Source organism: Pongo abelii, chromosome 16 (genome assembly GCF_028885655.2).
Source record: "Pongo abelii isolate AG06213 chromosome 16, NHGRI_mPonAbe1-v2.0_pri, whole genome shotgun sequence".
Classification (NCBI taxonomy): domain Eukaryota; kingdom Metazoa; phylum Chordata; class Mammalia; order Primates; family Hominidae; genus Pongo; species Pongo abelii.
Window position 1 is genome coordinate 83,735,971 of NC_072001.2, and position 288,358 is coordinate 84,024,328.

Sequence of the window (288,358 nt, forward strand, 5' to 3'; positions counted from 1 at the left end):
ACTGAATCTCGCTCTGTCGCCCAGGCTGGAGTGCAGTGGCGCGATCTCGACTCACTGCAACCTCTGCCTCCCGGGTTCAAGCAATTCTCCTGCCTCAGCCTCCCAAGTAGCTGGGACTACAGGTGAACGCCGCCATGCCCAGCTAATTTTTTGTATTTTTGGTAGAGACAGGGTTTCACCATGTTGCCCAGGCTCGTCGCGAACTCCTGAGCTCAGGCAATCTGCCTGCCTTGGCCTCCCAAAGTGCTGGGATTACAGGCATGAGTCACTATGCCCAGCCACCTTCCAAGTCTTTGAAGCTGGGCTTTCAAGCCAGAGTATTGGTCCTCCTCCCAGTACAGACCACACCAGGTCTCTGGTCAGCCCCCTCAAGCCTCTTGAGGAGGAGCCTAATGCCTGCACACTTAAGCCTGTTGGGCAGGTGCAGGAGGAAAAGCAGAGGCCCCTTGTGGTGACCCGGAGTGACCAGTCACCTGCAAGCATGGCTTTTTTCTGCTGCATGGCCTGCTGCCATGGGTTGCCCTTCTGGGCAGCTGTGGCAAAGCCTGCAGAGCACAGCTGAAAGGATGGGTTCAGCTGCCATGTCTTCCACTGGAGATGCTAGAGAAGTGGCAGCCTCTTTCGGAGTCTTAGAAGCCCAAACAGAAAGACCCAATGGGCCAGCATCTCCAAATGGTTGTCATAGTGGCAGAAATGGAAACAAAGCAAAGAACATCTCAAATGCTCCAGGGGCAGTTGGATGAGGAAACATAGCAGCTGCAGAGGCAGGAAAAAGAGCTGTCAGAATGCAGAGGCAGGCATGGTGCTCAAGGAGAAAAAAGATCTCACCTTATGTCTCTTAGAACTCCATGGAGCAACCAGTAGAATGGGGATGATCAAGCTCCTGCTGTAAAAATATCTCCATTCAAACTGATACAGGAGTTAAGAAGAAATTACTTCAGCTGGTAGTAAGGGCACAGAAGTCCTTGGTAAGGTTTTCCTTTTAATGAAAAGCAGCCCCAAATTATTTTCCTTTCTAACAAAGAGCAGCCTGTAAAATTGACCTGCAGACATAGATGCTGGCAGTTGTGTCAATCATGTTCAAGATGGTGGCTCCATCTTCCCTTCTCTTTGTCAGCCACGTGTACAGTAAGGAGCAGACAAGATGGCACTGGCCAAGTGGAAAGTTCCTTTGCATAATTAGATTAGGATGGGCCGGTCAGCCTTCCCCATGTGCTGTTGTAAACATCATACCTGACTGAACCAATTGTGAGCCCTGTGTAAATCAGATACCTCCTCAAGCCTGACTATAAAATCCAGTGCATCTGCCACTGGCCAGTCTTTTCTGCTCAGAGGACTCTTCTCTCTCAATAGAGAGCTGTTTTTCTTTCTCTTTTCTTCTGCCTGTTAAACCTCCACTCCTAAATTTCTTGTGTGTGTCCATGTCCTAAATTTTCCTGGCACAAGACGATGAACCCTGGGTATATACCCCAGACAACATAGCCACTTCATACTGGGGACCTTGTCTGAGATACCAAGGTACAGCATTCATCAAAAAGGCGAGTAGAGGGGCAGACTTCAACTCTGTCGTTTCATTTTGGGGCTCTCAGCCTCCATTTTAGGACCAAATCAAATCAATAGCAGGCATTCATCAGCCAATTAAAAACATGGTTAGTGTGGCTGCCGCTCTTAAAGACTTAGATGTGGGGCTTACTGGGGAGAACATGGAGAATCCCCCAGCAACCACAGGTTGCTGGGCATGTTGGCCATGTTTGAACCAGCTTCCTTTCGTGGAGGACTTAGCTGTCACATGGGACTGGAAGAGATTTTGGAGCAACTGAGGATTTCTGGCTGGAGCTACCCCCTGGTGTTATCTAAAGGCTTCTGGACTGACCCCAGCCTTTGACTGCTCAATGGGATGTCGGCAACAGGATCTACAACTTTCCTATGGTAATGTCCTCCTTCCCTGTCTGTGACCACCATATATCCTGTCTTCTCTGCGTGTGCAACGTGTGGGATGTTTTACAGTTCAGGGAAGTAATCTTTCTTGGCAAGATTAGGGAATGTCATAGTAAATGGGGATATAGCTCAAGGGAAAGTGTCTTTATGATTTTCTGGGAACAGAGGGTTCTCCCCCTCCCCTCACAGTGAGCATCTCTCTCTGCCCTTGGTCTGGAGAGCACATGGCATTTCAAGTCCAACAGTGCCACCTAGTTGAATAGGGATCCTCTCCATGAGGCACATTGTCTGTCCTTTATGGAAACACTCTAGCTTCCTAATTCTCCCTTTTTGACCCCTCTGCTAGAGACCAGACTTTATGCTGCTTCTATGAACAGGAAAATTCTGCCTTCAACAACTAGGAGTAAAATGTCCTCCAAAACCAAATTTTAGTTTCAATACTGTCTCATCAGCAGGAAAATGGCCATTCGTTCATATGTTCTTTTAAGGAACCTATTCTGCGTCCAATTAGAATGGTAATTAGTAAGGGGATTTTAGGTTCAGACATTAACTTGAACCATTCTCTAACGGTAAATGCTTTAGCATGGGCCATAATAGCATGATATAGAGCTCAAACCAGCACACTTCCTGCATTAAAGAGGGAATTGCAACAGTTGCTCAAATGCAACTGTGATGTAGTCTCACCTGAGATCCACTTTTCAGGGATCCAGGCAGATCACAGAAGTCTAGGAAGTCAAAGGGAAATCACAGGCAGAGGAGTAGAGTTGCATGGGTAAGTGTGACAAATCCCAGTTGCTTAGTTCCTCTGTTTCCATGGCTGGGGGTCATGCCTGCAACCATGGATGGCATATTCAACAAGGTGCTGGGACTCAGGAACCACAGAAGGAAAACAGCAGAGGGGCACCCCTACTGTCTTCCTCTCCACCCTAGGTCGCATGGAAAGAAAGGAGACTAAAGGGAAGCCTTTTTCTTGCTTCTCTTTCTAGGTGGGTACCATCTTCAGCCTGCACTCCCCTGGAGTGCATGCTGAAGCAGTGGGACTCCTTTCACCCTGTGACTTTAAAAAAAAGCAGCTTATTTTCTTTTGCACAAGGGCATGGCCTTCTTACCAGATGTTTTGCAGGCATTACAAAACCAACCCAGCTCTTTTAGCAATCATGTCAGGCAGGCCCAAAGAGAATAATTCCCCAAAATTAGAGAGGCAACTTCCAGGGGAATCATCTGAGGATCCCCCTTATTTGGGGCCCCTTCAAGGTCCTTTCTCATTGCAGGAACTTGGGCAAATGAAAAAGACTTAGGCCAACTTTCTGATGACCCTGATAGGTATAGAGAAGCTTTGCAAAATTTAACTCAGGTGTTTGATCTCTCATGAAGGGATGTTATGCTGCTACTAAGTCAAACCCTAACTGCAGCTGAAAAACAGGCAGCTCTGCAGGCAGCAGAGAATTTCAGAGATGAGCACTATGTCTCCTATCAGGCCAAAAAGGAAAAGAGAAAATAAGAAAGGCAAAGAAACAGGAGAAACTCCATTTCCAATAGGAAGAGAGGCATTACCTCCTGACAACCCTAATTGGAACCCCCAGACTTTTCCATGGTGTTTTTCCTTCTTTCACGTTTGAAATGGCTCCTGTATCTTCTTTTATAATTTTCTTCCAACCTGGGAATAGTTAATTTTCCAAACCTTAAAATGCTTGGCTTAGAGTTAAGCTAGCGGGAAGGGAACTCAGGAGGCTGACATGCTAGCAAAAGTGTAAAAATTTCTTACCAGTTGGGCTTTTGGTTTCCCTCTCCCTTTGCAAACTGGTAAAAGGAATAATAAGGATGATTGTTTATGTTGTCTGTAAAGTTTTAATTAATGAAAAGGGATTTGTGAGGTTTGTCTTAAGCTGTAGCCAATCTGATGTGCTTTTTGTGTCTTTCTGTATGGTTCTGTCAAGATAAAGGGTACCTTAGGTAAGCATGCAGACCCAGGACCCCATAAACCTGCTGTTCAAGCCATCCCAACAAAATGGTCAGTAACAAACTTGGCTGCAGGCCTCCATCTTGTCTCATGTTCTTGGGAACATGACCTGTAACCACATGGCAATACTTTGCTTCAGTCTCTGCCATTTTACAGTGGTGGCTGTCTTCTTTTAGTAAGTCAGTTCTTGGGTGGGGGCCACAAAATCAGATAAACCAGTTTATTGATCTGGGTGGTGCCGGTTGATACATGAAGGGCAGGATTTACAAAATATCTTAAGCACTGATCTTGAGAGCACTTTAGGAAAGGTCAAAATCTTGTAGCCTCCAGCTTTGTGATTCCTAAGCCATGGTATCTAATCTTGTGGTTAGTTTCTTGGTCTGGTCTCCTGGCAAGTGGGAAGTAAATTTTAGAAAAGGGCTGTTATCATCTTTGTTATCATCTCAGAGTTGGTTTGCCCTACACCCAGGGTTGGGCAAGGACCGCTTGGGGCCTGGAAACAAAATGGAGTTGTTTGGGTTGGATCTCTTTCACTTTCTCAGTCACAATTTTGCAATGACAGTTTTAAAAGCTGCTTATCACCTTTTAAAAATACCTTGTACACTCGTGGCTAAGTCATAACTTAGTTAAGACTTGTTGGTTTCACCTGAGGGATTACTTCTTGTAAAGTTCAAAAGCCAAAAATCTTAACTGCTTGGCATGGCTAAAATCCAGTAACAACGGATTTAAAAGAATTTTCTTAAAGACCACTCAGCTTAATTAAAAGTGGATATCCAAATCATAGGTATACTGAAAAGGTCTTTATGTTTTTTTTCTCTTCTTGGATTTTGTTTTTCTGAAAAAAGGATTTTTTTCTTCTCAGTCTGCTGAATTATTTTTTCTCCTTTTTTTTTTTTTTTTTTTTTTTTTGAGACAGAGTCTAGCTCTGTCACCCAGGCTGGAGTGCAGTGGTGTGATCTGGGCTTACTGAAACCTCTGCCTCCCAGGTTCAGGCGATTCTCCTGCCTCAGCCTCCTGAGTAGCTGGGATTTCAGGCATGCACCACCATGCTTAGCTAATATTTTGTATTTTTAGTAGAGACGGGGTTTCACCATGTTGGCCAGGATGGTCTTGATCTCCTGACCTCATGATCCACCCACCTTGGCCTCCCAAAGTGCTGGAATTACAGGCATCAGCCACCATGCCCAGGCTGTCTTGTCACTCTTAAAGCACACATGAGAGGCCCTAAGATAAATTCTGGTAGCCTGTGACTCCTTGGGAAAAGCAGAGGAGGTGCCACAGACCTCGTTTTGGGAAAAATACCCTCTGTTTTCCTCATGAAACCCCAGGAATCAAAAGCAAACAGTTTCCTCTCAAAATCAAAAAGGCTGTGTTCTGTTTTGCATTTTATTATATGACAGTTTTGAGTTTTGGAGGTATCAAAGTACTTAACATTATGAAAGAGCTTTAGTGTGTAATAACTAGGTAGGAAATATACTTTAAGGGATGGCTAATAGTAGTTATGGAAGGATACTTAACTCTTTGCACATTTGAATCAGAGAAACATGCTCTTGGCCAACTGGAAGATATGGAAACATCCCCACCCCCCATTTAAGAGATGAGACTCCCATGGGGGATGGGCTAACTGCAAAATGGGCTGATTTGGCTTTGGGTTGCCTTACAATGAAATGCATGGTAGAAGCACTGACCTGCCTTTGGGACTCCTACAGTATCTCCCTCCTTTTGGGGATCCAGAATCCAGTAAAAAATGGCATCTTTAAATTTGGGGTCTGTCTTTGCCTTCAGCTGTGTCTGCTTGTTAGGCCCTAAAAATGCATGCTGTCCTGGCCCTGTTCCTCCAAGTGTTCCACCCTGAAGCCAGTAATCTAATTAAGAAACTGGCAAATGAAAAACCTAACAAGTGCTGAATCTTCTGTCTGTATTGATATATATATATGTTGTGTGTAATGCCTATAAAAAGACCTCTAATTGATCAGCTTAATGAAAAATAAGCACTTAAATTTTTTTTTTTTTTTTTGAGACAGAGTCTTGCTCTGTCATCCAGGCTGGAGCGCAGTGGCGCAATCTTGGCTCACTGCAAGCTCCGCCTCCCCAGTCCACGCCATTCTCCCACCTCAGCCTCCCGAGTAGCTGGGACTACAGGCGCCCACCACCACACCCAGCTAATTTTTTGTATTTTTAGTAGAGACGGGGTTTCACCATTCACAGGATGGTCTCGATCTCCTGACCTTGTGATCCGCCTGCCTCAGCCTCCCAAAGTGCTGGGATTACAGGCGTGAGCCACCGTGCCTGGCCGCACTTAAATATTTTTTTAGTTCACATGACTTTAATCTTTAAGAAATAAAAATAGTCTTAAGGATTATTGGTAAAATGCAAATGTTGTCAAAATGCAAATAGGTGGCCTAAATCATACAAGTCAGATGAGCTCTCCACTTGTGGGGGATGGGGATGAGAGGAAAGAATGGTAGTGAAAGTTATTCCTAATTTAAATTGAGATGGCTTCCTTATCTCTAAGCCAAAAGAGGCAACTGAAGGGGAGTTGAGCGAAAAGAATGTGCCAGGGCTGAGCTCAGCACATCATAGAAAGGAGAACAGTATGGAGAGATCAGCAAGTGTATACTATCTCATGCAGAGGCTGAGCTGAGGGCACCTCTGGTTCCTCTGGACTTTCTGGGCCTGGGGACCTCCCCAGCAATGCAAGTGCTTGGAATGTCTACTAAATACATCTGATTCTAAAATAATTTTATATTCTAAGGAATATACGCCCTCTGGGTCAATCTAAGATGGGAATGGTTAAAACTCAGCATCTGTTTTTATTTTATTTATTTATTTATGTATTTTCGTTTCCAGCTATTGACATTGAAATACGCATGAGTGGATTGTCTGTCTTTGTGGTTCGAAGATCTTAAGACCAAGAAGAGAACCCAGATATTCCTGGAGGTTGCAAGAGAGAGATGATGCTAGTTGGACTCTTGGAAGTGATGGAGATGCCCCAGATTTCAAAAGCAGGGATGGGATTGCTGTGCTCAGTTTAAAGGATGGTTGAGAAAGGGTACCACAGCTGCATCATCAAATGCGAGGCTATAGGAATCTGCTGAGACTCTGGGCATGAATCCCTGCCCTTTGGGACAAAGTGGAGGTGGGAGTAGGCTAAGGAGCTGGTAAGTTCATCTACCTGGCACCACATTTCTATTTCTCACATTGGTAGTGAATGTTACCTGCCCGGAAGAGGGGAAGAGGTGTCCAGCTGAGAGAGGACTCTGCATGTTTCTGAGGCTCAGAAGGGGTGAGTCCAGGCTGAGCTGGGTTGCAGAGAAAGGGCCTGGCATTCCTGGAAGTGAGCAGAGGCTGCACTGGGAACTGCAACTCTGGGAGAAACTGACTGAATTCTGTGTTCTGAAAATTAGCATTGATTGAGATATCTTGCATGCTCTCTTTTAAAAGCAAGTCCTGGACGCAGTAGGTGTGTTTCCTAAAAAGGGCTATTTTGGAATCTGGATGTGGTAGCACATGTGTTACAGAAACTTCTCAGTGACATGCACCAACAAAGTACATTTCGCAGCCTCTCTTGTTCATGAAATTGTACATCAAACATGCTTAATAAATGTTTGAGAAGTACTTAGAAATAATTTTTGTAATTTTAGATCTGGAGACTATAATATCACTTTCCTTTTCTTTTGTTTTGTTTTTTTTTGTTTTTTTTTGAGACGGTGTTTCGCTGTTGTTGCCCAGGCTGGAGTGCAATGGTGCGATCTCTGGCTCACTGCAAGCTCCGCCTCCCAGGTTCAAGCCATTCTCCTGCCTCAGCCTCCCAAGTAGCTGGGATTACAGACATCTGCCCCTGCGCCAGGCTAGTTTCATATTTTTAGCAGAGATGAGGTTTCTCTATGTTGGTCAGGGTGGTCTTGAACTCCCAACCTCAGGTGATCCGGCCGCCTCGGCCTCCCAAAGTGCTGGGATTACAGGCGTGAGCCACCGCGCCCTGCCCAATATCACTTTCTTAATCTGCCATATTTAAAGGATATAAGGTTCTTCATATGCCAATTAAAACAAACCTGTTGGTCATCTTCTATTTATCCATATCCTTTATAACTTTCATCTAGGAAATGTCTGATTTTGAAATATAATTTTATTGAAAATCTCAAAATTATACTTATGTCACTGTTCATGGATTTATCTATACTTGGTGTTAATTTATCCATGCAGTACTTTATATTAAAATCATATATGTATGTATTACATAAAAATATATAATATTTTGAATATTTTTAAACTTTAAATGGTGTAATTTTTTATATATTTCTGCAATTTCTTTTTTAAAAAACAAACATCCCAACAGAACCCATATTTAATAACATGCAAATAAAATAAGAATATTTTCAGAAAGATTAAAAGCAAGCAGGAAAGGATCTGACATACTTAAATTGAAAGGATAAACATTTTAAAAATGCAAATAATTTTATCAAGCAGAAATGGTTTCTTTTCAAAGAAAAATAGGCAGGGATATTAAAATATTAAACTGATACAGTTTCCAAAATAATCCAATGGACCAAAAATCCCCCTATGCATGCTTAAGCATAGAACATTCTTTGAAAGCTACACAGCAAAAATTCATGAGAATAATATTTTATTCATAGTTTTCTTTTTCAACTATTCTTTGAATAGCTCTTGTACACATACAACAGAACTACAAGCTCATCAATAATTAGTTTTAGTTTTTATGTATAGATTGTAATTATTGAAGCAATTATGAGAGGAAATCTGAGGCCACAATATTAACACCAAATGAGAAACACAGTGGGTTGTTCCCCATATTGATATCAGGGAGAGCAATTGAGTTGTGTCTTTATCCAACATAAAAATTACTTGATGCTGAGCAATTGTAATGAACAGTTTTAGTTTGGAACCTAATTTCTACTGATATTAAAGATTCAGATATCGTAACAGAAAGCAAATAGTCATCACTAATAGTGTAAGCTGTTTTTTTTGTTTCCCTTTTAGGAACTTTCCACTATTTTTCCCTCAACTTTCTCATGTTCTGACAAAAGATACTTAAATTTGCAATATTTTAAACTTATTTTAAGCATACACAATCCCGATATTAGAAGTTTATCCATTTAATGATAATGTGTATAATACTCAGTTAATCATTTTTCTATCCTCATCATGCTCCCAAAGGTTATCCAATAAAAAAAATTCCCCACTATAATAACTGAGAAATTTACATTAGGAAAATAAGCAGTGAGAAAAAAAATTACATATCTGAGAATAAAGATCACAAGACATAAAAGTGTCTCTGAAATTAAAAAAAATATATTTAGGCCACAGATTTAAGGAACCATATGGGAACTTGCAATTCATTTTATGTAAACAGAGAAGACAACATTTATTGGCACAATTTAATATGTAGATTAGTTTCTGCATAGTTTTGAGTTGCGTGATTGGTATATCAAAGAGAGATAAATATAATTTTAGTAGATGCCCTGAAGTTTGGAAAGGTCTTCTGTCAGTGGCATATTTGCTTATTTGCTGTTTAATAGTAAATTCAAGGCCTGATGATGTGACATGTGATAAGAGTCTTTAGATGCCTCATCCCGGGCAGCCTACTGTACCCCTCTGGTCTGCCTTCCCTGCTGGTCTGGGCTATCAGCTGCATTATTCAGTTGCCCATTAAGTGGGAATCAAATCTGTGTCATTAAGGAGCCCCAGGTCACAATAAGCCTTCATTACTTTGCTTATAGCAGAGTGTGGCTTTATTTTGAATTGGACCACTGATTAATACTGTCCAGCTCCTGTTATACTGATGAGATCATTATTTAACCTTACACCTTCTGAGGCTAACACATCAGAGAAGCCTTGCCTTGCATTCCCCTTACCAGAAAAATCTATTTTCTTTGGGAGTTCCAGAAGCCACCTTTGTCCCAGGTCTTACAATAAAGTTTCCTCCTCTCTGCCCCACCTGCAAGGCTGGCCTCACAGTAAAGAGCCAGCCTTGGTCTCAGCCACCAGGGCCTTTGCGGCAAACATGTGCCCGGGGAGAAAAATTCAATTTGTACTTTTCACTCAACTTTCTATTTGTGACATGCATCCAAAGGCATAATTTATTTACTGTCACTGCTAAATATTTATTTTTAATAGTTATGTAACAATTTAATTATCCATTTGCCTATTTACAAACAAATATTGGTGAGTTTTCAGTATTACAATGCTGCCGGGAACACTTGTGTACTTGCCCTCTGGTGCACTTGTGTAAAGACTTCTCCAGGGCATATGTCTATGGGCGGAATTGCTGGTTGCAAGTTTGCACATCTCCAGCTTTACTGGATATGGCTGGATTGCTCTCAAAATTGTTCCCTTCAGGGTCTCAAAGTGGCTACAACAGGTCCAGAAGTCACATTCAAACACTACAACAGCCAAAAGAAAAGAGACAGTTTCTTCTGGTTCTTCTTCTTAAGAATGAGAGAACCTTTCTCAAATAGCTTCCAACAGACTTTGCTTCAAGACTATTTGCTGGGATAAAGTCTTACACCCATTCTTAAGGCAGACATTGGCAAATCAAACCCCATAGACCACCAAGTTTTCTCAACATCAGCACTCTTAATGTTTTGGGGCAGGTAAGTCTTTGTTGGAGTGCTTTCCTGTGCATTGTAGGATGTTAAACATCATCCTTGGCTCCTACCCATGAGATGCCAGTAACACCTCCCCAGGTATGACAACTAAAAACGTTGCTAGATATTGCCAATGTCACCTTAGTGGGGGAGGGGAATAGCCTCTCATGAAGAACCACTGGCTTAGTCTGATTATTTGGTAAGAAATAGATGGTGGGAATTCAACCACTGTGACCACTACAGACCCTGTGCTGGGTCAGTGCAGGATGCAGATGAACCTTCCGGAACCCTGTGTTAAAATGCCTCCACACTGAACACCACTGCTTCTGCTAAATACTTCTTCCTAGGAAGTGTTAGCCCTGTAGCTGTTTCTGCTTTTAGCCTGGCAGAGGATTAATTCCAGAATCTAGTGAGTGGCAGAAGGTACTCAGAAATGAAACCACTTCAATTGTGCAGCTGTAGGACAGCAAGCTACTCAAGTCATCACAATACAGGCTTTTATTTCATTTTCAGGTCAAAATGCGATTGAAAATCAGGTCCTTATTTCCCTTTAGGTCCTGGACTCTCTTACATTCTTTTCTTCTGAGGTTCTTTAGAGAGCCTTGAAAATATTGCTGAATGTCAAAACGAGATGTTCCCAGTTCCCCGCCCCCCCACCACCCTCCCAATTTATATATAGCATGGGCTAATTTTCAGTCTTCTGTTTCAGTGACAGTGACATCCTGTTCCTAACAGGTGGCAGAGTTACAGTCAGCTTCTTTGCAGTTATAGAACCATTATTTTAAGGCATATCCAGCCCTCCTAATTTATTTTATTAAATGAGGAGACGACTCACCCCAGGGGGCTGTCATAGCAGGTAGGTGAACTTTGGCTACCTTGGCTTCTTGCGGCCCCTGGGCTTCCATATGCTTGTAAACTCTGGGGAAGACTATTTGCTCCAGATGACACTGAATGGGGAACCCTCACATAGATCATTTCAGCTCTTCTTTCTCTCTGAGTGCCCTCCCTGATCATACTGAGGATTCAGAACACTCATATTCAGCACAAGCTGCAGTAGATACTTTTTTAAGAGGCAAAGGACCCACTCTTACATGCACACACAATCCTCTCCTTTTTTCTCCCACTCCTCACACTAGCCCAAGTCAAGATGTTTCTGAGCTCCTGCTGTATTCCCAGCCCTGTGCTCTGGGAATAAGATTTGGTCTCAGCTCTCAAGGAACTCATGGAGTGGAGGGAGAGACCCCTGATGACAGTGCAAGGCAAGATTCATCAAATACGAAAAGCAGGTGCTATGGGCATCCTGAGGAAGGAGAGCTCCATGCCTGGAGTTCCCGGAACCAATGCCGGGAGTGGTTGAAAGAGAAATGGATTTGGGACTGATGGGTTTAACTCACAGCACTCCCTCCTCCAGCTTTGTGAATATATTAGTCCGTTCTCACACTGCTATAAAGATACTACCTGAGACGGGGTAATTTATAAACAAAAGAGGTGTAATTGGCTCACAGTTCTGCATGGCTAGAGGGCCTCAGGAAACCTACAATCATGGCAGAAGGTGAAGCAAGGCACCTTCTTCACAAGGCGACAGGAGAAAGACAGCACAGGAGAAACTGCCACTTTTAAACCATCAGATCTCACAAGAACTCCCTCACTATCACGAGAACAGTATGGGGAAAACTGCCCCCATGATCCAATCATCTCCCATCAGATCTCTCCCAAGACACCTGGGGATTACAATTTGAGATGAGACTGTGGTAGGGACACAGAGCCAAACCGTATAAGTGATCCTGAATGGAGTAGTTGGTGGTCATTTGACATTTTGATCCTTCTTTTTCTCATGTGCAAAGTGGGAACAGTAACACTTATTCATAAGGCTGATGTGTGGATGAAATGAAGTAATGGTTGTTAAAGTTCCAGTTATGGTACTAGCCCAATAAAGTGATGTTCCATTTAAACTATAAGATGAGGAGTTCCCTACCCCTGGGAAAATTCACGAAGTAGTTTGGCAGTGTGAGTAATGTCCATAATAATTACTAACACTTCTTCAACACTTAATCATGTGCCAGGCACTATACTTACTGGTTCATTCATGCATTCTATAAATATTTACTAAGGACCTACTGCACGTTAGAGACGCATCTAGGAGTTGAAGACAGAGCAGAGAACAAGACACTCAAAGCCCCTGTCGTTACCGCCCTTACAGTCTGGTGCTAGAGACAATTTACAAATTGCTGTTTCAGGAGTAATAAGCAAGTGTGAGAAAACTAAAGCAGTGTAACATGGCAGACGGGGTCCAGTGGTACTATTTTAAGGTGAGGTGTCCAGGGGGTCAGAGATGTACCAGAAGTGAGATGGGTGACGTATGCAGATATCAGGAGAATGATATCCAGCTCAGGAAGCACAAGGTTGTGGAGACAGCAAGGTGTCCCCTGAGCTGGAGGCAGTCAGGCCAGCGTGGCTAAGGCAGAGAAAACAATGGTGAGAGAGGAGGGAGATGAGGCCAGAGAGGCAGCCAGGGGCCAGATAGGTGGGATGTTTTGGTAAGCTCATTAGTGAGGAGCTGGGTCTTCCTGAAGATCTATATTCCTTCCTCAAGGTCTTTGTTCCCCGTTTAGGAAGAAATTCAAACCTGCTCAGCCCTGGCATCTCCCACCGGCATCTCCCAGACGCCTGAGCAGGTCTGTGGTACTAAACTCACAGGAGCGAATAGTAGAAGAAATACGTCTTCCATCCTGCCTTAGCTCTGAAACCACCTTTTGTGTTTCCTATAAATGTATTCACTCTTTTCACTGGACAACCATGGAAACCAGTAGCAAAGGCATTTTATTAAGTTCTAACTCAAAAAGCTTAATCACATTTTGGCAGCTTTTCTCTACGACACAGACACATAAACTTCATTCTCTCCCCTTTTGCCCCTCAGGTTTGGGTATTAGGCATGTCTTAATAGACCAGCACAGCCGTTTAAAAGGAGAAAGTGTAAGCTTCCTGATACATTGGTTAACTCTGCTTCCATTCCTTGTGCAAACTTCTCAGCATTTTCCGACAGCAACCATCTTCCATGGATCGATATCTCCCTTTGGATCTGGAATCAGTAAGAGAGAGAACCTGTGAAATGCCATTCCTGAATAAAATATGGAAAGAGTTCATTCTGATTTTACTCATTTTTTACCATGCCAACTTCTTTCACATGTTGGAAGGTTGTGTGCCCATGAAGGGGGGCTGAGTAGGGGAGGAAAAGCAGGGAAGCCATCAAGACTGTGGAGGAATCAGAGCAGAGGAACGACTGTACAAAGAAGCAGCCAGCAAGCTGAGGCCAAGAAGGTCCGGCCCAGGCCAGACCAAGCAATAAAACCTGAAGGAAGGACTCTCTGTAGGGCAGTGGGACAGTGGGCAGATGTGATGGCGCAGAACAGAATGGCGAAGTTTCTGAGCCGGGCAATTTCAAGAAATCTGTAACAGAGGGACAAAGAATAAAAGGGAGAAGGAGCTACCCAGGAGAACAGGGCTAGTAGGAAGAATATAAGAAATCTAGCAGGCTGGTGGCCAAGCAGTGGTGTGCTAGAATCTATTCATATTAGTACTGGCTCATGAGAGCCCATTGTTACATTTTCAGGATTTTTGTGAGCCACCTGACATCAGGTTGGTTGCTGGAAATTGGCTACATTGTATTCATACTAGAGAAATTGATAAATGCTACAAATTCGGGTGCCTACCCACCTCTTGAAGTTCTCAATGGCCAGTTGTTAAAATTTACCAGTACACCACTAGCTGCCAAACTCCTAGGCTCCAGTGGCTTAAAATCCCAATGATCTAAGAGATCCAACTTGAGAGGTGAACTGGACAGCCTAGCCCCACCCCTTCTCTCCTCCTTGTGCTCTAAAGGGGCTGTGCCCAAGACCATCATAGAGGAAACTGCCATATGCCACCTACAGCCCCTGGGTGGGGACTCCCTTTAAAAGAGTAGTGATCACAGCCTAGACTAGAATTCTCAAAGTGGGGTCTCCAGACCACCAGCAGCAACATCACCTGGGAACTTGTTAGAAATGCAGATTCTCAGGCTCCTCTCCAGGCCTGCTGAATCAGAAACTCTTGGAGTAAGGCCCAGAAATCTGTGTTTTAACAAGCGCCACAAGCAATACTGATGCTTGCCTGATTTTGAGAATCATCGGGCGAGGTTGTGGAAATGATAGTTGGGTCCAATTTGTGAATTAAGACAAAAATTTAAAAATGTATCGCTGTGTCACAGTAAAGAGGATTGGAAAGATGGTGGGAGGTGGGTGCAAGATGGCCCAGCAAATGGTTCAGGATGAAGTCTTGAATTATGCAAAGGATTGGCAGGCTTTGTGATCCCAGGTTGGGGAGGAGCTGATTAAGACCTGTGCTGGATAAAAACAGGCACACAGACCCAATGGAATAGAATAGAGAATCCAGGAACAAATTCACACATTTACTGTGAACTCATTTCCAACAACAGTGCCAAGAACATACACTGGGGAAAGGACAGTCTCTTCAATAAATGGTGCTGGGAAAACTGGATATCCATGTGCAGAGGAACTAAACCAAACCCCTACCTCTCACTGTATACAAAAATCAAATCAAAATGGCTTACAGACTTAAATCTAAGATCTCAAACTGTGAAACTACTATAAGAAAACATTGTGAAAACTCTCCAGGACATTGGACTGGGCAAAGATTTCTTGAGTAATACCCCACAAGCACAGGCAACCAAAACAAAAATGGACAAATGGGATCACACCAAGTTAAAAAGCTTCTGCACAGCAAAGAAAACAATCAATAAAGTGAAGAGACAACCCACAGAATGAAAGAAAATATTTGCAAACTACCCACCTGGGTATCAATAACAAAATGTATAGGGAGTTCAAAAAACTTTACAGGAAAAAATGTAATAATCCAATTTTTAAATGAGCAAAAGATCTAAAAAGGCATTTTTCAAAAGAAGACACACAAATGGTAAGTATGTATATGGAAACACCATTGATCATCAGAGAAATGCAAATGAAAACTATAATGAGATATTGTCTCACCCCAGTTAAGATGGCTTTTATTCAAAAGACAGGCAACAGCAAATGCTGGTGAGGATGTGGAGAAAAGGGAACTGTCATACACTATTGGTGGAAATGTAAATTAATACAACCATTATGGAGAACAGTTTGAAGCTTCCTCCAAAAATTGAAGATATAGATACCATATATATGATCTAGCAATCCCACTGCTGGGTGTAAGCCCAAAGGAAAGGAAATCAGTATATTGAAGAGATATCTGCACTCTTATGTTTATTGCAGCACTACTCACAATAGCCAAGATTTGTAAGCAATCTAAGTGTCCATCAATACATTAATGGATAAAGAAAATGTGATACATATACACAATGGAATACTACTCAGCCATAAAAAAGAATGGTATTCTGTCATTTGCAACAACATGGACGGAACTTGAGACCTTTATGTTAAGTGAAATAAGCCAGTCACAGAAAGACAAATTTCACATATTCTCACTTATTTGTGGCAGCTAAAAATAAAACAATTGGGCCTGATGTGGTGGCTCATACCTGTAATCCTAGCATTTTGGGAGGCCAAGGCGGGTGGATCACTTGAAGTCAGGAGTTCAAAACCAACCTGGCCAACATGATGAAACTCTATCTCTACTAAAAATACAAAAAAATTAGCTGGACGTAGTGGTGGGTGCCTGTAATCCCAGGTACTCGAGAGGCTGAGGCAGGAGAATTGCTTGAACCCAGGAGGCGGAGCTTGCAGTGAGCTGAGATCGTGCCACTGCACTCCAGTCTGGGTGACAGAGTGAGACTCTGTCTCAATAAATAAATAAATAAATAAATAAATAAATAAATAGATAAATAAATTGAACTCATGGAGATAGAGAGTAGAACAACGGTTACCAGAGGCTGGGAAGGGTGGAGCAGGGGGTTGGAAGAAAGTCGGAATGGTTAATGGGTCCAAAATAGTTAGAAAGAATGAGTAAGACCTAGTATTTGCTAGCACACAGGGTGACAACAGTGATTTATTGTACATTTAAAAATAACTAAAGGAGTATAATTGGATTATTTGTAACACAAAGGAAGAATAAATGCTTGAGGTGAGGATACTCCATTTACCCTGATGTGATTATTACACATTGTATGCCTGTATCAAAATATTTCATGTACCGCATAAATATATACACTTAACATGTACTTATAAAAATTAAAAATTAAAAAAAAGACTTGTTCTGGACCTTAGTGATTCCTACGTATTATTCAACACCGCGGTGAAGTTTGCAACATCTACCCACACATCTATTTATTGATTCATTCATTCATTGAACAATTATCCTGAGGGAGCACAACTATTTAAGGATTCTGTGCTTTGCAAAAACAGGAGTGAATAAGTCACGTTCCCTACCCATAAATAGCTCATATTTCTAGAGGAGAAACAGTTGGGCAAAATATAATTACAATGCCCTAGCTACCTGACCCTAGCTAGGAAGGCTTTCATTTAAATTATATCATTTACTTTTTATAAATAATCCAGTCAGCTATGACTTACTCCATTATATAGTGAAGAAAACAAAAGCTCAGGGAGGTGAAGTGACTTTTCTAACGACACACAGTCTTTAAATATCAGAGCCAGGCTTGAATTCAGGTTTTCCAAAGCTAATTCCAGCTCCGTGTTCTCTGTATAACTGAGGCCTAAAAGATTGAACAGTTCCAGTTTTGCCCAGTGTTTTCCCCATGGTTTGTAGCAATTATAAAAATAGATATCACACAAGACCATGCTGAACCTTTCCTTTTTGTCTAAATACTTCCTAGAGGAACAGTCCTGCCATGTCTCATTAAAGCAGGAGTTCTCACTGGGCACAATGGTTCACGCCTGTAATCCCAGCACTTTGAGAGGCCAAGGCGGGCAGATCACGAGGTCAAGAGATCAAGACCATGCTGGCCAAGATGGTGAAGCTCCGTCTCTACTAAAAATACAAAAATTAGCTGGGCGTGGTGGTGCTCGCCTGTAATCCCAGCTACTTGGGGGCTGAGGCAGGAGAATCGCTTGAACCTGGGAGGTGGAGGTTGCAGTGAGCCGAGATTGAGCCACTGCAGTTCAGCCTGGAGACAGAGTGAGACTCCGTCAAAAAAAAAAAAAAAAAAGAGGAGTTCTCTTTTTGAAAAATACAAAGAAGAAATGAGAATTTGTTTTCAAAATTAAATCAGAGTGATAAATTCCTCTCCTGGGACCCAATTCCATGAGCCTGTGGCCTGGCATTCTTTCCTTGGACTTGACTTATATGTAAAGACAGGGAATACCTTCTACCTGTATTTTTCTGCGGTTGGCATGATTTCTGAAGTAACTATTAACAACACAGTGGTACGCTTCAACAGTAGAATTGTATACTTATGCAGATTTATGAGAGATTTTTGTTCTGTTAAAATTTCTGTTCTGAGGCAGTGTAATGGGAACACGTGCCAGATGGACTCAAGATGGTCTTATCTGATATCTATTAATATTACTGTTGCAACCCACAGGAAAGGCACTGGGTAGAGTTGGCTGACCCCGTCATGTGAAGCATGAGGCTTGCTATTGCCTACTTTACCAAAGTGATGTGCAAGGGACGCCTGACACCAACTCACCCCAGCCTTGGTGAAGCGTTTACATTACCAGTCTATTTATAATAAAAAGCTCTGGCTGTGCCACTGAGATCCTTCAGGAAAATAGCAACCCAAAGAGTTTATGCAAAATAATATCCTTACTTGCTCATTGGGCTAAAATGTGTCAAGGACAAGACTTTGGAAATAGGAGGCACATGAATCCCAGCCCAAACCTTTTACCAGCTGTGTAACCCTGGGCAGACTTTGATTTCCATAAATGCAAGAGGGCAATAATAAAATATACTTTTCCAGGTAATCAGGAGTGTTAGCAATAATGTTCATAAATAACATAAAGTTCCAGGAGAAGAGTGGATGCTCAATAAGTGGTTAGTCTTGTTTTCAAGATTTCCCCCCATGAAGTTACCTAACAAGTGTAACATTTCCTCCAATGAATAATATGTGTGATGCATCAATCACAATGGATATATGTTGTTTAGAGTCAACCTTTTTTTGTTTTGGAAACTATCTTAAACTATGCTGGCAAACTTAAAAATTCAGCTAACATTTGGCCTAGAAAAAGGTAGAAAGGTTGTGTTATGCCCCATTAAAAAAAATGCCAATATGTTATTTTTCTCATTTTTACATGATGGTCTCTTATTCTGCATCAGTGATAATGAAGACTTTTTAATTATCAGTAATTGTTCATTAAATATTGCCAAGCTGTTGCTAATTTTCTTTGGTGAACACTAGCAAAATATTTGCCTGGATGACAGTACTTGAGAATTATCCAAGTCCAAGAACACAGAATAATGGGAAACTAGGCCCTTCCTTTCTAATTTCCAGGGCTGTTTCTAGAACAGCACTTTCTTCTATAGTAGGCTCTCCAAGGACACCAATTTGGGCAAAATCAGGCACATCATTGCAAACCTGAGTGTGGAGACTTGCTCACTTGGCATTTACTGGGAAAAAAAAAAATGAACTTCCACGTGCCACAGGCATTTAAATGCTTGCTAGACCTTGCGGTTGCAGAGGGGAGTCAACAGGACTCCTGCCTCCAAGGATTCTCAGTGGGCTGAGGGTCTGCAGGCATGCATTGAATCCCACAGTGCAGAAAAAACTCCAACAAGTTATGAGCTTGTGCCATGCGGGAAGAAAGAACAGTTCTTGTAATGATACAAAGATAGAGGAGGCCACCTATCTGACAACTCAAATCTGATTTCATTATAAAAGTCATTTATTTCATAATGAAGTCAAAACTTCTGTTGCGTATGTATTTGTCTCAAAAAACTCTTCGGTTGTAAGTAAAGGGCAACAATTCAGGGGGCTTAAGGACTAAAATTCGGAATGGACTCAAGAATGCTTTGTGAAGCCTTGAGGCTTAAGTGACAGGACCTCTCAAGAGAGGTAGCCACAGTCAGAAAGCCCTCAGCTATCTGAGCAGTCCTCATACCTCACCTCTGTTTCTCTGTGTCTGTTTCATTCTTGTCTTTCTTCCACCTGTCCTACTCTGCCTTTCCAGATGAAGCACAGAAAACAGTTGCCCCACAGCATCTAAGTATGTCTTCCCTAAATCCAATCAGCTAAGGGCTCTGTGTCCGGACCTTGTGGAACCAAGAGGCAGCTGCAGCCCACCCAGTGGTGAGGGAAGTTCTCAGGGAAAGTGAGTCATCCCCCATTGTTAAAGTACTGGGTTGGGACTGTTCGTAAGGTAAATAACCTAAGTTGCACACATAGCTATGGAAATGGTAGGTCAGAGGGAGAAGGTTCGGCTTCAGGTTGGAAAGAGAGGGATGTTTGTAGAAAAAACAAAAATCAATTGAGCATTGAAAGAAAGTTTTAACCAGCATAGTGAAGCAGCATCATTGTCTGGGGTAAATACCTGGGATTCGTTGTTTCACGGCCAAGGAAAACTAGGACGCAGACGCACAGAGGGTGAGGTTCAGAGTGGAAGTTTAATAGGCGAATGAAAGAGAAGAGCTCTCTTGCTACAGAGAGGGGTCCCAGAGAAAATGGTTGCCGCGTCCGCAATGAAATGCAGAAGGTTTTATAGATGAGCTTGAGGGGGCAGTGTCCGATTTACACAAGGCATGAAAGATTGGTTGCACCAGGTGTGCTATTTGCATAGTGCGTGTAAAAGCTGGCCGCCCCACCATAATTTTTTACTATGCAGATGGGTTCCCTGCCTGGCTGGTGCCATGTTGCCTGGTTCTTTTCTGTACACGTGGTGACAAAGAAAAGGGAAGATGGAGCCTCCATGTTGAACATGCCTGGCCTTCAGGTAGCCCTTTCCTATTGGCACAGCTGCCGGCACATTCACATGTGCAAGCTTCCAGCTTGCTTATCTATGTCTGCAGCTCGTTTTTTCAGGCTGCTCTTTGTTAGAAAAGAAGTGATTTGGGGGCTGTTTTTATTAAAAGGGAAAGTCTGCCGAGGACTCTGTTGCCCTTACTATCTGCCTAAATAATTTCTTTCTACCTCCTCTATCAGTAGGGATGGGGGCGGGGCGGGGGGAAACCCAGACCCAAAGAGTGAAGAGAAGTCTAAGGAATAATCAGACAGTAACCGCTGAGACCAAAAGAAAGATAGAATTAGGTGCCAGGAATTAACTGAGGCAAGCAGTTCAGAACAAAACCTGGAGTGAGTTTGTCCTGAAGTTTCCCTGTGGGAAGTACATAAGGAAAGCTGTGGTCCTTCCAAGATGGTGGCTGTGTGGAGCTACTTGGTCTCCATTTCCCAGGTGCATCTTCAATTAACCACTCACATCCTAACCCCATAATGGCATCTCATTCTTATTCTGGCTAGTTAACATCTATTGAGCAGTTAACCATGCATCAGGCACTGTGCTATCTATATTACTTGAAATGATTTCCCTAATAGTGCAATGAAATAGGTGTCCTTATTTATATTTTACATATGAGGAAACTGAGGTTTAGGTGAAGCAAATCGCTTAGGGGCACATAGCAAGTAAGTCACAGGTGCAGCTTTGTGTGACAGACACTAAGACCTGTTTCTGCAATTACTATAGTGTCTATCCTCCACGTATTCTATCTTTGATTTGTCAACTAGATTGTCACAAAACTAGCACCCGATACATCTAATTTTCTGCCTCCCCTAAGAAAATAACTTATAATTCCAGACCACCTTCACTGATTGGGGGAAGAAGCTGAGGGTGATGAGTTCATGCAAATTCTGGGAAAAAGTCTAATATAAAATAAAAGACAGGCCAAGCCTCAAAAAACCTCCATCAGGTTTTGTCGTTGTTGTTGTTTGCCTACTTTACGTTTTTTGGGTTCTGAGCTCTTGAAATTGCAATGACTGCCTGTTTTCATTTGCAAAACTTCTCACCATAGCATTACAGCTTTGATAAGTGCTTTTGAAAGCAAAAGAGCATCTATATTTAGCAGAGAAGGTCAAAAAGAAGTCTCTAAATAGAAAAATATGTGTGCTTAAACTTTTGTCTCATTTAAATATGAAGATAAATTTAAACACTCTTTGGTGTCAACAATTCCAACCTCATAAATTAGAAGCAACCATAGTAAATGCATCCAGCAGCATTTAAGCTATCCTTTTATTTCCCCTAATTATAAAGCATGGGGCTGAAAACATTTGCGTTGATTTACTCAATTTCCTATTGTCAAGTTCTATGTCTACACTTGATGTGATTATGTTAATGCGCTAATTAAGTTTGGTGTCCTTTACCATACGTCTGCTTCCAGCAAAATAAGAAAATGCTAAGAGAAGTATGTTTTCCTTGAACGTGGTCTGGAATAAATAGGGCAAATGCCCTGTGAGAGCAGAAAATATTATCTTTTGGGTTGAGCTGCCTTAGATACAATTTAATTTGAATGCTTGAACATATTTATGAGGTGCAAGAAGCAAATAGAAAAGAGCATTCAAGCTGTGTAGTGTGCCTTACTTTCACCATTAGAGCTGAAACAATGGTGAGTGTGCTCATATGTGAGCCAGAGTGTTTTGGGGGACACTGCAGGAGCAAAAATCAAGAATATGCTGCTTGTATATTTCACCCAAAGCCACCTTTAACTCAAATTTATATCTTGTTCTATTTTTTTCTGACTCAATTTATGCAGACATTTTCATTATTTTGCAGGTTGATATTCCTTCTGATTTTCTTTTTTTTTTTTTTATTTTTTTTATTTTTATTTTTATTTTTTTTCTTTTATTATAATAATTATTATTATTATTATACTTTAGGTTTTATGGTACATGTGCGCAATGTGCAGGTAAGTTACATATGTATACATGTGCCATGCTGGTGCGCTGCACCCACCAACTCGTCATCTAGCATTAGGTATATCTCCCAATGCTATCCCTCCCCCCTCCCCCCACCCCACAACAGTCCCGAGTGTGATGTTCCCCTTCCTGTGTCCATGTGTTCTCATTGTTCAATTCCCACCTATGAGTGAGAATATTCGGTGTCTGGTTTTTTGTTCTTGCGATAGTTTACTGAGAATGATGATTTCCAATTTCATCCATGTCCCTACAAAGGACGTGAACTCATCATTTTTTATGGCTGCATAGTATTCCATGGTGTATATGTGCCACATTTTCTTAATCCAGTCTATCATTGTTGGACATTTGGGTTGGTTCCAAGTCTTTGCTATTGTGAATAATGCCGCAATAAACATACGTGTGCATGTGTCTTTATAGCAGCATGATTTATAGTCCTTTGGGTATATACCCAGTAATGGGATGGCTGGGTCGAATGGAATTTCTAGTTCTAGATCCCTGAGGAATCGCCACACTGACTTCCACAAGGGTTGAACTAGTTTACTGTCCCACCAACAGTGTAAAAGTGTTCCTATTTCAACTCTAGAAAAAGGCCTGGGGCCCAGGTCTTGTCTGTGATAATGCATATTCTTAAAAGAGACAAAAAGAGTCAATTGTTTCCCTTTGCAAATTAAACTATGACACGATATTTTGTTAATACTTAAATTTTAAATTTCATGTTATTGAAAGAGCTCTTTTAGATTTATTTAGATGTCGATTTTTATCATGTAATGCTCACACATATATTAGTTAAGCTTTTCCTAAAAGTGGATCATAGTCAGAGTCTTTCTTCTGAATCACTTACAACTCAGAGTCAATGTACATGTTTTTCTTCACACTTTCATCCTCTGGACTAGATGTTGAAGCATTTCTCATATTTGTCCCAATGCTGCCTCCAGGACATTCTGCAAGTCTCGATGCTGAACTTTCTTGATCTTATTAGAAGGGTCATCCAAAGGTTTTTAGTCTACGTTGTGCATGCAGAGCATAGCAATTACACCAATATGACAATGACTGTGAAACACTACTGACTGTAAGCCACCTCCCGATTTCAGAGAGAACCCTAGAATCCATGAAATACTGTAAATCCATAGCAGCAATCCTCCTAGGGTTGTTGTAAGAAATATCCTGGAATACTGCCTAACACTTAGTAAGCATTCAATAAGTGATAGCTGTCAGCAATGCAACTCTAACTTGTTGGGATGGCTCTGTATATGTAAATTACTGAATAATTAGGGTAATAAATTACACCCAGGCTTTAGTTATACAGATATTGTAGGAATGTGTGCCTGTTTGGTCTCAAACAATGGGAAAGGATCTCCTATTCAGTAAATAGTGCTGGGAAAACTGGCTAGCCACATGCAGAAAACTGATACCAGACCCCTTCCTTACGCCTTATACAAAAATTAACTCAAGTTGGATTAAAGACTTAAATGTAAGACCCAAAACCATAAAAACTCTAGAAGAAAACTTAGGCAATACCATTCAGGACATAGGCATGGGTAAAGGCTTCACGACAAAAACACCAAAGCAATTGCAACAAAAGCCAAAATTGACAAATGGGATCTAATGAACTAAAGAGCTTCTACACAGCAAAGAAACTATCATCAGCTTCAACAGGCAATCTATAGAATGGGAGAAAAATTTTTCAATCTACCCATCTGACAAAGGTCTAATATCCAGAATTTACAAGGAGCTTAAACATATTTGCAATTAAAAAAAACCAACAACCCCATCAAAAAGTGGGCAAAGGAGGCCGGGCACAGTGGCTCACACCTGTAATCCCAACACTTTGGGAGGCCGAGGCGGGCGGATCACCTGAGGTCAGGAATTTGAGACCAGCCTGGCCAACACTGTGAAGCCTCATCTCTACTAAAATACAAAAAAATTAGCCAGGGGTGGTGGCGTATGCCAGTAGTCCCAGCTACTGGGGAGGCTGAGTCAGGGGAATTGCTTGAACCTGGGAGGCAGAGGTTGCAGTAAGCCAAGATTGCGCCACTGCACTCCAGCCTGGTGACAGAGCAAGACTCCGTATCAAAACAAAACAAAACAACCAACCAAACAAAAAACTAAAAAATTAGCCGGGCATGGTGGCAGGCACCTGTAATCTCAGCCACTTGGGAGGCTGCTGAGACAGAAGAATCGCTTGAACCCAGGAGGCAGAGGTTGCAGTGAGCCGAGATTGCACCACTGCACTCCAGCCTGGGTGACAGAGTGAGACTCCATCTCAAAAAAAAAAAAAAATAAATAAAATAAATAAACTAACAAATAAATAAATAAAGTGGGCAAAGGATATGAACAGACACTTCTCAAAAGAAGATATTTATGCGGCCAAAAACACATGGAAAAAAGCTCAACATCACTGATCATCAAAGAAATGCAAATCAAAACCACAATGAGATAGATCTCATGCCAGTCAGAATGGCGATTATTAAAAAGTCAGGAAACAATAGATGCTGGTGAGGCTGTGGAGAAATAGGATCGCTTTTACACTGTTGGTACGAATGTAAATTAGTTCAACCATTGTGGAAGACAGTATGGCGATTCCTCAAGGATCTAGAACCAGAAATACTATTTGACCCAGCAATCCCATTAATGGGTATATACCCAAAGGAATACAAATCACTCTACTATAAAGACACATGCACATGTATGTTTATTGCAGCACGATTTACAGTAGCAAAGACATGGAACCAACCTAAATGCTCATCAGTGATAGACTGGATAAAGAAAATGTGGTACATATGCACCATGGAATACTATGCAGCCATAAAAAGGAATGAGATCGTGTCCTTTGCAGGAACATGGATGAAGCTGAAAGCCATCATCTTCAGCAAACTAACACAGGAACAGAAAATCACATGCACACATATGTTTATTGCAGCACTATTTACAACAGCAAAGACATGGAACCAACCTAAATGTCCATCAATGATAGACTGAATAAAGAAAATGTGGTACATATGCACCATGGAATACTATGCAGCCATAAAAAAGAATGAGACCATGTCCTTTGCAGGGACATGGATGAAGCTGGAAGCCATCATCCTCAGCAAACTAACACAGGAACAGAAAACCAAACACTGCATGTTCTCACTCATAAGTGGGAGCTGAATATTGAGAACTTATGGACGCAGAGAGGGGGACAACACACACGAGGGCCTGTTGGGGGTTGGGGGATGAGGGGAGGGAACTTAGGGGACGGGTCAATAGGTGCAGCAAACCACCATGGCACGTGTATACCTATGTAACAAACCTGTACGTTCTGCACGTGTATCCCGGTTTTTTTTTTTTTTAAGAAATAAAGAAAAAGCTAATCTGAAAAGTCTACATACTGTATGGTTCTAAACTATATGACATCCCACAAAAGGCAAAACTACTGGGATAGTAAAAAATTAGTGGTTTCCTGGGATTGGTAGGGAAGGAGGGATGAATAGATGGAGCACAGAGAATTTTTAGGGTAGTGAAACTATTCTTTATGATACTATAAAAGTGGATACACATCATTATACATTTATCCAACCCCATGGAATGTACATCACAAGTGTAAACACTGATGTAAATTATGGACTTTGGATGAAAATGATGTGTCAATGTAGGTTTATTGACTATAACAAATGTACTAGTCTGATGGGACATGTTGATAGTCAGGAAGTTGTGTGTGAGGAGGGATAGGGGGTATGTGGGAACGCTGTACTTTTCACTAAATTTTGCTGTGAACCTAAAACTGCTCTAAAATAATATCTTTTAAAAGCAGAAACATTTCTAGATTAAAGAGACATAAAGTCATGACAATGAAATATAACATGTGATCCTGGGTTGGACCCTGAACTAGGATTCTTTTTTTCCATACAGGACAATTTTGGTATAATTGGGAAACAAATGAATAAGGTTTATAGCTTAGATAATTGTATCAATGATAATTTCTTGATTTGATAATTATAATATGGTTATATAAGAGAGAGCCCTTTTTTTCAGGAAATACACAGAAATATTTAGCAAAAAGGACTCTAATGTCTCCAGTTAGTCTCAAATGGTTCAGAAACAATAATATTGGTACATATATATACACATATATATACACATATATACACATATATATACATATATATACACATACATATACACATATATACACATACATATACACATATACACACATATATACACATATATACACATTATATATACACATATATACACATATATACACATATATACATATATACACACATATATACACATATATATACACACATATATATACACATATATATACACATATATATACACATATATACACATATATATACACATATATATAGAGAGACAGAGAGAGAAGAAATGATAAAGCAAATGTAGCAAAATGTTAACAGTTGGGGTGAAAGGCTTATGATAGTTCTTTCTACTATTTTTGCAACTCTATTGAAAGCCTGAAATTATTTCAAAATAAAACATGAATAATTGGGAAAACAAACCACTTCAAAGAAAATAAAAAGTACATGAAGAGTATTAAACTCATTCTGAACCAATGCTGGCTTTCTAAATTCCCTTCTGAACACTTTTGCTATTCACGTGCACACTCATAGAATTACAGTCTTAGTGTTTGCTTCTTTCTTTCTGCTTTCTTTTAAACTCAACATTATTTCATGTAAACAATCTCTGCATTGACAGAGTGCAAAGACCTGCTACTTTCTAGGGACGTTTTAGGATCCCACCACTTGGCTGGGCCTTGGTAGCTTAGCTGCCTGCCTATTGTTGTGAATTATTATTTTTGTTATTTATCAATTCCTAGCATGTTTATCTTATTCTACAAAAAATAGTGTCAGAGCTAGTATTGTTAACTGTAAAAAGCCTACTCACCTCACCTACCCCAACCCCTTGTTCTTGCATCCTGTAGCATCGTAAGATGAAATCACCTACCAATGAAAGCACAATGATGAGTTCTCAGAGTGGTCAGCCTGCTGGCTCCTGCATTGTTAGTCTATGCAGAGACCTGATTTTGAATCTTGACCATGTTTGCGACTAGCTGTATGATCTTAGGCAAGTTATCGAGTCTCTCTAAGCCTCTGTTTCTGTTTATTTCATTTACTTAAGTCTTTCTCAAAAATTTGAATGTATATCTTGCTCTATATGTGAATACTGAATACCTGCTTACTCTATTTTTTGTTTGTTTCCCCTATTTACAGAGAACTTCCTCAATCTCACTCCAATTTACTTCACTAAGTTAGCAAGAGAAGTTACATTTCAAGTTTCTGTGTTAAAATGGGATAACATTATCAGTGGAGAGAGCTCTAGTTTGCATAAATTAATACTTTAAGATTGACTGAGCAAGAATTTTGAAGTCAGATTTGTCTGTGTTCACATATTTAGCTATGTCACTTATCAGCTGTGTGACCTTAGGCAAATTCCTCTTTAAATCTGTATCAGTCACCAGATCTATAGAATGAAAATAATATTAACTACATTAAAGAGTTACTTTAAAGGGTTAAATGAAATCTATATAAAACAATTTTGCAATATTTTAGACACTTTGTAGATACATAGTTTATATAAACATATATATATGCACATATATATAGATGTTAACCTAAATACTCACATAAAAATAAATATGATATAGTTATTTACAGATTAAAATTGGAAATCAGTGAGACAAAGATGCTCTCTAGAAAGGTCAGGGGCTGCTCAGCATCACCCTGGGACATGACTACTCCCCTCGGTCTGGAACCTTGGTTTTTCTTTTTAGCTCAAGCAGAGCTCATCAGGTCCTGAGGGACAGACTGAACTCATCAAATATCAGTTTATTTTTAATGGGGAGCAGAAATGGCAAGTACACTAGAGTGAACCTGTGGGCTGATCCACTCATTACCTTTTACGGGAAAGTCTCCTTAGGAAGCCAGATTATCCTCTGAAGGTTGCTGGGGCAGGGTGGGTGTGTGTATGTACACATGTGAAGTATAGGCCAGAAGTGGAGTGACGGGGGATTAGAAAGATGGCCTTGTGGCCAGTATCACTGAGTCATACATAATAGCCTAATGTGCCCCCCTCAAGGAGAAGAACTGGCGGCATGATTAGGGAACCACTTGAGTCCTGGACACATCTTGTTTCTTGACGAGGTTCCTCATAGACCATTCCTTGCTATTGACAAAGAAGTTCTTGTGTATCGTTGCTTGTTATTTTGTTTTTCTCCAAAATGTTACTTGTAACAAGTCTTTATTCTTCCCCCTCTCCCCCAGTACACATTCATCTTTAGCAGGTCTTGTTAGATTTTCCAGCTCTTTTTTTTTTCTTTTTTTTGCATTTGACCCAAAAAAGATATTCTTTTAAGTCAACATCTGCCCTAAACAGTTGTATCTAATTTGTGCTTATTTCTAGTATTTTGCCTTCAATTTCCTGTTGCTATGGTCAGAATTTCAGAAACAGCTTCAGAAACCATCATGCCTACTCAGCAAACAAATTCCTCCTCTTTTTGAGCCCTGTGAGTAGGATGACTGGGGAAACACCTAGTTAGGAATATACTTTGGTCCAGAAAAAAAGAAAAAATGGGAGTTTCAAAGACACATTATATGAACAGCCTCTGAGACGTGTCACAGTCAGCAAGGGTGCTAAGGCCCTGCAGTTGGCTCTCCATTTGGCCAAATTCTTATGCATTATGTAAACAACTTAGGTACCAGGAACAAAAGCAGAACACTTTTCGCAATGAATATTGGGAATGTCAGGGATTTTCCTATTCAAGTATCATGTAACATGAATATGACTTGATACGCAAATATTCTGTTTAAGTTACAATTTTAGAGACTCAACTGATGAAATGGAGACCAGGCAAGGATTTGTGTTTTCCTCTAAGTATTTTCTTTTCCTCAATGTTGTAGTGTGTTGGAGTCTAACAACAGTAGTGTAGGAATGAGACGACCCCAGCCCTGTCTTTGCCATCATCCCACATTCTTATCAGTGATTTTCCTTTGTAGCCAGGGGTTTGACTTTTAATAATGTATAAAATTGAGAAACCCAGACCTAGAGAAATGTACCATTATCCATCTCTCATCATTGTCCTGTTGAGACCACGCGGGCAGGAGGAGAAACCCCCATCATGGCAGATCAGGAAGAAATAGGTGTCTCATTTTGAATCATCTAGGAGAATAGGTAATCTTAAACCAGGAATTGAGGTGGGCTCTGGTTTGGCTAAGGAAGGAACTTCTCCCTCGTTCAGGAGGCTAGAAGGAATTGGAACTCTGGATTTAAGGCATAGTGAGGGCTGGAGTATGTGGGTGGTGAGGGGTGCACCCAGAGGCAGGCCAGCCAGATGGTCCCAACACACCTCTTTGGCTTGGTTTGGTTTGGCTTGGTTTTCAGTTAATAGCAAGTTGGTTTCCAGTGCAAGTGGTAGATGAATTAGCAACACAGGGAAATGGTGAGTTTCTGGAGCAGTCGGCAGTTACTGCAGCCGTAGCTAGAACTACTTCTGGGTTCTGACCCCACATGCAGGTGAGGAGGAGGAGCAGGAATGGCCCTTTGTAAGGGAGGAGAGCAGAGGCCTGCCCTGAGGCTAACTCTGGATGGCAGCCATGGTGTTGGCAGCAGTGCCAGGAGAACAGAAATCAAGCAGGGTCACTGGAAGAGATGGGTGCTGATCAGGAGGGAAGTCTGGAGTAGAGGTGGCAGGGAAGTGGATGACAGTGTGACAAGAGGCAATCAAAGCAGGTTTGTGCAAGATTCAGCTTCCTTGAGGACCACCCCCCGCAACCTGCCCAGAGAGGCCTGGGGGTGGAAAACATTGTGAAAACTGGAGTTCTCCCTAGCAGGGGTGGTGGGTATTTGTGTTATACTTTAAGACACAAGAATGGAGTAGTTGTGACTGCTTCTCCTTCTGCCCAACCCACAATTTCCCTCCAATCCACAACTCCTCCACTTTTGCTCAAGATGCAAAAGCAGCACCTCTCTCTTCCACCGCAACCCTTAATTTCCTAATAGTATAATACACAGGGAAAATAAGAAAGTTTCTTAGGTTTACCTCTAAATTGTGTACTAGATGGTTTTTAAGGTCACCGCTAAAATTCTATGACTCTGTGTTTGAAATAGTCATACATTCAAAGGACCGAAATCTAATTCCTCAATGAGTTAGACTGAATGTTCTCAAAATAAATTTTCTTAAACAAAATCATGCTTCATTTCCCTCTAAGAGTGTGACCTACAGGAAGGAAAGTCATTGTCACCTGTCCTTTGTTTGTGGTAATTTGCATGCTAATGATCGCGCAGTCCCAGACCAGTCGGTTGGATAACGAACTTGGTCGAGCCCCGTTGTATCAGAGTAACCAGTGTGGACGCCAACAGAATGCTGAGTATCACTTGGAAAGAGAGATTAATCATTAACCAACCCTATTAATTCACTTGGCATTTTTAAGCAAAGATTACTGCTCTGTATATAACATAAGAAAAGATCAGATGCACATATTCAGCATTACTTGCTAAGACGTCCAGATAATCATATTATGCTCAAAAAGATTGTTTTCAATTGGGCAGGTGGCTTCCAAAATGAATTAATACAACAGGAAGGTGGTTAGCTATTAAAATCTGAATAATTTCATATATGTGGCACTTCTTCACTAATAAGACCAAGTAAAAAATGCCCGGACCAGTGAAATAATGGTGTTAAAATGATTTGAAAGTCAGAAGGTGCTGGGCATAGATGAGAATTTGTTATAACTACAACTGGTAAATGGAGTTACTGAAATCTTTCCCATAGACTGGGAAAACATGAAGACTTATACGGAATAGGGCACTAACTGATGAGTAGAATATCTTCTTTTTCCTATTTCCCTGTTGTTCTCCAAGAGTAATTGATGTAGCTTTTAATATGAGTCAGAATCAAAGCAGGAAATTAAAAAGAAAAACCCAGAGAAGAAGCGTTAACGATTGAGAGATGCTGGGGTTCCCTAACACTGCGAACGTATTAGCTTTTGCAGGGGGACACAACATTTAGCTCTATGTATGCTGCCACGGAAGAGACAAAGGGATGGAAACATGCTGCTTATGTGATCACTGATGTCTGATAAGATACTCAATCACTCACTCCATGAGTATTAGAATACTTCATTCGGCTCAGGCTATGAGCTGGGTACCAGAGAAAGAAAAAAAAAAAATGAAGGTAGTAGCTCACACCTAATGAATTAAATAAGATGTTATTTTAAAAACCAATCCTTGTGCAGTGAGATATGTGCTACAACAAGGGGAAAGGAGGAATTTGGAAGTGCATCCCGGAAGAAGCCATGAGCACACCACTCAGAAGAGAGAAGGCCATCCATGCGTGGTTCCTGATGAATGAGAGGTTCACTGGGTAGAGGGGCATTTTGGGCAAAGGCAATAGCATGGTGCATGTAGGAAATGACTGTGTGGCTGGATCTTACTGGAGCATAATTGGAGGGGAATGGGGAGCAACTATGGAGGTAAAAATGGACAGGAAGGTAGAATCAGAGACACAGGGGTTCATTCCAGAGTTCTGCCCTTGGACTGATTTATGAATGTTTCTTTTTGTGCTTGCTAAATTTGTCTCTGCATTTATCTTTGTTCATTTTTCCCTTGCTGTAATTTTTTTTTCCCACTTTGTGGCAGACATCTGTGGAAATGTCCTCCCAGCCTGTCCATAGCCTCATCATCCTGAGCTCTGCTTCTCTGTAGCTCCAGCCTCCGCGTCCCATCAGGGGAGGCTTCCTTCCCACACATTCTTGTCTCCTCTCCCCATCTGGGACAGCATGGTCCCCAGGGCGAGGTTGGCCTAGGAGCAGGCATGTGACTCGAATCAGGGCTTCCCCCAACCTTTCCCTAAGATGCCATTCCTTCCAGAGAGGCTGCCCCTTTCTGATCATGGGAGCCAAAGATAGTCTCCATCCTACCTGTCAGGAGCGATGTATCTTCACCATGTGGAGGAAGGTGTGTGCAGCAGTAAAGAATGACACATGAAGGGAAGGAGAGGGGAAAATACGCAGAGGGAGTCCTTGTGAAGTCCAGATGCTTGGCCCCAGTTTTCCTGAAGTCTAACTGTATCCCTGTCCTTCTGAATTTTGGTTGTTAACCCTTCCTTTGGGTTACCTGGGCTCCCTTAGCACCTTACCAATAATATGGCTACATAAGCTAATTTGAGTTGGGGTGTTTTCAGGTACAAAATACTCATTGACCCTAAGATTTCTGAGCTAAATGCTAATTTCACTTATTTCCATTCATTTCTATTTAATAATCAAGTATTTGCAGCTGTGAATTTTTGTCTGCAGCTAGCTTTTGATACAGACAGTCATCATTATACTATTTTCCAAATTGTCAGTTGCTTTTTTGTTTTAATTAAATTTGTCCCATCTCATTTCGGGGATGGGAGGCTGAACTTACCTCACCTCTTTGATAATAATATCAACAAATATCCTATACCAACCACATACCAGATAATGTTCTAAGCTTTCTACAAATATTAACTCATTGAATTCTCACAAGAACCCTGTAAGATCAGTACTATTAATATCGCTAGATCATGGATGAGGAAATGGAGGCACAGGGCATCTAACTCACACTGAGCAGGTAAGCAGAGTTGCTGAGATTTGAACATGGGACTGTCTGGCTTCCAAGTCCATGCTCTGAGAGCAGCTTAGAGTCTAAACTGCAATGTTGTCACGGCTCTGTGCGGTAGAAAAGGCCAGCCCAGATGCCACTAGCCCCAGAGACAGCCAGAGAACACAGCAAAAGCACCAGCACAAGCATGTGCTGTTCTTCAACACACAAAGAAGCTCAGGCCTCAGGACACAGGGTTCTGTTTGCAAGAGTACAACTCCCAAGAGACAAGACACAGCCAGGAAGCAAGATTATGCCTGTAACATCGTGGTCCCATCATTGTTTCCAAACCCACTCAGTCATTGCCCCATGCCTTCCTCCTGAGGCTGGATGCTTTCGGTCCATGCTCAGGGAGGAGTAGGGAGATGGTAAGTGGGGCAGAATTATCCAACAGGCCAAGAGTAAATCAACCACAAATCAACAAATTTTACATTTGTCCTTCATTGTTGTTGATCTCATCTACCAATAACTAGGAAATCTTGGTTAAAGTCTCTACTGGTAAGGTGATTTTTGTCAGCTTCTCCTTAAATTCCCAGTAGTTTTTGTTGTGTACATTTTAGCACTACGTTACTTGGTCTTGATTCCTAAGAGTTCATGGATGGTACATTCTCACCATGGATATGTTTCCATCTATTTTTCACTTTATTGTCTCTTTTTATCCCTGTAGCAGGGTGAGAAATTTACTCATACCATACTCATTTGAACCAAATGAACTTTAACCTTGAGAGCTCATGGTATTTCTTTGTTTTATACCATCTCTTACAAAGCTCAGCATCACCCAGGTGAATGCACAGTCATTCTTAGGTCCTTTCCCTTTCACTCCTAGCTCCCCTTTAAGGTGGTGTCTAGGTGGTCATGGAGGGAGTGGTGGGAGAGAAGGGAGCCTTAGAGCCTTGCCCACCTCCATTCTGAGGGGCTGGGATGGTCATTTGGCTGGTGAACATTAATGCATCTTTAGGAGGCCTCACACTGAGAGCTGGTATCTGTGGCCTTGGTTTGGGGCCTTGTTCATTCAATCCTGCCCACTATAGCCTTTTAGTCCTCACCCAGATATCCGTCAATTTAGACCCTCAATACCTTCATGTCTCCTCACCTGTGGGACACCTAGCATACTTCACAGAGCCACGAGGAGCCAGGAGTGCCATATCAAGCCCAGCTTTGCAGCTACATCCCTCAATCCCTGCAGAACAACCCTGTGTGTTATCTTCCCCAAGACTCCCATATGGGTGTGGCCAGAAACCCCTTTGCTTTTGGTGATTCCATCAGCTGGCTTGATATACCTTCCACGGAAATTACAGCACCTGGGTCTGACTGCCTGTTTCCCCTCCCACCCTCCTTCCTTCCTTCTCCCCACTCTCCATGAAGGTAAAGCACGACAAGCTTCCCCTTCCTATCTCTGTGGGACAGGGACATGCCATACTTTTCTTCTTCCTTCTGCAATACTATCACAATACATTTTAAAGTCTCTAAAGTGTATACAGCACACGCATTACTTCATTCAACGTCACCTTCACCAAAATTCAGCACAGTAGGTAACATCATCCCCATTTTCCAGGTGAGGAAAGTGAGACTTAGAGAAGTTTCATGAAGTGACAGATCAAAAACCTACATACACCATGCTTTCTGCTTCAAAGGCTGGTGCTTATGCCTTTTTGTATAAAACTAAGATCTCATCCACATTTGATCTGTTATAAGTCCATGATTCTTGGTATAAAGGAGAGGCCTGATAGAGAAGAAGGCAGGGGTGGGGGCTGGGGGTAGTGCCTGGACAGACAATCTGTGGGCAGTTGTCACCTGTGTAGAAATAAAGATAAGGAGGTAGCAGTGGGGATAACAGAGACCCATGAGCCTTTATCTCCAGCAAAGAGAGGGAGAAGTTAGAATGAATGGAGGAGGAAGGAAGGGTTGAGAGGAGACATATAAATGGAGAGAAAGCCTGTGGTTATATCCACGGCAGCCCTACCATGCCTCTCCTTCTGCAGAAGCCCGCGCGTTCATTCCTGGTCTCTTCGTATCTTAAAATGAAGTTAAAAGAAGATAAAATTAGCCAGGCGTGGTGGCTCACGCCTGTAATCCCAGCATTTTGGGAGGCCAAGGTGGGCGGATCACGAGGTCAGGAGATTGAGACCATCCTGGCCAACATGGTGAAACCCCATCTCTACTAAAAATACAAAAATTAGCTGGGCATGGTTGGTGGGGGGGGGGGTCACCTGTAATCCCAGCTACTTGGGAGGCTGAGGCAAGAGAATTGGTTGAACCAAGGAGTTGGAGGTTGCAGTGAGCTGAGATTGCTCCATTGCACTCCAGCCTGGTGACAAAGCCAGACTCCATCTAAAAAAACAAAACAAAACAAAAAACAAAAACAAACAAACAAAAAACCGGGTGCAGTGGCTCACACCTGTAATCCCAGCACTTTGGGAGGCCAAGGCAGACGGATTACCTGAGGTCAAGAGTTTGAGACCAGTCTGACCAACATGGAGAAACCCCGTCTCTACTAAAAATACAAAATTAGCTGGATATGGTGGTGCATGTCTGTAATCCCAGCTACTCGGGAGGCTGAGGCAGGAGAACTGCTTGAACCTGGGAGGCAGAGGTTGTGGTGAGCCAGGATTGCACCACTGCACTCCAGCCTGGGCAACAAGAGTGAAACTCCGTCTCAAAAAAAAAGAATCCCTCTTTAGAGAAGCATGAAAAGTCTGCCCCAAATCTGGTAAATCCAGGAACAACTGACTGTCAAGCTGATGGTGCATTCTAGGTTAGGATGATTTGGACCAGGTTGTACTTTGTTCCCAAAGAATTCAAGGAAAAGTTTGTTTGTTTGCTTAATCTGCTTATCATGGTAAAATCTTTCTTTGCAATGTCATACAAGGTTGGCATTTTGTGTGCACTGTTGAAGAAAACATAGTTAATTGTTTTTTTTTAAAGAATGTACTCCAAAACCATTTAATTAGTAAAAATGTTTAGTAATGATTTGAAAAAAAAAAAAAAAAAAAAAAAAGATAAAATTGCCTTGGATCATTATATAATATACAATGGAAATCCTTTGTCTCTAGTGTTAGGACTTAAAGGGATATGAAGCAGAACTCAGGTGGCTGCTTTCTCCCACCAAGTTAAAAAAAAAAAAAAAAGAAGAAGAAAGAAAGAAAGGCTGTGGACCCTGGTACACATTAGCACAGCAGCTGGTCAACTCTGGTCATTTCTAGGAGCACTGTGCTCAGAATTGTGTGCTATGGGCCTGGTAGATCTGCATTAATCTTTTCAAAAATGCAAATCTCAGCTTCAAATTCAACAGCCTCCTTTGGAATTTCAAAGAGTTCTAGGTTGTTTAAAGGTTGAGTGGAATTCCTGAGCCTGTGTTAACTGGTCACAGTCTACTGACTCTCATAATTAGCACAAGACCACTGTATTGTGTAAATGCCACTCAGTATTCAACAATGACTAACCACTCCATTTCAGATTGTTTACGTAAGTGGGGGGCTTTCATCCACAATCAATGTTTCTGAGCATTTAACCTATTTAATACTGAGAGACGAGAGAGAAGGTGAGTTGCCCATTTCTCTATTTCTTCTCCTACACCCTAACCACTCCCCAATCCCAGCCACCAAATCCCAGTATTGTGCGTAGCCCAGTTCTAAGTCTTGTCTGGCTATTAAGCTGCACGACCTTGGCTACCCTGAGCCTCAGTTTCCTTATCTGCAAACTCCGGGGGCAGAATTGGATGATGCTGAAGGTCCTTTCTACCTCTGAAATACACTGACTGGGGGAGAAGATGAAATGTCTCCTTTGTGAAAATCTAAAAGTATTTATTACTTACCAAAAACCACAGCATGGCCAACTCCAGACTTGGGAAGTGTCTAGCAGTTGTCCACATGTCGCCTGTCTTTTATTGCAATGGACCAGTGCAAGAAGTAGGAAGCTTGAGCAAGATCCAGTTTTAAAGATATCAGCCGAGTAACATTTAGAAAAATGGGCAGAACACAACAGCAGAGTAAGAAAGTAAAACTTGTCAACAAATATGTATGGTTAAATGTGTGTGGGCCTAAGAGTCATGTTCACTCATATTTTATTTTTTAGGGATGATATTAGAACTGTATTTGGAGACAAAATGAGCCCTGGGTCCTGGCTGAAATGCTAAACCGATACATAAACACCAAGGAGAGGAACTTGCTTCCTTCTAATGGGTGTGGAAAGTTGGAGAATAAAAGAGCCTCGTGGGATAGGGGGCAGTGATGCCAAGTGCTATTTATGTAGATGGGCCACCAGAGATTCAACCGCCTGTGGGGAGAAGGATCCAGAAGGGACTCTGGGTAGCAGAAATATCTGAGATGGGGTTTTACCTTTTTTGACGTGGAGTGAGTGAGGAGAGCCTCCTCTTTTACTTTCCTTAAGAAATCTTCAGTCCAGTATATGTTATACATTAATTAAGTTGGTATTTGAGTGTGTTGCTTTTCGGGGTATGTAGAAGAGAGGCTGAATTCTCATTTGGCTTGATGTTGGAATCAGGAACGGTCAACTTTGATATGGGGCATAGGAGTGGGCCATAGCTGATATCCTGATTTCTCTGTCTGGGCCTGGCCTATCTTGTGGCTGGGTGCACACCTGCTTTATTTTTTACTTGAAATGTCTTCTTTTTCCACCTGTCCTACTCATGTCTTCAAAGCCTAATTTTCATTTTCCTTGATCACTCCACCTCCTCTCTGCCCTCATTCATTCATTAGTGACTACAGGCTGGAGATGCCAATTTCAGGACTTCTGCCCTAAGCCCCCAAGGGAGCTGTGTGCTTCTTGAGCGCAGATACTTTGTTTCACTCTTCCCCACTCTACCTCCCAAACCAGAAAAACAGAGCTCCTGTGTCTTTCTTTCCATGGTAGGCTCAACACCTGGCTTTGTGCCTGGCACACAGCAGACATTCAACATTTGTAGAACTGATAAGACTATTAGATTAGTAGTGACAAATACTCCCCGAAGAGAATGCTTATTTGAACATACATCCCAAATTTTCTACCCTTCAGAAAATGCCTCTTTGGAAGGATTTAAGACAGTTTGATGTTTCTGCAAACATATCTGCATTTAGGGGCCAACTTGCCCTTCTCAGCGTTCACCTGGGATGTCTTTATTCTTCCATTTAACCTTCACAGGGGACCACGATGGTGACGTGTCCTTCCTAGAGGCCATTACCTCTCACAGGGATCCTAGTGTCTGGTAGAAAACAACCGCTCCAAGTTCTCTGCATCCAAACTTCACCAGGATACGCGGATAAACCTATTTAAAAAAAAAATCTTTTTAAATTCTCAACTTGGTGGTGTAAATAAGGCCCTTGCAGCGCCCTCAAGTAATAATCAACGGCACTCATCATGGAAGGAGGGTAGAGCCCAGCGCTTTACTCAAAGCCAAGACAGTCACAATTTCTCGGACCCGGCTGCCTGTGCCTGGGCGTGTGCACTGTGCACTCCGAAGCTGTGTGCGGCGGTGGCCTTGGAGGTGCCCGTGGCCTTAGGAATTCCCGGAGTCGGGCACCCTCCGCTTAGCACCGGGCCGTGTCCCCGGCCTGGGAGCCGAGCAGCGCGGCTCTGGCATGCTAAGTGGGCAGCACTGGGGCGCCTTTGTTCCTCGCGGCCGTCTCCCAGGACCGGCTTCCCTCTGAATCTAAATGGGCTTCTCCCCCACCCGCTCCGCCCTGGCCTCCTGGCCTGGGCACGGCGCCCCGCGGTAATGCGCGCCCGGACACCTGGGGCGTGGGCGTGCGGGGGCAGCCAGGGCTAGGCGAGCGCGGGAGGGGCGCCTGCGTTCCCAGCCCGGCCAGGCCCGAGCACCTGCGCGAGCCCGAGGGAGCGCCCGGTCCTCTGCCCCCGCCAGTCGCCGGCGCCCAACTTGGGGGTCCCGCCGCCCGCAGCCCCAAGTCTCGCGGTGCTACCGCTCTGACCGGGGAGCCGCGGGCCGGGCGCCCCCCGCCGCGCGACAAAGGCTGAACCGGGAGGAGGAGGCCGAGGAGGGGGAGGAGGAGGAGAGAAAGGCGGGGACGGCGAGCGGCCGCGGCGGCGGGGAGAGCGGAGGGAGCGCCGCCCGCCCGCGCCGTCCTTTGTGTGGCGGCGGCGGCGCCTGGGCCTGACCCGGGTCCCCGGGGCTTCGCGCCGGGCTTCGCGCCGCCCCTCCCGCGCCCCTACCAAGCGGGCGCCTATCCTCCGAGCAAGATGGCAACCCCGGCGGCGGTCAACCCTCCGGGTGAGTAGCGGCCTGGGCCCCGCCGCCCGCCGCAGCCCGCAGGCCTTGCCCGGGGCCGGAGCGGACCAGGCGCGCCGGGCGCCCCCGGGGGCGCGGAGCCGCAGCTCGGCGCGGTGGGTGGTGGAGCGGCTGTCACTGCGCGGCAGCCGCAGCATCAGCACCAGAGCGGCATCTGCATCCCGATCGCTGCCCATCCGGTCCCGGGCAGGCGCCGGTCCCGACCCGCGGGCGGCCGGACGCTGGCCTCGCATCCTCGGGAACCCGAAGGGCCGGCCCAGGAGCCCCCGAAGTTCCGAAAATAACCGCCTTTGCCTTCCCCAGCCCACGCATTTTTCTCTTCCGGTCCTGGGTTTTGTGGCATCACGGCGTCAGCCAGTCCTGGGCTGGTGGAGGGCTCCGCGCTGACGGAGGGAAAAGTTTGGAGCCGGGATTCAACAGGGTACAACTCCCGGGACTCTCCCCTGCCCGCCCCGCCCACTAAGCGCTGGTCCTTTGCGCCCTTTGCGACTGGCTGCTGTGTGTCCTAACCCTCCAGGGGCACAAAACACCCAGCGTGTGGTCACCAGCGTGGAGCAGCCCTGGTCCTGCCCAGGTGACGTCCTCTGCTTTCTGGGCTGACCTGTCCCCAGGGTGCAGTCTGTGACAACTGAGCTCATTAGGAAATATTTCAAAAATGGAAGAGTTCTTGATCAAGTGGCAACATTGACCTGTTTTGGTATTGTAGTAGGGAAGTTCCGTTTTCGTTGGGAAAGTTCCCTGCCTGATGAGCAGGGTGTGGGAGAAGAGAAACGTGAACATCTAAGCTAGTACAAACTTTTGGGTGTTGTGCAGAGGCTGCTGTGGGCACGGCAGGTTGCTAGGTCCCTGTGGAAGATGCAGGGAGAGTCACAGAGGGCGGCCCCCAGGAAATTCCCAGCAGAGGGAGGTCATGTGTTGGAGATAGGGAGGGTCGGGGGAGGAACGCCAATGCCTAGCAAAGAAAAGTGTCTCTCATCATAGAATTAGGAATGAAAGATCCCTTTCATCTAAGGCGGCCAGGGAAGGCTTCTGGAGATTGGACGTTTCGGCTGAACCTTGAAAACCGGAATGTTTGAATATACAGAGCCAGTAGCAGAGGAGCATTGCAGGCATAAATGACAGTGGACTTGCTCTAAGCTTGTGCAGAGGTCAGTGAGTGGTTGGTGCACTGGGGATATAAGAGGCAGCGGTGGGATTTAACACTGAGTTGTTTGGATGTGACCAGGCTTTAAAGGACAGACTGAGGAATATGGACTCTCTCTCTCCACATTGAGGGAGAGTCCTCTGCACACTTCCTAAGAACCAGAAAAATAAAATAAAATGGAAAAAGAGAGAGAGACCTCAATGGTATTGAACAAAGAAATCGCATGATCACTTTTTCTGGAAGATTAATTTGTCAGCTATGTCTAGGAAACATGGTAAGGAGGGAACAAGACTTGAGACAGGGAGGCCAGCATGAAATGAGGCAGGTGCTGGGGAGGCCATGGCTGGACCAGAGAGGAAGGAATGCACCACTGGGCAGGGTAGAGGAGTTCCAGATTTGGCACTGATTAGATTTGGAGTAAGAGTAAAGGAGGAGGCCAAGAAGAGACAAACGGGAGGTGTTCATGGAGACACCAAGGTGAAGAGCCTGTGTAATTCCAAGGAAGGCAGTTCCATCAGCAGAAATAGGGACTCTTGGAAGAACAGACAAGGAGGCCTCTGTCCAGAACTCTGAGGAGGAACGTGGCTGGTCTGAAAACACATCTGTGCCAGTTTGCCTGCGACTGAAGCTGCAATTTCAACTCATTCAATTACTTCAAAATCAATAGAAAATTGATAGATGTAAATGTTATGAAATTAGAAAGAGCAAAAGAAGTTAAATGAAGATATTTTAGTCTAACATGGGTTTACATTGGGAACAGGAATAAAATCCCTGGTGATTTACATAATTTCTATGCCAGGACATCATTGTTTAAAACTGTTTTGTCCATTACATTGCTCCATGAGCTACATGGACTAAAGATGGAGTAGCTGCCCCTGGCCCAGTGGTGTGGAGCACAGGAAAGCCTGTGCAGGAGACTTGAATGGTACAAGCACAGGGTATTGTTTGCGTTGTTAGTCAACACTTGGCCAGCTTGACAGATGCTTTTCTCTGTTGACAGCTACACCAGAGATCTTCAGCATGGTGATAATTTCCCAAGTGAAAATTCCTTGAGGTGATCACCTTTCCTTTTACCATCATTTCTTTTACTGGTCCCCTGAGGACAATCTGTGGGGATGTGTTATTCTTGCCCCATGTGAATCTCCATCTTCTTCTTTGGGAGAAAGGGTTTAATTTCAAGGGACATGGCTCAGGGTTTGAGCCAAAGAGAGAGAGTTCAGATTCTATGGGCAATTTACAACAAAAAGAGCCATGGTACCCAAGCTTGTCACCCAGAGCCTACCTCACATGGGCTTGTGAGACTTCTTTGAATTCCTTTTTCTGCCTGCCTCCTTTCCCCAGATATGGTTGCTTTGCAAAGAATAAGAGCTTGGTAAACAGAACCAAATGGACGGGGAAGCACCAGGATTTATTTCTGCTGCTAGTTTGTGTCCAGGGTACAAAGGCCACAGCCAGTCACCTCCCCACCCCCCGACTTGTTCCCTTCTTCCCAGCTGATCACTTCACAACAGCAGAACCATTTATAATGACACTCTTCTGTGATGTGTAGGGGGGATTCTCTAGGGTCTTGTTGGTGACTGATGATGTTGGGGTCTTCACACTCATGTTACTCATGTTACTCTGTTGATATAATCCAGGTCCAAATTTGGAATCTGCTCCTTCAAGGTCCCCTGTTGGGGTTTTAGGTTAGGATTCTACCAGCTACTCTGGGAGAGGAGAAGAAAGGATTGGGCTCCCAGATATTCTCCTCATGACTTCTGCTATGACAGTCCTGGCTATATTTCTCATATCCTGTGGCCCCTGGTACCCCCTCCTTCTGGGTCATTTACAGTCCTTACGTTGGTCACTGAAACTGTTGTATTGGCTGATTTTCTCTTTTCTCTCTGGCCAGGAATGACATAAATCCTTTAGACTAGAGAGTGAAGTCATAGAATCTTCCGTTTTGTGTGTCTGTGTGTGTGTGTGTTACTGGTTTTGCTACCTTTTTGAATGACATTTAAGTGTTTCTGATGTATAGGAAGTAGTGAAGGTTTGAATTAGTTATATACATAAAAGGGTATTTGCAGCTGAAATGGCACAATTAAGAAGGAGATTGTTTCCCCAATGTCATTGTTCCATCTTAATCTTTTGTAATTTAAGCATGAGGGAATCAGCTACAAATTCAGACCAGTAATCATTAGGAATTAAGCATTATGTGGACATTCTCTGAGTTGAGTATTTGCAGAGTAATTAATAAGGCTTGTATGTTTTAAAGGATTTCAAAATTATGTTTTAAGAGATTTGGAATTCCACTTTTTTTCTGAAATCAATTATTGGATTTTTTTCCCCACTTCCAGGTTTCTGGTCTTTGGCATTTCAATTTGGAATTAATTGTATAGTGCAGGAAGATTCTCTGGACAAATTGCCTTAGATGGAGGGACATTTGAATCAGCTTGTTGAACTGATTGAATATCTTTGATATGCCAAGCTGTCTGCAGGGAGCACAGCAATGTGGAGATGAGGGAGAATATTTCTTGACCTCAGGGAGTTCTAAGTCTAGTAGGGGAGGCATAAGTAGACTAACTTAATAACACCAGGTGGAATGAAATGAATGTTGACTAGTCGTGTTCATATCATCGTGGGGAGCCAGAGGAAGTCTTACGGGAGGTAACTTCTGAACGTGGGCCTTTTGAAGACAGAGATTTTGACTTATAGAGAATTTAGGAACGGTCATTTTGCGCGGATGGCTGGGGTGTGAGGCAGACAAGATTTGTGAAAATATGGGATACTGTCAAGTGGTTGCTTCCTCAGTGCCCTTGGGGACTCAGCAGGATACCTAAGAATGTGGGTAGGTTTTGAGCCTTTGAGACGTGTGCACTATGCTTGCAAGCTGTCCTGCCTTGAGTAGGGCTGGAACAGCCAAACCAGCTGGACGTACAGTTCAGCCCAATTTCTCTATATCCTGTCCTTCATTGAATCTACGAGCCCATCAATTGCAGGACACATCATTCTTTTATGGACTTATAAGAAAAAAATAAGCTGATGGCATTTTGGCTTTCATCAAAAGAAAGAAAAAAAGGAAGAAGTGATATCTGAAAAAAGAGGTTTATTTATTCCTTCAGTATGTATTTATTTTAATTAATTAATGAATTTTAAAAAGTTAATTTTTAAAGGCTCCTTTTTTAGAGCAGTTTTAGGTTCACAGCAAAATTGAAAGGAAGGCACAGCGATTCCTCATATATCCCCTGCCCCCACACATGCACAGCCTCCCCCATGATCAACATTCCCCAGCAGAGTAGTACACGTGTTACAATTGATGAACCTACAACGACACATCATTATCACCCAAAGTCCATAGTTCACATTAGGATTCACTCTTGATGGTAGACATTCTATGGGTTGGACAAATGTATATGACTTATATCTACTGTTATAATATCATGCAGAGTATTTTCACTGCCCTAAAAATTCTTCATGCTCCACCTATTCATTCCTCCCACTTCCGAATTCTTGGCAGCCACTGATGTTTTTACTGTCTCCATAGTTTTGCCTTTTCCAGAAAGTCATATAATTGGATTCATGCATTACGTAGCCTTTTCAAACTGGCATTTTTCACTTAATAATGTGCATTTACATTTTCTCCGTATCTTTTAGTGGCTTGATAGCTCATTCGTTTTGGTGCCAAAGAATATTCCATTGTCTGGATGTACCACAGTTTATTTATTCATTCACCTACTGAAGGATATCTTGGTTGCTTCTAAGTTTTGGCAATTATGACGAATGAAGCTGCTATGGGCTAATACTTATTGAGTAACTGCTATGTGCTGGGGACTGATCTTGGTTCTGGGATCACTGTGGTGAGCAAATTAGGTATACCTCCTACCATCATGCTGCTTGCTAGCAAGATAAATAGTCACAAAGGAGTAACACAATTGGGTTAGTTATGAAATGTGTAAATGTTATGAAGAAATGATCCCCGAGATAAAATAACCAAGGAACCTAAATTAGAGGATTAGCAAAGGCCATCTGAAGTCAGCGAAAGCCTCTCTCAGGAGTTGACCCTTGAGTCAAGCTCCGAGGAATGAAGAGAAATGTGAGGAAGAGCGTTCCAGGCACAAGGAAGAGCCCCTTCAAAGGCCCTGAGTGGGAAGAGCTGGAGAACAGGGAGCAAGGGTGAAAGTGGTGTGAGAAGCTGGAGCTGCGGTAGAGGCCAGCTCATGGGGGACCACTTTTGGGTTAGGGGCTGAGACTTCATTTTAAAAAAGCGCTGGAAATCTACTGAAGGAGGTTTGAGCAAGGGACGTGATCTGACCTGCACTTTTAAATGCTGCTTCTGGCTGCTGTGTGGAGAGCCAACTGGACTGAAGCGGGAGGAAAAGCAAGACTCCAGTTAGATGGTGCTAACTTAGGCCAGGGGCTGTCAGTAGAGATGGAGAGAGAGAGGTGGATTTGAGTTATACTGGGGGCAGGAATGCCATGCTGAACAACTCCAGGGGCACCAGTTACTTCCCCGTCCATCCCTTGGGCACGACATGTCCTGCTTGGGGCGGAATCATCATGACTTCATGGTAAGGAGTTAGGGGAAGAGTCAAGGATGATTCCCAGCTTTCTGTCCGACACCTGGGTGGTTAGAGGTGACAGGAAGTTAGTGAGAGGCAGGGGGCCTGTGAGGTGTGCTCCAGGCTTCAGTATTGGACAGCTGAGTTGAGCTGCTTGTGAGACAAGCAAGTGAAACTGTCATGGAGGCAGTGGGACACATGTTTCCAGAGATCTGGGCTGGAGAAAGAAACGAAGAAGGATGTTAGCCAGCCATTTACCAGGTTCTCTAAATGCTTTCCTTGGGGTAAGTTAGTTCACAGAACATGGAGCTTTTGGTCCAAGTACCATAGTTCCCAAGCAATGCTTGCATTTACTGCTTTATTGTCTGTCTTTATTGGGATTCACTAAGACACAAGGTCATAGGGAGATTATTTCTGCATCTTTTCCAGAACCAGCAATCCATTCATTTTTATCTATCTATCTATCTATCATCTATCTACCTACCTATCATCTGTCTACCATCTCTCTCTCTCTCTCTCTCTTTCTCTTTCCCTCCTTTTGTGGGGCAGGTCAGGCTGTTGGACTAGCTCACCACACGAAACTCTTTATTCAATAAAGAAAAGTTATTTCTCAGTTTTAGCCAAGCTCCTTTCCAATTGAGGGCTCTTGTTTATGTTGTGTCCCTCTTCTTGGAATGATTAATTGCTCTCTGTCCCTCTTTCCGTACCCTTACCCCCTCCTCACTTCTGACCATTTTCATGTCCAGTTCCTATTTTTCTTCTGGTCTCAGCTTGAATTCTTACTCCATTAGGGAAATCTATCCTGATCCCTTTATCCAGGTAAAATGTACCTATCATGCGTTCTTCCAGGGCCCCATAAAGCTGTACTTTGCTTCTGGAGCACTTCGCCTCATGTAAATTGTGTAGTTATTTGATCGATACCTGACTGGAAGCCCTGTGAGGGCAGGGAATGTATCCAACAGTATGGCAGCCCTGGCACCTACCATATTGCTTCCCATACAATAGATACCCAGTACGGTTTTGTTAATGAATAAATGGAGGGATGCCAGGGAACTGTCTTATATTTTGTATGTGGCTGCCTTTCAATGACTCCCTTGAAGGAAACAAAGCATATATCCTATATTTGTGGGTCTCTGTAACAAAATAGGCCAGAGCTGTCTAATTGAGATTCTGACTTTTATTTGGGAAATTGATTTTGATCTGAAAATCCTACCAAGATAATCCCTATGCAAACTAGTTCCTCTAGACTTTATAATAAGGAGCCTTGGACACACAAAGCTCATCATTCGTCCCAGAAGAAGGTTAGGTCGGAATTGAACAGTCAAATGTATTTATATATTTTTATTTTATACTGCTGTCCACAAAGGTTAGACCAGAGTCTCAGAGAGGCTCAGAGACTTATCTCGAGTCCTCAGCAGGTGGGTGGATGAGGAGGTCCTACACCTACCTGATACCTTGGACACACAAAGCTCAGCATTCTTCCCAGAAGAAGGGTAGGTGATAGCTTGGAGACTGGCTGGTGGTAGTGGTAGGTTCCGTGTTACAGTCCCACAGGGTCTTCTCAGAAGGGAAGTGGGATCCTCCCATTTACTGCCTTCTGTGTTGTGTGTGAAACTGTTGACATGGCTTGCTTAATTACCAGCAGTTACTGATAAGACAGACTCCAGGCTGGCTTTGAGATTCAGCCACCCTAACAGCATTCAGGAAGGCAGCAACAAGGTCAAAAGATGCATTCATTGCCCTCTGATTGAATAGTGCAGGCTTTAGAGTTGGAAGCTGAGGCTCTTTGCAAATAAGCAGAGACTCTGTGGCTGCCAAGTCTATAACAATTTGACCATTTTCTTCAGGGAAATCTACAAAAATGCCAAAATGTTTACAAATAGGTACTTCCTGCTTTTGTACACTGTATGAAAACATGGGATATCTCTTACTGTTTTGGTTTCATTGTGAGAACATACAAAGCGGAGGTTGGAGCTCTTCTCCTAGCCCCTGCTGAGGAGTTGGTTGCTTTCTTCACCACAACCACTCTTCCCCCACAATAAAGATCTGTGGTGATTGTAAAAAATTTGGAAAATGCACAAAAACACTAAGATAATTCTACCACCCATAACAATTTTGCATATATCCTTATAGACTTTTTTCTAAATATTGTGTGTGTGTATATATATATATATATATATATATATATATATAACAAAATAGAATTATTTCGAGCATATTGTTTTGTCATCCTTTTTTTCCCTTCATTAATGGTATATGCTGTGAAGAATACTGATTTGAGAAGCTGCATGATATCCTGTTTATGGCTGTGTCATAATTCGTTAACTCACTTTCTTATATCTGGGCATATAATATTTGGTGTGCTTTTCTGTTTGCCAGAATTGTACACACCATTGTATTGAACATCCCCGTATATGAATGAATATATAAACACATGATTTTTTCTTTATTGTCAATTCTTTGAAGTAGAATTGAACAGTCAAATGGATTTATATACTTTTATTTTATACTGCTGTCCACAAAGGTTAGAACAGAGGCTCAGAGAGAGGCTCAGAGATTTATCTGGAGTCCCCAGCAGGTAGGTGGATGAGCAGGTCCTACACCTAGACGCTGTGCCCCCTATCCTTGGCAGGTTCCGGCAACCCAGGCCAGGCCCTGTTGCCTGTAAGTCTGCAACTCAGATCATCTACTGATGTCTATAAAGGGCAACTGTGTACCTTTCCCGGCCTCCTTTCAGTGATTTAATAATTTCAGTGGCTTTTTTATTAATTGCTGTTAGGGTAATTGGTCCAGGTCAAAACAGGCAAGAAGTTGCCTTACTCAACAGGCAGAGAGTCTCTGATGGCCTCAGTGGGCCACTGCAGGGGCCCCATGACTGGGCTCTCCATGCCAACCTGGGTTCTCATCTGAGGCCCCATTGTTCTCCCTCCACCCCCTCCCTTACCAATTCGCCTCCTCCATATGGCCTTTCTCAAACGCTGGTGCCACTAATTTACCCGGAAACCTTTGCTCACCATCTATTGTCCACACATCCTCCTAGGATTGATCTACACACTTCCAACCAGACCACCTGGCTGACAGGGTGGTCCCAGGGCTTAGAGAGCATGCGGCGAGGTGATTTCTGGTCCTGCCTGCCTGCCTGTGATACCATTAGACAGGCCGTGGTGGTTATTCCTGTTTCAAATGCACATTCAGGAGTTGTTAGTAACTGAGGATAAATGTGTTTGTTTCTGATTTGGCCATCCCTACTTTTCTTCCAACAACTCTAAAAAAGTGGAGAGCAGCTGCAGGTGGAACTAGGCATCTCTCTATCCAGGCTCAGGTGGCAAAAGGAAAGACTCTGAGGTAGGACAGCCTGGGAAGATTCAGGGGTGCCATGTCCAGGGTGGGAGCACCAGAGGAGTTGGCCTGGGTAGAAACCCAGCTCTTCGGGTAGAGCCAGGCCTTCCAAGAGACAGATTAGCTGAAGGCCTTACTGGTGGCTGAGCGAGGGAGGTGGGGCCAAAGGAGAGGAGGGTGGCCTTCCATATACTCTGCCTGTTGAGTAAGGCAACTTCCTGCCTCTTTTGGCTTGGACCACCCAATTACCCTAACAGCAGTTTAAAAAGCCACTGAAATTATTAAATCACTGAAGGGAGGCCAGGAAAGTTACACAGTTGCCCTTTCTAGAGGTCAGTAGATGAGCTGAGTTCCAGACTTAGAGGAAGAGGAAGCCAAATTTAATTGGTGCACCAATTTTTAAATTAATAGCCACACAAAATAGTATTGTCTTTCTTATCTTCCATAGACCTCTAAGTTGGGTGGCAGGACATGCGAGAAACCTGGGCACAGAGGCCAAACATGTATCCACACAGTGCTTCTCAACTGGGGGCATTTGCAATGTCTGGAAACATTCTTGGTTGCCACACCTCCAGGGAGTGGGGGTGCTACTGGCATCTATGGGCAGAAGCCAGGGATGCTGCTAAACATCCTACTGTGTACAGGGCAGCCCCCCACAACAAAGAACTTATCCAGCCTCAAATGTCAGTAGTGCCAAGGTTGAGAAACTCTGGTCTATGGGAACAAAACTCTATAGACCTCTGGACAGTGACAACTAGAAGAAAACCCCAGGAGTTTCACAAGGACGTGTGGCCCCAGATAATAAACGGCTGGCCCCTTTAAAACATGTCAAGAGAATGTGACAGCTTTAAAAGCAAGATGATGCTTTTGAGATAATTATGAAATCTGTGATGGAAGTTAATTTAAATGTGAAATAACAGAACTGCAAAAAGTTATTTTATTATTATTTTTAGAACAGCATTGATGTTTCTATCCCATCAGCAGTTTGAAATGAGGCATAGTCTGGAATCGTTTGCCATAATTTGATATGCTTGATGGATTCCAAGTCCCCCAAAGAATAAAATGAATGAATGTGATCAAGGATCACAGCTGTGTTCTCTCTCTCTCTCTCTTTTTTTTTTGAAAATATTTCACGCCAGAAAACTTCCAATTCAGTTCAGCCAACCTCCCTGAACACCACTTCTATTCCCTGCACAAAGGGTGCTGTGCTCAGTGCTGGTGGTAGTGGTGCGGTGGGGGTGGGTTGGAAAGATGTGGCATAAAACAGGTTGGCTACGTGTGTGTTCCATCAGTCTCTAACACAGGCAGCACTGGACACTTATGCAAATTTATGCAAATGACTGACCAACCATTGGTGAACAGAGGAGAATGTAGACGCCCTCCATTTCTTTCCTGCAGGCAAGGAAAGATGCTGAAGACTGTTCCGGGTATGCAGCACATTTCAGGACCAGTGTGTGCCTTTTCCTAGTCAGTGTCACAAACTGCAGGCCTTATTCCCAGCTGCTTGCTGGGTCTGTGGTGTCCCACAGATTCTGCAAAGCCCACCTCTCCCACATATTTCCTCCTCCCGCTATGTCCCCTGTGGCAGCGAGTGGCACCACTATCCATTCATTGGCCCAAGTCAGACATTAATTATTTTAATTGCTTATCCACCTAATTAAACAAATATTAATTGAATGCCAACCGTGTGCTCACAGTAGTGTGCAAACCCAGGCGTGGTTTCTGCTTTCACAGAGCTTTCCTGTGTGGCAGGAGAGTCAGCCATTTATTAAATAATAAGTATTGTGAAAGAAAGGAGTCTTTGTTTCCAAATGCAACAGGAGGCCATTGAAGTGTGGTGAGTGGGGGAGTGATGTGATCAGAGGTGGGTTCTGAAAAGCTCTCTGGCTGCGGAATGAAGGACATGCTTATTGGCAGCAGGCTGGTGAGGAGGGAGGCCTGCCCGGAGGCCATTTCGGAAGTCCACGTGAGGGACGTGGAGGCCCGGTCCACGTAACATTGGATGTGCACAGCAATAAATGGATCTTTCAGATACTTAGGAGGAGAAACAATCGAACCAAGAGAGTAAGTGATGGACCAGATATCAGAGATGAGAGAGGGAGTGGTAGTGTTCCTGATTTGACCACTGGGTGGATAGGCTATCATATCCCCAGCTAGAAAATACTGGATGAGATCCAGATATTTTGGGCTTTTTGGTGGGGGTTGGGGGAAGATCAGGCATTTGGTTGAGTTTAAGGCACCTTGAGCTCAAGACCTCCAAGGGAGATGGGGATTTGCCAGAAACCTCCAAGTTGCTTCATTTCCCCCCGCAGTCAGAACTTTGCCTTCCCCCCACCCCCTCTCCACTGCTGTGTCCCCAACACCTTGAGTAAGGTCTGGCACATACTTGATGCTTAAAAAATATTTGTTGAATAATGAATGAATGAATGAATGAATTGGTCTCCACATCCTCCAGATCCCAAACAAATGAAAAGAGATGTGCCCATCACAAGGTTTTGTGTTTTTGGTAATGTTTTATGCTGAACTTATTTCAGGTTTACAGACAAGTTGCAGGAACAATACAGAAAGCTCTTGTATACTTTTCCCCCAGATTCCCCCATTGTGTTGCTATTTTACCATGTTGGCTTTATCAGTTTTTTTTCTCTGTCTCTCTCTGTCTCTCTCTCTCTCTCACTGTGCCACTTGAGAATGAGTGGCATACGCAATGTGCCTTCTAACTCTAAATGCTTCAACGTATATTATTTCCTAAGAATAAGGACATTTTCCCACGTAACTACAATTTATGACAAAAATCAGGAAGTTGGCATTAATGTAATAGCATTATCTAATCCACAGACCTTATTCAATTTTCACCAATTGTTCCTCATAACAAAAAAAATGATTTTTCAGGTTCAGGGTTTAATCCAGGATTATAAGTTACATTAAGTTCTGATGTCTCTTTAGTGTCCTTTAATTCTGGACTAATTTCTCAGTTTGTTTTTTGTTTTTGTTTTTGTTTTTCATGACCTTAACATTTTTGCCAAGTATCGGCCAGTTATTTTGCAAAATGTCTCTCAGTTTGGTTTTGTCTGATGTTGCCTCACAATTGCATTGGAGTTGCGCTTTTCTAAAATTTTAATTTTTTTGGCAAGAATACCCCAAAAGTGCAGTTGTATCACAGGGTTACTTTTAACAATCATTTAAAAGTGAGTCTTTCTGTTGATGAAGTCAAGGTCGTGTGTAGACAAGACTAAGGAAAGACGATTAGTCATTTAAGATGCCATTTACATGCTTGGCAGACCTCATCTTTGGGTCCTATACACCATTTGCGAGTATAGACAGCTTTACATGCTTCTTGTTGAGTACAGGTCCCAGGGTTTTTTTTTTTTTTTTAAGTTGTAACATTAACACTTTCCTAAACTAAGTATCAATTTCATTTAACAAATAAAATAATTATAAGCAAACTATGCAAAGATGATCATATCTCTAATAAAGTCAATAGGGAGTTGAAGTGTTTAATTACCAACTTTCCTGACATACAAATTGAAAAGCTTTTCAGGTAAGTTGCTCACATGGAATGCTGAAACACACTGCAATTAACAACTGGATCTTCATTCAAACAGTAATTAGTGTGTGATTTGTCCCGTTCTTGGTTGCTGGTGCATATCTAGGTTTAGATGTGTATTTGCATTCATTTTAGGAAGTTAATTTATGATTTCTTTTAAGTTTCACTTGAAAACAAATTTGCGTTTTACTGTGGCTTCATAAAAAGAGATCACCTTTTGTTGCCTGACTTAGTGACTTAAAAACCAAATTTGGGAGGTTATAATTTGGCTGCAGAAACTTGCCGAATTTTCCAGTCTGAGAATTCTCCCTCTCCTTCCCATCCCCCCTCTGCTTCTTCTCCTCCCTCCTCCTTCTCTTCCTTCTCCTTTTTCTTTTCTCCTTCTCCCCTCCCTTTCTCTCTCTTTCTCTTTCTCTCTTCTCTTTCCCTCCTCACCCTCTCCTGCTCCTTTTTTCCTTCCTTCTTTTCCTCCTTCTCCCCAACCGCCTCCCTTTTTTTAAAGACCCAAAGAAACAGGATGAGGTGGAAATGTTTGGTCTACCTAGTAGTTAACACAATCCACTAGGAGACAGTATAGACATCGAACGCATCCATTTTCTCAGCTGTGAAATGAGGTGGCTCCTCTGTTGGGTACTGGCCATGCACTAGGGCTGTTCTGTATGCTTGGGATTCAGAGGTGGACAAGGCATTGCATGGCCTGGTGGACCAGGGGACCGTAGTGTGTGGGTGGCTGGTTGCTCTCTTGTTCCTGCTGTTGCCTTATATGTAAAATGGGGGGTGATCACAGCACTCACCTCATTTGATTGTGGCATGGTTATATTTACCAATGTTTGGGATGGTACCTGGCACACAGTAGGTGCTCTGTAAGCACTACTTGTTTCTCTCAGCACCACCCTAGTAGTGTGGAACATGGCACAGGGTTTGGGATTGAAAGGCATCTTTCCAGCCCAGCAGTGAAAAGTTGGGGAGGAAAAACCAGATGTGCTTGTTGAAGAGAGGGGGTCTCTCATGAAACAGCAAGCCCCATCTTCCCTGGCACTCTGAGTCTGCTGGGTGTGTGCAGGATCATAAGCTGTCCCTGCTCTGGGCATTCCCAGTTCCACTGCAGGAAGAGCCTCTAGGCCCTGCCTCTGCTGTTCCTACCTTGCACTGCCCTGGGAAGAAGGACAGTGGCGACCTTGGATTTGTCCCTTTCCTGAACCTCCTGGATCTGGCTGCTTCCTTCTGTCCCTGTTGTGCTGTGGCAGTCTTCTCACCACCCCTCTCCATTTGCTGGACCATTCTTCTGTCCTGACTTCTGCAGCTGAATGCAGACCAGCAATGCCCTCATCACCCACTCCTCCTTCCCTGTCCTCACTGATAGAGGGGGGTGAGGGTCCCATTGTCCAAGGACTGTTCTTCCTCTTGGCCCCTCCCATGCCCTAGACAGACCAGATGGGATCTGACCACTCTCTATGGATCCTCTGTTGGGTCTGGGGCTAGGCTGCTGTGCTGTGGGACGGATGCTGTGTCGGGTCTGCCTGCACATCTGAAACTTACCTCTGTAGCTGGCTGGCTCCTTGTACCTCCTTACCTGGCCCTGCTGGGCCTCAGGCTGAGTCCCAAGACAATCAAGTTTTGTACAACACTTTATGGACAGACTAGGAGTTAGGACATGTGCCCCTTTTTTCAAGTTCATTCATTTATCCTCATTCATTCATTCAATAAATATTTATTAAATATCTGCCCTTCATTCATCACAGTGCTGGGTGCTGGGAATACACTGGGTGGAAAGAATGACAGAGTCTGTGCCTTCATGCATTTAGAGGCTTCTTGAGGGGAGCATCTTCCGGAGTCCTCCAAGCTGAATATTCCAGCACTGGAAACAAACCATTTTCTAGAACGCAGGGTCTGTTAGGTCTGTCTGCCACTAGATGGCGTGGTCAAATAGGTACCTCAGTGATTTGCAAAGTTGACCCAGCGATCACCAGGAGGGCTTGTAAAAACACAAAATGCTGCCCCATCTCAGTTTTGGAGTCAGTAGTTCAGGGGTGGGAGTGGGCTGGGGTGAGATTGGCATTTCTAACAAGTTCCAGTGATGCTGATACTGCTGGCCCAGATCCCCTTCAGGTCCACTGAGGCAGGGGCAGCAGTAAGCTAGTACTATCCAATGCCAGCTAAGTCACCTGGTTCTGGATGGCTGGGCTCAATCGCCCCATTTCACAGGTGAGGAAATAAAGATGTTCGAACTGAGCCTTGAAACGCTGATCTTAACACATGGATTTGCCTGATCCCAAGTGTACCTTCTTTCCACTGTCACACTGGCTTTCCCTGGGTGGTCTGGAGGGAGAAGGGAGATAATTAATGAGTGGACTGTGCTGAAGAGAAATGAACCAGAGGTGTTAACTAGGCATCCAGCAGTGTGAGAGGGTAGGAAGAGGAATCAGTGGCCCAGTCCTGGCATTGACACGGCATGGTGCCCTGGGACACCCCTACCTTTTCTCTTTGGGCTTTCATTTTTTTTATCTATAACATGAAGGGTTGGCATGAAAGCACCTCTCATGTGGCAGGGTCCTGGAAAGTCCCGGGAGAAAAAGCTGAATAGACACCGTGCTGGTTCTCAGGGAATTTCCATGGTATTTGGGAGATAAACACAAATGGTCTTCCTCTGCCTGGCAGCAGGTCAGCCTTGAACAGCAGGGCAGGCTTTGCTTTGGAACGCAGTGTAAGGCTCTCACCAGAGGATCTTAGGTTAAGGGGTGGAGCCTGAAGAGCCTTGGAGGAGATGGTGGCGGGGTCCGTCTGAGTTGGGGAGCCTGGGGCAATGGGAGGATAGGCTGCCGATGGTCACAGCACCCGCAACTCCCCATGCAACCAGCCATCCACGTATTTCTCTGAGCCTGTCTCCACGTTTTATCATCTCACACCAGAACTCACATTCTGGATCTGTCTTTTAACTCTTCTTCTATCAGCCCCTCTTTTTAGTTTAAAAAAAAGACCCTATGAACATATGAATATATGTATTGACTATATAGATGGTCCCCAGCTTACAAGGGTTTCACTTAAGATTTTTGACTTTATGATGGTTATAAAGTGATATGCATTCAGCAGAAACTGTTCTTCAAATTCTGAATTTTGATCTTTTCCTGGACTATTGATATTCGGTACAGTACTCTCCCAAGATTTTAGGCCAGATCATCTGACACAAAGCCTATTTTATAATAAAGTGTTTAGTGTCTCGTGTAATTTATTGGATATATACTGAAAGTGTTCTGTGCATGTTTAAAGTAGGCTAAGCTAGGATGTTTGGTAGGTTAGATGTATTAAATGCATTTTTGACTTACGATATTTTCAATTTACAATGGGTTTATTGAAATGTAATCCCATCAGAAGTGGAGAGCATCTGTATGACTATATATAAAATGAACATATGAATATATATATTATGAACATATGAATATATATTATGGACATATAAAAAGAATTATATGTGAATATATATTTTTATTAGAATGAATATATATAGGAATGAATGTATTAGAATGAATATATATATGTACATATGTTCACTCCAATAAAAGTGGCTTACTACCTGCCCTAGAAGAGTCAGTGAGATGAGATGGTAAGAACATAATCACTCCTGGGATGGTTGACCTTGGGTAACTGAAAGCACGGAAGGTGAAAGATAACAAGGGACTAATGCAAAAGGTTTGGCAGTTACTGAGTATCTACCCAAAGGCAAAAGAAGTCATTATGTCAAAACAGCACATGCACACATATGTTTATTACAGCACAATTCACAATTGCAAAGATAGAGAACCAACCTAAGTACTCATCAACCGATGAGGGGATAAAGAAAATTTGGTATATATACACCATGGAATACTACTCAGCCATAAAAAAGATCAAAATAATGCCTTTTGGAGCAACTTGGATGGAGCTGGAGGCCATTATTCTAAGTGAAGTAACTCAGGAGTGGAAAACCAAATACCTTATGTTCTCAGAAGCGAGATCTAAGCTATGGATATGCAGGGGCATACAGGGTGGTATAACGGACGTTGGAGACTCAGAAGGGTGGAGGGAGTGAGGGCTAAAAAACTGTATATTGAGTACGATGCACACTACTTGGGCAACAAGTGCACTAAAATTTCAGCCTTCACTGTACAATTCATCCATGTATCCAAAAACCAGTTGTACCCGAAAGCTATTGAAATAGAAAGAAAAGAAAAGAAAGGAAGGAAGGAAGGGAGGGAGGAAGGGAGGGAAAGAAAGAAGGAAGGAAGGAGAGCTGTCATCACAATATTAAAATCAATAAAAATACATGTCAAAAAGTACTTAATGGTACAAAGAAAGTCATTTTTAACCTATAGTTCACTAGTTTTGAAACAATGCACCAAATGACATTGTATAGGTGATATGAATTGTCTGATGGTAGCTGAGTGCAAACCCCATCTTATTGTTGGATTTTCTCCATCAAATTAAACCCAACCTATTTCTTCCAGCTTGGCTGTTTGAACATCCAGTCTCATCATTTGTTTTGAGGAAGGTGCACCTTTTTTCTAGGGTCATTTATGACACCTTGGGTCTTATGCAGCTCAGGAAAATTGGAAGCTAATCTCTGATCTTCTTTTAATTGTGGTTCATAGTGAGACACTCATTACCAGGTTTCAGGGTCCAGTTGAAGGCAGTCAGCTGGCTGGCAGTCCTTTAGTCCAAGTGGGCTGTCAGGAAATTACAGCATTGAAAAATAAACAGAATTAGTAAAGCATGGATGAATTAAATAGCTACTCAACACAGATGAATAGAGAATTAATGACTTAGAAAGTAGAATGAGAGAAATTACAGAGAATTCAGCACAGAATCAGAGTTCGAAAATATAAGAGTGGCTGGGAGACAGAGAGGTGAGACCTCCTCCTTCTTATGTAAGTTAGAGTTTCAGTTAGAGATGGTAGAGAGAACAGGGAATTTAGGTGTATTAAGATTCAAAGAGAAGAGGCTGATAATTTTTCAGAATGGATGAAAGTCATTGAGCCTCAGATTCAGGAGCAACAACAAATTCCAAGTGAGATAAATAAAAAGATGTTCAAACCTAAACTAAATGTAGGGAAAATAGAAAATAACAAAGAGAAAAACTTAGAAGCAGTAACAAACAGCAGACATATCACCTATACAGGAGCAGCAATTAGATTGATGAATGACTTCTAAACAGTGATCATGCATGCCAGATGACAATACAATATTTTAATATGCTAGTTGAAAATAATTATAAACCTAGAATTCTATACTTAGACAATTTATCTTTTAAGAATGAGGAGATAAAAACATTTTTGGATAAAAAATTGAGAGGATTTGAGACCTCACTAAAGGAACTTCTAAAGGTGTACTTCTGGAAGATGGTAAGTGACCTCAAATGGAAGTTCTCAGATGCAGTGACCGAAGGAAATAATGAGCACAAGAATAAAGATAAACATGCTTTGGCTATCAGTAATAACAGCAAGTACTTTGTGAGGTGATCAGAGGTAAAGCTGTGTAATTTAGAACTATTAAACTTTTACTAAGTAAGTATAATAATATTTCTAGAGTAATAATTAAGGCATATAGAGTGTACAACCACCAACATATGATATTATTCATATTAAATATTTCTACACTTACTTGTATTTATGTATGTAAGGAGAAGAGTCTGGATTTACGTATACCAAAAAGTTAACTATGATTATCACTTTTTGTGTAAGTGTATTTCTTAGCCTTTTTGGTCTTGTAATTTATAATAGAGTAAAAATATTAAAAAGAAAATGTGTTCCTAACTTACGTATCATACTTTATATTATGTAATTAAAAGCATTTGCTTTTAAATCAAATGTATGTTGGTTTGCATATTTCTGCTCTGTCACTTAGCTGTGTGACTTCATGCAGGTTCTTAGTCTCTTTGCTTTGATTTCTTGTAAAATGAGAATAATAATAATAATGATACCTACCTCATAAAGCAGTTGTGTGTACATGAGAGGACACATGAAATGTGTTTCGTGCAGCACCTAATAGCATCTGTGCCCAGTAAACATTAGCTGTTACCATCATTGGGTCATCGTCACCATCATCCTAGACCTGAAGATCATTTCCACAAAGAGTTGAGGACTGATGCTCAACGGATCTGAGCAGTGGCAGCATTGAGGAGTTAGTGTGGAAACACACAGGAATTCCTAACCCTAGGAACACGTTGCTTACACTGGGCACGCTCACTATGTGATTGTGAGTCACATAATCAGTTATGTCTAATGTATTTTTTCAGTGTCTACTGAGATAAGCATGTGTATATATATACTTATTTGAACTATTGATAGATTTCCCAAGGTTGAGCTATATGTATCTTCCTGGAATAAAAGGCACATGGTAACACTGCATGGTTCTTTTAATATTGTTATTAAAAGATATGCTGAATTTGATTTGCTAAGATCCATATTAGTAAGTGAGATTGCTAATTCCCATCCATTATTAGTAGTGAGATCTTTCTGCAAATATGCTAGAATTTGTAGTGTGGTCAGTGAAGCTTTTGATGATACTTTGTGTGTGTGTGTGAAAGAGAGGGAGAAAGAGACACAGAGAGAGAGAGAGTCATACTATATTGGTCAAGATTCTTTCAGCTCCAAAGACAGACAGCCCAGTTCAAACTAACTCTTAGACAATCCATAAAGGAATTTTTCATAAAACTAGGATATCCAGGTGAGCGTTTGGCTTCAAGTAAATATCCAAGAGTGCTAGCAATTACTTAAGGCACTGTTTCTCTTCCTTGTGGTCCCTTAGCTTTCCCCACCTTGTGTTGGTTTTATTCTCAGGCAGTTTCTATCCAAGTGGTGGTCCAGTTGCATCTTACCAATGGGAACTCCAGCAGGGGTCTTAGGTAGAATAGCCCTGCATGATATTCCTGAACCAGGCCCTGTTGCCAGGGAACGCCATGCTATGACTGACCAGATCTGGGCATGTATATACCCCAGGAACCCTCATGGGGTCAGACTTACCTGGGCCACAAGGACTGTGGGTGAGAGAGGGAACATTCCTCAGGCAGGGTTCTCTGGGTTGTCCCCAGAAGGGAGACGGGGACAGGACAGGCAGTACAACAGATGTCTATGCCTCGTTGGCGAGGTACTTTTGTGTCACAGGTTTCAGACTTCATGTGGTTTGCACACCACTCCCATGAGGTTTTATTTTGTGACATTTCATTTCCACTTTTATTGGGAAGATGTCCTCATCCAAGATGTTCGGAGGCTGGCCCACTTTGGCAGGATGATAAAGTGGCCAAGTCAGGTCCCTCCCTCCACGGGCTGCTCTTCTAGTCAGATGTTACCTCTCTCTTAGTGCCTCACAGTCCAGCCATGGCAGAGGTATTGCCCATGTCCCACTTGGTTTTATTATGGCATTCTTTTGTCTGTAATCATCAAACAAAAAATGTACCTGTGAGTGAAAGTCAAAGTGGTTGTGTTCTTACTGCTTCACTATTGCCTGGAACCTTTCCCTTTCAGTGATCTGAGTCATAATTTTTCTTTGGTTTGTTGACAAAACAGTTTATACTGTTTTCTTCCAAAACAGCCCTCAAAAAAAAAAAAAATAGGTAAACAGAGAATGGATTTCTAATTTGTCTTACCAGTTCAGGCTTCGGCAGGAATTGAAACCCGGAATCTTTGTTTTGAAGACAGTAAAGTGGGGCTGCCTATATCTATGGTTGCTTCTAAGAATCTGACATGAATTTTATCTAGTTCCTTGCGCAAAATAAATCCTTTTTTTTTGTAGCAAAAGGGGTTGAAGTTGAAGGAACACATGAGATAGTCAACAAACGAATTATTAAAATAAAACTGTATCATGAACATGCTTGTACAAACTTGGGATAATAGGCCATATCTGCCCACCTGTGGCCGAGTCTTGGCACATTGGTTTTTGTTTTATCGAAGAGCTGCTCACAGTAGCCTTGTTTCTGTCAAGAAAGATGAGCAGAGACTCAAACATATCTCCAAGTAACTCACAGCAAGTATACCCTTTGGAGGATCCTAGAGTGTTGTGCAATCTTTGACTTCTGAAATATACAGAAGACTTACTGTTTCTGCAAGTATGGCTCCAAAATGGTGGTCATTTTTTGTTTTGGGTTTTTTTTTTTTTGAGTGAAGAAAGGATAATTTATTTAAAAATAATAATGAAACTAGTGGCTATCCTTCTGAGACAAAAGAAATATCATATACTAAAATTCCAATTTGCTTAAAAATTTAAATATAAACCTAAATCAATAAAAATATTGAGAGAAACTTTAGTAGACTGAATGTTCAACCCAGAGGTTAAAGATAGAAATATCTGAATGTGTAAATATTACAGTCTTTTTAGTTCATTTGTTTTGTTTTGCTTTTATTTTTTCCAAAAAAATGGGATACATGTGGAGAACGTGCAGGTTTGTTACATACGTATGTGTGTGCCATGGTGGTTTGCTGCACCTATTGACCCATTTTCTAATTTCCCTCCCCTCACCCTCCACCTGTTTCGGAGTTTTTTTTTTTTTTTTGAGAATCTGTAGGAAGCGGGCCAGGCATAGTAGCTCATGCCTGTAATCCCAACATTTTGGGAGGCCAAGGCAGGAGGATCACTTAAGCCCAGGTGCTCGAGACCAGCCTGGGCAACATAGTGAGACCTTGTCTGTGATAAAAATCTTTAAAAAATTAGCTAGGCATGGTGGTTCACACCTGTGGTCCCAACTACTGTGCAGAGTAAGGGGGCTGAGGCGGAAGAATTCTTGAGCTCAGGAGTTCAAGGCTGCAGTGAGCTAGGGTCTCGTCACTGCACTCCAGCGTGGGCAACAGAGGAAGACTGTCTCGAAAAGAAAAGAAACTCTATAAGATGCATTTCTTTTTCACTCTCTTCAATGAAGATTGCTATTTCAGTGAAGCAGCAAAATGCTCAATTGAATTAAGTGCTCTTTAGAACTGGACATTTAAAAAAGAGGAGAATACCATTTATTGGATGCATGGATACAAGAGAAAAGATAGAAATGTGATTGGTTGCCTAGCTCCTTCTGTGACCAAAGTAGAAGATTCTTGAGATCTCTCCTCCTTGTTGAGATACATGTGGTTTGCTGGTAGCTTCTGAACCACACCATGGTCCTGTTGGTCCCTGTATTTCTTGTTTTGAGCACAGCTGGGGGAGTAGAGCTGAGTTTTAGAGTATCAACTTAATAGGATAGATATAGCAGCCATCACAGCGGCCCCAGGCTGCCACCAGAATCCATAGCAAAACACAGTCTCTATTGCCGCTGTGTCCCAAGGCTACTGCATGGGAGCGGGTAGGGCTAAGGGAAGGAGGGGCTTGGTTCATGCAAGGCCATGATTGTTTGTTACTGGGTTGTTCCTCTCTTGGAGTCCATGAAGAGGAAAGGAGATTTCACTGCTGTTGACCTGGTTAAATTATCTTGTTTAGAGGAACCCATTTCATGAATTAAAAATATCCTTCTGGTTAGGTGCTATGGACCAGTTGTGTCAGTCAGCTCAGGCTGCCCAAACAAAATACTATAGACTGGGTGGTTTAAACAACAAAGATTTATCTTCTCACTGTTCGGAGGCTGGGAAGTTTAATATCAAGGGGCCAGCTGATTTGATTCCTGGTTAGGGCTCTCTTCCTGGCTTGCAGACAGCCACCTTCTTCCTATGTCCTCACGTGGCAGAGGGAGCGGGGAAGCGAGCTGTCTGGTATATCTTCTTTTCATCCTATCATGGAAGCTCCACCCTCATTCATGACCTCATATAAACCTTACTATCTCCCAAAGGCCTCATTTCCAAATATTGTCACATTGGGGGTTAGGACTTCAACATATGAATTTTGGGTGGACACGATTCAGTCCCTACCAGCAGCACAAAATTCTTTTGGATGATATTGTAGTGACCCATGTTTGGGGCAATAAGGTCATAAATTCAGGCAAAAAGGGTAAGAAAAGACAAACATCAAGAAGGGCATCAGCAGGAGGACCTGACCCCTGAGGCTGGGGCTCTGCGAGTGGGGTTTGTTCTGCTGAGACTTATGCACAGGAGCTTTGTGTCTCCCGTCTGTCTCTCTGTTGAGATGCATTTTAAGATTGTTTCTTCATTCACAGCTTAAATGAATCCTGTATTGGACTGTACTACTCCATTTTGAGGATGAGGGCCATTCTTGGTATGGTACCTAATATACAAGAGAGTTGTCCAGAAAACCTTAGTGAAAGGAAAATGGGAGTTTTGAACCTCAAAACTGAAAAGAAGGGAGGTTCTGCTGAAGGAGAACATGGACTTGAGGTTGCCAAATGGTTTGGGGAGAAAAAAATTAAGTTCAGTTTTAGAATACAGGGTGTGAGGTTAACTGTGAAATCTCTAGGTACACATATGCCAAGAAGTCGCTGAAGTTGATAGAATCACACACTCTTGAAAGGTGTGGGTCATTTATTTTAACCCCGTAGTCACAGCGGGAATCCTTATGATAAAGCCATACCCTGCTGCTTACCTAGGCCTTGCTTGATATATTTCTAGGGACATACAACTGTTTAGTTTACAAAGCAATGTTTTCTGCATTTAGACAGTCCCAGCTCTTGGATAACTCTCTGCCAGTCTTCAAAATCTGCCTCTGTGACAATTCTTTCTTGTCCATGGACCTGTCATCAGAGGGAATACCATCTGTATCTGGCCTCGTTTCCTTTGGCCTGTCTGACTCCAGCTCTGAAGGGTCTGTCTCTCCCACTGTCTTCTCCAGCGTTCACTGTCAGGGTCACCTGCTCATCAGCTCGGCCTGCTAATGTGGAGGGGAGATCTCTATTTGTCTGTTGCAGGTATCTGTGGGCTTAATGCAGTGCCTTGAACACCACTGCTCTTTGCACAATAAAAATGGTACTTGCTGAATGACTGAGTGGAAGATTCCGTGTGGGTCAGAGGGCCAAGATGTAGGTGCCTTCTTCCAGTCCTGAAAGAGGCTGAACTGTGGAATCATTCACCCTCACCACGTCGATGCGCAGACCCAAAGGGCTCTAGGGAAATTATTGAACAGTGTAATCAATATTCTTATGTCCATTGCAATTTTAACCTTACAAAGATGTCTTGGACATGATCTCATGAGGCATGGATATATGTGGTGCATAATTTACAGATGGAGAGGAATCAGACTGTTACCCAGTTCCATGGACTAGCAAGTGAGGAACCCGGATGTGGTCTCAGCTCTTCTGCCTGTGTTCTTATCCACAGGGTTGTGTCAAACCTTACACAGTAATTGTGCAGGAATTATCTCATTTGCTTGAAACCACTGTCCACTGAAATGTGCTCGGTTGATAAATGTAGAAACTGCGTCCGAAGGAGGGCCAAGATCACAAGGGAGGAGGAACTGGTAGAACTGAGACTTTAAGCCGGTCTTCCAAGTCCCTGGCACAGGATTTTTTTGAAGCAGACTTTTTCAATTTAAAAGGAGTGATTTCTGTCCTCTTCTGGAGGGGAGATGAGGAGGATTCTGAAGGAAACAGAGAACCACTGTTGGTTAAAAGCAAACATTACTCCTTTAATATACAACTCCCAACTTTTATTCTGTCATCTGCTCATATCCACGTCTGGTCTCTGGATCTAGAAATCGACAAATATAATTTTGCAATGTGTAATGAACTGACTCCTCAATGTTCATTCGACACATGTTTCCTGCCAGGAAGTGGATTGGAAAAGATATAGGATCTATCTGATACAAGATATGTCATTGGGAGATTCTTATTAGAATACTGTATTCCAAGTCACCCTTTAAAATAAAAGGCAGAAGAAATAGCTCGACTGATGCAGCTTTTCTGAACAAAGGAATGGTATGGCCTAATACTGCTTAGTTGAAGTTCCCGACTGTGATAATAAGAAATATATATTTGGTCTTCACCTGTTTCCTAGCAAACAGCTCCTAAAATCCTTGGAATCTCTGGAGTGATAAGAGTGTCTTTTGTGTATTAATGAGATGACTTGTGGCTGAGGCCCCTAGACAGCTTCAAGAACGGGCTGGGCCATGCTTTGTGCAGGATTAGAGGGTTGAAGCTTTCAGCCCCACCCCCTGACCTCTGAGAAGGGGAAAGGAGCTAGTGATCAAGCTAGTGGCCGAAGATTTAATCTCTCATGCCTTCATAGTGGAACCTACATAAAAACCCCTAAATGTTGGGATTTAGGGAACCTCCTGGTTGGTGAACACATGGAGGCGCTGACAAGGTGGGGCGCCTGGAGAGGGCATGGAGGCTCCACCCACCCCACCCCGCAGTCACCTGCCCTGTGCATATCTTCATTTGGCTGTTCCTGCATTGTATTTTTTATCCTACACTGGTAATAGTAAGTGGTTCTGGGAGCTGATATAGCAAATTATCGAACCTGAGAAGGGGAGTTGTGGGAACTCCCAATTTATGTTCAGTTGGTGAGAAGTGTAGGAGGCCCGGACGTGTGATTGGCATCTGAAGTGGGGCAGTTGTGTGGGATTGAGCCCGTAACCTGTGGGGATCCATGCCAACTCCAGGTAGTTAGTGTCAGAACTGAATCAAATTGTAGGAGATGTAGTTGGTGTCCAGAGAGGTGGAGAACTGGTTAGTTTGAGAAAAAAGCCCGCCCACTGACAGAGCCCCTGCCCAACTAAGCTCTGTACCACCAGATGTCATGACTGCCCTTCCATCCTGGGAAGTGGCAGAGACCCTGGCACCCCCACCAGGTACCTCATTCTTCTCCCCATTCTTCTCTCCTTTGGTAGTCACATCCCCGGGACATCACCGTCACCCAGAAATAACAGCAGGGAAGCCTGGGGATGAAAGTGCCTGTCCTTGAGGCCCCACCAGCTGTTACCAGGATCTGTCTGTCCTCTCAGAAGGCTTCCCTAGGTCACTCTAGGTCTTCTTCCGAGGATGAGCACCCACTTCCTGGTGCCACCCAGAGCTTCCTAGGTCCTCTGACTTGATACCTCAGCTGTAACTTGTGCTTTCCTGGGCCACGCTCTGTGCTGGATGCAACAGGCCATGTGGCTGTGTGTCTGAGGTCCTGAGTTGGGGATCTCTGTGGTCTCCCCACTTTCCAGGTCCAAGCAGCCTCCACTCTCACCTGTTGTCCATACCCGGCTGGCCACTTTTCTTCCAGACTCCAGAGTTAGGTTCACCTTATGGGAAAACAGGAAGATCATCTATGTGTCATTTATAAGATCAAACCAGATGATCAAAGCCATAACAAAGCTCCTAGGTCAAAGTTCCTCCTATCCTGGAAGCTCCTTGGATGTGTTCCCTGTTGGGATAGCCCAGGGCTAGGAGGAACCATCCCAAAGGAACAGAACCCAAAGCTACTGTAGATGCTGACTGTCCAGTCTCAACGGGAGCTGCAAATAGCCCCAGTCCCTCTGTGCTGGCTTCTTTGCACTCTCACTCTCCTGTCTGAAGGGCTGGAATCCGCCTGATTCTTCGCGGGTGTTGGTTGTGACCTCAGGGTTTTTCTTTGCTCTAGTGGTCTTTTTTGCCTTAGTGACAGAGAAGTAATCAGAACTGGGAAATGTGGGAATGAAGGAACGCAATCTCCTATCCTCTCTCCAACAATACACAGAACCCTGACAGCAGTTGGGCAGCCTGTCCAGGGCAGCAGTGGGCACAGATATGCAAATCCAGCACTGATCTTCCCTTAGTGGACTAACCTATGATCTTGCCCTGCACCTGCTGTGTGCTGGGCCCTGTTCTGGGTGGTGCATGTACATGGTGATGAATCATGCACTCTCCTTCCCCAGATTCTGTCCCAGGGTTTTTTTCCCACCAGCTGTCAGTCTGCCCATCTTCATTTATATCCTTCCTGGAATCCAATGTCACGATCCCCCACAAAGCATTGGACACCACTCAGGCACTTACGTGTACCCCTGAAGCCACCTGCCACCACCACCCCATTCCCTCAAAATAAAGACAACAACAAAACCAGAATCCTGAACCTTACATTTTCTTGGGGAGGCCGCAGCCTTGGGCCTTGTGAACAGCACGCCCCCTCTATCCTCTCTGCATGTTCTTCTCGAGGGCCTGGTGCTCTTCTGTGCAGGAGTATCACTGGGACCGTGGCAGTGGGATATAGAGCATTTGTAATCATCGTTCTTGCCACGCCCAGGTTATGGCCAGATCAGATCCACCCCCTCCCATTCCACAGCACAGGTCCTTTCCTGACCTTGCTCCTGCCAACCACTTCCCTCTGAAATCCCTTTTGCTCCTTTCCCGGTAACAATGAGGCTTCCCTTCAGGGTCCTGAAGAGGGCACACAGAGGGCTCCCTGGCTCCCTTTGAGCCTGTCCTGTCTCCAAGTCCCGAAGCCATTTCTGGATGGGCCGTAGTAGGGGAGTGGGCCAGGAGATAGTCTGAATAGGGGTCCTTACAGATAGGCCCACCTTCCTCTCATGATTGTCTGTTCTTCCCTTGGACCTCCTGGGCAGGCCCCTGTCTCTGCCTCCTGTCTGGCTGTTTTTCCAGGCTACCGGTTGTTGTCCCCACTTATCCAGCAGCTTCTGCAGGTTTCTCCACTTCTTTGCATGTGATCCTCATTAGGGGACACTGACCTACCAGCTCTCTCCCTTTTGGTGCTGAGGGCGGGCTTTGTTCCTCCAGTGCTTCCTCAAAGACTCCCTGGTGGCTGAAGCCCTCTCTCAGGACCTCCTGGTGGGGAGCACCCAGCAGGGGGCTGAGCAGCTGAAGTAGCTCTCGGCTGAAGTAGCTCTCTGAAGCAACCGGCCATTCTGGGGTCGCTGCCCAGGGCCGCTCCTCCTTTTCCTCCAGGGCAAGCTCAGGTATGTCAGCCTAAATGGCCCAATGGAACTGACCATGATCCTTGTGAAAGTTTTTCTCCACGGAGAATTGATGCTGCTGTCTCCTGAAAGCTCAGCTGCAAAGATTAAGGGTCTACTGTCAATAGGTAAAAATGCAGCATCTGTTTCCCATTCAACTGCTGCTCCCTGGAGGGTGTGGACTTTGATGAAATAGTGCACCCGCACCAGCCCTTCACCTGCATCTCTGGGGCACAGGGGGAAGGGCAGTGTCTTGCCCATCAGGTCAGCTGAATTAGAGGTAGAAGATTTCTCACCTCTTCTTAAATTTTCTGGGACCTGATGCTTAGATCAGAGGTTGGCAAATTATGGCCAATGGGCCGCATCTGCCCTGCCTCCTGTTTTTGTATGGGTCATGAGCTGAGAATAATTTTAACATTTTTAAATGGATGGAAAAAAACACCAAAAGAATATTCCATGACATGTGGAAATTATTTGAAATTCAAATCTCAGTGCTCATGCATTGAAACACAACCACACTCACTCATTTATAGACTGTGTCTACGGTTGCTTTTGTACCATAACTGCAGCATTGAGTAGTTGCCACAGAGACCTTATGGCCTTCAAAGCCTGAAATATTTACTTTCTGATCCTTCCCAGAAAAAGTTTGCCAACCTGTGGCTTAGGTGGTGCAGGTGGAGATGGATCTTCCGCTTGGGCTGAGGCCTCTGAGAAACACAACGATGTTCCCATGAACAGAGAGCTTGTCCTCCTCTATAACCAGAAGGTATGGTCTCACCATCACAGCTCAGCCTCCTGTGCTAGGAAATCCCACAGCCTTTTTCTTCTCCAGAAGCTCATGCTCCCCTGTCTTCAAGTATTGGAGTCCCAAGCATAAATTAAGACATCGAGGAGCATCCCATTCGGTTTATAGTACCAAATAGCATAAAAATAACACCTTAACTGCTTTGAAAAGAAAACAGATTTTAATGCCTTGTGTGTAAACATTTTTACTGTTTTGCATATATTTTATATTTGTAGAGTAATTCGCAGTTTAAAATTTAACACAAAATGTTTTTTTGGTGAATGATGGATGAATATATTCATCAAGGAATATATTCAACAAGGAAACTACTTTGTTTCATAAAACCTCTTAAAGGGGATTTTAGATCTGTGGAAGGATATGTGAGTTCCTTAATCAATTTGTTGTGTAAACAGCGGGTATGCCCACATTTTTTTTCCTTTTTAGAAAAGGCACTTTATTTTATTTATTTTATTTTATTTTATTTTTTGAGACCGAATCTTGCTCTGTTGTCCAGGCTGGAGGGTAGTGGTGCAATCTTGGCTCACTGCAACCTCTGCCTCCCAGGTTCAAGTGATTCTCCTGCCTCAGCCTCTCGAGTAGATGGGTCTACAGGTGTGCACCACCGTGCCCGGCTAATTTTTGTATTTTTAGTAGAGACGAGGTTTCGCCATGTTGTCCAGACTGGTCTTGAACTGCTGGGCTCAAGTGATCCACCCACCACCCCCCCGCCTCAGCCTCCCAAAGTGCTGGAATTACAGGTGTGAGCCACCACACCCAGCCTAGAGAAGGCATTTTATAGAAATAATTATATTTAAAGAATGAGATACCATTTTGTTATTGGAGGGGCAAAGGGAAAGCCTCTTCATTTTCTGGAGGTTTGCTGAAAAATCAACTCACAAAAGGCCGGTTAATTGGAGAAAATGGGTATAAATTTTATTAATGTGTACATGAGAACCTTCAGAATGACCCAAAGATACAGAGGAAACTGACCATTTTTATGCTTAGGTTCAACAAAGTATGGACAGCTGTGTAGATATAGGATTAGACAAAAAGGGCATGATCCAATGTCAACAGGCTGAGTGAGGAAACTCAGCAAGGCCTGTCTGTTTAGATTCTTCTTGGTCTTGCTGAACGTGCCTTCCTTCCTTCTGAGTATGAGGCAGGACCCTCTCTGGAATGAGGGTCTTATGACCTGCAGTCAAACAAGGTAGGGCAGATAGTTTCTTTATGGCCAGTTTTCACACAGAAAGGCAGAGGGAAAGTTAGAGTGATATCTTTAAGTTTTATGGCTGGCTTTGGGGAAAAAGGCTTCTGGCTTCCATGCCCTGTCCTGGGGCAGAGGGATTCTAGTGTCTGTGTCTAGCCTCAGGGGAGAATGGCACTAAGAGACAGGAGGGCAAGAGAAGATCAGAGAAATAAATTTTTCTTCTGAGGCCTTCATTTTGGGGTATTGTTGACTGAGTCCCAACATTTATGATTTTACAAGATTTCCTGAACAGGAAGTGCTCCTTTTTCTCCAGTTCACAATGTCACACTGGGCATCTATGGACTTGAGAATAACAGAATTGCCTTTGCTGCATGGATTTTCTTATGGACGTTTGCTTCATTGCCATTAATCTTCACGTAGAGTCAAACAGTAGCATGTGGCTACACCTAGAAACTTGAAGGCAGAAGCAAAGTCCAGAGTGACAAAGCCAGAGAAGAGAGACCTAGGAAAGAAAGCATTTGTGTGAAGGTGTGAGTGTGAGCTCCTGTGTGCTTTTTGTTGGGGAGGCAGAGCGTTAGTAGGACTCAGAGATGCCCAGAGGGGTCAAAGGAGTGGGGACAGAGAGCAAGCGATGGAGTGAGACATCAAGAGAAAATCGGCAAGTGAGTGGAGGAAGAGAGGGGACAGGTAGACCGGGAGAGGGAGTGGGGAGCAGAGGAGAGGCAGGTAACAGGGAGTGGAAGAGAGAAGGAAAAGGAGAGGGGATGTCCAGGAGCAGGATAATAGATTGAAATAAGGATAAAGCCACGAGCTCGGGTTAAGATAGGTAAGAAGTGGTACTTTCATGGAAGTTTTTCCTGAATCTTTCTGAGGTCCTGGGCGCAGGGTGGGTGGGAGATGGATACAACATGGGGGCTGTTTGAGGCCACCTTCTTTTATGTTTTCCAACTCCTGCTCCTGAGAGGCAGCACCTGGATCCTCACCTGCGGGTAAACCACTGGGACGTCTGGGGTCACTCTCCCCTCCTGCCGGTTGTCGCCTGTACTACTCTCCACGCTCACTGAAGCCCAGTTTCCAGGGAGCTCCCCAGTCCCTTAGTGTCTGCAGATACAGCCAACAACCAGCACTGCCATCAGGCCACCTGGCCACACACCTCCTGCCCTCTGCCTGCCCTCATCCTTTACTCAGCCAGGACACCCCATCGCCTCCTCCATAGGTGCCAGCTCTGCCCGAGGTTCTCTTTCCCTCTTGGAGTGATGGAGGCTGGCGGTACAGAGTACCCTTCCCTTTAAGTTTTGGTTCTCACTTTTGAAGAGCTCTGAGCCTCCAGGATTGCGGGCATAGTAACTTCCTCCTGAGAAGAGCCGTTATTGGGTCCGTCCCTGCTTCAGAAGCAGCAAGGTCCGTTGCTGCTGAGCGGAGGCTGCCCGGGCCTTTGAACTGGCTTCCTTTCATCCTGGGCCCTGGTCCTCCCTTTCCCACCCCTTCCCATAGAACCATTTGCCTCCCAGTCCAAACAGCTGCCCCCCTCCCATGCACATTGCTGACCCCACCGCCCTCTCGAATTCCTCTGGCTCAGAGGCCAGGTTCCCTCCCTCCCTCTGTCCACAGGAGCAGGCAGTACTAAGGATATGCTGTCCAAGGCCATTACCGGCTTAGAAGCGGGAGATGTGTGGGCTTCAGAGACAGCTTTGAAACGGCCGTGGATCACTTGGCACTGATTTTGCACCTGAATAATTGAGAACCTTGTATGTGCCTCCTAGGGCAGCACTCAGAGCAAAATTTATCCATTCATTGACTCATTTATTCATCCATGTCAAAAATACGTGTTGATGGTAAAAGGAATTTTAGGAGGTATGGGCAAAAAAAGGAAAAAAATGTGTTGAATGGCTAGTGCATCCCAGCTACGATGCCATGCACATGTGCAATTGTGAGCACATTGTCTTCAGCTAACTGCACCGGAAGCCTCCACTTCCTACAGCCCAAGTTATCCCCTCCTTCATCCTTCCCCCTCCCTGCGCAGCTCCTCTCCTTATTCAGCTTTCCCCCACCACCTTTACCTACAGACTCAGGGATGGGCCCCTTCATCTTGGATTGATGCTTCATCAGCCTGGGTGGGGCAGCAGTAGGTGAAGTCTCAACATCTTACGAGGTCTGGACTCTGATCTTACTGAGTTTCAGGATGCTGGCAGGTAAAGCAGCTGGGATCTGAGCAGTCACCAAGGCTTCTGGGAACGCCATTCTGTGGGGCCCACTCAATCTCAAACAAGGCGACAAGGAAAGCATGGCCATCACTGAAGGGTGTGGTGATTCCATACGACAAATGAATAGACACTGCTTCCTGACCTCGGGGAGTTCCTCCTACCTGGGGAAACAGAAACACACAGCAAGTGAAGGATTGTAACTGTATTGTGTTCCTTCACTACATCCATACAGATGTCCCCATCATGGTGCCACCTCCAAAGGGTTTGAGTTAAATGTACAGGAAGTGCATGTTGCTGTCCACTGTCTAAATTAGGAGTGACACTCCCAGGACACCCACATCCTCCAGATGATTAACCATCTGGTATCCTGGTGGGGGCTGTGTTTGCTTCATGACCTGTGTGGGTCCTGGCACCAGGAAGGATGGTAGCTGCTCTCATTGTGTCTGGACAACAATCAGTACACGTAGAGAAGGGGCACATGTCCCTGGTTATGTGGACAGTCTTCATTTGTGCCTGGGATTTTAACGTCTCTGCATGCTATCTGGTTTAGTATTTGTCCCACTCTCCTTCAAAGGTGTGGCTTTTGCATAATTGAGAAGGCCAGGGTGTCTGTGAGCCCAGCGGGCAGGACTCAAGCTTGACTCACCTTGTCTGTTACTTCCTGGTTAAACAATGTTTAGAATCCACCAACTTATTGCCTCCTCCAGAGCCTTCCACATCCGTCCCACTGATTGTCTCTCCTGGTTTGTGCTGTTTGGCACCTCTGGTTCCCAGAGCTCTCTGGATTTACCTGCTGTGTCACTTTTCACACAGCTTGTCCCTGGCTGTTTGCTGGTCCTTCTTCTCCCTTCTCAATGGGCTCCATCTTTCCTTTCTGTATATTCAGGGCCTTATACTGTGCATGGAATAACCTCAGTCTACCCTTTGTGGAGAGAAGTGGGCCTTCACTCCTCATTGCTCCAGCATCAGTGAGTCTCGAGATTGTGAAGGGAGCCACAGGAGGAACTGCATGCTAGTCAGGCCACTGTCACCTCTTGCCCCAACTTCAGAGCTGGTGGTGGTGTCTCCCCCACCTTGAATAACTCATCTTTTAATATTTTCTTTGCCAGAGTCTCACCCTCTCCATCTCTCTTATCCCATTTTTGTCTCCTCTCCTCTTTTGTGGCCTCATCTCCCCAGTTTTTATTCTTTCCTGAGTATTTCAGATTGTTTACTGTGCACATTTACTACTGTACTAATCAGAAAACCCTGAATATGATCACACCCAGGACATGGTGATCATGATGCTTCTTTCACAGTGTTGCCGTGCGGATTTACGAGCCTGCTCAGGGCCTGCCACCTCTTTGAAATTCAGTAGCTATTTCATTCTCGAATTCTGCCTTTTCCCCCTTTCATCACCTCTGTCCCATCCCTGTAGGGAAGTTTGCTTAGCTGGAGGTGGCTACACCATTTCACAGCTGCCGGCTTCTGTTCCCCTCCCTCAGCTCTGTGTTCCCAGTTCCTACGCAGCCTGCCCACGGAGCCAAGCATTTCACTTACCTTCGATTACATCACTTGCATTGCTTCCTGATCATAAGAGTATTATATTCTAAGTTTTTAAAACACAGAGATAATAGAAAATAAGTGGGCAGTAAAAATCCTATATAGTCTTACCATTCAATTATTAGCTTTGTTCCTTTTTTAAATGTATTTACCTACACATACACACACACACACACAGAGTCTCTTTCTCTGTCTGGATCTACACATATTAGAGGTGCGTTGAGTTAATTCAGTTTTCCTTAATGCTGAATGGCTGAGCATCTACGTTTGGCTCTGATTGAGGCTGATGCTGAATCATTGAATGAAAATATGACATTCTAACAAAAATAGGTATTGTTCTTATGTTATTTTTATTTATTAGGATTCCTCACATTGTAAAGTTAAACTCTAAGTCAGAAACAATTGTATCTAGACCTTGCCCGCTGCTAGATACTCCTGTGCATACCATGCTGCAATTTATGATACTAAATATAGACATTTGTTTGCAACTGAGTTTGGTGGAGGAATGAACTACATTGGTTTTGTTAATTATGTCTGCATTGGTGATTATTTACTACAGATGTTATGGTGTGATATGGGAGGTTTTTTCCCTTGTGAATTTTTGAGGTGGCACAGTTGATAAACTTGGCAATTAATTTGTCCTTATAAAGATATGAAGGATTCCAAATAAGACTTTTTCTTGAAAGATGCATGGTCTAAACAGAAACAGGTAGAAAAATTTAAAATCCTAAAGATTGTTTATTGTTGTGAAGGCCAGCATACCAAACAATTCCACAAAGACATAATTTATAATATACACTAATAATCTCTTTTATTCTGTTTTATAGTAGTATTTATGGTTCTGTACATAACTTGGCTCAGAAAGAATATGACAGTCTTTGTAAAAGTAGCAAGCAAATGTTTTGCCTCTTTTTTGGGGGGGGGACGGAGTCTGGCACTGTCACATGGGCTGCAGTGCAGTGGTGCAATCTCGGCCCACTACGACCTCCACCTCCTGGGTTCTCACGATTCTCCTGCCTCAGCCTCCCAAGTAGCTAGGATTATAGGCACACGTCACCACGTCTAGCTAATTTTTTGTATTTTTAGTAGATATGGGGTTTCACTGTGTTGGCCAGACTGGTCTCGAACTCCTGACCTCGTGATCCGCCCATCTCGGCCTCCCAAAGTGTTGTCTCTTAATATTTGTATTATTTCCTCACTTCCTATTAAATGTAACTATTTGTTAAAGTTCTTGATAATTGATTTGCACACAAATTTTGCATATAAAATTAATAGCTTTTACCATATGGTCAAAGATTATTGCACATTTCATTCTTGCAATAATATTTATATTTATACACCATCTGACTGGGAGAGTTCAAAATACATCATACATACAGGGAGCTTTTTAATCTGAGTACATCTAGAATGCAGATTTACATTTGATATGCGGACTTGAGCAATAAGTTCATGTGGCATGGCTTATTTGTAGTATTGATGTTGTTATGCTGTAGACGTAGAGATGGTGGTGACCTGAGTATCGTAAGGTCATTGATCATGCACAAGTTCAGGGATGCCAGAAATGATCTTGCAATAGGTATTAGACTGTTTGTCCTTTCAAAGGCCAAGGCATTCATTTAGAAGCCATGGCCAAATAATAGGTTTTGGGCAAATAGTGTAGCTGAAGCTGAACTTTGGTGGATCCCTGATAAATATGTTTGTGTATATGATTTTGTATCCTGCTCCATTAACTTACTCTTAGAATTTTCCTATAACATTATCTTTGAAATCATGATATTTAAAGGCTGAGTAATTTTTATCTGGGAATATTCCATAATTTATGAGCTTTTCTCTTTATGTCAGACTTGTTAGTTCGTTTGGTTTCTGTTCAACTTCCAACTGCCTTTGGACAGTCAACATGCATCTTGGTCATTCATTTTTTTCCCCTACCTTTCATATCCTCAGCCACTGTGAAGAGGTCTCTGCAGTCATTGAGAACTGGCCTCTTCTCTTTTATACAGGAAGGTCCCTCAGGTATCTGAAGACAGTTTTATCCCTCCTTCTGCCTCAAGGACTCTCCAGGCCGACAAGTTGTGTCTCACTAGCAGGTCCTCCTCAGTGAACCCTTCACCATCCCATGGTTCTTTCTGGTATTTTTGAATGTGGAGAATCAGAGCGTTGAGCCCTCCTGTGTACTCTTCCACCAGCAACCCATGCCTTGCACTTTCTCCTTCAGGGTCTGTCTGACTGCATGGGGCTCCTGATTCCCTAGACTCAGGTCCTGGTAGACCAGAGTCTAGGTTTTGGCTGAGACTCCTTCTAAGACCTCATTAGGGACATTCAGTCCACTGACGGACACCAGTCCTTCCAACCTAGATGTTCTGGGCTGGCTTCTGTGTGATTCATGACACACACTTTCTTCTGATGGTCTGCGACTTCTAGGTTTGACTCAAGCATGAGACAAGTCGTGGGTGGATGTCTCGTTGCAGTTAGACCTGTGGGGTCGTCTCGCACAGAGTGGGGCAGGTTGAATGGGTCACTCATCCTTGTTGTCTTGCTCCAGAATCATATCCTTGACAGCAGCCTCTCCACTTTTCTTCCATTGGAATTACTGGTTACCCATCTTCTTGCTGGGTCTGTTTTATTTTTACTCCTTATACAAATTTCAGCACAGAGATTACAGGACTTCAGCCCACAGGGTGGAGAAGGAAGCTGGAGTTAGTGGGTTCGGACACTAGTGGGAACATGGGGAGTGACACCATAGTGTGCTGTAGTGCAGTGCCCCTGTTCCAGAGGAGAGCCAGAGCTCTACCTGAGCCAGCACTGTTAGCTGAGGTGGGAGGGCATCTCCCCGGGCTGCCTTGGGACTGGTTTCAATTCCCTAATGCCAAAACCTGCCTGCCTACTAGAAGGGGCTCAGGCAGGCATCCAGGGCTCAGCGTCCAGGAAGCACCAGCCAGAGGAGACAGGACCTGGCTTCTTCTTGCTTTCCCGGGTCCAGTGGCCATCCTCTTCTCTATTGCAGAGACCCTGGCCCAGCCTGCTGATCAGAAAAGAGTGTCTTACAGAGGATCTCACAGCTGATTAAAGCCGAGCATGGATCTGCAGTCAGAGTTCTCTGATTCTCAGTCTAATGATTTTCTGTACATTGTGCTATAAAAATGCTACCCCATGGAGGTCCTTTGGGAATCATGTGCCCTGTCTTCATTCCAGAAGTAAAAGGGACCCTCCCTTGCTTGCACTTCAAGAAAAATCCTTTATTATCTCTCACTAAAATGTTTGGATAAGAATCTAGATTTTTCAAATGTGCATTTGTTATGGTTTCACAGGAAATCCAAGTAACCGATTTTTCAGAACCTAAGCAGTTAATGCTAGAAATTTTGCTGCAAATAAATTGATCAGTATGCAAGACAGTTGTCACGGCTGAATCATGGTCCACAGTTAAGGTAAACAGATCTGTGATGACATTTTCTGAGCAGAATACAAATGCAGCTACATTTCCTCCCAGAGGTTTCTGACATTTCTTCTACACGGATAACAGATTCTCCTAAGAAGGTGTTGGTCACAAGGAAGAAAGATCTTTGTTTAATCCCTCTGAAAAGGTAGGGCTGTGATATTTGATGTGCTTTCTATGAAGAGAATTGTTATAAGAGAGATGAATATTGAGAAGAGTGTTTTTCTTTGGTTAGTTGCCTGCCCTCACCCCGCTCCCACCCATGGAAAGAGCCTTTTGGTTTTTCATTTATTTGAGTGGCCATTAAAATATTGTGTGTTGTCATGTTGTGAAAGTTTGCATGTAATTAATTTTTTCCCAATGTAAAGATCAGGGGATATTTTTCTTACTTGGATTCACATGAAATGTGGGGAGAGCAAGATGTCTTTTTTTCCATTTCCTCCTGTTCCTTTCATCTGTAATGCTCTCAAGTTCCACATTTTTTTCCAGGTTTTCGCTGCCTACACTGTATTATAGGAATTCTACACAGTATGTCTGCATCTGAAATGTGAAATAGTCTGTAGCTAGATGCTGCATTATAAGCCAGATATGTTTTCTGTGTTATGGTGAACCTTACAAAATCTTTAGCTTGTACTGATTTTTAAATGAGCTCCAAACCTCATTCCAACTTTGTCTAAGAGCAGACAGTCATTTCCCCTCTGTGTGTAATGGGAAACAATTTCCTGAGGGGATATTTGCATCTGGAGTCAGACTGCTGCGAATACAGATATTTCTGTCTATTTGTGCATTTGCCATCGGTTATGATCAGGGATCCTGAGCAGAGATCTAGACAAGAGCGTTGCATTTGAGTGGGGGAATAAATCTCGATCTGTAGGGAATTGCAGTTGGGATAAAAGACCAGAAATCTCCAGGGACTGGAAATGAACAAGAAAGCATACCCCTCAGAGGGGGCTAAATTAATCTGCTCAGGAATTCTGGAGCGGTCAAAGGAACGCTTTTAGGAAAGGGTGTCTTTCCTATCGCGCTTCGTTCCTCCCAGAGCATTTTTTTGCAGTCCATTGCCAGGTTAGCATAGGGATGGTGTCCTCCAGGAAGCCTTGTCAGATCTTCCCAGCCGTCCCCAACACATGGTATCCAGCATCCCTCACAGCATGCATTTCTCAGTGTGAAATTACTGGGCTCTGTGCCTCCATCACACTCAAGACTGAACTTGTCAGAGGCAGGATTGGGTCCTTTCATCTCTGACCATCATTCAGCTTCTAGCACAGCCCCTGGCTTAAAAGAAGAGCTTTGCAAATGCTGCTTATAATTGAAACAGAGACCACTTCCTCACAGCAACCTCTGTAAAAGGAAATAATGTCCTGATGAACTCCATGTCTTAGTTGAGGAGACACAGAGGAAAATAGTGATGAAGCCGGAACTAGAAGTAGGCTGCTACTGAATGTGTGCCCCCCTGATTCAATGAACCGAGGCACGCATGAGCACTTGTACCTCTACTTTGCTGCGAAAGTCCTGTATTGAGCATGTGTGGCATGGTAGTTGTAAATATGCAACTGGCCCAATCATATTTTTCATCTGTCTCTAGAATTTTTTTGCCCCATACAGTGTAGGAGGATCAGGTGACCAAGGTTTTTTAGAATTTTCCCTTTTTGGGATCTGACGCCGACACACTATTTTGAGGCAGTGACATCATCTCTTTCCTCTGGCGTGCCCTCCTTGCGGCTCTATCATTCAGGCCTTGCCATCTCTCACCTGGACTGCTGTGACCTTCATTCATTCCCAGGAGAAGTCCAGGTACAGTAAGAATGAATCCCCAGGGACCAGACCTGGACTGGCTAGGGGAGGGGTTGTTCAGAGACAGGCCTCCTTGAGGAGTGATATTTGAGCAAAATCTAAACGACTGTAAGGAATTAATAAGGTGAAGAGAGGGAGGAGAGCTTTCTTGCCAGAGGACATAGCATATGCAAAGGTCCTGGGGTCAGAACGGAACATAGTGTGTTCAAGAAACTGATAAGGCAGCGTGGCTGGAGATAAGGCACCGTGGCAGCCTACCAGAGAGGTAGGCTGGAGAGGTGGGCAGTGGCCTGATCACACAGGAACAAGTTGATCATGGCAGGGAACTCCAGGCTTGGGCTAAGAGGAAAGAAAATGTGTTAGAAGACAGAGGCAAGGGCTGGCCTTGTCTGATGTGGCTTCTGAGTGCGGAATGAGTGGGAAGGACAAGAGTGGATGCAGGAAGGTCAGGGGCGTCCTGAGGCAGGCCAGCAGCAGAGCCCAGAAGATGGAGAGACCTCTCGGAGATAGCAGCAGGGCTTGCTATTGGATTGGAGAAGCAGCAGCGGAGGCAGTGCTGCTGCCAGGCGCCTGGGTGAGATCACCTAGGAGGACACATAGGATAGGAGGCTGCGCAAGATGCCCTGAGGTCTGGAAGAGGAGGAAGAACAGGCAGAGGAGGCCTAGGAAGAGGGGCCTGAGGCAGGAGGTGAAGGACGTGGGCCTGGAAAACCAGGCGAAAATGCTTGAGACAGAGCAGGGGGCCACATCCCCATAGAAGGTCAGAAGACCTTCTGCAGGGGCAGAAGAGCCACTGTTGTGAAGGCAGAAGGCCTTCACAAGAGTGGCCTTGTGATGATGGCAGCTCTCTAGTGGGGTGGCAGATGAGTCTGACTAGAGAAGGTTGAAGGAAGCATGGGAGGCGAGGAACCGGCAAAGGGAAGCAGCTCTTTGGTGGTTTTGCTTCATGAAGGGAAGCGGATTACTTTTCCTTGTGTAATGGAAAATTCGGCCTTGGCTTTTCAGATTGATTTGAATTTTGATGTGTGTTACAGAATGCGTTCATGTTTCTATGCTGTACCAGATGCCTGTCTTTTCTAAATGTGGCAAACCCTCAGCTGCATGGGGAAATCGAGGTGAGGGTCCTGTTCTTCACACCCATTTCAGATGAGTTCCTTGCCAGGCGCTGCTTGGGCTACCCGTGGCGAACTGGAAACAAGAGGGGATGGATGACTTGTCCAGGATCCCTGGGTTACCTTCCGAAGGGTGCATAGGGCTGTGGGGTCCCAGGGCTGTGACAAATGCAGGGCACACTTCCCCACTAAGGCGAAGCTCTTACCATCAGCGAGGAGGAAGCTGTTCCCTGTCAGGTCCGGGGTGGGCGGTGTGTGTGGTTTGTGTGTGTGTGGTGTGTGTGTGTGTGGTGTGAGAGAGGTGTCTGTGGTATGTGTATGAGTAGTGTGATGTATGTTTGTGGTGTGTGTGTGGTGTGTATGTTGGTTTGAGTGGTTTGTGTGGTGAGATTTCTGTGAGTGGTGCATGTGTGTGGTGTATGCATGGTGTGTTTATTGATGTGAATGGTGTGTGCATGTGTGGTTTGTGTTGTGTGTGGTGTGTGGGGGTGTGTGTATATGAGTGATGTATGAGCAATGTGTGTTGTGTTTACGAATGATGTGTGATGTGTGTGAGTGGTGTGTGTGTGTGGTGTATGTGTAAGTGCATTGATGTGAGTGGTGTGAGTGGTGTGTGTGTTGTGTGTGTGAGTGCTGTGTATGTGTTGATGTGAGTGGTGTGTGTGTGGTGTGTCCAAATGGTGTGTGTATGTGAATGGTGTGTATGTGTGTTGTGAGTGGTATATGTGTGGTGTGTGTGTGAATGGTGTGTATGTGTTGAGTGACGTGAGTGGTGTGTGGTGTGTTGGTGTGAATGCGAATGGTGTGTATGTGTTGAGTGACGTGAGTGGTGTGTGTGGTGTGTTGGTGTGAATGCGAATGGTGTGTATGTATGTTGCTGTGAATGGTGGGGGAGTGTGGGGTGTGTGAGTGGTGTGTGATGTGTTGGTGTGTGTGAATGGTGTGTGTCGTGTGTGTGTAAATAGTGTGCATGTGTGTCGATGTGACTGATGTGCGTGTGGCATGTGTGTGAGGGTGTGTATGTGTGTTGATGTGAATGGTGTGTGTGGGTGTGTGTGACGTGAGTGTTGTGTATGTTGATGTGAGTGGTGTGTATGGAGTGTGTGTGGTGTGTGTCAGTGGTGTGTATATGTGTTGATGTGAGTGGTGTATGCGGGGTGTGTGGGGTGTGTGAGTGTTGTGTATGTGTGTTGAGAGTGGTGTGGAGGGGTGGGGTGTGTATGAGTGATGTGTATGTGTGTTGATATGGGGTGTGTGCAGGTGTTGTGTATATGTGTTGAGAGTGGTGGGGTGTGTGGTGTGAGTGGTGTGTATGTGTGTTGATGTGAGTGGTGTGTGTGGAGTGTGTGGGGTGTGTGCAGGTGTTGTGTATGTGTGTTGAGAGTGGTGTAGGGGTGTGTGGTGTGTATGAGTGTTGTGTATGTGTGTTGATGTGAGTGGTGTGTGTGGAGTGTGTGGGGTGTGTGCAGGTGTTGTGTATGTGTGTTGATGTGATGTGTGTGGGGTGTGTGGGTTGTGTGTGAATGTTGTGTATGTGTGTTGATGTGAGTGATGTGTGTGGGGTGTGTGCAGGTGCTGTGTATGTGTGTTGATGAGAGTGGTGTGTGTGATGTGTGCAGGTGTGTATGTGTGTTGATGTGAGTGGTGTGTGTGGAATGTGTGGGGTGTGTGCAGGTGTCGTGTATGTGTGTTGATGAGAGTGATGGGGTGTGTGTGTTGTGTGTGTGTTGTGTATGTGTGTTGATGTGAGTGATGTGTGTGGGGTGTGTAGGTGGTGTGTGAGTGTTGTGTATGTGTTGATGTGAGAGATGTGTGTGGAATGTGTGGGGTGTGTGCAGGTGTCGTGTGTGTGTGTTGATGAGAGTGATGGGGTGTGTGTTGTGTGTGTGTTGTGTATGTGTGTTGATGTGAGTGATGTGTGTGAGGTGTGTAGGATGTGTGTGAGGTGTGTAGGTTGGGTGTGAGTGTTCTGTATGTGTTGATGTGAGTGATGTGCGTGTGGTGTGTGCAGCTGCTGTATATGTGTGTTGATGAGAGTGGTGTGTGTGTGGAGTGTGTGTGATGTGTGCAGGTGTGTATGTGTGTTGATGTGAGTGGTGTGTGTGGAATGTGTGGGGTGTGTGCAGGTGTGTATGTGTGTTGATGAGAGCGGTGGGGATGTGTGTGGTGTGTGTGAGTGTTGTGTATGTGTGTTGATGTGAGTGACGTGTGTGGGGGTGTGTGGTGTGTGTGAGTGGTATGCATGTGTGTTGATGTGATGATGTGTGTGTGTGAGTGGTGTGTGACGTGTGTGTTGGTGTGTGAAGCCCTGAGAGGAGGTGGGTGGGAGACAGGATGAAGGAGGCCGATGCAGCATGGACTGGGTGCAGGCTCCCAGCTCAGGACTCAGCTCCACACACACAGGGAGACCCGAGCGGGGTCTGCACTCCCTCCTAAGATCCGGGTGGGCCTGACAGCTGATGTAGAGACAGGATTCTGGGTAGAGGGACCGCTGGAGGTCGGAACAGGTGGAGCGCCTCATCTCAGTCTCCCGGGGTTTGCAGCTCCTCCTTCTGTCTCTGGCCACAGCCTCACGCGGTGGATCGTGTTATGAGTGGGGTGCTGAGGAGTCCAGAGGGCCTTCTGCCCCCTCTGCCCCTCTGACCTCTCTTGCACTCCTGTGAGTTAGAACCAGAAAAGCAACATTATCGAAGTGACTCGAGTCCTTACCATAGCAAAATGACTCTAAGTGGTGTTAGCATGTGTGTGTGTGTATTTTTATTGAACACTTACATGTGCTTACGCTGTGCCAGGCATCATTCTAAGTGCTTTACAACGATTAGCTTCTTTAATCCTCATAACTCCAGGAGGTGCGTTGCTATCTCCATTTTGCAGATGGAAAACCAAGGCATAGAGAGGCTAAGTAATTTGCTCAAGGGTTATATAAAGATCACACGTACATACACGTATAATGTCTGCTTGGAAAAGACGTTCTGTTCTAGGGGAAAGTAACAGAGGAGAAGGAACATTTCTTCTACTAGACGTGATAAATAATTGGCTTTCCTTAATACTCACAATAACCATGTGATGTAAGTATTTTCTTGATTTTATAGTGGGGGAGACTGAAGCTTAGTGAGGTTCAATAGCTTGCGCACGGACCCCATGGCTAGATGGAGTGACCCCAAAGCATGAACATGTCCTACGTGCCATACAACTTTCATCTGGGCCTGTGATGGAGAATCGTGGCCTTAGCGCGTCTCTGCCACCCTGGGGAAGGATCTGCCCAGCCACCTGGCCTCCGCCTGGGCACCACAAGGGACAGGGACCCCACAGTGGGTGGCCAAACACATAAGAGCCTGCTCTGCCCTTCACTAGCCGTGTTACAGGGTACAGGGCTGACCGGTCCCTGCCGAGTTTCCTAATCGGTAAGATGGGATGAATTTCCATTTACTTTATAGGGTGGATGTAAAGCTTGTGCAAAGAAGATGGCAGAGTGCCGGGAACACAGTTAGTACCCAACATAAATCTTAGTTTAGGTAAAATTTTATCATTGTTCTTAAGCCAATCCGTCCCATTATTGGACACTTACTATTTAAAAAGGGCTTCCCCTTCCTCTGTCTCTGTCTCATTCATTCATTGCTTCCAGTTCTCACCAGTTATATATACTTTGTCCTGTGTCTTCCACATGAAACCCTTTAAAAAGTATTATTCTATTTGTAATCACTCAATTGACATATCATTAAATTAACATTAAATTAACACATGCATTGGGAAAAAACTAGAATATTCAAAAAAACAAGAAGAGCTTTTAGGATAAAATAAAACCCACCTATAATTCTCACAACAGAAATAGCCAAGTTTAACATATTAGTGTATTTCTATCTGCCTTCCAGTCTTTTTTCTGTGCATATAACACACACACACACACACACACACACACACACACACCCTTCCTCTCATCTCCCATCACAGCGAGGGAGAAGCTATGTCTGTGTTAGGTCCAGGACAGTGGGGAGTGTGTTTGCTGTGTGTCAGGGGTGTACATGTGCATGAATATTCTAATGCCTGTTGACACAGACTGCTGAGCTCTCCTCTGGAAAGGCTCTCCTCATGAATACCCACAGCTGCATGGTATGGTGGTGGCTGCACAGCCACCCTGGAGGTATCCGAAGTGTGATTTCCTCCCTATACAGTGCAGTGTTCAGTTCTCTTTGTGAGTGAAATTCAGAAACCCTGGAGCACATCATCAACTGGCTTGCAGGGCTGCTCTTCATCTGAAGGTTTAGCCGGCTTTGCTCTGTTGATACCAGGCCTTGTCTTTGGGACTCTCACCTCCAACCTGAACAGGGACCTTCCTAAGCCACCTTCTTTGGATGGACATCCCAAGAGCTTTGCTTGCTTGGACATGAGTCACAGAGAAAAGATGCCAGATTTGGGAAGCGGGTGCCAGATTTTTCCAGGGAAGGCTGACAGCTGATCACATTATAGATATAGACATAGATTGCAGAGGAGAGAGACTTGTTTTTTCACTTTTGTTTGAATTTATTAAGGGTGGCTCCTAAAAATCAACATTAGAGAAAATATTTTATCTTTAAAGTCAATGTTAGTCTCATCGATTGCATTTTCTGTTTAGCTTATTTAGTATCCAGAACACTTAATTACCAAAAATAGCATTTGATAAAATGAGACATCCATTCTTAAATAAACTTTTTAAAGTAGTCATAGGAGCAGATTCCTTGACAACAGAAAGAGTGTCTGTCTTAAACCAGCAGCTCATTCCAGTTAAATGCAAGGCTCGAGCAAGATTGCTTACCATCAGCATAATCATGATCATTTTTATTATTGTTGCTTGAGGGTTTTTTTTTTCCCCAAGCACTATGTTAGGCTCATCACAAACCTTGTCCTTAATTTTTAAAATGCCCCTTCAAGGTACATATTATTAACATTTCACAGCTGACACTTTGACCTAGAGTAGCCACGTCACTCATAGCTGAGAAGTGTTTGAGCTGTCATTTGAAACCAGATATATTTGACTGCAAAGTAGTGACTTTCTTTTACCTCATGATAGATCATTTTTACTCAATATTGCTCTGAAAGTTCTGGCCAATGAAATAGGACATGAAAAAAAGAAACTAGACATGAAATAAGACAAGAAAAAGAAAGATCACTTGTGGGCACCCACGCAGGTCATCTAACTCTCTTTGCCTTGCTCCCTTCATCTGTTGGAGGAAAGAAAGGACTAGATTTTCAGTATTCCTCATCCTTTGCCCCACCAGCCAAGGTTTTGGGGAGCTTTACTTTTTTCAACTTATATTGCCAAAACTATCAGCATTTTTGTTTTACCCAAATTAAATTCAGGTGATTGGAACGGGGAAGGGATGACAACCTTTCTAGGATTACCAACAATGGCTAAGATCTCTTCCAGCCTGAAATTTCCTCGACTCGAAGACAGGAACGAGGTAATGGCTTTAAAATACCAAAACTTGGACCTGGCGTGGTGGCTCACGCCTGTAATCCCAGCACTTTGGGAGGCCGAGGTGGGCAGATCACGAGGTCAGGAGATGGAGACCATCCTGGCTAACACAGTGAAACCCCATCTCTACTAAAAATACAAAAAAAATTAGCCGGGCGTGGTCGCAGGCGCCTGTAGTCCCAGCTACTCGGGAGGCTGAGGCAGGAGAATGGCATGAACCCAGGAGGCGGAGCTTGCATTGAGCTGAGATCATGCCACTGCTCTCCAGCCTGGGTGACAGAGTAAGACTCCGTCTCAAAAAAAAAAAAAAAAAACAAAACAAAACAAAACAAAAACCCAAAACTTGTGCTGCTTAGAACATTAGCTGAGCAGGTGATACATTTTTAAAGTTTCCACAATTAGAGATATTTATGATATACTGGGATAACCAAAGTTAAGCAATCCTCTTTATATAGGTAGGACTTGTCAATATGTTTTTAGTGGATGTTGGAATCTCCAAGAAAGGGGGTAAGTGCACAGCTTTTTTCTTAACTTATTTGACCATGGAACTCTGTTTCTTGGAGAATCTTAAGGGGCTGCTATTCTGTGGAACTTATTTTAGAAAGTAGTGACTTTCATTGTCATCTGTCTTTGCTCTAACAGTGATTCTGCCCTTCAGTTTGGGGACATAATGGACTCAATGTGTTTTAGCCTCCATTTCAGAAAAATATAAATATTTTACCAAAGCCGGCAGATGATAAAGTCGTTGGGTTATTGCTTTTAATACTGTCTAGCTGTCACAAACTCAGTTGTCTAAAGGGGAGAGAATTACTTTAAGAGGATTTTCTTTTTTTCCTTGAGGACTTTTTGATGTGTACCTTGGTTTAAAAAACAAAACAAAACTGTAATCATTCCCAAAGTTTTGTGGACATAGCAAGATGACTAAATTAAGCTTTTGTTTATTGTGAAGTTGTATTGTGTATTGTAAAATTCTTCTTCAAGAGTTTCGAGTGGGATAGTTCAAGTTGAGCTTCAAATGTGTTTATTAAACATACAGTGTTTTGGGGCGTAACTGTGGGTCAACTGTCACAGGATTCCCTGAGTTCTACTGAAAGGAAACAGAGCAGTAACCTACACCAACCATGCACTGTCAACATCACCAGGCATCTCTCTCCACTAAGAAGGGCCCAGATTCCTTATGTATCCTGACCCATCTTTTATATATATTTTTGTACATTGCTGCTTCCCTTCTTCCCCTGGGTAAAAGTTGAGCTAAGAAAAGCTAACACTGTGGAAGTCCTTCCCAACCACAATAAACAGAATCACAGATGCCACTTGAAACATTTGTTGAGCCATGGAATGGTCTGAGAAAGGGTGCCTGAGCTTAGGAGCTCTCCGTTAAGTAGGAAAGAGAGACTGCTTAGTGTGGTTTCTTTGAAATCAGGGATGCTTAACATGACCTTAACGAGCTTCCACAATTATCTGGCTTATAAGAAATAATGTCTTGGCCACAATGTGCAGGAAAGGTACTCTTATTTCGTGCCAGACCTTCTTATTCTTTAAATTAATATTTATTCCTGAAAAGGTCCAGCTCTGGAGATCCAGGAAGCCTCAGCCTGGCCTGCTGTAGCCTGAAGTGATGCTTTTAACACCCTAGAGCTCACTGTCCTCGTCAAGAATAGAGGGGCCAAGCAGGGCTCAGATACTCAGGGCTTCTGAGTCCAGAGTAGGCATGGCAACCAGCCTTTCTGCTTGAACACGAACCCAGGGCAACGGAGGGGCAGCGGTGGGCACTGCAGCAGGGCGTTGCCTCTCAAGGCGTGTGCCCCATCTGGGTTACCAGGAGTTGGTTCTTTCCCTCAGGCTTTGGCTGTGCTGCCCGGATTCCTCTGCATCTTACCTGCCTCCAGGTGGTCAGGAGACAGGAGTCCCTTATGAAAGCTGCTAAGCTGTTTTAATTCTGTTTAACCACAGTTCCAATCAGTAAATATGAGAGTACTGCCAGAGATACCCTTTTCCAGAGAAAGAGGAAAGACTTGCCCCAGCCACATAGCTGATGATGGCAGAGCGGCCGCAGGATGCAGGTCCCTGGGCTCTCTGCGCAGGTGGTGCTTCTGGTACCGTATGACAACTTTCTTGCCTGTTACTGGGCTTTTCTGGCATTGACAAAACCTCTTGTCTTTGCTGAATTCCAGAAATGGCTTCAGACATACCTGGATCTGTGACGTTGCCCGTTGCCCCCATGGCGGCCACCGGACAGGTGAGGATGGCGGGGGCCATGCCTGCCCGTGGAGGAAAGCGGCGTTCCGGGTAAGCGACCTCAGCGTTTCCAGGAATTGGCTTAATAAATGTTGAGCAATGCTCTTGACCTGTTAGGAAAATATTGTTTCTCCCCCTCCTGTAGAATAAAAGCTCAGCAGTTTGCATCCTGTTTAACTTTTACAAGATTCCTAAATATGCACATGATTTGCTTCTAAGTGTTTTGGGCCTCAGCGCCCAGCTGGGGACTTCTGTTTGCTTGTCCTTGTGGTGAGAATGTGCTTTGTGATCCTGCTGGGCCTGGCTCAGGCCATCTGAAGGGAGAGGGCTCACCCGTTATCCTGCCTGAGCCTCCAAGCCAGATTTGGCAGCACTGCTGCGCTGAGCTCCAGCCCCTGTGGGCTGCAAAGGTTCCACCCTGGTGCTGTCCATTCTTTCCTCCTTCAGAGACGGTGTGCAGGAATTCCTTTCAAAAGAATTGACTAAATCTCAGTGCTTGAAGACCAGACAGTTGGCATTGTCTGCTGCTCTGCTGGTGAGGGTGGTAATAATACTAAGTACTATTGTTCCAAGTGTACTTGTTCTGATAGGGCCAGAAATGTCATCACTCTTGAGTAGATGGAACCAAAACTGCACCTATTCATGATCCATAATGTTTGTGGCTGTACATAGACCTAAAAAACCAACCAACCAACCAACCAACCAACCAACCAACCAACTACCCACCAACCATCCAACCAACCAACCAACCAACCAACCAACTAACCAACCAATCAACCAACCAACCAACCAACCAACCAACCAACTACCCACCAACCATCCAACCAACCAACCAACCAACCAATCAACCAACTAACCAACCAACCAACCAACCAACCAACCAACCAGCCAACCAACCAACTGCCCACCAACCATCCAACCAACCAAATTCCTGCAGGAAAAACATGATGGACATTTTCAGACTCAAGATATCACCTAGCCCCTTTCTCCTGTTGAATCCATTTTATTTTCGATGCACTATTTGATAAACAAGGTTTCTCATGAAGTTGAATCAATTTGTACTTTTAAAGCAATTTCTGATAACACACAGCTCCTTGGGAATGCAACTGTCTGGTTACAGCAGAACCCACTTCTCACAGCCCAAGGCCTGCAGGGTGTGCCCGTTTTTAGGTGGTCCGATATGATTCTTAAAGGGAGCATAGGTGGAGGCAATGGGAAGTATCAGGATCTGGGATGGTGTGTGGCTAGAATGCAAAAGCATATTCAGCCTTGTAATTTTAGGTTGGAAAAAAGACTGTTATGTGTGTTGTATAGTCTCTAAAGTAGGGCCTGAGATTTTTATGATGAGGGAGAGGGTTAAAAAGCCCAGCAACAGAGCTCAGTGGTTATGCCAGCTTTCCCTGTATTCAGCACGCTCACTTGCACTCGCTGGGTGCTGAGGCAGCCAGTTCTCTATCTGCAGCTGCCACCATCTTTACAGTGGAACCAGCAGAGCTATAATGAGCAGTGTTGGTGCCTGGGGCAAAGCTCCGCAGATCAACTCTGTAATAAATGATGTGGCTCACCTCTGGGGCTTCCTGCAAACCCAGCCATCCGATTTCAACCAGCCATTCTTGCTAACTAGGTGCTAAACTCAGCAGTTGCTAAAAGAAGACAAGAGGTGTCAACTTAATTGATTTTTTTTACAATTCCAGGCCTTTTAAAATTATTTTAAATGTCTATGTGCACTCTAACTCGCATTTCCTGAGGACAGAGCCCCATTGCTTGCCCAAGTCCTTTTCCAGAAGAAGCCAGCACAGGGCTCTGTGAGGAGGGAGGTGGGCTGAGTCAGGACTAAGTTCAGGCATAGATGCTCGGGCCCACCCTAGTACTTACAGGACCAGAAACCGTCTCTGTGCTGGGAAGTCACCTCTGAGCCTCTGCCAGGAGTTTCCTCTTCCCCTCCCGCAGGGCCTGGGCTGCGGTGAGCCGAGGCTACTTCCCTCTTTGGCCTCCATGTTTCTGACCCCAGCCTGGTGTCCACGCCCTGATTTGTGGTTGCTCCCTGAGCTGATGATTTGACTGGGGACCCAGTCCCATTTCTTTTTATTTTATTTTTAGAGACAGGGTCTCGCTCTGTGGCCCAGGGTGGTCTTGAACTCCTGGCCTCAAGCAATCCTCACACCTTGGCCTCCCAAAGTGTTGGGACGACAGGCATGAGCCACTGCATCTAGCTTCAGTCCCATTTCTGAAGAAGTCCTGCACCACTGTGCTTTCCTTCCCGGGTCACACACACAGCGTGGCACTGGAGGCAGATGTGGATCCTGAGCAGGAGGAGACAGAGCCTAGCATTGAGTTCCACTTAAAGCCAAGGGAATGAAACATCAAGAAAAGCAATGAGAGAGGAAGGAGGATGAGCAGCAATCGCTGACAAATCACCCAGGGGCGAGGGCATGACCTGTGGAAGGCAAATCAATGAGCTTGACCTCTCTAGGGTGCTTGTCCTCCACCATCCTCACTCCTACTTCCTTTTCCCTGCCGGACGGAGGGGGCAAAGAAACTATGATTCCACTTGCCAAGCCTCAGTGGCTTAGGGATGTATCCTGTGTCTAAGCAAAGAAACCTCCGTTTTTACAGGGCCGTTTCCATAGTAATTCTTGCATCTGACGTTTTTACATGTTTTGCTGAAATTCTATGACTGAGGCTACCTCTGTTCTAGAAGCTCATGATAATAGCTCCTTCGACCACAGCCTAAACACTTAACTAAATACAAAGGAGACCCTGATGGAAGTCACTCACTCTCATCGAAATGCAGGTAACCCCATGGCAGGCCCCTGCTCCTGTGCCATGGCACGCATTTCCCACTGCCCTCCCTACTGATGGCATGGTGTTCTTCCACCTCCCTCTTCCATCTGAGAATGTGGGACATGGTGGAGAGACTCAGAGAGAGAGGGGAAAGAAGAGAGAGGAGGAATGGGGGTGGTGGAAGGCGGCAGTGGCATTGGCAAGGACCTTCCCACACCTCCATTTCTTGCCTAGGTCTTCCCACTCTGACCTGATTATGCTGATGGAGGGAAGTATCCCAAATTTCCAGGATAACCCCCCTTCCCACCCCAGTGTTCCAAAGCCAATTAGAACCAACGTCTAGCAGTTGGGATCCTCCAGGCCTCCCTCTGGGCCTAGCACTGTGGATCTTCATGGTTTAACTTTCTTCCCATTTCCCTGACAGCCTTCATCAGTAAGTGTCTTAGCGAGCTGCCTGCCCTCCCAGCATTTGGGACTTAAGGTGGAGGTTCCAAAGTCCCAGATTCTATCAAAAGTGATTCCACATGTGTGGGAGAAATGAGCTGAAGCAAGTCACTTGGAATGCATGTTTATAGTAACCTCCCTGATCTCAGTGACAGGGTGGTGAGGAGTTGAGGGCTTCCTTGGGGCAAATTCAGTTAGGGGAAAGCAGCGGTGGCTAGTTAGGGTTTGTGCCCACCTCAAAGCTAGCTTTTGATGGGGATGGAGGGTGGAGGCTGAGGGCAGGGATGTGTCAATCCCTTTCCACTTGGAGTCCGATGCTGGGCTTCTAAAATAGCATCACTGAGGAAAAACTATTTTCAAGTTACTTATAGCCAATAGACTATTTTCAAGTTACTCATAGCTATCTCCCTCTAAGGTAACCCTGGGAGCTTCTGGAATGTGGTCGAATTACAGGTGTATTTACGTAAGCAGCTGTTTCTCTTGGTGAACTTTTATGTGCTAGCATCGCTGCAGTCTGGGCTGGCCAGTCCAGGCTCTGAAGGAGGAACATTTTCCAGCAGCCCTTGACACTTCACTTGTTGCAGAAGCTTTGGGTTGGCCCAGGATCACTCCTTTACTGTCACTGTGGGACCAGCCCTTTTATCTCACTAGAGCATAAGTGACTTCTGTTCAGTGGCTCGTATTTGATGAAACATTATTATGATTACAGTTACCATCAGGGAGCTTCACTTCACTCACTCCTAACTAATTGCAAGTTCAGAAATGCTTATCATGGCTTTCTATTGGGACAGGCATTCAGGCTCATTGACAGAAAAGTACAGTAAAATGCATTTTCAGCCCCCTTTTTGAAGACTCTTCTATCATCCATTCACTGTGTTGAATTAAAGTGAGTACAATAGGACTTAAAAGTCACATTTTGATTTCTCTCCTTTATTATCCAGATGCTGCTGTGTAATAGAGACACATACAAGATATAAAACAAAGGATGATTTACTTAGACTTATAGAAAAGAAATAGGCATAGCTTATGGTAGTCCTATGTAAAGTAGAGAATCCAAGATGGTGATAGCAGTCCAAAGCAACAGCATCTTGGCAGGTGTGACTCTAAAAGATCCTTAGGGTTGCATTGTTTTCCATGTTGCTGACGAGCCAGTGAGACTGTTTTCGGGTGGATTGAGTCATCATAAGTATTTAAACATTTGTGTCCTGATTTACCTCCTGGTTCGCCTCTGAATTGCTAGAGCTGATGGCTCTATACATGCACACGTGTGAGGCACAGGATCTGGGTCCCTAATTTTCCTAGACAAATGCTGGTTCCCAAGTTCCCAGAGGACTTCAGAAGACTCTGGGTCTGGAGCAGGGCCGTCTCTTTCTCATACCCTCTGCTTGATTGAGCCATAGCTGACCTGGCCTGTGTGGTATTGTTTACCATGGGGCTCACTTCGTTATCTATCTGGTCCCACAAAGGGCTGGGTAAAGAACAGAACTCTTTGCGAAAACAAAGGTGACCAACCATCCTGGTGTGTCCAGGACTTTTCCAATTTTAGCACTGAAGTCCTAGATCCCAGGTATCTCCACTCCTATATTGAGAAAATCAGGATGGTTGGTCACCCTAAACACCCCAAAGATCATGAAGGCTGAGGACAGAGGGCTGGCTTATAAATTGCATTTTGCAGGAGTACTGACAATCACACTCATACCAACTTGAGCTAAAAGGAATTTTAAAGATAACTGTATGTCTCACACCCACTTGTGGTTTTGTTAAATGCTTGCATGAGTTCTTTGGAATGTTGAAACTGCTATTTCTTTTTCTTAACGCTGAAATGTTTTTGACAGCACGCACGGGGTGTTAAATAACCTTCATGTGGACGGCAAAATCGCTCTTCCCCATAGTGAACACTAGGTGGCAGCGTGGTTCTGCGGCTCTGCAGAACACCGGGTGAATTTCGTTACAGCATTTTTGGTGGTGACCTTCCCGATGTAATTTTCTGGGAAAGGTGGGGGTGATGGCTTAGTAATTATGCAGAATATTGGTAGCTTTGATTCATTTAGAAAGTCTTGCATTCAGCTCCCACTTGTCCACAACATCGGCAACTCTAAAGCTGCTGCCTGGTGCCTGGTTTCCCAAACTACCTTGCAGAGGTGTGTGTCTGTCTCTCTTAGTGGTGTCTGTAAGGCCCTTTAACTGTACTTTTTTTTTTCTTATCACTGTTCTACCCCATGTCCTCTTCTTCTTGTGCGTAGGTATTTCTGTTATCATTACTGTCATCTTTTCCAATTATGTAACTCCTTTTGTTCTTGTACTGTTAGTATAACCCTTGTGTCTGAGAACCAGAGATTCCAAATTAGCAGGGGATCCTGTCAGGTCATTCCAAACAAAATAAGGCCAAGATTAGGACTTTGGCTACGCTGTACATAAAACAAAACAAAAACAAAAGATACTAATTTTAAGAAGAAAATACTTCTTTGCCTTACCTAATTCCAGTCCCTAGGTCCCTCAGGTTGCCCCCAAGCCCCTAGAGACTAGGATTTGTCTTGTTGGGAGCTTCTTCGGTGTGCCCGTGCAAGGATGGCTCGCCCTGTGTAATCCGCCATTTCCCGGTAACCTGGGTGTCCTGCACCTTCTCCAAGTCACTTATTAGCCACTGAAGCCCTGCCCTTAGAGCCTGAGGGTATGGGTCACCCTTACTGGGAGGCCAGCAGCTCTAGAATCTGTAGCAGTGGTCATTTAATACACACTCCATTCTGATACTGAGCTGTTCAGGCAAGGAATTTCTCAATCCAGGCTGCCAGGCAGGCTGGCCTTCCTTCTGCTTGAATTCCATGGGAACTGTGCCTCATCCAGTCCACCAGGACTACAAAGAACAAGATAGGGAATGCAGGGGCTCTGAGACATTCTCTCCAAGGAGCTCCACTCACCCTGGATGTCCAGGAGAGCTCAGACATCTGTATCATTTTTCATTTTGTTTCCCCAAGGACTCTGGGTACACTTGACACCAATTAAGTACCCCCTCTGCCCTAACATGTTTAGGAATTGTGTGAAATACCATTACAGAGGCATGATTTTTTGAGAAGAGTTTGAGATATTAGTTCAACAAATATCTATCAAGTCTTTTTGTCTTATGTTTACACTGAGAGGCCCAGTAAAGGGTGAATCTGAATAATTACTTGGTGAGTTTCCACAGGCACAGCCGATTTGAGTAGCTTGGGTCCCAAAAAGCCATTTTCCCCCTCAGCAGCCATGTTTTTTGGTCCTGGATTTAATAGCGCAAGGTCTTAAATGTCCTTTTCACTTTGACTCATCAAGACCAGCCACATTTTTAAGCAGTACAACCAGGAGTATGTTCTCTTTCCCTTGTGATCCCTTCACCCTGAAAACTTCTGTTTTCAAAATCCCATGAGCCTTTTTAGGCAGTTAATATACCATAAGATAAAGTAAGAAAAAGGTCTTAATGTGGAATAGATGATGCAGAGGGGTGCAGGTATTCCCAAAGATGGTGAGAGACAAGGAAGAGACGCCTTTCCATCATAGCCAGAGCAATCCATTGGCTGCTAAGAGTTCTAAGAAGGGAATGGCATATAGAGTTCTGGAGGGGACGAGTTGATACTTAAATATTCCCAGCCATAGAATTAGTGGTGCTTAGACTGAAGACCTTTCATTTTGCCTCTTCTTGTCTTGAACCCGTTTGATGACTATGTAGAGATATTGCTTGTAGCACTGCCAAAGGTTGGGACCAATGGATAGCAGTCCTAGTGAATAAAGCTTCTTTTGTTCCAGCAGCTGCTGTTACCAGTTAAAATGTTCTCCTAATAATCAGTGCTCACTTGTGATCTTGACTTTTCAGAATGGACTTCGATGATGAAGATGGTGAAGGCCCCAGTAAATTTTCAAGGTAAGTTTATTTTATTTTCCTTAGACTTAAAGAAGCCAATAGCCAGCATTCACCTTAGAGAGATACAAGAGTGTAACGTCTTTTGTCATTGCAAAAGCCATTGCCTGCAATTTGACTGGTCCCTCACTCTGTGGCAGTATTTGGCCCAGTGGCAGCTGGCTATTAGCAACCCTGCCACATCCTAGCAGAGATGATCAAAAGGTAAGTAACAAGTTATTAACTCTGTTTGCTTTATAAGCAATTAATGTCAATTTTAAGGATTCGTTTTAAAAAGACAATAGGGCTTTTTAAAAAGTATTTTTAAAAATTCCTATGTCTTTTAAAAAGGAATCTATTAAAATTAATATTCATTGCTTATAAAGCAAACAGAGGAATTCATTCTTGCTGAAAAGCCCTAGAGTTCAAGTTTAGAAAAAACTATCAAGATAAGTCTTTTATTGCTACCATGGAAAATAAGAAGAGATATGAGAAACCAGGGCAGCTGTGTTCTGGATGCAGCATAGAAAACTGGGTTTTCAGTTCCTAAGAACTGTATTGCCCACTGGCCATGTGACAGCATCTTTATCTGGGCTCTGCGGGGCCATCCTGAGTGCAGACCACCTCATGGAAAGTTTGCTGGATCACGAATGTCCATGGGTTATACACATTAATACGTGAAGGATGAGGCAGGCCCAACCCCATGACTCTGTCTTTTTTTTTCTTTTCCATTTTGTTTAAGATATGGTAGGAAGTTTGGCAGTGTTGACAGGAAGGCATAAATCATTCCATCATTCTTAGCAAAATTCACATCTGTACCCACTTACCTAAGGAAGGGCCTGCCTTGACATTCCTCTCCACTAGCCAAGCCTCCAAGCCTTCCTAATTCTTGGTCATTGATGGACTTGAAAACTTGCCACGGGTGACGGTTGCTTTTCTTCTGTATCCATGGTCCATAGTTTGGGCTGATGGCCTCAGTTGTTTTTGGAGGAACCACATGCATATTGAGTCCTGGGCTCCCTGAGTTACCCTAGTTTTCTCCCCTCATGGTAGCCATTTTTGGTGATGATTCCTTTTACAAACTGCATTGCGATTGTGAGTTCCACACACTTTTCCACCAGTCCAACAGGGACATGCATCTCGTTACTTCCCAGGGATTCCCAGAGTCTCCAAGTCCATAGTAAACTCTCATCATGCCATACACTTTCATCCCCAAAATCTTTTCCTTCCATCTTTCAGCTTCTGCTTTGGTTGAAATAGTAGAGCGGAGGTGGAGAACATTTTGGTCACTGATGACCTTAGAGTTTCTAATCAAAACAGGACATGAGTTTCAATAACAAAAGCATGTATTGTTTTCCCTCGGTGCAGACAGAATGGCAGCTTGGACATCCACCCATTTCTTGAGATACATTTTAATAGCAGGGTGTGTTTTCTTGCTGAAATGGAAACAAGGGCACATATCTCCCTGCCCCAGTTTGCTCTCACTGTACACAGCCTCCCTCTATGAAGGAACAATGACTTTGATTCCTCCATGTCAAAATTCCCCTTGAGATAACATTCCATAGCATGCTAACCTTAGGAAATGATGATTCCTGGGGCCTCAAAACATAAAGAGGAAGAGAGATGAGGAGTGACATTTGTTTGACATTGAAAAGATCAGTGTCAGTGATGAAATAATAGTGCAGGGGTACAAAGACCTCATTGTATTAGGCCCGATCATTAAGAAACAGAAACTCTACACTCTGGGTAACTATCTCATGACCCTGTCTGTGAGTCCGTTTTTATACAGTCAAGGTTCAAACCCAGGCGTCTATGAACCATATCATTTCCCCTGTGAAAAATAAGGAAGATAGGATGTGTTTCCAGCATATGCTGTTACTAATAGGAATGAGTTTGTAGGACCGCAGAGGCCTAGAGGTCACCTGGGCTTAGCTGCTGGGCCCTCAGTGAATGGGCCCGTGGATGCATCTGAGCTGCTCAGCACTGGGAGAGACTCCTGAGTCCACCCTCATCCCTCCACTGTGCAGTGACTGTGGCTGCTGTCCAGGGGAGGAGTGGAGAATCTGCTTCCAATTGGCGCGGAACACCCCAGTGCCTCTCCTGTCGGCTTTTTCTCTTCTTACAGTCAGGCAACAGAAGCCCCTTCATGTGAGGCCCTGGAAGAGATAGAGGCTGCCTTGTGAGCCAGCACCCACCGTAGTTTGCTGACTTAGAATCTAGGCAGGGTGCTGTGCCATGGTTTCTGTCTCTTGATGTGTGTGTGCCATCAGCTTTTCCAGCTTTTCGCAAGGGGGCTTCCCAGTTTAAATGTCCTGCCTATCATGAGACCTCATGTCTCAATTTTTGATTTGGGAAGTATGGTCATAGTCACAAAGGAGCTTAATTATAGGAATTTGGTGTGGTTCCTACTTTAGCCCAGCCAGGCCCATCACAGCAGGCCTTAGATGCAACAAAGTAGTAGATGTGAAGCTGCCACTGCTGTGTGACCTCAGGTGCACACACACACACAAGCACGCACATGCACACGCCCATACGTGCATAGGCATTCCAGGATCCCGCCTGCCAGTGCCAGAAATGTTCTTAGGCCCGCTTCACCACATCCCAAGGCCTCAGCTTTTTCTCACACATGGGATTCATGCTGTTCTGGGAGCTGTGATATGCAGAACATGGCTCTGCCTACATTCGAAGTTTCCTTCCCCCCACACAAAGTCACGGGGACCTGGGGGACAGAAGCCAGACTGCAGTGGGCTGAGGACTGATGGGGAGATGAAGACATGAAGATGCATGAGAACAACTCTTTGAGCAGTTTGGATGTAGATCAAAAAGGAAGGGGCTCCGGGAGGGGTACTTTTTAAGGATGGGAAGACTGTGAGTACATCCATGTGACGAGGAGAAGTAATGGGGATAGCCAGAGATTTGGAAGACTCAGGAGTGAGGCTGGGGAGAGATGGGTCCAGAGGAGGAGGAGAGAGCCCTGCCCCACAGAAAGGAGTACTCATGCTCCAAGGCAGAAGGAAGGAGCTGCAGGTGAGGCCAAGTGCGAGGCTGTGGGTGCATCAGAAGTGGAGGGGTTAATTCTCGTGGCTTCCATTGTCTTGATTAGGTAGGAGATGGGGCTGTGTGCCGCAGGTGGGAAGAGGTTTGCTATTGTGCCTGAGAGCTAAGTTTAGGGTGGCCCTGGGTTGAATTCACAGGAAGGAGGCTAACCGAAGACAGAGATGTAAAAACTTTAGACCCCATTTGAGATTGTGGACCACCAATGTGAGGTGGCATCAATGTGTATAAGTGCAGTTTCCCTCCAGCAATACCCAGCGGGGTGGATACAGGGAATGGAGGCTTTTCTCAGACTTAGGGTTGAGGATTAGGGCAGGTGCCATGGAAGGACAGGAGTCGAGGTGGTTAAGGTCTCAATGAGAGGGTGGTTGAAGAGGCCAAGCTGTGGGTCCAATGGCAGAGGGAGTGAAGGGAGGCCAGGAGTCTGGAGGAGTGAGAAGAGAATGGAGGAGGCCAGGGACGGGAAGTAGCAATGCGGTCAAAGAATAGTTCTAATTTTGTGGGAGTTTGAGAGGGCTGGCAAAGTAGGAAGTTGTGGTCAAATAGTGAGAAGCTACCACCATGGGAGAGGCTGGCCGAGGTCTGGTAGAGGAGGCGGAGGTCAGTCCTGGGAGCAGAGGCGTGGGGAGACAGATGGGTGGGTGTGCATCACCCCCTGCAGAGGCTGTCTTGGGGGTGGTCTGGGGGCAGGGGCTGGCTGTCTGTGTGGCTGGGCAGTGGTGATGATGACGAAGAGCCTAGAAGGTGGCAGAGACGGATGGCACAAGTTTCAGAGGAGGAGGCCTTTCTGCCAAGGAGGCAAAAAGGAGTGAAGTCGCAGAGCCAGCCTTTCTTCCTGGGCTCAGCCAAGAAAGCAGCCTCCACTGGGAACGCTTGGCTTGACCTCACTCTTGGAATTCCAGTTATCAAGTCACTGATCCTAACAGCAGGTGGTGATAAACCCTGTGTCTTTGGGAAAATGCTGATTACACTCCAGAAAGTGTTTCTCCAAAGATGATCTCCCGGGCAGCTGGTAGTGGTACCGCACCCTTTTATAGTGAGGTCGGCACCAGTCCCTCCCTGGTTCCTGTGCCTGCATGGATGGCCCTGGTGTGCCTGGGAGGCAGATGCCAGTCCTGCCCAGCATGTCCTGCAACCTTACACTCAAGCAGAGGCCAAAAGCCTTTTCATCACTCTGAGTGGTTCAGGGGTATCCTCCTACTTTAACGTCCCCTTAGATTGATACATTTTCTGGGGAGTCCCAGGATACTTTCTCATACCTGCAGCTGGGGTCAGCTGCCACCAGTACATGGAGGCATCTTAAATATTGTTTCATAAGGGGCATTACTAACATCCCAGAGCTGTCATCAATAGAGTAAAAATTATACACTGTGCTCATCATGTGCCTTACGTGTGTGAATGTATGCGTAATGTTTCATTAAAACAAAAGGAAACATTCCTAATATAACTGTCTTTTTAAGTTACATTTACAACTTGGGGGACAAACAAGTATGCACTCCTCAAACTTTAATTCTTGTCACTGTATTATCTGTGTATTTTTGCTCCCTTCAGACTCATTCCACACCCTTTCTCAAAAGACCCTAAAGACCTTCCAAGGACTTCTCATATCTGTTGCTGTGGATTCAGCTCCAGTGCTTGGAGCCTCCTAAGAGCTTGGACTCAAAATCCCTTATCAAGGGGCTTCCTGGCCTCTCTTTAACCTTTTTAGAAATGGCTGTAAGTGACCCTATTGGCTGCTCTTTGGTGAGATTGTAGCACCCTATTGCACCAGTCCAAAATTACGCCTTATATTTTGTAGAGTTAGCCAGTGAACCTCTAAAGTTATCTAAAAGTAAAGATATTGGTGGTAGGAAAGCTTCTGCAGAATTGACCTTTTGTTTCTCATCACGCCCATTTTGGTACTTCCCTTTTGGTTTTGTGTGGTTTTTAAGCTTGTAGGCATTTCCCCCCTGGCTTTACAGGTTGTGGTGATGTTTTAGTTATAGTCATTCCTGCTTTGTGAGTAGGTATCATGACCAAAACTCTGTTGATAAGGAAAATATGCAAGGTAGGCGTGTCCTGCAGAGGTCTTTCCCGGCAGAAAGAAGATTGTGGGTTTCCAGAATTCTTAGTCTGAGCATCTTAGCCTAGAGAGTGGGTTACTCTGTTTCCAAGTGAGAAGATGCCTAAAGTATTTCCAAGGCAGAGAGGATGACCAGGCAGCAGCAAGGAGTGCCCCTTTTTTATCTGACCTGATCTTATCAGTTACCGTGTGTGGGACACACTGGATGGGTACGTGAGGTCCTTGTAAAGCAGGAAGAGATTCAGCCGAGCCTTTCAGAGGTTGCAGAGCAAGAGCCAAGATGAGCCCTTCCAAACTTCCCATGCCTTCTCCCTGCCTCTACAGTCTCAGTTCGTATGAACCAGACAAGTGTTGCAGATAAGCTGGGTAGAACTTGGTACAGTGTTGCTTATGAGCAACTAAAGTCCATGTTGCTTCAGTGGGTTAGGGTTAGGGTTAGCACACACTGGAATGAAAGATTTTGTAGGAGGAGGTGGCTTTCTAACACCATGCTGATATGGATGGGTGATTTCCTTTTTTTTTTCTGAGACAGAGTTTTGCTCTTGTTGCCCAAGCTGGGGTGCAATGGTGCGGTCTCGGTTCACTGCAATATCTGCCTCCTGGGTGCAAGCGATTCTTCTGCTTTAGCCTCCCAAGTAGCTGGGATTACAGGTGTGCACTGCCATGCCTGGCTAATTTTTTGTATTTGTAGTAGAGACAGGGTTTCACCATGTCGGCCAAGCTGGCCAACCTCAGGTGATCCACCTGCCTTGGCCTCCCGAAGTGCTGGGATTATAGGTGTGAGCCACTGTGCCCAGCCAGGGTGATTTCTTCATACAGTATGTTTGGCTCTCACATGATGGACCTGCACCTTGATGTGTTTCTTACCGTGTTTAGCTATGCTACCCCCATCAGTTTTTCTGCTGGAGAGATTAACCCTGATTTGAAATGATAGTGCCTGGATAACACTAGAGTTTTTTGAAGAGAGAGGATGAAATCAATTCTGGGATCATAAGTAGTCCTGAACTGTGTCTCTTTGGAAGCTGCTAGGCATATTCTTTCCCCCATAAAGCCTCAAATATCTTTGCTCCCTAGTCTCTCCGGGTTTTCTAGCTCTGAACTAGGACCAGTTAGTGCTCTGCTGGGGAGAGGTGGTGAGAGAGAGACAGCAGGTGACTGGCAGGCCTGGTCCCAGTCCTGGTAAGTCAGTGTGACCCTTGGAGCCTCAGCTTCCTCCTCTGTAGGGAAAGGAGATATTTCCTGATTGGGGGGTGGGGGTGGGGGGTTGCAAGGATCAATTGCAGTCAGTGCTGAGAGAGTGCTTGGGAAGCCGTTAAGTTGCTATAGAAACATGCAAGATGTGTGTCTCACTGGGAACAGGGATTGTCAGAGGTGCCGGGCCTGGGCCCCTGCTTGGGAGGATCTGGGCTTCTCAGACTCTTCCCTGTGTTTTGGGTGAGTCTTACATTCAGCCTGGACACACAGGTATCTTGTAGTTGCCTTGCAGAAACCTGGGCCTTGGATGGCTTCTGGGGAGCAGGATGCCTACCTCCTTCTCAAGGAGAGAACAACCCTCTGCCCTTCCTGGAGCAGCCCCAGAAGCTAGGAAAACTGCCCTACTGAATATGCCTCAGTGGGCCCTCTCTGCAGGTATCTGACCAGCCTCCATGGGGCTTCCTGAAATGGCTTTCTGCTGGCCTTCATGGCTCTTACAATGCCCTGCAGCGCTGCCCGACAGCCTTCCTTCCCGAGTGTCAGCAAGGTAGGGCAGAGCCAGCCTGTGCCTAATACTGCACCAGAGGCTGCTGACAGCTGAACAGGACTCGTGTGTAGACCCCCACCCAGCCACTCTTGGTCTGATGACTCCCCCAGGCTACCTCTGAAGGCCAGGTGGTATGAGCCTATGCAAAGGGTCTCTTCCTACAGTTCTGACTCCACCCTGGCTAGTCAAATCTCACAGAGAAATCCCTAGTAGGGGGAGAAGGGGATTGACGCTTCCTTTGCTTGAGAAGTGCTGAAGCCCTTTACTGGAATTGCAGACAGAAAGCCTTGTTTGTTCAGTAACCTGAGCCACGCACAGTTTGGTGAATTGTCCAAGAGCAGAGGTTATCACTGTGTGCTGAGTGAATTCTGGAAAGGAAAAAACTCCTGGTGTCTGGTCTTCCAGTTCTGGTGCAATCTGGGGAAATGAGGACAGATTCTGCCCTGAGTGAGGCCTGTTTCCAAGCCCGATGGCTTTGAGAGTGGCAGCTGCTTGGTGATGCTTCTCCAGGTTGGGGAGAAGCTTTATGTTTATTTTCAGCAGGTCTGTTGTTGGGACTGCTGTGGCCTGGAGAGGGGTGTGGACCTCAGGAGGTAGAAATGGAAGCTGAGGCATCATGGAGAAATGTGGTCCTGGTGCCATCTGTAGCAGGACTGTTCTACAGACATTCCACGTGTGTAGAGCTTCATGTAGCTCTGAAGCTGGCAGTGAGGTGTAGTGACCAGTCGTATTATTTCAAGTGCTGACTTCTCAGATTTGGACCATGGCAGTGTAGGTGGCCTGGCTAGAGCTAGACTTGGTCATGTCTCTCATAGTGTCCTGCGTCGGCCCACCTGCTGCCTTGAGGTGCCCACACCTGATCATCCTGACATGAGCAAAGAGAGGCTGCAGAAGCACTTAGGTTTACGTTGTGGCTCCTCTCAGCCAGGCCTGCGTGGGGGCTTTCAGTGTCCCATGTCCTAGGGTTCCTGGCTATTTCCTGGGACTTTTTCACAGGGAGCTCTCCCCATCACACACTCTCAGCATCCTCTTCTGATCTTTTAGTGTACAAGGAAACCACACAGGGATTGTGTTTGCACCTGCTAACTCTCTGTTGCCCCTGCTTTTCTGTGGGCTCTCTGTCCTGTCCAGCACCCATCTCCAGTACCCAGCACGGTAACTCCCAGACTGGAAGTATGCTCCAGGTATACCATGTCTGCAGTGATCAGGGAGTTCCCAGCATGGGGCTGTCTCATTCAGTCTGCTTGCTCCGGGTCTAAGGTTCCCTTCCCATAGCAGACAGGAGACTCAACTGCTGTCAACAGTTTAAGGATGCTCTTTATTGAGATCTTATAAAATTCTCCTTTCTTGTTCTTTAACTAAGATGGGTACCTCACTATTCAGATTAAACTTAGGAGGTCCCCATTAGGAGCAGAGTTGGAAAAAAAACACAAGTCAGTGTGCAGTTAGTTGAACCTCTTCTTTCTGTGCCTTAATTTCCATAGCTGTGCTCCTGGAGCCAAGCTCTGGGTCCTCTTAGCACAGCAGAGGTGTCTTTGAAGCTGACAGCTCTACCTGTGTCCCCAACTGTCAATTCTGTGGAGTCCTGGTCCTGCTTCCCTGTACATAGGGGTTAATTTCTTTATTGATGCTACTCAACCCCGAGCAAGCATGTGGTGCACACGCAAGTCACAGACACCAGGTTCACAGGCTCACTCCTACAGCTCCTCCAGGCAGACCCCAAATTGTCTCCTCACTCTGGGGAGGAGATGGCCTTGCCCCAGCAAACATGATCTTGGAGATGTGTCCTTCTGTGTTCCCAAGATGGCATCATCCCCGCTGCCTTGATGAAGGCTTCAGAATGAAACTGTACATACATATGTGTATGTCACTTACTTATCAAATCTTGTTGCTAAGTAATTGGCAGCTGTCAGTCATTTTGACATTCTGCTGGTAACTCAGTATTATTTCATAAAATATGAAGTGCTTGGAGCATTTTCTGGACTAGGCAATGAATACAATCAGTTTTTAAGCAGTTGCCCTAAGGCTATCTTCTTCATACACCTTATCTCACAGATTGGGTTCACAGAGCACTGTGATGAAATTGCTTTAGATCTCTGTTTAAGAATCATATGAAGATTTTTTGCCTGCAGAATATTTATAAAGCAAGATGGTCTTTGCCACTGTGGGACAAGCTCTTTGGATAATAGTATCAGAAGCAAGTGTGCATCAGCCTTTCATTGAAGCAGTGGCCACAGTGACCAGCTGAGGGGTTTGGAGGCTCAATGGAAGGGGTTTAAGGGAAGGCTCTGGTTTGTATTTTGAGAAGCATCAGTCTGGCCACAACATGAGGACTAAACTGGAGGGTGAGACTGGAGAAAAAGGCTGGGAAAAGGTGGTTGGTGACAAGGGGAAAGTGGTGACAGCAGGCAGTCGGCATGGACTGGAGAAGGTGGGAGAGAACCAGGAAACAGCTGCAAGAGCTTTGACACAGATGGAATTTTGAGGGACGGGAGCAATTCCACGTGTGCTGAATCAAAGATAAGTAGGAATGGCCATTGCCTGGTGATACTGATGGGTGGGGAGCAGCTGACACGTGGTTGGAGTAGAGGAGGGGGCTGTGGGTAGTGCCTAATGAGGGAGATCCCAGAAGTCAGGCTGACGAGCTGGAATGCAGACTCCAGGTGGTGTGAGTGCATGGGAGGAAAGCCGGTTCTCCAGGGTGTCTGGCGGGCAAGTGCGGGGCGGTGGCGTGCAGCCCTGGACCTAACTCATGCGTGTACTACCCATGACCTTACAACGCCCATCAGCGCGGCCAGGGTGCCTGCCTAGCATCTTACAAGGTCAGCAGCCTCAGCCAACTGTCTCTGTGTTCCATCCATCCCATCGGGCCTTGATGAAGTGTAGGCTGGCGAGGCGGGGGCTCACCCTCCTCTGAGAGCTCCTCAGGCCTTTCTTGCTGCACCTTGGTTGTCTCGTGACAAGCTCCTGGCTGAGGAGTCAAATGCAGGAGGCGTTGGTGAAGTCCCAGTTCAGGGTGGGCTGCCACACTAATTTACCTAATTTATGGAGAGAAGGAAAAGGAAGTCCTGTATCTCCTCCAGGGAAGGGTTCCTGAATGCACTAAATAACTCAACAGTCTCTAACCAAATCCTCCTTTTTCATCACTTTCTTTCATTATGATTGCCCCGCCCCAACCCATTCTTCTCTCGTTACCTCTATCTACCCCCAGTCAACAAGCCCTGCCTGATTACGCAGCAGCCATTTCTCCTGGAGAGTATATGCCCTTCCCTACCAGAGTGGCTGTGCTCTGTGGACCAAGGGCATTTGTGCTGGGGCTGGTGTTTCCACCATTCCAGTGGGTTGGCTGCAGAGTTATCCTTTGTGGGTGGGAGGAGAGCACCAGGCCTCAGGAATCTCCCTGCTGGTCCCAGCCTCCATCTCCTCCTCCTTGACCCTAAACCTCTCCCGCAACCTGCACCTCCCCTGAGAAGCCAGCCACAGAGGCAGAGAGCATCATGGCTCTTATCAGCCTGCCATGCATGACAGCTTTCCCTTTACTGTCCAGCAAGGTTTCCCAGCTTCTCATGCTCCTCGGCCCCTCTACCCCAGGGCCCATCTCTACCCTTCCATCTAGGCCTGCCTCCTCACCACCCTCAAATGCTTCTTCCCAATTCCAGGCCTTTATTTGATCCTGCTGATTCCCTCCCCAAAATAGACCTCCTCTACTTGCTGACAGGTTAGACCCAGCTCTCTCCCAGTTCCTCCTCCCTACCCCTTCCAGCACCCTCAGCCCCAGGACCACCTCCTCCTCTGTGCTATGGTTCTCTATTGTGGTTTTTGTTTTCTGCCTGCCTTTTGAAGCATTTAATCATACTCTGCATTTCATTTCCACTATGCAAGGTGTATGTTTTGTCTTCATAGTTAACCCCCCACTGCTTGAGGACAGAGTTGGGCATTCCTTGTTTTCTCTCCCCCTTCTCCCCTCATGGGGTCTGGAAGGTGCATGGTGGATGGTTCAGGTCGCTCTGCAGTGACCTCTACTGCAGTCTCATTTCCCCTCGTTCTGTGTGTTCAGAGGCCCTCAGCACGTGCTACTTGGTGTCATCAGGGCTGACTGGCACGTCTGTTCCCCAATCTGGGAGGATGGGCTGTTAAGCTAATTAATACATGCAGTGTCTGGAGGCAGCCCTGCCTGAGTTGTTTTTTTCTTGCCCTTAGTGTCACTCTCATTTTTTGAACACCAGTGAAACCCCAAATCCTGCAGCGGACGTGGGATTTATTTTTAGATAATTCTTTTATCCCAAATAACAGCTTTGTCTTAGAGTCGTTGAACTGGGTTGGCTGTGACTCCTTCGAGCCTGAAGGTAAAAAGCCTGGGTTGGAAACATTCTACCATCCCTTCTGCTAGTTTTTTATCATAACACATCACAGAGATTGCATTCAGTAATTCCTTTGCAATGCGTTTTTATTTTAAATTGGCTATTTATTGTTTCATAAGCCAGGGGTGTACCTGTTTTGTTACTATGCTGCAGAAAATCTGTTGGGCATAGAACAAAGGCTTATTCACAACTTCAAAGTAAATTTATAGCATTATTGGTCTACTTAGTGACACAAAGAATGGCAAGGCTATATAGTGCTTCTTACTGCAAGATATAATATGTAAATATTATGTATATTACATACTTATATTTATATATTACATAGTTATATGTAATAAATATGTAAAGATACAACATGTAAACCACATACTGAGGCAGACAGTAACCACATTTGTGTGTGTGTGTGCACATGTGTATATCCATGTACAGATTCATGTGTGCACAGGTTGGAGTGCAGTGGTGCGATCTCAGCTTACTGCAACCTCCACCTCCCAGGTTCAAGCAATTCTTGTGCTTCAGCCTCCCAAGTAGCTGGGATTACAGGCATGCGCTACCATGCCCAGCTAATTCTTGTATTTTTAGTAGAGATGGGGTTTTACCATGTTGGTCAAGCTAGTCTCAAACTTCTGGCTTTAAGTAATCTGCACACCTCAGCCTCTCAAAGTGCTGGGATTACAGATGTGAGCCACCGTGCCGAGCCCTCACGTCTCAACTTTTTATGCTTACAAAAATACCTCAGGCATATGGGAGTAATTAGAAGATTTTGATATGTATGTAGAGATTGAGACTATAGACATCTATGCTTCCAATATGTAGATGTAAGAGCTTGCTGAGGCATCAGAAGGGCCATTTTGCCCAATATTCATTCAAAGCACTCAGCTGTTAGGTGTTAGCCCCAGTTCCTGATCATTTGGTGTTAATGGTTTTATCCCATTAGATAGTAATCCCTAATCTGATACTTCTCTTTTTTCCCCCTCCTGATCTCGTGCTTTCTGGAAAGAGAGAATCATAGTGAAATCGAAAGGCGCAGGCGGAACAAGATGACTCAGTACATCACGGAGCTCTCCGACATGGTCCCCACATGCAGCGCACTGGCTCGGAAGCCAGACAAGCTCACCATCCTCCGCATGGCCGTCTCGCACATGAAGTCCATGAGGGGGACAGGGAACAAGTCCACTGATGGCGCGTACAAGCCTTCCTTCCTCACAGAGCAGGTACCCTGGTCATCACATCACCATTGGAAAGGGGGGAGAATCCCAGCGTCACCAAGATGAAATAAACTACATGGGGAACCAGGGCTCAAGGTTGAGGAAGGAATGAAGCCAAGATGTTTTGTTTCCATTTTTCTCCAAGAAGCTGTCTTCAAATGCTGTCTGATCTTTGGGTCTTCTGCTTTTATGTTTCCCATAACCTTAATGAGATGTCACTCAAAAAAATACATTGAGCATCTGAACATTGTGCTCAGCATGCTGACACAGGAAGAAGTTAGTAAAAACACTGTGTGCTGGAATCGTGCTGATATAATCAGCCTATGAAAGTGATGGTATATGAAAAAAGCTCCACATCACTGATCACTAGAGAAGTGCAAATCAAAATCACTATGAGATACCATCTCATTCCAGTCAGAATGGCTATTACTAAAAAGTCAAAAAATAACAGATGTTAGTGAGGTTGCAGAGAAAAGGGAACACTTATACACTGCTGGTGGGAGTGTAAACTAGCTCAACCATTGTGGAAAGCAGTGTGGAGGTTCCTCAAAGAGCTAAAAACAGAAATACCATTTGACCCAGCAACCCCATTACTAGGTTTATACCCAAGGGAATATAAATCGGTCTACATAAAGACATATGCATACGTATGTTCATTGCGGCACTATTCACAATAGCAAAGACATGGACTCAACATAAATGTTCATCAATGACAGATTGGATAAAGAAAATGTGGTACATATATACCATGAAATACTACACAGCCATATAAAAGAATGAGATCATGTCCTTTGCAGGAACATGGATGGAGCTGGAGGCCACTATCCTTAGCAAACTAATGCAGGAACAGAAAACCAAATACCGCATGTTCCCAGTTGTAAGTGGGGGCTGAATGATGAGAACACACGGACACAAAGAGGGGAACAACAGACATTGGAGCCTCCTAGAGGATGGAGGTTGGGAGGAGGGAGAGGATCAGAAAAAATAGCTAATGAGTACTGGGCTTAGGATCTGAGTGATGAAATAATTTCTATAACAAATTCTCATGACATGAGTTTACTCCCTTGGCAGTAGGAACAAACCTGCATGTGTACCACTGAACTTAAAATAAAAGTTAAAGAAAAAAGACAGTGACGGCAGCAGTAGTGATAATAGTGGCCATGATCAGAGCACTTAGCCGGCCGGCATTTGCTGGGTGCCTGGTGTGAGTCATAGCTTTCTGTGAAATATCTCATTTACTACTTACTCTAGCCCTGTGAAGAAACCACTGTTATTTAGCTCTGTTTTATTGATGAGGAAGCTGAGGCTTAGAAAGAGTCAGCAGATTGCTCAGGGTTAATCTGCTGCTTAGTGGAGGAGCCAAGATTGGGTCCAGTGAAGACAGGCTGGTAGGACCCCAAAGCCATATTTTTAACACCTACACTAGTCTTTGACTAGTTGGCAAGAAGAAACACATAAAATGGCTAGTGAGGTCATATTTTGTAAGTGGATTTACATGAGCCAGAGGCCTGTGTTCAGGGTCTTTGTATTTCCATGTGCTGATCATAGGGCGAGTTGGCAAATACTCTAAGCTTCAGTGTGCTCATCTGTGAAATGAACATAAAGCTTTTTGCTTTCCTGTCTCCAAGAGCTTTTGCAGGATAAATGAGATGATGGATTTGAAAGCGCTTCATTGTGTACAGCCGGTGGGGGGGGATTGGGTGAGGAGGTGAAATGATACAGTTGTCAGGGCATGCAGTTAGGAAATGCAAAAGTATGTAGGGTATAGGGTCCTAAAAGTAATGGAGGATTTAACAAGACACAGCGTGCGGCCAAGCTGAAATAGAGTGGAAGTGTCCTGGTATTATCAAGAGGGACTTCTCAGGACAGAGACAGTATTGGCATAGAAAGGAGCCACAAAAAATACCTAGAAAGAGGGGAGCAGAAGGAATTTCACAAAAAGGGAAGAGTGTGTACAGAACTTCAGAGGCAGGAATGAAAAAGATTTTGTTGGGAGACAGAGTGATGTATTCTGCTAGAGCCGAGACTCGATTTATGTCATGGAAGTTAGGTTTAAAAAGAATAAGGGATGAGGAACTAACGTTTATTACTGTCTGTTCTGTGGCAGACACTTTAGCAAGCACTTCACCTATTTGATCCCTTTTTAAATCATCCCAGTGGTCATGAGGGCCCTCCCTTGGCAGATGTTAGGAAGGTCCAGCAGTGGTAATATCTGCCACCTGGAGGACACAAACTGTGGTGGTCAGGGCAGGAACTTCAAGCCTCATTTCCACCTCTGTAAAAATAAATGCAGTGATAGCTCCCAGCTCGTGTGGTTGTGGTGAGGAAGGCAACAAGCATAGACTGTTTAACATGGGCCTGAGGTATAATGAAGGGTGAATAGCTGGTAAGTAACAGACAGAAATTATTAAGCACTACTAGCTGCTAGAATCAGTTTTTTGTCTATATTTTTTAATCCTCACCAAAAAACCTACAGGGTCAATGTTTGAAATGAATCTCATTATCTTTAAGTGACTGAGGATTATGAAAGTGGCATGCAGAGAGAAGGCAGCTATGCAGGTCAGATGAGCCCTACCTTTGTTCCTCTCTCAGCTGCTTGGATGGTGATCATAACGGTTACATTTATGGAGCACCTACTGTGTGCCAGGCCCTTACTAAGTCCTCACACACAGCATCTCATTTAACCTTGCAAGAGCTCACTGAAAAAAATTACTGAGGGTGTGAAGTAACATGCCCAAAGTTGCACAGCTAAGTGGGAGAGCCACAGATGATAGTCTCCTTTTACTCCAGAATAATGCTCTTAACCGTGACTGTTTGTTTTCTTGGAGTGTGGAGGCTAGTTCTGGATTCAGGGCACAGGAACTTGGTAGTGATTGATAGTCTCCCAGGGAATAAACATCAAGGAGGAGGGTGGTAAAAAGAGGGTCCGTGATGCGAGTGGGGCTTCATCCCATAAGACCTCGCCACAGTCTTTGCAAACTGGACAAAAATGTGAATTCATGAGTAAAGTCATTCAGCCTCCACTTCCTCTCCTCCAGTGACAAAGAATTCTGTACTTCCCCAGACATCCTCTTCCGTTTTTAATTCTCTTAACAGCTCTTTCTGTTGGGAAGATCATCCCAATACTGAAAATAAAAATGCTGACCGAATTCCCTGAACTAATTAAGCATCTAGGTGACGCAGAACAGCAGAAGTGCAAAGCAAGAGAAATGGGCAAAATAAACTTATCCTTAAAAAATTTTTGTACCAACTGCTTCTGCCCTGGTTTCCCAGGCAGAGGATGTTAGAATTCCTCCCCAGCCAAGGGCTTAGACACATTTACAAAGCTCCCTGGGTTCTGCTCATCAGCATATCAATGTTCCCTAGTCTCTGGGTTCTTGTACCCTGCTCAGTTACTGGGATTTGGGGCGCCAGACTCTCCACCTTTTGCCTCCACTCTGCTGGCTGTCCATGTGCTTTACAGTGGGGTTTTCACATAAGATTACATTCAAACAAAGGATTGCCAGCCAAAAAATGTTTGCTAGCTGCTGACCTAGAAGGATACCTTTGTCCTCTGGAGCCTGAACAGTACTTGAAGTGGTTAGAAGGGTGGCCATGGATTACAGTGTCTAGGGAAGACTTAGTGCCTGGCTCCTGCAGGCACAAAGCCCATTTCATTCAGTGGCAAAGGGCTCCTTAGCTTGATGTGAGAATAGTATGGGCAACTACACTTGAGCTGCCTTCAGGCGCTGCAAAGAAAAGACATCTCGTTTTAACAAAGTTGATTTTGCCCCATCCACGTCCTTCTGAGGATAATATCAAGGCTTCCTGCTGCCCCTTCCTTGATTCCAGTTTCCTCCCTGCCTTCAATGACAGTCATGACCCCAGTGAATCAATGTGAGCCCAGGGTTGATGCTCCTAACCTCTTCTCACTGTAAAGTGCTATGGATAATGCTGTATTCCCTGCTGCCTCCCAGAGTTACTCTGAGAGTCTTTTGAGATGATGGTGATTATTGTCAGTTCTGGAAATCCGACAGAAATGCAAATGTAAGGGGATACTCTTATAGCCAGTACCAGCATTCAGCTCAGAAATACGGAAAGAGAAAAGGAACAAGAGGGTACTTTCAGTACGGCAAGCTGTGGGTGGGGAGACACGTGGTCTCTTTCGTTCTCCTTTCTGACCTTCCCTTTCCCCTTCCCTTCCTTCTATCTAGCACCTTTTGCGCCAAGCACTATGTGTTGGGCCCTTCTGCTCCAATGACATGACTACAGTTTCAATATGTGGCAAAGCTGTTCACACCTCTGGCAACCCAGCACCTTCTGGTGATCACTCATTGCTCTCCCATCCCCTTAGGCTGGAAGTTTTCTCTCTCCCCAACAAAGGACTAATGAAGACAGGCTAACTGTGTTTACAGTAGCTGTATCTTAGGGATGGTGCAAGCTTTGTGCATTTGTCTAGCTTATTTTCCAGAAACAAAGTACTCATTTCCCAAACTATTTGTGTACCAGAATAAATATGCAGATAAAAGAAATTGAAGGCTGCTTTCCCAATAAGAAAGTTTAATCACTCTGGGTCTGTCAGTGTATTGTGCCAATCATAATCTTTTCTTTATAGGAACTGAAGCATCTCATCCTTGAAGCAGCTGACGGATTTCTGTTTGTGGTGGCTGCTGAGACAGGGCGAGTGATTTATGTGTCTGACTCCGTCACCCCTGTTCTGAACCAGCCCCAGTCAGAGTGGTTTGGGAGCACACTGTATGAACAGGTGCATCCTGATGACGTGGAGAAGCTGAGAGAGCAACTGTGCACCTCAGAAAACTCAATGACAGGTCAGTGGAGCTCCCTTTATGAGGCTGTTTGACTCTAGAAAACATTCTTGGCCAGGCGTGGTGGCTCACACCTGTAATCCCAGCACTTTGGGAGGCTGAGGCAGGCAGATCACGAGGTCAGGAGATCGAGACCATCCTGGCTAACACGGTGAAACCCCGTCTCTACAAAAAATACAAAAACAAAAAATTAGCCGGGTGTGGTGGTGGCGCCCGCCACCTGTAGTCCCAGCTACTCCGGAGGCTGAGGTGGGAGAATGGCATGAACCCAGGAGGCGAAGCTTGCAGTGAGCCAAGATTGTGCCACTACACTCCAGCCTGGGCAACAGAGTGAGACTCCATCTCAAAAAAAAAAAAAAAAAAAAAAGAAATTATTTTAGTAAACAGGCCAGGAAACTGGAGGCCATAAAAAGCTGCCTGAAGGTGAGGGAATATATGTGAGTTGGCCTGTGTGATAGCTTCATTCATTCGGTAACATTTAAAAATCCATTTTTAATAAATCACTTTTTTCTGTATTTTACCTGCAATTAGTGTACATTACCACTAGAGGTTGTTGTTGATATATTAGCCAGATCCATATGCCCTGTTTGAAGTTTATCCAGTAAGCATGTGATTTTCTGTGATCCTGACTATAAACATTCATTACCCAGGCCTTAGTTACCTGAAATCTAGTTCCTTATTGAAATGTTTAAATATAGTCAATTCCACTCATACATGTTTCTAAAAATCACTGCAGTATACACAATCATGCAATTAAAAACTATAGGGCTTACAGAGAAAAAGTGGTTTAGAAGCACAACACTCAATAATTTGTCAGATAAAAGCAAAAATAAAAACCTATTATAAATGGTAGCACAGCTTTAACATTAAGTGGTTAAGAAATGTATACATCTTACCATACATATGGCAGTTGAGTTTGAAAATGATCTAAAGTTTGCTTATGGAGGTGGTCTCAGAAGGTGTGGTCATTTGTATGTTATTGTGAAATGGTAGGAGGACAGTCATGTGAAATCAGACGGAGAGTTTTAACTCCAAATGTGGATGAGTGTGGCTAATAACACACTGTGGACCGAGAGAGCTGACTGATGTCTGAGGTATGTGAATTTTGTGTATTTCCATGTGGCTCGGTTCAGCTAGGCACAACCTTTCTATGTTCATCTAGTTTTTCTTACAGATAAGCAAACACAAAATTCACATTATGCTCAGATTTTTCCTTAATATGTCAATCTCATTGGAACAAATTTGCATTGTTGAAACAAGCGTTATAGAAGCATTATACCAAAATATTTGCATTTTGCTCTATGACAGATATATTTGTGTTGTCATTCTCCCTGACCATATTGTGAGCTGTTGTATTCCCACTTACTTTTGTGTCTGCCCACAGTGCTAAACTCAGTGCTTTGCACATAGTAGGCCTTCAGCGGAAGCCTGATGAATTAGTGAGTGTGTTGTTTATTGTGGTCAGCCTAGGATGCCATAACAAAATACCACAGAATGGGTTACTTAAATAACAGAAATGTATTTTCTCATAGTTCTGGAGGCTGGGCATTCAATGTCCTAATCCATTTGGGCTGCTATAACAAAATACAATAAACTGAATAGCTTTTATGTAACAGAAATTCATTTCTCACTGATATGGTTTAGATCTGTGTCCTCACCCAAATGTCATGTTCAGTTGTAATTCCTAATGTTGGGGGCAGGCCCTGATGGGAGGTGATTGGATCATGGGGGTGGGTTTGCCTGAATGGCTTAGTACCATCCTCTTGGTCCTGCTCTCATGATAGTGAGTGAATTCTCACAAGATCTGGTTGTGTGTAGTACCTCCCCACTCTCTCTCTTAAGAGTTCCTGCTTCTACCATGTAAGACACCTGCTTCACTTCACCTTCTGCCATGATTGTAGGTTTCCTGAGGCCTCCCCAGAGGCCAAGCAGATATCAGCATCATGCTTTTTGTACAGCCTGCAGAATGGTGAGCCAATTAAACCTCTTTTCTTTGTAAATTAGCCAGTCTCAGGTATTTGTTTATACAATGGGAGAACAGACTAATACAGTCACAGTTCTAGAGGCTGGGAAGTCCAAGATCAAGGCACCTTGATATCTGGCAAGGGCCTACTTTCTAGATGTTCCCTTCTAGCTGTGTCCTCACATGGTGGAAGGGACTAGCTATCTATCTGGGATCTGTTTTATAACAGTACCTAATCACCTCCTAAAGGCCCCATGTCCTAATATCATCATCTGGGAGATTAGAATTTCAGCGTACGAATTTGGGGAGAGCATAAACATTTAGTCCATTGCATTCAAGATCAGTATGTCATCAGGTTTGTTGTCTCCTAAGGCCCTTCTCCTTGATTTGGAGATGGCCACCTTCTTGCATTCTCACAAGAATTATAACCAGCCTAAGTGTAGGTCTCTCCTCTGTGTGCATGAATCTTGTGTCTCTCCCTCTTCTTATGAGGACACCAGTCACTAAATTAGGGCTCACCCATATGATCTCATTTAAGCTTAACGATCTGTTTAAAAGTCCTGTCTCCCAAATACAGTACATTCTGGGGTACTGGGGATTAAGACTTTAACATACCAATTTTAGTGGGGAACACAATTCCACCTATAATAACACTTATGATAAGACTGAGTTAGATGTTGCTAAAAGTGAGAGGTGTACAGCTGTTTTGGAAGGATATTAGTAATTTTCTCAGTGCTGGTGATCAAAGATGTAAAAAAGGAGGAAGAGAATTAAGGTGTAAGGACAGTGTCTTTTTCTCCTGGCAGTAAGCTTTGATGTGCTTGTAAAACAGCGATGCTGAAATAGGCTCAGAAAGACTCTTTCTGCTGCCCCATTCTCCTGCCTGAATTAGCAAACTCCATATAGAAATCCTAAGGAACACACCTTAAAAAGTTAAATATTTGGGAGGGATGTAAAAGGGGAAAATCAACCAACCGGGAAATGTTGGTTTGACAGCTGAAATCACCTTCTCTGGAAAGTGCTGTCTTTCCCAGACTTCTACATGTGACCACAGGATGTGGCTTTTGGAAACCCAGTCAGGAGACCCAGCTGGGGAAGCTGCCAGGGAAGCGATGGTCGAGGCAGGTCAGGCTCTGGCCAAGGGTGTAGCCAGCTGGTTCATCATAGTTGGGCGGACATTTCTGTCCATGTGAAGTCTGAATGTGTCTGGGAGAGTTTAAGCAGGCGATGTGAACCACATCTGGACAGAAATGTCCTCGGAGTGGACACTGGACTGTGGCCAAGGCAGCCAGAACCAGTACAGTGGAGGGTGTCCTCCAGGATGCCAGAGAAGGCCCTGTGAAAGGTGAAGAGCCAGGTCTCTGAGTTTGCCTATGGGCCGAGCCCCTCTTGTGAGAAACAAGATGAGGCTGGAGAAGTGGGTTCTTATTCTTAGGGTGGAAGAGAGGACAGGGTCTCTTTCACAGTCATAGGGTGCGATGTGACTTTCCTAGAACATACAAGAAACCCTTGTTGATTCTGTAGGGGAGAGCTTGGAAGAACTCTCTGAAACTGGGCTGCTACTCAGACGGGCCTTAGGGTTTTCCTGGTGCTCAGGACAGGACTGGAGTAGGCTTCATATATAACCAGCCCAAGCATAAGTATAATTTTAAAATTGTATTAAAAGGCCTCGGGTGTGGCTTAATGCCTTCAATTATTGGACTAGAGTCTCTTAAACCCTCCTGTCCCTGGACTCGTGTGGTTTTAGGCCTGGAAAGAGGTGACATGGTCCACTTTGGGAGATTCAGGGTGGAAGGGTGTTGAGGCAAGGCAGGGAGCCAGGCAAGGCCTGCTGGAGTGGGGGTGGCTTAACTAGGGCAGCCTGACCTCCTTTCCCAGTGGAGCTTCCCTCCTCTGAGCCTCTCAGTGGTGATTCGATGTCTCATTTGTTGGACCTGCAGGATCACCTGTACTGAATGTGTGGAGGTTTGTATGTGCACAGGGGAGGGGACAAGAAACCTGACTTCACTGGGGCCTGCAGACTCCCATGTTGGCTCAGGGACCCCAGAAAATCAATATGTTTTCAAAGAGTTGGTGATGGTGGAGTTCTTTGTTGTATTAAATTTTTTCCTAGCTGGAGAGGTGGTGACAAAGGGTGGGTGAAAGGTTATATACAGTCTCCTTAGAAACATCATGGAGTGATGTGGGTCAGTGTCATGATCTGACTTGTCTGTGAATAAAACTAGAATTTATCCACGTGGAGAGAGAATGGGTGAAGCCTTACCATACAACAGTGACACTGCTAGTGGAAAAGTGCTGGAAAGGGAGTTGGGAGCTCCCTGCTTTTCTGGTTTTCACTTTGTGATCTTGGCAAATTCCTTTCTTCTCTAACCCTCATTCTCCTCATCTTGACCCAGGAAGTTTCTAAGGCTCCTTCCAGCTCTGATTCTACTCTTTTGTTCAAGGCCTCATCTACCAATGTATGAAATGGAGGCAGATTGGAGGAGGGGGACTGGTGAAAAACTCAAGAGAACCTATTCTGAAGGCTCAGCAGAAACAGGGTGCCTTCCTCCAATGGTTGTAGCAAACATCCTGGGCCCGGCTCTCTTGGCTCATTTTGGTCCACCTGCCCTGCTCTTGGCTGATCCTGATGGCCAGGGAGACTCTGAGCTAAGATGTGAGGTCCACCTACCTCACCACGTAAGGCACTTGGATTCAGAAAGAGAAGATTCCCTCTTGGAGGAAATCAGGTGCTGTCTGTCACTAAAAGAAACAAGAGACAGTGGGAAGGAAGACAGCAGGCAGGCATTGGCTGGCTCAGGAAAGCTGGCCTTGGTGGTATTGGAGGAGCTCCTTATGGGGAAGGATGAGTGTTCCGCAGAATGAAAAGTACCTTTGCCTCTCACCAGGAATGCTGGGATGTTTGGGTTACAGGATTCTGAGCAGAAGATGAAGCATGGAGGTGCCGGGATCAGATGGAAGTGGTGTCAGGGAGGGGCCACAGAATTAATGATCCTGGATATCTGAGTGGCCTGAGCCCCAGCTCTCTGCAGGGAAGGAGAGGAGCTGAGGAGAGGCCCAGGGCATTCCAGGTGATAGCAGAGCCTGTGACCGTAACTGAATATGTCCAAGAGGTGGGGTTCAGAGAGCAAGCAGGGAGCAGCAGAAGCAGCTCAGCAGGGGCCGCCCAAGGGAGCATGGGTTGAGCAGATTCTTTGTGCCTTCTGGTGGCCTTTCCCAGGTTCCCTCCTGTGGCTGTAGAACTCTGGAGGACCTTGATCCTGGTGAGCAGAACTGGAGGCGCCTTGTGGGTGACCTCAAGCACTGCCCTGGGTGGGGACCGCCTGGCTGTCCTGGCTGGAAAGCGGATGTGCACAAGCATAACCCATGGACTCTTCAAGACAAGGTTGATTTGGCCTGTTTCCCCCGCATCACACTTCCGTGGCTCTGTTTCTGTTGGACTCTTCCTGCATTCAGAGAATTGGGTCAGCATTTTGGTTCAGTGTAGAAAATAACTTCAAAATAGAGCTGTCCAACAGCAGAAGAGGGTGCAAGCAAAGGCCAAATTCCTCCCTCCCTCCTTTCCTCTCTCCATCCTTCCTTCCTGCCTGCCTGCCTGCCTTCCTTCTTTGCTTCCTTTCTTCTCTCTCTCTCCCTTCCTTCTTCCCTCTTTCTTTCTTTCTCTAATCACTACTCAGTTTATTCATTTATTCATCCATTCAACAAATACCTGCCTTGCATGGCTGTAGAAAGGTTATGTGGGATGCAGCTTACCTCGTGATCAGCCTCTCCTTCCCCTATCTCCTATACGTAGGAGTCCCCAGCTGTTGTTGAATGAATGAACCCCCGTTTGCCAACCATTCCAGCCTGGATTCTTTGTGATAATTTCTAGAGAGCCTGAGCCAGGTTGGTCCCCAAGGGATCTGGCTGGAAAGTTCCTGTGCATGATTCACATGTCCCAATCAGCTGTGATTAAGCTTTCCTATCTCCCTGAGAGCTTCATGGAAATCCAGAGATATTTTCAGCCTTGGATCACAGGATTTGGCTAGGCCGTGGTCTGGGCACAGATAGCAGCTCACGAGAACAGCTCACCAGGGAGCCATTTTCAGCCAGCTCTGCAGCTCTGCTCATATACCTTTCATCAGGCTGCATTTCCATGAGAGTTTAAAGATGGTGCATTCACTGAAGAGTCTCCCTGCCTGGGAGAGAGGACATCTGTGGGACACTCGGTGCATGTTGCATTTATTCTTCTCATTAAACCATCACAGCTGGGTGGGTGGCTCACACCTATACTCCCAGCACTTTGGGAGGCTAAGGCAGGAGGATTGCTCATGTCCAGGATTTTGAGACCAGCCTGAGTAACATAGCAAGACCTTACCTCTACAAAAAAATTTTAAAAAATTAGCCGGGTGTGGAGTCATGCACCTGTAGCCACAGCTACTCAGGAGGCTGAAGTGAGAGGATCGCTTGAGCCCAAGACGTCCAGGTTGCAGTGAGCCATGATTGTGCCTCTACACTTGAGCCTGGGTGACAGAGCGAGACCCTGTCTCAAATAAACAAATAAATAAATACCGTAACAGTGAAATATTAATAGCTATAATGAATTCTTTTACTTTCTTAGACATAGGGTCTCACTACATTGCCTAGGTTGTTCTCAGACTTCTGGCCTCAAGCAATCCTTCAGCCTCATCCTCCCACGTAGCTGGGACTACAGGTGTGCACCATCATGCCTGGCTAATTTTTAAATTTTTTTTGTAGAGACAAGGTCTTGCTCTGTTACCCAGGCTCGAGTGCAGTAGCACAATCGTAGTTTGCTGCAGCCTCTCTTGAGCCTAGGAGGGTCCCAAGCATTTCTCCCACCTCAGCTTCCCAAGTAGGTGAGACTACAGGTGGGTGTCACTGCACTCGGCTAATTTTTTAATTTTTTGTAGAGATGAGGTCTTGCCATCTTGCCCAGGCTGGTCTCGAACTCCTGGCCTTAAACAGTCCTCCCATCTCAGCCTCCCAAAGTGCCAGGATTATAGGCATGAGCCACCGCAGCTGGCCATCTTGCATTTTTCTAGCATTTACCTATTTCAGTGGATATCAACCCTAGTTGCACGTTAGCATCAATCACCTGGGGAGATCTGATAAATACACTTGCCCAGGATTTGGGAAGGGAGCTGGGCACTGGTGTTTTGTTAAACCTTCCCAGGTGATTTTGATGCACAGGAAGGGTTGAGAACCATTTGTTGTCTGGGGCTGATCAAGGTCCTATGCATGGGGATTATTGGCCCCATTTCACAGGTCAAGAGCATGAGGCTTGAAGTTACCGAGAAGTTCTCAGGGTCACACACCTGAGGCCAAACAGCTGCTACAAAGTAGAGCTCATAGTCAATGCCAAAGAAGCTTATTGCCTTTGGGGCATCTAGAGACAAAGAAGCCTTGGCATGACCCAATATCCCTGGGGCACCAGGAGCCAGAACAGTGTTTAGTGGGGTTTGGGCGTATGAGTGGTGAATGGCATCAAAGCTCCAAGATTGAGGCTCGGATGCAGGGGTCTCTAGGATCCTGTCTAGGAATACTAGGACACTAGAGTAGTCTAGTGGAGCACTTCTCAAAGTGTGATCCTTAGGCCAGATGCATGAGCATCACTTGTGAACTTGTTAGAAATGCAGATTCTTCCCCACTGAATCAGAAGCTCTGGATGCCCAGAAATTTGTATTTTTACCTACCTTTCAAGTCATCGTGATGCATGTTAAAGTTTGAGAAAAACTGACTTAGTGAAACCATCCTGGGACTTCGTATCAAGTCATCTGGATTGAGTCCACTGTTATTCTTGGCTTTGCCAAGCTCTTTGATCTCTGAGTTTAGCTTTCCTCCTCAGAAAGATGGGGGATCTATGACTTTGTGAAATGTCTTATTAATTATAGAACTCCATGCACATGTTTATTTGAGTTTACTTGGGAGGTAAACCCTGGTAAAATCTGTTAAGTGTGTTTCATGGGTACACTGCACTTGCATCCATGAAGTGCAGGGAGCTTCTTAGAGATGCAGAATTGCAGGTCCCATCCCAGGCCTACTGAATCAGGATGTACATTTTAATAGGATTCCCCAGGAACTTATACACTTGGATGCACATTTTAGTTTGAGAACTGCTGAATTAAAGAATTTAGCAAATAGTGATTGTGCTGGGGGCTGCTTGCAGCAGCCTGGGTCGAGGGCATCCTTTGGCAGCTGGGACTGGCATGAAGTGATGGGATCTGCCCCAGTGACTCAACTGCCCAACTTGTGTTTGCACAGCTCTCAGGTGACCAGGCCTTGGTCCAGAGCAGCTAGAAGTGTAGCTCTGGGGATTTGCTGTCCCCTCTATGCCCGCTATCTAGGGCAGAGGCTGACTAGGCACGGGAAATCTGTATGGCAGCAGAGCAGCCTGTGTAGCAGCCTGTGGAACCTCGCCGCACAAGCCCATACATCCCCTGCTCTCCACCAGGGTCTGCACCAAGTTTGCGGGTTCAGCAGGTGGCATCCTCCAGTGTGGAACAGGAGAGCGAGGAGCTGGTAGCGGGCTCATCCTGTCACCCGGGGAGGACCCAGACTAGAGCAGGAAGAAAGCCAGTTATACGTGATGCTGCAAGGGAAAGCGTGCACCTCCTGGAACGTGTGTGCCTGGGAAAATAGCTGCCAGTTGTCAACATGCAGCCTCAGCCTACCCAAGGCAGCTGGGCCTTCTTCCTGACACTTTGCAAAAGAGGGCAAGGACAGACTGTTGAGCTCAGCCATGTGGTTGAGTCCCTCAGTGGAAGAATGTCAGGCAGATAATTGGTCTCACAGGGGTCCTGTGAGCTATGCAGTCCACCCCTGGGGTATCAGTTCTGGAAAAAGATGGTCCATTTCCAAGTGTCAGTCATGAAGGTAACTTCATAAAAACTGTACTTTCAAATATATAGCTTATTTTCTTTGGAATGCCCAAACTTAGTCTTTGGACTAATGCCAGAATCTGAATCCTGAACACATTCAGCAGTCCATTTCTTGCTATATTAGGTAACATGTATAAATGTGGCAAAAAAAAAAAAAACAACTTGATTTGATCTCGACTCAACTATTAACACTGTTATTGAGTTTCTGTTGTTCGAAATAGAAATAAAGCATTTTTATGGCAAGGAAAGCATGTTTATTTGACTTAGGCCCCTTGGAAATTGCCCAGTTGTGTAAGTAAACATTTAAAAACAAAGCATTTAGGGGTAAGTTGCCAGAGGTGCTTGATAAATGCACGTGAGAATGAAATCTGAGAATTGCTGGCTGGTTGTTTTTTGTATCTTCACAGTGACTTTCCCACTAGAAACCTCAGCCTCCTTCGATCTGTTATCCCAGATGTTTCTTTGGAGCCAGTTCAGTTCTTTCTCGTTGTTAAATATTTATACAACCTGCCTATTTTGCTTCGCTACATGCATAGCACGGCTGATGCTGCTGAACTGTTTGTGTTTTTTTCTCATATTTTATGTTGAAAGATATTCCATGAATCTGGACAGATTTCCAGCCCAGGCTGTTGGGTTCATTATCACTCTTGTGTCACAGCAGATAAAGGAGTCAGAGTGGTGTTTTTGCACACATTGCTGACTCTGGCTGGAAGGCTGGCCTCCCTGCACACAGCGAAATCCACCAGCCGTGTGTGCTAAGGAGTGGTGGTGGGGATAGGGGGTAGTGCATAGGGGTGTAGGGAGGCAGCGGGGGGAGTGGAAGAATCCCTGTACTTGGAGTCAGATGAACCTGGTGACAGTTACAGTCCATGGCCTTTACCTTGGGTGAATGACTTAACCTCCCTGAGCCTCAGTTTTCTCGCTTGTAAATGCAAACAATAATGCATCTCCTACAAAACTGCTTTGAAGCAGGCATTCAATGACATATGGGATAGTATTAATGATAGTGTTTGGGAATTGTAGAGAGTTCATTCATTTGTCTTAATAACTGCAAATTCCATTTAAACACTACTATAGATCAGTGGTTTCCCAAACTTTCCATCTTGCCCTGCTTTATTTGTCTTCTTAGCTCTCTAAAATGTGTCTTAGGATTTTGGTACTGTTGACAAGGGAAGATGGGTAGGGCCTGATCTTTGTTAGTTTTGCCCCTTTACAAAAGTGTGACATGTGCTTGAGAATCCCCATTGCAGGCTCAGGTAGAGGAGAGGGAAGAAAAGAGGCACTTACTTTTTTCTTTCTCTTTGTTCTATTCATTCATCCATTCATCCAGCACATATTTAGTGGGTACTAACTAACTTGGTACAAGACACTGTACTAAGTGCTGGGGATCTGGTGATGAATAAAACCCATGTGGCATGGCTCTCATGGAGTTTACAGTTTAGTGGGGAAAAGAGACACCAAAGAGATAATCACATCTAACACACTGTGATAGGTGTTGTGGAGGAAAAGGCCAGGAGGGCAACAAGAACAAACAACACGGAATGGGACATGTCTGGGCAGGTTGGAGAATGCCCCTGTGAGTGACTGATGCCTGGTGAGATCTAATAAGGAAGCAGAAGGCAGCCAGGTGAGGAGATGGTGAAGCTTGGGGAGAGGGGATGCTGACTCCAAGACCAATTGCAGGCCACTGAGAATTTTAACCAGTGGAGGCCCATGAACCATGTTAGATGTGAGATGCTCACTCTGGTGACAGAGTGGAGAACATGTCATAGGACGACCAGAGAGGTTTGGGCTATTCAAGTTTAGGAGGATGCTAGAGTTATCTACACGAGGGCTGATGCAGGCTTGGGTTGGGGAGGAGTATAGTTTCCTCTGGCTGCCGTAGTACATTACTACAAACTGGGCAGCTTAAAACAATGGGAATGTGTTATCTTGCCGTTCTGGAAGTCAGAAGTCCAAAATCAAGGTGTCAGCAGCCAGGTCAGTTCTTTCTGGAGGCTGTGAGGAAGAACCTGTTCCATGGCTGTCTCCTAGCTCTGGTGGTAGCTGACAGTCTTTGCCATTCCTTGTAGACACATCGGTCCAATCTCTGTCTCCATCATAAGGTGGCATTTTCCCTTTGTGTCTCTGGGTCCAAATTTCCCTCTTCTTCTAGGAATACCAGTCTGTTGGATTAGGGCCCACCGTAATCTGGTATGACCTCATTTTAACTTGATTCTATCTACAAAGACTTTCTTTCCAACTAAGATCACATATGCAGGTTCTGAGTGGACATGAATTTTGGGCAAGGGGTGGTTGGAGACACTGTAAAACCCAGTATAGATTGTAACAGTGGAGATGGAGGGAAGTGGTTAAATTCACCAGGTATGTAGGCAGTGAAACCAACAAGGGGAGTGGATCCACTCACTCTAGTCCTTTACCCAAACAGTGTTTTAAAAAAGCTGATATCCAGGGTCATTGGTGGCCTCGTTGGTGCCTCTTGTTCTTATTGTCAGATCTCTTCTACTAGAAGTGAGTTTAACCACGGGGAGGACAGGAGGCACCTCCTCAGCATCCCTGACTTGTCCTGTTGAGTCAAGCCACAAAATCCACTGCTTCCTTTGATGCTTATGCATTCACTGATGGATCCCTTTGGACCCACAAGCCTATTTTTGTAGATCAACTTGGGTGCAATGCAGAATGTGCTCATTGTGCCCTGCTGGGAGATAGGAATACTCACTGGTGTTAATTTTTTATAATTGCTAATCACCTATGCAGTGAGTCAGCAGAGGTACAGCCCTAGGAATGGTCTTCCAGGCTGTGGGTGGTGTGGGATTTGATTTGCCCCACCATGCAGGCATGGAGCCTATTCAGATGTGAACGTGGATACAGGTTGAGCCTTGCTGTATCAATTCCTCTGCTCCACTTTGCTGCTCTATTCCTCTTCATTTCCTTCCAGATGGGGCTGCTGATGCTCACCACTCATCCATCTGGAGTAGGCTGAAGCTACCCTAGGTGGCACAGAGCAGCACTTCCCCCTCTTCCTCTCCACACCTCCCTGATATGGCAGGGCTTGGAATTCAGTCGCCATGCAGACCCAGGCAGGCAGTTGAATTCCTCCGGGCTGCCCCTCGCTGTACTTCTCCCTGCTTCTCATCCCACCCAGCCCTGAGCCTGGGCTTCCATCTCTCTTCGCCTGCCTTTGTCCTGACCTGATTCATCCTCTCATGCCTGAGTCCTGCCCACCTCCCCGTGCCTTGGGTCAGACCTGCCCCTTCATGCTGTCCATGCGCACAGCAGCAGAGCTGGGCACAATCCAGAGCCAAGGTCAGGGCTGTTTTTTGCTGAGAGCAGTGGCAGGTCACCATGCTGAGGATGGGTTCAGATGGGGCGCGTGGAGGGGTCAAGGCCAGGAACTGATGCAGGAGAGGGTGCAGGGAGATGGGCCAGAATGTCTGAGTGGGGAACAAGCCATGCACATCCAGGAGTTGAGAAGTTTGGCCCCCAGCTCAGGACATAGTCTGTGACTGACACCTGACCCGCTCAGGCCTGGCTCTCACAGCCTGCAAGGTACAGGCTCAGTTTCCAGATGTTGGACTTAGATGGCTGGTACTTGACCATTGTGCCTACATTTCCAGAGGCTTCCTTTATAATTGGACCCTGAAACCAGACCAGGGCACCTGCCCCTCACCAGTCTCCTTCATCTTCCGGACGTTGTCTTCTAGGTATGCAGACCTCTCATGCTTTGTTCATGGCAACAACTTCTTAGGGAAGGGATCTAAAACGGAAGCCTACCTGGCCATTGCAAGACTGGAAGAGGAGACTTGCCCAGTAATGTCACTGAATGACTGGATTTTCCATGCATGGTAAATATTTCTTTGTAAGAGAAATAACTGAGAGGACACAGCCTCCCCAGCACAGGGCTTACAGGGAATCAGGGAGGCTGCCAGGGATACAAGTAGAACAGCTCTCACTGTGAACCTTATGTGCATTTTATGTACACATCCAACTAGGTTCTCCCTTTTGGCATTAGAGAACAAGCCGCTTCCCTGTAAACAAGATTCTGTAGTACAGAGAGCTCTCCAGCCTCTGCCTGAGCTGGGCTGTTGGGAATCAGGAAGTTGGGTTTGAGCAGCAGGGAGAGGTGGTCTGTAGGATCCAGGCCTTTCCCAACTCCCAATAACAGTGCATCTCTGTCCTGGATAAAGAGGGAGTAGGCGGTTAAAGTTCTCTTCAGTGGCTCAACATACATATTTTCTATCCCACCAAAAATGTATGTGAATCGACTTGAGAATGCTAAATCTTGCTTTAAATTCATGCAGAGATTTAACCATGTAACACTGGTGTGCTTCTTTATAATGCTAAAAGTCACCTCCTAAAGTTCCTACATTCTCATTTTCGTATTATGGCTTTTCTTGAAACAAGGCATACCCAAGTGACACCTGGAGAACATTTATTACAGCTTTGTACGTAAGTTTTTAAAATTCCCAGCTTTTAAAACAGTGGTTCTCAATCTCATTGTGCATCAGGATTCTGTTGATTCTTTTAAAAATTCAGATACCAGGACTCCACTCCATTTTGGTGAACTCGACTGTACCATAGTGAAGTTCAGACATCTGTCTTTCAAAAGCTACCCTGATGATTCCAGTGTGGACCAACTACTGCTCCCCAATGCGACCCCTGCCAACAAACCCCACGCATAAATAAAATAAAATAATAACAGCCTAATTTGTCCTTTATCTAGGAGATAAATTTCAGGAAGATAGTTTCTTAATTTACTACCACCGAAAACCAAAATGTTAAAAATGTAATCAGCAACACAACTGAAAATGTGCAGCACTTAGCATTTTAAGTCCTCTTTGAAAGAGTCTTGATTTCCTAATGAAGTACCTTTTATCCTAACTTTGATGTTCAGGAAGCCAATCGACAAAGACTTTTTTCTTCTTTCTATAACAGGAAACTACAACAGAAATAACCTAGAAGTAGTATTTTTTTCAGGCAGATATAATTACTTTGGGATGTTTGAAAAGATGAATTGAATCATTGCTTCTTGCTGGTGTGATTTAGATTTCAGTAATCATCTCACGTGATAGTCATATTTTGTAATACTTTGGTTAAAAATAGCTTTGTTGCAAAAACTCCAGTGTGATAAAGCAAATAAAATAGTTTCCTTTAGCTTCACCAAAGACAGACACATTTCCCTCTGAAATGTCATGACTCATGCCACATGGCTAAATAAAAGAGCACGTATAGCACTGATCTTTCCTGTTTATTGCTTTTTTAGTAGAAGCTGATTGAAGAAAACATCTGCATCCAGTTTTCCCTTTATTTTTGTAGATTCTTTTCTTCTACTCCAACGCAAAACCTCCCTGGACAGTCATTTGCTCAGGCAGTGATCTGATAGATGGCTTTCAGTTTTCTCCTTTTGGGTGATGAAATAAATTACTCTCCAGTGAGCTATTTACAATGCCATTCTTTAACCTTGAGCTGAGTGCACACATTCTAAGGACCTGAACTCACAAGAGCTTGGCATCATGAGGGTCACACAGGCTGACTTTTCTCTCAGTTCTACAGCTCTCTCCATAATAGGACTGTGAAGTGGCCACTGGCTTCTTTTTGAACACCTGCAGTGGCAGAGCTGGCCACCTCAGAAGATAGCCCTTTCTACATTGGAACAGTGCACTTGTACTTAGTTTGAAGTTACCCCAAGTAATGCCTGCCATCATCTTAGCACAGCTCACATTGCTTGCTAGGGCTGGGAATTGGCAGATGGGTGGACTCACCGACAGCCATGTGGGGAGTTAAGAGCATGGACTTTCTGCCTGGGTTTGAGTCCTCGTTTCCCTGCTGACCAGTTGGGTGATCTTGGACAGGATACAGGGATCCTCCCTGAGCCTCCAGTTCCTCATCAGTGTTGGTGTGAAGATGGTGCCCGAGACAGTGCCTGGCATGGCCTAGGTACTCAGTAAATGCTTGTCATCTTTTTTTTTTTTTTCCCCAACCGTAGGCAGCTTTGTCTTGGGAGGTATTCTCAGTCCCTGCCTGGTCAGGGATTCGTGCACACACTTTTGTGAGCACTCTGAGGAGAAAGTGGTGAGAGAGAGAAGCTGGATAGGTCAGGACAGGTCAGAAGAGAAGCCAGGTAAAGATGCGATTCTGGGGAGTCTAGTTTCAACCTGATCTACAGGGACAAAGTTTGGGAGAGTAAGTTGCACAGAGTCAGTCCCTCTTTGAGGCAAGGGTGTGGGGTTTTGCAGTCCCTCTTTGAGGCAAATCAGTCATTGGTCACAGGCCTTGAGGAGTGGGTGTAACTCCTAGATAACTTTAGGCCAGGAGGCTTCAAGGAGAAGGCTCTGGAGAAGATGCAGGTGTGAGCCATCAGCTGAAGAACCTGCAGCAGCTAGGGGAGGACCCAGCGGTCAAAGTGGTACGTGAGATCCAGGGTATCCGGGCGGGGCATCCGCAGTGTCTACTGAAGCCCATGGAAGAAAGCCTATTGGTGGAGCTGGCCGCAGCTGGCCACCAGAGCAGCTGAGGTTTACCCAAAATAACCTGACAATGCAAAGAGCCCCTCCATGTGGATGCAGGCTCCGCCCCACAGTCCCATCTCCCCTTGGGGCTGCCCACAGCCTGGCCCAAGACTGAGGCCAGCCACTAGGGCTTGGCCACCAAGTCTTCACAGATGAAGGGGAAACCTCTTTATGGGAGGCAAATTGCATATCTTAGTTTAAGTCAACAGATAGTTATCAGCATGTGTCACTGCACTAGAAACGGAAGATGCAACAATGCATGAAACTGTGGTCACCGTGCATCATGGAGCTTTACCCCAGGAAATGGACGAACAGGCAGTTATATAATGAATATAGAGTCAAATTGGTGGCATGTTCTAAAGAAAAAGAACAGGAGGCTATGGGACAGGGGCAGGGGACCCTAATTTACATGTCAGAGGTGATGGGGAGAGTGGAGCAGAGAAAGGCCTCTAAGGAAATGACTATAAAGCTGAAAACGGAAGGACATGAATGGGAATTAGCAATTTGTGAGGTGGTAGGGGGAGTGGGGTCAAGACCTTTCCCAGCCATGGGAATAGCATAGCATGTGAAAAGGCTCTGGGGCAGGGAAGGTACTGGTGGCTCTGGGGAAGTGAGGAAGGCCATTGTATTAGTTAGTTTTCATGCTGCTGATAAAGACATACCTGAGACTGGGAAGAAAAAGAGGTTTAATGGCCTTACAGTTCCACATGGCTGGGGAGGCCTCACAATCATGGCGGAAGGCAAGGAGGAACAAGTCACGATTTACATGGATGGTGGCAGGCAAAAATAGAAGTGCTTGTGTGGGGAACCCCTTTTTATTACCATCAGATCTTGTGAGACTTATTCACTATTATGAGAACAGCACGGGAAAGACCTGCTCCCATGATTCAGTTACCTCCCACCGGATCCCTTCAACGACATATGGGAATTCAAGATGAGATTTGAGTAGGGACACAGCCAAGCCATATCCCTTGCAGTGAGATGAGGGGGAAATGTCAGGCCAGGGACAGCCACAGAGAACCATTATGCACTTGGAATTTACTCTTAGTGCAAGAAGCAGTCCCTGAAAGCATGTTAACATGATCCAATTTGCATTTTTATACATAAAGACTGTTCTGGTTGCTGGAAGGGAAATGGATTTTTTGGGGGGTGAGGTTGGGAGGATCCAAGAAGAGAAGAAACTAGTATTTACATACTGTGTGAAGTGACTTCACAAATACATCTCATTTACTTCTCAGGACAGGCCTTTTTTTTTTTTATTATTTTTATTTTTTTTAGTATAGGCATATTCAGTTGTTCCAGCACCTTTGGTTTTTTGGTGATTTTTTGCTTTTGTTTTGTTTTTTAATCTCTCAGCTGAATCACAGTACCTTCCTTGAAAAGACCATTCTTTCTCTACTGAATTGCCTTTGCACACCAATTATATCTACACAGGTGTATGTCTATTTCTGGACTCTGTGCTATTCTGTTTATGCAGAGCGTCCTTCTTTCTTTTTTTTTCTAGACAGGGTCTTCTTTGGTTGCCCAGGCTGGAGTGCAGTGGTGCCATCACAGCTCACAGCAGCCTTGCCCTTCCAGGCTGAAGTGATCCTCCCACCTTAGCCTCGTGAGTAACTGGGACTACAGCCATGCGCCACCACGTCTGGCTAATTTTTTTATTCTTTGTAGAGACAAGGTCTGGTGTTGCCCAGGCTGATTTCAAACTCCTAGGCTCAAGCCATCCTCCTGCCTCAGCCTCCCAAAATGCTGGGATTACAGGCATGAGCCACCATGCCTGGCTCAGAGTGTCTTGATTACTACAGCTTTATCATCTTCAAATCAGATAATGTTAGTCCTCCAACTTTGTTCCTCTCTTCCAGTCTGTCAGGGTCCTTCACTACCTGCTGTCCAATGTGTAAGAACTATTCTATAGATTTTGCTGGGTGCTTGATGGTTTCAGAAGGGAAGGTCAGTCTGGCTTTTGTTACCTGGTTGGAAGCAGAGGTCCTTATGATAATTTCTTTGAATGCCTCTTCTCTGTCTCCCCTGTCAGCTCAGTTCTCAAATTCCTGTGATGGATTGCCTGACTCTCTTATCTAGGAATCTTAGCCTTTTGCGTATTATATTTACCTCTTTTCCCTTTTGTTTTGTGTGTGTGTGTGTGTGTGTGTGTGTGTGTGTGACCTCGGAGAATTTCCGAAGGTTTCTTTTAATTCATTGATTCAGTTTTTAGCAGTATCACTATTTATTGCCTCCATTTGGGTGTTCATTTCTGAAATCATGTTTTTCATCTAAAAGCAATCTTTCTTGGTCCCAGGTTATTTTCTTTTTATTTATAAAAGATTTTCTCAAATATTGCTGAGACTTAGTGTTTCAACATATTGTGTTCTTTCTGTTTCTTGGTGTCTTAATCTGTTTACTGCTGCTATAACAGAATACCACAGACTGATTAATTTATAATGAACAGAAACTTATTTGGCTTACAGTTCTGGAAACTGGGAAGTCCAAGACCATGGCTCTGACATCTGGCAGGGGCCCTCGTGCTGTGTCATCCCATGGTGGAAGGCAAAAGACTGAGAGAGCAAAAGCAAGAGAGAACGAAAGAGAGAGCAGAAAGCAAGAAGGGCCAAGCTTGCTTTTATAGCAAACCCATCCCTGCAATCATGACATTAAACTATTCATGAGGGCTCTGCCCTCCTGAGCCCTTATGACTTGATCACCTCTTAAAGGTCTCACCTCTCAACACTCTTGCATTGGGGATTAAGTTTCCAATACATGAGCTTTGGAGGACACATTCAAACCACAGCAAGTGGCAGGGGGTGGGGGTGGGGGATTTGTTCTGATTTTTCCTGAATTGTGTACAGCTATCTGGGAGCTGCAGCCGAGGTAGCCCTGTGCCTTGGTCACCGTTACCTGAAGTTAGTAGGGCCATGCCCACTCCTTTACATGAAATGCTGCCCCTCAGAAGCAGGCTGTGGCAGCCTTTCTTCCTCTTTATGTGGCAGGTTGTTTGCTTTAAGTCAGGGTGATATGAGGGGGCTCTGCCTCTGGCCTCACTGTGATTATACCCTAGGCCACTTGTCTTCTGCTTCCTGATTTCCTGTTCTCTCTCTTCTGCTTGGAATTTGGAAACTTCTAGTAGGGAACTCTTTCACTTTCTTGCCAGGCAGGTTGTTTCCTCATATTGGTTGAACCATGGTGATACATTTGGAATGGTTGTCCCCTCCAAATCTCATGTTGAAATTTGATCCCTAATGTTGGAGATGGGGCCTGGTGGGAGATATTTGGATCATGAGGGCAGATCCCTCACTAATGGCCTGGTGCCCTCTCTGTGGAAATGAGTAAGTTCTCACTCTTTTGGTTCACCTGAGAGCTGTTTGTTTAAAAGAGCATGGCACCCCTCCTTCTCTCTCTGTCTTGCTCCTTTTCTTGCCATGTGACACTCCTGCTCCCTCTTTGCTTTCTGCCATGATGCTTCCTGGAGTCCTCACCAGAAGCAGATGCTGGCACCATGCTTCTTATACAGCTTGCAGAACCATGAACCAAATAAACTTCTTTTCTTTGCAAATTACCCAGCCTCGGGTGTTCCTTTATCGCAACACAAAATGAACTAAGACACATGAGCTGCTCATACTCATTTCCAGACCATCCCAGGTGTGCTGTGCTGTTTTTTGCAGAAATATTTCAATATCTCTCTATTTTAAGGCCCCTTCTACTGTTTTTCTTCATGAATGCAGATTTTTCCTGCTATTTTTGTATTTTTAAAATCATTTCATTAGCAAACTGTGAAGGAGGGAAGGCACGACTTGAAACTGCCTTCTTGAACTCCATGTCAGCCTGGTCTCCTGGCATATACTGGGCTGCCTTTCCATAGCCAAGGAGGGTTAATCATTTACCGTTAAAATTAAACCCCTCAGGCTTGCATTTCTGGCATTTTTGTAGCATGATACCCCAAGAGGAATGTATTTCTTTAAATCACACTTCAGCATATTCTAAACAGGATGAAGAATTCGTACTTTTGTCTACAGATTAAATAGCAGAAGAGGTGCCGGCCATGGGAGGACTGTGTGGTGATGATTTTATAATGAATAGCAGAGCAGCAGGCCACAGCAGGCGGTGCCCCGTGATCCCACGTCATGTTGAGAATGCGAATGCAGAAAAAGCTGTGAAGTTCTGGGGCTTTTCAGAGAGCCACGAGAGCCCAGTTGTCGAGGTGGGAGAGGTGGTATGGCCTGTCATTCATGTTGGAGTTCTCTGCCCCTTGGTATGGACTGACCCCAAATGTGCCAGTCTTGGTCTTTTCATTGCTCATGAGATGATGATCTCTTGGATATTCTCTGCAGAGTTTTGCTGCCCTCCTTGTGCCATCCTGCTGCCTGCTCCTTGCCTAGTTAGTCTCATTAGCACCTTCCCCAGATGGTACAGTAGAGGGACAAAGGGATTGACATGCAAACAGACTGCTTGGCAGAAAGGCTCTTCTGAGTGTCTGCAGGGCCTATTAGTCACAATGCTAAGTCCCTTTTGCCAGACCTAATCAGGCACCCCCACCCCTGTAAGCCTTTTATTTGTCTCCGTATTCCATGGCCACAGATTCTAATCTGAGTTCTAACCCAAACCCCAGCCGCCATCTTCCTTGCTCGGGAGGGCAAGAGGGCCCAGAGGGGGATGGTTCCCAAAAGCCTATTCTTACTATCTGAAAACAGTTTCCCTCTGTGGGTCAGCAGGAGCCCATTCTGCTCAGTGAACATTATTGTTGCTGTCAACTCTTCCTTCTTCCCAGTACACTCTTTGTGTACACAGGAGCTCTCCCGACACAGCTGGACACTCTGGTTCCAAGTTGAGGTGTCTCTCTTTTCCTGAATGTTGGATATGAATGCTAATCTTACAAGTTTTTTGCTCCTAAAATCTAAATTATTGATATTCGTATATTTAAACTGCAAATCATATGAATTTTCCTAGGCAGTTCTGGGAGGTAGAAGTTTTGCTTTTAGAATGGAATATGGCCTTTGCAAAGCATGCTCAATATTCATTGCCAACAGCATGAAGGGTTGGAGGGTTTGTCAGAAGCACGTTTCTCAAGTCTCTGGCTTTTCTGCCTGTGTGACAGATAGCAGAATCATTTTGAGAGCTTGACTCCTCTGTTTGCTTCTGCTCATGCCTTCCTAGGGCTCTGTGCCCTGGGGTGGGCCCCAGCCCACCTCTCCAGCCCCTCTCCCTGTGGAGCTCCAGCCAAACAGGACTTTGTACTATTCTCAGACCCCTCCTTCCACTTTCTCCACACCTTTCTCTGAGCCCTTTACCTGGGGCATCCTATCCCTTGCAGCTCCATCTCTCTGAGGCTCCTTTAGCACCTCCTCTGGGAGGAAGCTTTCCCTGACCCAGTCTGCTCCCTCCAACATGAAGCACTCTCTCTGTCTGCTCTGTGCTGCCTTTGCATTTTGTGCAGACATCTCCTCGAGTTCCAACTGAGTTGGTTTCATAGTTAAGTAGGAATGGTGTCTTGCTTACCCTACTCTGTGAGCCACTTTGCTTAGTACTGCAGCTTGCACTTTGTAATTTCTGTTGGATGGAGTCAGTTTATAGATTCTTGCTCTCTACCCAGTCTCTACACATTTGTGAGCTTCCATGCACCCTCTCTTGACAATATTATTTTGAAAAAAAAAAAAAATCCATTGCACTGTGACTTATTCCCATGCCATGGAGTGGGACTGGGCTGTCTTTTATAGTCCATTCCTGTGTGAATTCACCACATGCCCAGCACCCTTCTCCCTGCTCCCAGCTTGAACTGTGAGCATCTTGTGTGAAATGGGAGAACTTGCTCAGCACTGGTCTGAGTGGGTAGAGTTTAACACAGCCTGTAACTCCAGCTGGTAGGGACGCTGCACTTGGTCGCTGCTGTGAAACCATGTGTCCTTTCTTAAAAACCTTTTCCAGGCTCAAGTGCCATAAAGTTCTGAGTAAGTAGTGGATAAATAAGTGGATAAATAGTTCTGAACTTGCCAGTGGGATACATGTAGCCTGCCATTCATTGGCTGTCACCAGCCTTTCCCTGCGTGGATAACCATATAGAACCAGGAAAGAGGAGATGTATTAGTTGATAAGTGGCCCAGGTTACTAGGGGAGGACCTGTGTTTATAGCCTCCTAATTGTTGAGAATATGTCAGGAGCTTAGCTTCTGGAAGTTGCTTAGGATTCCTACTGCCAAAGGAAAATGCTTTGTTAGGCTTGAGGGGTGGTGGAATTACTTGTAGAGAAAAGCCTTAGTTCTAAATCCTCAAGGATTCTTTGGAAAACAGGAAAAGAGAGACACATGGGGCATCCATAGGAGCCTGTAAGCAGTTGTAACTGGGCCACTGTGCAGTCATGACAGCTTAGCCTCCACAGTGGGTGGTTGTGATTCGGGACAGAGCTGTTGGACACCAGTGTATGTGTGCGAGGCACCCTGGACTAGGGGACACAGAGATATTCAACCCCTGGCTAGCTGCTTTCACAACATTTGTAATCCAGGAAGGGAGGCAAGCTATCGGCCTAAGTGTCGATAATGTTGGGGACCATGGTGGGCAATATACTAAAAGGATCCCTAAGGTTTCCATCCTCTGGTTATTTCAATCAAACAGTAATCTAAGTATGACTGCAAAGGGATTTTGCCTATGTAGTTAAAGTCCCAAGTCAGTTGATCATCAAATACAGAGATTATCCGGTAGGCATGACTCAAACAAGTAAGCCACTTAAAAGGAGAAAATTTTATCTGGCTCATGACAGATGGGGAAGTCAGAAAGATTTGAAGCACAAAAAGGATTTGATAGGCCATAGACCATTGCTGGCTTTGAAGTTGGAGGGGCCATGAGCCAAGATCTGTGAGCAGCCTCCTAACATGGCCGGCCCCTGGCCAACAGCCAGCAAGGGCATAGGCACTTGACCCAACAGCTGCAAGGATCTGCCAACAACTGGAATGATCTCAGAGGTGGATTCTTCTGCAGGGCCTCTAAGTAATAGCCCAGCCCAGACACCTCGATCTTGTCCTTATGAGGCCCTCAGCAGAGAACCTGGTCAACTGTGAGATAATAAATGGGTGCTGTTTTAAGCTGCTGAGTTGCTACATGGCCATGGAAACTAATATAGATACCATTCTGTTGAGGGCAGTAGCATTCCCTGTGCTGCAGGAGAGCTGAGAAGCTCACAGCCTGTCATGACCATTAAATGGCTGGATATAGATTTGAAATGGTAGAGCAGTGTTGCAGAGGAGATAATTATAAGTATATTCTTCCTGAGGAAAACACTTTACTCAGCAAGTGAGGAAGAAAGGCCTTCTCTCTGGAGCAAGAATTTAAGGGAGAAGGGGAAAGGGAAGGACTTTCTAATACATTTTGTGTTGTGATTCCACCTTCGTGTTAGTCCCCAAGTGTTTGCAACAAGCTGAACATCTGCATGTGGCTCCTACTGTGTTCCTAGTGTCATGGTGGCCCTGGTGAAGTTCAGGCCAGAACAGAATGAGGTACAGCCAGCTGCACCATCGGGGGCCCTCGGAAAGCATTTCTTTGGAAGAATGGAGCTTTCTGACTCTACCTGAGGGTTAACTCCCTGTTACGAAACTGGAACAAGTTCTACCCCGAGTGACCAGCCATCTCCAGTTGCATTCCCTCCTTCCTGCCTGGAAGCACCGATGGCGCACCATTCTTTTCTGAGGGGCTGTTGGATCATTGCCCCCTACCCCTAAAGACAAAATGTAGACCTATCTAGGAGGAGAGAGGAGCTTAAGTGACTGGTAGGAGGGCTACGTGGCCTTAAATATAACTGTTTCTCAACCTCCTTGGTGTAGGATTCATCTGTCACTCATGACTCCCTCTTTGCTACCACTTTATAAACAGTGACCATATTGTATATATAGGTGATGGTCCAAATCCACGCACTGGGAGAGTGAAAAGAGGCTGTATTAATGACCGTCCTAGGACAATAGGCAAAAGCCAGGCTGTCCCAGCCAAAGCTGGAAAGTGTGGTCACTGCAACCATGCCTGCCATTAGGGGACCTGTACCTCCTATAACTCCACCAAATATGGATGTAAACCCATTCCCCCGAGTCTCCCAGGAATGGCTGAGAGAGGCTAGAATGATCCAAAGTTCTCTACTAAACCAAAAGGAAAAGTTGAAGAGGAATAAAGAAATACACAGAAAAGAACTACAAAAAAAAATAAAAATAAAAAGGCAGATGTTCCCAGTCTGAGTTTCTGATCCTGAAACAGCCACAAGCTGGCCACAGTCCCTGCAGATGGCTGACCTCCTTCCCCCTCACTGCCCATCTGCTTCTGTTCGGTGGGTGCCGTCTTATTTTCTGCTTTGGGGAGTGGTCTCCAGACTTCCCAGAGCAGTTGTACTGTAAAAAGTAGTACAGGCTCTGCAGTAAGTCAGGCTGCCCTCTTCAAATCCTGACTGCAGTTCTCAGCTGTGAGACAACCGTGACTGGTTACTTAGTGTCTCTGGGCTTCAGTTTCTTTGTGGGACAAATACAGCCTAGCAGGGGCTATCGAGGAGGGGGCATTGCCCACCATGCAGGCAGTAGGAGCTGCATTGTTCACAGGGTATTTAAAAACAATAATAGAACCTACTAAAAGTTAATCTGCTTTTTATTATCATCATGTCCCAGCAATTCTTGGCATATCAATGATCAAATATTTCTCCCCTCTGAAATGAACTGCCCCTAAGGCCCTTCTCCCCACTGCATCTCGGTGTGCAACCACTGTGACCCACTTCCTAGGGTTGTGTAGATAAAATACTGTAACACATGTAAAACGTTTCAGAATACCTAGCCCTTAGTAGAGTGCTCAGTGAGTAAAGAGTTAATTCCCTTGTCCTTTCTCTTCTGTCCAAGGCCACAGAACATTGTATTAGCCTGAACTATTTGGTTGCAGGTGACAGAACCAAGTGTTAAAGACTTGAACACTGGGAGAAACTTTTCACTGTTTTATGTTTTTACTACTTTCTTGGAGTCAGTTTTGTTCTCCTAGACCCAATTGTCCTTGAAGCTGAATCACTGCCATTGAAAGAGCCATGCTCAGATTCTCAAAGAGAAAAGAGGGAGAAAGGTGGCAAAGGTCACATTTTGCCTATGGAGGACTCTGATGGGCCTGGTTGGATTCTATCCCAGTCTTGGGACCAATCACTATAGACAGAGGGTGGGTGAGTTACTATGATTGGCCCAGGGTATGTCAGGTGCCTAGTCCTCAACCAATCACTATGGCGAGGGAGATGGGATCTTGTAAGAAGATGGCAGCTCTTTTTTTGACTTTCACAGTGAAGGATTAGTATGAGAGCTATTTCTCAAGAAAGCATTGTGGTAGAGGAGGTAATGGGTAAATAGAGCAAGAGATGTCTTATGCAACTCTACTGCCCATTCAGAGCTCCCTCTTCTAGTTTGGGAAGAAGATGGTTGGCTGCAACCAGTGAATTGATGTATTTGTGCCCTCAGCCACTTATAAACTTGCCTGCCAGAGAGAATGAAGTCTAAGGAAAATGCACCCACCTTTAGTAGTAGAAGGCCCATTCTCTCCCAGGTTCACTGACACAGCTCCAGCCTCCAGAGTTTGTTCAGGAGCAGGCCTCAGGCACACTGGTTGGATCCCTGTCCCGTGGCCTGGTGTTTTTTCCTGTGTGCACAGCTGCTGTAATAACCGGGGTCAACCTTTTGAGAATGAGAACACACTGTCACTGGAACAGTAACCAAAGCATCCTCCAGTTCTGGGCCCCCATTTCAGGGGGACACATTTTTGGAACCACATCAAATATTGTCCTTCATGGGGCCATCGTTTTGCTTTGCTTTTGTTCCTAATTATTTTCTCTTGTTTTCCTCCTTTGCCATCTCACTGTTCCTCCTTTTTGAACCAAGATAAGATGTTTCCAGTTTTCTTAAGGATTCTTTTGATGAAATACTTCTAATTTATATTTGTATTTCTCTTGTAGCCTGGGGAGAATTTTTATGTGCACAAAGCCTTCTTTTGTGATCTTATCCAAGACAAACTTCAGATTCTCCTTTTTAAAAAGTTACTAGTGACCAAAATAATACTTACAAATCAGCTTACTGCAAACAATTACAGAAGGGCCCTCTGCCCATCAAAAAAGATGCTCTGTTCTGGAATCTTTATATCTTCTGAAGCAGGAGTCAGAGAATGCATTTTTGTGAAGGGACACAGTAAATATTTAGGATTTGTGGGCCATGTTGTGTTTGTTACAACCACCCAGCTCTGCCGTGGTATATGAAAGTAGCCATAGACAATAAATAAATGAGTGGGCATGGATGTTTTCCAATAAAACTTTATTTACAAAAACAAGTGGTGGACCAGATTTGGGCTGCAGGAAGTACTTTGTTGACTCATGTTGTAAAGCATGTTATGCTTTTCAACTGTCTTAGAAAAATTACAGTAAAAAACTTTGGGGTAAGGTGGTCATAATTCTTATTCTCATTTCATGGAGTAGAAAAACTGAATATCAGTAAAGGTATTGACAGCATAGTTCCCTGTGAGCTTTAGAGGCAGAGTAGGGTTTGATATTAACAGCCTTAAAAATATTCTCCTTATTTGTTGCAGGAATGCCATATTTGGATATCCATCCTAAGATGGTTTGGATTTTTGTTTGTATGTACATGTTCACCCCAGCACCCTTGGCCATAGGAAAAACCTGGAAACAACGTACATGTCTAATAGTAAATTACCTACTCAAAATAATATTAAAAGAGCCTTTAAAATGAGGTTTGTGATGAAATTCTTGAGTTTATGCTAAGTGACATGAAGTAGAAAAATATACACCATGAGGCCTCAGCTAATTAAAATAAAGAGCAGGCATGCATAGAAAAAGATTGACCAGAAACGCACCTAAATGCGAACGGTATTTTTCTCTGGAGAAGGTTATCTGGGATTTTTACTTAGAGTGTTCATGTGCGTGATTTTTCTAAAATGACCATGTTAGTTTTAGAATGAAAATTAAGGAGAAAAACAAGAATAGCAAGTTATTCAATCTTGTAGCCTGAGGCCTTGCTCTGTGCATTATTCCGGAGTGGTCTGAATGCCGTCTGTCCCTCCAGCAGCCAGGAGGCAGGGGCTAGCTCCCGGTCTCAGGAGACCCTCCCTGCCTGTGGCTGTCTGTGCCGGGAGCCTGCCAGTCACTTGTACTCTGATTCTCTAAGGGGGTTCGTTGAGCTTTAGTGTGTAGGTCTTGAAATCTGTACATAACCCTTCAAAGTAGGAATGGCCGATTCCATTTTCCAGTTGAAGAAACTGAGGCTCTGAGAAATGAAGTGACCTGAACAAACTCTCACAACCAGCATATGGAGGAGCCATGTCTTACATCCTTGCTGCCTTTTTCATTTGAAATAGCGTAATTACTAATTTATCAGCTCACTAATGGTTCTCCTTTGTACATCAAACCCAGAACAATATCTGCTTCCACAGCTTCTGGTTGTGTTGGAAGATTTCTAGGGCCTCTTACAAAGCCAGCCATTGTGCAACTTGAGTCCAAGTGCTCTAAAAACTGGGTCCCTGAGCCACAGGGAAGCTCATCGCTCTGTACCAAAAGGAGGATGCTGATAGGACGTCAAGAATTCTGACACTAGATTCTCCCTGAATTCAAAGAATGGGGAAAGTGAGAGGACCAGAGTGAGAAAACTAATTGTGGTCCTGAGGGCTGTTTGATTGTACCATTTCAGATGGAGCAGTTATAGATGCCCGCAAGTTCCCAGATGTGGCAGTGGGCATGGCTGGCTGCCCTGGACAGGAGGAAAGCGTGTTCAGAATTGAGGAAGACACGTCCTGAGAGGAGGATGTTAGGTGGGCCTTCCACATGGGTGCTGAAACCATGTAGGGTGATAGCAGGTCTTGGGGTGAAGAGAAAGGCTGTGGGTGCTGTGCTGAAAGTCTAAAATGAAGGAGGAGGAGAGACCCAGAGGCGGGAAGACAACAGAAACAAAGGAGGGGTAGTAGGTGGACGAGGTGGATGTCATGAGTCTGAAAGGAGCATGTCATGCAGGAGTCAGGTTTGGAAGGGCTTCGGGGACTGAGGAAGACAGCAAGACTACCTTTGACCCCATGCCATGTGGGACATAGGAGCATGAGCCTTCTCTCCAGAGGGCAGGCTGGTCTCTACTGAGGCAGGGAGTTGAGTTGAGTTCAGGGAGTGTCTGTAAGGAGCTGAGTATACAGGAGCTGTCTTACTTCTGAGTGGGTATTCTGGAGGGCACCCCAGGGGTTGGAGATTAGGAGGGAAAGGAGCAGGGGGCTTGGATCAAGGGTGAAGAGTACACATAGGAGAGGTAACCAGGGTGGCTGGTGTTTAGGCACTGACTAAGGAAAATAGAGTGGGAGGCATCATGGGACCAGCCCAGAGTCAGGATTACGAAAGAACCAGAGTCCTTCAGACCCAGCGGATGAAGGAGCCTCCTTGGCTGGATGGATTGTGCCTCTAGGGATCTGCTGAGAGTCAGCCCCAGGAATCCAGGCCCATGGCTCTAAGCAGAACCCAGGCTTCTGTGGGTCAGGAATGAAGATTAGATTAGGAGCAGTGTAATTGGCAGCAACATCTCTGTTTGCCTCTCTACTGGGAGCCCGTAGTAAGCAAACCCAGCACCCAGGTCTCCTGTGCGACGGAGACTGACTGCCATTCCATAACACTGGGATTCACAGCCCAGTGCTGGGGCAATGGCCACTTGATTTTGTACATCTCAACTGCTATTACATTTGTCAAAAATCCAATTTACACACAACCTTTCAGGAACACACCTACTCTATGAAGTCAGGCGTGCTTTCATTCCAGAGGAGCCTGAAGAGCAGCTTCATTGTGTCTAAGGAAACCGGAGAAGCACACAGAGAAATAAACGTTGAAGCCGTTGTCTCTCAAGGTCATGATAACAGATCATGGAAATGTGTTTTTTCATTTCCTCATGTTCCACTGCTCATGTGCTACGCAGCTGGGATTTATTTTCAGAGCACACTTTGGAATCTGCCAGACCCTCATGCTGGCCTGCTTCACAGCTGAAACCATTTGCCATTTGGTAGATGATAAAGCAAGTGACAATTTACACTAACATGGCCGTAAAAAGACGCCATCTGTGAAGGAGACAGACAGGTGTCAAACCTGGGGCAGCAGACAGCGCAGAATCAGCAGACGCCCGGGGCCTCCCCTGCACTGGCTGCACCAGAGCTCTCAGCACACTGAGTCAGACCATTGCACCGAGTAGAATTCTGGTCTACACATCCTGCTTAAAGATGTACGTACCAGTAGTCAACATGATAGTGATTGCTGGGTCTTTGTAGAGTGCCATGCAGTCTGCAGAGCCCTGGTCCATGTGAGAAAGGAAGGCTGCAAGTGTTGAGGGGAGGAAGCTGACCAGGCACAGTCCTAGACCATGTGTGCAGGATAGTTCTAGCACAGCGTGACAGAGCCGGCCCAAGGAGAGCACAGTATGCTGCAGAGTGCAGTGAGGAAGGTGACCACCCTCTCTTGCATGTATTTTCACTCCCCCACACCTTCCTCCATTTGGAGCAGTGGGACCCAGGCTTGGGGAGGGTGTCTTTTTCAAGGCCCTTTTGATTTCAAATGATAGAAACCCTTATGAAACGCTGTCTGCTGCAAAGCCGCAGCTCTCCAATCCGTTTCTCACTCTTCCTGGCTTTATTGTTCTTAGCTGTTATCTCAGTGTAACAATCTGTTCTGTTTGAGTTTATTCTCATCAACTTTAGTCTGTTCTCTTCTTTGTTGTTGTTGTCCGCTCTCTCATCCTCTAGGATATAATGGCCTTTGCCTGTTTAATTCTTTGTGCTTACATTAGTGTCTCTCACATATTGTCCGGGCTAAATGAATATTTGTGAAGTGGTGGCTGAGGTGACACCTTGGGTAAGTTGTGATAAAAAGTAGAAGTCAGCTAAGCACAGTGGCTCACGCCTGTAGTCCCAGCACTTTGGGAGGCCGAGGCAAGAAGAATGCTTCAGCCCAGGGGTTCAAGACCTGACTGGGCAACATAGCGAGTCCTCGTCTCTACAAAAAATAAAAAAACAAGCTGGGCATGGGGGCACACGTCTGTAGTCCCAGCTACTTGGGAGGCTGAGGTGGGAGGATTTCTTGAGCCTCAGAGGTCAAGGCTGCAGTGAGCTGAGATTCCACCACTGCATTCCAGTCTGGGCTACAGAGTGAGACCCTGTCTCAAAGGAAAAAAAAAAAGGAAATCAGGCAAAGGGAAGGGGATTGCTCAGGGAGGGGGAGTGGCTGGGAAGGGCCAGGGATGAGAGGAGAGAGTGGCACACTGGGGAGCTGTGAGTCCTTCCGGGCAGCAGCGGAGGCCTGGGTGGAGCAGTGGGCTGGCATAGGGTGAGGAGGGAGTATGAGAGGAGGGCAGGGGCCGGACTTCAGAGGCCTTTTATACTGGGCTGCGGGACTTGGATTTTCCTGACAACTAAGAGTGGAGATCATGAAAGGCTCTCAAGGAGGAGTGTGACACGATAATTTGATCTAAGCCTGCCAGGAAACACATTTGTCACTTGCCTCCTGTGTGCGAATCACTTTTATGTATGTTGTATCACAATAATCCTGAAAGCAAGACCTTGCTCTTTCATTTTGCGATAGAGAAAACCATGGACCAGCGAGTCTGAGTGACTGGCGTCACATAAATGATAGAGCCATAATCGTTTTTGTGTTTTAAGTGAAGAATTCTGGTAGCAGTGCAGAGGCTGGAATGAAGGGGACAAGACCAGAGGAAGTGATGACTGCCCTTTTGCAGCCATCCATCCAGAAATGCAGTGAGGGGGACAGATCTAAGGTGGTAGCAGTGCAGAGGCAGGAAGTGCATAGGCCAAAGATACACAGGAAGTAGAATTGACAGAATATTGGTGACTGATCAGATGTTGGAGTTTTTCATATTCATTATTTAATAAGCATTTATAGAGCCAAGCATAATTGTAGTCACTTTGTAATATTAATTCATTTAATGCACACAAAAACTATCTAAAGGAAGTACTATTATTATCTTCATTTTTACCAATGAAGTAGCTGAAGCACAGAGGTGTTAGGTAACTTGCCCAGGGTCACACAGTGAGTGAAGGAGGCAGGACTTAACAGCTAGGTAGTCCAGCTCCAGAGTCTATGCTCCTACCTACTAGATTTCTAGTTTGAGCAACTGGGTAGTGATGGCGCCAGTGACAAAGATAGGGGACTGTGGAGAAAGGGCAGTTTTGGACAGGAAGAAGAATTTGCTTTTGGACCTGAGGAATGTAAGATGTAAGATGTCAGTGAGATGCCCAAGAGACAGTTGTACATGTAGGAGCTTCCAAGAGAGGCCTGGCTGTGTTAGAGAAAAAATGATTCCCAACATTTGTTAAAAACTATAAAGAAGATTCCATTCAAGGGATGCCATGTCAAGAGGTGCAGGCACCACTACACTGTGGTCTTGCAGGCTAGGAGAGAGTGGACCCAATTCCAACAAGGATAAGTGAGGGTTTATAAGCAAGAAGCAAGGTGGCGGCGGGAGGCAGTGAGTGGAGAATGACTGAAGGGAAACATCAGGGATCGGGGGATTCCCATTAGACTCAATCATCAGAATCCTTGCTGAGGACAGTGCAGGGTGGTAGATATCAAGGGTGTCAGATACCAAGGGTGGGGGATTCTCACCAAACTAAGTTAGGATTCTTGCTCAAATTGGGTTCTGCAAGGACAGAGAGGGAAGCTCAAGGTCAGGCCTAGACAGGCAGAGGACTCACAGGAAGCTGACTGGAGTTTCAGTCAAAGGAGGGAAGCTTTATCAGCTGGAGATGGACATCCTGATCTCCTCAGTATATAAGAGGTGGTGGAGCGGAAAGTCACCAAGGGTCCCTGGGAGAGAGTGAGAGAGAGAAGGGCCAAGGCCCAGCCCTGAGAATGCCAACATGGGGTGGGGAGGAGCTGGACTGAGGAAGAGGGGCTGCCCCCAGGATAGGCTGGAGAAGGTGGTGTCCCAGGGCAAGAATGTTCCAAGGGACTGGCCAAGGATAAGGACAAGGTGGAGAGGGGCTGAAGAGTGTGTATTAAACTAGGCCACATAGAGAGCCCTTGTGGCCTGGGCTGGAGCAGGTGCCATGGAGCTGTAGTGGGTGGAGGCCCAATACAGTGGGTACAGTGGGCTGGGCATCAAAAGGGGGCAGTGAGTGTGGACAGAACCCTCCAACCACAGATGCAGAGAGAGGATAAGAGCTTCAGGGCCAGAGAATGCCTTTTGCTTGTTTGTTTTCCCCTAAGATGGAAGAGATTTGATGGTGTTTAAATACTGGAGGAGGTAGACAGTAGGGAGGGGAGAGGGTAGAAATAGCCACGTGGGAGGAGGTCAGTTGATGGCCCAGAACTCCATGGGGGGTGGTAGAAGAAATACACTGAGGTTCAGTGCTTCTTCCTCTGAGGTAAGAGTAAGGTGGGGGATTGATGCGGAAAAGTGGGAGGGACAGAGGTGTGTGCAGACGGTGAGGGAGAGGAGGGACTCAGGGATAACGTCTGGTTTCTGACTTAGATTTCCATGCAGATGGCAGTGCCCTTGCTGATGTTTAGGGAAGGTTTGGGGAGGAGTGGGTGAAGCTGCTTTTGAGGTGCATGGTCAGCTGCTGCTGATGTGGCCCTGGGACTAAGGAAACGAAGGGGTTGATGGTAGAGGTGTAGATATAAGGTCATTAGCATCCAGAGGTGACTGTCAAAACCTGGGTGTGGATAAAATTGCACAGGCGACATGTACAGTGAGAAGAGAAGAAGGTTGAGGCTGGAGCCTCCAGAGAGAAAGGAGCAGAGAGGAGAGAGGAATTGGGAGCGCTGTGTCGGAAGCCAGGGGAGGGCAGATGCTTGAGAAGGGAGCAGTGCGCGGTCGCGTAAAGCCCAGCAAAGCAGTTGGATCAAACAAAGGAAAAACGTGTCTTGGATTTAGCAGTAAGGAAGTTGGTGACCTTGGCAAATGCCTTTTCCATGGAGTGATGAGGGAGAGAGCCAAATTGGAGTGACTGCGGGCGACGGAATCCAGCAAAGCAGAGGCAGCAAGTGTAGACGGCTCTGAAGAAACAAAGCATTTTGAATTGTATGGATTTCATCACTATGTGAGTTTCTTGCCAAAGAATGTTGGGAATTCCAAGACACAAACAATTTGCAGAGCCACACTTGTCCTCATTTGGCAGAGCATTTGGAGAAAGCACTCCCTGAACTGCCTCCTCCATCTCCCAACCTAAGGCAGAGGCTTATGTAACTGTCCTTCTCTCTCTGTTAGGCCGGATCTTGGACCTGAAGACTGGGACGGTCAAGAAAGAAGGGCAGCAGTCATCCATGAGGATGTGCATGGGCTCGCGGCGGTCTTTCATCTGCAGGATGAGGTCTGTTTGGGGGAGCAGCAGGCCATCATGGTGGTTGGTTTGCTCCTTTTTCTGTCACTGTTAAGAGCCTTGATCAGCTCTGCCGCAGTCACACATGCCAACTTGGGTTCACTCCAGGGACTTCGTCTTCTTGACCTCAGCATGCGGATATACAGGATCCTTGGTCTAGGAAGGATTCTCTCCGTCCTCCTACCATCCCACTTTGTCTAATTTCCTACCATTTTCTTCTCATTCCTAGATTCACACCCCCTTGTCCACTGTATCACTCTACTTCCTACCCATCTCTAAGACCCTTCTCCAATCCAACCACTCCAAGATTCCGTAGTTCTCAACATGTTTTATATTAAGATGGCCTGATTTCACACTTATTCATATATTTCCTATCACAATTCACACATTTAATTGGTCTCTATGATATTGTTGATTGATATGTTAAGTGTAAATGTCTGGGTTCCATGAGTAAATTATAGTGCCCTGAGGATGAAGGCTTTGATTGAGACTTCTCTGAGCCTCCCTGACATCTAGCAGAGTGTTCTACATATATTTGATTTATACATCATAATTGAAGAAATGCAGGAATGAATGAACTTTGGAGAAATCAGGGGAATTTTGCCATGTCCTTGAAGAAGAGAGAGCTGGGATCTTGAATCCTCCAATCCAGTTCAGCACCTCTGTACCTTCAACCCTGTACCCCCTGAGGGGTGGTTGGCATGAACTGCAAGGTGAGAGGTGCAGGACAGAGAATTGAGATTGTTTGGGCTGTGGAGTTCATGAGGCAGTGACGTGAGGTGATGCCACTCATCATTCATCTATTCAGTTATTCAACAAATTTATGTTAAGGGCCTACCTGTGCCATGTGCTCTTCAAGGTGCCTTGGAGTCAATGTTAAGTAAAGCAAACAAGGCCGGGTGTGGTGGCTCATGCCTGTAATCCCAGCACTTTGGGAGGCTGAGGTGGGCAGATCACCTGAGGTCAGGAGTTTGAGACCAGCCTGGCCAACATGATGAAACCCCGTCTTTGTTAAAAATACAAAAATTAGCTGGATGTGGTGGCACACACCTGTAATCCCAGCTACTCAGGAGGCTGAGCTGAGAGGATCGCTTGAACCCAGGAGGCGGAGGTTGCAGTGAGCTGAGATCGCGCTACTGCACTCCAGCCTGGGTAACAGAATGAATCTCTGTCTCAAAAAAAAGAGACTAAAATAATAATAATAAAATAATAATAAAGCAAACAAAACACCTGCCTGCATAGAATTCATTTTAGTAGGGGTGATACACAGTAGACAAAAGTACCAAGTAAATGTATGGAACATCAGATGGTCGTGAGTGCTATGGAGGAAACATAAAGCAAACTTAAGTGGGAGTAGGAAATAGCAGATTTTGTTAATTTCCATGTTATATAAGGTGGGAGGGGAAGACATCACTGATAAGGTGACTTTTGAGCAGAGACCTAAAGAAAGTGAGTGAATGAAAGAAGGGAATGTCTGGGCAAAGAGAAGGGCAAGTAGAGGGAATAGCGAGTGCAAAGGCCCGGAGGCCGGGATGTTCTTGGCATGTTCAAGGAACAGTGAGAAGGTCCTTGTCTCAGAAGCAGAGTGAATGGGGTACGGTGCGGGAGGAATGGGCAGAGATGTGGTTGAGAGGTAGTGGATGTTAGGTCATGTTGACTTTACATCGCTTCAGCTTTTACTCTGCATGAGATGAGAGGTCACCGAAGTTGATTGTGAGAGTTACGTGTTCTGAATAACATTTTTAAAAACTGCCCTGGTTTTCTGTGGCGAATAAACCTGTGGATGAAGAAGGGTAGAAGTAAGGAGGTTATTGTAATGATTCAGGTGAGAAATGTGATTGTGGTAGAAAGTGCTCAGATTTTGAGTGTATTTCACAGACAGAGCCAGCCTTCAGGTAGGGTGTGAGAAAAAGAGAGAAGTCAAAGATTCAGCTAAAGTTTTTGCCCACTCAATTGGAAAAATTGAGTTGTCATTCTCTAAGATGGAAAAGATTGTTGCGGGGAGCTGGCTTGGGGTTGAGGGGAATTCCAGCATTTTAAGATTAAGATGCCTGTCTATAAGAAACTTAAACAAATTTACAATAAAAAAACAAGCAACCGCATAAAAAAGTGGGCAAAGGACATGAGTAGACACCTTTCAGAAGAAGGCATACATGCGGCCAACAATCATATGAAAAAAAAAGCTCACTATCACTGATTATTACAGAAATGCACATCAAAACCACAATGAGACACCGTCTCACACCAGTCAGAATGGCTCTTATTAAAAAGTCAAAAAGGGCCGGGTATGATGGCTCATGCCTGTAATCCCAGCATTTTGGGAGGCCAAGGCAGGCAGATCACGAGGTCAAGAGATCGAGACTATCCTGGCCAACATGGCGAAACCCCGTCTCTACTAAAAATAGAAAAATTAGCTGAGTGTGGTGATGCATGCCTGTAGTCCCTGCTACTCGGGAGGCTGAGGCAGGAGAATTGCTTGAACCTGGGAGGTGGAAGTTGCAGTGAGCCGAGATCACACCACTCACTCCAGCCTGGCAACAGAGCAAGACTCCATCTCAAAAATAAATAAATAAATAAAAAATAAAAAATAAAAATAAAAAAGTAAAAAAATAACAGATGCTGGTGAGGTTGTGGAGAAAAAGGAACACTTATACAGTATTGGTGGGAATGTAAATTAGTTCAGCCATTGTGGAAGACAGTGTGGTGATTCCTCAAAGACCTAAAAAGAGAAATACCATTTGACCCAGCAATCCCATTACTGGGTATATACCCAAAGAACTATAAATCATTCTATTATAAAGACACATGCATGCATATGTTTATTGCAGCACTATTCACAATAGCAAAGACATGGAATCAACCTAAATGGCCATCAGTTATAGACTGGATAAAGAAAATGTGGTATGTATACACCATGGAATACTACACAGTCATAAAAAAGAAAAAGATCATGTCCTTTGCATAGATGTGGATGCAGCTGGAAGTCATTATTCTTAGCGAATTAACACAGGAACAAAAAACCAAATACCGCATATTCTCACTTACAAGTGAGAGCTAAATGATGAGAACTCAGAGACACATGGAGGGGAACAACACACACTGTGGACTTTCAGAGGGTGGAGGGTGGGAGGAAGAAGAACATCTGGAAAAATAACTAATGGGTACTAGGCTTAATACCTGGATGATGAAATAATCTGTACAACAAAGCCCATGACATGAGTTTACCTATAAAACAAACCTGCACTTGAACTTAAAATAAAAGTTAAAAAAAAAAAGATGCCCATAGACAACTAGACGGGGAAGATGAGCAGACAGTTGGACATGTGGTTCTGGAATCCAAGGAAGAGGTTGGGGCTGAAGATATGGACCTGGGGATTGACATCAATAAAATGGTATCTAAGGCCTCAAAACTGAGATGCATGTGAAATCCCGTGGGAGGTGGGTGTAAACAGAGGAGAAGACGGAGGACTGAGTCCTGGGGCTTTCCTGCTCAGGGGGATGGGGAAGAACCAGCAAAGGAGACTGAGAAGGGGCAGTGAGGCAGGTGGGAGGGGAAGAAGGGAGGGCAAAGCGAACAAAAGAGGGCAAAGGAAGTTTCTAGAAAAAAGGAGTTATCAAAGGCCAAAGGCTACTGATGAGCCCTGAATGTGAGCCCTGAATGTCCATCACTGGACCTCAGAGAGAGAACCAGCAGGAGATATGGCACGTAGGAGATATGGCACGTAGCAGCACAACGGAGCCACTTACTAATGTCACCCTCATCTAATTGCGTGCCACAGGAACTGTGACTTGCACTGGGGCATCCGTTGCGTACTAGGAAGTTCCAAACAATAGGTGCTTTAAAATAAGTATCTATTTTCCCTAATTTAAAGTAATCTTTTAAAGCAACTACACTTTTTAAGCAAAACCTGTTTATGTACAGGCTAGTTGGTCTCCCTCAGATCACCAAGGTTGCCTGTGTTGAGGGGAGACCTGCCTCTCTCACCCACTCCTTAGGCCCTCAGAGCTGGCAGAGACCATTTGTTCCGTTTTATGAGAAACGGCCCTTCCGGGATTTGAGCCTCACTGTTCTTTTCTCTGAGCCTCCTCCTCTCGAGGCCGAGCCTCTGGAATTCTTGAAGGCACAGATGAAATCCTCTTTACCACCTGCCTCAGGTCACAGGATGGTGCTGGAATGACAGAATGCACGCATGTCTCCATTTAACTTAGGACTGGATCCCCACAGACTGCCTGCCCCTCCTTCAGCAGCAGGGGCAAGCTGGGCAGTGGGATCCACTTGCATTGCTGTCCACCCAGAGATGAAATGCCATCAGTTAGTGTAGTCAGTCACGGCACGTTTGTCCTGTAGTGCTTGGGTGAATAAATGCCTATCCTAGCTTAGTGGACATTCAGTAGAGCACCAGCAATACAAATCTTAATTGTACCATCTAAGCAATTCCCTTATGAATAAATTGATTGAAAGTGCCATAGTATATCATTTCCATTAGCCTATAAAGCCATTATCACTGCCCCGTCAATGAAATTCATGCAGTCCCTTCCCTGCCCTAGTGTCCTTCCAGGGAGTGTGATATTGGTTGCTCTTTGAAGTGCCAGGTCCATACTGCCTGTGTTTACCTGAGAGGTGGGCAGTGCTGCCATCTACTGAGAACATAACATTTTCCTCCAAAGTAAACAGCTACTTTCAGCAAAGCACTGGGCACAGTCAGCCAGAAAAGGGCAGAGGGCCAAACATTGCTGGGCAGCAATGACATGGGGTGAGCCTCCTGTGAAGACCACACTAGTGCTGGCAGCTGTCTAAGGTCTCAGAGTATAATTAGACTCTTATCCCTGCTGTATTGAAAATTAAGATATTCAGGATATCATTTGTGATGTAGTTGGGAAATGGAAACGCACATAAAAGATGGATATACCAAGCAGCAGTCAGAGCCTGGCCATGGTGCAGGCTTTGGGTGTTCAGCACCTGAGACGCTGAGAGGATCATTGAAAAGGGAGGCAGAAAAGGTTGTCCCAGAGTGCGCAGTGTGATGCCACCATCCCCTGCCTCCCAGATGGGGACTCACAGAAAGACCGGATTCTCTACCTGTTTATCTCTCATCCCCACGCTCTCCTCTGCCATCAGCAGACTTCCAGCTGTCTGGTTGTCCCTAGTGGCAGAACAGTGTATGGGAGGAGAGAGTTTCCACAGCTGTGATGCTAAAGCCTGAGAAGATGCTACTGTTCATTAACTGACAACATCTGTTTTAAGTTGATGTCTCTGCTCAGGCCTGAAGGGACATTATTGCTGTCATCACCCTCTTCCCTTCTTTCCCAAAAGCCCTGGAGTTCCACTGAAATGATCTGCAGGACTGAGCATGGGCAGGTCTCTCCTAGAGTCTTTCTGTAGGTCTCCAGCTCCTGGACTGGGCCCTGAAACAATTTCAGTGTGTTGTAATGTGGGTCACACTCTCCTTTTTTTCAGTCGCCAAAAAAAAAAAAAAATTCAAAGGCATGCAGGTGTGCTTCTGCACTTTTGAAGAAAATTGGCTATAGGCCTCACCTGAATAAATGTGTAAGCATCAATTAAGGCTCATCTACTTGACTGCAGCACCATATATTGAATAAACTTGCCTGGGTCTTTGCTCATTCTAATACATTTGTCACATCTTAGGTGTGGAAATGCTCCTTTGGACCACCTTCCTCTAAACAGAATAACCACCATGAGGAAAAGGTTCAGGTCAGTGTCTCTTCCAATGTATATTTTGGGACTGTTCTGGTAGATAGTCTAAACACCCTAAGCTAAGCAGCCTAGATTAAAGAAGGGGCTTAGTGTGGTGAGGACCAAGAGAAGCAGACATCAGGGTGGCAGTGGCAGAGATGAGAGAGAACAGGGAGTTGGGTGGAATTTATTTTTGATTTTCAGACCATGTGGGAGGAAGGAACACGGGATGGTGGGGAGTCAAGATTCAAAACCACAAAGGCAGACAAGGGAACCCAGTAGCTTAGATGCCAGAGGAGTCATCAACATCCTTGCCTCACCCTCATATGATGAAAACAATTTCACAAATGTTCTTTTTTAGGAATGGCCTTGGTCCTGTGAAAGAAGGAGAAGCCCAATATGCTGTGGTCCACTGCACAGGATACATCAAGGCCTGGCCACCAGCAGGTAAGGAGACCTGCATATAAATTCCACAGGAACTGGGTGCTGCTCATACCTGACCATGGTGTCCTGTTAGAAAAGTATTCTTATAGGAATAGGTAGGAAAATATTCTTATTTTTCTTTGTAGTTAGAACACAGTGATCTTTGTAATTGGAAAACATCCTGCTACTTGAAACAAAGGTTTCTGTAAAGAGCTAATTGTACAACCAGACGCAGTGGCTCACGCCTGTAATCCCAGCACTTTGGGGGGCCAAGGGAGGTGGATCATGAGATCCGGAGATTGAGACCACCTTGGCTAACATGGTGAAACCCTGTGTCTACTAAAAATACAAAAAATTAGCTGGGCATGGTGGTGGGCGCCTGTAGTCCCAGCTACTTTGGAGGCTGAGGCAGGAGAATCACTTGAACCCAGGAGGCGGAGGTTGCAGTGAGCCAAGATTTCGCCACTGTATTCCAGCCTGGGCAACACAGCAAGACTCCATCTCAAAAAAAAAAAAAAAAAAAAAAAGCTAATTTTACAAAGGTGATTGGAGTCTTAGCAACTTGTTTCTAGGTTCTGTCACCCAGAGCATTCTGTAAAGTCAGAGTGGCAATTTGAAATGATGAGTGTATCTAAATCATTACAGAAATGCAAATAAAAGCCACACTGAGATACATTGTGCTCTCACTAAGATGGTTAAAAGACAGGTAACAACAAATGTTGGTGAGGATGTGGAGCAACTGGAATCCTCATACATTGCTGGTGGGAATATAAAATAGTATAGCCACTTGGGAAAATATTAAAAACAGAGTTACCATGTAATTCAGCAATTTTCACTCCTAAATATACAACCAAGAGAATTGAAAATGTTCATAGCAACATCAGTCATAATGGCCAAAAAATGGAAACAACTCAAATGTACACCAAGTGATGAATAGATAAATAAAATGTGGTATATTCTTGTAATGGAATATTATTCGGGAATAAAAAGCAATGAAGTATTGATACATGCTATATTATGGACAAATCTTAAAAATGTCATGCTAAGTGAACAGAGTCAGACACAAAAGGCCACATATTATATGATTTCATTTATGTAAAATGTCCAGAATAGGCAAATTCATGAAGACAGAAAGTAGATTTGTGGTTTCTTGGTACTGCAGGGAAGAATGAAGAATGACTGCTAATGGATACAGTGTTTCTTTTAGGGGTGACAGAGGTGTTCTAAAATTACATAGTAGTAGTAGTTGCACTGCTATGTAACTATATTAAAAACCACTGATGTGAATTATATATCACTAAATTTGTTCTTAAACCAAAAAAAAAATACAATGTTAAACAATTTTTTGTTCACTTTATGGCCCAGAATGTAGTATGTATATCTCAGTGACTATTTCATGTCAGCTTGAGAACAATGTGTATACTGCTGTTGTTGGATGAAATATTCTTTTTTTTTTTTTTTTTTTTTTTTTTTGAGACAGAGTTTCGCTCGTTACCCAGGCTGGAGTGCAAAGGTGTGATCAGGGATCACTGCAACCTCCACCTCCCAGGTTCAAGCGATTCTCCTGCCTCAGCCTCCTGAGTAGCTGGGATTACAGGCTCCCACCACCATGCCTGGCTAATTTTTTGTATTTTTAGTAGAGATGGGGCTTCACCATGTTGGCCAGACTGGTCTTGAACTCCTGACCTCAGGTGATTCACCTGCCTCAGCCTCCCAAAGTGCTGGGATGACAGGTGTGAGCCACCGCACCCAGCCAGATGAAGTATTCTTTAAACGTCAATTTGATCAAGATGATTGATAGTGCTGTTGAGGGCAACTATGTTTGTATTGCCTTTTTTACCTGCTCAATGTAGCAATTACTGAAGGAGGAATGTTGAAATCTCCAATTATAAGAGTGGGTTTTCCTATTTCTCCTTGTAGGTCTTGTTTTGCCTCACATATTTTGATGCTCTGTTGTTTGGTGCACATATGTTAGGGATTGTTATATTTTCAAAGAAAAGTGTTCCTTTTTATCCCTGATAATTTTCCTTGCTCTGAATTCTGCTTTGTATGAAATTAATAGAGTTTCTCCAACTTTCTTTTAATTACTGTGAACATGGTATATCTTTCTCTATCCTTTTACTTACAACTGAAGTGTGTTTTTATATTTAAAGTTGGTTTCTTGTAAACGACATATAGTTGGATCTAGTTTTTTAATCCACTCTCATAATATTTTAATTGATACATTTAGACCAGTTACATTTAACATGATTGTTGATATAGTTTGATTGATAGCTACCATGTTTTCTATTCATTGCACTCATTCTTTGTTTCTTTGCCTCTTATTTTTTTGCCTTTTTTTAGTTTCTTTAAAAATATTTTTATTCTCTTTGCTCTAAGTTTGCAACATACATTTACAATTATTATATACAATTACAAATATATATATATATATATCTCCATGTTCAAAAAATATTATGCCACTTCATGTATAGTGCAGGCACCTTATAATAAAATCTTCCTTCTTCTGTCTTTTCATTTCTTATACTATTGCTCTCATTCATGTTACTTATTTGAATGCTATCATCACCCAATACATTGTTACTGTTATTACTTTGAACAAACAGATATCTATTAGAGCAATTTAAAATAAAAATAAAATGTTTTATTATATCTTTATTTATTCTTTCTCTGATGCTCTTCTTCCAAGGAACTTATTTTAATATTTCTTACAGGGCAGCATTACTGGTGATGAATTCTGTTTTTGATTTTTTGTAGAAAATGTTTATTTCTCCTTCGCATTTGAAGGATTGAAATTATGAGATATAGAAATATAGGTTGGCAGCTACTTTCTTTCAGTGCTTTAAATATTTCACTTCATTCTCTTCTTGTTAACATGGTTTCTGAAGAGAAGTCCACATAATTCTCATCCTTGTTCTTCTATAGGTAGTGTGGGATTATTTTTTCTAGCTTATTTTAAGAGTGTCTCTTTATGTTTGGTCTCCTTCAGTTTGAATATAATATGCCTAAATATAGAGGGGTTGGTTTGTTTGTTTGTAATACTGCTTGGTATTCTCTGAGGCTCCTGGATCTGTGGTTTGATGTCTCTCATTAACTTTGGACATTTTTCAGACATCATTTAAAAAAATATTTCTTCTGCTCCATTTTCTCTTTCTTCTCCTTTTGTATTCCAATTACACAAATATTATATCTTTTGAAATTGTACCACAATTTTTGAGTGTTCTGTTCTTTTTTTTTTTTTTTCATTCTTTTTTTCTCTTTGCATTTCAGTTTGGGGAGTTTCAAATTGATATATCTTCAAGTTCACTGATACTTTCCTTGGCTGTGTTCAGCCTACTGATGAGTCTATCAAAACTCTCCTTGACTGTTTTCAGTTTACTGATGAGTCTACCAAAGGCCTTCTTCATTTCTGTCACAGTGTTTTTTAATTTGAGCATTCTTTTTTATTCTTTCTTAGAGTTTCCATCTCTCTGCTTTACATTATCCATCTGTTCTTGCATATTGTCTATGTTTTCCATGAGAGTTTATAAGTTATTAATCACAATTATTTTAAATATCTGGTGGTTTCAAAATGTGTTTCACACCTGAGTCTGGTTCCAGTGCTCACTTTGTCTCTTCAAACTATTTTTTTTTTCTAGCTTGTTAGTATGCCTTGTAATTCTTTGTTGAAATCCAGACATAATATATCAGATAATAGGAACTGAGGTAACTAGACGTTTGGTGTGGGGTTTTATATTAATGTTCCTAGGAGTTGGGGCTGTGTTTAATGTTTTAAATATTGTAGCTATAGGTTCCAGAGGCTATAAATTCCTCTCATGTTCTTGTTTTTCTCTCCTACTACCTTTGGTTTTCCAAAGAGCTTTTTCTTTTTCTATTCTTTTTTTTTTTTTTTTTTTTTTTTTGAGATGGAGTCTCACTCTGTCACCAGGCTGGAGTGCAGTGGTGCAATCTCAGCTCACTGCAACCTCTGCTTCCCAGGTTCAAGCAATTCTCCTGTCTCAGCCTCCCAAGTAGCTGGGACTACAGGTGTGTGCCACCACTGCCAGCTCATTTTTATATTTTTAGTAGAGATGGGGTTTCACCATGTTGGCCATGGTGGTCTCGATCTCCTGACCTGGTGATCCTCCTGCCTTGGCCTCCCAAAATGCTAGGATTACAGGTGGGAACCATGGCTCTTGGCTCAAAGAGCTTTTTCTTAAATAGTCTTAAATAGAGTATGCCTTGCAGCTATTTGAGCCCTGTTGATGTGGGATGAGGAGTGGTGGGAGAGAAATTGTTCTGTAATCTTATGATTAAACCTCATGGGCCTGTGTCCTGGGGCTGTGACCTTCACAAGTGTTTCTTATCTCTCCCTCCCTTTAGGCCATATGGGAAGGATAGAGTTGGGCTGGAATTGAGTAACTCCTCTTTTCCATAGGTGAGATAAGGTTCTGGTAAAGTCTTTTCTCTTGGAGAGTAGCTCTTTGTTATGGAGAATGCTCTGGACATATTTCAAAATGGTTACTTTTTATCTCCCCCTACCAGAGATGGGGGGGGTGATTTTTCTTGGTTTTTTACTGTGAGAACCTGGTGGGTTCCTGGAGGTAAAACCCATGAAAGTGTGGGAGCCCATTTGTGTACATTTTAAAACACATTAATAATACATTCATATAGTAAAGTTAAAAATATTGTTTCATTAATTCATTCAACATGTATTTGTTGACCACCTACAATGTATGTGCAAGGCATTGTCCCAGGCACTGTAGATATTGTAGTGCATGTAAATCAGTGAAAATGACCAAGGCAAGTCTCAATCATTTTAGGAGACTTATTTGCCAAAGTTGAGGAAATGTGCCTGGGAGATAGGTATATGCCTTTCTCCAAAGATGATTTTGAGGGCTTCAGTATTTAAAGGGAAAAGGGTGGTTACTGAGGGAAGAAGAATACATTTTTTAAAAGGTGCAGGTAGATAAGAGACAAACAGTTGCATCCTTTTGAGTCTTTGATCAGCCTTTCACTGAATATACAATTTGGGAGGGGGGCGGTAAATAGTCACTTTTGCCTTCATCTGGTTCAATGATAAGCCAGATAACATAAACAGTAGAGCAGAGGAAGCAATCAGATACGCATTTGTCTCAGGTGAGCAGAAGGATGTCTTTGACCTCTGTCGTTTGTCTCACACCTGTGAAGATAAGCTATCAATTTTCATTGCCAGTGTGAAATTCACCAGAACTGTTTTAGGGTAAAGATTTGGGGCCCACAAGGAATTTCCTTATGAACAAATTGTGGGGAGGTATGTAGCCTTTTTATTTTTTATTTTTTGAGATGGAGTCTTGCTCTGTCATCCAGGCTGGAGTGCAGTGGCGCAATCTCTGGTCACTGCAAGTTTTGCCTCTCGGGTTCACGCCATTCTCCTGCCTCAGCCTCCGAGTAACTGGGACTACAGGCACCTGCCACCATGCCCGGCTAATTTTTTGTATTTTTTTTTTTTTTTTTTTTTTACTAGAGATGGGGTTTCACCGTGTTAGCCAGGATGGTCTCGATCTCCTGACCTCATGATCTGCCGGCTTCAGCCTCCCAAAGTACTGGGATTACAGGTGTGAGCCACCGTGCCTAGCCGCTTTTTTTTTTTTTTTTTCAAATCTTTGTACCTGTCGTATTTAGGAACCAAATGGGAGGCAGGTTTGCATGACCCAGTTCCCAGTTTGACTTTTCCCTTTGGATTAGTGAGTTAGGGTTCCTGAGATTTATTTTCCTTTCATATGCGCAAACTAGACACAATTCTGTGTTCTGAAGATAAAAATGGGCAATAAACAAGATGAGTAATCAAATATACAGTACATTAGATAGTTCACGCTGAAGATGTAGACTCAAGGGTCATCAGTGTACACACGGTTATTAAAGTCGTAAACCTCTGTTTACCTCTGGGGAGAAAGGAAGCAGAATGGTATCAGTAAGCCCTCCAATTACACTGTATATTTTTTATTTCTCTAATATAAAGATAACATGAAGTAAATGTGGCAGAATATTAACATGTTTTAAATCTGTGTATTGAAGAAGGTAGTTAAGCAAGACGAGTAAATTACAGAGATTTGCTGTACAATATAGTGCTTATGGTTAACAATAAGATACTGTGCACCTAGACATTTAAGAGTGTAGATCTCATGTTGTGTTCTTACCACAAAAAAATAAATAAAAATTAAAAAATACCAACAAACATACAAAAGGAAACTTTTGGAGGCCATGGATATATTTACTACCTTGATTATGGAGATGATAACGTGAGTGTATACGTATGTCCAAACTTACCAAATTGGATATGTTAATTAGGTACAGTTTTTCATATACTGATCATATTTCAATAAAGCTAGGGAAAAAAATCTGTGTTTGGATACATGGGTGTTTGTTACATTTTCTATTTTTGTCTATGTTTAACCCTTTTCCCATTTGCCCTGAGAATACTCGCCGGTAGCACTTGTGGCTGCAGAGTTTACCCCAAGATAACTTTGCCACAAAGTATCTTGCTTTTATTATTGTCACATTGCTCTAGTATATTGACTTTGGAAACAAAAGACATTCTATTTATAGCAGTCTGTGTTTAGTAGTGATATTTCCATTTACAAAATGTAGTAATTCTCAATTGCTGAAAATACAAATCCTAGAAAATGTAGCATTCCTAGATATGATGTTAACATTGTTCTTGAACAGTTGTTGGCCAAAGATTCATTTGATGAATCTGATTTTACTGAGATAGACAATTCTGATGATTCAGATGATTCTGATGTTACTTCTGTTTAGAAATAACTCAAAGAACAGATTTTATATTTTATTTTCACATTGAAAATCAGTCATATTTGCTTCAGACTCCAAGAGCATGTTTATGTAAAATTAAATGAGTGCTGGCAGCGAGTTACATTTTTTTTTTTTCTAAACAGGAGAAGAGTTAAAGCATAAAAAATTAAACATCAGACTATAAAAAATTGTGGTACACAAAATATCCTGGCCACAAAAATCCAGCAAATTTACTGGTAAAAATGTATCAACTATATATTTTTGTAATATAAAAGCAAATACCAGTAGTGTATTTCATGACTACACAAATAAATCATGATATTGAATAAATTTGCATCAATTTATAAAAGGTACATAAGGAGAAAGCAGCTATAGCAATAATAATTGTTACAAATCAAGCTGCAAAATGTAAATTTTTATTACATTCTACACGTCATTGCAGTCCATATAAGTAAATACTTTAATACACAAAAACACAAAGCATATGGCAAAATAACACATTTGAAGAAATGCCAATGCCATCTTCATGCTTGCAGTAAATAAAACGTTTCATAGAATGTTGGTAATTGGCAAGCAAATGAAAAAAACCATGAATTCTAAGAAAAACTAGCTTAAACTTAATATATATCATTGCCTCCGTTGGGTAATGGGTTATGTTAATAGTGGATTCTGGTAGTGACAAATTGAATCTCTAGTATTAGGAGAATGATCCAAGTCCTATCTCCGACCAACTCATAGACCTGTCACGTACATTCCTTTGCTTATTACCATGCTCTGTCAATAGACAGTGAAGCCTTGCTGTCTTCTAGTAGACTGTACCTCTGACCTTGTATGTGAGGCCTTCCATGAACAATATGGATGATTTGAAAGCAAAATAATTTTTAGATACTGTTTAAAACATAAAAAGAATGAGTTTTCTATATTCACAAATATAGTAAGCACTTAATGCAGTTCTTAAATGTAAATAATAATAATAAAAAATACTTACTGAATGCTTACTGTGGGTCAGATGTAATTATAAGTGTTTTAGCTACATTAACTCATTTAATCATCACAACAGCCGCATGGAAAGGATGCTATCATTTTTATGTGATAAACAAGCAAACTGAGGCACAGAGCTATAACCTGCCTAAACTCATACAGCTAGTGCATACATAATGGAGCCAGAACGTGGACCTAGCTAGCTTAATTCTTAAGTTTGTGGCCTTAATCAGCATATACATACATATGTATACATATACAGTCTTGCATCACTTAATAATGAGAATACATCCTGAGAAATGTGTCATTAGGCAATTTAATCATTGTGTGAACATCATAGCGTGCACTTAAACAGACGTAGATGGTATAGCCTACTACACACCTAGGCTATGTGGGATAGCCTGTTGCTCCTAGGCTACAAATCTGTACAGCATGTTATTGTACTGAATATTTTAGCAGTTGTAACACAATGGTGAGTATTCGTATATCTAAACATAGAAAAGGTGTAATAAAAATATGGTATTGTAATCTTATGGGACCACTGTCATATATGCAGTCTGTTGTTAACCAAAACAACTGCATAATGACTGTGTGACTGTACATACATGTGTGTGTGTATATATATATATATGTTTGACATTTACATATATATGTGTATAGATATGTAAATTTTTTAATGTGTATATATATACATATATATGTGTATATATATACACACACATTAAAAAGTTTTTTTCTACTTAGACCATAATGCACAGAAATGTCAGGATATTGTTTGCCAAAGGCCTCCAGCTGGACTCAAGGGTGGCAATCCTAAGAAGCAATGCCTTCCCAGTGTTCAGAGCCTGGACCTCAGCTTTGTAGATCCAGAAAGTCTTGACAATGTTCTAGAATTTCTCAGAGCCAGGGAGTGTGAACGAGTTCTCGTAAGTGAATGTTTTAACCAGGTGCAATTCAGTAATGTCATGGGGCTCCTTGTCCCTGGCATGGATGCTCATGTCCAATGTCTCATGAACCCATCGGTATTGAGTACTTGAGAAACCACATTTGTATTAGAAGTTTGTTTGCTGAGAGGAAATTAAGAGTAAAGGGATATGGACCACTGGAAGGGAGATTTCCGAGAGTGGCCCAGTTCACCGAGCATGTGTGCTGGCCCCAGGGGTGGCAGCTGTTGAGCCAGGCTTTCAGGGGTACAAACACAGACCCATCCTTCAGGGATTGCACAGATTGGTGGGGAGATCAGTGCATGCACAGGTGACTATGGGGAAGTCAGCCTTGCGGGGGTAGAGGAAGGGTCCCTAACCTGCCTGGGGTTAGGACAGGGTTCCTGGAGGAAGCCCATAATACTGCAGGATTGGTACTGACAAATTCTGCCCCATTCCAAGGTGACCATCTCATTCTTCTTGATGCTTTCTTCACTTGAGTTAGTTAATCATTCTAATTATACCAGGCAAATTTCTCTTCCTTCTTCTAGTCTCAAAGTGATCTTCTTACCACTTTATTTGAGCGCCAGCCCCCTGATATCACATGGTAAATGCCTTGATCATGGAAAGACTCACTTTTAGTGTCCTTATGGATGGGGGTGAGAAAGGAGGCTGAGACCCAAGGTGCAGACAGGTGACTGCATCCAGAGAGTCTGCAAAGAGGATTAAGGATAAACTTTTCTGAAGTTGCATGCAGGTCTGTGACTGTGAGTGTGAGTGTACAGGGTAACGAGCAGTGGGACTATTATGCATTAGGTCTTCAACGATGGCCCTTGAAACTTTGCCGCATGAGAAATGATTGAAGGAGCCAGGGGTGTTTATCTTGGAGTAAGTGAGACATGATTTCTGTCTTCAAGTATTTGAGGGGGTGTCATATGAAGGAGGAATTAATCTCACTTAGGATAGTTCCAGAAGGCACAATTTGGATGAAAAAGGGAAAGTTACCAGAAGGCAGAGTTTAACTTAATAGAGAGAAATGAGCAAAGGCAATGAACAGGGTGCTAAAAAATGTGTATATAGAGACACTAAACATATGGAAAAAGTTAGCCTCACTATTAATCAGAACTGCAAAGTAAAACAATTTGTTACCATCTCTTACCTATCAAAAGGCAAAAAATAGAAAAGACAAAATACACAATGTTGGTAAAGTTAAAAAAAATGGACACTTTATGTACTGCTGGTGAAAAAATAGGTTAGTACAAACCTTTTGTAGAATAACCTGGCAGTGTGTATTAAATATTTTAAAATGTGCACCTCTTGAGATACAGAAATTATGCTTTTAGGATCTTATTTCAAGGAATTAATCTGAGATGTGTGCATGTGTGTTCAAGCATTAATAATAATTGTGAAAACCTCAAATTAATCTACATTTCAATGATAAAGAATTGGTTGAAAATAGCATGGGACATTTACATGATAAAATACTGGACAATAATTAAACAGGCATGCTTTTAGAGGATGTTTAAGAACAAAGTGCTGGCCGGGCGCAGTGGCTCACACCTGTAATCCCAGCACTTTGGGAGGCCAAGGCGGGCAAATCATGAGGTCAGCAGATCGAGACCATCCTGGCTAATATGGTGAAACCCTGTCTCTACTAAAAATACAAAAATTAGCTGGGCGTGGTGGCGGGCGGCTGTAGTCCCAGCTACTTGGGAGGCTGAGGCAGGAGAATGGCGTGAACCTGGGAGGCAGAGCTTGCAGTGAGCAGAGATTGCGCCACTGCACTCCAGCCTGGGTGACAGAGCCAGACTTTGTCTCAAAAAAAAAGAACAAAGTGCTAAGAAGTATTAAAAGAATAACAGGCTATAAAACATGCACTTTATGATCCCAATTTTATTTTTAAATTATAAATGAATCAAGTGTATCTGTGCATTGAAAAATTATACAGGGAATATTAATCACTGTTATCTCTGTATAGTAGATTGTTGGCTACTTTTTCTTTTCTATTCATTTCTGTATTTTCCAAATTTTTACATGACTTTAATAATAAAAGAAAATGTCATTTTTGAGAAATCAATCTAAATTTTCTAAAGAGGCATTCCAGACAATTGGATTGAGTGGTCTGCACTGGATTTAGAAGTTGTATATTTTTGTTTGTTTTTATATTTAGTTGGTCATGTTTCTGTCAAGATAGAGGTTCTGGAGAACAACACCATCTCCATACGTGATGATAATAGCATGCCTACAGGATACCTAGCTATGTCACCTTGTTCTGTGGCTGTTAATACGCTGTTTCTTGATTGTAACTACATTCTTAGCACATATAACACTATTTTGTGCTTATTGTTTAGATCCCTCAAGAGCAAGAGGCATGCTTTGTTCATCATCTCATTCTAGTGCATAGCTCAGACCTGACAGATAGTATGTATTTCATGAAGACTGGTCGGATGGTGGACAAAAGGAAGGAAGGAAGGGGAGGATGGAAGAAGGGAGGGAGGGGGCTAAAAGGGAATTTTTTGCCTAGATAAAGAAATCACTCACTTTGAGGGATGGGTATGTGAAAGAATTTCCTACCAGGATTTCCAAACAAGTTTATAGAATCTGCTTTCCCAGAAATCTTTTAAAATGGTAGAGACAATCATCTAGCTTAGATGAGTTAGCTGAAATGAGGTCGTGGCACTCTTACCCTATTATAAGGTCATAGAATTAGAGCATTGAAGCAGCAACTCCCTCAATGATTGGATGATGCCTTGTAAGTGTTCATGGGGAACGCTGCCCTTGCTTGCTCATGAGTTCAAGTTCCCTAATTACCAACAATAACTTGGTTAGGAAGTATGAAGATTCTTGAGCAGCAAAGTTGCTAAAAGTATCTAAAGGCAACCTTGAAAAATCTTTAAAGGTGGGCAGCAGAGGTAGACTTTGTGGAGTGAACAAGGGTTATTTGACAAACCACTTGCAACATGTCTGCTTATACCTGAGAGGGTTAGTTGTACACTCATTGTTCTTTCTCCTCCCTGCCGACTCCCTGTTAAATGTAAATCCCACAGTGTATTCTCATACATTCCAGAAGCCCTTTCTGTTACACAGTGGCCTTCTCATTTAGCCTCACCAGGCTTTATACTGAATAGGTTTCATTTAAAATATTTGGGATATGACTAAAAGAAAAGGAAGAGTTCTAAAGACAATCAGCTCCCTTGTCTAACGCTTCAGTTGTTCATTCTGTCAGAAATCACTCATGATGGGCTGCGTTTTCTGTTTTGTGGGGTGTGTTCAGAGTCCAAAGGACACTTTGAAAACCTGAAGATGTGAATTGCTTCTACCCCATTGTTATCACCCAGCACCTTGAATTTCATGGACTGACATTCAGCTTTGAGCCAAAAGTCTTTTCTACAACAAATCTTCCTTTCTAGTAATCATCATGCCTGGTTCATCACCTAACAATCCATGGAAAATGCCAGGTTAACTGGCAGTGTGTCGCACAGCAGAGCCAAGGTCTGACCCTGGGAGTTTGACCCAGAGCAGGTGACCTCCCACCAGGACCATCAGGGTCAGGAGGAGGTTCGGGTGTTGGCTCCCTTGTGTGCTTTCTTAGTGGTGAAATGATGCCTGTCCTCACTTTGCTGCTAGACTTTCAGTAAGCCTTGGCCACAGCATGCCAGAGGCCTGAGGTTATTTTGGGGTTTTGGCTAGAATCTGCTATGGTCAGGCCAGTGCTGTCACTTCACCAGACAGCTCAGTTTTGCCATGAGCTCATCTACAAGAACCTTGCACTTCTTGCAGTTTGCTTGTTGATCATTGTGTTTGTTTTCCCTTCACTTGAAAATTTCCAAAAGCTGCTTGTCTGTATTGAGGCCACCAACTCACAAGGCATTGGCTGGACCCCTGCTGTCTCCAGCCCCCAGCCATCCCACCCTGCCCATGTGGCATGCATACGTCAGGTCTCTGCCTACTGCTCAGGACCTCACCAGGCATCAAAGCCATGATGACCTTAGCTGATGAGATGGAGAATGATGATTGGCAAAGTCTTCTGGCCTCTTTGTTCTCAGGCAGGGCAAAGCCACTCTTCCATTTTGTTCCATAAATACTTTCTGAGCTCTTGCCACAGGCCAGCCACTTTGCTAGGTCATGGGGATCCTAAGGTGAGTCTGACACAGTTCCTGTTCCTAAGGAGCTCACCTCCAGTGGAGGAGACAGGTAGGCCCGCAGGTCATTGCAAAGCCACACAGGTCAAGGGTCATAACGGAGACACGTGTAGGGGAAACATGCATGTAGGAGAGAAATGCCATTAATTTTGAGTACCAAGACTGGCTTCTCCTTGCTACACACTGTGGCCAAGCCCTACTGAAAGCTTAGCAGGCAAAGAGAGAGTAACATTTGAGCTGAAACGTAAGCACAAAGGAGATGTGGGAATTGGCTGGTTGAAAAAGTGCATTACAGGCATGGGAAATAGTGTGGACAAGGACAAGGGAGATGTAATGATGATTCCAGTTTTCATTTCCAAATGATCACTATGTGCCTGGCTCGGTGAAAAATCATTTCCACACATTGTACTATTTTAATTTTCACAACAATCCTAATGAGGTACAGTCACTATTACCATCTCCATGAGGATTGGAATAGTGAAGAAATCAGCCCAGTTTGCACAGCTGGTAACTGGTAAGGTTGGGTTGCAAAACTAGGCTTTTTGATGCCCTTACCATAATTTTCTGCTTTCTCAGAGTGGGAGAGAGACACTGTGTTAAGAACCACTTGTAATTCACTATGGCTGCTAGGGGAGATGGCTGGACAGGGAGATAGCATCAGATCTTGGGGAGGGGGCCTTATGTGCTAAGCCTGGGAGTTTGTACCCTTCCCTACATTCCTGGGAGTTTGTACCCTTCCCTACACTGAAGGTTTTAAATTATTCTTCTGGAAGTTGGATTGAAGGGAGAGGAGGGACCGGAATAGGCCTGAAAGCAAAGGGACCATAAAGAGGAGTACTTATGCAATAACCCATGGAGAAGCTGTGAGGCCGAACTAGGGCAGCAGCCGTGCACATGGGGAGGGGTGTGGAGAGTTTATGAGAGCTGGGAGATGTGTGATGACTGGGATGAAGTAGGCCACAGGCGGGGGTGGCAAGGACCACAGCTGGCGGGTGGGGACGCTGGGATCCAAACTCAGGGAGGCTGACTCCAGAGTCTGAATGCTTAAGCATTACCCTTGCTGCCTCCTTCACTCTGCCAATGGAGCTGAAAGTCATCTGAGGCTTTGCATCCAGAATTTAGATTTTAGATATTTGACCATTATCTATCTATCTATCTATCTATCTATCTATCTATCTATCTATCTATCATCTATCTATCTATCCATCATCTATCTACCTATCTGTCATCTACTGACATCTATCTATCCATCTAACTATCTATCTACTATGGTGTGGTTTGTTTGCGCACCCCCCGCCCCACAACCTTATGTTGAAATTGGACCTTCAATGTTGGAAGTGGTGTCTAGTGGGAGGTGTTTGGGTCATGGGAGTGGACCTCTCATGAATATATTAATACCCTCCCTGGTGGTGGGGGGATCTGTGAGTTCTCACTCTTGTTAGATCCCAGGAGAGCTGGTTGTTAAAAAACCTGTTGTCTCCCCACTCTCTCACTATGTGATCTCTGCACATGCTGGCTCCTCTTCACCTTCCACCAGAGTAGAAGCACCCTGAGACCTTCACCAGGAGCAGGTGCTTTTTATACATCCTGCAGAACTGTGAGCCAAATCAAACCTATTTTCTTTATAAATTACCCAGCCTCTGTTATTCCTTTATAGCAAGACAAAACAGGCAAAGACACAAATCTCTTTCAAGAAACAGATTTGCCATTTGCAACAAATTCCATGGCCACATTACCTACAGTTAGTCTGACACCAAGTTGGTTTCACTGGTTTCGTTGCTTACCCCTGGTTTTATCTACACCATGCCCCCTCCATTGTTTTATTCCATTTTATTTGTGCCAGGATGATTTTTAAAATAATTTCTTACAAGACAGGCGAGCAGGTGCTTCATTTCATGACTTCTTGCAAGGTTGAGAAGTTCTTCCTGTTGCTCTCGAATTCTTGGTCATAGGGTTTCTTCTTGGTCCCTCCACCTGTTCTTGCCATTGCTAGCCTGGCCTGGTTGCCATTGCTGATTTACATTTCTCCCTATTTCAGACTTGAGTCACTTCTGTTGTAAGTTTTGGAGGGACGGGTAGTTACTCAAGTGGTATCACTTCACTCTGTTGAGCTGACAGCACCTGGTATACTTCAAAGCTTTGCATTGCGTAGCGGGGGATCCATTTCTTTAGGGTCACCAGCAGAAACCCTGAAATGCAAAGTACCTACAGATCAGCATTAGCTTTGTAGAGAAGTCTGAGACCAGCTTTTATTATTTTTTTTCTAGGTAGCCTGTTTTTCTTTCTTTTTTTTTTTCATTATGACATTTCTAGGTTGTTTTTTCCTTTTCCTTAGAATTCAGAATTTTCACTCAAGTGAATGTAGTATAGGTCAGTTTTCCTTCATTTTCATTATTGCCAGGTGGGCTGTTTTGGTTTGCAGACTCAAGTCTTTCTTCACAATAGGAGAATTTATCTACAGTTTTTCAGAATTGCTGCTGCTTCTCAGTTGCTCTCTTCACTTTAGGATGTTCTGTATTGATTTCTCAAATCTGCTTTCCCTGCCACTTAGATTTTTGCTCATCATATTAATTTCCTTATCCTTTGCTCCAAAATCTTGGAGAATTTCCCAATCCAAATCTTCTATTCATGGTTACTGTTTAATTTTCTTAAAAATTTGACAAGTACACATTTCATCTGAACTCCATCTTTGCTGAATTAAGGTTGTGCCTTGCGCATAAATATTATGTCCTCTTATGTCACACTGAGTAGTTGAATTTAGGCTTTTTCCTCTTTTCTTTTTATTAAAATCTCCTTTTCTAGTGGAAACATTGGCTCTAATTCCTTAACTCAGTATCTTCTTTTTCATAGGCTTGTGATTTTTTTTCCATGTGGCTCAACTTTGAGAGGTTACTATGTGGTTGTCCACTTTTGAGAGTTGACAATGGTTCCATCAATGATCACATGGGTTCCAGAAAGATATTTCAGGCCCTGACATGGGCAGAAGAGGAATGTTTAGCTTTGCTGCAGTTTTCCTGTCGGCTGACCAAGGTTCACTTGTCTGTACATGAGGATCAAGGCTGACGGTGGGAAGATAACTAAAGTCACAAACATCCCCAGTAGCGAGTGCAGACATTCTGCCGCCATACTGCTTGCTGGGACTTACTGGGAGGGAGGGATAGAGATCTGCTCTCCCTCACAACATGCCGTGTTCTGTGCTGATCTCAGCCATGGTGGCTGTAAGCTTGTAGGTTGGTCTTGCTGGAGCCTCTTCCTCATATGCCGGGAATTCAGGCTTTGTTGACTCTTCCCTCCACCCATTCTTGCCTGAACCATACATTTCAAAGTTTTCCCGCCATTGCCATCCTTCTCTGGTTGCCAGTGCTGATATATTTCTCCCTATCTCAGACTTGAGTCATTTCTGTTGTAAATTGGGGAGGGACGGGTAGATACTCAAGTGGTATCAGTTCAATCTGTTGAGCCAAAAGCACCTGGTATACTTCAAAGCTTTGCCTTGCAAAGTGGGGGATCCATTTCTTTAGGGTCACCAGCAGAAACCCTGAAATGCAAAGTACCTACAGATAAGTATTCCCCAAAATATCTTCCAAAATTAGTCCCCATAGATACACCATGAATACAAGAATCCCATGGTCAATCCATTTGGGAAACTTGGCAGTCTGTATTCTCCTCCTAGATAATTATACTCCACAGTTGCATATTAAATTCTCTTAGACTTCTACAGTGATGAAATCTCTTTATCTTTGTTTAAACTATGTTTCCCAAATGTGTTTGGCCAAGGAAGCTTTTTTTGCCCAAAACTTACTAATATTCCTCTGAGAATACTTTGGATGCATGCCGTGAACAAGTACCCTTAACTCTGCTCGTAGCAGAAGGTGGCTTTTTCCTCCAGAGTTTTGTGGAACGCAAAAATATGTTTCAATTCACATGTGACAATGTAAGTCCCAGGACAGCCTCCACCCAGTGTTGTTGAAAAACTGTCCAATGTTCCCTGAGTGTTTGCACAGGGTTAATGCAATCCTTGGGAAGAAATGAAGAAGCGTTTCTGGCTAATGCCGAGTTTCATCCCAAACAGCAGTTTCCAGTTAAATTTCATTTGTGTGTTGTTTATATTACTCAGGATTTACTTAGAGCTGGCATGAGGGAAGAGTATATCCAAGGAGAAGGTAATTTAATGTGGGGCACAATGAGCTTGTGAAACCAATTAGGGAATCATCAAAATCTGTTAAAATAGCTGGAATTATCCTGTTCATATTAAAAATCACTTTGACAAATGTTGGAATTCCTGCCAGGAAGCTCTCCCTCCCGACATGGCTCCTTCTGGTCCTGGCATCCAGCCTTGGCCATGTGCCCCTCCTCAAAGCAGAGTGTTCTTTTCTCCGTTATAACACCAACCACATGGCATCCTCATCATTTGGTTCTCTGTTTTCCCCACTAGCTGGTGAAATCCTTGAGTAGGAGCTGGGTCTCATTCACTGCTAAACTCCTAGTCCATAGTGGAGTGTCAAGACGCTTACCTGGAGTTTGGACTCATTGAATGTCAGAGCCAAAGAGAACCTGGGGCCTGATCAGTCCAGCCTGCCACTCTTATAGATGGAGAACCTGAAGCTCCGTGAGGTTTTGAATCTCAGCTGACCCTAACGTCTCTCAGCTCCCCAGCACTTCCCTTCCCTTGACCACAGCCCACACCCCGCAAAGGACGCCCGCAGCAGGACAGAGCTCAGCCACAGAAGAAGCCAGCTCGGCAGTGGGCGGCTCCACCTCTTCTGACTTGTGCTAGGATGGCCTTATCAGCTTCACAGTGAAAACAAGAACTGGATATGTTCAGCCCCATGTGCCAGGCTAAATGCTTAATGTATATTTTCTTATCTAATGACCACAGCAACACTATAAAATAGGATCATGGTTATTCCTATTTCACACATAATAAGTACTATTATTCCCATTTCCTGAAGCCTTGAGAGGCCAAGTCTTTTGCAGTCAGTACATGGTGGAGTCAGGATGTCTGAGTTAGGACACCTCTTTGGTCACCCCAGAGCTTGAGCCTTTGATGAGCCCCAAGCTGCACTGCCCCCAGTCTTCTACCATTGCTTCCATCATTGTTGGTGTCAGCCATGATGACCATTTTCCCTTTAAAGGATCCTTCCTGGAGGCAGTTTTGCTATTCATTGTACCATTGTGAGGCTCTCACAGTGGTAGCCTATGTCCCTGACCTTCAAAGAATCTTATCACCACCATCTCAAATATAAAGATTTGTGTCTTCCTGTATCAAGAGGAGCTCAGCTGATGTGCTCTGAATAGTCCTCTCCAAAGGACAGATGCATGCTTTGCTCCATGTGCTTGGGCCACAGGTCACTTTCTAAAAGGCCCTGTGAGTGGCCAGCATGCTGTTGGGAGAGAGAGGAAGAAGCACTCAGCCACCTTCTGTAGCAGAAAGTTATTTTATCTTCTATCAAAAATATTTGCCTTTCATAATTGTCCTACTGTCACTATTCTTATTTAGATGAGCTGATCACCAAAACAGATCCTGATACGTGCTTTCAAGGGAGTATTCACTAGAATCATTTTCACAAATGGAATGAATGGCTTTGAAATTGTTGACCTGTGGGAGACCTTTGAGGTTTTTTGAAAAGGGGCTCAAATATGGTCAAGTCTGTGCTTTGACAAGATGAAAGTGGAGATCGGGTAGACAGTGGTCAGGCAGAAGCAGGAAGAAGGGGAGCGAATGGTGGGAGTGGACAGTGGAGGTGAGTTTGCAACAAGAAGAGACTTTTGAGCACCAGGAACAGAAGCATTGTGTGGAGGCAGCACCAGGCAGGAGGGACTGGGTCCATGGCCAGGGGCTATTGCAGAAAGGAGCAGCCACTGTTGGGGAGGGGATTGACAGCCAGGGAGGGCCATGGGGGCAGACCAGAGCACAGAGCCCACAAGAGGTAGACAGCCAAGGGCGAGGATGGTGCCCTTGGCTGAGTGGAAGGAACTCGTTTGGGAACTGGTTAATTTGGGAAAGGAGAGCAGGGGCAGGTGGAGACTGATCCTTACAGGGAAGAGTGTGGAGCAGGAAGTGGAAGGACACTGATGGCGGTGAGAGGTGATAGCAGGATAAGGACACAGGGGCTACCGGAGAGGCCACTGTGATGGATGACGAGTTGGCAAATTTTAAAAGTCATGGAGAAACGGTCAACACAAGCCAGCCTGGGGTGCCCCAGGCAGAAATATGGTAATGGAAAGTTAGAGTAATTGTGTAGCCCCGAAACTGGTTGGGTGGCAGATGGACTGCAACATGGCCCTACCCTTCAGATTCCCATCCTGCTGTGAGGGGCATTTTCAGCTTCTAGAAGTGAGACATGGAGGAGAAGCCAGCCAATGAAGCATGTCATGGTTTCTGTGAATTTTTTAAAACTGAAAGTTGAAAATAACAATGAAGTTCTACAGCTAAGGCATGGAAAGAATTCAAGGTTCTAGGTTCCTCTGCCTCCCTTAAGAAATAACCGACTGTGTTCCCATTGAATCCCACTGCTCCTGTGCCAGTGAAGATGAAGCTAACTCAGAAGCACACAGTGGGCAGAAGCCTGGGGGCCTCCTGCCCACTTCTCTCTTTACTGATGAGGCCCCAAGAGGGACAGTTGTTGTGCCCCCTCATTCCGTTTTCCTGATGTCCTCTTTTCACCTCACTGTGTCTTTATTTTTATGGCCCTGTAGCAAACACTGTGTTTACAGATTCTGATTTATTGGAAATGAAGCTCTGTCTTCTAAGTCCAAGTTTGTACAGAAAATACTCATTTGCAGCTTCCCCTTTAGGCAAAGGAAGATGCTTGTTCATTTCCATGATTTAGTGGCAGTAAATTTGGAAAGAAATGTTGCAACTCTGCCAAATGTTTTAGAATTAAACTCCTACCATCATCAGGCATGTTATCTCTCAATTTGATCATTGAGGGGCAGGGTTCTAGAGTCGGAATGGTACACCACACTTGTGTTTCTGGCATTGTTTGAGAATGACGTACAATGTGAGAAAATTTCCCAGCTCTGCAAAGCGTAACTTTTTAAGTACCAAAAACATCATTGCTTACCTTCTTTTATTTTTTTGTCTTTTTAAGAAAATGATTACAAAAATGGTTCATGTTCATTAATGAAACTTGAAAGATATAGAAAACCTTGCAAAAGAAAGTAAAAATTACTTGTAAACTGTACTTGCTTTTAAATTTTTAAAAGGTTATGAATAGTCCCCCTTCCTACCCTAGTCCAACCCCTAAAAACCAATTGACAATATTCCAGTGCTTCTCATTCTAGACTTTTGTATTTAAAAAATAGAGCTCATGTATATTTTATTACATGGTCTTGTTTTTCTTTAGCTTATTGTGGATGTCATAAATACCTTTCCAAATGAACACAGATTTGTATTAATTCATTCTACCTTGTTCCTTTAAATGACTGCATAATATTCTGCCAACCATTCCCCACTGGGAACATGAATGTTGTTTTCAGTCTGCAGCTCTTGCAAAAGATACTGCAGTGGACGTCCTCGCATGTGAATCTTTATGCATGAATACTGGTATTTCTGAAGATAGCTAAGAAGTGCTATAGGAATGATACATTTAAGTTTTGGTAGTTACCCTGCCGAACAGGATAGGTATACCTTTTTTCCCACACTCCTACTGTACCTGAACCCAGGTTCAGCCGTTCTCTGCTCAAAAGCCATACAGGAGAGACAAGATTTAGTGGGAGGAAAAGCAGATTTATTCAGAGAGCCAACAAATCAGGAAGATGGTGGATCAGCATCCTAAAGTACCATCTGAAGTCAGTACAAATTTTAGGCTCTTTCTACATTCAGGGCAGGAGGAAGAGGAGGTGGGTAGGATCAAGAGGTAGTGAACTACCGCAGACATCTGGGAGCAAGGATCCAATGAGGTTGGGAACTTTTTTGTCCTTGGTCAGGTCACAATGCTCCTACAAATCTTTAACAAAAACATAGTTAGTTGTTTACATATTTCTCCTTTAGTCCCAGAGTTAGTTTTATAAAACACGTGATTGCTGTTTTTGCAATCGTTATGTCAGTGCTCTAAAATCTTCCTTGCCTACAGGCAGGAATGGGTAAAGGCCTCTTAAACAAAAATGGAGTCAGTTATGTTCATTATTTTGCTGTTTCACTGTTACACTACTAACTCTAGATGTTTTCATTCTTTTGTCAGTTTTGCCAGTCTGATAGTTTGTGGGGGAGAGGAATGACATATTTTAAATTAGATTTTCTTCATTAGTGAAATTGAGCATCTTCCCTGGATATATTTGCTGTCTGTATTTCCTAGTGAATTGCCTGTTCATGCTGTGTGCCCATTTTTCTACGGGGGGACTTGTGCTTTTCTGATTTTCTCCTATGAGGTCTTTAAAACATTATGAAGGTTAGCTGTCTGATTACTGTATGTGCTACAGAGATTTCCATTCAACCTGTCTTTGTCTTTTAATCTTGCTTATGTTGTTTTGCATCACACAGGATTTTTTTTTGTCTGTTTAAATAAAAGGCCCTGGACATGCTTTCCTCTTTCCCTGTTTACTCAGAGCACTCATTACAAATGCAGAGCTCTCCATTCAGAGATGTCCTCGGGGCTTTTCCAAGTACATAAAGCTTTTCAGCCCATGTCCCTGTGGCGTTTGTTGTTTTGTTTGTTGTTTGTTTTTCAGTTATTTTTATGTCTTTTTATGTAAGGATTCACTGTCCTACCTCCTGCTGGTAGCTGACACTTCTTGTTTCTCTCTGCATGTCTGCTTTTACACCGACCCAATCCAATCACATCCTTTTATGGTCTAGAAAACCAAACAGCACAACTTGCTGGCATTGAAGCAGCATAGTTGTCTGGGGTAAATACCCGAGGTTCGTTGCCTTATGCCGAGGAAATAAAGGACACAGACACACGTGGAGTGAGGTTAAGAACAGAGGTTTAATAGGCAAAAGAAAGAGAAAAGAGAACAGTTCTCTCTCCTGCGAGACAGGGGTGCCCGAGTGGGACCAGCAGAGTGCACAGGGTTTTGTAGACAGGCTTGAGGAGCCAGGGCCTGATTTACACAAGGCCTGAAGATTGGTTGGACCAGGTGTGACATTTACATAGCTTGCCAGGAAACTGGCCACCCCACCCTAATCTTTTATTGTGCAAATGGGATCTCTACTTGGCCAGTGCGATGTTGCCTGCCCCTTACTGTGCACCTGGTTGACAAGGAAAGTGGAAGATGGAGCCACCATATTGGACATGTCTAGCCCTCAGGTACCTTTTTCCTATTGACACAGCTGCTGACATTCACCTGTGCAAGCTTCCAGCTTCCTTGTCTATGTCTGCAGCTCAATTTTACAAGCTGTTCTTTGTTAGAAAAGAAAACGATTTGGGAGCTGCTTTTCGTTAAAGGAAAACCTTACCAAGGACTTCCTTACCCCCACTATCTGCCTAAATAATTTCTTCTTAACTCCTATATCAGCATCATGGGTAAAAGGAAGCAAAACAGGCTGTGAGTCAGGAACCAGCCGACTTTCCTGAGTGAAGCATCTAGGTTTTAGTGCTTGGCCTTTGGGGCATCTGTCACAGCTGCACAGAGACCTTGTTCTGGTCAACTGAGATTGGTAAAGGGGTAATTTCCAGATGAATGAAGTGCTTTTGTGGTCATTTACCTTACATGACAGGCTATGAAGGAGCCTCTGCGTGACCTGACTGCAGGGGTGCTCAAAGCCTCAAGCTGGTGGCCTCAGGGTGATGTTCAGTGTAACTGTGCCACAGCCATCATTAAGTGACACTGCCCATCCCTCCCCCTTAAACCTAGAGCACTCTTTCATCCACAGCCCAGAGCACTCTTTCCGCAGGCTCTGCTGGTCCCACCAAATGCACAAAGGCCAATTCTGATGAGTTCTGCTCCAAGGAACTGTCACCAGTTCTGCCACCAGCTTCCCAGTCACTTGGTTTGTATGGACTTTCTCACTTCCTACTTTGTATTATGGCCATTTTTGCATCTATTTGTCTCCCCTGCTTACCTGGCAGTCCAAGAGGACAAGGACCATATTATTTAAACTCCAGAACACAGAGCTTAGAACACAGCAGGAATTTTAGTGAATGGCGACTAAATTCCTCTTGGCATCTCCCAGTTATACCCCCTGCAGTACCTCACCAGAAGGTACCCAGGTTTACCAATATCACTGCTTAAAATTTTAACCTAATTATTATTGAGAGAACTTATACAACTTTATATTAAAACACTAAATATTTTTAATGACAAGTAGGTTTGATTTCATGATATGTTTTGATTAACTGTTTAGGATCTGCTTCTGTAACTAGTGGGAAAATGTCCATGATCAATCCGTGATGCCTGCCATGGATACAGGAGCAGGTTCTCTCAGTTTCTGTGCTGTACACATGCCATGCCTGAACTGGTAGAGAAAAGGGCAAGAATAAACATATAAAATATTTGTGTACCTTGAAAAATTCCTATGTTGAAGTCCCAACCTCCAGTACGGTTACTGGTGGAAGGTACCCGAGTTACCACTGACATCCTTGGCAGGAGGGGTTGCAGGGGGAGCCCTCTCCTGCCCAACTCATACCTGTCTAACTATTTATAACAGTGCTTCAAAATGTGACCATATTTGGAAATAGGGTCTTTTCGCATATAGTTAGTTAAGATGAGGTCATACCTACCTATTAGGGTGAGTCCCTAATCCAGTGTGACTGATGTCCTTATAAAAGGGGGAATTTGGACACAGACGTGGGACACAAGGAGAATGCCATGTGAAGATGAAGGAATATTTATGTTGAGCTAAGTAAATTTGAAACAGAATGTGTTTAATGGAAATGGAAAGGTATATTTATATTGCCAAAAAGAAGAGTTCATAGTAAAACAAAGAAGTCATGAAGTTTTATAATATTTAAATATATGAAGCAAAACTATTAGACATACAAGAAGAAATTGAATAAACCACCTTTTACATTATACCTTTAATGTACTTTTTTCAGATTTTGACAAATGAAGCCATTGAAATGTAAATAAGGATTTAGAGGATTATACAATATAGCCAATAATCTTGATTCCACATGCATAGATATTCAATGTCAAATTTTAACATTTTAATAATGGATTTTCAAAATTTTAATAAATCTCAAACTTATAGAACTTGGAAAGCCCATTTTTTTTTAATCCCAATGCAATAAATCTAAAAATTCATAACAAAAAGTTACATTTTAAAAAATCAGTTATTTGTACAAAGGAACCTGTCCCAACTAGCTTCTGGTGAAGGATGGAAATCAAAACACTAAATATGGACTATATTGTAATTAAAACCATGGCCCCACTCCATATCAAGGGGATGTGGCCAAAACAATGTTTAGAGGAAACCTGTGGCTTAAAATGTTTTTATTATTAAATGTGGGAAAACTAAAAATTTTACTTATGAATTATTAACTAATGAAAATAGAAAAAGAATAATAGAATGCCATAGGCAAACTGAGAGGAAGCAATTAATGAAAGAAGTAAAAATAAGAAAAATTAAAATAGAAAACCAAAGTATTATCCAATTGATAAATAATTCTTCATCAAGACTGGTAAAAGAGAAAATCCCTGACAAGTCTATTGTAATTTTAAAAAGAATGAAAATAAATGAATATTAAGAATAAATAAATTTAACAAAGTTTAAAAATTTATGAACAAATAGTGTGCATAACTTATATTTTTATGTGTCAAAATTTTTCAAAAGAAAGCTAATTCCTGGAAGGAAGTAAGTAACCAAATTGGAATCAAAAAATATTATTTTTCTTTTGTATTTTTTTAAAGAGAAAAGATCAAAGCTAGGCAAGAAATTGAGAAAGCTGACAAAACTGCACCCCAAATGGTTCCAGGCCTTGAAAACTTTATGGGCAAATTATTTAAACACTTCCAGAGCACAACAAAAGTTAGAAAGTAGACTGATTTGTGAAGTTAGCACAACTTTGAAACAAAAACCTACAAACTATGAACCCAATTTCATGTGTTAGGATAAAGATACTAAATACAATACTAGCAAATCAAATTAATAGTTATAGAAATACATACTAATGACAAAAATGCTTGGGTGGTTTATCATTAGGAAATCTGCTAATGTAAATAATTCAAGGAAAAATCTGTTGACAAAATATAAGTTTAGGTATTAATTTTTAATGGAGAAATATCTTTGTAAACTAATAATAGAAATATATTTTCTTAACATAGATGAAACACACACTTGAAATCATAATTAATATCCTATGCAGAGTGATTAAATACTAGAAGCGTTCTCAAAAAAGTGAAGAATCTGAGAGGAATGCTCGTTGTTATTCAACAATGTTTTGGAATTTCCAAGGCAATAAGTTAAGGAAATAAAATATAATTACTTAAGAGGTAGAAAAGAAAGGGAAGACAGAATTAACATTGTCGGAGATGTCATGATTATCTACATGAAAAACCTAATCCAGTCACTGGAAAATCTATTCAAAGATTGAGTATGAAATGGCCAAAAAATGTATGAACAAAATGCTCAAATGTATGAAAAAAATTATCTTAGTGTCGCTAATCCTCAGGGAAATGCAAACCAAAATCACAATGAGGTATTATCTCACCCCAACTAGGATGGCTATTATCAAAAAGACAAAAAATATTAATAATAAAGTTGGCAAGGATGCGGAGAAAAGGAAACTGTTATACGCTATTGTTGGGAATGTAAATTGGTACAACCACTAAGGAGAACAGTATGAAAGTTCCTCAGAAAACTACAAATAGAACTACCACATGATCCAGCAATCCCACTACTGGGTATTTATCTGAAGGAAAAGAAATCAATATATCAAATAGATATCTATGCCCCCAAGTTCATTGCAGCACAATTCACAACAGCCAAGAGTCCAGTTTTTATGCAGACATATAGCTTTATTTCTCTTGGATGTGACCTAAGAATGGAATTGCTGAGTCATGTGGTAGCTCCACGTTTAACCTCATGAGAAACTGCTAGACTGTTTTCTGAAGTAGTCGCACCATTTTACATTTCCACCAGCAGTGTGTGAGTGTTCCAGTTTCTCATATCTTCACTAACACATTGCGTTTTTTGTAAATTATGATAGCCATCTTAATGGGTGTGAAGAGGTATCTCACTGTGGAATTGATTTCTGTTTCCTTAACAACAAATGATGTTGAGCTCTTTTCATGTGCTTATTAGCCATTTGTATGTCTTCTTCGGAGTAATATTCAGATCCTTTGCTCATTTTATTTTTTTGTAATTTCAATTTTTATTTTAGATTCAGTAGGTACACGTGCAGGTTTATTGCCTGGGTATATTGCTGATGCTGAGGTTTAGGGTATGGTTGATCCCATCACTCACATAGTGAGTATAGTACCCAATAGGTAGTTTTGAAACCTTTGCCCTCCTCCCTCCCCCATCTAGTAATCCCAGTGTCTATTGTTGCCATCTTTATATCCATGAGTACCCAATGTTTAGTTCCCACTTATAAGTGAGAACATGTGGTATTTGGCTTTCTGTTCCTGCACTAATTCATTTACAATAATGGCCTTCAGCTGCATCCATGTTGCTGCAGAGGACATTATTTCATTCTTTTTTATGGCCGTGTAGTATTCCATGGTGTATATGTACCACATTTTCTTTATCTGGTCCACTCTAGATGGGCACCTAGATTGATTTTATGTCTTTGCTATTGTGAATAATGCTGTGATGAGGACACGTGTCTTTTTGGTAGAACAATTTACATTTTCCTTTGGATATATACCCAGTAATGGGATTGCTGGTCAAACGGTAGTTCTAAGTTTTTTGAGAACTCTCCAAACTGCTGCTTTCCACAGCAGCTGAACTAATTTACATTCCCACCAACAGTATATAAGCATTCCCTTTTCTCTGCAGCTTTGCCAGCATCTGTTGTTTTTTGACTTTTTAATAATACCCATTCTGACTGGTGTGAGATGGTATCTCTGTGGTTTTGTTTGCTACTTCTCTGATGATTAGTGATGTTGAGCATTTTTTCATGTGTCTGTTGGCCACTTGTATGTCTTCTTTTGAGAAGTGTCTGTTCATATATTTTACCCACTTTTTAATTGGGTTATTTGGTTTTTACTTGTTGAATTGTTTAAGTTCCTTATAGATTCTAGGTCTTAGACCTTTGTTAGATGCGTAGTTTGCAAATATTTTCTCTCATTCTGTAGGCTGTCTGCCTACTCTGTTGATAGTTTCATTTGCTTTGCAGAAACTCTTTTGTTTAATTAGGTCCTACTTGTCAATTTTTTTTGTTGCAATTGCTTTTTAGAATTTAGTCATAAATTCTTTCCCAAGGCTGATATCCAGAATGGTGTTTCCTAGAATTTTCTTCTAGGTCTTACATTTAAATCTTTAATCCATCTTGACCATTTTTTAATTGAGGATATTTGTGTTTTTGTTATTGAGTAGTAGGAGTAAAACCCACTTTTAAAGGTCATGTACTGTTTGAGGATATTGTGCAAACAATGCTTGGAAGATAGAAAAACATCCGATATCCAGATGACAATATGGAGATTGCACAGTCCTGCCCTGTCATAGAGGCATTTTGTCACAAACAGCATGTGTGAACCTAATCCTAAATCTTTTCCACCTGCTAATGGCAGAGCCCTCCCCTATTGCCTTCCTGCAGTCATCCATCAAGACCCTGGTCACGTGAGTGGCAATGGCCATAGGTTCACTGGCAGTTGGATCTCTGTGGCTGCTGGTCAGTGTTGGTGTCAGGGCCTCCTTTACAAATGCTGGCCCTTCTGACTTAGATGACATCCCTTCCATAGGGAAGCTGAACCCAGTGTCCTGAGAACATCACACTTAGGCACATAAAGCATTCATTCCATTAATGAATTTGGATTTACTGAAGACATTCTGGAAATTTTACATACACACACTTGAATCTCATTCACAACTAAACCTTCTTTGCCCATATTAAGACATAAACTTTTTAATAAGTTGCAGCTTTCCGACTTCACTTCTGTAAAGCCAGCTTGTTATTTTAACATTATTCTACTTGGTTGATTAAAATGCATTCTTACAAATGAGCTCCCTTATGTGCTTAAAGGACTGGTATCTTAGGTCCCCCATCAAGTCTCTTTCTATCCACTTCTAGGCTGATGAAACTTACAATTGAGAATTATTTTATTTTATTGATTTGCATAAAACCACCACTATTTTATTATATTCATAGATTTTGTGCATTAGGAATTAGACAGAGTATAGTAGGATGGCATGTTTCTGCTCCTCAATATCTGAGCTGCTAGTCTAGAAGTCACATAGTGTCACTTCCACTGTATTTTATTGGTCAAAATAGTTGCAGAGGAATCTAACTTCAACCCTTGATGGAAGGAATATAAAGAAAATTTATGCGTATTTAAAAAAATCTGCGGAAGTTCTCCATTGATGCTCATTGAATGAGGAACAAATGAAGGAACTGGAGTTTGTTATCTCTAGGTAGATGGTCTCAAGTTTTAGCCAGTCAGACCCTATTACCGAAAGATCCCTCCAAAGGATAGGACTGAGAAGAACATCATTTTCTTTATGCCAGCTGGATTAGAGGGTTCTTTATGCTGTTTTCTCTGCTTCCTGTCTGGCCTGTGGCACTGATTCCTGATTCCTAAGTATGGCAAAAGTGCATTTGTGCCAGCCTGGGCAACATGGTGAAACCCCATCTCTACAAATACAAAAAAAATTAGCCAGTGTAGTGGCACGTGCCTGTGGTCCCAGCTACTCAGGAGGCAGACATGGGAGGATGGCTTGAGCCTGGGAGGTCAAGACTGCAGTGAACCAAGATCACACCACTGCACTCCAGCCTGGGTGACAGAGCCAGACCCGGTCAAAAAAAAAAAACCAAAAAAAACAAAAAAACGGGAAAGTGCATATATGCCTCTTGCCTTCTTTGCCCACAAACATACATGTTTACCAGCAACTGCGGAAGCAGGTCAGGTAAATGAGAAGGAAGCTGACATCAGGCCTCAGGTGGGGTGCTCCACACACATATTTCTAGCATCCCATAAGGTGAGCATTCTGATACCCATTTTATGTATAAGGTAACAGAGGGTCAGAGAGATTAGATCACTCTAACGGGTCCTTGTGGTGTCCACTTCCAATTTCATATCCATGTGGCCCAACTCTGATTTCAACCGCAGCTACAGTGGGCAATTCTGTGTGAGCTCATTCTCATTTCAAGCTGACAGTATCCCGTGTCATGATGGGATATACTTGCCATCAAAGATTTATACTTTGTATCAAATTTGGAAAATTTTCAGCCATTATTTCTTCAAATGTTTTTCCATGTTCCTTCCCTCCTCCTTCACAGACTTTCAAGTGTATTAGGCCACTTGAAGTTTTCCAATGAGGTCACTGATACTCATTTTATTGAAAAACAACATTTTTATTACTTTCTATCTTTCATTTTGGATTGTTTCTATTGTTATGTCAAGTTTACTAATCTACCTTGTCTAATACGTGATTAATACCATCTAGTACATTTTAATTTTTTATTATTTTATTTTATTTTTGAGCAGAGTCTTGCTTTGTGGTACAGTGGCCTGATCTCGGCTCACTGCAATCTCTGCCTCCCGGGTTCAAGCGATTCTCCTGCCTCAGCCTCCTGAGTAGCTGGGATTACAGGCACGTGCCACCATGCCTGGCTAATTTTTGTATTTTTAGTAGAAACAGGTTTTCACCATGTTGGCCAGGCTGGTCTCAAACTCCTGACCTCAAGTGATCTGCCCGCTTCGGCCTCCCAAAGTGCTGGGATTACGGGCGTGAGCCACCACACACCCAGCCCCATCTAGTACATTTTTTTAAATGTCAGACATTGTAGCTTTCATCTCCAGAAGTTTGCTTTGGGTCTTTTTGCCTCTTTCACAGCTCTACTTAACTGTTAGTATACAGTTATAATAACTGTGTTAATGTGTTTGTTTGCTAATTCTAAAATCTGTGTCAGTTCTGCGTCATGTTTTGGCAGCTTGGTCTATTTTCCTTCATTATGAGTTGTATTTCCCAGCTTTGTTGCATACCTGGTAATTTTTTATTTGATGCTAGACATTGTGAAATTTAAGTTGCTGGCTTGAGAACTCTCTTAAGGCTGTGAGCTAGGGGCAGTCAGCGGGCTTGTCTTATTTGTTACCCATTTCTCAGGGATTGCTCTTGTTCATTGCCTGATATCTAGTGTCTTCTAAACCATCATTTCTCGTATTTGTTTTGTTTTTTTTCTTTTGTTTTTGTGTGTTTGTTTCTGACAAGAAGGTAAATCTAATCTGTTATTTCATCTCGGCTAGAAGCATAACTCCATTGTGATTTAAAATGCAACGACTAAATAAAAGCTGCTCTGGTTATGGGGAACTGTCAGCATAACTCACACCTTGCTTCCTGAATGCACTTCATTTACTATCAGCAAGCCAGGCTTATAGACCAGAGGATGTGAAAGGCCTCTGTAATGATCACACCTAAAGTATTGTGGTCACCACATTTTAGGGAAATAGAGGCAATCAGAAACATATTCAGAAATGTGACAAGAATATAGAGAGGCAAACTATTTTTATAGGAGGAACAGTTTAAATGATGGAAGGATGTTTGTCCCAGAGCAGAAAAGACTCACGAACTCTATCATACTCTTCACTTGTCTAAAGGGCTACACAGCAGAAGAATGTATAACTCTAATAAGGGCAAGTCCAGGACCGGCAGGTGAAATCTTCAAGGAGATAGATAGACTGAGTTGTCTGGGGCTATAGTGACCACCCTACCACTGGAGTAGTTCAAGCAGCAATAGATGGACATGGGATTGAAGTCTCATGAGGATGCTGGGCTCAGTGTCTTCTAAGGACACCTCCTACCCTGAAACTCCATTGCCATGTGGAATCCTATCTTCCTTCATCTCAGACCTTGGGGCAGTAACCCTTGTCCATCTACTGAGCAGGAGAACACCTTCTTCCTTATTGCTTTGGTGCTCCTACTGCAAGTTAGTTCTGTGCTTTCAGAGCCAGCTCTTTAGTCAGCTGAGTGTGCTGCTGCCCAGCCCAACTCATCATTCTAGAATCACCTGGTCCTCTTGAAAGAGGGCAGGGCTCTTTAAATTCCTGAGGAGCAAGAAACTGGACATCCTTAAAGGCACATGTGTGCTGTTCATGTGAGTCCTGACTGGTATTTGGTGTTTGGAGGAACTGTAGGTACATGGTAAATGTCATGAAGAGCCATATGTGCTGGAATGAAGACTTTTGATTTATGTTTATTTTCTGCAGAGGAATGGTGTGGCCAGCTTCTAGGAGTGATATAGACAACAGGGTAGAGAGGAGATGATTGGAGAGCTAACTGTGAAGTTGAAGCAGACAGGTTTGGTGTCCATTAATATGTAACTGGTAAGAGGAAGGAATAGTGCAGGAAGATGCTAAGATTTCTAACCTGAGATATGCAGTCACTAATATATAACAGAAGACAACTCTGGATGTCATTAGCAAAAAGACAATTCTTAGATAAATGTTAATGAGTCCCATCATTCAAAAGGGGCCAGCTTTGGAAAATGAACAGAAACCTAGGCAGCTTCCGTGGGTTAAAGAAGCATGAAGCCTGGGGAATATCTGTTAGTAGCAGCAGCCTGCTCAGGACACTGTGCTTTGTTCTGCTGATGAATTTAAACCACCCCTTCACCCCGGAAGGATGCAGGGAGGTAAAATCTAGCTTCTTTGACTTCCAGAGTGGAAGCTAGTATACTGTCTTCCACCATGATCACTCATAAAGGAGGATTTCTTTCAAGACGTAGGTTTGGCTGCCGGTCAGTCTAATTAAGTGACAGATGTTACTGCTGGTAGTGCTGCTTCTAATAGAGATTAGAATGTATACCAGTAAGTGATTGAGTTTTGCTGCGTATAACAGAAAATCCCAAATATCAGGGCCTTAAATAAATCTATTTTATATTCAAAGGTAGACAGTCTAGAGTTAGTACAATGGTTCTGTGATGTAATCAAGGACTCATTCTCCCAGCTTTCACTCCATAATCCTTATTGTATGACCCTGGCTTTCCTGCCTTTCGAGATGGCTGCTAGCGCTCCCTGGTCATATCTGTGTTTCATATGGAAAGGAGTGTTCCCAAAAGCCATGCTCATGACTTCTGCATCCACCTGATAGGGCAGAGCCATGTCAGTTGAACACCTCTAACTCTAATGGAGCAGGCACCTTGCCCCTCTGAATAAATCAAGGTTCCTTAGCATGGAAGGAGAGAATGTAAATGAGGTATGTCACTAGTGGTCTTTTCCATGGAGAGCAGAAAGAGGAGGGTGTTTTGGTAGAGAGATTTGAGTATGATTTTGAAAGACCTGTGAGACTGAGGTAGACATTTTCAGTAGGTAAGTGAAGGCAAGATCTAGAGCTGCAAAGGAACATCTCGACTAGAGACATAGTCTTGGGTCTCATAAATGTATGGTTAGAAATAGAGGCAATGGCTGGGCGCGGTGGCTCATGCCTGTAATCCCAGCACTTTGGGAGGCCGAGGCAGGTGGATCACGAGGCCAGGAGTTCAAGACCAGCCTGGCCAAGATGGTGAAACCCCGGCTCTACTAAAAATACAAAAATTAGCCATGCGCGGTGGCAGGCGCCTGTAATCCCAGCTACTCAGGAGGCTGAGGCAGGAGAATCGCTTGAAGTTGGGAGGTGGAGGTTGCAGTGAGCTGAGATCATGCCATTGCACTCCAGCCTGGGCGACAGAGTGAAACTCCATCTCAAAAAACAAACAAACAAACAAACAAACAAAAAAAAACAATAAACAGAAAGAAACAAATAGAGGCAATGTAAAAATGATATAAAAAGAGACAAGATAAGGTATAAAACTCTGGGGAATGGCAATGCGTAGAGCAGCAACAGTTCTCAAGGCGTGGTCCATGGACCCTGGGAGTCCCTGAAACATCTTCAAGGGCATGCAAAGTTAAAACTATTCTCATAATAACACTGAGATGTTATTTGCTGCTTTCTGTGTGTCAACATTTGCGCTGATGGCGTAAAAAGCATTGGTGGGTAAACTTGCTGGGCCTTAGCGTGAATCAAGGCAGTGATACCAAGCTGTCCTGGTGATCATTGTATTCTTTATCACTACACAGTTGCAATTAAAAAATAATTTAAAAATGTTTAAATGCCAGCTTCACTTAAGAATGTCCCTGATGAGGCAGTAAAAATTATGAGTTGTATTAAGCCCCTAATGGAAAACTTGCATAAAGCAACTTCTGCAGCATACCAAAGCACAGGGATTGTGTCAGGGGAAAGCATGTATGCTTCCTTTGGGCTGTGAGCTAAACTAGGTGATTTTTCCATGGAACATAGTTTTTGCTTGAAAGAATGACTAACAAACAAATGGTGGTTATTACAACTTATGTATTTAGCAGATATTTTCTCAAAAAAAAATTTGAACTTGTTACTTCAAGGAAAACAATTGACAGTATTTGTTGTCAGTGGTAAAATTCAGGTTTTCTAATAAAAATTTGAGTTTTGGAAAGCTTGTATCTGTCACCATAATTTTGACCAGTATCTGGAGATGTTTCTGATGAGATACATGGTGGTATTAACAAGTGCGATTTTTTCTTAATGTTGTATAATGCGATGTGTCAACATTTAGGTCTGTATAAGATGGTGAACTAGTATTTTCCAAATGACCAATACATAGTCTGTAAAATTATGTGATGGGTAAAAGATCCATCCAAAGTGTTAGACAAACTGGCCTATTTTAATATTGTATTGAATATTACAATATGACAGTATGAAAAATTCATTCATATAGTTTTGGATTTTATGTTACAATTAGCCTTTAAGAAACTACCACTTGTCAAGATTTGGAAAAATACCAAAGGAGAATATACTCAGTATTCTGAAAAAGCTTCCCCTTTTTCTCCCTTTTCCATATCTGTGTGAGGCCATATTTTCTTCATATGCCTCAACTAAAACAACATATTGTAGCAGATTGAGTGCAGAGCAGATACTAGAATCCAGCTGTCCATTATTAACCAAGGCATTAAAGAAATTTGCAAAAATGCTAAACAATAATTGAGGGATAATTACTTAATATGATAAATGTGTGTGTGTGCCTGTTATATCTTGGTCCAAAAGGTGATATTTAATGGAGAAAGCCCTGAGACATTTCCACTAAGATCAGAAACAAGACAATAATGCCCACTATCTCTACTACTATTCAAAATTATAATAGACATATTATCCCATACAACTAAATGAGAGAAATTAGAGGCAAAAGAATGCACAAAGAAAAAGGAAAACTATCTCTATTTTCAGATTATATAATAGTACACTTGGAAAAGCCTAGTGAATCAGTGATAAAACGGAAACAAATAATTCAGGTTAATATATGAAAATCAATAGCCTTCATATAAACAAACAATAAGTAGAGGCTATAATGGTAGAGAAAGCCACATTTACAATAGTAAAAAGATGATTAAATACTTAGGAATAATTTTAATGAGTACACAAAGTACAAGTATATATGAGGAAAATTTGAAAACACTCCCGAAAGACACAAAAGTAGGTTTAAACAAATGAGAAAACATCCTTTGTTCTTGGGAGGATAACTCAACATTATAACTTCAGGAGATGTCAGTTCTCCTGAAGTTAATTTACAAATTTAATGCAATCCTAATAAAAATATTATCAAGCTATTTTATGGAGTCAGATAAGTTGGTACTATCAAAGTTCCTGTGGAAAAACATACCTTCAAGAATAGCCAAGAAAAAATACAAGGAATAGTCCTACCAGACATTAAAACATACAATAAAGCCTCTATAATTAAAATAGTGTGGTACTAGTGCCTGAATAGACACTTGGGCAGTGGACTAGAAGAGACAGTCCAAAATTAGACCCAAACATGTATGGAAATCATATGATAAAATTGGCGTCTCAAATCACTGCAATTTAAGAAAATGTTGATGGGGCAACTGGATAGTTATTTAGAGAAAGATAAAATTAGATTAATATCCCAAAACTCCCAAAAGTATAACTCTTAATGGATTAGAGATCTAAATGTGAAAAATAAAACCATAAAAGTATCAGAGGAAAACAAGAGTGAATATTTCCTTAAGCTTTGTGTAAGAAATAGCTTTCTAACTATGACTCAGACTCCAGAGGTAATAAAAGGTTGATAAATCTTACCACAGAAAATTTTTGAAATTTTTAAATCACCACAAAGTCAAAAGACAGGGGACCATCTGGAAGAACATATTCATAACATATACCACAAGGATTTAATATCCCAAATACAGGGAACTCTTAAAAATGGACAGGCAAAAGATCCAAATAGAAAAATGGGAAAGAGACAGAAGCAGACAATTCACTAAAAAACAAGATATAAAAAAATGATCCTCAAACATACAAAGTAATGTTCAAACTCACTCATAATCAGAGAAATGCAAATTAGGACAACACTAAGAAATCATTTCTCACCTGTCAGACTGACAAACATTAAATAATGTGACAGCACATTCTGTTGGCCAAGACTCTGGGGAAGCAGACCTCCTATACATTCCTGGTGGGAATGCAAATTGGTGCAACCCTTCTGGAGGAAAGTTTGGCAAAACAAAACTACATATGCACTTACCTTTTGACCCAGCAATCCCACTTCTAGGGATCCACTCCGAAGATGCACTTCTGATGATAATAAAACACATATGCACAAGGTTATTCATTGCAGCATTGTTTCTCATTGCAAAATATTGGAAACACCTAAATGTCCAGTATTTCATGGTTGAATAAATCATGGCACATCAATAAGATGAAGCACTGTGCAGTTATAAAAAAGAATTGAGGAACAGCTGTATGAATGAATATGGAGTGAATTCCAGGACATACTGTTCAGTGAAGTAAGCAAAGCCCAAGAGTATCTACAGTAAACAGCTCTCCATAGAAGAAAGAAGAGGACATGAGAAAGTGTACATGTATCTGCACATTCGTGCAAAAGAAATGCAGTAAGGATAAACCAGAAATGAAAGAGACTGGTCACCTACAGAGGGTGGATGAAACAAGGATGGAAAGAAGACGGAATGTAGTGTAGTGAGAGTGACATTTCTCCGGCTCACAAAACCATAGTGATATTTAACGTGCCCTTATCAATGTCTGGAGTGAGGGACTGTCACTGTACTTGTGTGACTCTATCACTGTGAACCCTTGGTCTGACCCAGTGTGGAAATATTTGTGTTAAATGTCATGCAGTGTAAAAGGAAATGTTCTACTTAACAGCACTTGCCTATGAGGTATCAAAAAGGAATGCTTATTTTCACTACGACAGTTCTAACCAGCTACAGATGTTTAAGAACCTTGCACTGTGAGGGACCCCAGATACCAGACCCACATTGGACCAAACAGAAGACTGTTTTCTAACCCCTGTGAACAATGAGGATTGTTTTAACCAGTTGCTTTCTATCTGGAGCACTAGTTTTCAGTGCTTAGCATAACCATCCCCAGTGTCTCCTTTCTAGCCCTTAAACAACCCTGACTTCCCCCAACAAGGGGAAACACTGGTTGTGCTCCCTTGCCTGACAAGTTAGTAACCAGCTTCAGTGGTTTTTACTTGTGTTTCTTTTGCCTCAGATGGTCTTTGTTTTATTCTTTGTCAGCAGATAAGAGAGATATTTACATAAGCTGAAAGACCCATATTGGCTTCTTACTGAAATATCCTAAATAAATGTTTTGTCCAAGTTGTACAAATGTACAGAATAACTATTTCCATTTCATCTTCCTTAATTTCCTCTGCATCATCCACAGATGGAGATGATAATGTACCATAAAATTATCAAAAGACATCAGGCAGAGAGAGAAGCAGGAACTGAGTGAGGAACTGGTTAATTCATTGGCTGGCTTCCCAGCCCTGCATGGCCAACACTCACTGTATTTTCGATTGCTTAAATAAAATCGTGGACACTTTTCTTCTTTCCCATTCACCTTGGGCATATTGTTGATGACACAGGTATTTCCCATTTCAGGAATGACCATACCTGAAGAAGACGCTGATGTGGGACAAGGCAGTAAATATTGCCTCGTGGCAATTGGGAGACTCCAGGTAAGAAAAAATTCGTAGCCTTTTTAATCTTAAATGAAGGCTTATTGCCACAAAGTGCAGAAGACTGTCGGTTTGGATGCCTATTCTGATCACCTGTGTTCTTGGTATTTGTTGGGTTTCATGTCTCACTCTTTGGGACAAGGCTGAGGCCAAATCTAGAAGGGAAGGGGACTGTGAGCTGTAAGCAGAGTTCTTGCTGAGTTGAGGGGTTGCATCAGTTCATCCCCCATGCTTGTGCCGGTTGCCACAAACTTGCGTTCTGCTCACATCACATCCCTGCTTAACCCCCTTGACTGTTTCCCCAGGGTCTATGGGATAAAGTCCAAGCTCATCATTACAACCTTATCTCCTTGCCTTCTTCCTCCTCACATCTTATTCCCACACAGCACCATTCCCCTTTCCATAAACCCCCCCTTCTATGGGTGTTCACAGGCTGTTTCTTCTGCCTGGTATTTCCTTGTTCCCCTTCTCCTTTCAATGTTCCTTATCCTCCTTATCTGCTCATCTTTCAAGACCCAACTAAAATGTCTCCCTGATCTTAGTCTAAATCAATCCTTCCCTCCTCCCTACTCTCATAGCACTGAGCTCTACCCTCAGTTACTCTTCTTTCACTGTTTGTTGCAGGTAGTAAGTTGAGTGCATGCTCGTCCCCGCAAGCTCCTCAAGGCCAGGGAACATGTCTTTTATTGTGTGAAAGTTAAATTTGCTCAATGTCTGGCACACACAGTAACCTCTCATTCAACTGGACTGTTCATTCTCCGTAGGACATTGAGGGTCTTCCCCATGCTGAAGAGGAGAGACATACTAGACCTGGTTCAGATACACTAATCCCTGGTTTCCTAGTTCTGACCATTTTCAGACAAATGAATAGGTAATTTCATCCATGTATGGCCAACGCTGGGTATTGCTTGCACATGGGTGAAGAAAGAATATTTGGGTAAATTCAGTTCACAAATATATATGCTCCAAGTATTTTAACTAGTTCCTTAGGCTCATTTGCCATCCTTAGTAAAGGGAAGGTGGGGGAAGAGAAGGGGATTAACATTTATTGAGCACGAACTTGAGCAAATGCCAAGGTTTAACATGCAATATCCCTTTAAAGGCTCACAAACACTCTGTGAGATTATAGGTTTTATTATTCCCATTGGTTGATAAGGCAACTGAAGTTCAGAAATGTAAAGAAAGTGACCAACTCTTACAGTTAAAGATGCGACCAGGGATAGATATTTGAACACTTTAGGGTCATTGTACTAAATGACATGGAAAAATCTTTGAAGTGAAATGCACATGGATTATTCTTCTCATCTCTGTCACCATCTCCATCTCGTCTCTGTCAACACCACCTCAACTGTGGATTTTCCCCATTCCAGGTGACCAGCTCTCCTGTATGCATGGACATGAATGGGATGTCAGTGCCCACAGAGTTCTTATCCCGGCATAACTCCGATGGAATCATCACGTTTGTGGATCCAAGATGTATCAGTGTGATTGGCTACCAACCCCAGGTGAGTAGATAGTTTTGAGCTCATGGCAATTGACTAGAGATTTAATTGTTTTTAAAACATTCTGACCTTATTTCAGATACAACACAATGGCCATATGGAGAAACACTGTAAAGACCCATATACCCTGCCTGGATAGAACGATAGATATCCTTCCAAGGCAAGAAAAGACGTTGTAAACACTTGTGCCACTTAACATGGACTCTTTCTTCTTTGCCCTCACTGTTATGTTTCTCTAGTTGATTTTTCACAAACTGGAGTTAAGATGTTCTATTAAAAGGGGCTCTCTTATTAATATTCATTACAAAGCTCATTAATGTGGAAGACTCTGCAAAGCCTGGTAAAAAGATGCCTACCTAATTTTGCCTAACCTCTTGTTTCTCAAGTGCATTTGGAAACCTTTTTTTGTATAGGTGGCACGTCTTTAGGTCTGTGTTCTAGACTCTTTTTTGAAAAGTCAATGTCATGAGAAACAAAAAGGCAGGAATAGTTGTCCCAGATTAAAATAGACCAAAGAGATAAAATAATAATATGCCACATAAGGGCCTTAATTGTGTCCTGGGCCTCAAGACATATTGATAGAAAAGACATTTAGGAGACAATTGAAATGTTAATATGTACAGAATATTGGGTGATGTCATTGAATAATTATTGATTTTCTTAGGTTTAGTATAGCACATGATAGCACATTGTCGTTTTTTAAGATAATCTCATTCTTATGAGATACATGCTAAAATACTTTGAGAAGTGCCATGATGTCCACAACTCAATTTCAAATGGTTCAGTAAGAAATTAAGTATATTAAGTACGTACATGCATATGTATGAATATATACACATATATGAAGAAAAAATACAGATGTGACAACATATTGATAATTATTGAATAAACATAAAGGATATATAGCAGTTTATTGTACTATCAACTTTTCTGTAGATTTAAATTTGTTTAAAAATAAAAAGCTTTTTTATAAGAGAAAAAATATTTATTCTGAGGAACAAAGTTTGGGATATGTAGATATGAGTATTTTAATGACATGTGTATTTTAGGACTAGAAGCAGTTCAAACTAGAACTATTAGGACCCTGCATATAATTCTGCATCTCTAGATTCATATCAACCTCGAGATTCTTGGATGAAATAAAGGGAGAAATTGATTTATTTCCAAATTCACCCCAACCTCTGATGGCAGCCAGACCCACTTATCTAGTGGCACCTCCCAGGGGCATCCAGTTGCTCCTTGGCACGCAGATAGGACTTCCCCTCCATTGCCAGTGTCAGCATTCACTTAGACCGTTTGCTGATTTGGATTGCAATCTATGAGTTAGTTTAAATCTTTTGCTGTTTAAGACACTTCCTGGCCAGGCATGGTGGCTCATGCCTGTAATTCTAGCACTTTGGGGGGCCGAGGCAGGTGGATCACTTGAGGTCAGGAGTTAGAGACCAGCCTGACCAACATGGTGAAACCCTGTCTCTACTGAAAATACAAAAATTAGCTGGGCATGGTGGCGGGTGCTTGTAATCTCAGCTACTCGGGAGGCTGAAGCAGGAGAATTGCTTGAACCCAGGAGGCAGAGGTTGCAGTGAGCTGAGATCGTGCCATTGCACTCCAGCCTGGGGGACAAGAGTGAAACTCCATCTCAAAAAACAAAAAACATAAAATAAATTTTAAAAAATACACTTTTAACTGGACCACTTTACAACAACACTTTTGAAGTTATCTGTTAACAGTTTATCTTATTCTGATCAGTTTCATTGTGAAACACACTTTGTTTTGGGCTAATGCTATGTCCTTTGAATGCAGCATAGACTAATGATGATAAATAGATAGTAAACAGGCTTTTAAGAAGTACAGTTATTTTATGATAACCTCATTTTTTTTCAGCCACAGGAGAGCTACAATTTCCACATTTAAACAATTCCAGTTTTCATAAGCAACACATCTGTCCTCAGGCTATCATTTTGCTTTCTTTTCATGTTATTAAAATATGTTTATTGCAGTTTGCCTCTCCAAGACAAACAAAAATAAAATTGCATTCTGAAGCTACTGATGTAGTGCCTTAGCAAAATTAGAAATGGATATTGAGCATGCCAGAAGAACTTAGAGTGAATACCAAGAAGCCAGTTCTCTGATGGCTCCCAGGGACATTTTGCATTCACTTTTTCAAAAAATCTGGGGTAGGACAGGCTAAAGGAGATGAGTTAAAGGAGATGGAAATGAACACTGTTGTATCACAGTGAGTATACAAATAATTACAAATGGATCTGGGATTATTAAAGCTTGTCTCTTTTATTTAGGATCTTCTGGGAAAGGACATTTTGGAGTTCTGCCACCCTGAGGATCAAAGCCATCTGCGTGAGAGCTTCCAGCAGGTACATACTGCCGGTGCCCGCTTAAAGCTGATGCATAGTCTGGGCACCTGTGGATGTGGCTGGCAGGACATTACTCCTACTATGTGCCAGGCAGGCTGCAAGGTCCTACCTATGGCCTCACTCAGGGCCCCTGCTAGGAAGTCACTCACAGTCTAGTAGGGAAGACAGACACACATCAGTAAGTAAGTGCTATGTAATAGGAGAAGAACTCTAAAGGGTCATGAAGAAAAAGATTGCAGAGCACAGAGGCTGGAGAGGTTAACTGCATGGGGAAGAGGCAGGAATTGTTCCAGGGGAGAGAACAACTGGGATGGGTCTTAAAGGATGAGCATAGAATAAATGAGTGAACATTCTAGACTGAAGGGGCAGCCCTAGAGATGCAAAAGGGAGAATCCTAAGCAGTTCCTAGTGGCTGGAGTGACACTGGCTGACTTGGGGGAGGTGGGCAGGGGTGATAAATAAGCCTGGTACAGCCAAGTTATGAAAGGCCTCTTAACCCATGCTAAAGAACATAGATTCTCTCCTCAGTCATTTAAAGGTAAGTGAGGGCCAGGTGTGGTGGCTCATGCCTGTAATCCCAGCACTTTGGGAGGCCAAGGTGGGCAGATCACTTGAGGCCAGGAGTTTGAGACCAGCCTGGCCAGTGTGGCAAAACCTCTACTAAAAATACAAAAATTAGCCAGGCATGGTGGCATGCACCTGTAGTCCCAGCTAATTGGGAGGCTTAGGCAGGGGAATAGCTTCAACCTGGGAGGTAGAGGTTGCAGTGAGCGAAGATTGCACCACTGCACTTCAGTCTGGGCGGCAGAGTGAGACTCTGTCTCACTCACTCACTCACTCACTCAATAAAAAGGTAAGATGCCAAGTGTTGTGGCTCACGCCTGTAATCCCAGCACTTTGGGAGGCCGAGGCGGGTGGATCATGAGGTCAGGAGTTCGAGACCAGCCTGGCCAACATGGTGAAACCCTGTCTCTACTAAAAATACAAAAATTAGCCGGATGTGGGGGCGGGCGCCTGTAATCCCAGCTACTCTGGAGGCTGAGGCAAGAGAATCGCTTGAACCCAGGAGGCAGAGGTTACAGTGAGCCAAGATCGTGCCATTGGACTCCAGCCTGGGAAACGAGCAAGACTCTGTCTCAAATAAATAAATAAATAAATAAAATAAAAATAAAGGTAAGTGAGGATGACTTTGAGAATTTTAGGCAGAGCAGTGTTTTGAAAAACCACTTTAGTAGCCCAGGTATGCAGAAGAGACAGATGGAGGAAATAACTGGAAACAAAGACAAGAGGCTTTAAAATTGTCCAAGTAAGAGGTGATGTGGCCAGAATATGGACAGGAGCAGTGGGAATTTGAAATAGGGGGCAACTTGAGGAGACAGTTGTTTGATGAGTGCTGATGCTTTGGATAGACATGGTGAGGAGAGAGAGGGCTTTAGGATGACCCGGGAGCCCGAGAGGGTAGCCACCCGAGTAACAGTGTCATGCACATCGTGACTGTTAGCTGCTGTGTACCAAGCACCTACTGTGTGCCAAACATATGGGAAGCCTTGTCCCATGCACTATTAAATCTGCACAGTAGTCGGAGGAGGTAGGCATCATCATCTTCATGTTACAGGTGAGTGTAGTGAGGCTTGGTGACCTAAAAGCACCTTCCCGCCACACAAGTGATGAATGAGAGAACCAGGATTCACATGGAGGAGTCGCAGCTTCCTGAGCCCAGATTCAGCTGAGGTGAGAGAGAGAACACACCTCCTCTCTCCACAGGGCTCTCACATCTTGCTTCAGCCCTAGGAAAGAATAGAGCAGGTAGTGTTCTATTCAAGGAAAGAGGCCCTTGAGTTACTTTTCAAGAGGGAATAATAGTTTGTCATGCCTCTGAGAAAACATGTGCCTGACATTCTGCCTTACAAGTATCTAAGAGTGGGCCTCTCTGACCGCCAAGCCTTCCTATTGAAGGCATTGCTGTTTGCACAAATTGACACAGGACTCCAAATTTATGCCACGTATGTGGATAGAACTCTTAACCCCTGCTCCTCCCTGCACACTCTGCTCGTTCCTTTCAGAACATCAGCCAGTCCTGGCTTTCTTCCTACGTCTGGCCTCCTCTGCCGGTTTCTCCTCTTCTGCCTTCTTCTACAAGCCGTGATGGATGATTCCCCAGGGATCTCCCCTTGGCTGCCTTCTCTCCTCCCTGTGATGTCTCCCTGGATAACCCTACCCATAGGATGACTCCAGCCCAGACTGTCCCTCCTGCTCCACACTTGCTTAGACACCACTGGGGTGGTAGCCCACTGGGGTCTACTTGAGGGTGGACAGTGGGAGGAGGGAGAGGAGCAGAAAATATAACTATTGGGTACTGGGCTTAACACCTGGGTGATGAAATAATCTGCACAACAAACCCCTGGGACATGAGTTTACCTATGTAACAACCGGCTGCTACTCCACACCGTCACATGAATGCCCCACAGCCCTCAAATGCAGAATGCCTGAATCTCCTTTCCCAGCCCCCAGTCCTCCTCTCATCACCATCCACCTGTTTGCCCAGGCCAGAAACCAAGAAACATCCTTAGCTCTTCCCTCAGTCCCACTCCACACATTCAGCCCCTCCTCTCTCTCTTCTTTCCTACCCCCCGAACCAGGTCACCCCATCTCCCATTCTGACCATTTCAGTCATTTCCTTGCTGGTCTCTCTGCTTTTACTCTTACTCTACTCCAAGCCATTCAGAAGACATAAATTAGGTTTTGCCACATCTTTACTTAAAACCTGCCAACAGGGCATTTAGAATCAAATCCAAGCTCCTTATCATAGCTTCATGCTGTCTGTATACCTGGCCCTGTCTCATCCTCATGTGGACACTACTCTTGAGTCACGCTGGCCTTCTTTTTGTTCCTTGAACATGCTTTTCCCAACCTCAGGGCCTTTGCACATGCTGTTCCCCTGAGGGAATGCCTTTCCTTCACTCTTCACATTACTGACATCTTATCCTTCAGCTTTCCACTCATGTTGTCTCAGGGATGCCCTCAGTGGTCACCCTAGCTAAGAAAGTCACCCCAGCCTCCTTCTAAGTCCCTTGTTTTCCTTCATAGCAACTATTTATTTGTTCATTGGCTTGTTTGGGGGTTGTTTTTCTGTCTTCCTTACCAGAACCTGACCTCGCTGTGGGCAGACTTCATTACATCTGTGCTTTTTTTTTTTTTTATTTTTATTTTTTTGAGACGGGGTCTTACTCTGTTGCCCAGGCTGGAGTGCAGTGGCACAATCTCGGCTCACTGCAACCTCCACCTTCCAGGTTCAAGTGATTCTCATGCCTCAGCCTCCCGAGTAGCTGGGATTACAGGCCTATGCCATCACGCCTGGCTAATTTTTGTATTTTTAGTGCAGACGGGGTTTCACCATGTTGGCCAGGCTGGTCTCAAACTCCTGACCCCAAGTGATCCGCCTGCCTCGGCCTCCCAAAGTGCTAGGATTACAGGCATGAGCTACCATGCCTGGCCTTCATCTGTGCATTTGATCCTCATCTTCACTACTGAGTGCGGAGCCCTGTACAAGGGTGGCTCTCAACAAAGCAATCTAAATGGATCGAAACCCATAGCAACTGACTTTCATTTTGGAAAAATGTGAAATTAGAATGGTTAAGCATTGTAAGGGGATGCGTTTTTGTGCCATATGTTTGCTAACTATGTGGAAATTATGATAAACTTTGCATCGTTTAGCAGTCAGGTTTGGGCTGGGTGGGCTTCATTTTTGTGGGTTAATGGAAATGGAGTTTTAACAGTGGTGGGGGCCTCCATTCTGTGCCCAGTAACTGGCCAGACCCATTTCATTATCTTATGTAATCCTCAAACCTACACAGTAAGTGTTGTCTTCCCCATTTTTTTCACAGTAGACACTGGGAGGTGCAGTTGCCTGCCCCAGGTTACAGAGCCCAGGCCTGTCTCCCTCCAATGCATTCAGTCACAACACCACACCCCACACATAGGCCTCTCCGTGCAACAGCACATCCAAGGCTTCAGACTGCTGACGCTGTCAGAACCCGGTTGGTTTTGAAAAGACAAAGAAGGAATTTAACATCTGATCCCACCCTGATATCCAGCTTAAGTAACTCTCACTCTGTGAGCAGCCACCACATTCCTCCAGCGGGATGGGAGGCCAAGACAGCAATGCCGGCAGTCCCAGCCCCAGCCCCAGCCCCAGCCCCGGCCACAGGGCACAGTGGGCAGCGGCCAAGCAGCCACAGGGACATCCTGGAGCACACCGCACCTCGGCCCCGTGCTTGTGTTCTTTGGTCTCCGGCCACTGACAGCCGAGGTGGGGGTCAAATGTTGATAAAGGGAAGTGACTTCTTGCAGAAGCAGGGAGGTGGCTACGTCAGCTAAGAGCCAGCTCTTGAACTCTGGATTTAAACAAAAGCACTTCAATAGCCCGGACAGGAGGCCCTTAGAACTTGATTGTTTGTGATGAATTTGAGTTGAGGGGGTGACAGGGAGCCAGCCAGGAACCGGGAGACTTGCCTCTGCTCTTGGATTCCCTCTCTGGGCACAGTTTACCTATAAGTCAAAAAGAGCTGAACTCTGTGAAAGTGAAAGCAGGCTCCCATCTCCCCCGTCTCCTTTCTGCTCAGGCACCTTCCATGATGATGAAGATGATGAAGGGGGCTGTTTTCATGAAGAGCCAGGCTAAGTCGGGTTTTATGCTTGGCCTTGGCCATCTACTGCATTGCACCTGGGTGAAGCACAGCCATGTGCATCACCCTGGTCTGAGGGCCTGGACCATGTTACCTGCACCATGCATAGCCAATCCCCCATCACATCTCAGGTTTCCCAGCCTCCCAACATTTGCCCATTGCTGTGCCTTCTGCCAGGAGAGCCCTCCCCACACATCTTCACTTGCCAACACTTTACCCACCTTCCAACTGAGTTCCAAACCCCATTTCCCTCCAGGAGCTGTCTTCAGATCCTGACTGCAGGTCATCTGTCCTTGCCCTCCTGGTAACCCCATGGCATTTCATCTTGTGTTTCTGTAGTGGCAGCGAGCATACTCTCTCTGGGTTACAGTTATCTACACATTGATCCTTCACCTGCTGGCTGAGAGGCTCTTTGGGGAGAGAGAATGTGCATTGGCAGTAGGGATTTATGGAAAGGGCTTTGGGGCCAGGTAGATCTAGGCTTAAGGTCATAAGGCTTTAGGCAACATATTCAACTCCTTTGAGGCTCAGTTTCCAGGTTCACAAAATGCTGTTGTGAGGACTGCTTGAGCTAACATGTCGAAGGTGCTTAGCCTATAACTTGGACCCAGGAGGGTGCAGAACTGCCCGCTCCCTTGTTCTGTTCCCTTTCCACAGCTCCTAAGGCTGAGCTTCCCCTTCACCAGCTCCTAAGGTGGTGCCTTCTGTGTGCTAGTTGCATGAAGCTAACAAATTTCACACTATCTCGGGCATTCTAGTTAGAAGAAACAAACAAAAAAAAAGGACCGCCCTTCCTGTGCTTCCTCAGAGTGCAGAAGATGTGGGTTTCAAAACGTGCACAATGACTCCCTATGTCCCCTGTTTTTGGTGCAGACACAGAGAAGTCCCCCTTGGATGCTGACCTGAGAGGCACATGGCCTTGACCTCCAGCTCCATGGGGAAACAGCCAGGTTGCTGTTGGGGCCACAGACGTGCCCGGACTTACTTACTCCACAGCTCAGCCTCCTCCCCTGTGGTGTCAGGGATAGCCTCCCACCCTCCCAGAGCTCTTGGTTTGGTTTATTTATCACTCAGGGATTTCCCACCAGGGAGCCTTATCTGACATCCGCAGGCTCAGATCTTGTCTGGCTTCCCCTAGGGACAGTGCGGAGGGGGAATGGCCAGCCCCAGCCGTGGGGCCAGCATACCATTGAGTCCCTGCGGGAAGTGTGCTCTGAGAGCCTGCTGTTTGCAGGGTTTGAGGATAGAGATGGGGTAGACACAGGTGACCAAGACGTCCCTGTCCCCATGCTGCATGCAGTCTGGCCAAGATGACAGACACCACCGAAGAATAGACCACAAGTGTGGCGGGTGTGAGGAATGGGTGAGTCAGACCTTCCCTGATCACAGGGACCAAGTCCCCATTCTAATCTATGGTCACGTTGTGGTCTCTCAGTCAGCAAACCCGACTGCCATGGCCCAGAGATTTACCAGCCCTGATCCGGGGTCTGCACATGCCTGTAGAGGGGAGAACTTCTGCTAGCTGTATTTTGTGCCAGGGGTGTAATCACACCCAGGCCTAGCCCCACCAGTCATTTATATCCCTTCTTCCATTTGTGCCTCGACCATGAGAACCACACCCGAATGCTACCTTCTGCACATATGCGTGTGTATTTCCGTGTCTGGTTTGCTGTGTGTGCATACAATGTATACAGCAGTCCCCCTTATCTGCTGTGTTGCTTTTGACAATTTCAGTTACCAGCGGTCAACCACAGTCCAAAAATATTAAATGGAAAATTCCAGAAATAATTCATCAGTTTTAAATTGTGTGCTGTTCAGAGTAGCATGATGAAATCTTGTGCCTTCCCACTCTGTCCAACCTAGGACGTGAATCCTCCCTTTGGCCAGTGTATCCACACTATGTTTGCTACCTGCCCAGTAGTCTCTTAGCCACCTCAGTTATGAGATCAACAGTATCGTAAGACTTGCATTCAAGTAGCCCTTATTTACTTAATAATAGCCCCAAAGTGCAAGAATAGTGATGCTGGCATGTTGGTACAATTGTTCTATTTTATTATGAGTTGCTGTTAATCTCTTACTGTTTCTAATTTATAAACTTTATCATAGGTATGTATATATAGGAAACAGCATAGCATCTATAGGGTTTGGTACTATTCACAATTCCAGGTATCCACTGGGGGTTTTGGATTGTAGCCCCCTTGGATAAGGGGGCACTGCTATATATTTTATTTATTCTTCTTCCTTTTTTTTTTTTTTTTTTTGAGATAAAGTCTCACTCCGTCACCCAGGCTGGAGTACAGTGACACAGTGTCTGCTCACTGTAACCTCTGCCTCCTGGATTCAAGCGATTCTCATGCCTCAGCCTCCCAAGTAGCTGGGATTACAGGCATGGGGCCTGGCTGGTTTTCGTATTTTTAGTAGAGACGGGGTTTTGCCACGTTGGCCAGGCTGGAGCATATTTTCAATAGAACAAAGGGGAGATCTGTGTAGCCAGAGGGACAATCTTGTGATTTGGAAGTGAGATCTTGCTTCCTGTCCCAGCTTTTCCACCAAAGTTGTCTGATCTTGGATGACTTATTTAATTTCTCTGAGTCTCAGTATTATCAGCTGTAAATAATAAAACTCATCTTACCAAACTCTTGTGAGGCTATTTCTGAAGCAATACATTTGAAATCATATTACAACATCAAAGTGTCATACATAGAAACTTATAAATAAACAAATAATCCATAGAAAGTGATCATTTCATTATGTCTCCTATCAGAGAGTCTATTGACTCCATTTTACAACGTTAAGCAGAGGTTAAGCATCTTGTATGTTGTGGTAGCAAGAAATAAATCCATGAATACAATGTAGCTACATACCTGAGTGAGATAACCTGGGGGTGAGTGGAGAGCACCAAACCCAGGGTACCCTAGCAACTGAGGCAAAAAGAAAAACGCTCTGGCTTGCAGAGTTTTCATGATCTCATTTGTAAAACCTAAATTAAAAGTCCTGCTATAAAGCAGGCATTGAGCGGTTGCTTTCTCATACCGTGGTTACAGAATGATCCAAATGCAGCACCCCATTTCACCAGAAGGTAGGCGGAGGAGTTCCCCTTGCAAAACTGCTCTCCCCCTCTTACTGGCTTTTAGCCACAATGCCCCTATTCTGAGGTCTTGCTGGCCCCCGCCGCAACCCCACTGCCTGCAGCCTCTCCCTCCTCCCGTTTGGCACCATCCTTCCTCCTGCTGACTTCCTTCTCCAAATGTTTTCTCAGGTGGTTAAGCTGAAAGGCCAAGTCCTGTCGGTCATGTATCGATTTCGCACCAAGAACCGGGAGTGGATGTTGATCCGCACCAGCAGCTTCACATTCCAGAATCCCTATTCTGATGAGATTGAGTACATCATCTGCACCAACACCAATGTCAAGTATGTACACTGCCATTTCCCTCTCCTGGAATCCACATGCGCTTGCTTGGGTCCAGAGCTGGCAATTTTATTTGGAGTTCTTTCTCCCTGCCGGCTCTCCCTGCAGCTGGAAATCCCTGCAAGATTAAGAATAGAGGAGACTGTAGGTCCCCATCACTGTCTCCGTCCCATGTTCCTCCTTCTCATTTCCCTCCTGATTTGTGAGAAACAAAAGAATGAGTGATAATCATGACACTCCCTTCCCTTCGGTGCAAGGTGCTCCAGTTTCTGCTCCTCTTTTCTTCCCCCTGAGCATGGGCCTCAGCCAACTGGAGCTCTGCTGGGCTCCCCCTTGTTGCTCTCTGTTGCAGCAGCTGCTTGTGCCTGGTTTCTTGGTCCTACTGAAGCCAGGGGTGGAGGAAGTGAGGCTGAGCCTCTTGGCAGCTCTAGGGAATGGGACAGGTGGCCTGGGTGTAGGCACCTCAAGGACACATGATTTCCCTGCTGCCCAGCCACGGAAGTATTCCTCCCTGCCCAGGGCCCAAGGATCCCAAGATCTCTGCTGGAATCACCACTCCCGTGTTCCATGCGTGTTAGCAGACCTTGGCCACACCACTTCCTGGCTGTGTGTCCTTGAACAAGTCACTTCCTCTCTTCACCTCCCTCATAAGGTTGCTGTAAAGATTAAATGACATCAAGCTACAGGCCAGACACTTGGTTAAACTTCCAGCACAGTGAGCATGACCTTGAACAGGTCGTGCCTCCTCTGCATTTAATCTCAAGGAAATACAAGGCCGAGGAACCAACACAAAGACATTTGGACAAAAGGATGTCCAAGCAAACACAAGCATGTGGAAGCCATGGCCAGTGTATCGGGAGGACTGTAGCATGCAAGGGTGTGAGACGAGGCTGGCATCCGGAGAACTGTCCCCATGTCTCGCCATCATAGTCAGTGGCACCAGCATCCATCATTTTCCCCAGTTCAGCACTCAGTCGGGGGACCTGTTTCCAACCCTACCACCTCTTCTTCCTCATCTGCTGACATCCCTTCTCGGTAGCCTCCCTGGGATTCTGAAGCCTCCAGGCGGTCACCACAGCCTACTGGCACTCTCAGAACTTGCATTGCTCTGCCCTCTGTTGCCGTCTCTGAGCCCCTTGGATTTGGGAGTTCCCATCTGGGCCCCACAAAGTAACCTTCTTTCCAGGCAACACTACCCTCTGAGTCCTCAGCGTCTGCCTTGCTACTGGGCCAGAAGTCACAGAGCTGAACAGACAAGCCCATGAGAGACCCCTCAGAGGGCCAATGACCTGGATTTTTTTTTTAATTTTAGATTCGGGGGTACATATGCAGGTTTGTTACATGGATATATTGCATAATGCTGAGGCTTGGACTTCAGTTGAATCCATCACCCAAAGGGTGAACACAGTTCCCAATAGGTGATTTTTCAACCCTTCCCTCCCTCCCACCCTCCCTCTCTAGTAGTCCTCCCAGTGTCTATTGTTCCCACCTTTATGTCTGTGAGTACCCAATGTTTAGGTCCCACTTACAGGTGAGAACACGCGGTATTTTGTTTTTTGATTCTGCATCCATTCACTGAGGGTAATGGGTTCCAGCTGCATCCATGTTGCTGCAAAGGACGTGGTTTTGTTCTTTTTAATGGCTGCATATTTTGTGTCATTTATGTACCACATTTTCTTCTTCTTCTCCTTTTCTTTTTTTATTAAGACAGAATCTCACTCTGTCACCTAGGCTGGAGTGCAGTGGCACTATCTGGGCTCATTGCAGCCTTGACTTCCTGAGCTCAGGTGATTCTCCCACCTCAGCCTCCCGAGTAGCTGGGACTATAGGCATGCACCACCACGCCTGGCTGATTTTTTGTATTTTTAGCAGAGATAGGGTTTTGCCATGTTGCCCAGGTTGGTCTCAAACTCCTGGACTCAGGCAATCTGCCTGCTTTGGCCTCCCAAAGTGCTGAGATTACAGGTGTGAGCCACCGTGCCCAGCCCACGTTTTCTTTATTCAGCCCACCGTTGATGGGCACCTGGGTTTATTCCTTGTCTTTGTTATTAGGAATAGTGTTGCAATGAACCTGCAAATCCAAGTGTCTTTTTGGTAGAACAATTTATTTTCCTTTGAGTATATACGCAGTAATGCAGTAATGGGATTGCTGGGTTGACTGGTAATTCTGTTTTTAGCTCCTTGAGAAATCTCCAAACTGCTTTCCACAGTGGCTGAACTAATTTACATTCCCATCATCAGTGTGTGAGCATTCTCTTTTCTCTGCAACCTCGCCAGCATCTGTTTTGTTTTTTTTTTTTTTTGACTTTTTAATAATAGCCATTCTAACTGGTGTGAGATGGTATCTCATTGTGGTTTTGATTTGCATTTCTCTGGTGATTAGCGATGATGAGCATTTTTTTCATTTGTTTGTTGGCTGCTTCTGTGTCTTCTTTTGAGAAGTATCTTGTTCATGTCCTTTGCCTACTTTTTAATGGGGTTTGTTTTTTTCTCATTGATTTGTTTAAATTCCTTGTGGATTCTGGATATTATTTCTTTGTCAAATGCATAGTTGGCAAATATTTTCTCCCATTCTGTAGATTGTCTGTTTACTCTATTGATAGTTTTGTTGTTGTTGTGTTTGTTTTTTCTGTGCAGAAGCTCTTTAGTTTAATTAGATGATGACCTGGATTCCAACTCCAGCTGCCGACTGGGCAAGTCACCTACTCTTTCTAAGCCTCGGTTGCTTCATCTGTAAAATGGGGAGAATGACAGAACCTACTGGCCCAGAATCATAGAATTTTTCTGCAGATTTTGCATGGAGCTACTGCATATGAAGCACTCTACTATGATAGCAGGCAGAGTTGGCCCCGGTAAATGTGGTCTGCAGTAACTATCACTGAGATTGTCAACAGCACTAGCAGCAGCAACCCTGCCAACCTTTGCAGCGACTTGGCAGTTTCTTGGGCCAGCTCTTGCCTGCAGCCCTAGATTATGTTTGGTCTCCTAAATGCCCTGCCTGCCTTCTTCCTCTAACTCTGGGCAGATCACCTTGCCTTCCAACAAACAGAGACACCAGGACCCTCCTGGTGATTCTCTTCCTGTTCATGAGTGCATCTATCTCAATGCCCTCCTCTCCTCCATTTCTGGCGTCTAGCAGGGGCAAAGCCTCCTCCTTCCAGGGCCAAACCCTGCACCTTCTTCATCTCCCTGCATGTCCCTGGACTCCCGTGACCCTCCCTTCTTGTCTCATCCTCCTTGTTGGCTCCTTCTTGGGCCTTCACATAGGCACCTGACTTCCTGATCTTGGAGAATCTCTGTCTGGCCAACCCACCAAAGCTCCCCTCCCACCTGGCCCTGCCAGACGTTTCTGTGGGAATCTCCTTCTTCACCATTCATCTGTTCTTAGCCCCTTACAGCCTGGCTTTTGCCCTGAAGGTATTGAAATTGTTTTCCCAGCAGCCTCTGATAACTCATATGAAATAACCTGTTCTCACTGGTCATTCTACCCAAACTCCGTCCAACCAGCTCCTCTTTGTTAATGTCACCCTTGGCTGACTTGATGCTCTGATTCTTTTTTTACCTTTGCCTTCTAGTCAAGACTTTCTTGGTTGTAAGTAGAGCAGGAACAAATGTACTAAGTCATAGTTCCAGGTATGCGAAAAGATAATACTATTTTACTATTTTCTATTCTGATTTTATCTAGTGAAACTCAGTTAGCTTGGCCAAATTAAGGATGTTTTATTGTCTCACTTCTCCCAACATGGGAAAAGGGTGGTTCTTCTTTACTCAGGAAGCAGAGAGGTACCACCTCTGTGCCAGGCTCATGTGTGGCCCGGCCTTGAAGAAAATAGGGAAGCTTGAGAAACGGGAGTAAAGGTAAGCAGGGCTTAGGATTCCATGGTGCTTCCTTTGTTCACAGATGGGTTATGGAGGGTGCTAAGCATGGGCCTTTCAGGAGCTCTTGAGACAGGGTAACAGGGTGTGCCCACTGACCTGAAGGAGCCAGGTGCAGGGCGGTGAGAGCCCCAAAAGGAGAGGAGGAGGAAAACGCCAGCCTGGATCTGCTTAGCATCTGTTCAAGCCATAGCTTTGTCCCAGGCTCATACCTCCTGTCATGGCCCCTTGCTCCAGCGACTCCAGGCTAAGACTTGAGCTCCAGTAACATGGAGAACATAAGAAAGGGCAGACGAGAGGGACAGGTAAAATGCAGTGGGGGCAGAGAATAAATACTTCCCCCCAGGGCCTCGGAGAAAGCATCCCCAGGAGGTAGCACTGCAGTGGGGCTTGCAAGAAAAGTAAAGATCCCCCTGTGAAAACCAACCCCCTGGCTGAGGTTTTGCTTGATTTTTCTGAAAGTCAGACAGCATTGAGAAAACAGAAAAGCCATCTTGTACGGGGGGTGGCCTACGTAGTTCCTCTGGACAACTGCTCTTGCAGCTTGTGAGGTTACATGGATCAGGATGCCCCCTCAGGACACAGTTACACCAGAAGCCTCAATCTGTGTCTCTGAACTGAAAGGTTCTGCGTTGGTGAAGTTGGTTGGAAAAATTTACTGTGGACGGTAGAGGGCAGTGACAACCAGGGATGTGAACTGGCCAGCTCTTTTTTGAATTTGTGAGGCGAAACTTTGCCAGCAGTAGGCAGACTTGTTATGGAAAGATCCTTAAATGCTCTGTGCTGAGGGGAGGGGATGGCGAGGGTGGAGTGTGGGCAATTTGCAAGCTCAGTTGCTTTCAGTCAAAAGCATCCAAAAGAAACTTCCTGGAGAAATTGAGTATTTAATGTTGAGCATTTGTGTAAAGCCACTACAAAGAAGACCTCTTTATCATCCTTGCATTTTTTCCTGTTCCATCAAATACGGAATGAGGTCCAGAAAAACACAGACTGATTTAACGTGCTGGTCACACAGCACAACTTTGAAACGTGCCTTGGCACTGGGGACCAACACTCATTTGGGGCTGTTTGTTAGCTTGAGTCATTTCAGCATTTTTACATGGGCACGACCTAGCTGCTGTGCTTTCTTCATTTCTGACATCTTTTTAGAGAAGTGATCTGAAGTTATCTCTTTGCGTCTGTTCAGACCAAGTCCTATTTCCTGTCACAGCATTGTTCCAACGTTGTCATAACCACACCTGTTGGTCGTGCTCGCATGTGTGTATGTGTATGTGTGTGTCTGTATGTGTGTGTGTGCATGTGTTTTTAAAACCCCAGAATGCCCAGAATCATGATTGAGTCTCTCTTGAGCTGACTCACCATCACATCTCGTTCATCATGCTTAGCAGTGGCCACCTGGTTGGTCCTAGGCAGGCGGTGGAACATAGGGGTGGGTACAAATAAAGTCAAAGGAAGGCTGCATTCCTGGTCTCTGCAGAGCGTAGAGGCAGTAAGGGGCTGAAATACCCAGTCACCAAGCCCCAGATCTGGGAGCTATCCTGGATCCCTCCCTCTCATTCACCTTAACAGGCAACCTGGCACAGAACCAGAGCCCCACAGGTTCTACCTGGGATTCTCTCTAGCGCATCTCCTCCTCTGCCTCTTTGGCCCTGCCTCAGTTGAGGCCTTTGCCATCTCACAAGTGATCATCGGTCCTCCTGACCATCTCCCCTGCCTTCCATCAGGCCCCTGCTGAGCCGGTCCACGTGGCCCAGGAAGCGAGCTCTAACACACACACGTGTGCGCACGCACACACACACACGCATCCATGACTGGACCATGCTGCTCCCTGCCCCGATCAAATCAATTCCAAACCCTGTAACAAGCATTTCGAGTGCTTCACAATAGGCATGCAGATGGCGCTCAATCAGGGTGGATATTATTAGCCTCCATCCCCAGATGCCTCCCAGCCTGCTTCCAGTTACTCCCAGGGACATGAACCTCAGAATGCCCACTTCATGGCTTCTTGCTCACTTACTCAGGCTGAGTAAAAACCCCTGTCCAGGGAGCATCAGGGAAAATTGACAGCATCTGCCCAGCCTCCTGCACCTCGCCGGCAGGAAGCCGCGCTTGATGAATTCACTTTCTACTCCTCAGCCGTTGTAGCCCAGCTAATGGAGGGCAGCACTGGCTGCGGTAGGAACCCACTTCCCTCGCGTGTGCTGTCAGTCAGTTTTCTCCTGAGCAGCCCTGCTTTCTCCTTCTCTGGAATTTGCAAGCACACCGAGGTTTATTTTTATACCATTGCCGTGAAATGTCTGAGAAAACTCCCCAGGGCTCTTCTCAGGATGGGGCAGCCTGCAGGTCAGCACTTTGTCTTCCACACATGCTCAGCAATGGAAGCAGAAACCCAAAGGTTGTGGGATGGAGATGCTGATGTTCCGACCGCAGAGCCAGAGCGGTTAGGGTCCTGGGGATTTGCCAGCCATACCTGTGACCTGATTTTTCTGCTTCCCAGTGAAAGGAGCTTTTTCTGGTCTAGGAGCCCAAAGAGGAACAGAACTGAAAGCAAACCCCCGGCCTAATACCAAGAACCCTTATCACAGCCTTTATTCGCATTAGAAACATGGGCCCTCCCCAAACACAGACCTGCACCAAGGTGTGTGAGTGGAGAGGGCTGGGTTTGTGCCCCACTTCGCCCCTTAGCCAGGCACCCAGGGCACAGCTACACAACTGCGCACAGTGGTCCTGTCCTGTCTCTGAGATTCTGGGCCTGGGCTGGGCACAGCTGAGCTGCAGGTAGGAGTGGTTGTCATTTCCTGGAAGAATGTTTGTGGGTTGAAGGTTGGGCTCTGGGAAAGGGGTAGAGAATGGTTCCTGGATTGCTGCTGTCATGGGGAGTTCATGCTTCAACGCCACAAAAGTCCCAAGGAACAGATTTTTCTCTTTCCTGAGGCTCAAGATGCCCAGGGTACTAGAATGGGAGACATGGAATAGTTGTCCTTGTTATAGCCTTGGGTATTTCTCTTGGGCTGGGGCAGCAGCCTAGGCCAGAGTAAAAAGACCGCAAGGTCTACAGCCAGACAGCCTTGGGTTTGAGTCCTCTGTGTTCCATATTCTTGCCATGTCACCCGGATGTACCCTTTACACATCAATTACATTCTAGCCATGTCACCCTGGATGCATCATTTACATTCTAACTGTGTTACTCTGGACCCATAGTTCACACCCTGGACACTTACATCTACACTTTCATCATACATCTCAGTTGCTTTATCTCTAAAATGAGGATACTGCAGAGATGTGAAAATGTTGACAAAGTGCTGGCCATCAGTCCTACATTCAGTGGAAGGTGATGGTGCCCCCAAGGTGTGAATCAAAGCAAAACAAAACAAAAGCCATAAAGTAAGAATAAGAAAGTATAGAAAGTAATGCTTTTTTTTTCCTATTGATTATACTGATTTGTTTTTCAATTTCTGAAATATCAATTTGTTTGGAAAATTATTTCTAGTGCTCCCGCTTTGCTGGTCTAACAAGTGTGGGCTGAGACTGCCTGGTGGGAGATCACATGCTTTTGGTTTTATCCTTTTCCTTTTATCTGGGCTCCCACACCGACATTAGGAGGCAGACTGTACCCTTGGATAGAACCTTGTTCTTCCTGAGGCGTCATCTTAACTCACCACACTGTAATTGCTTGCCCACGCCTGTCTTTCCCTGGAGACTGTCAGTTCCATGAGGGCAGGGATCTTGTGGGTTCTGAGTCATCGGTCTGTCCCCGGTGCCTGGCAAAAGAGTTCCGTACAGTTCACTGAATGAATGACTCTTCTGGGCTGAATTCGAAACAGAATGTTCTCAGGGTCCTCCAACTGGGGTTCCCTTCAAGGAGGCCTTCCCTTATGGTGGGGACACACACACACCAGGGCCATCAGCACAGACGGCATGGCCAGAGGAGGAAATGGAGTTCAGATCATACATATTTTGTAATGCTGAGTAAAAGAGTTTAGAAACAGAATCCAACTTATTTTGTGTTTCTCCAGGGGCAGAAGTTGTTCCCCAGATGAAAGTTATAGGGAGGTACATTTCAGCTCCTTAGAGGTCAGGCTTCTTATAAGTATTTCTGTCTGCAAATGGAGCAGGCTGCCCCAAAACGTAGTGTGCTCTCTAGCAGAGAAAGTCAAGCAGAGACTGACCAGTTGCCTGTCAAAAGAAATGATGTACTGGGGGTTGCTGTTATCAGAGGAGCTGTGGACCAGATCACCTTTGTGCATTTGCTTCTTAGGGAGCTGAGGAGAGTTGGTAAATAGCAATGCATCTTTTGTGTAATCCAAACAGGCTACACTTGGAATGAGAAAATCTAGTCTTGCTCAGTCTTCACCACTTACCAGCCTGGTGATTGTGTTTCTACCACACACAGTTGGTGCACCCTCTGCCTTGCCTGTTTGCCTGGGAGGAAGATTGAAGTTAACCATTGTGGAAAGGGCCAAATGGGATCCCTTGATCTCTGTCCTGGTTAAGTTTGGCCAGTGGAGGGACTGGCTGGAAACAAAGGAACAAGAGTGGAAGAGGAAAAGGTATTAGGCAGCCTTGCTCACCACGGCTCTCACAGGTCTGATAGCTGCTCACTCCCCCTGTCCCTTTGGCCCTAGGGATGGTCATGGCTTCCTGTTGTTGCTAGCCTAGAGGCTCTTCACCATCCTAGTATAACAACTATGAAAGCTTTTTCTTTCCCAAATGGGGCAGACAGCAAAGCACCTTGAAATCAGAAGTATCAGGTCAGTCCTTGGCTCTGTTCTGTGATAGCCACTTGCCAGTTGGCCAACCTTGACAACTACTTAACCTCTTTGAACTTCAGTTTCTTAACTTTAATATGGGGGTAAAGTAACCACTCTGAAACTTAGTGTGAGGATTGGATGAGATAATGTAAACACCTGTCCATTTATGGCCACACCTGTTAAGTAGCCCCTTCCCTAAACCTTCTTTAATCATCCCTTTTGAGGGTGCCATCTATTTTCTGCAAACCTCTAGCATCTCTGGGCCTCAGTTTCCTCATGCGGAAAGGGAATTTAAAAAAAAAAAAAAACCTACTTCCAAGGTGACTGTGAGCCTAAGGTGAGTTAGGATGAATGCAGGCACCTAGCAGGGTGCCAGGGCAAATGCACAGGGGTGGGTGCAGGTGTTACCTCTGCCTTCCTTCCACTGTGGCCAAACACACCACCTCCTCCTGGGTAGGGGCCTCCATATTCTCGCCAAGCCTGTGCTTTTGCTGACAGTTACAATTTTGTTACAGTTTTTGTTACAGTTTGTTTACAGTTTTGTTACAGTGTTCTAGCCATGCATTCCTGGTGGTTCCTCCCCAGGAAGCTGGTCCACCTTCCACACCTGCCCCTCCCCACCAGCCACTTCCTCATCCTAGATAACAAAGGCTTCCTCTCCCACCCTCCCCTCACTTCCTACCCACAGAATATCTAGCCAGCCTTCCCTGCATCCCAGACCCAGATGAGGGGAGCTGGCCTGTGGGCAGTTCCTCCATGGGGTTCCCCACCACCCGGTCCAGGACACAGCCATGGGTGAAAAAAGTGGGACCATGAACATGTCAGAGGAGACCCACTGTGATCCTTCTTGTTTCAAAATAGACAGTGGAAGTAAACAATGGAAATCCATAACCTTCCTAATTAATGCAGACACTTGAGAGATTGTTTTCCTTGGTGTTAAATTTTGCTCACCCACATACTGTTTGTGGCCATAATTGCAGCATGCATAATATATTGTGCTGCACTTGAACTTTTCCACACCTTTCATCATACCTTCCTGTGTTTCCAGGTGATCTTCACAGTGGTTGATCTCAGTGCTGTGGAATAGTCACTCAGGAAATTAATATTCAGGATTTACAAAGTCACTCCCAATTACAGCTAACTTTGCGTGGGTAGCTCTTACTTCCTTCCACTGAATAATTTCCTTACTACAGCCCAGCAGCAGGATGACCACCTGGGAGAGTGTGAGCAAGTCCACAGTCCCTCATCTGGGTCACCATAGTTTTCCGAAAAGGTCGTGCCATGCGCACTTCCCCAACACCGTGTGACCTGGTAGTTTCAATGCAAAGCCACCGTGTGAAACATGTTCTTACCAACTTAGCAGGTGAAAAATTATACTTCAAAGGTGTTTTAATTTATATTTATTTTGATTATTTTAATGGCAAAACGTTTCCCTGACTTGTTTATTATATCTATTATATATGCGTTATTATATGTACATACAGTACATGTATATTTGTCCTTTTATATATTTATCTATTTTGCTTGAGTTGTCTGTTCATATGCTTTAAATTGATTGCTGGGCTGGGAGTAATGTCTGTTAGTAATTTGAATTGCATAGTACCACTAATAATTTTTTGCCTGTCCTTCTTAATGATATTTACAATTGAAGAGGATCCTGTCATCTGCCCCATTTTTAGGCTCTGAGCTATAGAGTTCACTTTCCCTTGAAAACAATCCAGTTTTTAAGCTTAAAGCCGCCATTTCCTCCAGCAAGTCTTTTTCTTCCCCAAATGGAGCAGGCAGCAAAGCCCCTTGGAGTCAGAAGTATCAGGTCAGACCCTGGCTCTGTTCTGTCATAGCCACTTGCCAGTTGGCTGACGTTGGCAACCACTAAACCTCTTTGAACTTCAGTTTCTTAATTTTAATATGAGGGTAGAATAACCACTGTGAAAGCATAGTGTGAGGACTGGATGCGATAATGTAAACACCTGCCCGTTTATGGCTAAGTGTTAGCTGAAGCCAACTGCTTCATTCAGCATTAAACCCAACTGCTTTTCTGAATTTGCCTTGAAGTATTCGTTCTGTGGTATCTTTTGACCCTGCATAAAATGAAGTCACACGTCAAAATTGGTTTCTTAAATAGTTGAGTTTGGTAGCCTAAACATGAAATGCAATGTCTGGAGTCTTGATTTAGGGCACTAAAAGTAAAATAATTAAAAATGGGAAACAATGTAGAGATCCATCAGCTATTACCCACTCTGCCTCTGAGGTATGGGAAAAGTCCTGGCCTAGCCCTATTGTCACCCCTTCTGTTCTTCATGACCCTCTTTGTTGTCTTCTTGTTTCACAGGCAACTTCAGCAACAGCAGGCAGAATTGGAAGTGCACCAGAGAGATGGATTGTCATCGTATGACTTATCCCAGGTGAGTTTCTGGAAAACCCTTTCCCTGTTGGAATTGTCTCCAGCCCAATGGACTGGGGACTCAATTTAGCCCTGAGCTTGAGCCCCTCAGCACAAAGGATTGCCCCATCCACCCACTACAATGGAAAGAGCAGACCTACAGGTCCCCTGGGGGTCTGCTGCTGTCACTCCTCCCTACAGAACTGAGCCATGAAGGATGTGTGAGTACTAGGTGAAGAACCAGGGGCCATAGTCAACCCAAGGGCTGAGGGACATTTCTGAGGACCATGCATGAACTGTAGTATGAGTATACTCAGAGGCTAGCAAGAGCAGCTTCTGATCCCCTTGGGCCCCTTGGCTTCTTGGCCATTTCCCCGCCACTGCCTGTGTCCTGTTCTTCCTCAATGTTCCTCTTCCTGTCATGCTCTGAGCCTCCCTCTTCACCGGCTCTGTCTCCTTTCTTTCTCCTATCTCCACATGATGTCCACTTTTCCTGATATTTAGAGTAAATTGATTGTTGTTCATTTCTCACTCTCTCTAAGAAAGTAATCAGTGAGACTCTGCTGTCCTTCCTGTGACCTTCAGTTCACCACCCCCTAACCCCCTCACCGGCTGTTCTTGGCTTTCACATATAGAAAAGCTTACCACCTGATAAAATGTTCCAGCCCAAAATGCCAGTGATTCCAGAGGGAGGGGGCTCTGATGAAGGAGAGCTGGTGGCTCCTGGGGATGCATGTTCTGTGCCTTACGCATGAGTTGCTGTTGTGTTTTATTTAATGTGCAAATAGGTCCCCGTCCCCAACCTACCAGCCGGTGTTCATGAGACTGGGAAGTCCGTGGAAAAGGCGGATGCAATCTTCTCCCAGGAAAGAGATCCTCGGTTTGCTGAAATGTTTGCAGGAATTAGTGCATGTAAGTTTCCAAATGGTACTGAGGTTTTGAGAGTGTGGGTTTACAGTTACTTTCAAGCCATCTACAGACAGCTACTCTTAGTAAGAGGGGGCCACGGAAGGTGAGTTTTGAGTAACCATTGCGGGGTATAAAAATACACGAGTTGGAATGGATTCTCTCTACTCCTGGCCTTGCCTCTGTATACCAGTTACCCAGGGTAACCAACCTGGGGCCTGGCATCTCATCATTAAAATTTGAGGAGTTGGAACAAATGAGCTCTATTGGTCCATTGTGCTGTTTAGTTTTATTAAGCCGAAGACATGTCTCTGTAAAAAGTTGCAATTCAATCCCTAACACACAGAGGACCACATTTTAAAATCAAAATATGCAGTAAAAAAGAAAAACAAAAATGATCCTCTATCCTACCACCTGGATATAACCATTTTTAACTTTTTAAAGTATGTTTTTTCTATCTTTTTCTACACATATATATTCCTTTTTTACATGAAATTGAGCTCACCGTAGCTTAGTTTTTTCACATGACAGTTTATTATGAACATATTTCCAAATGATTAGACGATCTTTTTTTGTCACTTGCATAGAGTTCACGTGATTAATCCTCTATGGTGGTCATTAGGCTGTCTACCTATGTCAGCATTGCTGTTAGAGGAGATGGTGCGGTTCTAACTTAAGGCATCACATGGGGCTGGCATGTCCAGCTGCCTCGCCCTCCCACTCAGATTACCACTGAGATTAACAAAATGTAAAATTTGGAAAGATCTTTGTTGTTTCCAAAATAGAAAAAGGATTCTGTTTTCATGAGGTCAAGGAATTTTGACAAGATACGATGGAGTCAGGATGAGTTGAAGGGAGAAACCAGTTGGCTTGTGAAGAGGAAGCACGGGGAGCTCTGTCACTGGAAGAGAAGCCCAGTCCTGTCCCCTTGGGGCTGACAAGCTGAAGACAGCGAGGCCCGAAGCGAGGACAGACAGGCCTGCGGAAGGTGGGAAGGGAGCACACCTCAGCCCTCCTGATGCCAGCATGTTGGTGGAAAGTCAGAGCCTCTGGGTGCTGGAGCTGCCTCCTGTGAGGGCAACAGGGGCCAACGCAGCACTAAGTCCCGTTGTCAATACACAACAAAAAACAGACCCCTCAGCACAACAGGGGAGCCCCCAGCGCTTGGTTCCCATGGCCACCCACCCACATCAGTATTTCCTCACCTTTTCTAGAGAAATATCATTTCATCCAGTAAGAAGAGACAACAGCACATCTAAAAGGTTTTTTTTCTTCTCCAAATAAGCCTGAAATATTTGACCAGAGACCCACAGCGTCTCAGAGAAATCCAAACATAGACACTTTTCCATAAAGTTAACAAAACAGGAAAAAAAAAAAAAAAAAAGACAGACAAGAAAAAAGAAGAGGGGGGAAGGGTCCAAAGGAAAGAATGAGAACAAATGTACTCCTTTGGAAATGAGTTTTTCTGATAAAGAGGAGAAGTTTCAAAGAATATTCAGTATCTCTTCTCTAGGTGATTCCAGGCCATCCTGCATGTCTGAGAATGAGTTATTTGAGGTGGGGAAAGTGATGTTTAATAAAATGCGTCAGTACAAAACAGGCTAATATTGCAGAAATCCAAGTCAGTGAACTAGAAAGAAACGTGAATTTTCCCAAAATACAAAAACTTGAGTTTTCCAAGTGAAAGAGCTCAATGAATACTAGACAAAAATTTCAAAGAAACTCACACCTAGATGTGATCTGTTGTATTGTTTAAATTTGAAGAAAGGAAGAAAAAATCCTGCAAATGTTGAGATTTGAAAAATTACCTTACCTACAAAGAGAAATCTTTGTTGGCCTTCCCCAAGATATTAAATGCCAGAAGACTTAGGAAGGTGGTGGCGGCGGGGCAGGGGGCAGGGGAGGGGGGACACAGGAATAAATAGAGAATTTGGAAGAATATGTGACCCTGAAATTTTCCACCAGCCAAGCTGCTTTCCTATTTGGAAGACAACAGAAAGACATTCACAGGCATGCACTATCTATATATTCTGCTTGCAAAAAAACTACTTGCAAAATTGTACTTCTTTATGAGATGAATCAAAATATGGAACACGAGAATGGAAATGATAGGTTGGAAAAGCAGTGATGATGAAAAACGAAACCAATAACACTGAAAATTAAAATAAAAATTATTAGAAGATACGAAAGACAGAAACAAATAAAATTAGAGTCTAAAACCTCAAATCAAGAAATTTAAAGATTTCTTCACCAAAGATCCAGACTTATTTTGGAATGGGGGTAGTATTTATAAATAGATAAAGATTTATCATCAGTGAATATCAAGAATGATTAAATACTTCAACTCCCAATCAATAGCTCCTGAATAATATGCTGCCAAAATATGATATAACAAAAACAAACTGAAATGAACAATTTAACCTGAAAGAAGGGGTGGCGGAGATGCTTTGCAAACCCAAGAAGGAAAGTAGGGTCGTCAGTGTCGCCAAAGAAAAATTCGAACTGTCCAGTGGGCAGAGAGACTTAATTTATTCAGATACAAGATGTAACCTAAAATGAAGATACAGATGTCATAAACATTGAAATATGTGAAAGCCAAAATAATTAGAATCAGAGGAAGATACTGATAAAGCCACATTATAGTGGAAGATCTCAATAGGCCTTTCTCCATCTTTAACAGGTCACGTAGATCAAAATAATAAAATGGAGAAAAATATAGAAGACCAAAAACTAGAGTTTTAAAAATACAATTATATATAATATTATAATACATATTATTATACATAATTTTATACCCTTCAAATGTCCTAGAGCAGTTACAAAGAAAATGTGTTTCTTATTTACCCAAGTCACAAAAAACTTAAACACATGAGGAAAAAAATGGGTTGCATTTAGTTTATTATCTTATTTTTATTTTTATTTTTATTTTTAGTGTTTGTTTTTTTGAGACGATGTCTTGCTCTTTCGCTCAAGCTGGAGTGCAATGGCGTGATCTCAGCTCACTGCAACCTCCACCTCCCTGGTTCAAGCGATTGTACCTGCTTCAGCCTCCCGAGTAGCTGGGATTACGGGTGTGCGCCACCATGCCAAGCGAATTTTTGTGCTTTTTTATTAGAGACGGGGTTTTGCTATATTGGCCAGGCTGGTCTCAAATTTCCGACCTCAGGTGATCTGCCTGCCTTGGCCTCCCAAAGTGCTGGGATCACAGGCATGAGCCACCACACCTGGCCTGCATTAAGTTTAGAGTCAAGAGAACTACCTACGTCTACCTTCTTCCTGCAAGTTTGAGCCTCATCTCTCCCCCACACCAATCTTGCTCTTTATTCCCAAGATTCAAGATGTTATGTTTGGGTTAGAAGTACACACCCAGGAGCCTGAGCTCCTTCCATCCTTTAAGGATTTCCCACTGTCTTACAGCTGTCACTGCAGCAGAAGAAAATGAACCATAAGAACTGCTCAGTGCCTCCTTTTTATTAGAGCCTCACAGAAGTAGTCTCCATGCGTGGGAGAGTCAGCATGTGGGCCCTGCAGCCTGGTCTCTGGGCCCCAAGCCCACGAGCCTGAATGTCCATCACCGCATCACTGCTCACGGCCACTCGGAGGGACCTACCCAGTCTGCCCCCCATCACCACCAGCAAGCCAGAGATGGGAGCAGATGCGGGGGCTGCATAGGCACACAATAATCACCATGTAACTAACCTTTATTTCCTTTATTCCAATATCTCATTGCGGGTGAACATGTTAGGGATTGTAGGAATGAGACGGGTAGACATTTGAAGATTCTGGGGCACTGGGAGGGCATTTCAGAGAGTCCTGGGCACCCTCGGTGACCGAAGGAGGGAGAACTGTCACATTGGAACCTGCTATCTAGCACCCTGCCGCCATTCGTGTTCCCACTCCTGTTTCTCAAACCACCATACAATGCGCCTCCTCCCTCGTGTAAGATCTAAACAGCCAGCTGGGTCTTGAGCCCATTTCTTCAGCCGTGTGGCTGTGGGTGAGCCTGTGGGTGAGCCGACTCTGCTCACCATTCTGCAGTGGCAGAAAATCATGCATTATTGCACCTCCTGGCCAGGCGCTGAGTGTTTTCAGTGTTAGAGGAGCTCAGTCTCTCAAAGAAACCCTAGTGAAAGGTCAAGGCACACAGGTCCAGGGCTGTTCCCTGGACATCACCTGCTGCGGCACCTGCTGGGTGAGGGTGGCAGGGGTAGCTGAGTTCCAGGGCAGTGGGAAGAGCACTGGGCTTGCATTCACGCCTTGAGCCCTCCCTCGCCGGCTCGTGACTTTGGACAAGCCACACCTCACTTTTCTCATCTGTAACAAACAATAGCAAACTTTTAGTTTCTGTTTGCTCTGTTAATCAGGCACTGTCGTAAGCACTTAGGTTAACTCACTGAATTGTCACTACAGCCTTCTGAGGAAGATACTTTTATTCTCGCCTTCTTTCTGTTGGGAAACTGAGGCAGAGGATGATTAAGTAATAGTCCAAGGTTGCACCTCTTACCTTAGAGATGGGATTCAGACCCAGAGAGCTGAGATCAGAGTCCATCCTCTTCACTGTTACCCTGTGCTTCCTCACCCAGAACTAGAGGACTTGGAATCCCTACCCCTCAGGGTTGGAAAGATTGGATAAAATAATGTCTGAGAAAGAACTCTTATTAATTTTTTTTTTTTGAGGCAGAGTCTTGCTCTGTTGCCCAGGCTGGAGTGCAGTGGCGTGATCTCAGCTCACTGCAGCCTCTGCCTTCTGGGCTCAAGCGATTCTCCTGTCTCAGCCTCCCAAATAGCTGGAACTACAGATGGCTGCCACTACACCTGGCTAATTTTTGTATTTTTAGTGGAGACAAGGTTTCACCATGTTGGCCAGGCTGGTTGTGAACTCCTGACCTCAAGTGATCCGCCTGCCTCAGCCTCCCAAAATGCTGGGATTACAGGTGCGAGCCACCATGCCTAGCCTCATTAATTCTTTTAATCTTCCCCACTCTCCAAAAAAGCCTTGCCGTCAAGCAGCCTGTGGCCTAGCCTAGGGGTCAGGAACAACAGCCCAGTGCCCTCATATGCCAGGGAGGCTCCAGGGGAGATGAAGAGGCAGAGGCAAGGCTGAGAAGATTGTGTGCAGGTGGGCTGCCCCGACTTGTGTCCTCCTGTTCCCATGCCCACCCCTGCACCTGTTCTTGGGGCAGCCTCCTCTGTGGTCTGCAGAGCAGGGAACCTTCGCATGTGACTCCTGCTCTGGTTTTCCTAGCGGAGAAGAAGATGATGAGCTCAGCCTCTGCAGCAGGAACCCAGCAGATCTACTCCCAAGGAAGCCCATTTCCCTCTGGACACTCTGGAAAGGCCTTCAGGTATGTGCCAGTGAGGGGGTCAATGGCATGGGAAGATGCTCCCTCGCCAAGAAAGCCCTGGGTCTCAGAGCACAGCTCTGTGGGCTGTAAGCATGAGTTAGTGGTTACCGGCGCTCAGACCTTGGGCTGAACTGAGGATTCTGGTGGGTCTTCTGCTCTGTGAGCCCTCCGTGAGTTGCCATAGATTCCTGGTGTCAGTTACTCTTTCTTGGATGTGAACAGCACCAGCCACTGTGCTCTGTAGCAGTGATTGCCAGGGAGAAGGGAGTGAGTTCCCTCTAGCCAGGACCCAAGTGAGCTGGAGCTGGGAACAGCTGACAAGGTAGCAAGAAGTATCCTGTCATCTGGTGCCCAGAGGCTACAGCCAAATCCAAGGAAGACTGGTCAGCTCAGCCCACCATGTCTGAGCCTCATCCTAAAGGGCAGTCAAGGCTTCAGGCAGGGTGTCCAACCTTCCCAAGGGTTGGTTCTTAGCATCAAGGGCATTTGGTAGGTCACTGAGGAAGCCCTGACATCATCACTGGAAGCAAGGCCTGGCTCCACTGACTTCTGGGGAGACAGAAGCATCAGCTGGGAAGAACGGTCAGAGAAGAGGCTGGCAGCTCTTGGGGAGGGTGTGTGGGCACTCACCTGTGCCCACCGGACACCCTAAGTTCCTCGTGCCCATCAGGGCAGGGCTCCTCCAGCGAGGTTGGCCAGACCCTAAGCAGAGCTTCCAGATGCAGAGGCCAGGAGGGCAGGTGGGGCTGGCCAGCCAGAGAGAGGGCCCTGCCAAGGGACTGCTCTAGCCACGAGGAATGAGGATCTTGCTTCCACACTGGTTCATGGACTGACCTCCTGGAGACAGATTAGCAGACATTGCAGTGGCTCTGGCCATGCCTGCAGCTGAGTCTCGCTGAATTACACACTGCTCTGAGGCTCTGGGGAGCTCTGGCTGCAGGCAGGGCCTCTGGTCTGGGGACAGCAGACAAGATGGCAGCCCTCCGTGAGCAGTCCCTAACCATCATCACTGCAGGTCACGCCACTCTGCTGAGCAATAGTCAAGCCCCTAGACTTCTCTTGGCTGCTGAGTTACTCAGCTACTCAGCACGCGTTGACCGATCTCAGTTGATGCCAAGCCCTGTGCCAGCCCTGCCCGGGTGCTCATGTTCATGGGGTCCTTGTGACACTTGCTGCTTGTCCTCCACTCTGGACAAAGGGTATCAGGGAGGGTACAGCAGCAGAAGGCAAGGAGGGGACAGTTCAAAGGCAAGGGGACAGCCCAAGGTGGCATGACCAGAGAAGGTCTGGCTGACTCTTCAGCTAGGCCTGAAAGCAAAAGTCAGGTTCTGCCTCCTGACCAGGGCAGGGGTGCAAGGGCCTGAGGAGTGTGCTGAGTGAAGCCTTGGAGGAGGTGTTGTTGGAGGAGGCCTCACTAATGGGAGAAACAGAGGATGACCACGTTGTTCTATGACAACGGCCTCACCCAGGCTCTGCACCTCACACTGGACTGTCTGCCCTGAGCCCTGTCTGCCGTAGCAGCCGTGGGGGCCATGCTGAGGAGGAGGACACCATCACTGATGACCTTTAGGAGAAGAGTGAAGCTGCAGACAGTGCTCAGGGCAGACAGTCCAGCATGAGGCGGAGAGCCTGGGCGACGCTGTTGTCATAGAACCAAAAATGTAGGGTACACAGGGCAGTGATCAGTGATGGGGAAGGAAAAGCAGGCTTGGGGCAGCTGGCAATGTGGGGAAGGAATCCAGGGAACATCCGAACACCTGTGCAGGGCCTGGCATAGAAAAAGCACTTGCTGAGTACTAGTCTGTAAAATGAATGAATAAATGACTGAGTTAATTAAAGGATGCCTGTTAGGGCTAAAGCCTGTGGAATGGGCAGAATTTCCTATATATCTGAAGGGTCTGAGCTGGCTTGGGATGGGGTAAGCTGTGGGATGAAGGACTCTGGGGCCCAATACAGCCATAGGGAACCCTGGGCCACTTGCAGAATGGTGTTGCTGGCACCCAAAGTGCATCCTCACCCACAGTCCTCCCGCTCTGGTCCTGCCAGTTTTGGCCCCTGCCTGTCCATACTAAGGCAGGCAGCTGTAGCCCAGAGGCCCCCAGGGGGGGCTGTGCACAAGGGCTGGCGCTTTGCCCCAAGAAGCCCATCCCTTTCTGCCAAGGCGCCTTTCCTAGGGCCATCTACGCTATAGCGGCCCTCATCAATCAGTGTTTTGGGGAGGACACCAAGGGCTGGGGTCTGTGGGAGAGGGCCCTACTAGACAGTAGTGACCAGAAAATGTCCTCTGAAGCAATATTTTCATTAGGAAGGAGAATGGGAAAGGAGCCCTTATGTTAAATGAGGAATTGATTGTATGAAGATGGAAATGATGTCTCCTTTATATAAGTGACTGAACTTGTTTTACAATGATCAGCACAAGAATGTCTCTGACTTTCTTGGTTTCTCCCTATTTTAAAAGGGATCCGATAGCATAGGAAACTTATTAGAATACAATAGTAAAATTTTACCCAATCTCTACTGATCTCTGGCTTGCCTTTCTTTTAACACGGAGCTGAAAATCTACCAAAGCCTTCTGTGATGAGCCCCGTTCTGCCCTACTTGACTGATTGATGGGCACCCAGCGCACTGCCCTCCATGCTGAGCCAGTCCCAGGGAGGCAGGAGGAGGGGCCTGAAACAAAGTAAAAGTCTGCCCCCAGCCTCTTAGTCTTTGATGAGCTTCTCATGTAATTGACATAGCCCGGAAAATCTCCTGGAAGAAGCGCCTGGTGGTACAGACAGTGCCTGCCGAGGAGCTAAGCAGGGTCAGAGATTTAGCCTGCAAAGGACATGCAGAGAGCACGGCACACAGCAGAGGCCTAATAAAGACAAACTGAGTTAAGTCGAAGGTGAACTGAAGGTGGGAGATGTAAACTCTGGGTAGCAGGACTAGGCCCCATCCAGCAGGTTTTCATTGAGAAGCTTTCCGTTTAAAACTGACAGCCTGCAACCTATTTCCTGAATCCTTAAGCCTCATAGGTGCCCCAAAGGAACAAATTAACCAGAGCACAAAAGAGTGAGTGAACACCGGGATTGATTTTTATTCTAAGAAGCTTCTCTCTTTCTGGGAACCAAATCATCTATTGAGAGCAGAGGATGTACAGGCGTAGGATAGGGGCTGAGGAGTGTGTGGGAGACCCTGGGGAGAACGAGGAGAGGAAGTACCAGACTACCGGACATGGCAGGACTACTCAGCAGTGTAGAGGAAGCCCTGAAGGGAGAGGAGGACAGCCAAGGGGCTTGGAGGCTCACGATGTGTGAGTCATTTTCTCTAGTGACGTGCTGCATGGAGAGAGAGTCAGGAAGATGGCCCAGGGCGGATTGTGTGGTTGGCTGGGCACGTAGACTCATGCAAACCAGGTGTGTCCTTGGGATAAATGCATTTTCCTTTTTTCTAGCTCTTCAGTGGTTCATGTGCCTGGAGTGAATGATATTCAGTCCTCTTCTTCCACGGGCCAGAACATGTCCCAAATCTCCCGGCAGCTAAACCAGAGTCAGGTGGCGTGGACAGGGAGTCGCCCGCCCTTTCCGGGACAGGTATGGGCATCTGTGAGGGCATCTCCCCTGGGTGCCCAGAGAGGCAGAGCACTCTGGGAAGTGTTTTCTTTGGATTGCGACTCTGAGGATGGGTCGGCTCCTAGCTGGAACCAACCACCGTAACAGCAGCTGGCTACTCAGGAGCACCAGCCACCCTCAGGGCTCTCGGAGAGCCAGGCGCCCAGTCTGCAACTTCGCAGCCTTTTCTCCTTACAGCTATGCCCTGAGGCAGCTGGCAGGAAAAGGTTGGGCAGGTTGAGACACCCCATCAAGAATGAGCCCCTCACTACTCTGGACCTCTGGCTGCTCCTGCGCCAGGAGGGCATGAAACCATCAACCCTTGTGACACCCCCAGACCCTCATAGTCACTGTGAGGGTGGGTGTTGATTGGGCTGAGGGAGTTCTGGGTGTTCATAATGCCAAGGCCTTGGTAACCAGACACCAGAGGGCCCGGATCCTTGTAGCCCTGGGGAGTAACTTCAACCAGACGTGCCCCAAAGATCCTGCAGTTCCTGGGCCCTCACACACTGGGGTGATCCCAGGCCTGTGCCTAGCCAGACAAGAGGGCCATGGGGAGTCACTATCAACCCAGAGCAGGCACTGCCCCTGCGACCAGCCTGGGGCATGGGTTGGGGGCGGGGGTCTGCTGGTGATGCTTTTCATCTCTTTGCTTTGTCCTGATTGTAGCAAATCCCATCTCAGTCCAGCAAGACTCAGTCATCTCCCTTTGGGATTGGAACGAGCCACACCTACCCGGCAGACCCCTCTTCCTACAGCCCCCTCTCCAGCCCAGCTACCTCCTCGCCAAGCGGGAATGCCTACTCCAGTCTTGCCAACAGGACTCCAGGGTTCGGTAGGTGGGGAATGAGGGAGTGAGATTCTGGGAAAGCCAGCACAAATGCCTTCTGAACATCCTGAATTCAGGAGACTGAGCTCCAAGCTCCCAGCTACCAAAACAAGGTCTGGAAGTTTCCAAGTACCGCCTCTCTCTCTGGCTATGAGGAGGCCTGTGGTGTTCCTAAGAGACTGGATGCTTAGGCCTTGGCTTTGTGATTTGACTTTATCATTTTCAAGGCACTGGAAATGTGCTGTGCTGTGATGTGATCTGAATACCATTTTAACCCATTATGGCCCTGGCAAGGATTTTCAGGTCCCCCAAGTCAAAAACCTTATAGTCTTGTTTCAAGAAACTAGAGAATAGCTATAGAGACAATCAATTGCATGAATAACCCTGCAAAGTTTTCTCTCTCTTTTAAATATTAAGAACACCTATCTTACTTTGTTAACAAAACCTCAGGCCATAGAGGGTTAAGGAACCACTGTGTCCTGTGCATTTCTCAGGATCCTGGGCCTTGCCCACTCTCCATGTGTTTAAGGAACCTCTTCAGCATGTCTCCCAGGGCTGGGGCTCCACTCCATGTCAGGACAGGCTCGTAAGAGACCCGTGGTCCTGGTAAGAAGTCCAAGCTGGTGCCTGCTATCTCACAGTGAGGTCACTGGGTGACATCCAGCAGTGCGGCTCGTAGAGCTTTTCTCTACAGAATTGATTCCTCAGATGAGTGTGAAGCTGAGCTCAAACATCTGAATTTCCACGTGGCAAGTTAAAAGCTTCCATTAGAACTGCTTGTCTGTCAGCCTTATGAACAAATCTGTGCATGCAGGGCGCGGTGACTCACATCTGTAATCCCAGCACTTTGGAAGGTCAAGGTGGCAGATCACCTGAGCCCAGGAGTTCGAGACTAGCCTGGGCAACATAGCAAAACCCTGTCTCTACAAAAAAAAAAAAAAAAAAAAAAAATTAGCCAGGTGTGGTGGTGCATGCCTGTAATTCCAGCTACTCAGGAGGCTAAGGTAGGAGGATCATTTGATCCCAGGACGTTGAGGCTGCAGTGAGCCATGATCACACCACTGCACTCCAGCCTGGGTGACACAGTGAGACCCCGTCTGAAAAAACAAAAGAAAGAAAAATGCTGTGCAGAGCTCCGAGCACACAATGGAGAGTTGTCATCTGCTGCCCAGCCCTCCCCACCTCCTCCGCTAACAGCAGCATGTCAGCCCCACTCAGCCCAAGATCTTGGAGCACAGCATTTCCTGAGGCCATGCTTGTCCCTCCAGCCTTAGTCCCATTTACTTGCAGTGTGTTCTCCTCTTCGCCTGTTAAGTACTCTTGCCACGTGGTTCACTGGAACCAAGTTTAGAAGCACAGCACCCTGTCTGAGGAAGGAGAAACCCCGTAGCAGTTGCTTTCAAGTCAGCCAGGCACTCAGCACAGTTACCACCTTGAGCCCAGAATCCTGTTTCTCAGGATAGCATCCACCTTCCTGCAGTCACACGTGAGATCCTTCTCCACATCTGGTTCCTCACCTGGGTGTGGAGAGACCCTTCACCTCCTCCTGAAGGTGGGCCTCGTAGACTCAAGGCCTCCTGGGTACCTAGTCCTTCCCGGAAGTCCAGGGACCATCCGGCACCGATCTACTCAAAAAAACCTTCAGTGCCAGGCCCCGAATCAGCCCTGGAAAACAGAAGGCAGGAGACCTGGTCTCCACCCAGAGAAGGACCAGTCCAGAGACTGGGTCAGGGGAGACAGACAGGTAAAGGGAGGCAGGCAGGACAGTCTGCAGGTGCGGCAGCCATGGTCTGCGTGGGAGCCCTTGTGGCTGCAGGCCAGGACAGTTGTTATGTCTGATGGGGTCAAGAGAGGCTTCGGAGCACAGCTAACATGCAACCGTGGCAAGGTCTTGGAGCATCCCACTGTGGCCAAGACAAGACAGGTGGGCAGGCCACTTCCCTGCCCCAACCATTCAGTGCCTTTAGCTCCATGCCTCTGTCTAGTCTCCACTAAACAAATGCCAGGCCCTGAAGTATAAATGGAGATGGGACGTAGGAAGGACAAAGCCCTGGGTTGAGGCCACTGCACCACTGATGGCCAAGAACAAGCTCAACACAGATGGGGCTCCAGGTTCGGTTTTTACATTTGCCTTTGAGCTATCTCACACTCAGATGATAATAATAGTAATGACAGCAGCCTGCCGTTAGTGGGTACTTATTATATGCTAGCATGTAGCATTCATTCAGTGCTCACAATAGCCCTAAGAAGGAGATACCATTATTATTCCCATCTCACAGATAAGTAAACTAAGGCACACTGAGGTCAGATAACTTACCCAGGCTAACTTACTGTAGCTGATAATAGCAGAATCATGCCTTTGGAGCCAAGAATCAAAGCTGGGCAGTACCTCTGAGACTGTGTTCCCATCCACTACTCTGTACTTACCATCATTTTCAAATCCATTCACAGGAGACCTCAGAATTAAGCAGGAATTGGATGTCCCAGCAGATGGCCCTTGATGTACATTCATGAGAAAGGGGCTGGAACCCTTCCAATGAGGGCATGGAAAAAGAGTATAAAATCGAGAAATGAAGGACTGAGAAGATTCCTATGGCCTTGCCATCAGTGCATCATGTGTTACCTTTGGCCACAGCTGTTTGAGTGGAATAGGATGCAGGGAGAGTGTGTTGAAAGCCAGGCTGTGGTGGAGTGAGCAGGTGATGGAATGGAGACGAAGCTGAGCAGGAGAGCAGGAAGGGAGGCACAGTCTTGGGAGGGAGAGGGAGACCTCGAGGCGAGGGGTTGCTGTCATTGTCTGTGATGAGTACGCTGCTGGGGGAAAGCTCCCAGTGCAGGCAGAGGGGACCCAGGATAAGGTGTTGGGGTTCACATCAGAGGTGTAGAGGGGCCTGGAAAATGGGTGGACACCAGACCCCCTTCTGACCACATGGTCAGCTTTTACTCCACGGGGCTTCAAGGAAGTGGAGTGCTGGCTGGGAGAAGAGGGCAGGCTTTGGTTAAGGACAGAAGAAAGAGGGTGTGTGGTTAGGAAGAGGACCCAAACTGTTGTTCGTTAGTGAGGATGGTTACTCCCGAGGGCACAGTGAGAAAGGGTGCAGGGAACAGAGCAGGTAAGAATGGGTGAGTGGAGAAGGAACAGAACAGGTAAGAATCGGTGAGTGGAGAAGGAACAGAGCAGTCTGCCCCATTAATGGTCAGTTTCATTAATTATTAAACACAAAGCAGGCTTAAAAAACAGGCAGTGTTTACATTTGCAATGGACACACACCCTAGCCCAGCATGGGCACATCTGAGTGGCTTCCCAGTGCCCTCTGTGCAGCCCTGGGGCCTACTGGTGTGGCACTGATGGGTTCCCAGGCCTGGCAGCACCCCACGGTACCTGGCCTCAGTTCATTATCCATGGCCAGAGCCCAGAGCCCAGAGAGATAACGCAATTGATCCCAGCCTCCCGCTTCTGGCTGGCTGGAGCAGGCAGGGGTTTTGGAATGCCTGCTGAGCAGACTTGCCGGACATCACCCAGTGGTGGACCAGGGGCAGACATTGAGTTGTGACAAGCATAGCATGTCACTTTTGAACAGTGCTTCGACTGTATCAGACTCCTCAGGATAGCCTTGTAGGCTGAGTTTATACATTGAGTGAGAAAAAACGGCCCTGCCTGGGTCTCAGCCCTTTCTGTGAAACACATGCTGGTTTTGTTCCACGAGCTTTCAGGAGTCAAGCCAAAGCATTTCTTCCATTTCAGACCTTTCAAGTTATCTTGAGCTTTACTGCTATCATAATTGTGTTTCCAGTCTTAGTATCATTTTCATTTTGAGTCCAGTCACAGCAAAAACCTAGCCATTTGAAATGTAGCATCCATTAGGAAACTACACAATCCATTTACTTAAGCCCTGAAAAATCCAAGCATTTATTCCCTTAACAAAGTAAGTGGGGAAAGTGTTGTGCCTGTAGGGCCCAGTCAAGAGACAGAAACCATGGCAGTAATTTAAACAGGAAAAATTTGAAGATTTTGTGACTAATAAAAGGTGGTTAAGAAGGACCCTGAGGAATACAGAAATAATAAATGTGGGCAGCAGCTTCTACCTCTAAGGCTAAGGGAAAGTAGACAAGACAGGAACTAAGAACTTGGAAGAGGAGACCCCACCCCACAAAACCTGAGGTTCAGCCCTTGTTGGAGAATGTGCATCTGTCTTGGTAACACACTGTGGATGCTCTGGACTGCAGTGGGTCTGTAAAAGCAGCCTGCCAGCTGACTGAGCCACTCAGTAGGGAGTACAGATGGACCAGAAATGGTCTACACACCCACCCACCAGGCGGCCAAGAATTTCCCCAGGGAGTGCCCGCAGGTAAAACTGACTCACAGGAAGCAGCCTCTGGGTGGTAGAGAAATGTGCTGAAGAGGGAGCGCCCTGACATCCTGCACACTGCTGCTAGATACACTGCAGGAGGAAAGAAACACCTGATCCAGGAAGAGAAGCCACATCTTTGCAGTACCTCGCTTGTCCCTCCAGCGTCCTCTGTTGAGAAAGCCTAACGCTGCACTCACTGACAAAGGAGAAATGTTTGCAGGGTGTAGTTTCAGTATCATGAAACAGGGCAAAGAAGGATGGATTTAGAGCCAAGAGGCAATAAATTGATAACTGGCAAGAATGTATATGACCTGAATCCTCAAATTGCTCAGTTTCTTTTCATCTCAACTACTGCCAGGCATCTGCTTGTTGATATTACCTTGTTTCTTGGAGAAATGCAGGGAGCCAAGTGCACAGGTTGCTTAAAGAGAAATGGCTCAAAGGTGCTGTAGCAGATCAGGTTTTAATTCCTTGACTTGCTCCAAGTGTGGCATACACATATGTAGGATCTAAGTTACATTATTTTCTTAGCAGCATGCTTTCCAGATAATAATGTCTTGGCAAGTGCCAGCATGTCCATAGCTCCTTGTTCCCCACATGCTTCTCAGTTTAGGGTGAGGTCTCTAAAGCAATTCATCCATGTATGACACAAGTCAGATCAGGTCAATACAGATTAAAGCAGGTCACAATAGATAAACTAACAACTCTGGGGATGAATGTCTTTTACAAAGCTCGAGAAACACATCCAGAACACATGGCTTTTTGTAAAAGAGCCATGTCCATCCCAGTCTGCCCCACCTAGCCCATATTCACTTTGGAGAGGAGAATTGAAAGAATTTGTTATTCCAGGCTGGGTGTGGTGGCTCATACCTGTAATCCCAGCCCTTTGGGAGGCTGAGGCGGGTTGATCCCTTGAGGCCAGGAGTCCGAGACCAGCCTGGCCAACATGGTGAAACCTTGTCTCTACTAAAAATACAAAAATTAGCCGGTCATGGTGGTGCGCACTGAGGCAGGAGAATTGCTTGAACCTGGGAGGTGGAGGTTGCAATGAGCCGAGATTGCACCACTGCACTCCAGCCTGGATGACAGAGCAAGACTCCAGCTTAAAAAAAAAAAAAAAAAAAAGGAATTTATTATTTCAAAAATATCTGGAGTGAGAAACAAAAGGCATAATTCGAAGTAGGGGAACAGGGTAGACTAAGCACAGGCAGGGAGCCGGTAGGATTTTGCTGAGCTGAAATGTTTGCAGACACCATGCACCCTCTTCCTCCCCAGCTCCTGCCCACAAAGCTCAGTCCTGGACATTTTTACCAGTGAATTGTGGGGAATTATAGACCTCTCCATCCCTAATACTAGTTAGTGTTGAAAAGGTGAGGCCTTAGCCAGAAGGCTCAGGAAGACTGTGATCCTTGCTATAAGGTGTGTTTTTATTCTGCCTAGAAGGCATTTGTAAGAGAATGAGCTGCCCTTTGGTGCACCTTGTTACTTTATCCAGCAGGGTTTCTCAGTGTCAGCACTATTGACATTTTAGGCTGGATAATTCTTTGTTGTGGGGGGGCTGTCTATTCCTTATAGGGGGTTCAGCAGCATCTCCCTGCCTCTACCTACTAGGATTTCTCTGTTTATGATAATGACAAATGTCTCCAGGCATTGTCAAATGTCCCCCTTGGTTTGGTGGGTGGGGGGGGTGGGGTTGCACAAAATCACCCGATTGGGAACCACTGAGCTAAACCCAACCACATAGGACCTCCAAGCAGGACTTCAAGTGAGCCTTAAATCTTAGGGCAATTTCCAAATCAGCTGAACCTCACAAGGAAAAATGTTAATGAGAGGAGAATGATAGCATTGAGCTTCAAATTTTTAAAAAAGGAGGATGTCATCCCTGCCTCTGTGACCTAGGAACCCATAAGTTCCTCAAGATTCTGACCCGTGGTCTGAAAGCCCACACAGCTGGCCCAGGTATTATCAGCCCGTAACACAGTCTATCTGGGCTGGGAGGTGGCTGTAGCAGCCCAGCCCATGCTCAGGAAGCTACCAGAGTGAAAGGAACACAGCATGGCTAGAACTCAGCTCATAGTTTGTAACTATGTAGGTGGATTTGGAACAATAAAGTAATACAAGGATTTTGGTGAACACCAGGTTTTAGTTTGTTTTTTGTTTGTTTGTTTGTTTGTTTCCAGAAAAAGGCTTGTAGGTACACTGTGGGGTGAGCCATGGGAAGCCCCTGCTCACCGTTTATACGCAGCGCAGGTCAGTCAGATTTAGGTTAAGAACCCACAGTGCTCTGTCATCCAGGAGCGATTACATTGAAGTTCTTGCTCACTATCTGGTCAGAGTGGTCAATACAATTCAGGAGAAAAAATAAACTTTCAGTAGCAGAGGGTGAAAAGAGGACTTTCCCCGTATCTCTTCCAGCACATGGCCAGTGAACTCATTCTTCAGGTCACCTGTTCGGATGTAAGTTCCTCTAGGAAGACTCAAATCTGAGTGAGGGCCTAGTCCCAGGTCCTCCCATGGCGGCCTGGACTTCCCTTGTAAGAGCTCATAGCAATTCTGCTTGCCTAGTGACTTGCTTAGTGGCCAGGCTTGACCACCACTGCATTATCAACATGCTGCTCAGTATTAGGTATAAAGTTGGACTCAATTTAAACACTGTATCAAATGAATGCACGTGGCCCTCAGTGTCAGAAAGATCTAGGTTCAAACCCTGGGTCTGGCATTTGTAGGCTAAATGAGTTGGGCTAATGTCTTGATGTCTTTGCGCCTCCGTTTCCTTATCTGAAAAGTGTGGATAATGGGCTCATGGTTCTTAGAGTCAGAGTGAAGAAAAGATGAATTGAAACAATGTTAAATACCTAGCATGATTCATAGCATATAGTCATACGATGTGCACATGGTCAGTACTCCCAAAATTCTTCCTTGACTATTTCCAAAGCAATCCCATTAATTGATTTTTTCCCTTTGCAGAACATTAAGAATTTTTATTCTGAAATCTGACATATGTAATTAATAGAATCAAGTACCCCAAATATGAATAGAGAGCTAATCTTCCTCTAATCATTATTCCCCTCCACCCTACCTCATCTCTGGCTGTGACTGAGGTAAGACTGGTGAGAGAATGTGTGCTTATTTCATTATACCCAGGAAACCTCAAATGCAAATAGAAATAAAAGTTTATGGAATGTTCATGTTCGTCCTTCTCGCTCCCATCTCTCTCTTCCTCCTTCCCTCCCTTCCTCCTTCCCTCCCTCCCTTCCTCCTTCCCTCCCTCCCTTCCTTCCTTCCTTCTTTCCTTCCTTCCTTCCTTTCTTCTTTCCTTCCTTCCTTCCTTCCTTCCTTCCTTCCTTCTTTCCTTCCTTCCTTCTTTCCTTCCTTCCTTCCTTCCTTCCTTCCTTCTTTCCTTCCTTCCTCCTTCCCTCAGCAAGTTCTTGTTGAAGACTTCTATATTCCAAGCACTATTTTCAGCAAAGCCTGGGGCAGACATAGATACAGTCCTTTGCCTCAAGTCCTCATAATTTGTAGTAAATCAATATAGTGTGATGGGCCACAGGCAAGCTAAGAGGAGACAGTGACTGAGGGAGTCAGTCACACAAGGTCATCTTTGATTAGGGCTTTGAACCTGACTAGAATTGTCCAGGCACAGAGAAGGGGAAGGATGTACATGACAGAAAGAACACATGTGCAGTAGCACAGAGATGTAACTGCGTGTGGCTCATGGGGGACATGCAAGTATTGTCATGTGACTAGGGCAAGAGGGGCTAGAATTAGACATGAAGTGGGAGATGAGGCTAAAAATAGATCCAGATGGCAAAGGATCTTCATGCCAACATCCAGAACATGGATGTTCCTGCATAGACCACGGTCAACCACTAAGCAGTCTGTAAGCAGTGGACTACTGTTGGAGGGAGATCACACCAGTAGCTGTGTGGTTATGGGGGCAGTGGGTGTGGCCGTGACTCACAGCACTGGTTGGGGCAGTGAGAATGGAGGAAAGCAGGTAGGAGTTGAGAGATGGTATTTAGGGGAGTGGGAACTCAGCCGACCCCAGCCACTGATTAGACTTGAAGTGGGAGTGAGGGGAAAGAGCCTATGCTTGTGTTCTTCCCCTCCAGACTATGTGAGGAGGCAAGATGATTACTTTAGGTATGGAGAGCTTAAGGTGTCTTTCATACTGCTTAGACGTGGCGGGGATGGATGGAGCCAAAGCTTAGGAGAGAAGCTGGGGCTGTCAATACCACCAGAAACGCAAGGTTATCATCCCTAGCTCTTCCCACTCACACCCCTCAGCACAGTCAGTAATCAATCAACAAGCCGAGGCACCTCCTTCTCCATCACATCTCAAATCCACCCACTGCTCTCCAGCTGGCTTTTGTTCTATGTTTTGAGCCACTGTCATCTCTTGCAAGGATTGCTACAGCAGCCTCCTCCCGTCTGGCTCCTTCCCTCTCCTCTTGTCTACCCCATTCCTTTCTCGGTTGGTCTCTTTCCCTCTCTTTTTGTCCACCCACCCGTGGACCATACACATCTGTGTGCTTCCTGCTTCTGCTTAAAAACCTTCAGTGTTTCTCTGTTGTCCCCAGAGTTGGTCATACTGATAGTGTGGAACCTGACCCCTGGCTTACCCTCCAGCCTTATCTCTTATGACTTGCCTGATCTCACTCTATTCCTTTTCCATCCTGAGCCACCTGTAGATGCCCGGATGAACCAAGCCCTCTTTCACCATCAGGCCTTTGAACAGACTGACCTTTTTCTCTATAATTATTTTCAACCTCACCTCCAAGCCCTATACCCGATTAATTACTAATTCCCCTTCTGGTGTCATCTGAGATCTCTGAAAAACCTTTTCTACTTGTCATGGCTAGTTAGGTATCCCTCGTAAGGGTTTTTATTCTAGTTCCTCCGACTCTTAGAGCAGCTCTCACCTGTGCAGAATCGCCTGTTTGCTCCCTTTCCCAACCATGCTATATGTTTGTTGAGAGAGGAACGATCTTATTCTCCAGTGTGTGTACAGTACCAGCATGGAGCCCACGTCAGAGCAGGAGCTCAGGAAATATTTGCCAAGTGAATAAATGAATGAGTCAGTTGATGAGATTAGGAGAGGTTATTTCCTTCTTGTTTGTTGATGAGAGAGGAGGCCTGACTCAGACCCCTGCTTTCAACATATGTTAAGAGACAAGGTCACTTACAGTAAGGACCAGGAGGCACGTGAGAGAGAGTAGTGTAAGAAGTAGCAGAACCAAAATCAAGTTAGTCCTAGAAGTCAACAAGATAGTTTCAAGCAGAATGATCAAAAGTGTTGGATACTCAAGAGAGATTGAGAAGAATGGACACTCTTCAAATGCCTGTTGGATGGTGCCTGGCAGTAGAGTAATTGCACAGGGTTGAGAAGGGAGGGAAAAGAGAAGATGCTGTGTGTGTGGGTGGCTGTAAATGTTGATGGCAACGGGAAGTGGAGGTAGGTATGTGCCTTAAGGAGGAAGGGCTGAGGGCATTGATTTGTGATGGGCAAGCCCCAAGGAAGCCATCATTGCAGCAGCATCCTGGGTGACCCTGTGTGGCAGTCATCTCCCTGAATGTGTAAGGACACTCCCCCAGTATACCATGCCCTTCGTTCAGCACAGGTGGCTATGTCCCTCCACCCTCCTGCCAAGCAGCATGGACCCACTGAAGGCCCCATCTTGTGCTCAGCCTCTGCAGGCTTCCAGAATGGGCGGGTGCCTGTCAGGTGGGAATTTCCTCATGGCTCCAGCTGGCGATGCTGCTGTTTTGACTTTGCCACAGTTGTGGACCCAGCCTTACCTCTGCTGAGCCAATTAATGAGGCCAGTGGACACGATTCTATGAAAGAGTTCCTCCTGGCCCTTGGGATCTTGTGTGGGATTATTAGGAAAAGACATTTCACATAGGCAGATGAATTTTTTATAGCAGAATCCTATGTGCACAGTAGATTTAAATCTCTCTTATGCTAAGGAGGGGAATTGTACCCTGCCTCAATTTTATAGAATTCTTTACCAACTATTGTCATCATGTAGAGTTTGAAAAGCACCAATGGTAAGGCATTAAAGGGACCTTATGTGTTTTATTAAAGCCCTTTATGTCTCAGGCATTATATATGGGTGGATGGGTGAGAGAGAGAGAGGGAGAGAGAGAGATTCTTCTCCGTGAACGCTTTCTAACCTGGCCTCACATTAATGCAGTGCCCAGGTTGGGGGTTGGGTGGGGCCTGAGGCTTGCCTGTGGCCAGCATGACCATTGGAAACAGTAGTATGGGACAAGATGGGGCTTGTCTTGCCACCCAGAGCTTGACAGAGAGCCCATTATCTCCAAAATGGTACTGAATGATTTGAAACAAGAAAAAAAGTTTCTAAAATTTTTGATATTCCTTAAAGGTATCCTCTTTGAAGGTATTTTTTTAAGCCTCCTCTTTGGTTGAATCTCGAAAATGTTTTTAGACAAAATTCCACTTATTGGATAGGCACAGTGGCTCACTCATCCCAGCACTTTGAGAGGCCAGAGCCGGGGGACTGCATGAGGCCAGGAGTTTGAGACCAACCTGGGCAACATAGCCAGACCCCGTCTCTACAAAGAAAAAATATATATATATGTTTTTTAATTAGTCAGGCATTGTGGCATGAGCCTGTAGTCCCAGCTACACAGGAGGCTGAGGCTGTAGGATTGGTTGAGCCCAGGATTCCAAAGCTGAAGTGAGTTATGATTGCACCACTGCACTCCAGCCAGGGTAGTGGAGTAAGACTCTTTCTCATATGTAAAAAACCAATTCCACTATGTTTCCTATTTTTTGTTTCTTCCATTGCCTGTTTTTTTATATAAACTGTAAGACAGAAGCAAAGTGGCTCTCATTTATAAATGAATTTGCTGATTCCCACAGAGGAACCTTGTCTTGTCTGACCAGTGCCCCAATTTCTTCCCCCCAAACAAACTGATGCAAAGAAAACACTCTGCCAAAGAGCCAGGCAGGAAAAGACTGTGGCGCTTGGCCCTGCAGGGGGACCTTGTATAATGCGTATGTGGCTTCCGAGGAGTTGCTTGGGGGCAGAGGCTGAGGTTGGCAGTTCTCAGGGGAATGCCAAGATGAGGCTTTTCCTCTAGCGGTGCCAGATGCCCTTCAAGAGCATTTGGTGGACCGAGAGGGAGTCAGGAGCAGGGGCAGGTGTGTCTTCCTCCTCATGCCAACACCGTACTGCCGAGGACAGACCCTCTCTCAGCCCACACTCTGCATGCAACAGACATGCCCTTTGCCCCCAGATGCCCGCAGGAGGCCTTTGTGCACAGTCACCAAGTGCAAGGAGCACTCCAAGGATTAAAGCATCTAGTCACCTGGCAGGTGACCTCAGGAAGAGCTACCCTCTCTGGCCAAGTACCTGCACCACTGGGCAAAGGGCTCTTGTGTCTCTTATCTGCTCCATTTATGATCTGTCAGCCAGTGAGAAAGACGAGGATAGCAAACACATTCCGCCAGCTCTGGATGGAACATGCCTTTCAGAAGCGGGAGGCCCTCCAGCCGCAGTGGTTCTTAGGTCTCACAGAACCACGGGATGGCTTTTAAAGGAAGTGTCCTGTATGTCGGATCTTTCAGCTGAAAGTGGACAAAGTAGCGGGCAGTTCCAAGGGCGGCCTTCGGAAGTCTGGTCGCAGTGGCAAAGCCAGCACCACGGCCAGCAGAGCGGTGAGCAGCACTCCCACCAGCAGCCCGGTCAGACTGAAGTGTTCCAGGTAAATCGAGCGAGCACCGCCTTCTCGTAGGTACCGGCGCCTTCTCTCTGCTTCCTTTCCCCCTCGGTCTCTGCCGCACCACCGCCTGCCCGATAGCCATCGTGAGTTCTGGCCCAGCCTGGGCTAGAGGGAGTCCAGGAGTAGAAAGCCCCATCCTACCCAGCCAGAAACATCAGGTGCATGTGGGAAGGAGAAGGGGCTGATGTAGCCTTTGAGCTAAGCCACACAATAGGGGAGGCTGCAGTTGGAGATGCTTCCCAGACTCCAGAGCTATCCAGGGGAGAGGCACAAAACCAAGGCCAAAGGGGGTCTCTCCTAAGAGCTGCAGGCGCCCCCAGGCTTGGCTGTCTGTCACTGGCTGACCCTCTTTCTCCCCACCGTAGCCCCCAGGATGTGGAGGACATCCCCACCCAGGCCATTGCTCAGTGCCATCCTTGCCCTGGCTCTGCTCTCCTCTGTGGTTAAGCTCAGGGAGAGTCCCCGGTTGAGGATACCTGGGCACCTTGAAACTCTCCATTATTTGAGACATTTCTAGACCATCCCTCATGTCTAAGACAGACTGTGTGGCTGGGGATGGCACCGCTGCAGCCCCACAGAGCAGGGCCCTGCCCCTTGTTGGCTTCCTTGGCTCAACTTTCAGCCAGAAACATTCCTACTGGAAGGCTTCAAATGGAGGTACGAGCCCATTAACTCCCCTTCAGCCGTCCCTCCAGGTCCTTGTAACAGGAGCCCAGGCATGTCCTGCATGCCCCAGGCCTGCCCTGCAAAGCAATGATAGGGGCAGGAACCACGTCATGGGAGGGTTCTGAGACTCCCAGGATCGCAACCCCTCCTTCTCAAGAATCAGTGCTCCATTTACCCCATCCTCATCCCAAGCCCCTCTCCTGCCGGGGTCAGCTATGTCTTCACAGACAAAGGCCTGGGACTCAGATGTCACTCAGGGCAGCATTCTGTGAATGTGCAGGGGAACGGCTCACCCAGGCCTTCGCCTGCCTCCCCTGACTGCAGCCATCTCCTCCTTCCTCCTTCTGTAAGGCCTTGTTCCTTGCCCATTCCGAGGCCCCACAGCAACCCCGTAAGGCAGAATTTCCCAACATAGATCTTCATGGTCACGATGCTAAAAAGAATTCTTGGCCAAATAAGCTTACGAAAAACTGGTTAAACAAAGTTATTAAGTTTCTTTATTGCAGGACGTATCAGAGCTTTTATTACACCAATAAGGACTGGATTTCTAGGAGGTAGGCAAAGTGTGCCTTGTTTCCCAAACTTATTTGTCCACAGAATTCTTTTCTCACAGAGTATCACAGGGGCTGAGAATTCAACAGAACACATGTTGGGGAATTGGCTGTAAGGAATTGAAATAGTGCTATTCCCATTTTCTGGATGGGTCATCTGAGGCCCAGAGAACTGGAAAGACATGTTGAAACTGAAATCTAACCATTCAGGGATTTGTCCCTGCGCTAAGATAAACATGGAAGACAGGCCATCCAGGTCTCCACACACATCTTCCTTCCACTCCACTCTGCGTTGCATTTCTCTTATATTTTGGCCATCTGCTATCTGTTAGGTGCACCTTGCTTGGGGCCAGCCTGGGGTCTCCCTGCCAATGGGGCTCTCGTCTACCCTGGGTCCCTGACTCAACCTTAGATAGACAAAAGGTGTGTCCTAATGCCGTTTACCTGCTGTCACAACAGTTCCCTGGGGAGAACAGTTTCCCAGGGTCTCAGACATTTGAGGACCCTTGCAGAGCATCCCGCAGAAGGCTGGGGAGGACCTCTGGGCTGCCCCTTTAGGGATGGCCATGAGGGTGAGTGCAGGCTGGGCTCCTGGGACATGCCCAGTGCACGGACAGAGGAGCTGACTCCCCTGTGGCTCTCTTTTCCTCTCCTCTGCAGGACATGCTGCCCATGCCGGGAGATCCAACCCAGGGGACTGGCAACTATAACATCGAAGACTTTGCTGACCTGGGCATGTTTCCGCCGTTTTCTGAGTAGCTGCGGGCAGAGTGAGGCTCCTGCTGTACAGTGCCACCCATACTGTGATGTCGACGCCCGTGTGAACGAGGCCCACCCTCGCCCTGCTTGCCCTGCCGCAGGTCCCCCCACCAGAAGCCATCTCCCCTGCTGTGTGTCCCCAGGCGCGTCATCGCTCCACTCTCCCCTGCAGCCGCGGCTGCTGGGCCACTGACCGGGGGCCCTGGCAGACATTAGGGGATCAGTTGTATTTATTGTATTTTATCTGTGTGTGCTCAGGAGGTGAGCCTAGTGGGTCCTTAAGTTTGGTTGTGAATAATCTCTTAATAGACAATTTATACCCATGAAAGTTCAGCCAATGCCCAGAGCGACCAAGCAGCACCAGCAGGCCTGCCCAGGATGCTGAAAGCAGATTTCTTCTTGCTTTTCACTTCTGATGGATGCGTGGGGCTCTGGGGGAATGCTGGAAAAATGGGCAAGCAGATTGCACAGCCCTTGTTCTGCCAGCTGGAGCCAAGAAGCACAGAGACACAGAGGCGCCTGCCCCTCAGCTCCGCTGGTCTGTCTGTGCATCCATTGTGCTGTGGGACATATGTAATTTGTGCAGAGTGACATGGACTTGCTGTCCTAATGGATGTGTTGTGCCTTGTGTCTGTCATGTGTGGCCAGCGTGAGTGTATAGAATCCAGAGTATGTAGAGAGCCAAAATGTGTGGCCCTGTCCCCAAGCTCAGCAGCACCGGCCATGACCAGAGGATGCTCGGCCCAGGGTCTGGGAGCTGGGCTAACAGGCTGACACTTCAGCAGGGTCACCAGGAAGCACAGCTAGGGGCATGCTCACATGGGTAGGTCAGTTCTTTGGTCCAAGCCTCTGGTGCAGATTCAAGCTCCTCCTCTTAGAGGAAGAAGCCCCTTCCTCCCACAGGAGCCCCACGGGAGCACTCACCCTCCTCCCAGTTGGATCTGAATAGCTGTGTTCCTGATCCCCATAAGCATGTCTCATCCTTGCCCCACTGGTGAGAGGAGGACCTTGTGCCTGCCCAGAGCCTGCAGGACAGCACACCTTGAGGTCAGAGGCCTGGCCCTTCTTTACAGATGTAGACAGCAGGGTAGGACGCCCAGGCCTCCTCACACGGGCACCGTGAAACATTTTCTTCCAGGCCACCTGAGCCTTCGTTCTTCAGCCCGACTGAAGGAACAGCAGCTCTGGGAGGCACAGAGTGCAGGTCTCAGGGGCAGAAGACTTGGGTTCCAGTTCTGGTTCTGCCACACACCCACTGGCCTTGAATTTCTCTGGTGGTCTCAAGACAAGAACAAGAGCTGACTCTAGAATCTTCTGCCTGGCTGACCTCTGAGCCCATGATCCCTGGCTTGCTGTGCTTCTCTTGGATTTGAGGAGAGTTTAAGAATCCATCCCCCTGTTTTCAGGGACCTCTGTCTTCTCCCACACCCCTTGCACTAGTGAGGACTCCTTCGGCCTCTTGTGTTTCCTTCCTTTTGTGACCATTACGCTCCCTCTCCCTGTTTCTTATCACCAACCCATCAGCCCACTGACTCCCATATGGTAGAAAATGTACCGTGGCTGCCGCAGGGCACGTGGAGGGACCCACCCTCTGGGAAAGCACTTGTGTCCCTCCCAGAGTCCTTCAGGTAGGCCCTCGTAGACACTGCTTGGTAGTGCAAATGCTCAGAAACAACCCGTGCATCCCTGCCCATGGATTCTGCAGGACCCAGAAGAGTGGCATTGGTTCTAGGAACCTGAGAGTGGAGTGAGGCCAGCATGCAGGAAGGAGTTTGGAGAAAGTGTTTGCTGTGATCCATTGAAAACTCCACGTTAAACCCCAGCCCTGTCTGGCCAGGGAGATCCATGTGCTCAATGTTGCTGGGGGACCTACAAAAGTCAAACATTGCTCAGTAAAATGCCTTTGGCTGGTCGCCAGCTGTGCATGACTGCAGTTCCTAGACTCTAACTTAACCCCAGCTTTGCAGTTTCTAGAGCTTTTTGTCTATAATGGTGATTGGGTGTCCATTGTAGATGCATGCAATGTTAACTCCAACCTCAGAGGCTTTCTTGCTTCTGGGGAAATGGCAGGTGGTTGAAACCCTGCACATCCTCCCAGGGCCAGCCCCAGAATGGGCCTTTCTCTGCCTGCCCTGCCCTTGGGGCCACCTCTGCCTCCAGCAGCCTTGAGCTTGCCCCAGGCCTTGGGCATAATTATTTTCCCCCAAAAAAGGCAGAAAAATAGGTTTTGGATCAAAGAAGTGTTTCTCAGTGAAATGAAAACAGACTTTTTATAGCCTTTAGCTTGTGAGTTTGGAAGTCTAGGGGGTCTTATGTTTGTTTTGCCTCTTCTGTTTCTTGGAGGAGAGTTGAGGCTTTTCTTAGGTGCATACACAGGCCCAGGTGAACACGCTGACTGTGAACCTGCCCCGTATCCGGAGCCGTGCTGGGCACTGAGGGGATGCAACAAAATTAGGAGAGGATCCTTGCTCCCAACATCTACTTCTCCTACCTCAACAGGGGTTCAGGGTGCAGTGAACTCAGTTCTTGGCCCTTGGGTGAGGATTCATGGATGAATGAAAGCTAGACCTGATGGGGAGGCATTATGACTAAATAGGCCCAGCCTCCTTCCCTTCCAGCTCTGTCCTAGGAGCACAGGTGGGAAATCTGAGTAGAGTCTGACCCCACTTTTTGCTTATGATTTGTGAAAGCTGTCATGGGGCCAATAAGAAAATAGGGGTGATAGAGGGGGAGAAGCCCAGGACTGTGAGAATCGCACGCACCCCAGGGTTTTTCACCAAGGATTTTCAAGACAAACTGGAGTAAGAATTAAAGGCCCAGAGGATTTAATTATCCTGGTTTGCAAAAGAGCCTCCCATGCCAGTCCCACCCAGCCTTGGAGGCCAGAATGCTCATGGTCCCTGTGGTCTGCTTGTCCTTCAGCCTATGCCCAGCAGATAACTCTCTGACTGGAGACGGGCTCGAAGCTGGATTAGGAAGGGGAGAGGCACTTGTGACTTTGTTTGACTCTGTGACTCACTTCCTCGCTCACACCTTGTTTGAACTACTAGACTTTCAACTGGCTTTCCTTAGGCCAGGCAAGCAGACAGCTTCCCACAGAAGAGGTCTGTACAGTGACAACCCGGGCCAGCAGCAAGGACACAGATGCAGCCACAGTAAGGCTCCATCAGGACTGGGTCAGTGATGGCAACAGGATGGCCAAGGATGGCTCTAGAACACTCTGTCCATGTGTCACTCCTCCCAGTTTTATTTTTAGCTTTGGCTTCAGGGAGTGACAGCCATCACAAATAGCCACATTCTGCTCTACTCTCCAACATACCAAATTCTACACTGTTGTTATTTCATGAGACGTGAATATTGCAGAGAGTGGGGGGATTCTGGTTGTTAAGGAACTTACACTGGGGAGCTTCATTCTTCCGTGTCAATAACGTGACTACATGTTCTCCAGATTAGCCACACGTGCAAACATCAGTGTCCTTCTAGCTTTAGCCGAGAGAGAAACCAGTCCCAGGGAATGAACGGTGGTCTCCCCACTCCCAGCAGCACTTTGGGCAGCCCATAAGCTATGCGAGAATGTGAACACTCACCTCTCTGGGCTAACCTTGCTCCATCACGGTTCTGACCTGCCACATAAACAGGAAGAAGCCAGTGACCGGAACAGCTCTAGGAATAACAAGTCAGAATAGAAATGTCCTTTATATTACCAGAAAATATGGGCTTGGCCTAAGTTGCTGTCTCCTAACCTGCCAGGAGTCATTCCCCACCAAACCCCCCGTACTAAGGATCCATGAGCCACTTGGACATTCACCTTTTCTTTGACCATCTGGAGTCTGGGGCAATTTAAGGAGGCACCACACAGTGGTGCAGGCACATTTCCAAACGTAGGTGTCCATGGCTTTTGTGGCCAAAGCTGGTGTTATGGTCAACAACGGGCCAGGGCCTGCGGGGCACTGACCTTGAAAGTGGCAAAATGGAGGTTTCACAGGCTGTGCGGGAACAGGATGGCTCGCTTCATCTAACAATCTCAGTTTCCTTTAAAAAAAAAAGGAAGAAAGAAAAAGATTTCATAAGCAGGTGTCAGTGGACAGTTTAAGCACTTAACCATTTCTCTTTCTTCTTATGGATGTGAACTGTGCTGTGGATAAATCATTTGTATTTCTTGAATGTTCTCTATGACTAACGGTTATTAAGTCGGTTGTGTACATGTGTAACTAATGTAACTCCCTTTTAAAATTTCATTACAATAAAAATGACTTTGCTCTGAACGACGAATGGCCCAGGCCAAGTTTGTAATTGAACCATCCTTGGAACCTGCCCTTTGCATTACACTCCCTCCTACGGGCTGTATTGTGTCATAATCTGTAAAGGATGAGGCATACATTATAATAAAGAGTGACCCTTTTGGAGGTTTAGCTTCTTAGGATAGTAAAGGAAACTAGGGCTGGGCGCAGTGGCTCAGGCCTGTAATCCCAGCACTTTGGGAGGCTGAGGTGGGAAGATCACTGCCCGGGGGTTTGAGAACAGCTTGAGCAACAAAGCAAAACCCTGTCTCAAAACAAAACAAACAAAGGAAACTAGCGTATCAATCATATTACATTAGAACCAACAGAAAATAAATAAACAAATAATAAAAGGAAACTCACAATTCTTAACCGTCTGTGTTAGGCAAGGCTCTCTAGAAGCTTCCTTACAAATGCTATTTTTGTTAATACAAATCTGATATGTGGTTACTCTCCCTGGTTTACAGATGGAGAAGCTGGAACTCAGAGAAGTTAAGAAAATACAGGAAGGAAATGGCAGAACCAGGATATTGAACTCAGGTCTCAGTCCAAAACCCTGTATATATTGTCCTATTCAAACATTCTTCTTATTATTTTTTAATCCTTACAAAATTGTTAGTGTTTTAATATGCTGATGCCTCTAGTAAATACAATTGACTCTTGAACAACATGGGTTTGAACTGTGTGGGTCCACTTACACGTGGATTTTCTTCCATCCACCTCCGCCAGCCCTGAGACAGGAAGACCTCCTCTTCCTCCTCCTCCTCAGCCTACTCAACGTGAAGATGACAAGGATGGAGAACTTTGTGAAGAGCCACTTCCACTTAATGAATAGTAAATATATTGTCTCTTCCTTATGATTTTCTTAATATTTTCTTTTCTCTAGCTTACTTAATTGTAAGAATACAGTATATAACACATATAACATAAAATATGTGTTAATTAACTGTTTATGTTATCTATATTCTGGTCAATGGTAGATTATTAGTTGTTAAGTTTTAGGGGAGTCAAAAGTTATACATGGACTTTCAACTGCGTGAAGAGTAGGCGTCCCTAACCCCCATGACGTTCAAGGGTCAACTGTACTTACAAATTCTATTTTTTCTCTGCCAAAAGAGAATGTTTTGGATTCCAGCAAAATGGCAGACTAAAATCGTTTTAAAACTCTTCCATCAAACACCTAGCATTGCTAGTTTTTATGGCTTTATTGATCTATTATTGACATAAAGTAGACTGCATGTATTTAAAGTATACATAAAATTCTGTGACCCTGAGTTAAACATAGACTTCTTAGATACTACATCAAAAGCATGATCCATCAAAGAATAAATTGACAAATTAGACTACATAAATATTAAAGGCATTTGCTTTTCAAAAGACACTGCTAAGAGCATGAAAAGATAAGCCACTGATGGGAGAAAACATTCACAAGTCATGTATCTGACAAAGGACTAGTACCTAGAATATATAAAGAACTCTTACAATGGAACAAGACAAATGACTCAGTACAAAACTGGCGAAAAATCTGAACAGGCACGTCCCCACAGAAAATATACAGATGGCAAATAAGCATGTGGAAAAAACTGATTACCATCATTAGTCATCAAGGAAACGGAAATTAAAATACACAGTGACTCTAATATTTGGCTAAAATGTAAAAAGACTGATGATAACAGGTTTTGCCCAGGATGTGGAGCAACTAGAACCCTCATAAAGGCAAAATGGTACAGGCACTTTGAGTAACAGTTTCTTAGGAAGTTAATCATCCACTCATCTTATGACCTAGCTTTTTCATACCTAGCTATTTGCCCAGGAGAAATAAAAACATATTTCCAAACAAAGACTTGAATAGGAATATTCATTGCAGTTTCATATGTAATAGCCATGAGGGAAAAACAACCTAAATGTCCATCAACAGGTGAGTAGATAAACAAATTGTGGTACCACCACACAGTGGAATACTACCCAGCAATAAAAAGGAACAAAGCACAGATACAAGCAACAGCATAAACAGAGCTCGAAAACAGTATGCAGAGCAAAAAATGCCAGGCACAAACATACACAATGATTGCACTTATATGAAACTCTAGATAAGACTTATCCAATCAGAAGGCAGATCGTTGGTTGCTGGCCGGAGGAGTAAGTGGGAGGAGGCACAAGGGAAGTTTGTGAGATGATGAAATGGTTCTATATCTTTCTTGTGTGATGGTCACAAAGGTGTATACAAATCACAAAACTCATCAAACCCTTCATTTAAGATGGGTACATAAAATTCTGTTGTGCATAGGTTGTCTCTAAATAAAGTTGATGTAAAAATAATCACAGCAGTTTCTTGTGGAATGTATCAAGTTGATTTCAAATTTCCTATGGAAGAAAAAATGATAGGCAGTAAATTTTGTTGAATAAGATCTAAAAAAGAAGAGAAAGAGGAAGAAAAGGAGAAAAAAGAGCCAGCCTTTATCCTACCAGACAGTGGGAAGCTTTATCATTAGAAGTGTGGGGTTGGGCCGGGCATGGTGGCTCACACCTCTAATCCCAGCACTTTGGAAAGCTGAGAGGTAAGGATCCCTCGAGCCCAGGAGTTCAAAACCAACATCATAGTGAGGCCCCATCCCTACAAAAAAGAGATGGATGGCTTGAGCCCAGGAGTTCGAGGCTACAGTGAGCTATGATCACACCACTGCACTCCTGCCTGACTGACAGAGTGAGACCCCCTTTCTCTAAAAAAAAAAAAAGTGTAAGGTTAGCATGGAGATGGAAAAGTAGATCATAGAACACAACAAAGAACCTAGAAATCCACAGACATTCAGAAAGAAGATTGGAAGAGTCAGCATTACAAATCACAGGGACCAGCTAGACTTCCAGTAGATGGTGCTCAAGGGAAGAATGTAGGAAAAGAAATCTTCATACTCTCATCTCACACCCTATAGAAAAAATAAACTCTACACAGATGAAAACATCGCAATGCTAAAGGCAATATATGTAAAACATTTAGAAAAAAACTAGGAGAATATATTTTAAAAATCAAGTCTTGGAAAGATTTCTTAAACCTGGCACAAAGACAACAAACCATGAAGTAAAATATTGATAAAGTTTAACTCAATTTAAAAAATCAGCCTCAAAAATTGTAACAGTCCATTAACTGGTAGAAAATATTTGCAATTTGTATACCCAACAATGTAGTATTCAGAATAGATGAAAGATTCCTAAAAGTCAATTTAAAAAAATAGAAGTCAATAGAAAAATGGTCAAAGAGTTTGAGTTGTGAGTTCATAGAAAATCAGATGGCATTAAATCTATTAGAAGAGGCTGAACTTCGTTGTAATTAAGGGAAAGACAAAATTAAAACAAAATAAATGCTTATGTCACTCAGATTTACTATGTCTGATAACATGATTGTTACTGAGGATATGGGGACACAGGAATTCTGTTTCCTAGCTAGTGGAAAATAGCATACTTGCTCTGAAAAAGATGCCATTTATCAGTGCCATTTTTCCAACAGCATATTGGAATGTCAAAGATGTACAAACCCATGACAGTGATTCTAATTCCAACTGTCTATTCTACAAAACGTCTCACATATACACAAGAAGACAGATAAAAAGATATTTATTGCTGTGTGTAAGAGTGAAAAAGTGGAAGAAAATAATCTATCCTTTAATAGAGAAATGAATAAATTGTGATTTAGGTACACAAAGGAATATATTGCAGCACTTAAATATCTTGTTGCAGATGCAAAAAATCTAAAAATATAACATTGAATTTAACTACTGTGCATATTTTTATAACTCAACACATTAACATGTTTTGTGAATAAATAATTAGTCAAAGAAAGAAAAGAAAAATAACCTCATTGATGCTAAAAACAATTCTGGATAGTGTTTATCCTTAGAAGAAAGACATAGAATGACTTGTGTGATTGAATTCCTTAAAACAGATTAAGAAAGAGAAAAAGAAAGCGGTATTGACTAAAAAGGAACAGAAAAGTAGCTGAGGCAATTACGGCAAAATGTTAAACAGCTGTTTCATTTAGGTAATGAGCATGTAAAATTCTATAATACTTTTCTCAAAATGATGTATAATGGAAATATTTAATAATTAAACAGAACTCAGAAAGCAGACACTTAAATCTCACAAGTAGTCAGAGAAATGCAAATTAAAGTAACAATGGCATGATGTTTTTCACCCCAATGGACTGGCAAAAGTGGGAATGAATGTGAAAGGATTGTCTTAGTTATTTTTGGTAGAAATAGATTTTTTTTTATAGAGTAATATTTAATATAGAATATTTTGAAATATACAATACGATCTTTTTTTAATTAATTAATTTATTTATTATTATACTTTGGGTTTTAGGGTACATGTGCGCAATGTGCAGGTTAGTTACATATGTATATATGTGCCATGCTGGTGCGCTGCACCCACTAACTCGTCATCTAGCATTAGGTATATCTCCCAATGCTATCCCTCCTCCCTCCCCCCACCCCACAACAGTCCCCAGAGTGTGATGTTCCCCTTCCTGTGTCCGTGTGTTCTCATTGTTCAATTCCCACCTATGAGTGAGAATATGCGGTTTTTGGTTTTTTGTTCTTGTGATAGTTTACTGAGAATGATGATTTCCAATTTCATCCATGTCCCTACAAAGGACATGAACTGATCATTTTTTTATGGCTGCATAGTATTCCATGGTGTATATGTGCCACATTTTCTTAATCCAGTCTATCATTGTTGGACATTTGGGTTGGTTCCAAGTCTTTGCTATTGTGAATAATGCTGCAATAAACATACGTGTGCATGTGTCTTTATAGCAGCATGATTTATAGTCCTTTGGGTATATACCCAGTGATGGGATGGCTGGGTCAAATGGAATTTCTAGTTCTAGATCCCTGAGGAATCGCCACACTGACTTCCACAAGGGTTGAACTAGATTACAGTCCCACAAACAGTGTAAAAGTGTTCCTATTTCTCCACATCCTCTCCAGCACCTGTTGTTTCCTGACTTTTTAATGATTGCCATTCTAACTGGTGTGAGATGGTATCTCATTGTGGTTTTGATTTGCATTTCTCTGATGGCCAGTGATGGTGCATTCTTATACACCAACAACAGACAGAGAGCCAAATCATGAGTAAACTCCCATTCACAATTGCTTCAAAGAGAATAAAATACCTAGGAATCCAACTTACAAGGGACGTGAAGGACCTCTTCAAGGAGAACTACAAACCACTGCTCAAGGAAATAAAAGAGGATACAAACAAATGGAAGAACATTCCATGCTCATGGGTAGGAAGAATCAATATCGTGAAAATGGCCATACTGCCCAAGGTAATTTACAGATTCAATGCCATCCCCATCAAGCTACCAATGACTTTCTTCACAGAATTGGAAAAAACTACTTTAAAGTTCATATGGAACCAGAAAAGAGCCCTCATCGCCAAGTCAACCCTAAGCCAAAAGAACAAAGCTGGAGGCATCACACTACCTGACTTCAAACTATACTACAAGGCTACAGTAACCAAAATAGCATGGTAATGGTACCAAAACAGAGATATAGATCAATGGAACAGAACAGAGCCCTCAGAAATAACACCGCATATCTACAACTATCTGATCTTTGACAAACCTGAGAAAAACAACCAATGGGGAAAGGATTCCCTATTTAATAAATGGTGCTGGGAAAACTGGCTAGCCATATGGAGAAAGCTGAAACTGGATCCTTTCCTTACACCTTATACAAAAATCAATTCAAGATGGATTAAAGACTTAAACGTTAGACCTAAAACCATAAAACCCTAGAAGAAAACCTAGGCATTACTATTCAGGACATAGGCATGGGCAAGGACTTCATGTCTAAAACACCAAAAGCAATGGCAACAAATGCCAAAATTGACAAATGGGATCTAATTAAACTAAAGAGCTTCTGCACAGCAAAGGAAACTACCATCAGAGTGAACAGGCAACCTACAAAATGGGAGAAAATTTTTGCAACCTACTCATCTGACAAAGGGCTAATATCCAGAATCTACAATGAACTCAAACAAATTTACAAGAAAAAAACAACCCCATCAAAAAGTGGGCAAAGGACATGAACAGACACTTCTCAAAAGAAGACATTTATGCAGCCAAAAAACACATGAAAAAATGCTCACCAGAAATAGATATTTTTGCAATTTATTTTGAGAGTGATGTGACAATATCTATTAAATAAAACTATATCTTTGACTCAACTATCCCATTTCTAATAATCCATCTTAGCAAAATAAGAGTGTTGAATACAGATATATTTATAGAAATGTTTATTGCCACCATATTTTGTAGTGGTGGAAAACTGTAAATTAAGGCAAAGCTCACTGATAGAAGAATGGATGAATACATTGGAGAATACCTATCTCATAACTATCAGCATTATTTCAATATATTAATAAGTAAAAGAAATAATCAGAAAATTATGAAAGAAATTAATCTGTATTGATAAAACAAACATGACCAAAAGCACATTAGTTAGGTTCATGTGTGAGTACATGGTTGTATATATACATACATACGTACATGTAGAAAATGTATAAAGTATTCAGCCTGGGCAACATTGCAAGACCCTGTCTCTACAAAAACAAAAAAATTAATTAGCCAGGTGTGGTGGCACATAGCTAGTAATCTTAGCTACTCAGGAGGCTGAGATAGGAGGATCACTTGAGTCCTGGAGTTTGAGGCTGCAATAAGCCATAATCATGCCACAGCACTCTACAGTCTAGGTGACAGAGTGACACCTTGTCTCAGAAAAAACAAAATGTATAAAATACCATATTCACATTAATAAGCTGTATTTAGAGGGATTGTGGAAGCAGAGAAAGTAAGCAAAACTTAAAATAAATGTGTTAAGTGTAATAACATTGCATTTACGTGAAAATATTTACATATGCATTTATTCGTTTATCTTGTGTATTTCTCCAAGAAAAAAAGGCATGTGCCTTTATATGTATGACAGATGGATGAAAATCCCTTCATGACAGTCTCAACCTAATGGGATCTGAGGTGAATTTCCCTTTCATCCTTGTAACTTTTAATATGACTTGTTCTACAAAGAATATATATTACTTATAAAATCATTAAAAGTAATCTAAAGCAAATTGCCTGCCAGAATAAGAAGAGAATAAATGATCACCCACAGTAACTTGAAATCTTGAACCGCTACGGAATTTTGATGCCAAGGAGTGGGAAAGAGAAGGACACCTGTGTGCGATGGTAGAATGCACTCTAGCTGGACACACCTGTGGCAGATGGGAAGCTGAGTGGACTGCAGGGCACGATGAGGAGAAGAAGTACTGAATGAAGGCCAAAGGACCTGCCATGACCTAGGCTGGTGCTTTACCTGTAGTCCCTCTTTCAATCCTCAAAATAAACAGCTAACAAAAATATACCCTTTACATAGATGGAAAAATATAATTATTTTTCTGATGATATACATTCATTGTTTTTAAAGTGAAGAGTATAGAAAAGTATGAAGAACAATAATATTGTATTCCAATTTGTTTAGTAGAGATGTGGTTTCATCATGGTGGCCAGGCTGGTCTTGAACTCCTGACCTTAGGAGATCCACCTGCCTCAGCCTCCCAAAGTGCTGGGATTACAGGCATGAGCCACTGTGCCTGACCTCTTTTTTGTTTTGGAGACATGGTCTCCCTCTGTTGCCCAGGCTAGATTGCAGTAGCACAATCACAGCTCACCGCAGCCTCGACCTCCTGGGCTCAGGTGATCCTCCTGCCTTGGCCTCCGAAAGTACTGTGATTATAGGTACGAGCCACCACACTTGGCCCCAATTCACTCTTATTGATGATTGGGACAAGTGAGTAAGGAGAGGTGAGAGGGGTCAAGAGCAGAGGTGAGGGAAGCACCGTGTCTGCTCACAATTCAGGGAGTGGGACAAAGCCGCTGGAAGAACCAGCACTCATTCTCATGATGCCACCTAGACTTTACTCCCCTCTCAGCCTCCACTCCCAGAGAGAACTTATTTTTCCACTGAGAAAAATAAGCTTATCCCCCCGTTACCATGTTGAAGCCTGACAATCATGAGCTCCTTTCTCCTGTAAATCCTCTAAGCATGTTCTCTCAGTAAGCATTTGTGTGGCCCCCACCACCTGCTCCATGAACAGTGCTGGGGTTGAGGCTACACAGGGAAGACCCAGGTCCCACTCATGAGGACTGCCTCATCCTGAGGGGAGAGGCAAGCAATATGATGTTCTGGAATGTACTAAGGATTTTGGTAGAGGTCACCTATTCTGCACCAACACAAAAGAGGGAAGGGGGAGTCCAGGAAGGGCTGAGTATCTCATGTGTTTGTGATTAGCATGACTTAAGCAAGAGGTCCCAGTTGGGGCCCATCAAAGATGGAGTCTACCTACTGGGTGCACAGCTTGCTGGCTCAGCTTTTGCAGAAATCACTTAACAGACCCCCAAATCCAAGCCCGAGACCCCTATAAGTCGTGAAATAGCTATAGCCTCTCAGCAGGACACCAGATTAAAATGCCTGGAATGTAGCTTGCCTCTAGTTCTACAGCCACAATCTCCAAATTACTAATTCTTTCCACACATTTTACCCAGAGTCAAACATATATGCCAAGAATAAAGAAATGTGGCCTGGGGCTGATGAGGCCAGAAAACATTTCATCACAGTGATTTATCAGAGTGTGGGCATTTCTCATTCACAAGGCTCGTTGAGTGCAGAAGATGTGCCTACTCATTTTTTTTCACAGAATTTCCACGCCTTTAACTGGCAGCCATGTTTTCATTGCAGCCACATTGAGTTTAAGTTGGGCCCATGGAATAGAGCCATGTCAGGGATGATGTTACATGGGGTTCCTGGAAACCCTCGTGATCCCTCATACCCCACCTACTCCTAGGAAAGGCATGGTTTTGAGAGCTCCCTGTGGAAGAGCACACAGAGCCAACTAGTTACCAATTCCGTGAGGAACCAGGACCCCAGATGTTAAGAAGATGCTGGGGAGCTTGGAGTCATCCTAGGCTCACTATCAACAGGCAGAATGAAGTGTTAATTCAAGAACAGCAGGCTCTCTTCCTAGTCATCAGGTTGGGGTGGGAAAGAGTTTTGTCCAAGCCCGCGTGCTAACACAGAGATGGGCTGGCTCCCCTGGAGATAGGACAGAAGAAGAGAGAAATGATTTAGGGTGTGATGCTGAGGAAGTGTTCAGTGAAGGCTACTTCAGGTTTTTCGTTCATCGGTTTATGCCCTGTACAGTGCATGACACTCAATTAATGTTCAATAAATTCCAAAGAATTCATCTTACTCTGGGTCACACCATCATTCCTCAATTGTCTTTATCTATAATGAATTCACAATTACTGGTTGCAGCTTTAGAAAAGTTTTCAGATAGGTCTCAGAACCCCCACTCTGTGCTGGCTATGAGCATGCAAACTTGTATTTTTGTTCCTGGTTTGTTTCAAGTGTATGGTAAGGAAGCAGAGAGCTGGGATAGAGACACAGTTGGCATCTCATTGTGACAAAAATTGGCAGGCTTCAAGGGGACAGGCTGGCAGGAGTAGTCAGAGAGAGGTGGCATCTCATCTATCCTGAATCCTCGGGTTCTAAAAGGATTCCTAATGAATGACAGATGGGAAGAATTGAAAAGCAATGAGTAAAGTACTGATTCCTGTCACCCGAGTGGACCCTGCATGATGCCTGGGGTCATCTGATGGGAACATGGCATGTCTCAGGCAGATGGCCTATAGATAAAGAAAAAATGGAAGAGAGGCAGGTGATCGGGCTTCGTGGCCGGGGCCAAGATGGAAATGCAGGTTCTCACTGCGTCTTGCGTCCAAGGATTCTGTAGATGCCACAGATCCAGGATCCAAGGGACCTGGGCCTCCTTGGACGTTAATGAGGAGGTTAGGGACACAGAGAAGGTTGAGAGAGCATAGCCTTGCTGCGCAGGCCACAGAGGTCCCCGGGACTCTGCTCTTCTGCTGGAGAGACATATGGTGCTGCCAGCAGGCCATGGGACCCTCTGCCTGTTTTCATCCACACCTGCTCTCTGCTTTCATGCTCAGGCACAAGGATCCATATCCCTTTTTTGAAAGACTGTCCTCAAGCTATTGGATCCTACTTTGCCAAAGCATGCAGAGCCAGGGGTGCCTAGGATTTTACATCCCACAAAGAATAGCTTATTACCAATGACTCCTGGGTGCAGGGGCATCAATACGCCAGCTTCCTTGCTCCTAGATGGGGGAATCTCTAAGTTGTAACATATTTTCTCCACAGCATCCCAGTGGGATTGAGATACATTTACCCTCTGCAGAAACTTTATTTGCCTTGCTTAGTCTTCTTTCTTTTCAATCTCAATTCCTGGAGTGAGATGTCTCCCTGAGCCTTCCGGGGGTTTGGGGACAGCTGAGCCTCCTTGTGTATTGCATGTTCTGTGCAATTGTGGGATGGAAGTGGTGGCAGATGGAATTTCCACATCCCTCCCAGTTTTTCCTGGGAATTCCTTAAATAAATCACTTTTACCCAATTTTTCTCAGATTCCACCTCGGAAGAACTCAGCCTCAGGCAGGACTATTGTAATAATCACTAAATTGCAGCTGCGTAGATAGTAAGAACTTGTAAATACTGCTATGTAAATTACTCTCTCACAAAAAAAAAAAACAAAAAACATATGTGCTTTTAAAAGCTATAGATAGAGGCTGGGTGCGGTGGCTCATGCCTGTAATCCCAGCACTGTGGGAGGCCGAGGCGGGCAGATCACCTGAGGTCGGGCACTCCAGACAATCCTGGCCAACACAGCAAAACCCCTCCTTTACTAGAAATACAAAAATTAGTGGGATGTGGTGGCACACGCCTGTAATCCCAGCTACTCAGGAGCCTGAGGCAGGAGAATCACTTGAACCCGGGAGGTGGATGTTGCAGTGAGCTGAGATCATGCCACTGCACTCCAGCCTGGGCGACAGAGCAAGACTCCTTCTCAAACAAACAAACAAACAAAACAAAAGCAAAACAAAAAACAATGTTATAGATACAAAGAAATTAAGTTTCACTTTTCAATCAAAATAATATTTTAGTAATGTTTCATACTATAGATGTGAACAGGACTTTGTCCTCAAAGATCAATTTTTTCAAGGACTAGAAAGAGCAACCCATCCCTATTTATTAATACTTAGACTTTCCCAGTCTTAGCAGTGAATGTAGCACATTCCAGGAAATGCTTCAATCCCAGGAAAACTAGGACATTTGGTGACCCTACCAAGGATGCCAATATTTGTTACCTGGGAAGGCACAGTCCTGGAGAGGAGGAAGCTGATAGGATTTTATAAGACCACAAAAGTCTGAAGGGGATTTCAGTGATAACGGAGACCACCTTCTCAGAGGAAGAAAGGAGATCCAGATGTTCTGAAGAATTTTATTTTGTTTCCCAGAAGCCTCAGCAAGAGAGAAAAGGTCCTCTCAGCCTGGACTTTCTGCAGGAGCACGGTCAGGAATCAGACTCACAAAGATCCTGAGAGAAGCTGAGGAGCCCTCTCTATCAAATTCCACTCACCAGGCCTATGAAGAATGACCCTTCCACGCTGACCCAGAAAATCCTGGCCAGGTCGAGTGCATGTACTCTGCTCAAGTCCACACCATAAACCGAAGGTGAATCCAACCTAGTGATTTACCCATTAAAAGAAATCCTGAGTCTTTCAGGCTGAACTTTCTGAAGAGAGCAACATTGCTTCTCCCCTGCAGAAAACCAACATAAGACTCCCAGTAGCCTCATCAGACCCTCCAAGAACCCTGAGAAGGAGGGAGTGGCTGAAACCCAAAGCTGGTTCCCTCAGCAGAGAAGGGGAAATCTGGGCAGAGACCCTGGAGCGCCACCCCAAGAGTGCAGCTTCCAATGCTTAGCCTGCTGCTGGTGCCCCCAGTCAGGAGACCATTTCAGAAAAAGCCTGGTGTGATGGTTAATATCAAGTGTCAACTTGATCAGATTGAAGAAGGCAAAGTATTGTTCCTGGGTATGTCTGTGAAGGTGTTGCCAGAGGAGATCAACATTTGAGTCAGTGGACTGGGAAAGGCAGACCCACCCTCAATCTGGGTGGGCACCATCGAATCAGCTGCCAGCACAGCCAGAATAAAAGCAGGCAGAAGAATGTGGAAGGACTAGACTGGTTTAGTCTTCTGGCCTCCATGTTTCTCCCATGCTGGATGTTTCCTACCCTTGAACATCGGGCTCCAAGTTCTTCAGCTTTTGGACTCTTGGACTTACACCAGTGGTTTGCCAGGGGCTCCCGGGCCTTTGGCCACAGACCGAAGGCTGCCCTGTCGGCTTCCCTACTTTTGAGGTTTGGGGACTCAGTCTGGCTTCCTTGCTCCTCAGCTTGCAGGTGGCCTATTGTGGGACCTCACCTTGTGATTGTGTGAGTCAATACTCCTTAATAAACTCCCTTTATGTACATATCTAACCTATCAGTCCTGTCCCTCTAGAGAACCCTAATACACCTGCATCTTCACTTCCTCAGGCTGCCACAACAAATTGCTACAAAGTGGGTGACTTCATAGAACAAAAATTATCTCACAGTTCTGAAGATCAAAAGCTTGAAATCGAGGTCTTGGCAAGGTTGGTTCCTTCTGGAGGCTCCATGCCTCTTCCCGGCATCTGGAGGCTGCCAGCAAGCCTGAGCATGCCTTGGCCTGCAGCTGCACATCTCCAGCCCCTGCCTCTACCTTTCCCCGTGTCTCTGTCTCATGCTCTCCTCTCTTGTCTCTATCACGACACCAGCCATTGAATTTAGGGCCCATCCTAAATCTGGGATGATCTCACATTGAGATGTTAATTACATTTGCAAAAGTTCTCTTTCCAAATAAGGTCACATTCACACATACCAGGGGTTAGAACTTGGACATATTTGGGTGGAGGGCGGACATCATTCAACCAACCTCACAGACAAGGGGTGAGGGAGGGTTCCAGCTGCAGTTACATGCATCCTTGCTAAAGAAGTGGCGGCCAAGGAAAAGTACGTGTCAATTCCTGATTAAGCTTTTGGATGAGCAGAGATGACAGGTGCATGAGCTAGAACAATACATGGACAGGAAGCAAAATCAGCCGACCTGGGAGAGACAACAAACAGCTGGTCATCCCCAATGCCAGAGAGGGAATGGCTTAAGGAAAACTTGGCCCATGATATTTAAACCTCCAAAGGACAATAATGAAGTGGGAGGTTCAGGGCTATTCTCTAGGAACTTCCTTTCAGGCAGTCTCATCTGCCACCACCCCCACCCCACCACTGCACAGGTTTAGAAGATCCAGGGCTCACAGAAGGCTCGGGACAGGTGTCCTCAACCCTCCTCATTGCAGGCTCAGGGGGACGCCTCACCCTAGATGGGGGAAGCAACCAGGACCTCAAGTGGAGAGTGAGGCTTTGAGGATGCCGAGGGCCAGCTGCACTGATCTCTGTGATTAGAATATGATTCACTGCGAAATGGGAGGTGGGAGGGAAGATAGTTTCCAGAAAGGCTGCCCCCTAGGTCTGTTGTTTGTGGAAGCGAAAGGAAAAGAGACAAAGCAAAGGCAGGAATTATGACTTAATTAAGGAAATGGGGCAATGAAGAAATCTGGCAGGATATAAGCAGTAGTCATAAATCACTAAAACCAACACTGCCACTCTTCTTGTTCAGCAATCCTCAGGCAGAGAAAAGAACAAGGCCTATGTGAAAGAAACAAGGAAAGACCCAGTGTTCTCAAAAATATGAATCCACACAGCTTAAGGCTAATAGGTTCAGTGATGAAGATTGGGGGGGGTTGTTCTTTTTTTTTTTTTTTGCTTTAGTTTTGCATTAAAATTTATTGCATTCTGACTTCTTCCTGGAATCTATTTGTTAAGAGGACAAGATTATGATCTAGAAATGCCCTAGAATGGACAAACTTTCTGGGTGGAAAAGTGATTAATGCATGTTTTTTTTGTTTTGTTTTGTTTTCTGTGACAGGGTCTCACTCTGTTGCCCAGGCTGGAGTGCAGTGGCATAATCTCAGCTCACTGCAACCTCCACCTCCCAAGTTCAAGAGATTCTCCTGCCTCAGTCTCCCAAGTAGCTGGGATTACAGGCGTGTGACACCACACCCCAGCTAATTTTTATATTTTTGGTAGAGATGGGATTTCACCATGTTGGCCAGACTGGTCTTGAACTCCTGGCCTCAAGTGATCTGCCCACCTCGGCCTTCCAAATTGTTGGGATTACAGGCATGAGCCACTGCATCCGGCTGATTAATGCATGTTTGTAGATTGATTGAAGGTGAGGAAATCAATCAAAAGGCAATGCTGGACTTGCCAGTTGAAGGTACTACTGCATGCACCTCCCCGGCCTGTATGTATTGGTGATGTCTCACAAAAAACACAAGAACAAGAGGGTCCTTGATTTCCAAATTCAACTTAATTTGTAAGTCTTAATTTCCAAATGCAACTTTGATTTTGTTGGATTTTTTTTTTTTTTTGAAACAGACTCTTGCTCTGTCACCCAGGCTGGAGTGCAGTGGCATGATCTTAGCTCACTGTAGCCTCTGCCTCCCGGGTTCAAGCGATTCTCCTGCCTCGGCCTCCTGAGTAGCTGGGATTACAGGCACCTGCCACCACATCCGGCTAAATTTTGTATTTTTAGTACAGATAGGGTTTTGCCATGTTGGGCAGGCTGGTCTTGAACTCCTGACCTCAGGTGATCTGCCTGTCTTGGCCTCCCAAAGTGCTGGGATTATAGGCGTAAGCCACCATACTCAGCAGGAAGAGCATTTTGTAATTTATAAATAAACTGCATTTACACTGTACTGAAGCCTTATTTTTTTTTAAAAGAAACCATTTTCTTTTGAAATAATTATAGATTTACAAGAGGTTGCAAGGAAATGTACAGAGAAGTTCTGTTCATCCTTCTCTCTCCTTCACCTCCTTTATAACACCTTACACAGCCAAGAAATTTATGTTGGTGCAAGCAAAGAAATCAAAGAAGCCAAGAAATTGCACTCTAGCCTGGGCGACAGAGCGAGACTCTATCAAAAATAAATAAATAAATAAATAAAAAGCACTCTTCCAACTTCCTCTTTCTTTCCTTTGTATTCTCTGGCCATGGTGATATGAACTCACTTTCAATACTCAAGAAAGCCAAAAGGAAACCATAATTTTTTTCACAGACATGTATTATGGAAGTAGCATCAACAATGTCAAATGACAAGACGACATGACTGAAAAGTAATTTCCAGCCTGAAAGTGTCCATTGGCTTTGGAGCTTAGGAGTCACTGGGGACCCAACAAGTACAAGTCCAGTGGCAAGGCAGAGGCAGGAGCCAGGGGCCCTTTATGTGAGGACTGGTCCCCTGAAGGTTATTCAGATGAGGACCCAGACATCATGAAGCAGTTATGACCTTGATTGCCGCCCTAGATCACAAGGTGATGCCTAGGTTTTAGAAACAGGCTTCGTGGGCAGAACAAGCAGCAAGTTGACCTGATGGCAGCAGAAACTGAGCTGAGCCTGCAGGTGGAGGTCAAGAGGTCACAGCAGTGGGCAGACAGCTGACAGTCTAGTAGCTGGGCAGGCTCAGATGGCCACTTTTTTTTTAGAGACAGCCTCTCTCTGTCACCAAGGCTGGATTGCAGTGGTGCAAGCATGGCTTACTGCAGCCTCACGCTCCTGGGCTCAAGCAATCCTTCCACCTCAGCTTCCTGGGTAGCTGGGACTACAGGTATGCACCACCAGGCCTGGCTAATTCTTTTATCTTTTTGTAAAGATGGTGTCCAACTTTGTTGCCCAGACTGGTCTCCAACTCCTGTCTTCAAGCAGTCCTCCCACCTCATCCTCCTAAAGCACTGGGATTACAGGCATGAGCTGCTGAGCCAGGCCTTCCACTTCTTACTGTGTAAGCAGGTGTTCAGGGTGTTCAAGGATCACCACACACATCTAAAGACTCCAGGCCGGGTGTGGTGGCTCATGCCTGTAATCCCAGCACTTTGGGAAGCCGAGGCAGGCAGATCACTTGAGGTCAGGAGTTTGAGACCAGCCTGGCCAACATAACAAAACACTGTCTCTACATAAATAAATAAATAAATAAATAAATAATTAGCTGGGCTTGGTGGCACACACCTGTTATCCCAGCTACTTGGGAGATTGGGGCATGAAAATCGCTTGAACCCAGCAGGCAGAGGTTGTAGTAAGCCGAGATCGAGCCACTGCACCCCAGCCTGGGCAACAGAGCAAGACGCTATCTAAAAAATAACCCTAAATAAATAAATAAAGTAATCTGATTTAGGTGCTCACCCAGCTGGGCTTAGCCTTGAAGAATGAGGCTGTGGCATCGTACAACTGTCCTAAGAATAAAAAATGGGACCTTCATGTGCTGTTCTTCCTCCACTAAGTGGTCATTATTGATCTCAGCAATAAAGCATTCATTGGTCCCATGAGGCCTGGAAAAGATCATTGCAAGTTTCTGACCTTCATTTAGTACTAGAATAGATTATAAGCCACTCAGACCTATATGTATACCCACTGACCCATTCACCCTGACCTGAGAATTTATGATAGAAAAATTACTCAATAGAAGGAAAAGCAAAATGCACAAAATTCCTCATTTCCATTTTATTTATGTGATATGGTAATGCTTTAATATTAAACTATAGATATTCCATTCTCATTATTTCATCCTTCCGTGCCCACTGTCTACTCAGGCAGCAAGAAATAGCCTCCATATACGGCGCCACTAGAGGACAGGAGAAAGAGCCTCCAGCAAGCTTGTCCAACCTGAACGCATGCGGCCCAGGACAGCTTTGAATGCGGCCCAACACAAATTCGCAAACATTCTTAAAATATTACGGGGATTTTTTCAATTCTTTTTTTAGCTCATTAGCTATCGTTAGTGTTAGTGTGTTTTATGTGTGGCCCAAAACAATTCTTCCAATGTGGCCCAGGGAAACCAAAAGATTGGACACCCCGGCCCTAAAACAAACAAGTTGATTATTAATCAAATGTTATGTGAATTACTTAAAAAAGGTAGGAAAACAAGAAGCTATTTTGCAAAATCCAGCCTTTATTGAAAGCTAAAAAGGATTTTCAGCCAGGCTTGGTGGCTCACAACTGTAATCCTAGCACTTTGGGAGGCCAAGGCGGGTGGATCACCTGAAATCAGGAGTTTGTGACCAGCCTGGACAACATGGCGAAACCCTGTCTCTACTAAAAATACAAAAATTAGCTGGGCGTGGTGGCAGGTTCCTGTAACACCAGCTACTCGGGAAGCTGAGGCAGGAGAATCACTTGAACCTGGGAGGCGGAGGTTGCAATGAGCTGAGATTGTGCCACTGTACTCCAGCCTGGGTGACAAAGCAAGACTCCATTTCAAAAAAAAAAAAAGAATTTTCTAGGCATTCTAGGATCTGAACTTCAAAAACAAAAAGCCAAGCTTGGAGGACTGAGTGGAGGTTTTACTCCCCAGTGAGTAAGAAAGACTTCCCCGTGACCTCGTGGTGAGCTTCCCATCCAAAACGGCAGCGAGACTTTGCCTGCAGACAGGAAGACATTCAGAATGCAGTATGGATGCTCATAGATGCTGCGGTCATCTCACGGAATGCTAGCCGTGGGTGCAGTGGCAGATATAGTCCCAAAATATATGTGGGTGTCGCAGACCAGTCAGGCTGTGTCTCCTTTTCTCAAGCACGGCAAGCAATTCAGCCCCCAGGCAGAAGGTCAACCATGTCAGGGTGGGGCTGAGGAGGCAGCAAGAGTCCCTGATCACCCAGGGAGATGCAGAAATGCTGACACAGCTGGAGGCTGGAAGAGGCGTGAGGTCACAGCAAGGATGACCCAGGGAACATGGGCCCTTGTGACCAAACATGGGGACCATAGACATCAGTGTCAAGAGCAGCTCCTGGTGTCCAATTCCAGGCATGTCAAGCCTCAGTGCCACAGGTGCTCCAAGAACAGGAAACAGCCAAGTGAGAGGAGTTAACCCCTAGGGCCCTTGGAAATTAGAGCTCCTTGGGAAAGATGGAAAGTGGAAGCTAAATGAGGAGAGTTTTAAATGTGGCTCTTGACCCAAAAGATGCTATCATAACTTTTAAAGGAGAATTGAGTGAAAGAATAAGCGTTTTCTACCGTCTGCGGAACTAAGTGGAGTTCAATCTCAGAATAGTCATATACCAAAGAGGTGCAGCTATAAATTGTTTTTGTTCTTTTTTTTTTGACAGAGTCTCGCTCTGTTGCTAGGCTGGAGTGCAGTGGCACGATCTCAGCTCACTGCAACCTCCACCTCCCGGGTTCAAGTGATTCTTTTGCCTCAGCCTCCTGAGTAGCTGGGACTACAGGCACACGCCACCATGCCCAGATAATTTTTGTATTTTTAGTAGAGACGGGTTTTCACCATGTTGGCCAGGATGCTCTCGATCTCTTGACCTCGTGATCTACCCGCCTTGGCCTCCCAAAGTGCTGGAATTACAGGCGTGAGCGGCTGTAAATTCTTAATGGGCTGCAATAAGAAACCAGGAGCTGTTTGGCAGCCATTAAAAGGTATCAATACGACAAAGATGGAGCAATGTGCCTCAATGTGTGAGGACAGGCAAGGCGAGCTGAAGAGTGACATCTGATTTCTGGGATTTTCTTAGAAGAGATATCCTAGGCTCAGGGAGTGTCTCTAGGTAAAAGGAAGAGGACGTTTTAAACCGACTGTTGTCATGCATTCTTGCCAAGCTGCCCACAGTGAACTGACTGCTGGATACTCCCTCAGAATCTGTCGTCCAGCCTCTGAGAAAATCTCGTGGTCACATATTTGACCACCAAGCCAAAGCAAATGATGCAGCCCCTTGGAGCCCAGGCAGCTGTGTCCAGTGAGAGGTGCCTTTTCCAGGATGCCGGAAGGTGAGGTAGGACTTACATGCCTGTTTCTCTTTCTATCTCTCCACATCGCCAGGACCACATTCGGATTCATAGGCAGTGTGGGCAGTGGGTGGAGGGCTGCCAGGAAATATGGTGCAAGTGCACACTTCACAACACCTCATGCCAGGGGCCGGCAGAAAAGGGCATCCCTCCTGAGGGGTGTGTGTTAGGGGGTGAGAGACACAGAGAGAAACGGGGAGAATTTGTGTGAGACAGAGTGTGTGTGTGTGTGTCTGAGAGACAGAGAGTGTGAGAGAATGTGTGTGTGCATTTGTTGGGGGAGAGAGTGTGTGAATGTGTGTGCTTGTGTGTGTGAATGTGTGTGCGAGGAACTGTGTGTGTATGTGGGGGGAGAGAGTGTGAATGGGTATGAGAGTGTGTGTGAGAGTGTGAATGTGTATGAATGTGTGAGTGTGTGGGGGAGTGTGTGTGTGAGTGTGTGAATATGTGAAGGGAGAGTGTGAGTGTGTATGTGTGAGTGTCTGGGAGTATGTGTAAATGTGTAAGGGAGAGTGTGCATGAGCGTGTGTGTGTGAGTGTGTGTGGGAGAGAGTTTGTGAGAGGGTGTGCATGTGCATGGCAGGGGGCTCTGGGTTTGGGAAGCAGAGGTTCTTCCGCTCTGGCTTCTGCACTGGCCCCCTCTCCTCCAACACAGCCCCGGCAAATGAGCAGCTCCGCGTCTACTCCAGCCTGCTTGCTTGGCGGGAAGGAAAGAACAGGAGCACCCTTTTGCTGTATTCCATGCACATTGTGCTTGCAGCTCAGCCTTGTGTCCTGGATGTACCACAGGGACAGCAGCACCTCGCCACGGGCCGCCAGTGCTCTCACCCAACCCCTCACCCTTCTTCTTCACTAGCCCAGCCTTCCTGGGACTTTGGATTGTCTCCAGAGTTGCAACAGTCAAATATTTTTACTCATTGTTCAGTTTGGCCTCAGCCTGTGTTTCCAACCTCATAACTCCTTCTCCATGTCATGTTTTCCAATCAAATCTGACTGCTTATTGCTATCTTAGTCTGTTCAGGCTGTCACAACAAAATACCACAGGCTGGGTGGCTTAAACAACAGACACTTATTTCCTCACAGTTCTGGAGGCTGGAAGTCCCGGATCAAGGTGCCTGCCTGGCTGGTTTGTGTGGAGCCTCTCTACCTGGCTTGGGGCCAGCCTGCGTTGTGCTGTGTCCTCACACAGCCTTTCTTCTGTGCACGCACAGGGAGAGATCCATCTCTGCTGTCTCTTCCTTTTTTCACAAGGACACTTATCCTACCAGGTCGGAGCCCTGCTCTTTACCACCTCATTTCCCTCCATTATCTCCCTGAAGGCTTTCTCTCCAGTGTAGTCACATGGGGATTAGGACTTCAGCCTGTGAATATGAGACTCACAATTCAGTCCATGGCACTATCTCAGCACGTTTTTCCTTCCGTGCCTCTGCTTACCCCAGGCCCCCATCTGGGCCACCCCCTCTCCCCTGATCCCCACTCTCTAGCAGCCAAAATCCAGGCCGATGCGCATCAGTTCCCTGACCCTCCTGTCCAGGGGGCCGTCTCCCTTTATTTACCCTCCATCGCACTTGGAACCTCTATGGATGTGTGTTTTCTGCCTTGAGTACTGGGACTGGTGGATTTACATTTTCTCCCTTCCGAGACCGGGATCTACCTGGAGGAAAAACACATGCTTTGCTACATTTTTAGCCATCTCAGTGTCTGACATTGGTTGCTCAATAGTTGCTGACTTTAATTTAAAAAATATGGAGCCACGCTATCACTGAGAACATGTATTCAAAAGAATGAATGTATCATCCATTCCATTAGCCATCCCTTAAATAAGTCTTTCCAAGATGCTGTGTTGGAATATGTCTCTGACCCACTGTCTTAGTTTCCTGTGTCTACTGTAAGAAAATGCCACAAACAGAATGGCTTAAAACAGCACACATTTATTATCTGACAGTTCTAGAGGTCAGAAGTTTAAAACCAGTCTCACTGGGCGAACATCAAGATATCGGCAAGGCTGGTTCCTTCTGGAGACTCTAAGGGGAGAATCTGTTGCTTTCCTTTCTCAGCTTCTACAGGGCTGCATTCCTTGGCTTGTGACCCCTCCTTGAATAATTGCAACCTCTCACTTCCACTGTCTCATCTTCTACTCACTACAACCTCCTGCCTTCCCTTTATAAGGAGTTCTGTGATCCACTGGGTTCACCCAGATAATCCAGGATAATGTCTCATCTCAAGATCTTTAACTAAATCACATCTACCAAGTCCCTTTTGCTGTGTAAGGTAACATATCCACAGGTTCCAGGGATTAGGATGTGGACATCTTTGGGGGGCATTGTTGAGTTTACTACACCTAACAAGAAACCATGCCTTTTTCAGTTGAAAGTGCTGTGATGGTCAGAAAATCAGTTACATTATAGTAGGGTTTGTCTTCAGGTTTGCCATACAGTAGGCTGAGTAGGAGTGGATAAAGATCCCAGACAGAGCTAGGAGCCTTGAACTTGAGGCTCCAGTGTGTTGTCTACTCTACATTTTTGAACTCTAGTGCTTAGGGCAACAAACTACTGCTCTAAAGACACATGGAGCCAATGCCTGTGGAAGACATTGCATATACCCGAGAATCTGCTTCCTGTCATTCAGAAGTCCCCTCCTTTCCACCTACCTCGGTGTTTAAAACACATCCTCCTCTGTTTTACCTACGACACCTACAAGTGTTGAATTTGATCGAGATTAAGTAGGCTTCCTAATGGAAGCAATTTTTCCTCCCCTGGCAGACCTAAATGAAGGCCCCTTGAATTCAAAATGCAAATGGCTCACATTTGAACTTTGCATGCAGCACAACTCAAGCATGTCTGGCTTCCCTTTCATTGTCAAGATTGGTAGAAACTCCTGTTACACACATACACACACACACACACACACACACGCCTTTACTACTAGCTCCACTCCAGGGCATTTGAAGCCTGCCTATACAACTTCCTACTAAATCAGCAAACATTAAGCGACCCCCAATGAGGACAAGATCCCAGACAGATCACGAGGACTGCTGAGGGAGAGGAGAAGTGGTCCTCGCCATCCTGGTACCCCTCCATTCCCTCGGCAGCCTCTAAGCACCAATCCTATCCCTTCTAGCTCATCCTCCACATTGTGGCACGCAAAGTATCTACTTAAAAATGCAAGTCGGATTGGCCCATATCTCATAAAACCCTTCATGGCTCCTTTGTACGAGAGTCCATGCTCTTTTGAATGACATTCCTTTAAGGCCCTACCCATCTCTCCAACTTCATTGCCAGCTACTCCCTTCCTCACTCCTCAGACTTCACTCAGCTATTCCTCCAGGCACCACAGTGTCCCTGGCCTTTGTGCCTCTGACCATGCAGCAACTCTGCTTCTGATGCCCAGAAAACTCAGTTGAGACATTCTCCTCCATACATGGTATCATGGCCACTTTGCACTGAAACAGCCATCAGGTACTTGTCACTGGAGGATCCCCTTAAGGGCAGCGGTGGTGTCCAATTCATCTCTGTATCTTCAAAGTCTCATTCAGTGCTTAGCACTCTGTGGGAGAACTGGATTTAAATGAATTCAAGTAATTTGCATCCCTGCCAAAGTTAAGCTGATGTTAACGTCAGCTTGTTTGGACAGCAGCTGATAGATCCTATGGTTGATAAAAATCTCCCTGGCTGGCAGCTAAACTGTTAAGCCAGCAAGCCCAGAACTTCAGAAACTACCAGAAAGGGGAAATGTGACGGAAGCTGGTATTCGTTACTCACCACCGACATTTGTTTTCCAGCCAAAAGGGTTTCTTAATTAATGGTTTTGTAAAATATTCAGGAAAAAAATTAATATGATGTTCTCTGATTCTCAGATCCCTGCCAACCATCATCTGTAACATATTGCCATCTTGGCATCTGAATAGCGTCCCTCCTCTTTGCCCAACCCTCTTGAATTGTGGGGGCAAATTCAACAACCCGGTTTGAGGCAATCATGCTGATGAGGCACACATTGATGTCACTCATCTTGGGAGGGTACACACACAGGAGAGTCACCATCTGCCTGAAGGCTGGTACATAATCCAAGAGAGCTGTTTTATTTATTTTTTCATTTCCTCTATTCCCTGCCTTGAAATAGTTTTGCAACTCGGGAAGAAAAACAAAGAAGAGAAAAATTTTCCTACTAAGTTTTGGACTCAAGTGATGTACATAGCAATTAGCAACCAATAATGTGTTATAATAAATGTACAACAACAACACCTATCACTTGTTGACACTAACTATAATTTAGCTTTCACAGTATCTCAGTGAGGTAAGAACCATCTGTAAAACCACATTTTACAGATATAGGAGCTGAAGTTCATCTTAACCAACTTTAGCAAATGGCTAGTAAGTGACAGAGCTGTGATACGAACTTCAGCTTTGACTTCAACATTATGCTCTTAGCTACTGCATTCAGTGTTTGCATCTTCTCACTCTGCCCCTTCATCCGTTAGTTCCCTGATTCATATAATTCTAGCACCCAGAGGTCCTTGATATAACCATATTTCTAACTGCTCACAGCATTTCTGTTAAAGCAGACAGTTCATTGCCTCCCAAAGCAGCTTGTTCCAGATCGGCTCAGCAAAAATTCGGAGCCAGGTCTTTCCCAGGCTAAATTTAAATCCACTATTGGTCTACCTACTGGTGCTAGTTCTGACCCCTGGAACTGCACAAAACCATTCTTCCACAAGATGGCTCTTGATGTGTGTAAAGAAAATATCCCTAGGCTTGAGCTGTACCAGGATTCAGGACTGAGCCCAGGGGCTAGAAAAGAAGCCAGCGCAGAAGCTGAATTTCGAGGAAAGACTAATTGTGAGTATATTGATGGTACCCAGCACTGCTGCTTCTCCACATAAAATCTTGCTGGAACCAACTCTAAATTCTCCATCAGTCAAGTTTTTCTTAAATGAAGCAGAACTTGAGCCTTTTTCTCCTCTTGGGACTAGGATAAGAATGGCTACTCTCATCATGGTGGTCCAAAGACGAACTGAGTGATCAGGCAGGGCTCTAACATGGTGAGAAGCTACAACAGAGGTTCAGTGGAGACAGTCACTGGGCATGCCCATCCCCTCCCTGCATCCAGAGTGTGCCTCATGGAAACATAGTGGCCAGGCCTAACCGTGGATTCCAAACCCTGCTCCTAACCTGCAATGCTAGGCTCCCCATCTTGAAAGTGATGCTTGTGGTTTGGCTTTCCCATCCCCTGCTCCTTTCTCCTCTTCTCTTTCTGCTGCATTTTGTGGAAAAGAGTTTAAGACAGAGGACAGCAAACCTTACGCAAAGAACCAGAGAGTAAATATTTTAGGCTTTGCGGGCCACACAGTCTCTGATGCAACTACTCAACTGGAAAGCAGCCACAGCTGTAGACGTAGGTGAATGGATGCAGAGGTGTTCCAATGAAACTTTTTTTATGGACACAAGCTTGAATTTTATATGATTTTAATTTGTCACAAATGATTATTTTTTGATTTTTTTAAAAACATGTAAAAACTTTAAGAGCATGCCTACCTTGACAGCCATACAATAACAGACAAAAGGCCATAGTTTTTAGGCCCTTGGTCTAGAATGTTTACTGAATCTGAGTGACAGAACCTGGTCTATAGGATCTCCCAAGGGCATTGACCCCTGGACTATAAATCTGGGCCATATGAGACTTACATCTTTGATGACTCTTCTGGAAATAGTGTGTATCCTGACCCTGCGTGGTTTCTTCTCCAGCAGCTCCACTCCTCTACTCATGGCTGTGCCAAGCTCAGCGGCAATCACTTTGTCACATCCGTTTGTGTCTTCACTTTGTGGTGTCATTCCTTGGAAGGCTTGGCCTGTACGAGAGGAATATTTGACAACTGAGTTTTGACTCACTACTGCAAAAGGATAAATGCTCAAAAATTGATTTCCTGGGGAAAGAAACATGACTAAGAGGAAACCTGAAGGTTTAGGAACAATAGCACCTTAACGGGAAATGAGGCACTTGGGGAAGCTGGCATGAACCAAGAGTTAGGATGAACCATTGAGTTGGACCAGTTGAGGGAAAAGTAGTTTTTCCATGAGCTAAAACTAGCATTTTCCAACCTTAAAAACATTTCTTAAACTCAGCTTCTAACAGCCTTGTTTTTTTTAATTTTTTTATTTTTTGGTGCTGTAATGAGAGGGAGAGAGTTTTTTGTTATTGTTTTTGTTTTTTTTTTTTTTTGAAAAATGAGAGCTACTTTTAAATATTGTAAGTTGTTTGCAGCAAGTTGTTTTCTTAATCTGGAAATGGGAGTTTTGTGTTTTGCTAAATATTGTTCTTTCTTTAAATCCTTTGTTTTTCTTAGGAAAGTCCCAGGGCTCTTGTTCCCGTTTGTATGTTGGCTTTCTCCCCAAATCTTCTCAGTTGAACTCTGTTTTTCCCCATTTTATGGGCTGCCTGGGAAAAGGAAGACTACATGGTTGGAGGGTAAATAATGGAGATCTGAGTCAGAAGATAGAAGCCGTCACTAACCAGCAGGTCAATAGACTCTTCGCCACTGTTACATGCCCAAGAATAGGTATATATCTCCCCAGTGTCCGTTGTATTGAGGGCACTGTGGCATGAAGGTGGGGTAAGAGGTATAAAGCAAATACAAGTGGCAAGTTTTACTGTTAACAAAAAAATGTCCAGGGTATTATGCCAGTTATGTTCTGACCCATGTGCCTGCAAAAGGAATGAGACAATCTCCCAAGTTGTCAGCAAAATGATCACATAAACCAGAAGTTAGCTCCACTGTAAACATATATTAATTCACAAATTATGGGAAATGTTGAAAAGCTCACAGAACATATGTCCATTTACAACGCAGAATGCATTCAAATAATTAGATTTTAAAAGTAATACTTTCATGATTATATAATAAATGTTAAAATACAGTAGAACAAAAAGACAATAATGAATTTAAAATTATTCATTGCTCAAAAAATTAAACACAGAATTACCATATAATCCAGAAATTCTACTTTGGGGTGTATACCCCTAAGAATTAAAAGCAGGGACTCAAAGAGATATTTGTAGACCTATGTTCACAATAACCAAAAAGTGGAAATAAACCAAGTGTTGACAGATGAATGGATAAACATATTATACATAATATTATTCAGGCTTAAAAAGGAATGAAATTTTGACATATGCTACAACATAGGTAAACCTTGAAGACATTATTCTAAGTGAATAAGCCAGACATGAAAGGACAAATATTGTACAATTTTATGTATATGTGGTACCTAGAGTAATCAAACTCACAGAGACAGAAAGTAGGTTGGTAGTTGTCAGGGGCTGGGGGAAAGAGGGAATGGTGAGTTATTGTTTAATGAGTATGGCATTTCACTTTGGAAAAATGAAGATATTCTGGGCATGTATAGTGGTGATGGTTGCATAGCCATGTGGATGCACTTAATGCCACTGAACTGTGCAGTTAAAATAGTTAAAATGGTAAATTTTATGTTATTTATATTTCACCACAATTAAAAATTCTTCACTAACAAAAGAAGTACAAAACTTATAATCCAAAAACTACAAAACATTGTTAAAAGAAATAGAAAACCTAAATAAATTCAAAGACATCCCATGTTCATGGATCAGCAGACTTAAGATGGCAATACTCTCCAAATTGTTAAGATGCCAATATTCCACAAATTGATCTATAGATTAAGCACAATTCCTATCAAAATGCCAGCTGGCTTCTTTGCATAAATTGACAAGTTGATTCTAAAATTTATATCAAAATTCAAAAACTCAGAATAGCCAAAACATCTTGAAAGAGGACAAAGGTAGAGGACTCATACTTTCCTATTTCAAACCTATTACAAAGCTATAGTAATAAAAGTGTGGTACTGGCATAGGATAGACATATAGACCAATGAAATAAAACTTAGAATCCAGAAATAAACCCCCACATTTATGGTCGGTTTATTTTCCACAAGAATATCGCAACAATTTAGACAATTCAACAGGGAAAGAATAGTCTTTTCAACAAATGGTACTGGGACAATTGGATATCCACATGCAAAAGAAAAAAAAATGAACCCCTACCCCACACCATATCCAAATGAAAAGTGCATCAAAGACCTAAATATAAAAGCTGAAACTAAACTCTCATATACTGCTGGTGGGATTGCTAAATAGTGCCAATACTTAGAAAAACACTCTGGCAGTTCTTCAATGACATAGAGTTGCCATATGATCCAGCAGTTCCACTCCTAAGAATATACCGGAGAGAAATGCAAATATGTATCTTCACAGATACTTGTACAAGAACTTACAACAGCCCAAACTGGAAACAACCCAAGGGTCCACCAACCAAAGAATTGATAAATTAAATGTGATATGTTTTCACAATGTAATATTCAATCATAAAAGGAATGATGTACTAATGCATGCTACAACATGGATAAAACTTGAAAGCATTATAAGCGAAAGAAACCAGTCACAAAAGGACACATATTATATGATTCCATTTACATAAAATGTAGAGTATAGACAAACCTATAGAGACAGAAAGATTAGCTGTTGCCTTGGGCTGGGGGTGGGGGGTGAGAAACGGGGAGTGACTGCTAATGGGTACAGGGTTTCTTTTGGGGTGATAAAAATGCTCTAAAGTTGACTATGATGATGGTTGCACAGCTCTGTGAATATACTAAAATAATTGAATCGCATACTTCGGATGAACTGTATGGTATGTGAATTCTCTCAAAAGACTGTTATAAAAAAACTATCCGTATCATTGTTAGCATTTTGGTATATGTGTTTCTATCCTTTTTTTCTTCAAATGTTTACAGATTATTAAATATAATTAAGATTGTAATGTTTTATAGTCTATATTTTTATTTAGCTATATAGTTCCATGCCATTAATATTGTACAGAATTATTTTATTTTATTTCATTTTACGGATGGACTGTCGATTATTTAAGCAATATCCTATAGTTGGACTTTTGTTTTCAACTACTTGAACTTTTGTTTTCAACTACTTGCACTTTTAAATAACATCATGATGAACATCCTTGCAGGTGAATTTCTTAGCCATCCATAATTATTCCTTGGAATAAATTCTGGAATCAGGTATTGTGGTCAAATTACATGCACATTTAATGGCTTTTGAAATGTATTACCAAATTGCTTTCCAAAAGGGATGTACCTGGCATATGAAAAGATGCTCAGTATTATTAGTCATTAGAAAAATACAAATCAAAATCATAATGAGATCCCACTTCACACCCACTAAGATGGCTATAATAAAAAAGACAGACAATATGTAAGGTGGAGGTTGCAGTGAACTGAGATCGCACCACTGCACTCCAGCCTGGGTGACAGAGTGAGACCCTATCTCAAAAAAAAAAAGGCAATAATAAATGTTGGCAAAAATTAGGGAAAATTGGAACCATTGTACATTTTGACAGTTCCTTTAAAATTTAAACGTAGTTACAGAATGACCCAGTAATTCCATTCCTAGGTATATCCCCAAGGGAATTGAAAACATATACACAAAAACTAGTGGATGAATGTTCATATAAACATTATTTATCATAGCCAAAAAGTGGAAACAACCCAGATGTCCATCAACAAATGAACGAAACGTGGTCTATTCATACAATGAAATATTATTCAGCCATAAGCAATAATGAAGTGCTGATGCATGCTACAGCATGGATGAACCTTGAAAACATTATGCTGAGTGAAAGAATCCAGACACAAAAGGCCACGTCTTACAGGTTTCACTTACATACAATGTTCAGAACATGTAGATCTATAGAGATGGAAAGTATAGTCTGGGTGCAGTGGCTCACGATTGTAATTCCAGCATTTTGGGAGGCCGAGGCAGGAGGATCGCTTGAGCCCAAGAGTTCGAGAGCAGCCTGGGCAAGAGAGAGAGACCTTGTCTCTACAAAAATTTAAAAATTAGACAAGCATGGTGGTGTGCACCTATAGTCCCAGCTACTTGGGAGGCTAAAGCGGGAGGATGGCTTAAGCTCACAAATTCAAGGTGGCAGTGAGCTATGATCAGGCCACTGCACTCCAGCTTGCATGACAAAGGTAGACCCTGTCTCTATTTTTTAGAAAACTGAAAGTATATTACTAGCCGCATTAGGGGCTAGAGGAAGGAAGAAATGGGAGTGACTGCTAAGAAGTACTGGAGTTTTGTCAGGGGTAATGAAAATGTCTGGAATTAGATTATGGTGATGATCTATAACTGGAATTAGATGAAAATGATCCAGAATTAGATTGTGGTGATGAGCACAACTTTGTGAATACTAAAGCCACTGAGCTGTATACTTTAAAAGGGTAAAGTTGTGATATATAAATTACACTTTGCTTAAGAAAAAAAAAAAGTTATAGCTCTTTTTACTCCCCAAAAAGCAAAGTTTGAGTGTGACTAGTTCCTTATAGCTGGCGTTATTTTTTATTTTTCCTAATTTGATAAACAAAAAATGTCTTTTCTTAGGTGTTTTAACTGGCGTTTCTTTGATAATCAATGAAATTGCACTACTTTTTATGTTTATCAACTATTTGCATTTTATCTTTGTGAATTATTGTTCATAGCTTCTGCCCATTTGTTTTGGGGTTTTCATTCTTTATTATTTCACAAGACTTTTTAATAAACTTTTTAATCTGTAATCTTTTACCATATAGTCGCTTAATTTACTTTTTCATTTATTCCTTCAACCAGTATTTATGGATACCTAAGTGTCACTAAGTGAGCCATTTGACTTAGTGTTGATAATAATATTTATGTAGTCATTATGTCCCTTTTTCTGCTTTCTGCTTGTTCATATATTTAGAAAAGACATCAGTACATTTTTTCAACCTAATTTTCTCTTAGGATTTCTTTGGTTTTCATGTTTACCTGCAGCTTCTGAATTTGTATGGAATGCTTTTTCTGAAGGATGTGAGAAGTGCAGTGCCCATCACAGGTGGCCCTGCAAGTCTGGGGCCTCTGCCCCTCCAAACCAGATCCTTAGATACTCGAGACACCATTCCTGCTGACTTCCTAACACCACTATGCCTGGCTAATTCCCAGTCTTGGATACTTTTTCATCCCCTTCCATCTCCTTTCTCTGCTCTCAAAAGGCTTCCGAAGTGCTGGGGATTGGGTAGGGGTGCCAGCCTCGTTCATTTTGCTTCCCAACTCACTGTCTTACAATAGAGAATATTTATTACCTGCCAATCCCTGTGCTAAGTTCTTTTTGATGCACCAGGTCACTTAAGCCTCAGTCAGTCCTACATGTCTGTTTCACACATGGGGAAACTGAGGATTAGGAGATTTAAGTAGTTGTCCAACGATGCACAGAAATCTGTCTCCAGCCCCTGCCCTTCCAGATATTGCTGTGAATGTGGAAAGAACAGGAACCTAGAGAGAAGGCTCTGCCCAACTCTGAGATGCAATGGCATATATCATCCACTCAATGGGCAAGTACATACTGAAATCCTGCCTTGTGCAGGCCCTGGGTATGGGTGCTGTGGGCAGACAGGAGTAATAATAATAATACAAGACCCCTGCCTTCAGGGATGTGACATCTGGTTAGCTCCCTAGAGAATACACTTCACACCATTTTGCCTTCTCCCTTTTTTTCTTTCTTTCTTTCTTTTCTTCCATCTTTCTTTCCTTTCTTTCTTCTTTCTTTTTCTTTTCTTTTCTTTCTTTTTCTCTCTTTCCCTCCCTTCCTTCCTTCCTTCTTCCTTCCTTTCTTCCTTCCTTCCTTTCTCTTTCTTTCTTCTTTCTTTTTCTTTTCTTTCTTTTTCTTTTTCTCTCTTTCCCTCCTTCCCTCCCTTTTTTTTTCTTTCTTTCTTTCTTTCCTTTCTTTCTTTCTTTCTTTCTTTCTTTCTTTCTTTCTTTCTTTCTTTCTTTCTCTTTCCTTCCTTCCTTCCCTCCTTTCCTCTCTCTCTTTCTCTCTTTCCCCTGCCTGCTTGCCTGCCTGCCTGCCTGCCTGCTTGCCTTCCTTCCTTCCTTTCTTCCTTTGTTTTCTGAGACAGGATCTCCCTCTATTGCTCAGGCAGGAGTACAGTGGCATGATCACTGCTCACTGCAGCCTCGACCTGCTGGACTCAAGCAATCCTCCCACCTCGGCCGCCCAAGTAGCTAAGACTACAGGCCTGCACCACTATGCCTGACTAATTTTTTCTTTTTTCTATAGCAACGGTAATGTGGTTTGGCTCTGTGTCCTCACCCAAATCTCATCTTGAATTGTAATCTCCACATGTTGAGGGAGGGACTTGGTGGGAGGTGACTGGATCATGGGGGCGGTTTCCGCCATGCTGTTCTAGTGACAGTGAGGGAGTTTTCCTGAGATCTGATGGTTTAAAAGTAGCAGTTTCCCATGCATGTGCTCTCTCTCTTCTGCTACCATGTAAGATGTGCCTTGCTTCCCCTTCATCTTCCACCATGATTGTAAGCTTCCTGAGGCCTCCCCAGCCAAGAGGAACTGTGAGTCAATTAAAACCTTTTCTTTTATAAATTACCCAATCTCAGGTAGTATCTTTATAGCAGTGTGAAAACAGACTAATACAAACAAGGTCTCACTGTGTTGCCCAGGCTGCTCTTGAACTCCTGGGCTCAAGTAATTCTCCCGCCTCAGCCTCCCAAAGTGCTGGGATTACAGATGTGAGCAACCATGCCTAGCTGATTTGTGTATTTCTAACCTGATGAACTCTCCTATTCCTCTTCTTACCTAATGTGGTAGAAATTATGACAATCTTCTCTTATATCTCTTAATAGACCAAAGACAAAATATTTTTGTTATGGTTAATTTTCTGTGTCAACTTGATTGGATCACAGGATGCCCAGATACCTGATTAAACATGATTTCTGGGTGTGTCTGTGAGGATGTTTCCAGAGGAGATTAACGTTTGGACTGATGGGCTGAGTAAAGGAGACAACCCTTTCCAATGCGGATGGGCCTCATCCAATCTGTTGAGGGCCTGAATGAAACGAAAAGGTGGAGGAAGGTTGGATTTGCTCTCTGCTTGATTGCATCAGCTGGGACTTCTCCCTTCTGCCCACAGAATTCCTTGTTCTCAGGCCTTCAGATCCAGACTGGAATCTATGCCATCAGCTCTCTGGCTCTCAGGTCATTGAACTATACAACTGGCTCTCCTGGGTCTCTAGCTTGCAGAGAGCAGATTGCAGGACTTCTCAGCCTCCATAATCAAGTAAGCCAATGTCTTAAATAAATACCTAAGCAAATAAATTGGGCTGGCACAGTGGCTCACACCTGCAATCCCAGCACTTTGGGAAACTGAGGCAGGAGGATTGCTTGAGCCAGCCCAGGAGTTCAAGATCAGCCTGGGCAACATAGTGAGACACACATCTCTACAAAATTATTTTTTTTTTAATTAGCTGGGTGTGGGCCGGGCGCAGTGGCTCATGCCTGTAATCCCAGCACTTTGGGAGACTGAGGCAGGCAGATCATGAGGTCAGGAGATCAAGGCCATCCTGGCTAACAAGGTGAAACCCTATCTTTCCTAAAAATACAGAAAATTAGCCGGGCATGGTGGCGGACTCCTATAGTCCCAGCTACTAGGGAGGCTGAGGCAGGAGAATGGTGTCAACCCAGGAGGCGGAGCTTGCAGTGAGCAGAGATTGTGCCACTGCACTCCAGCCTGGGTGACAGAGCGAGACTCCATCAAAAACAAAAAAAAATTAGCTGGGTGTGGTGGTGCATGCCTATACCCTAGCTACTTGGGAGGTTGAGGTAGGAGGATTGCTTGGGCCCAGGAGGTTGAGGCTGTGGTGAGCTAGTGTATTAGTCCATTCTCTTATTGCTATAAAGAACTATCTGAGACTGGCTAATTTGTAAAGAAAAGAGATTTAATTGGTTCACGATTCTGCAGGCTGTACAGGAAGCATGGCTGGGGAGGCCTCAGGAAACATACAACCATGGCAGAGGCAAAGGGGAATCAGACATGTCCTACATGGCTGGAGCAGGAGGAGGAGAATGAAGGCGGAGGTGCCATATGCTTTTAAACAACCAGCTCACATGAGAACTCAGTCACTGTCATGAGAACAGCAAGGGGAAAATCTACCCCCATGATCCAATCACCTCCCACCGGGCCCCTCCTCCAACACTGGGGATTACAATTCGACATGAGATTTGGGCAGGGACACAGAGCCAAACCATATCAGCTAGGATCACACCACCACACTCCTGGGCAACAGAGTGAGACCCTGTTTCAAAAAAAAGTAAATATGTGTGTGTGTGTGTGTGTGTGTGTGTGTGTGTATAAGATCTATCTATCTATCTTTATACATATATATCTTCTTGGTTCTGTTTCTCTGGAAAACTCTAACATAGCTTCTGACTCCTTAGCCTTTGGATATGAGGGCTAACGAAGCTGTCTCCCTTTGTCTAGCCTCAGTCTTCATTCCTCCAGATCCCAGCTTACCAATAACTGGCCAGTCTCCATGGTGACTGAGGTAAGGAAATTGTGACTGCCTTGAGGGAGCTGGTAATGGCTTTCAGAGTGATAGCTCTGCTGCCTGCTCCCTTGCCCACCCCCTCACCTTTTGCCCTGGAAGTGCGGTGGGGAGCTGAGGAATCACAGACTGCTGGAGGGGGTGCAGAGCCTCCCACAGCATCCTCAAGATGACAGCACTGCCCCTAGGCACCTGCCATTCATCATGCCTGCCACCCTCTGGCAAGGTATTACTACCGGTGACAAGGGTGAAGGCAGACCGACTTCAACCATGCCTGGCCCAGTCTGCAAAAGGAAGCTAACAAGGACCTGAGGCTGGCATATTTTTAATCTCGAAGTTAGAGTACCTGGACTGGCAGCCTTAGCATCACCTAGGAACTTGTTAGAAGGGCAAGTTCTTGGGCCCCACCCTAAGATCTACCGAATCAGGAATTGGGGGTGGGTTGGGGACAGCGATCTGTGTTTTACCAAGCCTTCCAGGCTATCCTGATGCAAGTTTAAGTCCAAAAAACATTGTTCTCAAGCAGTGGATCCCAAATTTGTCTGCACTTTGGGATTACTAGAGAGCTTCAAAAAACTACTGATGCTTGTCCCAGTAGTGAACTGGAGTTGGTTTGTACCAGCTCACCAGAGCTGATGTTTTAAATTTCAGAAATTTTGTGAGTCGGGTATTTAACACAGTCACTATTTAAAATTAAATTATATACATATAAACTTACAATGAAATAAATTATATTAAAAATAAAAGTAATATTCAAAACCCATCACTTCTAAATTTTTTAATACATTTAACTATTATCTATGCTCTTGAGATTATTTATATTTTGTTTGTTTGCTTTTGTTTAAGACAAGGTCTCAAGTGCAGTGATCGTGACTCACTGTAGCTTTGACCTCCTGGGCTGAAGCGATCCTCTCATCTTAGTCTCCCCAGTAGCTAGAACCCCAGACGCACACCACCATACCCAGCTAATTTTTCTTTTTATAGAGACAAGGCCTCACTCTGTTGCCAAGCTGGTCTCGAACTCCTGGCCTCAAGCAATCCTCCCTCCTTGGCCTGCCAAAGAACTGCGATTACAAGCATGAATCACTGTACCCAACCTTATTTACATGTTCTTTCTGCATGATGAAAACACTATGTCATGGTTTGCTGCTGAGCATCTCTTTTCAGCTCTGCATTCAGTGAAGGCACATTTGTAGCTGGAAATCAACCATGATGGGAATATTTACACCTCGGTAATTAGCAAATGTGACAGGTCGGGGCTTTTCCTCCCAAAGAGCCTGTTGTTAAGCATTTGCCACATACTACTACTCATGTTCCACCCCAGAAGTTGTGATTTAATGGGTCTGGGATGTGGCTGGGCTTCGGGAAAAAAAAAAAATCCCCAGGTAATTCTAATGTGCACCAACTCTGGGAACCACCATTCTAAAAAAGTCAGCTCACTGCAGACCCCTGCGGGAGTGCTTAGTGGGGTAGTTCACCTGCAGGCCCCTGCGCTCAACAGGCAGGGCAGTGTTGTGTGAAGACATGGGAAGGAGTCCTCTTACTTCTCACAAACTCAGTTTGAGGGCGCAGGTAGGTAAAGCAGATAAGTGAAGAGAGTGAAGGAGGTGACACAGTGGCCAACCCGAGGGTTCACACCCCATTTGCATCTCACCCATGAGCTCTCAGCCCCAGCCAGGAGTTGCCACATGTGGAATGCTGGCTCAGGGCTACCAGAGCTTCTGATTGTTTTTAGATAAACTACAATTCTAGATATTTCAGTGAAATCTTCCCATCTTTAGGAAATCACAAAGGCCACACAAAACACACCTGCTAACCAGCTTCAGCTAGCAAGCTACTGATTTGAAACCCCTATCTAGCAAGTGTGGACCTCACACGGGATACATGAGAGTATGGCCACATTGCAAGCAAGTGAAAATGACTCTTGATAGCGCTGCTGGGGACCCTCATCAGAAGGATGGACCCCACACGATCACTGGATTCCTCCTCAAAGCCCAGGTGGGAAGTTGGTTCCAGGGGTCCTGGAAAAGCAGGCAGGTGGCATTTCAGATTTCACCTCATATGGTTTCGTAGTCTCCAAATACAGGAAGAGGGGAAAAACAACAGCAAATACTGATCACAAGCCCCCTACCCCAGAAAGTCCTGTAAGCTGACATTTAATCATTGAAAATGATGTGGGGAAATGAGTATGGCCACCCACTTTCCCACAGCTATTTCTGGAGGTCAGCAAAACAGACCTCCAGGCACATCACCTTCAGGTGAGATCCTGGACACCTCACTGCCAATCCCTGTCTTAAGTTTTGGATGAAAATTTCTCAGATCCTGGACACTTTAGGCAATGGTAAGTCTAATCACGGTCAAATCGCGGCCATGGAGAAGTTAGAACCTTCCTACAGTGCTGGTGGAAATATAAAATGGCATGGCAGCTTTGGAAAGCAGCCTGGCAATTCCTCAAAAGTTTAAGATAGAGTTACTGTGTGACCCAGCAATTCTAATCCTAGATATATATTCAAAAGAATTGAAAGCATAGTCACACAAAAACTTGCTCATGAATGTTCATAGCAGCATTATGCATACTAGTCAAAAAGTGACAAGAACCCAAATGTCTATCAACTAATGAATGCACAGACAAAATGTGGTCTTGCCATAAGATATTATTCAGCCATTAAAAGGAGTGAAGCACTGATACATGCCACAACATGGACGTAAGTTAAAAACATTATGCTAAGTCGGGCAGGGCATGGTGGCTCACACCTGTAATCCCAGCACTTTGGGAGGCCGAGGCAGGCAGATCACTTGTGGTCAGGAGTTTGAGAGCAGCCTGGCTAACATGGCAAAACCCTGTCTCTACTGAAAATACAATAATTAGCCGGCCATGGTGGTGCATGCCTATAATCCCAGCTACTCAGGAGGCTGAGGCAGAAGAATCGCTTGAACCCGGGAAGTGGAGGTTGCAGTGAGCCAAGATCGTGCCACAGCACTCCAGCCTGGGCGACAGAGTGAGACTCCGTCTCAAAAAAAAAAAAAAAAAAAGCCAAAAATCCATTATGCTGAGTGAAAGAAGTCAGTCACAAAAGGCCACACATTGTATCATTTATAAGAGATGTCCATCCAAGATAGGCAAATAGATAAAAACAGAAAATAAATTAATGGTTGCCAGGAGCTGAGAGCAGGAGAAATAAGGACCGGCTGCAAATGGGGCTGGGTTTCTTTTTGGGGTGATGAAAATAATTGGCATTGGATAATACTTATGGTTGTATAATCTTGTGAATATACTAAAAACTACTGAATTGTGTACTTCAAAGTGTGTAATTTTAAAAATTGTGGCTACATATCTAAGCAGACAGCTTGTACTTTGGCAAAAAATATGTAAACATCTCATCCATTTCATTGTGGAGTGCATCAGGAAGGGAAGAAACACAGTGACAGTCCCTCTGATAACAACTGATATTACAGAGGCCACAACACAGACTGTAACCAACATTTATCTCACCATGGTCAAGGAGGAGATGGACCTGAAGACATCTTCTTTGTAATTTAAACACATTGCAAGTGCAGAATGTGAAAAATGCAGAGAAAAGCCCACAGAACAGGCCCCTTGTGTTTAGAATCCTGCCCAGCCATGCTCCAAGGTGGGAAACTCAGCTGCCCAGAGGCCCTCTTCAGGGACTCTGCCTGCTTTGCTGTATGACAGCCATTAATCTCATGCAGCTAAGTTCTAATTGAGGCTGTAGTGACATGACTTGAAATTCACAAGATTAATTTTTGCAAACCATGAAGGGATTCATTTATTCTTAGTTTATGGAGATGACCCTGCAGAGGGGCAGTTGATTGTGCTATGAAAGCCCAACAGGGCTAAGCCCAGCCACAGTCAATCTGTCCATAGTTCTCACAAGAAAGGGAGGGATATGAGAGGACACACCCCCCACCAAGAGGAATCTTCTTCAGTCACAGAATTATTTTCATATGAAAACATACGTGGGAACAATGTCTAGGTAAGTGCTCAGGGCTGTTACGGAACTACAGAAGGAAGGCATGTTGATCAATGTCCAGTCAGGGAAACAAAAGTCACATCATGTGTTCCAAATATAGAGAACTGAAGACAGAGAGTTGGTTACAAACACACTGGGAAGGCCAGAGGAGCAGAAGGAGAGAGATCAGATTAGCCATAAACTAGAACTACAGGAAACTAGATCACCCTTAGGCAAGAGAGCTAACAGGGATACGGTGTTGCCTAGAGTTGAGAACCTAGATACTGAGAGGTTGTGGCTGTTGGACTCCTGCAGCTGACATCTTGATGCTCCAGGAAGTCAGAGCCTACACTCCTGCTGCTGCTGTTGGAACCAGGTAGCCAGATCACACCTGCCAGCCTGACCCCACCTGAGCCTTGGCCCACCAACCACCATGCTGTTGAGGCTGCTGATGTACCCACTGCCATTGTCACTGCACCTGAGCAGGAGCCTAGGAGTCCACACTCTGCAATGCCGCGGCAGACAGAAAGGCTAGGAAGGGCTTCACTCTTTCTCCCCATCTTCCAGTCTTCTGCCACTGCTCTGCCATGGACAAAATCTAACCAGTATGCAGAATCTAGATGCAGTGTGCAGGCTCCCAGCCCCCTACCATACAGAGCAGAGCACAGAGGAGTGGGAATGGAGCTGAGGGGCAAAATGGCCAGCATGGAGTGAGTGGGGGTGCCTTTCACAGCCTGAGATAGCTAAACAGGGGCAGAAAGTACCTAATTTCCACCCCAGGCAGAGCTTCAGCTTGGAGAAAATTGGCCTTACCAAATACAGACAGATTTATTGGTCTATTCTTTTATTTACTCATGCATTCACACATGAGTTCATTGGGTTAAACATTAATGCAGCAAATAGTGAGTGCCAATAATAGTATCTGCTCTCTTTCCCTTTTTTACACCCTACAGATCTCGAAGGTCTTTGTGGACTTCTAGAATTCCCTACAATAATTTTTCCTTATCAGAGATTAGAGCCAACATCAACAGAAAAGGTATAATGGGAATGAGGAGGCTCTGGTCCAAGCACACAAAAAGATGCTCCCTGGAGACTGTGAAGGCACCAGGAGACTGGCACTGGAATCCCTCCAGTTTTGTCGTTACTTCTGGTTCAGCGTGCCTGGTGTTCACATCATTCTTTTTATTAAAAAGTGCACCTTTTCCTTGAGGGGACAGGACTTTCTCTGGCACATAATTCTTTTTTTCTTTTAACTCTTATTTTAGGTTCAGGGTCACATGTGCAGGTGTGTTATAACAGGTAAACTTGTGTCACAGGGGTTTGGAGTACAGATTATTGAATCACCCAGGTACTAAGCATAGTACCTGATAGGCATTTTTTTCTGATCCTCTCCATCCTCCCACCCTACTCCCTCAAGTAGGCCCCCAGTGAATTCTAAAGGGACTTTGTCACATGGAGCTTTCTATGATACACTATGATATTATGAGACACTGCACAGCGTCCTTGCCCCAGCGAGCCCAGAGCAGAATCTACATGACTGCTTCTAGTGGAGTCAACAGAGAAAACCCAAGCAGCTAACCAGAGTCATGCCTGCTGGCTGCAATGGCCCCTGCAAGTACTTGGGAGTTTGGAGGAAGCATGCGTGTCCTGCAGGAGCAAGTCTCAGTCCCTCAGACCTCACCCTTGCCACTTTGAAGAGCCTTGGGCTAGCTGTTGAGATGGATGGTGGATGGGTGGACCAGGGAGGGTTGTGACTCTACTCAGTTGCTTCCTGAGGTTGCATTGCTCCTGCTGCAGGAAGGAAAGACTGATGATCGTAAGAAAATGGCCCTTTTCCTTGGCTAAGCAAATGATCCTCTTTCAAAATCACCTTTTTAGCTCTTCTGGCAAGGGTCTTAAACAGAGTCAGAGAAAACCTCTTTGTGATTAGAGAAAATCTGAGAGAAGAGAGTGAAGACACTTGAAGAAGAAGTTGTTCTGCAGGTCAGAGTGGCCCCAGTGAATGAGGCACTGCAGGCCTTGGAGGAGGGAGTTCCAGAGAAAAGGTTCTGATGTAGCCAAACAGGTCCTGATGAGCTAGACCCAGGTGGGTTAGGCATGGAAGCAAGGAAATATCCAAGGTTGGGTCTCAAGGAGAAAGCAAAAGACAGAAGTGGGATCTGAAGGGAAGGGTAAAAAATGGTGAGTAGGTAATACAGAGTAAGAGGGTTCAGAAGGCAGGCCGTGAAAAGATCCCAGATTCAAATGGGGAAAGAGGATGTGCAAGGGCAGAGAAGGAGACACAAGATCATGGAGTTCATTTCTACACTACCCTTTTTTTTTTCTGGTGTCCCCATGGATATGGTGTGGCAGTGGTGGAAACACCCTGTGGAGGTGCTTCAGATCCCAGAGGCAGGTTCCCACCAACACTCAGCAGGTGTACTCTCCTGGTGAGCTAGGTACTGAGCCGGCCGTGGTACTCTGAGGAGTGCCTGACTTGCATCTCCCATTTCTGCATCTCCAGCGCAAGCTGCTGTCACATAGTAGAGGGACAAAACAAGGAGCAGGGAGAGATGGGGTTCATGCACACATGACTTACGACAGCTGGCTCATTTCTGTATAAGCAAGTACAGCACATATCTCTCCCACTTAAACGAGCCAAGGCTGGGCAGCACACTACTGCTGTTCTTGGCTGCAGAGTGGCCTGTGCTCTGTGGCCAGAGTGACCGTGATGCACACTCAGCAGGACTGGGGGGAGGCCATAATTGAGTGATGGCTTATTGATCCTTCTGGTGGGAGGAGTTCAATAAGGTATATGAGAATTCTTTGAAGGTCAAGTTGATAATATCATGGTGTTCCATAGATATGGCAATGAACATATTTCACATCCTAGTTGGTAGATGTCATTTTGCCATCTGGAGTTACCACCAACTGGGTAGACCTTGGTGGAGCCTTCTTCCAAATCCAGGAGTCCAACAGGCTGTCTGAGAGCACGGGTGTGGAAGTTCAGTTCATGGAAGGAAGAGCATCTCAGTGATCATGAAGTAGACCATAGATAGAGGAGCTAATCAGCACCAGGAACTAACCATTCTGGTGAGAGGAACTACCAGAGGGTCCTGAGCACAGTGAGATAGATGAGATGGATGGGAGATCAAATCTAGGTGGGACGGGTTCCCAAAAGTATCATGCCCCAAAGATCTCACCTTTCTCCACGTGCTGCTTAGTGGAGCCAGGGCTCCACTAAGCAAACTACATTTCTTAGATCCCTAGACAATGGCCTATTTTAGGTTTGCCAAAAGGAGGCGTTAGAGAGAAACTGAAAGGGGAGTGGAGGGGAGGAGGGACGTCCCTCCCGTTTTTCCTGTTCCTGCTTGTATCGCTTCAGCAGGAGCAGTTGGCTTCAGCTTCCAGCTTCTCTTGGCACTCCCAGAACCAGCCTTGCCTGCTGAATGCCAGTTCTGAAGAGGATATCAAGATACTGTCTAAGAAGGTCTAGAATGGCATCCAAAATGTGTTCATCGGGTTCTGAAAGAGGATCAGGGCACCACGTGGCCAAATATTATCATAAGGAGTAAGGCATGTCCAGAAAGCCACCTTCCTCTGTACTATCTCTCTGGATACAGAGGACAAAGGACTCAAAGAGGCACTTCAGAGAATAAACTACAAATTGCTAAAAATTAAAAAATTCATCTAAACAAAACAAAAAACTGACCGTGGTGGTGGCTCACACCTGTAATCTCAGTACTTTGAGAGGCCAAGGTGGCAGATCACTTGAGCCCAGGAGTTCAAGACTTGCCTGGGTGACAGAGCAAGACCCTGTCTCAAAAAACAAACAAAAAAATAGTATAACCATGCACATACACGAAACTTCAACTTCACCAGTAATTTAAAAAAAAAAAAGAAATAAAAATCAATATCGAAATGCCACTTTCTACTCACATTGACAAAATTATGTGAGGATGATAAACACTGATTCTCAGGAAAAAAATTATTGATGAGCACAAAATAGATTATGTGATGGATTGTTTGTTAGGGTGTTATTTATGATGGTGAGAAAGTTAAGTTAGATACCAAACAATAGAATGATAGTAATAAGTATAAATCCATAATATAAAATATTATTTAGATATTTAAATAATCCTATAAATAAATATATACTGCCATATAAAATGTGTGTAGAATATTACTTAATAAAGTAATTTAAATAGATAATATATTCATCTAGTAAGATCCCATTTATATTAAATGTATGAATGTATATGTATATATGTGCATGTACACATACACATATATACAATCATGCATCTATTAATGATAAGGGTAAGTTTGGAGAAAGATGTTAGATTATCTCATCATTGTGTCAACATCAGAGTGCACTTACACAAACCTAGATGGTACAGCCTACTACACACCCAGGCTGTATCGTATAGCCTATTGCTCCTAGGCTATGAACCTGTACAGCATGTTACACTACTGAGTACTGTAGGCAATTTTAATACATGCTAAGTATTTGTGTATCTAAGCATATCAAAACATAGAAAAGGTACAGTAAAAAATATGGTATTATAATCTTTCTGTTGTTGACTGAAACATCGTTAGGTGGTTCCTACTGCATATGAAAGGGGTATTTTTAAAAGGAAAGATTTTTTACTGAGAATGATGATTTCCAATTTCATCCATGTCCCTAGAAAGGACAGGAACTCATCATTTTTTATGGCTGCATAGTATTCCATGGTGTACATGTGCCACATTTTCTTAATCCAGTCTATCATTGTTGGACATTTGGGTTGGTTCCAAGTCTTTGCTATTGTGAATAGTGCAGCAATAAACATCGCAAGGACAAAAAACCAAACACCACATGTTCTCACTCATAGATGGGAATTGAACAATGAGAACACATGGACACAGGAAGAGGAACATCACACTCTGGGGACCGTTGTGGGGTGGGGGGAGGGGGGAGGGATAGCATTAGGAGATATACCTAATGCTAAATGGTGAGTTAATGGGTGCAGCACACCAGCATGGCACATGTATACATATGTAACTAACCTGCACATTGTGCACATGTACCCTAAAACTTAAAGTATAATAATAATAAAAAAAAAGGAAAGATTTTTAAAGTCCTGATGCCGAGGCCATACCCAAGCCAATGAAATCATAATAATTTTTCTAGTGGGACCCAGCCCTCAGTTTTTAAAGCACTTCAGGTGATTACAATGTATAGCCACGGTTGCAAATCACTGATCTAAGCACATCCCACCTTATTCTATACACTCTCCTTTTCACCTCCAATATTAAACTTCTATTTTTATATATGTTTCCCAATCTATTTCTTTTGGTAACATTTGGCCCTCAGGAAAATAGAGAATCCCAATGTTGGTTTGCTACAAAGAAGCCTGGAGCAGGCTGGGCACAATGGCTCACGCCTATAATCCCAGCACTTTGGGAGGCCGAGGCAGGAGGATCACTTGAGCCCTGGAGTTCGAGACCAGCCTGGGCAACATGGTGAAACCCAGTCTCTACAAAAATTAGCTAGATGTGGTGGCATGTGCCTATAGTCCTAGATACTCAGGAGGCTGAAGTGGAAGGATTCCTTGAGCCCAGGAGGTCAAAGCTCCTGTGAGCTGTGATCACACCACTACACTCCAGCCTGGGCAGCACAACAAGATCCTGTCTCAGAAAAAAGAAACCTCACGCATTTTCCTGGTCAGGGTGTCTGGAATGTCTTGGGAGCCAGTCTGACACTGCGTGAGTGAATCGTCCACAGATATCACAGATTTCAGGTAGAATCTTCTAAAAGTATTTCTGAGCAGAAGCCTGAGAAAGAAACACACAAGCACATACACAGCAGAAGCCAGAGCTGACTCCCCAGCTGGCCAGGAAGAGTTGCCGAATATTTGATGTTTATAACATTAACTCTCTTTCATTAGTGACCTTTCATTAAGTTGAATCATTTCCTTTGGAAATAAAAGAAAATGCCTCAATTGTTTTTGACAAGTTCTCTTCATCTTTGAAAATATTTTGCAAAATGACTTCTTGCATTTGCAACCTCAGACTTCCTCTAGATTTTCTTTTGACCTAAGCAGACAATTACATAATGTTGTTGGGCAAACTCTTAATCTAGTAGGGAAAATTTTCACATTGGAGTTGACGGATCTCTTAGACTTCACTGTCTGCAACCCCCTCCACCATTTTATAGCTTGGGAGCTGAGACTTAAATGCCTTGGTTGGAGTTAGCCAGAACATTAATAGCTGAGCTGGGAATGGGACCAACTGTTTGCCACCACCCTTAGCATGATTTTTGCCAGATCACACTGTGTGGGCCATAAGTATTTCATTGCAACTTTCTCTAGTGCCACCAGATTGCTGCCTGGTTCAGCAGTAAAGTGCATGGCCTCTTAGTGTCAACATGCCCAGGTTCAAATCCTGGCTCAACTAGGTATTAGCTGTGAGAATTTTGTCAATTTACTTAACCTCTCTGTGTCTCAGTTTTCTCATCTATAAAATGGGGATTCCCAGGATTCTCATAAGGCCTAAATGGGTTAATTCATGAAAGGAACTTAGAACAGTGGTGCCCACAGTTACAGCCATTTTTACCTCCATGTGGCACTTTATCCTGTTGTGAGGCACCAACCTCACTCTTGCTTCACTTTGGCCTTAGATGCCCCTCATGGTGTTCCATTTCCCACGCTGAGCCCTGAAAGTCTGTGTCCTGTACCAGACATGAGGGGGCCCTCACATGAAAACAGTGGGCTGCTCAGCTTGTGGTGAAGAGGGAGGATGGAAGGCTTGGGACCTGGGAGCAGACAAAGGGCTCTCAGGATCAGAGGTTTTGGAGCACTTTTGTTCAAAGCATTGTTCATTCAGCCCTTCATCAACACCTCCTGACTAAGCCACTTGGTATAATTACCTTGCTCCCATAAGAATCATTAGCATTTTCACAGCTAAAAATGCTAAGAACTTTCATATATATCATTGGCCACTTGCACTGGAGGGTGGAGACTGTGTTGCAGCCCCGCTCGGCCTTTGAGGTCTGGCATGGGCTTGGGCTAGATCTCTCCCTTCCCTGTCCCTGCCTCCACCTTCGCCCAGTGGACACAAGATGGCTTCCGCCAGTCATCAAATGCTATGGCCTTTTCTTACTGGGTCCTTATAATACCTGGTAGTGAGAGCAGGTGTTTTGCCCCATTTTATGAATGAGGAAGCTGAGTCTCAGAAAGACTTGGCAAGGCTATGGGTAAATGCATGGAAGAGGTCCCTGGGTCCACAACTTCTGTTTGCTACTCCACATTCTTTTGGACTCCACCCATGTTCTTGCACCTGCCACCATGACCTGCCTCTCACTACCCTCATCCTTTTCCTCAACCGTCTATGTCCATTCATTCTGGCCTTCTCTCCCCAGCCACTCATATTCCACCAAAATCTATCTCCTTTCCTTCTCCCACCTCTTCCAGGGCCTGGTTTGAGGCTAGACCCTTAGTCAAAGTGATTCTGCCTGAGACAATGATGGTCCAAAATGGGGTCACGAGTTACTAGTTTCAGGAAACCAAACTCATATTTTGCATGCCTTCCTCAAATCAAAATGCCATCCCCAAAGGGAATGACTCATGGATGATGGAAATTTCCGGTACCTTGGCAGGCCAGAGGGACAGGTGCTGCCGTTGGTGAAGCTAGCCTGTGGAGAAGCAGACAGAGACCTGAGTAAGCCTAGTGGCTGAGTCCCCTTGGGCACATCACTCCCCTCACTGACCCTCAGTGAAGTTCCTCTGACCCTCTGGTGAAGGGGTGAACCAGATGCTGGCTGAGATAAACTCCAATCCATGTTCCATCTTCTCAAAAGTCCCAGCACACACGGTCATGGGTCTGTGGATCTTCCTCAAAATATACTGGTATTTTGCCTTCATCTCTTCTACCTTCCTTATGAGGAGTTTCAAATTACCTAGAAAAGTCCCACTTGATCATCTCCCTTCCAATAGCTTTGAGATGTGTCAGGTTTGTTTTTTTTGTTTTTTTACCTTACCTTGGCTTCTGTTTTCCTGTTTGCTTCTTGCAGACAGAGAAGCCAGAAAGAGGGAATCAAGAAAGGGTTGAATTCAATGAATACTTCTTTAGTAACAATTACCTGTCAGGTACATGGAGCAAATAAGAAGGGACATGGGTCATGATTTTTGCCCTCGGGACCCCAAACTACAGTCCAGTCTGAGGTAGGGCCAGATGAGGACCATAGGAGAGGGATGAAGCAAGAGCTGAGGGGGGTTGGGAGAAGATTTGCTGAGCGTGGAGTTGCCCAGCAAGGTAAGAGGGGCAGCCCCACTAAAGACAGAAAAGTGAGTCTGCGTAGGGTGTTGTCTTTCTTTTGCATTTATTACACAAACAGCAACAATGGAAATCATGGGGGAAGAAATCATCACAATCCTCCCTGCTAACACATCAGATGTTTTTATTTTTCCAAGTGCTTTTCCAGGCCCTGGTGACATTTATGCAAAAATGTTATGTTGTGGTAAACACAGCACGGGCCCAGTTCCGCATCCAGCTGTTTTCACTTAGCCGAGCATGTCTCTGTGTTGCTACACAAACTTCATCGGTTTAACAGCTGCACAATATTTCACTGGGTACTTCCACCAATACCACCAACAATGAATGCATGTACCAGCTTCCTGAAATGTGTGTACTGATTAGTACTGCTATTATTATTATTATTATTATTATTATTATTATTTTAAATGTTTATTCATTTGTTAAACATAGAATTGTTATATTTTCTGTATTTCCTTGATAAGTAGAAGGGTTGAACGTGTATCAGTTCTTTTGCTTGCTAATTATAACTCCTCTTGTTGGAATGATCTGTTTGGGTTCTTTAGTTTCCCTGGACCTGCTAGGGTGTGCATAGGGTGAGCAACAGCCCTAGTTTGCTCAGGACTGAGGTGGGTTCCCTGGGCATAGGGCTTTCAGGGAGCCCTCCTGAAAACCCAGGATAAGTTGGTCACCCTATTTTTATATAATAGGCACAGCAATTGTGCAGTTAGTTCTTGATGAATTCCATTCCACGCTCCCAAATAAGCCTTCCTTTCTTTCTCATCTGTAATAGTCATAACAGAGTCATTATAAGAAATATATGAAATAGGCCAGGCGTGGTGGCTCACGCCTGTAATCCCAGCACTTTGGGAGGCTGAGGTGGGCGGATCATGAGGTCAGGAGATCGAGACCATCCTGGCTAACATGGTGAAACCCCATCTCTACTAAAAATACAAAAAAATTAGCCAGGCATAATGGCGGGCGCCTGTAGTCCCAGCTACTCGGGAGGCTGAGGCAGGAGAATGGCGTGAACCCGGGAGGCGGAGCTTGCAGTGAGCCGAAATCTCTCCACTGCACTCCAGCCTGGGTGACAGAGCGAGACTCCGTCTCAAAAAAAAAAAAAAAAAAAAAAAAGAAAGAAAGAAATGAAATAACATAGTTCAGGCACTTAGAACAGTGCTCGGAACATAGCACTTAATAAATTTAGGTGAAGAGGGTATAGCATATTGATTAAGATTTTGTCACATAGAATCACACTGCCTGCATTCAGATCCTGCCTGCTTGGTTTCCTCCTCTGCAAAACTGAGATAATAATTACCTGTGCCATACTTCTTATGAAGATTAAATGAGCTAATCCAAGCAAAATAGGTGGAATAGAGTCAGGCAAATTGTAAGCCCCCGGATGTTAGCTTCTCTTTGTGGTAGTAGAAATGGCAGTCATATGTACCAATAACTGCCATTATTGATCATCTACTACATCAGGCACTGCTAAGGTGACCAGCTGTCCCAGTTTGTCTGGATTTCTATGGGTTTAGCACTGATGTCCTCATATCCCAGGAATCTTTCCATTCCAGGCAAATTGGGATAGCTGAGCATCCAGGTACTGTGAGAATTTTATTTATTTATTTAATTTTTATTTTTTGAGATGGAGTTTCACTCTTGTTGCCAGTCTGGAGTGCAACGGTGCGATCTCGGCTCACTGCAACCTCTGCCTCCCGGGTTCAAGTAATTCTCCTGCCTCAGCCTCCTGAGTAGCTGGGACTACAGGCATGTGCCACCATGGCTGGTTAATTTTTGTATTTTTAGTAGTGATGGGGTTTTACCATGTTGGCCAGGCTGGTCTTGAACCCCTGGTCTCAGGTGATCTGCCCACTTCAGCCTCCCAAACTGCTGAGATTCCAGGCATAAACCACGGCACCTGGCCAGGTACTGTAAGAATTTTAAATGATCTCATCTTGTCGCCCAGCATCCCTTCACTTTTACACATACAGAAACAGGGACTCCAAGCAGTTAAGAAGTTTGCCCGGATGACACAGGTGGTGAGGACCACAGCCGGCTGGCCCCAGAAGCAGAAGTTGCCTCACTTCATGAACAGCATCTTCACTGGGAAGGGCTGGATACTGCCTGGAGGCTGACTCATGGTCACCTGAGATCATCTTTTTCTTTTTAATTGTGATGAAATATGCATAACGTTAAATTGACCACTTTATTTTGAAGTGTCTATTTCAGTGGCATGAAGTACATTCACAACGTTGTGCAACCATCACCACCATTTCCTGACATTATCCTTTTACAATTTTTTAATTTGGTCATGTGCTGACTCTTTCTACATTTATACCACCCCCACCGTGTGCACAGGAAACAGGGTTTTCACTCCCAGGAAAGCCCTGTGAGCCACCAGTCACCCTGATGTAAGCCGAACACCATCTGCTTGAAGTTACACAAGTGCCAGTAATATTGAGTCTATGGCTATGGCCACATATGCCTCACCTCTCCCATCTTCTCTTCCTTCTCTAAGTGTGTCCACTGAGGCACCACAAAGGACTCAGCAAGCTGAGATCAGGAATGAAGGGATCAGCATTGCTTCATGGAAAGTATTTGAAAGAGAGATGAGTCTGCACTGCATCTGGGCAGATGCTTTTGTTCGGGGAGGTGATGCCTCCGGCCTCTCTGTCCAGGAAATCATAAGACCCAGCACTGGGAAATCCTCCATCACACTGTGACTAAAGCCAAACCTGAAGCATGTGAGTTTGGCCCAGTTCAGATGCTCCTGAGAACACGGCCCATCAGTCCCTGCACATTAAGGCTGCTCAGGGACTGGCAGGCAGCCGCCGGCTTCCCATGAGGGTGCAAGGCTCTGAGAGAGCTGCACCAGCAGTGGGGTTGGGCCAGGAGTGAGGGCTGTCTTCCTTCCCCCGAGTTTCTACCACCCACCCTTTCCTTGAACTCTCTTCAGATCTTTATCCCATTCATCTTTTGCCTTCTATAGACCATGGACTCCTGGAGGGCAGGGACACCATCTCACTGCTGCCTGTGCTTGAGCATGCAGGTGATCAATCACCTGCATTGCCTCAGGGAAGAGCAGGTGTCTTAGGGGTTTGGTCCTGTGCTAACTATGGCAAAGGACTAAGAAGATGAAAATAATAATACTAAACACTTTCTCTCTTTTCTTTTCTTTTTTTTTTTAAGACAGGGTCTCATAAAAGACAGGTCTTTTGGGCTGGAATGCAGTACACAATCACGGCTCACTGCAGGCTTCAACTCCTGGGCTCAAGCAATCTTCCCGCCTCAGCCTCCCAAGTGCATCACCAAGCCTGGATAATTTTTTATTTTTTTATAGAGAAGGTGGTCTCACTACATTGCCAAGGCTGGTCTTGAACTCCTGAGCACAAGCGATCCTTCTGCCTCAGCCTCCCAAAGTGCTGGGATTACAGGTGTGAGGAACCACTTCCTGCCTAAATACTTTCTGGGTGCCAAACGCTGTGCCAATGCTTTCCATCAAGTGTCCTCACCACGACCCTATGAGGAGGTTCATGCCCTTTTTTAACCATAGAAAAACTGGAGTGAGTTCAGAAGAGTGTGACAAGGGACGTGAGTGGCCTTTGGGCTGAGTGGCCTTTGGGTGATAAGAGAGGCCTCCCGAGGGCAGGATGCCCACCCAGGCAGGCTCTGAAAGGGAGAGGCTGCAAGAACTGCAGGGGCCTGCGGAGGAGAGTGTGCAATAAACAGAGGCCTATAGAAAATAATTATTCTTGCAAGGGCTGTGGGGGATGAGGGGCAGAACTCAAGGCGCTCAAATTCGATTCAGAACAGAGGCTGGGAGACCAGGCACGGTGGCTTGTGCCTATAATCCCAGCACTTTGAGAGGCCAAGGTGGGTGGTTCATTTGAGACAAGGAGTTCGAGACCAGCCTGACCAACATGGTGAAAACCCATCTCTATGAAAAATACTAAAATTAGCTGGGCCTGGGGGTGCGTGCCTGTAATCACAGCTACTCGGGAGGCTGAGGCAGGAGAATCGCTTGAACCTTGGAGGCGGAGGTTGCAGTGAGCCGACATTGCACCACGGCACTCTAGCCTGGGTGACAGAGTGGAAAAAAAACACCGAAGAACACAAGTTGGCAAGGTGGCAGCCTCTGGGGGAAGGCATTGCTTGGGAGGTGAGCTGCACTCCCGAGATGTTGTTCTGCTATATAATTCTGGCCTGGGCTGAGGATGTGGTCAGAAAGCACCATCACCCAGAGGGAGCTCAGAGGATGAGCAAAGAAAGAACAGCTTCCCGAAGAACATTTCCTTTGTTTACTCACTATAGCTTAAGCAGAAGGTGTCTGCTATGGTGGCTTTGCCTGGAATAATTTCTAATTGACACAGTTTTCACGACCTTCTCCAGGTTTCCTCTCATTTTTTTTTTTTTCAGTTAACAGAATAGTGATGAGTAATTTTATCTGAC

General features: G+C 44.5%; 1 protein-coding gene, 1 long non-coding RNA gene and 1 pseudogene across 8 annotated transcripts; 1 reads left to right on the forward strand and 2 right to left on the reverse strand.

Moving 5' to 3' along the window:
* Nucleotides 1-13,315: 13,315 nt before the first annotated feature.
* On the reverse strand, nucleotides 13,316-39,274 carry LOC129050173 (uncharacterized). 2 transcript variants are annotated; one of them, XR_010137202.1, is made up of 4 exons: nucleotides 39,146-39,274; nucleotides 36,795-38,243; nucleotides 34,944-34,995; nucleotides 13,316-13,585 (listed from the first exon to the last, which is right to left on the reverse strand). It is a non-coding gene; the product is annotated as an uncharacterized LOC129050173 (long non-coding RNA). The 2 variants fall into 2 exon arrangements; XR_010137201.1 differs by lacking the exon at nucleotides 13,316-13,585 and having other exon boundaries at nucleotides 28,644-34,995.
* Nucleotides 39,000-238,314, forward strand: ARNT2 (aryl hydrocarbon receptor nuclear translocator 2). Of its 6 annotated transcripts, XM_054531715.2 has the most exons (20): nucleotides 39,189-39,203; nucleotides 67,192-67,318; nucleotides 86,255-86,369; nucleotides 93,391-93,438; nucleotides 105,633-105,846; nucleotides 110,435-110,648; nucleotides 143,223-143,325; nucleotides 148,982-149,047; nucleotides 149,391-149,476; nucleotides 186,243-186,319; nucleotides 187,690-187,824; nucleotides 190,119-190,193; nucleotides 198,138-198,289; nucleotides 209,247-209,319; nucleotides 210,086-210,209; nucleotides 215,449-215,548; nucleotides 218,985-219,123; nucleotides 219,811-219,976; nucleotides 231,919-232,055; nucleotides 233,951-238,314. In XM_054531715.2, the coding sequence occupies exons 3-20, from the start codon at nucleotides 86,257-86,259 to the stop codon at nucleotides 234,047-234,049; spliced, it is 2,121 nt and encodes a 706-aa protein (XP_054387690.1). In that variant the 5' UTR covers nucleotides 39,189-39,203; nucleotides 67,192-67,318; nucleotides 86,255-86,256; the 3' UTR covers nucleotides 234,050-238,314. The 6 variants fall into 6 exon arrangements, with proteins under 6 accessions (XP_024088300.1, XP_054387691.1, XP_054387692.1 ...); XM_054531716.1 differs by lacking the exon at nucleotides 67,192-67,318 and having other exon boundaries at nucleotides 39,002-39,203; nucleotides 231,919-232,085; nucleotides 233,951-234,038; XM_024232531.3 differs by lacking the exon at nucleotides 67,192-67,318 and having other exon boundaries at nucleotides 39,006-39,203.
* On the reverse strand, nucleotides 70,835-79,600 carry LOC112129052 (uncharacterized histidine-rich protein DDB_G0274557-like; annotated as a pseudogene).
* Nucleotides 238,315-288,358: the final 50,044 nt, after the last annotated feature.

Excerpts from the sequence above, each read along its gene's own strand:
- ARNT2 (XM_024232531.3), top strand. The coding sequence starts at position 39,173 with ATGGCAACCCCGGCGGCGGTCAACCCTCCGG. Across the intron at positions 39,204-86,254 it reads GGCGGCGGTCAACCCTCCGG|AAATGGCTTCAGACATACCT; the intron begins GTGAGTAGCGGC and ends GCTGAATTCCAG. Across the intron at positions 110,649-143,222 it reads CTCAGAAAACTCAATGACAG|GCCGGATCTTGGACCTGAAG; the intron begins GTCAGTGGAGCT and ends TCTCTCTGTTAG.